General features: G+C 35.9%; 32 protein-coding genes, 1 long non-coding RNA gene, 11 other non-coding genes and 1 pseudogene across 68 annotated transcripts in view; 17 read left to right on the top strand and 28 right to left on the bottom strand.

Moving 5' to 3' along the window:
* The window catches only part of LOC111801774 (NAD(P)-binding Rossmann-fold superfamily protein), a 7,265-nt gene extending 2,276 nt beyond the window's left edge, over positions 1-4,989 (bottom strand). The window contains exons 1-11 of the mRNA XM_023685924.2: positions 4,836-4,989; positions 4,513-4,743; positions 4,278-4,439; positions 4,148-4,198; positions 2,227-2,361; positions 2,064-2,087; positions 1,815-1,926; positions 1,071-1,196; positions 913-962; positions 385-543; positions 201-296 (exon numbers count right to left, since the gene is read on the bottom strand). Coding sequence (XP_023541692.2) covers positions 201-296; positions 385-543; positions 913-962; positions 1,071-1,196; positions 1,815-1,926; positions 2,064-2,087; positions 2,227-2,361; positions 4,148-4,198; positions 4,278-4,439; positions 4,513-4,743; positions 4,836-4,898 — 1,209 coding nt within the window. The 5' untranslated portion in view covers positions 4,899-4,989. The remainder of the gene's footprint in view (positions 1-200; positions 297-384; positions 544-912; positions 963-1,070; positions 1,197-1,814; positions 1,927-2,063; positions 2,088-2,226; positions 2,362-4,147; positions 4,199-4,277; positions 4,440-4,512; positions 4,744-4,835) is intronic.
* A 144-nt stretch (positions 4,990-5,133) lies between these two features.
* TRNAG-UCC (transfer RNA glycine (anticodon UCC)) lies at positions 5,134-5,205 on the bottom strand. Its single transcript has one exon. It is a non-coding gene; the product is annotated as a tRNA-Gly (tRNA).
* Positions 5,206-5,290: 85 nt separating this feature from the next.
* On the bottom strand, positions 5,291-5,362 carry TRNAG-UCC (transfer RNA glycine (anticodon UCC)). Its single transcript has one exon. It is a non-coding gene; the product is annotated as a tRNA-Gly (tRNA).
* A 12,278-nt stretch (positions 5,363-17,640) lies between these two features.
* On the top strand, positions 17,641-20,356 carry LOC111802676 (U-box domain-containing protein 17-like). Its single transcript, XM_023687125.2, has one exon. The coding sequence runs from the start codon at positions 18,071-18,073 to the stop codon at positions 20,195-20,197; it is 2,127 nt and encodes a 708-aa protein (XP_023542893.2). The 5' UTR covers positions 17,641-18,070; the 3' UTR covers positions 20,198-20,356.
* Positions 20,357-22,980: 2,624 nt separating this feature from the next.
* On the top strand, positions 22,981-23,060 carry TRNAL-UAG (transfer RNA leucine (anticodon UAG)). Its single transcript has one exon. It is a non-coding gene; the product is annotated as a tRNA-Leu (tRNA).
* A 3,404-nt stretch (positions 23,061-26,464) lies between these two features.
* Positions 26,465-29,189, top strand: LOC111801883 (BES1/BZR1 homolog protein 4). Its single transcript, XM_023686096.2, has 2 exons — positions 26,465-26,802; positions 28,311-29,189. Exons 1-2 carry the CDS (start codon positions 26,587-26,589, stop codon positions 29,094-29,096), a joined length of 1,002 nt encoding a protein of 333 aa, XP_023541864.1. The 5' UTR covers positions 26,465-26,586; the 3' UTR covers positions 29,097-29,189.
* A 38-nt stretch (positions 29,190-29,227) lies between these two features.
* On the bottom strand, positions 29,228-35,023 carry LOC111801882 (uncharacterized). The gene is made up of 6 exons (XM_023686095.2): positions 34,843-35,023; positions 34,535-34,714; positions 32,865-33,761; positions 31,076-31,276; positions 29,873-30,068; positions 29,228-29,692 (listed from the first exon to the last, which is right to left on the bottom strand). Exons 2-6 carry the CDS (start codon positions 34,646-34,648, stop codon positions 29,508-29,510), a joined length of 1,593 nt encoding a protein of 530 aa, XP_023541863.2. The 5' UTR covers positions 34,649-34,714; positions 34,843-35,023; the 3' UTR covers positions 29,228-29,507.
* A 3,178-nt stretch (positions 35,024-38,201) lies between these two features.
* Positions 38,202-42,229, bottom strand: LOC111801429 (endoglucanase 9-like). Its single transcript, XM_087126622.1, has 6 exons — positions 41,634-42,229; positions 41,250-41,560; positions 39,984-40,463; positions 39,779-39,911; positions 39,492-39,670; positions 38,202-38,603 (listed from the first exon to the last, which is right to left on the bottom strand). Exons 1-6 carry the CDS (start codon positions 41,977-41,979, stop codon positions 38,202-38,204), a joined length of 1,851 nt encoding a protein of 616 aa, XP_086982748.1. The 5' UTR covers positions 41,980-42,229.
* Positions 42,230-43,874: 1,645 nt separating this feature from the next.
* LOC111801427 (putative LRR receptor-like serine/threonine-protein kinase RFK1) lies at positions 43,875-58,410 on the top strand. 2 transcript variants are annotated; one of them, XM_087126825.1, is made up of 26 exons: positions 43,875-44,246; positions 44,322-44,438; positions 48,163-48,337; positions 48,988-49,059; positions 49,145-49,213; positions 49,288-49,359; positions 49,623-49,694; positions 49,823-49,894; positions 49,969-50,040; positions 50,148-50,219; positions 50,301-50,372; positions 50,479-50,550; positions 51,187-51,255; positions 51,417-51,482; positions 53,166-53,228; positions 53,307-53,354; positions 53,483-53,529; positions 54,416-54,804; positions 54,881-55,079; positions 55,294-55,449; positions 55,582-55,700; positions 55,767-55,977; positions 56,149-56,386; positions 56,491-56,641; positions 56,728-57,143; positions 57,377-57,894. In XM_087126825.1, the coding sequence occupies exons 2-25, from the start codon at positions 44,357-44,359 to the stop codon at positions 57,109-57,111; spliced, it is 3,042 nt and encodes a 1,013-aa protein (XP_086982951.1). In that variant the 5' UTR covers positions 43,875-44,246; positions 44,322-44,356; the 3' UTR covers positions 57,112-57,143; positions 57,377-57,894. The 2 variants fall into 2 exon arrangements, with proteins under 2 accessions (XP_086982951.1, XP_023541191.2); XM_023685423.2 differs by lacking the exon at positions 57,377-57,894 and adding an exon at positions 58,192-58,410 and having other exon boundaries at positions 43,876-44,246.
* Positions 58,411-61,858: 3,448 nt separating this feature from the next.
* LOC111801428 (serine/threonine-protein kinase 12) lies at positions 61,859-66,731 on the top strand. Its single transcript, XM_023685424.2, has 11 exons — positions 61,859-62,418; positions 63,549-63,623; positions 63,726-63,821; positions 63,898-63,983; positions 64,318-64,438; positions 64,548-64,627; positions 64,720-64,782; positions 64,876-64,982; positions 65,046-65,131; positions 65,221-65,342; positions 66,246-66,731. The coding sequence occupies exons 1-11, from the start codon at positions 62,083-62,085 to the stop codon at positions 66,457-66,459; spliced, it is 1,386 nt and encodes a 461-aa protein (XP_023541192.1). The 5' UTR covers positions 61,859-62,082; the 3' UTR covers positions 66,460-66,731.
* Positions 66,732-70,064: 3,333 nt separating this feature from the next.
* On the bottom strand, positions 70,065-71,054 carry LOC111801426 (uncharacterized). Its single transcript, XM_023685422.2, has 2 exons — positions 70,451-71,054; positions 70,065-70,348 (listed from the first exon to the last, which is right to left on the bottom strand). Exons 1-2 carry the CDS (start codon positions 70,913-70,915, stop codon positions 70,205-70,207), a joined length of 609 nt encoding a protein of 202 aa, XP_023541190.2. The 5' UTR covers positions 70,916-71,054; the 3' UTR covers positions 70,065-70,204.
* A 3,051-nt stretch (positions 71,055-74,105) lies between these two features.
* Positions 74,106-82,634, top strand: LOC111801424 (alpha,alpha-trehalose-phosphate synthase [UDP-forming] 1). The gene is made up of 18 exons (XM_023685421.2): positions 74,106-74,354; positions 74,963-75,356; positions 75,530-75,627; positions 75,721-76,109; positions 76,755-76,869; positions 77,042-77,143; positions 77,934-78,084; positions 78,353-78,441; positions 78,856-78,904; positions 79,426-79,526; positions 79,934-80,121; positions 80,921-81,038; positions 81,118-81,294; positions 81,375-81,497; positions 81,578-81,665; positions 81,745-81,875; positions 81,958-82,056; positions 82,146-82,634. The coding sequence occupies exons 2-18, from the start codon at positions 74,984-74,986 to the stop codon at positions 82,524-82,526; spliced, it is 2,772 nt and encodes a 923-aa protein (XP_023541189.1). The 5' UTR covers positions 74,106-74,354; positions 74,963-74,983; the 3' UTR covers positions 82,527-82,634.
* A 1,408-nt stretch (positions 82,635-84,042) lies between these two features.
* On the top strand, positions 84,043-84,919 carry LOC111801423 (protein S40-3 pseudogene; annotated as a pseudogene).
* A 768-nt stretch (positions 84,920-85,687) lies between these two features.
* On the bottom strand, positions 85,688-92,398 carry LOC111801668 (5'-3' exonuclease family protein). 5 transcript variants are annotated; one of them, XM_087126663.1, is made up of 15 exons: positions 92,100-92,398; positions 91,438-91,557; positions 91,052-91,175; positions 90,820-90,957; positions 89,876-90,085; positions 89,612-89,786; positions 89,442-89,515; positions 88,089-88,212; positions 87,430-87,551; positions 87,286-87,316; positions 86,930-87,207; positions 86,808-86,859; positions 86,358-86,553; positions 86,105-86,275; positions 85,688-85,999 (listed from the first exon to the last, which is right to left on the bottom strand). In XM_087126663.1, the coding sequence occupies exons 1-14, from the start codon at positions 92,258-92,260 to the stop codon at positions 86,188-86,190; spliced, it is 1,893 nt and encodes a 630-aa protein (XP_086982789.1). In that variant the 5' UTR covers positions 92,261-92,398; the 3' UTR covers positions 85,688-85,999; positions 86,105-86,187. The 5 variants fall into 5 exon arrangements, with proteins under 5 accessions (XP_086982789.1, XP_086982792.1, XP_086982788.1 ...); XM_087126666.1 differs by having other exon boundaries at positions 85,688-86,035; positions 89,876-89,941; XM_087126662.1 differs by having other exon boundaries at positions 85,688-86,035; positions 92,100-92,397.
* Positions 92,399-93,421: 1,023 nt separating this feature from the next.
* LOC111801670 (eukaryotic translation initiation factor 4E-1) lies at positions 93,422-96,300 on the bottom strand. Its single transcript, XM_023685756.2, has 5 exons — positions 95,888-96,300; positions 94,378-94,543; positions 94,164-94,289; positions 93,898-93,963; positions 93,422-93,800 (listed from the first exon to the last, which is right to left on the bottom strand). Exons 1-5 carry the CDS (start codon positions 96,184-96,186, stop codon positions 93,750-93,752), a joined length of 708 nt encoding a protein of 235 aa, XP_023541524.1. The 5' UTR covers positions 96,187-96,300; the 3' UTR covers positions 93,422-93,749.
* Positions 96,301-97,030: 730 nt separating this feature from the next.
* On the bottom strand, positions 97,031-99,408 carry LOC111801671 (uncharacterized). The gene is made up of 2 exons (XR_002816166.2): positions 98,980-99,408; positions 97,031-97,257 (listed from the first exon to the last, which is right to left on the bottom strand). It is a non-coding gene; the product is annotated as an uncharacterized LOC111801671 (long non-coding RNA).
* Positions 99,409-99,654: 246 nt separating this feature from the next.
* Positions 99,655-110,877, bottom strand: LOC111801669 (SH3 domain-containing protein). 3 transcript variants are annotated; one of them, XM_087127108.1, is made up of 11 exons: positions 110,616-110,877; positions 109,697-109,819; positions 108,315-108,384; positions 107,989-108,134; positions 104,754-104,855; positions 104,366-104,563; positions 104,172-104,234; positions 103,992-104,081; positions 102,567-102,641; positions 100,987-101,150; positions 99,655-100,028 (listed from the first exon to the last, which is right to left on the bottom strand). In XM_087127108.1, the coding sequence occupies exons 1-10, from the start codon at positions 110,673-110,675 to the stop codon at positions 101,031-101,033; spliced, it is 1,047 nt and encodes a 348-aa protein (XP_086983234.1). In that variant the 5' UTR covers positions 110,676-110,877; the 3' UTR covers positions 99,655-100,028; positions 100,987-101,030. The 3 variants fall into 3 exon arrangements, with proteins under 3 accessions (XP_086983234.1, XP_086983233.1, XP_086983232.1); XM_087127107.1 differs by having other exon boundaries at positions 99,656-100,019; XM_087127106.1 differs by lacking the exon at positions 99,655-100,028 and having other exon boundaries at positions 100,789-101,150; positions 110,616-110,876.
* A 2,925-nt stretch (positions 110,878-113,802) lies between these two features.
* LOC111802315 (uncharacterized) lies at positions 113,803-117,587 on the top strand. 4 transcript variants are annotated; one of them, XM_023686631.2, is made up of 4 exons: positions 113,803-114,150; positions 114,683-115,587; positions 115,670-115,765; positions 117,213-117,587. In XM_023686631.2, exons 1-3 carry the CDS (start codon positions 114,078-114,080, stop codon positions 115,754-115,756), a joined length of 1,065 nt encoding a protein of 354 aa, XP_023542399.2. In that variant the 5' UTR covers positions 113,803-114,077; the 3' UTR covers positions 115,757-115,765; positions 117,213-117,587. The 4 variants fall into 4 exon arrangements, with proteins under 4 accessions (XP_023542399.2, XP_023542398.2, XP_023542397.2 ...); XM_023686630.2 differs by having other exon boundaries at positions 114,680-115,587; positions 117,219-117,587; XM_023686629.2 differs by having other exon boundaries at positions 114,680-115,587; positions 117,216-117,587.
* Positions 117,588-118,664: 1,077 nt separating this feature from the next.
* Positions 118,665-121,323, bottom strand: LOC111802161 (AWPM-19-like family protein). Its single transcript, XM_023686426.2, has 4 exons — positions 120,725-121,323; positions 119,695-119,914; positions 119,081-119,126; positions 118,665-118,958 (listed from the first exon to the last, which is right to left on the bottom strand). The coding sequence occupies exons 1-4, from the start codon at positions 120,849-120,851 to the stop codon at positions 118,872-118,874; spliced, it is 480 nt and encodes a 159-aa protein (XP_023542194.2). The 5' UTR covers positions 120,852-121,323; the 3' UTR covers positions 118,665-118,871.
* A 1,369-nt stretch (positions 121,324-122,692) lies between these two features.
* LOC111802659 (large ribosomal subunit protein eL32z) lies at positions 122,693-124,987 on the bottom strand. 2 transcript variants are annotated; one of them, XM_023687101.2, is made up of 4 exons: positions 124,873-124,987; positions 124,520-124,621; positions 123,023-123,204; positions 122,693-122,938 (listed from the first exon to the last, which is right to left on the bottom strand). In XM_023687101.2, exons 2-4 carry the CDS (start codon positions 124,607-124,609, stop codon positions 122,809-122,811), a joined length of 402 nt encoding a protein of 133 aa, XP_023542869.2. In that variant the 5' UTR covers positions 124,610-124,621; positions 124,873-124,987; the 3' UTR covers positions 122,693-122,808. The 2 variants fall into 2 exon arrangements, with proteins under 2 accessions (XP_023542869.2, XP_086982774.1); XM_087126648.1 differs by having other exon boundaries at positions 124,520-124,614; positions 124,873-124,910.
* On the bottom strand, positions 123,495-123,577 carry LOC111802782 (small nucleolar RNA Z196/R39/R59 family). Its single transcript, XR_002816316.2, has one exon. It is a non-coding gene; the product is annotated as a small nucleolar RNA Z196/R39/R59 family (small nucleolar RNA).
* LOC111802781 (small nucleolar RNA Z196/R39/R59 family) lies at positions 123,720-123,801 on the bottom strand. The gene has a single exon (XR_002816315.1). It is a non-coding gene; the product is annotated as a small nucleolar RNA Z196/R39/R59 family (small nucleolar RNA).
* Positions 124,377-124,456, bottom strand: LOC111802795 (small nucleolar RNA U31b). Its single transcript, XR_002816329.1, has one exon. It is a non-coding gene; the product is annotated as a small nucleolar RNA U31b (small nucleolar RNA).
* Positions 124,988-126,115: 1,128 nt separating the features above from the next.
* On the bottom strand, positions 126,116-133,104 carry LOC111801793 (phytochrome E). 2 transcript variants are annotated; one of them, XM_087126809.1, is made up of 5 exons: positions 132,622-132,761; positions 130,747-132,406; positions 129,184-129,991; positions 127,778-128,071; positions 126,116-126,740 (listed from the first exon to the last, which is right to left on the bottom strand). In XM_087126809.1, exons 1-5 carry the CDS (start codon positions 132,628-132,630, stop codon positions 126,500-126,502), a joined length of 3,012 nt encoding a protein of 1,003 aa, XP_086982935.1. In that variant the 5' UTR covers positions 132,631-132,761; the 3' UTR covers positions 126,116-126,499. The 2 variants fall into 2 exon arrangements, with proteins under 2 accessions (XP_086982935.1, XP_023541717.2); XM_023685949.2 differs by having other exon boundaries at positions 130,747-133,104.
* Positions 133,105-139,457: 6,353 nt separating this feature from the next.
* Positions 139,458-144,763, top strand: LOC111802130 (cold-regulated 413 inner membrane protein 1, chloroplastic). 6 transcript variants are annotated; one of them, XM_087126834.1, is made up of 9 exons: positions 139,458-139,819; positions 139,918-140,049; positions 140,429-140,524; positions 140,699-140,763; positions 140,981-141,050; positions 141,131-141,315; positions 141,662-142,282; positions 143,113-143,604; positions 144,202-144,763. In XM_087126834.1, exons 1-6 carry the CDS (start codon positions 139,662-139,664, stop codon positions 141,294-141,296), a joined length of 687 nt encoding a protein of 228 aa, XP_086982960.1. In that variant the 5' UTR covers positions 139,458-139,661; the 3' UTR covers positions 141,297-141,315; positions 141,662-142,282; positions 143,113-143,604; positions 144,202-144,763. The 6 variants fall into 6 exon arrangements, with proteins under 6 accessions (XP_086982960.1, XP_086982957.1, XP_086982956.1 ...); XM_087126831.1 differs by having other exon boundaries at positions 139,906-140,049; positions 141,968-142,282; XM_087126830.1 differs by having other exon boundaries at positions 139,906-140,049; positions 141,668-142,282.
* On the bottom strand, positions 141,710-144,571 carry LOC111802129 (uncharacterized). The gene is made up of 4 exons (XM_023686396.2): positions 144,439-144,571; positions 143,161-143,658; positions 142,426-142,468; positions 141,710-142,273 (listed from the first exon to the last, which is right to left on the bottom strand). Exons 1-4 carry the CDS (start codon positions 144,488-144,490, stop codon positions 142,021-142,023), a joined length of 846 nt encoding a protein of 281 aa, XP_023542164.2. The 5' UTR covers positions 144,491-144,571; the 3' UTR covers positions 141,710-142,020.
* A 2,490-nt stretch (positions 144,764-147,253) lies between the features above and the next one.
* Positions 147,254-153,986, bottom strand: LOC111802693 (Peptidase S41 family protein). 2 transcript variants are annotated; one of them, XM_023687152.2, is made up of 12 exons: positions 153,512-153,986; positions 153,109-153,228; positions 152,460-152,597; positions 151,806-151,910; positions 151,540-151,705; positions 150,698-150,774; positions 150,383-150,427; positions 149,342-149,425; positions 148,358-148,396; positions 148,213-148,275; positions 147,858-147,987; positions 147,254-147,783 (listed from the first exon to the last, which is right to left on the bottom strand). In XM_023687152.2, exons 1-12 carry the CDS (start codon positions 153,941-153,943, stop codon positions 147,728-147,730), a joined length of 1,455 nt encoding a protein of 484 aa, XP_023542920.1. In that variant the 5' UTR covers positions 153,944-153,986; the 3' UTR covers positions 147,254-147,727. The 2 variants fall into 2 exon arrangements, with proteins under 2 accessions (XP_023542920.1, XP_086982954.1); XM_087126828.1 differs by lacking the exon at positions 152,460-152,597.
* A 1,923-nt stretch (positions 153,987-155,909) lies between these two features.
* Positions 155,910-161,857, top strand: LOC111802258 (uncharacterized). Its single transcript, XM_023686558.2, has 8 exons — positions 155,910-156,241; positions 157,152-157,819; positions 158,231-158,419; positions 158,523-158,614; positions 159,272-159,331; positions 159,658-159,727; positions 160,294-160,497; positions 161,113-161,857. Exons 2-8 carry the CDS (start codon positions 157,169-157,171, stop codon positions 161,497-161,499), a joined length of 1,653 nt encoding a protein of 550 aa, XP_023542326.2. The 5' UTR covers positions 155,910-156,241; positions 157,152-157,168; the 3' UTR covers positions 161,500-161,857.
* An 812-nt stretch (positions 161,858-162,669) lies between these two features.
* LOC111802709 (coatomer subunit zeta-1) lies at positions 162,670-166,976 on the bottom strand. 2 transcript variants are annotated; one of them, XM_023687175.2, is made up of 6 exons: positions 166,778-166,976; positions 165,824-165,983; positions 165,245-165,392; positions 165,075-165,152; positions 163,141-163,225; positions 162,670-163,031 (listed from the first exon to the last, which is right to left on the bottom strand). In XM_023687175.2, the coding sequence occupies exons 1-6, from the start codon at positions 166,778-166,780 to the stop codon at positions 162,972-162,974; spliced, it is 534 nt and encodes a 177-aa protein (XP_023542943.1). In that variant the 5' UTR covers positions 166,781-166,976; the 3' UTR covers positions 162,670-162,971. The 2 variants fall into 2 exon arrangements, with proteins under 2 accessions (XP_023542943.1, XP_023542942.1); XM_023687174.2 differs by lacking the exon at positions 166,778-166,976 and having other exon boundaries at positions 165,824-165,989.
* Positions 166,977-167,772: 796 nt separating this feature from the next.
* Positions 167,773-171,200, bottom strand: LOC111802680 (putative methyltransferase At1g29790). Of its 3 annotated transcripts, none has more exons than XR_015422412.1 (3): positions 169,956-171,200; positions 168,204-168,521; positions 167,773-168,051 (listed from the first exon to the last, which is right to left on the bottom strand). It is a non-coding gene; the product is annotated as a putative methyltransferase At1g29790 (transcript). The 3 variants fall into 3 exon arrangements; XR_015422411.1 differs by having other exon boundaries at positions 168,204-168,500; positions 169,956-171,198; XR_015422410.1 differs by lacking the exon at positions 168,204-168,521 and having other exon boundaries at positions 169,956-171,196.
* A 1,954-nt stretch (positions 171,201-173,154) lies between these two features.
* On the bottom strand, positions 173,155-175,577 carry LOC111802728 (small ribosomal subunit protein uS11y). The gene is made up of 6 exons (XM_023687196.2): positions 175,431-175,577; positions 174,699-174,824; positions 174,580-174,625; positions 173,904-173,989; positions 173,603-173,732; positions 173,155-173,478 (listed from the first exon to the last, which is right to left on the bottom strand). Exons 1-6 carry the CDS (start codon positions 175,431-175,433, stop codon positions 173,411-173,413), a joined length of 459 nt encoding a protein of 152 aa, XP_023542964.1. The 5' UTR covers positions 175,434-175,577; the 3' UTR covers positions 173,155-173,410.
* Positions 175,578-178,095: 2,518 nt separating this feature from the next.
* Positions 178,096-185,370, top strand: LOC111801553 (prefoldin subunit 6). The gene is made up of 5 exons (XM_023685582.2): positions 178,096-178,256; positions 178,417-178,487; positions 178,805-178,929; positions 184,455-184,515; positions 185,145-185,370. Exons 1-5 carry the CDS (start codon positions 178,178-178,180, stop codon positions 185,199-185,201), a joined length of 393 nt encoding a protein of 130 aa, XP_023541350.1. The 5' UTR covers positions 178,096-178,177; the 3' UTR covers positions 185,202-185,370.
* An 11,024-nt stretch (positions 185,371-196,394) lies between these two features.
* On the top strand, positions 196,395-201,803 carry LOC111802128 (potassium channel KAT1-like). Of its 2 annotated transcripts, XM_087127039.1 has the most exons (11): positions 196,395-196,641; positions 197,620-197,835; positions 197,909-198,064; positions 199,017-199,074; positions 199,150-199,467; positions 199,544-199,783; positions 200,480-200,578; positions 200,663-200,695; positions 200,800-200,985; positions 201,068-201,407; positions 201,495-201,803. In XM_087127039.1, the coding sequence occupies exons 1-11, from the start codon at positions 196,472-196,474 to the stop codon at positions 201,608-201,610; spliced, it is 1,932 nt and encodes a 643-aa protein (XP_086983165.1). In that variant the 5' UTR covers positions 196,395-196,471; the 3' UTR covers positions 201,611-201,803. The 2 variants fall into 2 exon arrangements, with proteins under 2 accessions (XP_086983165.1, XP_086983166.1); XM_087127040.1 differs by lacking the exon at positions 200,800-200,985.
* A 2,366-nt stretch (positions 201,804-204,169) lies between these two features.
* Positions 204,170-207,095, top strand: LOC111801334 (large ribosomal subunit protein eL20). Its single transcript, XM_023685291.2, has 4 exons — positions 204,170-204,323; positions 204,653-204,768; positions 204,868-204,931; positions 206,513-207,095. The coding sequence occupies exons 1-4, from the start codon at positions 204,309-204,311 to the stop codon at positions 206,852-206,854; spliced, it is 537 nt and encodes a 178-aa protein (XP_023541059.2). The 5' UTR covers positions 204,170-204,308; the 3' UTR covers positions 206,855-207,095.
* Positions 207,096-208,246: 1,151 nt separating this feature from the next.
* TRNAR-ACG (transfer RNA arginine (anticodon ACG)) lies at positions 208,247-208,319 on the bottom strand. The gene has a single exon. It is a non-coding gene; the product is annotated as a tRNA-Arg (tRNA).
* Positions 208,320-208,401: 82 nt separating this feature from the next.
* Positions 208,402-208,474, bottom strand: TRNAR-ACG (transfer RNA arginine (anticodon ACG)). Its single transcript has one exon. It is a non-coding gene; the product is annotated as a tRNA-Arg (tRNA).
* A 142-nt stretch (positions 208,475-208,616) lies between these two features.
* Positions 208,617-208,689, bottom strand: TRNAR-ACG (transfer RNA arginine (anticodon ACG)). Its single transcript has one exon. It is a non-coding gene; the product is annotated as a tRNA-Arg (tRNA).
* Positions 208,690-209,308: 619 nt separating this feature from the next.
* On the bottom strand, positions 209,309-213,503 carry LOC111801832 (3-oxoacyl-[acyl-carrier-protein] synthase I, chloroplastic). The gene is made up of 7 exons (XM_023686012.2): positions 212,799-213,503; positions 211,545-211,976; positions 211,175-211,348; positions 210,438-210,551; positions 210,207-210,308; positions 209,782-209,848; positions 209,309-209,696 (listed from the first exon to the last, which is right to left on the bottom strand). Exons 1-7 carry the CDS (start codon positions 213,252-213,254, stop codon positions 209,629-209,631), a joined length of 1,413 nt encoding a protein of 470 aa, XP_023541780.1. The 5' UTR covers positions 213,255-213,503; the 3' UTR covers positions 209,309-209,628.
* A 4,689-nt stretch (positions 213,504-218,192) lies between these two features.
* On the bottom strand, positions 218,193-218,486 carry LOC147791318 (uncharacterized). Its single transcript, XM_087127157.1, has one exon. The coding sequence runs from the start codon at positions 218,479-218,481 to the stop codon at positions 218,224-218,226; it is 258 nt and encodes an 85-aa protein (XP_086983283.1). The 5' UTR covers positions 218,482-218,486; the 3' UTR covers positions 218,193-218,223.
* Positions 218,487-225,777: 7,291 nt separating this feature from the next.
* Positions 225,778-233,561, top strand: LOC111801807 (tobamovirus multiplication protein 1). 2 transcript variants are annotated; one of them, XR_002816189.2, is made up of 13 exons: positions 225,778-226,281; positions 226,732-226,779; positions 228,168-228,201; positions 228,298-228,384; positions 228,470-228,521; positions 230,237-230,408; positions 230,510-230,605; positions 230,703-230,766; positions 232,244-232,308; positions 232,392-232,466; positions 232,570-232,648; positions 232,977-233,150; positions 233,240-233,561. XR_002816189.2 is itself a non-coding variant. In XM_023685970.2 (13 exons), exons 1-13 carry the CDS (start codon positions 226,174-226,176, stop codon positions 233,264-233,266), a joined length of 1,068 nt encoding a protein of 355 aa, XP_023541738.2. In that variant the 5' UTR covers positions 225,780-226,173; the 3' UTR covers positions 233,267-233,561. The 2 variants fall into 2 exon arrangements, 1 of the variants encoding a protein (XP_023541738.2); XM_023685970.2 differs by having other exon boundaries at positions 225,780-226,281; positions 232,990-233,150.
* A 1,248-nt stretch (positions 233,562-234,809) lies between these two features.
* Positions 234,810-238,155, bottom strand: LOC111801805 (purine permease 21). Of its 2 annotated transcripts, none has more exons than XM_087126668.1 (3): positions 238,019-238,155; positions 236,687-237,301; positions 234,810-235,428 (listed from the first exon to the last, which is right to left on the bottom strand). In XM_087126668.1, the coding sequence occupies exons 1-3, from the start codon at positions 238,053-238,055 to the stop codon at positions 234,893-234,895; spliced, it is 1,188 nt and encodes a 395-aa protein (XP_086982794.1). In that variant the 5' UTR covers positions 238,056-238,155; the 3' UTR covers positions 234,810-234,892. The 2 variants fall into 2 exon arrangements, with proteins under 2 accessions (XP_086982794.1, XP_023541737.1); XM_023685969.2 differs by having other exon boundaries at positions 236,687-237,304; positions 238,019-238,136.
* Positions 238,156-240,425: 2,270 nt separating this feature from the next.
* TRNAT-AGU (transfer RNA threonine (anticodon AGU)) lies at positions 240,426-240,499 on the top strand. Its single transcript has one exon. It is a non-coding gene; the product is annotated as a tRNA-Thr (tRNA).
* A 1,633-nt stretch (positions 240,500-242,132) lies between these two features.
* LOC111801804 (protein REDUCED WALL ACETYLATION 3) lies at positions 242,133-248,844 on the bottom strand. Its single transcript, XM_023685968.2, has 17 exons — positions 248,553-248,844; positions 248,381-248,428; positions 247,111-247,202; positions 246,559-246,696; positions 246,406-246,462; positions 246,248-246,320; positions 245,724-245,882; positions 245,183-245,332; positions 244,803-245,058; positions 244,286-244,401; positions 244,096-244,182; positions 243,909-243,997; positions 243,762-243,824; positions 243,590-243,646; positions 243,013-243,109; positions 242,758-242,915; positions 242,133-242,538 (listed from the first exon to the last, which is right to left on the bottom strand). The coding sequence occupies exons 2-16, from the start codon at positions 248,411-248,413 to the stop codon at positions 242,760-242,762; spliced, it is 1,623 nt and encodes a 540-aa protein (XP_023541736.1). The 5' UTR covers positions 248,414-248,428; positions 248,553-248,844; the 3' UTR covers positions 242,133-242,538; positions 242,758-242,759.
* A 5,125-nt stretch (positions 248,845-253,969) lies between these two features.
* LOC111802127 (uncharacterized) lies at positions 253,970-256,378 on the top strand. The gene is made up of 4 exons (XM_087126621.1): positions 253,970-254,354; positions 254,471-254,605; positions 255,326-255,409; positions 256,133-256,378. The coding sequence occupies exons 1-4, from the start codon at positions 254,028-254,030 to the stop codon at positions 256,376-256,378; spliced, it is 792 nt and encodes a 263-aa protein (XP_086982747.1). The 5' UTR covers positions 253,970-254,027.
* A 7,434-nt stretch (positions 256,379-263,812) lies between these two features.
* Positions 263,813-269,173, top strand: LOC111802357 (uncharacterized). The gene is made up of 4 exons (XM_023686687.2): positions 263,813-264,169; positions 265,119-265,262; positions 266,924-267,019; positions 269,042-269,173. The coding sequence occupies exons 1-4, from the start codon at positions 263,864-263,866 to the stop codon at positions 269,138-269,140; spliced, it is 645 nt and encodes a 214-aa protein (XP_023542455.2). The 5' UTR covers positions 263,813-263,863; the 3' UTR covers positions 269,141-269,173.
* The last annotated feature ends 6,826 nt before the right edge of the window (positions 269,174-275,999 follow it).

Raw genomic sequence — 275,999 nt, 5'->3', positions numbered from 1 at the left:
TCACATCGACTAATTCAGCGGTTAATCATGAGATTATAGACTAATTCAGCGGTTAATCATGAGATTATAGGTAAGGAATACATCTTCATTGGTATGAGGCCTTTTGGGAAAACCAAAAACAAATCCAAGAGAGCTTATGCTCAAAGTGGACGATATCATACCATTGTAGAGAGTCGTGATTCCTAACAAAGTAATCTTACCTGCAGTGACACAATATTTGTAGGGTCAAAAGGTGGGGCATCTACAACAGTTCGAGCTCGAAATATTGGCCTCAAAGAAGAAAATGGCACACGAACCTGAGAAAACGTGAAATATAACCAGTCATTGGTAGTTCGATTGTTAGTAAAAGAAAAGCCCCGATCAAGGTCAAATGGTGTTACTCACTGACTGCCATTGGCCTTTGACAGTGTCGAAGCCGGCTGTATAACCAATAGTATCCCAATCAGTGCTGGTGCGCACGATCAGCTTATACCGACGGCCATCGCCTTTGAGACGCAATTCCAAGCCATCATAAGCAGAAAGATCTTCTGGTACAGAAAAGTTCTGTATAAATACAAAAAATGGAATAGCTATGACATTAGATAGGGGAATGAAAGGGAGCAACCACCTTAATTCAAAAGACTCGGAGAAGATCAAGGAACAGAAATGGCTCATTTGAAGGACAAGCTTATGAGGAAGAATAGTACATTCCATTCATAATAAGCATAAAAATAAAATGAATGGTAAAAAAGTTCTGTAAGACAAGATTTTGTCACCAATCCCTGACTTTTATAGAGTTATTTCAATTGTTTTCATAATCCTAACTTAGGAATGACCCTCGAGCATTTGGTACCGAAGAGGCGACTGCATTAGTTTTAGATATCTGAGAATGTAAAGCACGGACGAAGAAAATATTCAAAATATGTAAATTACCCGCGTCCGAACACTAGTAAAGCCACCATTGTTTGCAGTTGAAACAACACCTAAAGCATATGCATCCAAAGTTAGATTCATGATCATAATGTGTTCATTCTATTAACAGTGAGGTAATCTTGGACTTGTACACTGTCTAAAGGCTTAATGGAAGAAACCTTTAAAAACTCCAGTTGGTCCACCATTTTCGCCACCTTTGAAGTCAATTTGAAATGAACTTTCACTCACTCCACCCATTACAACGTCATCTAAAGCACCCCAAGGAATTTCTTTGAGATTATTGCCTGCGAATTACAAAGAGAAAGCTCAATTACTCCTCGAACATGTTTCTTGCATTCGATACATGATACTCATGCGTTCGTCATTGTTGCTAAAATCATCGTATTGGGTAACTCACTTTTTTCTTTCCCTCCGTACTAGTAATCTTCGAATTTTTAATCCCATATGTATCGTAATAAAGAATTGTAACAGCCTAAGCCCACTGCTAACAAATATTGTCCTCTTTGGCTTTCCCTTCTGGGCTTCCTCTCAAGGTTTTAAAACGCATCCACTAGGGAGAAGTTTCTACACCCTTATAAGGAATGCTCCGTTCCCCTGTTCAACCGATGTGGGATCTCATAATCCACCCCCTGAGAGCCCAACGTCCTCGCTGCCACACCAACCGGTGTCTGGCTCTAATACCATTTGTAATAGTCTAACCCCACCACTAGCAGATATTGTCCTCTTTGGGCTTTCCCTTCCGGCTTCCCCTCAAGGTTTTAAAACGTGTCTACAAGGGAGAGGTGTCCACCCCCTTATAAGGAATTCTCCGTTCCCCTCTTCAACCAATGTGGGATCTCATAAGAATCAAGTGTCATATAGAAGCAAAAGGAAAAATCACCAATAACTCGATAAAATAGTACCTTCAAATCCAAAAAGTAACTTTCCATCTCGGAGTCCAACACTAGCTTTCACAGCATTGATCAAATTTTGCATTCCAATAAACTCCACCAATTCTGGTGAATCACCTTTGATCTGCATTAGTCAACCATTAAATAATCTTGCCAGTAAGTAACATTTCTTACATTGGCTAGAACACATGATCAAGTAAACTAAAATTTGTTCGACTTCCGAAACAAATTCAAATCTGACTCGGGCATTTAGTTCATCACCTCGGGTTCAAAGAATTTGACTCCCTGCACCATATCAAACATTGAATCAGAAAGCCGTCGGAAGGCTAGTATACAGATTAAACCAGAAGTTTGTGAAGTTGACAAAATGGTGAGCTACTTCAAAATATTAATACAACTACCGCATAGTCAGCCATATACATACTTGGCTATACTTTGCTCTGTCTGGAGTGTCTCCTTCCTTTGGCCCAACAATGACGGAGACAGCATTAATAACTTTCCTCACTCCCTTAAAGTTATGAGGTGCCAAAGTGCTCCCCTTTGTAACATCCCCAACAATCTAACATTTCAAGGGAAGGAAAATGATTTAAAGAATGAACCAACCAGAAGCAGAATGTGATTTCTTAATATTACAAACTACCTATTGTGAAGTACCAAAGTCTAGTATACTTATTTTCTATCATTTCGCATATCCGCTCCTCCCAGCTCTACGTTAGTGAACATACCGTATATGGCTATTGGGTTTTTAGACAAGTTCAGTTTTATGGCTAAAATTTATATCTAGCTAAATGAGATATTAGGATACATCTAACAGCATGGGTTGATGTGAAGTGAGAAATGAAGAAAAATAATACATCTAAGATCCCACGTTAGTTGGGGAGGAGAATGAAGCATTGTTTATAAGGGTGTAGAAACCTCTTCCCAGTAGATGCGTTTTAAAAACCTTGAGGGGAAGTCTGAAAGAAAAAGCCTAAAGAGAACAATATCTACTAGCGGTGGGCTTGGGCCGTTACAAATGGTACCGAGCCAGACACCGGGCAATGTGCCAGCGAGGAGGTTAACCCTGAAGGGGGTGGACACGAGGCGGTGTGCCAACAAGAACGGGAGATCCCACATCGATTGGAGAAGGGAATGAGTGCCAGCGAGGATGCTGGGACCCCGAAAGAGGGTGGATTGTGAGATCTCATATCAGTTGGAGAGGAGAACGAAGCATTCTTTATAAGGATGTGGAAACCTCTCCATAGGCGATGTGCCGGCAAGGAAGCTAAGCCCCGAAGGGGGGTGGACACGAGGCAATATGCCAACAAGGACGTTGGGCCCCGAAGGAGGGTGGATTGAGGGATTCCACATCGATTGGAGAATGAAACGAGTGCCAGCAAGGACGCTGGGCCCCAAAAGAGGGTGGACTGTGAGATCCCACATCGGTTGGGGAGGAGAACGAAGCATTCTTTATAAAGGTGTGGAAACCTCTCCCTGGGCGATGTGCCAGTAGGAGGCTAAGCCCCAAAGGCCAGGTGGACACGAGGCGGTGTGCCAGCAAGGACGCTGGGCCCCGAAGAAGGGGTGGATTGGGGGAGTCCCACAGCGATTGGAGAAGAGAACGAGTGCCAGAGAGGACGTTGGGCCTTGAAGGAGGGTGGATTGTGAGATCCCACATCGGTTGGGGAGGAGGACGAAGCATTCTTCATAAAGTTGTGGAAACCTCTCCCTAGCAAATGTGTTTTAAAAACCTCAAGGGGAAGCCTGAAAAAGACCCCAAAGAGGACAATATTTGCTAGCGGTGGGCTTGGGCCGTTACAACAAATGGTATCATAACCAGACACCGGACAATGTGCCAGCGAAGAGGCTAAGCTCCGAAGGGGGGTGGACACGAGGCGGTGTGCCAGCAAAGACGCTAGACCCCGAAGAAGGGATGGATTAGGGGGTCCCACATCGATTGGAGAAGGGAACGAGTGCCAACAAAGACGCTAGGCCTTGAAGAAGGCGAATTCTAATATCCCACATCGGTTGGAGAGGAGAACGAAGCATTCTTTATAAAGGTGTGAAAACCTCTCCCTAGCATACGCGTTTTAAAAGCCTTGAGAGAAACCGCGATGGGCAATTACAACACATCTATATGAGTCATATCAATTGGAAACGGTTGAAGAAGTCCCAAATGATTAAGAGTTAATGATCCAACTTCCTAAGACATGTTTTTCCCTTCTCTTCGCAGCAGAGTCGATTAAGTTACTTGGCACAGACTTTCATTTTGCTCACCAATTACCATCCAAAACACAATGAATTTACTATAAAGCAAAGAGCAAAAGCATAACCAATAAATCAAAAAAGTATTTACAACAACTGACCAAGTCAATATCAGGGCCTAGCATCTTTCTTGCTTTCTCTTCATTTCTCACCTGAAACAGGTTTCATGAACAACAAAGAACGTGAAAATCTGTTTAAAATAACAAAAAATGGAAAAGGCTAATAACATACCAAAGCTCGAACAGGCAACCCTTTTTTCCTCAAGATATCAACAACCCTCCTACCAACACCACCCGTTGCTCCAGCTACAAGAATGAACCCAGAAGTTTCCATTTCTTCAACAGGTTTGTTCGTAGATGGACCCGACAATTTAGCAATCAGAGACTCAAAAAACTTCACCAACGAACAAACATTCAGTCAATCGATCAATTCAACAAAACCCATAACATTAAGAAACTAATCCAACCTTAGCAGGAGATGGAGGTCCGTTGAAATAGTACAACGTTCTCAAAAACCTACCAAAATCCCAAGCCTCCGAGGAAATGGGTTTTGGTGACAGTCTAACAGAGCAGGATTTTGAGATGTTTAAATGGATCAAAGAGTGATTTCCGCCGAAAACTTGGAGGAACGGATTAGAAAGTATAGATGGTACCAAGAACTTCCTTCGACCAATGGGCGATGGTGATGTTGTAGAACTCTGTAAAAGGGCAAATCAAGATGGATTTAGGGAATAATCGACATGGGTATATCAGATTAAAGATTGATATCAATTTCTTCAAATGTGATCACCTTCAGAACGATGGAAGACGAAGATTGAGATGAGAATTGGAGGCCAACACAGCCCATTTCCATTCTTCAAGTGAGATAGAAACAAGGGAAAGTTTGAGAAATATCGATTCATATTCTGTTCTCTTTTTGCTGATAATTTCTGAATTAGAAACAAATACAGACCACACAGTCGTTAGAAGCCTTGCCTCGCTTTCTGGAAGAGCAGAAAAAATTATGGATTAAGCGGCTTCTAATTAAAAATTAAGTTTAATTAAGTTTAATTAGATTAGTTTATGTGCCAAAAAAGAAAGAAAAAACATGCGTTTGCCGGGAGTCGAACCCGGGTCTATTGCTTGGAAGGCAATTATCCTAACCGTTGGACTACAAACGCTGGTATATGCACACTAATTAATAACTATGTAATTTAATTAAGTTTAATTAGATTAGTTTATGTGCCAAAAAAGAAAGAAAAAACATGCGTTTGCCGGGAGTCGAACCCGGGTCTATTGCTTGGAAGGCAATTATCCTAACCGTTGGACTACAAACGCTAGTATATGCACACTTATCAATAAATTAATAACCTAACGTCGCTATTGTATACATATCGTAGACATTTTGTGCGAAAATACTTCATTTAAAATACTTCATTTAAAAAACATAGTCATGGACTTACATATTTTCTAGAATGTCTTTAAATAAAACAATAAAAATTGAAATGACATAAAGTAAAAATGCCATATACTAACCAAGTTGTTGGCACGTGTGCAACTCTTTTAGTACAAAGCCTTCTAGAAGGAGTTGCTGGTTGTAGGCGTGACACGTGGCGCAATGAGGCACTGACGCATGTGTGGGTCATACCTAGGTCAAGGCGTGGGTCGCAGCCCCTGAAGTTGGGCTAAGTTTACGAGCCTTGGGTTTGGACCACGGCAGGTTTTGGGCGCGACGATTGGTTGCCAGCAGGTCTCGGGTTGCAGATATGTGACGAGGGTATTGGTCTAGGCCGCTGCGGTGTTGGGCCGAGTCTTGATTTTGAGTCATGGATTAAGAGGTTATCTATTGGATAAGCGGTTGGGTACCCAATCTGGGATCTAACTCAGGAGGTCAACTTCTTCACCCGAATTCCTCACGATTTTTCGATTGACTTTTTCTCTCTTCCCCTTTTCTGGCGACCAAGTTATTTTATTTTATTTTTTTAGCCGTTACACTGAAGCTCTCGAACAATATCTCATTAATTGAGGCTCGAATATATGTTAAAAACAACGACCCAATACACACGTAACCTTATAATTCAAAATTTTTAAATTTTTGTTTCAAATAAAATTTGAATTAATCTTTTCATTAATTTAAAATAATGACTTGGCAATTTATGATTGGCCATTAAAAAAAAGTTTTATTATAAATTTTTAGCTACATGTTAGTTTATTTCTTGAAAGTTAGCTACATAGTAAAACTAAATGTTAGTTTATTTCTTGAAAGTATTAAAAAAATGTTTTTAATTAAAATTTCAAATTATAAAATAAAATAAATATTAGAAATTGAAATTTGAAAATAAGATTTATAATTTGAACAAATATATATATATATATATATATATATATATATAATTTAAAAATCTCCCCTTTTTTGGAATTTTGTTTCTTTTTCCTCCAAACATTACTCTTTTTCCCCTACACTCTACTTGCCTTAATTAAATCAAATGCCCCACGTATCAATGGTTACGTGTTATTCAAGCAAAAAAGAAGTTTAAACTAACGTACGGTTAAATGTGAAGATGAGCTGGTCGAGTTGTGGACATGTACTGAGAGCTCGTATTGGTATGTTATTATGCCTAACAAATTTCGATACTTAAGTCAATAAATTCGGGTTAATTTGTATCGAGTCTTAGAAAAATTTGTGAAGTTATTGTATTCATAGTATGTAACAGCCCAACCCACCTTAGCAGATATTGCCCTTTCTGGGCTTTCCCTTCTGAGCTTCCTCTCAACGTTTTAGCAGATATTGTCCTCTTTGGGTTTTTCCGAGCTTCCCCTTAAAGTTTTTAAAACGCATCTACTCGGGAAAGGTTTCCACACTTTTATAAATGTTTTGTTCTCTTCCACAACTGACGTGGGATCTCACATAAAACGCCCAAGCCCACCTCTAGCAGATATTGTCCTTTTTAGGTTTTCCCTCTCAAGTTTTCCCCTCAAGGTTTTTAAAACCTAATCTGCTAAGGAGAGGTTTCCACACCCTTATAATACTTTGTTCTCTCCCCAACCGATGTAGGATCTCCAAAACGCCCAAGTCTGCCACTAGCAGATATTATCTTCTTTGGGTTTTCCCCTGTGGGCTTCCCCTCAAGATTTTAAAACGCATCTAGTAGGGAGAGGTTTCCGCACCCTTATAAAGAATGTTTCATTCCCCTCTTCAACCGATGTGGGATCCACAATACACCTCCTTTCGGGACTCAGCGTCCTCGCTAACACTTGTTCCTCTCTCCAATCGGTGTGGAATCTCACATAGAGAGTTCCCGAAAACCATTCTATATACCGTACACAACATAACCAATATAAAATTTCACCAATGGTTGACACATAGGTCAGCTCGACACTCAACTCGGTGCTAAATAGCATGTCATATTGAAGATGGGTTATCGAAGATGGGGAGCTCGACTCTTCCACCCTTCTTCGACTCGTTTGATTGGTGCAAATATCGTTAAAATTTTGACTAACTATATAGAAAAATTATACCGATCAATTAATTTTTATAAATTTTGAATTTGTCGAGACCTAGAGCTCGAGATCATTAAAAAAAAAAAAACAAAAAACAAAAAACAAAACATCCCCACTTAAAAGTCAAGAACTTTGACACATTTTGTTCATCTCCAAGCTCTCTCTTCATGGCTGCTTCAACCAACAAATCCCTATTGCTCATCTTCTTCCTTCTTCTTCTTCTTCTTCTTCTTCTTCACAACAACGACGACAACCTCTTCTTCGCCGCCCTCCCCAAAGGCCACACGCCGCGGTCGTCTCCCAGCCAGAAAGCCCATGCCATCCTCTCCGACCAGACGCTCCTCCGTGCCCGCCGCCTCATCGCCGCCGCACATCCCCGACATTATTATTATTATTACGACAGCGATCGTATTCTCCGCTCCGTCCCCAGCCCCGGTGTCGGCCATTAACAGCTTCCACAGTACACAAACCCAATCATTATTTCATATTTTGTAATTTTTTTTCTTTTTCTTTCATCAAATTTTGGGAATTGGATTTTGTGTTATGATTAGGGTTATCAGTGTATAGAAAAAAAGACACCCTTTTAGTTTTGATCATTCAATTTAATTATAATTTTTGTTTCATCTGAATTAATTCTAATATTTAGAACGATAAAAATCAAGATCTGCTCATGTTACGAGCAGGTTCGATGTAATAATTACGATCCGTATCCTTAGTCTATTTAACTCTTAATACGTGATTAAGATAGGTGAATTATTTTGAATCCATCCCCTCGAGGAACGAGACGTAATAATTTTTCATCATCTGATTTGAGCACCATGACAACCCAAATCCACTATTAGCAGATATTGTTCGTTTTGGTTCGTTACATATTGTCATCAGCCTCACGACTTTAAAACATGTCTACTAGGTAAAGGTTTCCAAACCCTTATAAGGAATATTTCTTTCTCCTCTTCAACCGACGTGAGATCTCACAATCCATCCCACTTTGGGGATTGTTGCTACACTGTCCAATGTCTGGCTCTAATTCTATTTGTAACAGTTTAGGCCGCCGCTAGCAGATATTGTCTGTTTTAGTCTGTTACGTATTGTTGTTAGTCTCACGACTTTAAAACATGTCTACTAAGAAGAGGTTTTCAAACCCTTATAAGGAATGTTTCGTTCTCCCCTCCAACCCATGTGGGATCTCACAATCCATCTCACTTGGGAGACTGTTGTCACACCACCCAATGTCTGGCTCTATACTATTTGTAACAGCTCGGGCTGCCGCTAGCAGATATTGTCTGTTTTGGTCTATTACATATCGTCGTTAGCCTCACAACTTTAAAACGTGTCTACTAGGAAGAGGTTTTCAAACCCTTATAAGGAATGTTTCGTTCTCCTCTCCAACCAACGTGGGATCTCACAATCCATCCCACCTAGAGGACGGTTGCTACACCACCCAATGTCTGGCTCTGATACTATTTGTAGCAGTTCGTACCACTGCTAGCAGATATTGTCTGTTTTGACTCGTTACGTATCGTCGTAGTTAAATAATTTAATTTTAATTTTAAGTTTTATAAAATTTGAAGCTTAATACTTAATAAATAAAAAATACACCTAAAAAAATATCTTATTTTCTTTGTTTCATTCTCATTCCATTAGATCCCTACTAGACTCCTCCTATAAAGTAATTAAAATTGCGTCAATTACACACCATGTTGACTTATTTAACAAGCAATTAATATTTATCCCTTATTTATTTATTTATTTTATTTACAATATTACAAAAAAAATTCCAATATCTCTACATTAATTAGATGAATTTCTCGAGTTTTAATTATTTAATTGATAATTTTATAGCTCGAGTACATATAGCTCAGTAGTAATCAGAAATGTCCACAAGAGTGGGACAGAGACGTCTTACTCGTCTCCATCCCTCCTCCTTCATTTATTTTTTTTGGGGTCGAAAAGATTTATGAAAGATCAGGTTCTTCGTTTTTATACCGGGATAATTTCTATTTTCAATATAATTTATATATAAACAAAAAATTAAAAAAATTATAATAAATCCAATAATAGTTTTTTATGCATAGTATGACGGGGTTAGGGACGGAGAATGTAATCCCGTCCTCGATCAAATTTAGCTAATGAGGAAAAAAGAATGCTCTTCACTCTCTTTTTCGTTTTTCGTTTAAATGGAGATTCTCAACTCTAGTTGAGACAGATCATGTCACGGGTTAAATGAACACGTGGAAAATGTTAACATTTGAATTTTATAAAAATAAAATTGATAAATAGTTATTAAAAAATATTAAATATATATATATATATATATCATTTTCAAATAAGTTAGATTTCTTATTATTAAGATTATGTTCATATTAAAGCTATTTTATATTATTTATATGAATGTCAAATCATAAATATATGGAAATTTAATGCCTTTTTGTGTAAGGGAATCATAAAGTAAAGGCTCCAAAATTGTCCCATTATCCCTACAACCATTTAGAGCAATAAATTTATTATTAATAAGAGAGGGAGAGGTAGCTTAAAATTTTTATATATATCCTCGAATTTAAATTTTAAAAAAAAATCTCAGAAATACTCTTATCGATAGTAGGGTGTCACGGTCATGCTTGTCCAAGACATGTTGTCTATAGCTGCATGTCTGATATCCCGATCATGCTTGTTTAAGATGTGTTGTTCATAGTCGTATACTCATTCCAAACCCCTTTTACATGCTATCATCTTAGATAGATTTTTACGGTGGTCCAAATGGACCTATTACACGATCCAACGCCAAGAGATTCAAAAATGCCAAGAACAAGGTTCAAACCTACACAGGCAAAGCATAATTGATTTCAAATTTGTCTCCTTAGCCACTAAACACATCAACCTTGGTTAGAAAGTTTTGTTTTTAATGGTATAAAGTTTGTAAGGGTCAAATGGTCAATTTGATATTGTGTGGAGATTAAAGGAAATCGGGATTAAATTTCGGCTCTTTTGTCCGGAGACTATAAATACCCACACTATGTTAGATAAAAATCAGATTGGTGGATCAATGTAATTCAGATATCAAAGTGAGACGTTTTCCTTAGAAATCCGAGCATCAATTTTGTCATTTCTAAGTTTCAAGCAATTCTTATGTAGAATTGCATCCAAGCCATTCAATCAAGTTTGGATCAAATTCGATTGTGAAGTGACTCAATTTAGAACAACGTTTTCAAATCTTGCTTCTAGATCTTCGATCGTAAGAGTTAATCTAATTCTAGGCATATCTCCTAGTTGATCTAAATTTTGTATAAGGAAGTGTTAATTGCTTTGGTTCAAGGGTTATTGCTTCAACAAAAGCTTGGATGGTTGAGCTGAAGATTAGAGTTGCCCTATCGGTATGAATATTTATTGAAATCATGTCTACACTCGCAAGGGCTAAAATGCTCCAAAATGTAGAAGAGGATATGACTAGTTGTCGTTTCTTCCTACCCAAGTTATATGCTATCAAGGTCGTTGTTGTTGCTTACTCAATTTTAGCTTATAACAATACTTTCTTTCAGATTTTTTCAACATATTTCCTTTCTCACTTTTTCTAAAATATTTCTCTCAAACGTGACTCGAGGCTTGAACATACACTGACGTTGTCCGCAAAGTCCGAATTACTCACACTGATTTGTTTGCTGGGTTAGAACAAGTGCCACATAATCACTGTCTCGCTGCAGCAAGAGTGCGATTGTGACACAAAACCCGAAGAACTATTAGTTGCCACGAAAGGTTGTCGGCATGTATTATTTGTACTTTCGTATCTTCTTCATTATTTATTTTGAATTTTTCTAGACTTTTCTTTCGTTTTGTTTGGTAAATTTGAACGAGCCCGAACCAGTTTAGAGTTTTAGAAAATCGAGTCGGTATACTAATCGTCCAAGTCCCAAATGTAGTTGAACTATAAATTAAAAAACACACAATCATAAACTGCCCATTTGAAAATGGATTAAGATATTTCTTCCATAAAAAAATTAGATGTTCAAAACACAATCGATTGATCTTCATTTTGCTGGCTTTAAGTTGGGAGAAATATGTTAGGGTCGCATTGGTCGATCTAGATGAATACAAAGAACAGAATAGAGAAAATGCAAGGAGAATATTGGCTAAAGGTTTTGTATCGATGACTACAGATAGGTAGAAATTACAATTTCAAGATGACTACATATATGTGAGAAAATACAGAGAATACAGGAACTACAATTTCAAAGCTGTGCATCAGGGTATATATTATGGTTCAGCTTACAACATGTAGTTTTACCAGATCTACTGTATATAACTATCTACTAAATATATCTGTATGGGATATAACTTTTTACTCCATCTACTTTATATGTCATTTACCATATATATATAGCTTTATTATGTATAACCGTTCGACTAAGCTCTAAATAAACATAGGCTTCATAACCTAACAAAATACAACCTGATGCACATGGGCTTAGGCAACTTTGAATTGAATTGTGATCTTTACAAGCCCACACTAGAAAGATTGTCACGTGATTGTCTAGAGAATGGTTCAAAAAAAGAAGGGTTGCTTTTGAACCTCGGTTGGAGGAGAGAACAAAACATTTCTTACAAGGGTGTGGAAATCTCTCAGTAGCTTACGCGTTTTAAAAACCTTGAGGGAAAACCTGAAAGGGAAAGCCCAAAGAGAACAGTATCTGCTTGCGGTGGGTTTGAGCTGTTACAAATGTTATCAGAGCCAGACACTAGCCAGTGTGTCAGCGAGGACGTTGGGTTCCGAAGGGGGTGGATTTTGAGATCCCACATCGATTAGAGAGGAGAACGAGTGTCAGCGAGGACACTGAGCCTTGAAGGGGGTGGATTGTGAGATCCCACGTCGATTGGATAGGGGAACAGTGCCAATAAGAATGTTGAGCGCGGAAAGGAGGTAGATTGTGAGATCCCACATCGGTTGGAGAGGAGAATGAAGCATTCCTTATAAGCGTGTAGAAACCTCCCCCTAGCAAACGCACTTTAAAATCTTGAGATCGCCCGAAAGGGAAAACTATAAAAAGTACAATATCTGCTAGCGGTGGACTTAGGCTGTTATAAATGGTATCAGAACCAGACACCATATGGTGTGCCAGCGAGGACGCTGGCCCCTAAGGGGGTTGGAATTCGAGTGTGTAAACCTCTCTTTCGTACACGCGTTTTAAAAGTACAAAGACGTCTTTCATGTCTTGTCGAGATTTAGTATTTTGAGTGCATGTTACTTTCACTCATCCAATTCATCACGCAATCCAAACTGTGTAGTCAAAAACACAATGAAGGGTCACAAATTCATTAAAATTTCTTGATTCCTACATGTTTTGGCATAATTTCATGAATGTTTTTGTCTGTTTTTGCAGAGTTTGATTAGGCTTTTTCTGAAAATATATTCTGCTTGTTCAAATACGTGTTTCGTCTCTTATGAATTCACACTTTAATAGTTTCGTTCAAGTAACGAATTCTTATCATTTGAAGTGATGAATTAACCAACTTGAATGTCGTTTTTCGATATGTTTGTGTTTATGTCTCTATGTTTTTTTTTTATCTGTTCGTGAATAGTTTTTTTGTTATAGCTTTTTGAACTAAGTTCTTGAAAACCTTCTTCGAGAAGAAATGAATTGATGAAGCTAGTATTTTGAGATCTCACATCGATTGGAGAGGGGAATGAGTGTCGGCGAGGATGTTGGCCCCGAAGGGAGGTGGATTGTGAGATCCCACATTGATTGGAGAGGGGAACGAGTGCCAACGAGGATGCTGGCCCCGAAGGGGAGTGGATTATGAGATTTCACATCGGTTGGAGAGGGGAATGAAGTATTCTTTATAAGGGTGTGGAAACCTCTCCTAGTAGACGCGTTTTAAAAATCTTGAGGGGAAACCTAAAAGGGAAAGACCAACGAGGACAATATCTGCTAGTGGTGGGTTTGGACTGTTACAAATGGTATTAGAGTCAGACACTAGGCAGTGTGCCAGCGAGGATGTTGGGCCCTGAAGGGGGTGGATTGTGAGATTCTACATCGATTGGAGAGAGGAACGAGTGCCAGCGTAGACGCTGGGTCCCAAATGGAAGTGGATTGTGGGATCCCACATCGATTGGATAGGGGAACAAGTGCCAGTAAGAACGCTCGGATTCCACATCGATTGGATAGTAAGAACGAAGCATTTTTTTATAAAAATATGAAAACCTCTCCTTAGAAGACGTGTTTTAAAACCTTGAGAGAAAGCTCCAAAGAAAAAGCCAAAGAGGACAATATGTGGTGGCAGTAGGCTTGTTCTATTACAAGTACAGTTTTATACCATTAGAAGTAGAAGAGAGAAAACGACCACAAGTTGATATCTAGTGGTCGATAAATACCACGTAAATATTACATGGTTTAACCACCACGAGTTGATTTAGGTCATCGTGACCATCTATCTAGAATTCAGTATCTTTTAAGTTGTCCAAGAAGAATAGTTGAGCTACGTACAAGTTGGCTCGAACGAAAAACAAGATATCATGGTTCTATCGTGCTTCCAAAGGTATCTTGAAGAATTAAACTGAGTCGACCGAATATTAACTTTTCCTAATGTGTCTGCTTCTTTAGGGATTAAATTCTAATTTTCTCAAAACCATAGAGACTGGATTTATAATTTAACGTAAACTAACGTTTTGTTTGTAGAAGAAATACATTAAAATAAGAATATGAACACAGGAAATAATATATCTACCCATAGTTTTGAAGGTCCCATGGTCGGGCTCGTGCTTCAGCTCGACTTTATTTTTATTTTTTATATTTTCTCATTCAAATTTAAGATTAAAATATACTTAACAAGAATTGATTCTAAATGTTGAAGGTCATGAAGTATGAACACAAGCAAAGCAATTCTTGTTTATGTTTGTTCTTGTGTTGGTGTCAATGTTCAATGAATAGACATCTTTTCTACTTTATTTTTATTTCGCATTTATTCCGTCACTAATGTCCATTTGATTTAATTTTTGGGGTTGAATCATCAGTTAAAATGACCAAAATACCCTCACACTATTAACGACCATAAGCGATGACCTTTGTTGAAATCTCAAGATCAAGACTTTTACTCATATACTTTGTCTCAATCTTGAGTTAAATGACTAAAATACCCTCATACTATTAACACCTAGAAGCGATAACCTTTGTTGAAGTCTCGAGATCAACACTTTTATTCATCTATGTTTCCTCAATCTTGAGTTAAAATGACCAAAATACCCTTACATTATTAAGGGCCACAAGAGATAACCTTTGTTGAAGTCTAAACATCAACACTTTTACTTATCTACTTTCTTTCAATATTGAGTCAAAATGACTAAAATACCCTCATACAATTAACTGCCATAAACGACAAACGTTATTGAAGTATCAAGATCAACACGTTTACTCATCTACTTTCCTCAACCGTGATTAAATAACCAAAATACTCTCACACTATTAACGGAGATAAGCGGCAACTTTTGTTAAAGTCTCAAGTTCAATACTTTACCTCATCTACTTTCTCCCAATCTTCGTTAAAATGACCAAAATACCCTCGCGCTATTAACGGCCAAGAGCTACAACATTAGTTGAAGTCCAAGCTTATCTACCAATCCAATAATAGACTCAACGAGTTAGCCTAGCCAGCTAGATAACAAACAACCAAATAGAATCACGCCACGTCATCAATCTGAAAACAAGAATAAAGTCAACGGCGACAGGTCATTTGATTGAGTCCAGTCATAAGCACGGGTTCCCATGCGTTTATTTTCTTTTTTAAAAAATTAATATCTGACGTCAGCCGGCAAGATTTTGACTTTGGGGTTTCCCGCTGACATTATACTACGTGGCGCTTTTCTAATGGTAGAAAATTATCGGATCGAGACGCAACTACGTGGACGGGTAAGAATTTGAAACGTGGAAGCTTCTAATTGGCTGTTAGTCTAGTCAAACTTATCGTGGAATGGGAAAAATAAAAATTTATTATTGTACCCTTTTAAATTTGAATATTTCGCCCTTGCCCCCTCCCATACTTCACTCTTCATTAACTCCTTGACTATTTTTTTTATTTATTTTTCATTTTTTCTTAAGAAAATAGTCCAATTTCAAATAAAAAATTTTCATTTTATTATTATTATTTTTTTTTATTTTTATAATCAAATTAGTGTTTTATTTAAGGGTATTCATACGACCCAAAACCCAGACCCGACTACTTAACCTAAACCATAAAAGTTAGGTTGGATTAAAAAAAATTCAATTTAGGTGGGTTGAATTTTTTGAAAACACAAAACGGTTCGTGGGTTAACATTTTTTGGTCTGGTCGATCCAAACAACTTGAAAATAAGGTTACAACCCAACTCAACTCTACCGTACTTTAAAGATTATTTCACTTTTGTAATCGATGTTAATGATGTGCTATGACTTGTGCATTGTTGATATTTCAGTTTTATAAGATTTTAGTTATTAATGTAACATGTACAGTAGAAAAGTAATATTTTTAAGAGATAATCAAATAAACAACCCAAAAAGAAGGGTATGGTTGGATTGAGTTGTGAATTCTATTCAGATTACTTGGTCACCAATACCATCAATAAAAAATTTCAGGTTGGTTCAAATAATTTTCCTAAACTCAGGCCAACTCTACCCGTGTACACTTCGAATTTTGATTCTTGTCGACCATCGTACAAATATGAGTTTTCAATTAAATAGTTAAACGAAACATATATAATTCTTGTTGTTGGTCACGAGTCATAGTTGACATTACGTATAGGTCTTGTCAGTAGTCGCACCGTAGATTTTCATTGCTATAAGGAGGAGCTTATATCGTGGGTGATTGCAACGTCATAAGAGACGAGGACCACTCGAAGTCGCATTGTTGTTGAAGACAAGGGAATGTCATGTGAGTAAGCTCGTGTTTGAATGCCACTAATGAAAGAGAGTAGTGTCAGAATTACCTAAGAGAGTGACCTAAGATTTTTTATTTCAAAACAGTATGTTGCGGTAACTACTATACAATTCTTTTTAACTGAATGATTGTATATATTTCGTAACGGTAAGAATATATTTAATAATAAGAGATTATATTTTGTATATAATTTTTAAAAAAATATATATATATATAAATATATCTCGAACAAGTCTTCGAACCCGTATACATCCGTGGTAACGTGAAAATATACCAAATATTTATATTAAAAAAACATAACCTATAAAATATTAAAATGATTTGAGAAAAAAAAAAAGTAATATGGAAAGGAGTTTTCGTAAGGAAAATAAATTAAATAAAAAAAAAGAAAAGCTGAAAAGGCTATAAATGTAAATTATAAAATAAAATTAAAATAATTAATATTTAGAAGTCAACCAAGAGCGTCGTGGTCCCCACCGGCCCATCCTGTCGACAAATTTTATGCCATTAGCCAGCTCAACCACACTAACTCCTAGGCCCCATTTCTCTTAGTCAACGCTTTTTATTTATTTTTTTTTTATTTCTTTATATATAAATATAATTCCCTTTTCTTTTTTTTTCTCTATTTTTTTCCCCACATTACAAAATATAAAATAAAGAAATAAATTTTATTCATTAAAAAAAAAAAAAATATATATATATATATATATAATAAAAATATTATTTAATTGAGAGAAAGAAAAAAATTTCTATTGGTCAATAATTATATTACCCACATTTAATATTTATTTATTATTATAATTTAAATTTTTAATTTTTTTTTTATTGGTTATGGGTTATAATTATATTTTTTTAAATTATTTTAATTATAATATTTTATAATCTTTTCAAACCCTAAACCCTAAATCGCTACGAGCACTCTCCCTATCGGATAAAGCACCTCTGTTCCTTGTCCTCTATTTTCGGGTTGCTAAACTTTGGTGGGTCTCAACACGAAAAATGAATCATGCAAGGGACCGTTAAATGAGACTTATCAGTACATGATTCTAATATGAGAACGAGCTTGCTAATGGTCCATTATTGAAATAGGCGAAGATGGGGACGGAAAGACTCACCCCGTCCCATGTTGAATAGAAAGAAACTAAGTATAATTGATAGAGCGTCGGTGTAATCTCGACCCGAAAATTAGATATTCAAATTTTGGGTATTTGTGTTAGTTTGAAAATAGTTTTTTTTTCAATGGTGTTATTAAGAAAAAGAAGGAACGAATGGACGAGAATCTCTCATAAATTTATCGTCAAACCTTTGGAACATCAATCTCCAATGGTGACCGCCATTGTTAACTCATCCAAGCTCTTACAATTTCTCACTTCCATTGCTCGTACGCGGAATCCTCCTTTACTCTAATTTTTTAAAATCCCTTCCCATTCCGATTCAATCTTGTGGCGTTTTTCAACTCTCAGACGATCAACAACTCGCAGATTTTGGAGTATCCTTTGTACAAATCACAGTTCTTCGTCTCCTTCAACTCTGATTGCGATTCAGCCTTTTCTTTCTTCTCGAAGATTTTGGAGTTTTCAGTTCTGATTTGTGGTTGTCTGTTCTTAATTTTGGAAACCCTAGAATTTGGGGGTTGGTGGATTATTTATGGCTGCTGCTGCGATTTTCTCGTCTTTACGAAGAAGGAGATCGCCGTCGTTGGAGGCGTTTTTGGCTCCCGTTGATCTCTCCAATGTCGCCTTAGTTCAAACTCTAGGGATCGTTGCGACGGAGCTCGTTTCGCGATTTTCAGAGAAGTCTTTCTTCTTTCAGCGAAGAAATTCCCGATCTCTGATTAGGAAACTTGAGGTTTGTCTCGTATTTTTGGATTGCTTGAAGGATATTGATGCGACTTTGCCTCACACTGCGTTGCTCTGTTTGAAAGAGCTTTATTTATTGTTGTATCGATCTAAAATACTTCTTGATTATTGCTCTGAATCAAGTAAGTTATGGCTGTTGCTTCAGAACCAGACGATTTCAGGACATTTCAATGATTTGAATTTGGAATTGTTGACATTTTTAGATGTTTTTCCTCTTGAGGAAGTGGAATTAGGAGTGGATGTTAGAGAACAGGTTGAGCTTTTGCAGAAGCAATTGAGAAGGACGAGGATGTTCGTCGATGAACACGTCGAGACGTTGAGGACTCGTTTCCTTTCGTTTCTTGACGAGTTTGAGAACGGTCTGCTTCCGAATCAGAGGGAATTGAGGGAGTTTTTCGTGGATAAGTTGGGGATTCGGAATGCGAAGAGTTGTAGAACTGAAATTGAGTTTCTGGAGGAGCAGATCGTCAATCATGATGGCGATGTCGAGCCCACCGTAGCGGTGTTGAACGGTTTCGTTGCTTTTACGAGATATAGCAGGTTTTTCCTCTTTGGATTTGAGGAAGATGATATTGATTCAGGAGCAGCAAACCAGAAGAAGCTGAAGAAGAATTTGATTATGCAGGAGATTGCTGATACGTTCTTAACAATTCCAAGGGATTTTTGCTGCCCAATATCTCTGGATTTGATGAAAGATCCGGTGATCATTTCTACAGGTCAAACATATGATCGTAGTTCGATCACGAGATGGTTGGAAGAAGGGCACAACACTTGCCCGAAATCAGGGCAAATGCTCGTCCATACCCGTCTCGCTCCGAACCGTGCGTTAGGGAATTTGATCATGCAATGGTGTATAGCACATGGAGTTCCTTATGATCCACCAGAGGGGATGGATGCATCTGTAGAAAGTTATGCAATGGCTTCTCCGACACGAGCTGCTCTCGAAGCCAACCGAGCAACAGCTATGATTCTTATTCAACAGTTATCAATTGGGTCACAGGATGCGAAGACGATTGCTGCTCGTGAGATTCGTTTGTTGGCGAAAACGGGGAAAGAAAACCGTGCTTTCATCGCCGAAGCTGGTGCCATCCCTCATCTCCAAAAGTTGCTGACTTCCCCAAACCCAGTAGCACAGGAGAATTCTGTAACAGCTATGCTTAACCTTTCAATATATGACAAGAACAAAAGTTTGATTATGAGCGAGGTAGGGTGCTTAGGATCGATAACCGAAGTGTTGAGATCTGGACATAGTACCGAAGCACGGGAAAACGCTGCGGCTACGTTATTCAGCCTCTCTGCAGTTCATGACTACAAGAAGAGAATAGCAGAGGAGGGTGGTGCAGTTGAAGCCTTAGCAGGGTTGTTGAGAGATGGTACCCCAAGAGGAAAGAAGGATGCTGTAACAGCTTTATTCAACCTCTCGACTCACACGGAGAACTGCGTTCGGATGATCGACGCTGGGGCAGTAACAGCTCTCGTAGAAGCACTGGGGAATGAAGGTGTTGCTGAAGAAGCAGCAGGTGCATTGGCCTTGGTTGTTCGACAGCCGATAGGGGCTGAAGCAGTCGGTAAAGACGAGAGAGCTGTAGCAGGATTAATGGCAATGATGCGATGTGGAACACCAAGAGGAAAAGAGAACGCAGTAGCAGCTTTGCTCGAGTTATGCCGGAGTGGCGGAGCTGCCACGACCGAGCAGGTGTTCAAGGCTCCTGCATTGGCTGGGTTACTCCAAATGCTCCTATTTACCGGTACCAAGCGAGCAAGAAGAAAGGCTGCTTCGCTAGCTAGAGTGTTCCAAAGATGCGAGCAAGTCACAATGCATTATGCCTATGCAAGTAACTCGACCCCTAACAGGGATTCGAGCTTCCCTAGCGAGGTGTCTGTACCGATATCCATATCGGTACCCGTCGTATAGTCACACCGGTCACCATTGTCTATAGTCTTCGAGCTTGTCATATGGTTTCCACAATTTTGATCAAATGTTTTACAGATTCTTTAATTGAAATTTAGAATGGAAGGATTATTATAGCACAACCAATTCCATATTTTATGAAACAATGGTTAGTATTAATCATGTAATATTGGCAAAAATGGAGACCCTGTTACTAAATACTTAAAACTATTGCATTCCCTGTAAAAAATTCATCACTTTGTAAGTGGTTAAAGCAATGATAAAAAAATGGTGGGGCTTGGCCTCACCACCCGTGTACTGCAGTACAATGCAATGAGTAGAAGGAAAAAGCACACAAAGTGGGAGAGAGTTGGTCGTTTTGTCCAGCAACCGTTGTAGATGTAACGGCCCAAGTCTATCGCTAGCAGATATTGTCTTCTTAGGGCTTTCCCTCTAGCAGATATTGGCAACCGTTGTAGATGTAACGGCCCAAGTCTATCGCTAGTAGATATTGTCTTCTTAGGGCTTTCCCTCTAGCAGATATTGTCTTCTTAGGGCTTTCCCTCTCGAGCTTCCCCTCAAAGTTTTTAAAAGGAGTATGTTAGAGAGAGGTTTCTACACCCTTATAAATAGTGGTATCAGAGACAGACATCGGGTGATGTGCCAGCGAGGAGGTTGAGCTCCGAAGGGGGTGGACATGAGACGGTGTGCCAGTAAGGACTCTGGGTTTCGAAGGGGGGTGGTTGGAAAGGAGAACGAAATGGGGGTGGATTGGGGGGTCCAATATCGATTGGAGAAAAGGGAACGTGTGCCAGCGAAGACACTGAGCCCTGAAGGGGGGTGGATTGTGAGATCCCACATCGGTTGGAAAGGAGAACGAAATGGGATGGATTGGGGGGTCCAACATCGATTGGAGAAAAGGAAACGTGTGCCAGCGAAGACACTGAGCCCTGGAGGGGAGTGGATTGTGAGATCCCACATCGGTTGGGAAAGAGAACAAAACATTCTTTATAAGGGCGTGGAAACCTCTCCCTATCAGACGCGTTTTAAAAACCTTGAGAGAAAGCCCGAAAGGGAAAGTCCAAAAAGAACAATATCTCTTAGTAGTGAGTTTGGGCTATTACAAATGGTATCAGAGTCGGACATCGAGCGGTGTGCCATCGAGGACCCTAGACTCCAAAGAGGGGGTGGATTGTGAGATCCCACATCGATTGGAGAGAGGAATGAGTGCCAGCGAGGACGCTGAGCCCCGAAGGAGTGGATTGGGGGGTCCCACTTCAATTTGAGAAAAGGGAACGAGTGTCAGCGAGAACGCTAGGCCCTAAAGAGACGTGAATTATGAGATCCCACATCAGTTGAGAAGAGGAACAAAACATTCTTTATACGAAACTTGAAGGATCGAGTTGAATTTGGGGTGGTTGAGGTAGTTGATTAGAACATTCTATCATGTCCCACAAAGTGATGAATGAATTTAAAAGAAAACTAGGAAGTAAGAGAAGAATAAATGAGAGTGATATTCTTTTTATGTGTTTTCTAAAGTAATTTAGTTAAATAAGGAATGAGAAACTTGAAACTAAGATATGAAGTGTTTCAAACAGAATATGATTCCTTTGAAAACTATAAAAGTGATCATAGAATTTCATAATGATGTCACAATAAAGAACCAAATTTTGGGTGATGGGTAACCATTCATAATGAAAATGGAGAATAATTATGTTTTCTCCATTTTCATTCCTTGTACGGATACAATTGACGTTTTTTTTGTTTCCTCCTGGTTCGGTAAGTTGAGTGTAACCGTCTAAGTCCACCCCTAGAAGATATTGTTCCTCTCTTCAATCGATGTGAGATCTCACAATCCTCCCCCCTCACCCCCTCTCGGTACCCAACGTCCTCGCTGACATTCGTTTCCTTTTTTAATTGACGTGGGACCCCAATCCACCTTCCTTCGGGACCTAACGTCCTTACTGGTACACCGCCTCGTTTCCACCCCCCTTCGAGGCTCAACATCTTCGTTGGTATATTGCCCGGTGTATAGCTTTGATACCATTTGTAACGGGCCAAGCCCACCGCTAACAGATATTATTTGCTTTGGGCTTTTTTTTTATTCTTTCTTTTTTCTTATATATGATCCACCAATGACCCAATCGATTTGTGACCCACACAATGACCTATCCATAACTCAATCCAAGTGCCAACACACGAGACAAAACCATGTTTCTCTCCCAACTGTGGCTCATGCTACAGTTCGCTCCCTGCACACGAGACAAAACCATGTTTCTCTCCCAACTGTGGCTCATGCTACAGTTCGCTCCCTGCAGTTGGCTTCAGTTGGTGCAAGATTTAAGCTCTGGTTCAAAAAGGCGTGGGTTCAAATCTCATAGTTATGATCTTTAATAATTATTTTTCATGAAATTGTTTAATATTAAATTTATATTAAAGAAAATAGGTCAAAAGTTAGCTTCCGAACGTGAATCTGAACCTGCTGCTAATCTCCTGAACTACAGACTCGAGAATAAACCATGCTAGGCTCAGACACCCAGCAGCTTGCCTCAAACGCGACCTTGGCCCAACATGCAAGTCTCGAACCTCGCTCTAAACGTTGCCTCGGCCCAATAGCGACCTCAACCAAACAACACTCCTCGATCCAAAATACAATCCACCAATGACTCGATTTGTAACCCACACGTTGACCTATCCATAACTCGATCCAAGTGCCTACACATGAGACTTAACCATGTTTCCCTCCTAGTTGTGTACGGCTCACTCCCTGCAGTTGGGTTTCACTTAGCTAATTTATTTTGCATCAAGGCAATTTGGCCGAGTGGTCTAAGGCGCCAGATTTAGGCTTTGGTCCGAAAGGGCGTGGGTTCAAATCCCACAGTTGTCATCTCTAATAATTGTATTCCACAAGTCTCCAACCCCGCTCTAAACGTTGCCTCGGCTCAATAGCACCCTCAGCCAAACGACACTCCTTGACCCAAAATACGATCCACCAATGACCCGCTCGATTTGTGACCCACACATTGACCTATCCATAATTTGATCCAAGTGAGATTCTAATTAAAATTACCTTGTTTTTTTATTTTTAATTCATTAAAATGTATAGAAGTTAAAAAGAAGAAGTTGACTTGGTCAGAATAAAAGATAAAATTCGGAAAAAAAAAAAAAAAATTTGAAGTTTATTGGCGCGTGAGAAAGTGTCGCGTCCAATAATTGTTAGGTTTGACTTGAAAGTTTACAAAATCGAAATGGAACCGAAACGACACCGCTTCGTTGTCAGTAGATAATCAACCCCGTCATCAATTTTAACGGACAGGATGTAACTACACGTGGGCCCCTTATAATCCAACCTGGAAAATTATTAAATTAAAAAATTAGAGAAGAGAAAAAAAAAGAAAAGTGCACGATAATTAATAATACTCCCAGCACTCGCCGGACCCTTCCTCAACTTTCATTACAGTTTTATTATTGAATTCAGGTCCGCGGCGCACGTGTGAACGCTTCACCACCCCCACTAATTTTAAAGATTAAAAAAATATAAATATATAATCTATATATTTAAGTTTTCTCATTTATTTAAAAAATATATCGATTATTTTAAAATTTTAATATATCTTTCTAATTTTTATAAAAATTTAAAAAACTATTTTGAATTAATAAATTTATTAAAATATTAGATATTTTTTTTTTGACGTTATTTATTTAAAAATCATCCTGTCATTATGTCATTGTCATATTTAAATTTTGTCTTATATTAAAACTTTTAAATTTTAGCTAAATTAATAATATATATATATATATAATAGTTAAATTATAATGGTTTCTAAGGGCTTAATTTTTAAGACTTATAATTCCATTTATTTTAATTATACAATTATTCATTAATATTTTTTAAAAACAAAAATGATAAAAAAAAATCATATTAGTTGAATTACTCGTATATTTATATATAAAAATAAATTATTTCTGAACACTCTTATACCACGTAAACTCATCTCTGACCTACGTGTTTAGATCATCGTCACTTACCGTTTTCGTGATCGTGCTTTACCATTTAACAATGTATGGATCTCAACATTTAGGTATCAAATCAAAAATATTTCGTGTCCCCAAATTTCGATTCAAATATTTTTTTGTAAAGAAAAATTCCAAAAATTGAAAAATATTCAACGGGAAAGATGAAAAGACTCGCCTTGGATTTTTATTCGGCGGTGATGTAAACCCCGGGTTTTCTTATCACTTCTCCAAAGGTTAAAGTGATCAATGACTGGATTCATGCCACGTGTGCTTAGGGGGGTAAAATCTGAGAAGCGAAAATTAAGGGTGGCGCCTACAGCCGGGACCACCGTAAGCTCTGGGAGACCGGTACACGTGGCTGAAATGTGATCATCCATGATCGGTTGTGATTCGTCGGGAAAAAGACATCGATTACGGCGTGATTCTCACGTGACCGAGCCGTGGGATAGGGCTTGAGCCTAATTAAAGGCAGTCTCTGTAGGGTAGGGTGTCCCCCGGAGAAAATTATAAATTATAAATTATATAAATTAGCGATTTAGTTTTAATCTCCACCGTTGATAATTATAATTTTTACTTCATAATTTTATTTTAATGGTGTTTAATAAATTTAATATTTAATAGATTTATAATTTCACCTTAAAAAAAAAAAAGGAAAAAATCCATAAAATATTTTAATTTTGAAGGTGGGATCCATAAATATTTTATTTTTTATTTTTTTAAAATTAAATTTAAAAATACTAATTTCATCTATAATTTTCTTTTTGTTATATAAAATTCGGCCTTGAAATATTCATTTGATTTTTACTTTTTTATTTCTGGTAAATAAAATAAAATGATTATTAAAGGGATTTTTATTTTCTTTTTACATTTTAATTCTTATGGAAAAAAAATATAAATCGTGGTTTTTAGATTTAAAATATAATTTTTATAGCTGTAAATATGTTAATTTTAATTTAAGAACAATCATTTAATTTAAAAATTTATGTTATTTACCGTTTACAAATAAATTAAATTATTTTTTATTTTGAAATTTAAATAAAATTTCAAATATGGTGGTTTAAAAATATTAAGAGTTAAAATAAAAATTAAAGGATAAATAATTATTAATTATCATTTCTATAATATTGGCTTAATAGTAACCATTACAATTATTTTATACATTTTAATTAGGCATTTGAATGAATAAGTGATGTTTTGAATAAAGTTTTAGATTAAAAAATAAAGCATGCTTTTATTTTTTATTTTTAAATATTTCTCTTAATTAAGTTTCTAAATTTTAATTTTATATTTATTAAAATTTAGATTCTTAATTTTTAAATTAAATTCCATGTTTAATAAACTTTTTTCTATATTTATTATAAAATAAAAAATTTAATGTCTAATTTGACAAATTTTTATTTTCTATTTAATATATTTATTAATTAAAAAAACGTTCATTTTAATATAATTGAAATATTGATAGTTTATTAGACATTTTTAAATTTATGAGATCTAATTTACAGAGTTGGACTGTGAGCTCTATTCGGGTTACACTTCTAGGTCACCATTCAAACAAACTCGAAATTTCGGGTTGTCCAAATGATTTTCTCAACCCAACTCATGTACACTCCTAACACAAATCCCTTCTAGGTTGACTCGCAGATCTCGATTCTTGTTTACTAATGACCAACGAACACAAATTTTCTATTTACGATCATCACGAGTAACAGTCTTCATCAGCTACTAAGAGTCTTTCTCTGACATTCTACCCAATGAGTCAATCCTCGTGTAACAGCTCAAGTCCACCTGTATATTCCCCTCACAATCTACTCCTTTAGGGGCTAGCATCCTCACTGCCACACCGACCGAGCGATGTCTAGCCCTGATACCATTTGTAACAGTTCAAACCCACCGCTATCCAATATTATCCGCTTTGACCTATTACAGATCGTCGTTGTCATAACAGGTGCTAGTCAGAGGACGGGAGAAAACAAATAAATGGCTCTCTTGTAATTTCTGAGAACTAAAAGTACACACACAATGTCTCCTTCTTCTCTCTCTCTCTTCTAATTAATTAATTAATTAATATTAATTAATATTAATTAATTAATTAATATTTATTAATTTATATATATATATATATATATATATATATATATATATATATATATATATATATATATATATATATATATATATATATATATATATATATAGAGGCTCATTGGATCTTATAATAATAACACATTTTCTATATATATATATATATATAGAGGCTCATTGGATCTTATAATAATAACACATTTTCTCACTAATTTTCTCGACGAACGAACCTTCTTCGACTTCCCACCATTTTTTCACATCCCGTCGTCTTCTTCCTCTTCTCCGATCTTCATACGCTCTGCTCTGAATCTACGATGACATCAGGGAACAGAATGCCGACTTGGAAGGAGAGGGAGAATAACAAGCGGCGGGAGAGGCGCCGCCGTGCCATCGCCGCTAAGATCTTTCTCGGTTTGCGAATGTATGGCAACTACAAGCTTCCCAAGCACTGCGACAATAATGAGGTCCTCAAAGCCCTCTGCAATGAAGCTGGATGGACTGTTGAGGAAGACGGTACTACCTATCGGAAGGTACTTCACTCTTCTTCCCCCGTTTTTCGCGATCGCTTTGATTTATTTCAAATGTGATTTGTTTGATTCTTTCTTCGTTCTTCCCTTTTCAAGTTCTAGCTGAAATTGAGTCTGTTGGATTAGGGATAATTGGTGGATTAATTGATTGATTTATTGATTTATTGATTTATTGATTTGAAGTTATTGTTTCTGTAATTGCTTCGAGTATGGATCGGAATTTGTGAGAATGGTGCTAATGTGATCGGCCGGTGTTAGGACGTTGGATCTCACTCTGTAATTTTGTGATATTGTCCACACATAGTACCAAAAAATTTGGTACTGGTAGAATTGTTGTCTGCATTATGGAAGTGAGGTTGGGCGTGAATTGGTATGATTAGGGGAATTTTGGAATCATGGCCCTGTTTGAGAGTCCAACGGTCAGCTCTCAATCTCAATTCTGTTGACTGCTTTACTTTTTGATTGGAGCCCACTATGAGATTCTCTTTGGTTCAGTCCTTAGTGGAAGACGACGAGGAATCCTCTGAGTTTTTCAGACGCCAACACAGAGATGTTTCCAACACAAGGAAATGCTTCTTCGAAACCGTCAAAATTGACCTCCACTTGTCTCTGAAAGTTTAGCTACTTTCTAGGGATGAGTTTGTTCTTTCTACAGCCAAATTTTCTCCTAGATTAGAACTCTATTGTCTACTTTTGTTGGCTTCATTAATTATCCAAATCCCCTGCAAAACCTCTGTAGAAACACAAACTTTTTAGGCGCCCTTCTCAGCAAATGATGCCAATAAGAGCAAGAAAGCTTCACTGTCCAGTTCTTCTCTGCACCCACCAACCCATCCACTGATCTTTTCCTTTTAATCTCCCTTTAGTTCAGCATGCTGGTGTACAGTGGAAGGATTTCAGTGTCTGCAATTTGCTAGCAGTATCATGGAGCAATGACGGTCCCTTTTCCTTTTCGCTTGCTTTCTTTTATCTTTTACAAAATCAACTAATGGCCACTCTTACCGAGATTCTCGGGCTTCATTGAGAGACTTTTTTTCTTCCAGATAATTGAGAGCACAGCTTGATAATGGTGCTGGGCCAGAAAGCTTTGTGAAAATCTTCATTCCATTCAGCCCAATGAATATTTTCAGACCAAGAATTCACGATTCTTCTCGACTACCTGCGTTTTTTTTAATATAAAAAGCAAACCTTTTCGGTTCTTCTCGACATACTCCGTTTTCTTTTTAGCATTATAACACAAGGGACAACATGTAGTGGGGTCTTTTGTGTGTCTTTTGGCGTTACTTGTATTTGCTCATCATATTCGTCGATCTTTTATGATTTGAAACAACTTTCTTAGTTATTCATCAATCTTCTAATTGTTGAAACTGTTTTGTCCGGATTATATATTGATTCTTCCTTGTACTGTTTTACTCAAAACTTTGATGACAAGAAAAACTTAGGATGCCTTCTTTTTCAGCAATTGCTGTCGATTGTCATTCAGAACTGATAATCAGTTGGCATTTCAACAGGGATGCAAGCCTGTGGAACGTGATATCATGGGTGGATCAGCTTCTGCAAGTCCATGTTCATCGTACCAGCCGAGCCCATTTACGTCTTATAACCCAAGTCCTGCATCTTCTTCCTTCCCAAGCCCCACCTCTTCCCGTTACGCCATTATAGGCAATGGCAATACTGCCGATCCCAATTCCCTCATCCCATGGCTGAAGAACCTCTCCTCAGGTTCATCATCAGCTTCTTCCCGGCTGCCTCATTACAATCATTACATAACTGGTGGCTCTATAAGTGCGCCTGTCAGCCCTCCATCGAGCTCCCCAACTGCTCGAACACCCAGAAAACCAAATGATTGGGACAATCATCCTGCAGCTGCTCCAGCTTGGGCAGCACAGCACTTCTCATGCATGGCGACCCCACCAAGCCCTGGACGTCAGGCATTGCCTGATTCGGCATGGCCCGATAATATGCGGATTCCTCAAAGTGGACCATCGTCTCCAACCTTCAGCCTTGTGGCAAGGAATCCATTTGGATTCAAGGAGGCAATGTCTGCTGGAGGATCTCGTAACTGGACTCCTGCACAGAGTGGGACATGCTCGCCCACGGTCACTGCAGGCGCCGATCATACTTCAGATGTTCTAATGACAGATGAAAGTGTGGCGGAGTTTGCCTTCGGAAGTTGTTCGGTTGGGTTAGTGAAGCCTTGGGAAGGAGAGAGAATTCATGAGGAATGCATCTCTGATGATCTTGAACTTACACTTGGGAATTCAAGAACAAGGGTTAATCCAGTTACATCCTCTTAAATTCAAGTTTGGCAACTTTCATTGTGACTATAAGTTGTTCAAACGGTTGATCGTTTAATTCTTTCCTTGATAATCTATTTGTTGTTCTTGTTCCTTCCAAAAGGAGAACCAAATTCAAATTCCACTAATGATTGTTGAAAGGGATATTTCATTGCCATATAATATATTCAACTGGATGTCAAAGTTATACATATAAAATACTTGGGCCACTTGTTTTACACCTTTGCCCCATTTTTTCTGTACATTATGGCAGAATACAATAGATTACGGTATTATATTTACAGAAACAAAGAATGATAGTAAAGAACCGTACAGGTTTGTGTGCCTAACCAAGCAAATGGTTCAGCTGAATGACACTCCTCAAATTTTCTCATAAAGTGGATAAAGCTGATTAATTTACGCCGAGCTTCATCATTTATCAATCTTCAGATATAGATCGGCGAGAGCGTTATACAGAATGGCAGCTGCAGGTGGTCTTGGGAGTGAGCCGAGGAGAATGTCGTTGGCAATTATTGACTGATTGCCGTAGAATCGAGCATTTTCTCGTGTTCGAGTGGTAACAATACTTCCTTTTAGTGAACATCCAACAAATGCACCTGCAAGTGATACAGAAATGTTATTTACAATCAGCTCGTGTAAACTCAAAGTGACATGAGCTCGTATAAACTCCAACGTTTTTCAAACCAAAATATTGTTTCCGAATCATGGAATACCAGAAACGGCTTAAAAAACAATGTACGTTTGGAAACAATTGATGATTGATATGAAGAGCAGACCTTTACTACAACTATATGTATAACAGGAGCCAAAACCACCGTCACCAGCTCGTACATCGGCTTCAGCTGTCCTTCCGATGACTCCAACTGCAGCGCTCACGCCAGCCCCGATTGCCAGATGCATATGACCACTGAATGCATTGACAGCATCAATTGTCCGCAAGACGATTATAAAGTCGGTCAGTTCTCCTCCAATCTGTGTTAAGAGAGGCAATGGCCAAATTATAGGTTAGACGTTCACTGAAGAAGAGATCAGGATGTCACAAATTGATTTGAGGAGCAACCTTAATTCAGTATTTACTCCTTTATTGGATAAACGCCAATAAAAAAAATTAAGCATTATCTGATCCAAATTTGTTTTAAACACAGTTTAGGAGTGTCAAATTAAATGTCATTTCGCTTCTAGTTCTACTTAAAACTAAATCTAGAAAAGGTAGTTTTCATAGCCCGCGACTAACCAAACCCTCGCCTTCTGCATCCTGGTCATGTAACATGTGAGATCCCACATCAATTGGAGAGAGGAACGAGTGCCAGCGAGGACACTGGGCTCCAAAAGGGGTGAATTGTGAGATCCCATATTGGTTGAAGAAGGGAACAAAGCATTCTTTATAAGGGTGTGAAAACCTCTCCCTAACAGACAAGTTTTAAAATCTTGAGGAGAAGCCCGGAAGGGAAAGCCCAAAGAGGTCAATATCTACTAGCGGTAGACTTGGACTATTACAAATGATATTAGAGCCAGACATCAGACGGTGTGCCAGCGAGGACGCTGGACCCCGAAGGGGATGGACTGTGAGATCCCACATCGATCGGAAAGAGGAACGAGTGCCAGCGAAGATGCTGGACCCCGAAGGGGAGTGGATTGTGAGATCCCACATCGATCGGAGAGAGGAACGAGTGCCAACGAAGATGCTGGGCCCCGAAGGGGAGTGGATTGTGAGATCCCACATCGGTTGGAGGGGAAACAAAACATTCTTTGTAAGAGTGTGCAAACCTCTCCCAAGCAAACGCGTTTTAAAAACCTTGAAGGGAAGTCCGAAAGGAAAAGCTCAAAGAGAACAATATCTGTTAGCGGTAAGCTTGACTATTACATAACATTTTCACATGGTAGGATAAGCAATAGCAGAGGGATCTCTCTCTCTTTTTAATGCTTTAAAAAGAGAAAAACTTGAACTACTCGCGAGTTGTTAGAGAAGAGTTGCAAACCTGAGCTCCCCAGCCCATACCAATAGTTGAAATTGCAGATGGAGGAGACCACGAGCCATCTTCTCTACGTGCAACTACGAGACCCGTTCCTACATTGTAAGTCACCACTGCTCCCACTTTGACCGCAGTAATAATTGCTAGACCTTTTGCTTGTCCTAGAATTGCATCTGGAATTAGCTTCTCAGGCTTTAAAGAACCCACCTGAGCAACAAGAAAACACAGAAAACGTTTAGGAAAACTTGATATATAGGATCGTGGAAAAATGTACTTCTGGTCCTCGAGGTTTTGATTTGATGTCTATTTGGTCCCTAAAATTTCATAAGAAACGCTTTAATCCAAGTTTGTAAAATGATTCAATGACTTAACCTTTAACTTCAAGGAATTGTGACTAGACCGTTATCTAGTGACGTGCATTAGCTAACATCTAAAAAATTGTTGTTCTTCCTCTACAACTGTCCTAGCGCTCCAATACCCATCACAGTTCAGTCCTGTGGCAGCCCAGTCGCTCATGACTGTGGCAAGCCACCACTTCGATCTAAAATTTGCAACGACCCGAAAGAATTTTTTAAAGAAACCCCATATACATCGTTCTTAAAATCTGAACTGGCATCCATCAATGTCGTTATATCTTTTCAATTTACCAAATTACATCATCCTAGAATTCGAGCCCTCCCATTTCAATTTCGTCGTCTATTTAACCTCTCAAGTGGTAATCCATTAGGTTTTTCTCTTTGTTTTGGGTTGTTCACCACCTCTTTGACAAATGGCCACAATGGCCGATCTCTTTGAGTGTTACGTTTTTCTTCTACTTGGTTCATGAGCATTGCTCGCTTTACTCAAAACGGTTAGGAATCACGACTCTCTACAATGCTATGATATTATCCACTTTGAGCATAAGCTCTCATGATTTTGCTTTGGGCTTCCCCAAAAGGCCTCATACCAATGGAGATGTATTCCTTTACTTATAAACCCATGATCATTCCCTAAATTAGCCAACGTGGGACTCCCTCCCAACAATCCTCAATAATCCTCCCCTCGAACAAAGTACACCATAGAGCCTCCCTTGAGGCCTATGGAGACCTCGAATAGTCTCCCCTTAATTGAGGCTCGACTCCTTTCTCTGGAGCCCCCGAACAAATTACACCCTTTATTCGACACCTAGTCACTCTTGACAACGCTTTTGAGGCTCACAACTTCTTTGTTCAACATTTGAGGATTCTATTGACATGACAAATTTAAGGGCATGACTCTGATACCATGTTAGGAACCACAACTCTTCACAATTGTATGATATTGTTTCCTTGAGAATAAGCCCTCATGGTTTTGCTTTGGGCTTTCCCAAAAGGCCTCATACCAATGGAGATGTATTCTTTTACTTATAAACCCATGATCATTCCATAAATTAGCCAATGTGGGACTCCCTCCAAGGGATCCTCAAAAAAATGTGTTGGGTGTTGGGAAAGTATGGTTTTTAGGTTACATGATTTGAAGTGGAGTTATCTCTTTTTCTCAGGTTTCAGCTAAATTAGTTGCTTTTATTGTTCTTTGGCTGGTCTAGTCGATGATGGTGGTGGTCAACAACGGACTGGTGTTTGGACTTCGATAGAGAGAAGTATTAGGACTATCAAAAATGAATTATTCAAACTCCTTTTTACTTTTGAGGAATGTTCAATTCGAAGCATATGTATCAACTAAAAGAAGATTGAACCCGAAAAAGAAACAAATAAATCCTTCCAAACATAAACATAAAAGTAGTGACAGAGAACATACTTGAGACTTCAACACTTACCTTGTTATAAGCTCGAATGGTGTTTGTTGCTTTATAGATCTCATATTCCATTGACTGTCCCCAAGGAAAGTTTAACCATGACCTTAATGTACTAAGGTCCGTCAGGTCTTGGGTTGGTAGCTGTGCAGCGTTACTCACTTTGTCCATTAAATATGGTTGCACAGATTCAAGCCGTACATTACATACATCGCATACTCGTTGTGGATCTGCAACACGAAATTTTACAGGCAGCAAGCTCCTTCCTCTGGAGCAACCCCCACAAAATATTCCACCACAAAATCGGCAATGGTGCCTGGAGCACATGATTGGATGAAACTTCACACCACATAGCATGCAAGAAGCAGCAGCACTATCAGACAACCATCTAGGAGGCTCAGCTTCAAGAATTTCCTTTATATTTCCAAAATTTGCTTCAGTAAGAGAATGAGCCAATTCATTCAAAGCTTGCTCCACAAGATGGCTAGATATCCATGAAAACCTACACCCATTGTTACTCGTGGAAGCCAGCGAACCAACTTTTCCTCGAGCTGCAAGCAACATTTCTACCATCACATCCCACATTGTCAACTCTTTTTCTCCCTCAAAGCACTGGCTCCACCCCGATTCGCCATCAGGAAAGCAACCACCATTTAAGTGAAAACCTTTGGCCCACTCTTCATGATCAGTTTCAGACATGGGTGGAACAGAAATGGGTATCCAGACTCCAGTATCTTCCAACAGAGGCGAATCGTAATAGAAGCAATTCCCCCGGTTCTGATCACAAGATTTTTGCACTTCCCCAATGCTTTGGAGTGACTCAGAATCACTGTCCCTAGGTTCAACAATTTTTTCTCTTGAAGAACACGGGGGCCCTAACGAAATGTACTGCTCTTGAAAAGAATCAAGTTTTGGATAGCCCTGCAAAATATCATCATCATATGAATTGGAAACAAACATATAAATAAATTCAGTTCTGAAGCTTTATATTGGTTATCTGCACCATAATAGAGTGGTTCTGTAAAACTATTTCGAAATACACTGTCCCAAATCCCATTCTACGACTCTACAGTTTTCGAAACACTTAAAGAACACTGGGGGCCTAACGAAGTGTACTGCTCTCGAAAAGAATCAAGTTTTGGATAACCCTGCCAAATATCATCATCGTATGAATTGGAAACAAACATACAAATTCAGTTCTGAAGCTTTATATTGGTTATTTGCACCATAATAGAGTGGTTCTGTAAAATTATTTCGAAATACACTGTCCCAAATCCCATTCTACGACTCTACGGTTTTCGAAATACTTGAAGAACACTGGGGGCCTAACGAAATGTACTGCTCTCGAAAAGAATCAAGTTGTGGATAACCCTAACAAATATCATCATCATATGAATTGGAAACAAACATACAAATTCAGTTCTGAAGCTTTATATTGGTAAGCTGCACCATAATAGAGTGGTTCTGTAAAACTATTTCAAAATACACTGTCCTAAATCCCATTCTACGACTCTACGGTTTTCGTCTCGATCGAAAACTTCCTAAATCAAAGAGAATAATAACATTTTCCTACAGCTCGAACAAGAAAACATGCTTTAATATCAAATATCAATAAGGAATCAAACCAGCACCAAAATATTTGGGAAAAACCAGAACTACCACCTAATTGAACCGAAAGTTAAGCATAGACTTACCAGAGGAGAAGGGGAATTGTCAGAAATAGAATCCGGATGGAGCTCGGGAAAATCGGAAGCCAAAGTGTCGATTGCTCGGGAATTAGTCGGAGAAGACGGATGTTTCTCCTCCATCGAAGAAAATTATGAACCAAGCTCCGACTATCAAGAACGATCAATCACACGCAGACAAATAAATCCCTGAAAAATCAAAAATCACAATAAAATTGAAGAAATTGAAGAAATTGAAGAAATTCCAATGGATTCAAAAGGAAGAGGAAGAGATAAACAAATGGGTCTCCGTTGTTTTACGTCTCTCTCACTCTTACGTTTCTATGATTACAGTATGAAACCTTTGGCGTCGATGGGAATCTATCTTGGATCACAATTTAATGGAAGAATTGTTGTGAGCAACCTTGAAGTTGTGAATTTGTAGTTCGTATGCTCTGTACAAAAATACCTAATTTGATGAGAGGGAGAGACAACCAATGCTGCAAATTTGCTTCATCATTCTGTTTTGTGGATTGTATTAATAAAAATATTTATAAATTTCATATTTCATTAAAAAAATCCCCAAGTTTTAATAATATTTAATTATTTTTTAATTAAAACTAAAAAAAAATATTCTTAAATTTCCAATAATAAACTTTAAAAAAATTAATTATACTTATCAACTTAAAAAATATATATATTTATAATTTGAATTAACCTTTATAAAAAGTAAAAAAAAAATGATATTTTTAAAATTTATGAGTATTTTCTAAATATATTAGTCATCGTAAAAAAAATTTAATTTTTTTTAAAAAAAATTAAAGAATATTAATGAAACTTTTTAAAGTTTAAAAATATTTTTAAATTATTATAAAAGTTCGAGAGTATTTTTAAAATAAAGTAGAAATGATATTAAAAAATATTTTTGAAATATTTTTAAAAGAAATTTATTCTTATTTTTATTAATTTAGTTTATTCTTAATTAATAAATTTTTAAAAAAAATAAAAAATATATTTATAATTTGTACAAGTAACATTAAAAGAATAATGATGTTAATAATATTTTAAAAATTTTATGAGTATTTTCTAAATATATTATTAACTATAAGAGTATTTTTAAACTAAAAAAAATTAAAGTATATCAAAACTTTAAATAATAGTATTTTTAAAATTGCTATAAAAATTCGGGAGTATTTTTAAAATAAAGTATTAATGGTATAAAAAATATTTTTAAAAGGAAATTTATTCTTATTTTTATTAATTTAGTTTTTTATTTTTTTAATTAAAACTAAAAAAATATTCTTAAATTTTCAATATTTAAAAAAAAAAATTATTAAACTTATCGACTTTAAAAAATAAAAAAAATATAATTATAATTTGTACTAATTTTTAAATAATAGTATTAACAAAAGTAAAAATAAAAATGATGTTAATAGTATTTTTTAATTACATTAACGGTAAGAGTATTTAAATTTTTTTAAAAAAAATTAAAGAATATTAACAAAAAAAATTTAAACTTTAAAATCTTTAAAATTAAAATAAAGTATTAATGATATTAAATATATTTTTGAAATATTTTTAAAAGGAAATTTATTCTTATTTTTATCAATTTAGTTTTTATTTTATTTTATTGTTTTTTAATTAAAATTAAAAATTATTCTTAAATTTTCAATAATAAACTTTAAAAAAAAATTATTAAACTTATCAACTTTACAAAAATAAAATATATATTTATAATTTATACTAATTTTGAAAAGTAATCTTAAAATAATAATAAAAAAAATGATGTTAATAGTATTTTTAAAATTTTATGAGTATTTTTACCGTATTTTTAAATTTTTTTAAAAAAATTAAAGAATGTTTTTAAAAACTTTAAAAGTATTTTTAAAACCGAAATATTAAAATAAAGTATTAATGATATTAAAGATATTTTTGAAATATTTTTAAATTTATTCTTTTTTTTTTTAATTTGGTTTTTTTTTTTTTTTTTTTTTTTTAATTTTTATTTTTATTTTTGTTTTTTATACTGCACTAATTCTTAAACTTGCTCTAGAACATGCTGAAGGACACTCTGTAATTGTTGTAGCTGTGGGATCTGGATTCCCACAGCTTTTCCACCATTTCCATGGGGAGGAGCTTCCATCTTCACACGCCACTCTCCATTTTCCTCTTCTCCTTCCTCTTCTTTTCATTCATCTGCGTCTCAAGCAATGCCTTATCCGAGACTCGCAAATTCAACTTACCCAGCTCCGATCGGGGTTTACTGAGCTTACAGAGAAGGAGAGATCGACGGATTCCTAATTGCGGCGAAAAGGTTTCGGCTCTACAGTGCTCGGAGACCCCCAATTGCCGGTGGTGCCGGAGTGATGCCATCGATGATACCTGCTTCTCCAGAGCTGAGGCGTTGAGATTGCCGCAACAGGTCTTTTCATGTGATTGAAATTCTTCCCTGTCTCTCTAATTTTTCTCGAGATCTGTTGCTTTCCGGCTGTCGGTCATTGGATTTCTTGATCTAGATGTTCATGGTTGCGTTGGGTTTCTATGAAAGATCAATACAATGCCGATTGTCGTTAAGTTTATTTGAGTTTATTTTAATCTAAGTTAAGCTGCGGATTGGCTGGATTTGTAATATGTATTACAGACTGTATTGGAAAATTTGAATTAAAAGGCTATAAATCTCTGTTCATGGTGGTTTCATCTTAGCATTCAGATGAGTTTTCTTTATCAACTGAGTTTTTTCTGTTCTTTTGTTGTTCTTAAGCCTCACTTCCAAATGCTACTTAGTTACTGAATTACAACGACTAGCTAGATCCTTTCGAAGTGAAACAATGCATGTACTACTGAGTTGTAGAAGTAAAACAAATCTTCTCAAGTCTCAAGTCTTTAACTTTCACATGTGAAATCAGTTTCCTGTTTGAAGAGGTAGATATTTGCTATGGATGCTTCCTTTGGGATGAAATTTTGTTTTCTACTGATTTATTAGTTAGTAGAGGTGTCAAAAACTGAAAATACTATGTGAGATCTCACGTTGGTTGGAGAGGGGAACAAAGCATTCCTTATAAGGGTGTGGAAACCTCTCCCTAATAGACGTGTTTTGAAACCGTGAGGCTGACAGCGATACGTAATGGGTCAAAGTGAACAATATCTGCAAGTGGTGGGCTTGGGCTATTACAAATAGTATCAGAGCTAGACACCGGGCGGTATGCCAGCGAGGACGCTGGGCCCCCAAGGTGGTGGATGTGAGATCCCACATCGGTTGGAGAGGGGAACGAAGCATTCCTTACAAGGGTGTCTAATAGATGCGTTTTAAAACCGTAAGACTGACGTGTGTGCCAGTGAGGACGCTGGGCCCCTAAGGGGGGTTGATTGTGAGATCCTACATCGGTTGGAGAAAGGAATGAAGCATTTCTTATAATAGTGTGGAAACCTCTCCCTAACATATGTGTTTTAAACCGTGAGGCTGACGGCTATACGTAACTGGCCAAAGTGAACAATATTAGCTTGTATGGAAATAAAGCAAGCCGTCATAAAAAGTTGTGAGATTGCGTAGGTATTTACTCAAGAAAGTCGTGGAATTGGGAAGAAACAAAAATTTCAGACTCTTGCATGTAAGAAAGAGTGTGGGATATTACATAGTGAAGATTTCTGAAGTCAAATTTCTGTTATTCTAAGAAGTTAAACATATATCTTAGGACTTTCAAGGAGCTAGAGAAGCCATAGGTATTCTATCAAAGATAGACATCTGATCTATGCCTATATTTTTACCATTATAAACTGAAACATCACCTGGATAGTCATGTAGAGCAACAAGCGCTGCAACTAAACCTGCATTGCTTGCTATTGTCGGTTCAGTAAACCAAGGTTTTCCCCTATCGTCTGAGAAGTGGTCGAACTTGTCTGGTCCTGCCACCATGGCTCCGATAAGAAGATTTGGGTTTGAAGCCTTAGATAACAGCCATCTATCTCCTTCAGCACATGAATAGAATTGACCATCCCAAGGAATTGAGGCACCCCTGTGGTGGACATGGGTGGGGTAGTTGTTTCCGTAGCCAACTACGTAGCTCATTTTCATTGGATTGTCTCCAAGTATGTAGTTGAGCTGAAAATGTTGGACACTATTAAATTCTGATATCTAAACTGAAGGATTTTTATGTCAATGTTTCTAAAATATGTTAGGTCTTGTTTCTAATTAGACAAGTGTGAAAACTTCTTTGGAAACCGGAAAATAATGGTTCTCAAAATATAGTATAAAACTAGTTTTACTTTCCTCCCTTCTCAGAATGTAGAACCTTCTGTATCTTGTCAAGATGGTGAGATCCACCCTCAGTTGGAGAAAGGAACGAAGCATTTCTTATAATGGTATGGAAACCTCTCCCTAGTGGACATGTTTTAAAATCTTGAGGAGAAGTTCGGAAGGAAAAACCCAAAGAGGACAATATTTGCTTGTGGTGGGTTTGGGCTGTTATAAATGGTATCATATCTAGACATTGGGCAGGGTGTGCCAGCGAGCATGCTGGCCCCCAAAGGGGATGTGGATTGTGAGACCCCATATCGGTTGGAGAGAGGAACGAAGCATTTCTTATAAAGGTGTGGAAGTCTCTCCCTAGTAGATGTGTTTTAAAACCTTGAGGGGAAGCCTGGAAGGGAAAACCTAAAAAGGACAATATTTGCTAGTGGTGGGCTTGAGCTGTTAGGAATGGTATCAGAGCCAGACATCGGGCGGTGTGCCAACGAGGACACTGGGACCCTAAGGGGGGATGGATTGTGAGATCCCACGTCGGTTGGAGAGGGGAACGAAACATTCCTTATAATGGTGTGGAAACATCTCCCTAATGGACACATTTTAAAACCTTAAGGGAAAGCCCAAAGAGGACAATATCTACAAGCGGTGGGCTTGGGCTTGGGCTGTTACAGATGATTTCGGGGAATGTTGGTACAATCTACATTTTTTGGATATAGAAGACGAAGAAAATAGTTCTGCACTTGCCTGAGACCTGGAGAAGGCCTTCAACTTTTCCAGAGAAAAGCCAGGATTGGCAAAAATGCAACTCATATAAGATGCTCCCAAGAGATCAAGGTAATCACTGTACAATTTACTGAGGAATGATGCTGTTGCAGCAAACTGTAGTGGTGCTCCATCAGCAGGCCTTAGGAGGATCAGTCCACCTATATTCATGATTGAAAGAATAGCTTATTACTGGAAACAAACCTACACATATTATTTCTATGGATGGTAAGTTTATACGATCTATGAGATCCGAACAGATGTTTTACCTGGTGTCCTGTTGAAGTGTTGCTGAATGAGATAAGAACACATGAGGATCTCTGTCATGTTTGATGATGCTCGTAGGGCATATTCGTACGGGTAGCCAATGTCATGAAAATAGAGAAGGCGTGTCAATAGTACCTATTGAAAGAGTAGCAGTGTAAACCTTCCATCTTTTATTAGAAATTCAAATAAGACTTCGATTCAAGTTACCGCTGTTGCACTGAACTTATTGTTCCAATCGAAAATCCCTTGGTCAATACTTGCTACCTCGGTCCGTGCTAACTGAAACCGGACAGCATCAGTAGAATATGCAAGATATGAAGCGTTTCCGGTTGCAAAGAACAACCAAGTTCCTGCCCATGTCAATTCATCCATGAAACCTGATGAGTTGTAGAAGTTTCTTGCTTCTCCTCCACATGAATCAACTAAGGTATAAGTTCCTTGCTCACTTGGGTCTAATTTAGTCACTTGCTCAAACAATTTCTCTGCAGCTTTTGCTAATTCTCCTGAATAGTTGTTATCTTCTTTGAATACTAACGATGCAGCCGATAACGCTGCGACAACCTCTCCAGCGAGATCTGAAGCCCGGGCATCACACTCCGAAACAGGTCTCGTATATCTCATATCTTCTGGTCTTTGCCAGCAGTTGTCATTATTTTGAGCCTTACTATCGTTACTGACAGATCCTACCTAGCAACCATGAATTAGAGATACTGTTGAGTAATAAACTACTGTGAATATCTTAATTGTTCTTATTTAGAGGTCATATCACTTACTTGAGAATATATTATGATTTGATCAAAAATTGCATTTGGGGCTACAAAAACTTCGAGCAAAGACCATTTATTATTTTATTATATTATTTTGAGCCTTACTGTCGATGTGGGGTCTCACAATCCACCCCTCTTGGGGGCCAGCGTTCTCGCTGGCACACTGTTTGGTGTCTGATACCATTTGTAACAACTCAAGCCCATCGTTAGCAGATATTGTTCGCATTAACCCGTTACGTAACGTTGTCAGCTTCACAATTTTAAAATGTGTTTGCTAGGGAGAGGGTTCCACATCCTTATAAGGGATGTTTCGTTCCCCTTTCCAATCGACGTGGGATCTTACAATCCCCCCCTTGGGGGCCAGCGTCCTCGCTGGCACACCGTTTAGTGTCTGGGTCTAATACCATTTGTAACAGCCCAAGTCCATCGTTAGCAGATACTGTCCGTTTTAACCCATTACATATCGTCATTAGCCTCACGATTTTAAAACACGTCTGCCAAGGAAAGGTTTCTACACCCTTATAAGGGATGCTTCATTTCCCTCTCCAATCGACGTGGGATCTTACATTTACCGACAGTTCCAACCTAGCAACCATGCATTAGAGATAATGTTGGGTAATAAACTTGTCATTGGAAGGTTCAATATTGTGGAATAACTGCACTGTGAATATCTTAATTGTTCTTATTGAGATGTCATATGGCTTACCTGAGAATATATTATGGTTTGATCAGAAGTTGAATTTGGGGCTACAAAAACTTTGAGCAAATAATCAGTTCCCCATTTGATGATGTCCTTTACATGATCAAGCTCATTCATGTCTGCATACTTAGAATGATACTCAATCACACTCCAGCTTAGAAGAGTAATGGTATAAGCTGTAGGGAAAGTGAACTTGATATTGTTTCCAGAATCATAGAAACCTCCGACTAGGTCATCTGGTTTATTGCTTGAAACTCCGTCGTCCAAGCCCGAATCTCCTCGAAAGTCTACTGGACTATTTTCGGGATACCTACCAGCTGAGAAAAAGCTTTTTATCAGTTAGGAGCATGGAAAGATCACACGAACACTTCGAGTTAAGGGGGTTCTTACATTTTTGAGCATCGAAAAACTCTAGAGCTTGATGAACTGCACCTGTGTGATTGTTTGAGGCTTCATGGCTGTCATGTTTGTGAGGTAAAAAGTTGAGGAGAAGTGCAAGTGCTATGATTACAAGTAGTATAAAAGCTGAAATGTAAGAACACCATTTGAATTGTGTTCTATTTGATATAACGATCTTGAAGTCGATGGACTTGTAGTATGGAGAACGAATTGGAGAACGAATCGAATCATAATCAACGGTCGATGTCGAAGAGACATTGAAGCTAACTCGTGCCGGGCTAACGAGATACTCTGCTTCATCATGCTCTGCATGAACAAATCTCTCTGGTTGCATCATTTAAGACAACTGCTGCTTGTTTGCTCATAATTTTCTTACAAGGATGATGATTTGTCCTTAAGCCACGGTTATTCCAATGTCTAGCTGGTGTCTTGTAGTTGTACATTTCTACTTGTCTGATGCAGCCTGCTGGAGATGAGAGGTCTTGTAGCTATCAATTGCATAGAAGAAATTGATATTAGACATTTAAACACCGAGGATTTGTGTGGTATTAACAGATAAAATTCTTACCGTCAATATATGAACATAAACCGTTTATCGATACTTCATAAATTATGTTACTTGTGAAGGTTCATGAGTATTTTTGAAACGCGACACTATCAAAAATTATATTATTTTGTACAATTACTTTAACCTCCCCTTAATCAAGACTCGACTCCAATCTATTGGCACGACTAAGTTTTGGATACCATGTTAGACGAACACGACTCTCCACAGTGGCATGATATTGTCCACTTTGAGTATAAGCTCTCATTTCTTTGCTTTGGGCTTCCCGAATGCCTCACACCAATGGAGAGAGTATTCTTTTATTATAAATTCATGATCATTCCTTAAATTAGTCGGACTTCCATTGTCCAATAGATTTTACCTAAATAATCAATCTCTTAAAATCCTCTTTCATTATTAGATGTGATACAACATAAAAAGATTCGATTTTTATTTATATATTACCAAACATGGTTCATCGTAAACGTCGAATTTATCGAATTTTGATAGGTGAAATGTTCGATATAGATACTTTTTAAACTAAATTATTAAATCAATCAAATAAAAAGTTTATAATGCAATAATATTAGAGATGTCTATTTAACTCGGGGGACCTCCACATAAATTAGTCCTAAATGGAGCAGAGAATCCCTGCTTAAAGGGACATTGATGAAGAATTTTTCTTTATTAGCTAAACGAGATTAGAGATCGAGATTAGAATCCCTGCTTAAAGGGACATTGATGAAGAATTTTTCTTTATTAGCTAAACGAGATTAGAGATCGAGATTATATTCTCTGTCTCCCCACCTTACCTCACTTTATATATATAAATATATAAATATATCTATATATTATCAAAACTAAGACACACAACTATTATATATATTGAAGTATATTTTTTTGTTATAATTATAATTTTTTTTTTTTTTTTGTTGATGAAATATTATTAGATTTATTATGACATTTTACGTTTTTTTAATAGAAATTATATTGAAAAAAGAAAAATATATAAATCTATTAATTTTTTTAAAAAATATATTAAAAAATAAGAAAAATTATATGGGGGAACTTGATCCTGCACGTCCTCACAATGAACTCGAGGAAAGAGAAGAAGATGAAGCCCAAAGAAAAGCCATGAGAGCTTATGCTCAAAGTGGACAATATCATACCATTGTGGAGAGTCGTGTTCATTTAATCTTGTATCAGAGTCATGCCCCAAACTTAGTCATGTCAATAGAATCCTCAAATGTCGAACAAAGAACTCCAAAAGAAAAGGAGTCAAGCCTCCTCGAAGGCATAGTAAAAAATGACTAAGACTCCAAAAGAAAAAGGAGTCGAGCCTCGATTTAGACTTTGTTCGAGGGGAGGTGTTGGATGACAGTCCCACATCGACTAATTTAGGGAGTGATCGTGGGTTTATAATCAAATAATACTATCTTCATAGGTACGAGACCTTTTGGAGAAGCCCAAAGCAAAGTTATCAGAGCTTATACTCAAAGTGGACAATATCATACCATTGTGGAGAGTCGATGGAAGACTCCCGACCCTACCTGACCGAGTGGATATTTCTAATGAACTTAGTATAATTACAATGTGACAATGAAAATTAAGATTTTTCTTAAATAGTAAGCAAAAAAAAAAGCTATTTTGAGGTTTATAATTCCAAAATATTCCAACTTTATGAGTGTTACTAAAAAAAATTGCACACAGACGCCGTGCAGGTTTCTAATTCCGAAATTTCTACATGCTTTTGATTTCGTAAATGCCAGCAAACCAACCGCTTGGAATCTCCCCTGAACCCTGAAATTTGTTGTCAGCTCCAGTCAAAATCTTTTAAATTTGGGTTTCTGGGTTTGGTTGTTTTGATTGTACCCCATTTCAGCTCTCGAATGCGGGTAACAATCCAGAATGAACAAGCCCAGAAACCGATATCTTTTAAAATTTTGCTGCATTTCTTGGTGAATTTGGCTCAATCTCATTATCACGGAGGAGGAGAAAACGAGTTTTGCTGCAGCGAACAGGCAATCCAACCCATTCCAGACCTAGGCGAATTTGAACCGGTAATGTACACTGATTGAACAATTAATGCCTGTAGCGGTATTGATTGTTACTCATACTGTTCTTTGTGTTTTCAGTTTTCAGTTCAGATTGTTGAAGAACTAGTTCGGTGATGATGGTGGCGAAGAGCTTCTTCGTTTTCATTGTTCTTAATCTCTTGAGATTTGCAGATTCCAGGCTTCCCAAAGAAGAGGGTACATTTTTTTTTCCCCCTTTTCCTTCATGGAAATGAAGGTTGTGAGCTTGAATTGGATAATGTTCTTGCTGGTTTTTCTTTGTTGCCTAATGCAAATTAGTTATCCTATGAAATTCTATGGTTTAAGCATCTATGGAGTTTTTAGATTCTGCTGTGATATGAATTTGGAGTTGTTGTTATGTTATGTTTAATCCAAGGATTGTTTGAAGATTGCTGATAGCAATTCTGCACACGATTCTTTTAATCTTTTGGTTCAATCAGTCATTTGTTGTTTGAACGTTTCAGATTACAGAAAACTGTTTTAATGGAATGTTTAGGCAATTCGATTCGTCGTTCTTGTAAGAAACCACCTCTAAAGAGTTAGACTCCCCTAAGTTTTCTTTCGAAATAGATAAACGAAAAGATTCCCATAAGTTTGTTTTATCACCATGATTTTGCATTGATGTCAGCTGCTAAGAATTGTTTAGTTGGAAGTGTTAGCCATTGCTGTGAATTCTGAATCGTTGGAATTTAACGACAAGCTTAGCTCGTTTCTTAATAAGTGAACAACAAGCACTTGCTTAGCAGTGGTGCCATTTCGGAGTGAGTGCTGGTAGAATAGAAAAGGTTCAAGTAAATGCTTAAGGTGACCTTTTTATCCTTCAGTGCTGGAATGATTAAAGCTCACTCCAATATTGAGTGAAGTGGCATTGTCGAAAGTTGTTGATGCCGATTTCCTGTCCTCGACTTCTCTCTGCCAAAAAGCAAAGTTTAGGGAAAAGTTAGGGTCTTGGCTTAAGGTCTTCCTACTTTTTCACGTGCAACAAGATCCATTCACATCAGGGTCTGCAAATTGCTCCTTTCTTCCCATGAAAAAAAAAAAAAAACCATGAGGGATGCGATCATGGTAACATGTGATAATCATTCCGAGTCAAAGAAAAAGTGTAACAGCCCTAACCCACCACTAGCAGACATTGTCCGTTTTAGCTTGTTACGTATTGCCATCAGCCTCACAATCTTGAAACGCGTATGCTAGGGAGAAGTTTCCACACTCTTATAAGGAATGCTTCATTTCCCTCTCTAACCAATGTGGGATCTCACAATCCACCCCTCTTGGGAGCCTCGCGTACTTGCTGGCACACCGCTCGATGTCTGACTCTGATACCATTTGTAACAGTCCAAGCCCATCGCCAACCGATATTGTCCTATTTAGACTTTCCCTTCTGGACTTCCCCTCAAGGTTTTTAAATGCGTCTATTAGGGACTGGTTTCCACACCTTATAAGGAGTGTTTCATTCCTCTCTCCAACCGATGTGGGATCTCACAAAAAGAATGAAATGATTAAAGTTATCACCAACCTTAGCATAGATAGTAGTTTCGCTCATACTTCTTCTGAAACTTTAAAGAAGCAAGTAGGAATCAATCTTACTATAAAAAGCACGACGTGCCTGCTTAACCCATAGAGAGCTTTCTTCAGACTGTATTGTTTGTTTTCTCTATCCACGTCTTCTTCAAGAACACAATTCCAAAAAGCTTATTTGACATCTAGATAAAATATTTTCCACCCCAAGTGTGCAGCTAAAGCAATAATCAATTGTATTGTGTCGTGTCATGCAATTGGAGCAAATGTGTCTCCATAATCAGCCCCAAGTTGTTGTTCATTACCTTTACCACTAACCTTATTTTATATTTGTAACCGCCTAAGCCCACCGCTAGCATATATTTTTCTCTTTGTGCTTTTCCTTTGAGCTTCCCCTCAAGGTTTTTAAAACGCGTCTGCTAAGGAGAGGTTTCTACACCCTTATAAAGAATACTTTGTTCTCCTCCCCAACCAACGTGGATTCTCGCAATATTTGTTGATTGAACAATCAGAATTATATTTCACTCTGAACACCCATTTCAGACCCAAGACGTTCTTTCCTCGTGGTTTCTCTAGAAGGTCCCATGTATTATTTTTATTGATCATCAACAATTCTTCTTTAATAGCAGGAATCCATTCAGAAGGCTGCGAAGCTTCATAATAGCTATCTGTTCAACAATAACATGATTACGACCTTCACATGCATAAGCAAGTGATCTCACCTTGTAATTTGGATTATCACTAGTTGCATGAACAAGGTCATCATCATTTGAAAGAGGAGGCTAACCTTGATCATTAGAATCAATTGAATCAAAAGAAGATTCATTTTGTTCTAAGATTTCAAAACTGGTGGATGAGTCTCTTCACAATTGTTTACCCTTCAAAATCCCAAGAAGAAACTTTTCAAGTGGTCAATAATGGTGGATGATATCACGACTCGAGATAACTTTTTGAGTGTTCAAATAAAAAATTCTATACCCTTTTGAATCAACAAAATAGCCAATAAATACTTCCTTAATTGTCTTCTCATCAAGTTTGGAGCTCTTAATAGAAGGAACAAAAGAGTAACGTATAGATCCAAAAATCTTCAAGTTCTTAATGGAACGTTTTCTACTCAACCAAGCTTCATAAGGAGTCTTGCCCTTAAATGCTCTTATAGGTAGTCTATTGAGCACGAAAATAGTTGTACATCAGCTTCTGCCAGAACTTTCTTTAGTAACTTTTTTCAGAGAGTACCCAATGTGCAGCATCCCTTCGTTTTTGGGCTTGTAATTTGCTCATTTAACTCTGCGTTAGAGACGGTAGTCAAGTCAAAAGACACTTCTATGGCTGAGATCTTCGACTCAAATTTGCTAGGAACACTAACCATTACTTTTTCCCAACTCTTTTATCTGAAAATATTTCACCAACTAGTCTTATTGTTCATCACTTCTGTCGTGTATTCCCTCATATAATCTGAATCCTTCATTTTTGGTAACTCAAACCCTCTCTTGAGAGTCCATAATTTGACACATTTCACCCTCGCACTTCTTTCAAATTCCTCTTGCAATTTATCCCAAGCGTCTTTTGGAATTTTACAATCAATAATCCTAGCAAATATAGGATCAGATAAAGTGACATGTATCACGAATAAAGCCTTGGGTTTCTTGAATTTCTCCTCTTCATGTAGTTTGATTTGATTCAGCTTTGGATTTTCTCCTAATGATTCCCAGAAACCAAGTGCCTTGAGATATGATTGCATTAACCAAAAATTAGCAGCTTTCACCATTAAAATGTGGAGGGAAGTTACACTAAAATTAGAAGACATTTTCAAAAACACAAAAATGGAATTTCGCGCTGTCATTTGAAAACACAACCCTTTAAATCTAAGGCTTTGACACCACTATTGAAAAAAAATGAGGGATGAAAAAATATTGCGGAAGCAATAATCCAATCAAAGTCTCATTGTTTGTTGAACAAAGAGAGAAAATGGAGAATAAGAGTATGAAATCAAATAGATGAATAAGCTTCTACTGAAGTAGAAAAAAAATGGTGATACAAACTTCACATGGAAGTTCATAAGTTGAAATGTTAGATCTAACTTGTAAAGAAGAAACTTACAACATTAAATTAAAAAACTGAATGTAATTAAAAAGGAAAAACTCATAACTCAACAGATTCAAATATGGTTGTTGAATACTCTAGATGAGATGTCCAAGGTTATTTACACTAACATCAAAGGAACCACAATTTATTTATCATTTTTTTTTCCTTATTTAGATGAAATATGACGAAACCGTTATATGTTTCGAATGTTGGCTGATAAGTTTTCATTTATGATTGTTTATCACAGTCATATCATAACTAACTATTTTCTAACCTTCTGGCTTTTCATTTTGTATAGTCGATGCTCTACAGCAAATTACGAGAACATTAGGTGCAGTTTATTGGAAATTCAATGATGAGTCCTGTGCCGTTGAAATGTTTGGGTTAACAGAAAACCCCCAGAGGGGATCTTCGAGTAAAATTGTTTGTGATTGCCTCCTCGAGGACAACACACTTTGTCATGTCATAAAGATGTATAATCCTCTATCTTATTTCTTAACATTGATTCCAAGCTTGATATGGTATTTGGTGCAATTTTCTGTCCCACTTAAACTTCTAGGATCAATGGCTATATGATAACTTTCTTTTCCAACGTCAAGTTTCTTGTATTTATGCATGTCTCGTTGAAATAAATTGCAACATAATTGAAGTTTAGTTCGACGCCAAGAATCTCCACTTTGTTGATAAGTTAGATCTTTTCTATTTGAATGTAAAAGCTTTTCAGAATTAAGGAGTTCGATCAAAGGTAGGTGCCACGATTCTATTGAAGATTATGATTGCTGTTAATCATTACATTATCTGATTCTTTTCAAGATTTTCATCATAAAAACAAGGGCTTAGGTGAATGAATAAATGTTGGAAGGATGATAATTCACCATGTAAGGGGACGCCAATTGCATTTGAACTTCTGCTGACTTCTTTTGCACATTTTGTGAATGAAACACCCTAAACATTATTAAGATTATCTTTGAAATAAATAGTGTCTCGCTCATGAAGCGCGGAGTAAATCATTAGTGCTTATAGCATTCTGTCGTCTTTCGAATTCTTTTCCTACCAACACTTGTCTTTTCTTGTCTTGATTTTTAAATTGTAATTTCTTTTGCTTGTTTTCTTTTCATATCAGAGAATTCAGAAGACACAATCTGCCCGGTGTTCTTCCACCTGAAATCGTCAAGCTTCGGTACCTGAAAGAAATGTAAATGCAGTTTGTCTATCTTAAAGTTGTATGTGGAGATTCTTTCTTTAGGAAAAACTCTAAGCCACTTGTTGACTTGGTGTAGTGATTTTTCTTACAATTACCTTCATGGTAATATACCTCGGGAGTGGGCGCTATTGCGGGTGACGTCAATGTAAGATCTTGTGTCTTTTGTTGTTGATGTACTGATTTATTCCTCTAATAAACTATCTAGTGAATATCCTGCAGCTCTCTTCTTGTAAATCGGTTCTCAGGGGAAATACCAGTGGAATTGGGGAATATTACTACACTAGCACACCTGTAAGTTTTGACACAGTTTGTTCATTTTCTTTTTTCTCTCTTCAGGGTATGATGCATTGGTTATTAATAACACAAAGATTGCCGTTTTCTTTAAAACATAATCTGTCATGTTATCGTCACTTTGACCTTAAAAAAATGAAAGCGTGTTGTTCAACTCTCTTTCCACTCATTTAATAGCTCAAAGAACATCGAGTTATGATCCTTCTTCCCCCCTTCCCGTCTTTTATGTGCCCATATCTCATTTGTATATTTGGTAAAATCAGGTCCCTTGAAGCAAACCAATTTTCTGGAGCAATTCCATCAGAACTTGGGAGGTTAAGCAACCTAGAAACCTTGTAAGATGTTATCAGCTTTCTTTCACATACTTTCCTTTTCTTTTTTTTTTTTTTTTTTTTTTTTTTTTTTTTTCTTTTTTTTTGTGGTACAAAATTAATAGTTTATTGATTTAACACTGTATATGCAGGGTGCTATCATCTAATCAACTAACTGGCACATTGCCCACTACGTTTGCTGGTCTGGGAAACCTAATAGATTTGTAAGTTTTTATTACATTCACCTTTCTCGAAGTATGTTGAGTCATTTGTCCAAATTACTTTCTTTGCATGGCAGCCGAATTAGTGATAACAACCTGACGGGAACCATACCCGACTTCATACAGAATTGGAAACTACTCTATAGATTGTAAGCGTTTTAGAAAATGTTCAAGTTTCATTCGTTTTTTGAGAAACAAAAATATGTTAAATTTACTTTATCAGTTATTAATACCATTTAAAATTGAATTATTGAAGAGTACTACATGGAAGTGGACTTCAGGGACCAATTCCTGCAAACATATCCCTTTTGATTAACTTAGAGGATTTGTAAGTAGTACTCAATTTGATACTTTTTCATCCAACAGATCAATGATAAAACTCAATATTTTATGGATTTTGTTAATATAGGAGGATCAGCGATATTCGTGGGCCAACGCAGGATTTTCCTGAGTTGGTGAACATGACAGGCTTGGTTCAATTGTAAGTCGAATGTCTATGCTGTCTGAATTCTTTTGAGCAACATCTCTACATAATCCATTAGAGCATGTTATTCTTTTTTTCAGTCTTATTCGTTGATCTCTTTTAGGGTTCTGAGAAATTGCAACATTGCTGGAAAGATACCTCCATATTTGTGGACGATACAGACTATGGAAATGATGTAAGTAAGACGTGTATGCTCCTGGCATGTTTATGATCACTGATACTCTATGAATGTGTATGGTATGACATGCTAAAACTTTTGTTTGTTCAGTGAACGTTACCTTATCGTCCAACCTTTCCTTTTACTTTCTAGTCCTTGAGATTTTGTGTTTCTAATCAAAGATAAGAATTGTTAACACATGTCTTCTTACGTTAGGGGTATTATAGCAAAAGAGATCATAGAATTTTGTCAGCTTAATAAAATTCAGCCCTTAACTGGAAGTATACTTATTTATAAATTAGCGTCATGTACCTTTATTTTTGTTCTATGATAGTTGAAATATTGTTTTTCTTTGCTTCTCTTGGAGTGTATATTGGATCAAATGATAAAGACATCGTTGAGAGAAAGATGACTATATATGAGATATTTTATACTTAGTTTCTTGATTTTATGATTTTCTACTAATAGAAAGGTTTATTTATTTATTTTTTTCTGTAGTTTTTATGTATCTTTTTCAATTTCACAAATTCTTTCAAGCCCTCTGAATTTTTTGTTTGCCCATGCTAGGGTCACATGCCCACGCTATCGGGCTCAGCTGTAGTTTTTATGTATCTTATAGATTCAATTTGGTTATTTTTTCGTCGTGACTGACAGGGACCTCAGCTTTAATCAGTTGACTGGGGAAGTTCCAGAGGATATAGACTTGGAGCGCATTAGATTTCTGTAAGTTGACAACTCTCTGTTTTGATAAATTTTCCAGTTTTGTTGGAGTATAGACAAGCATGTCACAAAACAAATAATTTTGAAATGCTTATAATTGCTTCTTCTAATGCGTACCAGTCTCCTGATCAATTGTTTTATTTTGTTTATTTTGCTTTTATTAGCTTCTTAACTGGCAATATGCTGAGTGGCAACATACCAGATTCAATATTGAAGGATGGAACTAATGTGTAAGCTTCTTACTTATCTTTATTTTTTCCTTTCTCCTAACACATTTATAATCTATCAAGTTTATTTTCTTTGACTCTTTGTTTTGTTTGTCTATTATTGTGGAGTGCTGTCTCTTGTCAGATATTTGGAGTACCCTCAATTTGGCAAACCCTTCTTTTGATTAGTAACTTTGCAGTTGATGATACTCTTTTATTTATTACATCACCAATGGAGGAACGTTTTGACTGGTGTTGGTTCTTTTATTTTTGTGCATTATAGTCGATACGTTTTCCTAAGTAATTATTTCAGAACCTTCCGTGTTTCTTGTGAGATCCTACATCGGTTGGGGAGGAGAACGAAGTATTCTTTATAAGGGTGTGGAAACCTCTCCCTAGTTGAAGCGTTTTAAAAACCTTGAGAGGAAGCCCGAGAGAGAAAGCCCAAAGAGAACAATATTTGCTAACAGTGGGTCGGGTCGTTACAAATGGTATCAGAGTTAGACACCGGGCGATGTGCCAACGAAGAGGCTGAGCCGCAAAGGGGGGTGGATATGAGGCAGTGTGCCAGCAAGGACGTTGCGTCCCGAAGGGGGATGGATTGGGGGGTCCCATATCGCTTGGAGAAGGAATAAGTGCCAGCGTGTACGCTGGGCCCCGAAGGGAGGTGGATTGTCAGATCCCACATCGGTTGGGGAAGAGAACGAAACATTCTTTACAAGGGTGTGGAAACCTCTCCCTAGCAGATGTGTTTTAAAAACCTTGAGGGGAAGTCCGAAAGGAAAAACCCAAAGAGGACAATATCTACTAGCGGTGGGCTTGGGCCGTTACATTTTTAGTTAAGATAGTTTGTTAATATATTTTCAATAAAGTGGAGAATTAATGCAAAAGCATTTCTTGACAGGCGACAGTCCACTTCAGACTTGGATTTAGTTAGGCCATAGGCACTTCCATGAGATTTTAACCTTCAAATACCTCATCTTGCATCTCACATCAGTATGAAATTTACTATTTTTCTTAATTTCAAACTGATCTACAAGGTAAAGTGAATATTCAAAATGTTGTTAATGACAACTACCATCTGCATATGGTGGAGGACTTGGTAAAAAAATTGATATTTGTTATTACGTAGGACATAAAGGGGTTCATGAACTAACAAAAAGAAACACAAGTTTTGACTGTGGTGAAAATTAGGTGGGTCAAGCTGTAAATTATAACATATTGATCACTTATAAAGCCTTGTAGAAGCTTTATACTTTTTTTTTTTTTTTTTTTTTTTTGGAGCGATTATATCTAGTGATAAACATTAGGCTGCAAAAATTGAGAAAACTAATGGATGTCTTTTTACCATGCAAACTCGGAACGAGAATGTTACCTTGCAATTAGGTAGTTATCGACATTGACGTAAAAATATAATCATTTGAGATCTTGTTCTACCCAAGACCACCTATAGCCTATTATCCTTTTTTTTTCTTTTTCGTTTTCAATCTTTGGTTGACATGTTTTCGTTCTTTATTTACTTTTACTTTTCTGCTATGTGGATGCTTCTATAATTGGTAGTTTAACTAATCACGTGAAATTATATATGAACTAGGAGATGAGCATTCTAGCATAACGACATCTTTTAATACTCTACAAAATAACATCAGCCAAAAGATAACATTGCTTATCTCATTCTAACAAGTATGACAATATGCTCTCATGCAGAGATCTTTCATTCAATAACTTTACATGGCAAGGTCCTGAGCAGTATGTTTGTAGAAAGAATATGTAAGATATACTTCTGGAAAATATTCTTTGAGATATTTTCGAGTGAAAAAAGTTGATTTTTTCCCAATATCGCGACAGGAATATGAATCTGAACTTGTATCGAAGTTCTTCCTCCAGCGACTCCTTGTAAGTTGCTCTAGTTTTATCCTTTTAAATGAAGTTCTCTTGCAGAGTAACAGAAGAATTCTTGCCACATATACATGTTTTGTGCTGATATCCCGTGTCTATTCTCTGTTGACTCGGTCATGTTATAGGAGGCGGGAAAGTCTCCCCTGCTTGAAGGATTCCATCTGTTCAAAATGTAAGTGATAATCCTTCTGAAATAGAGAAAAAGGAATGTTATACATGCTGTTTCCTAGTTTTAGTATTAAGAAGCTGACCGGTAATTTATTCATATTTATATTTATAGAGAGAATATAGTGAACCTTAGCAGTGGCTTTTATCCTAAGACATAAATAGTAAATAGTTTCTACTGTAGTTACGTTAACAGTTAGTAAGTAGTAATAAATGTGTTTGTAACAACCCAAGCCCACCGCTATCAGATATTGTCCGCTTTGGCCCGTTACGTACCGCTATCAGCCTCACGGTTTTGAAACACGTCTTTTAGGGAGGTTTCCACATGCTTATAGGAGTACTTTGTTCCCCTCTCCAACCGAGGTGGGATCTCACAATCCATCCCCCTTGAGAGCCCAGCTTCTTCGCTGGCACACAGGCCAGTATCTGGCTCTGATATTATTTGTAACAACCCAAGTCCACCTCTAACAGATATTGTTCGCTTTGGCCCGTTAGGTATCGCCATCAGCTTCATGGTTTTAAAATGCGTCTATTAAGGAGAGGTTTCCACAACTTATAAGGAGTACTTTGTTCCCCTCTCCAACCGATATGGGATCTCACAATCTACCTCCCTTGGGGCCCAGCGTCCTTGCTGGCACACTAGCCAATATCTGGCTCTGATACCATTTGTAATAGCCCAAGCCCACCCCTAACAGATATTATCCGCTTTGGCCCATTACGTATCGCCATCAGTCTCACGGTTTTAAAACGCGTCTATTAGGGAGAGGTTTCCACACCCTTATAAGGAGTACTTTGTTCCCTTCTCCAACCGATGTAGGATCTCATAGTGTTAATGTATAAAAATCTTGGAGATGATCTGGTGTTTTTCTCACCTTCTCTTTTCTTAATGACAGATTCAAGATGTTGGTTCATCAATTGCGGTGGGTATGACTTGACTAATGTGATAGACAACAACGACATTTTATACAATGGGGATGCAGATGTTGAAGGAGGGACGGCAAAATTATATGTTGATTATAATAGCTACTGGGGATTGAGTAGTACTGGAGATTTCATGGATGATCACGATTACCAAAATACACGTTACTCTTTTTCGCTGCCTTCATCAAACGTTTCCCATATATATTCAACAGCACGTCGTTGTCCAATTTCGCTCACTTATTTCCATCAATGCTTGGAAAATGGAAACTACACAGTGAAGATTCATTTCGTGGAGTTACGATTTACAAATGACAAGACATATACTAGTCTTGGAAGACGGATATTTAATATCTACATTCAGGTATTTGTCATAATAATTAAAAAGGAGTAAGCAATATTGGAGTTTGCAGATTGCCTCATAAGTATACTTTATACAGGAAAAGTTAGTATTGGAGAATTTTGAAATTAAAAAAAGGGCAGGAGGAGCTCAAAAACTGATAGAATTGCAGTTTGATAACGTTAACGTAATTAACCACGTCCTCGAGATCCGATTCTATTGGGCTGGAAAAGGAACAACACGAATTCCTGATAGAGGAGTTTATGGTCCACTGGTATCAGCTATTTCTGTTTATTCTGGTCAGTCGTTTATAAATCTCTCTTGTTCTTCATGCCTTATGTCTATGATCTTGTCTTGTGTAGTACCTGTGCTTAGGAATTGAATATTTCATTTCAAAACCTATACTTATCCGCTCCCGCTTCAGTTTAGCTCATTTTTAACTAGATATCGTAGTTTTCGGTTCGACTCAAATGGTTTCCTTGAGAATGAATGGTGTTTTTATCCTTTGAGCAGATCTTAAATATTGTTCAATCTTTGAAAGTGGTCAAATGAAAACTGTAGCTATCTTCGTAAGGGTTGGATTATTATGCCTTTCTATAATCATCATAGTAGGATTTCTTCATTGGAAAGGCACCCTTCAAGTATTCGGGCAGGGTAAAGACGATACAGGTGCGTTCGGATTGCATGCTGTCACAATTTAGAACTTTTATCTGCAATTGTTTCTATCTGTAACATTTTAGAACATCTCTCATGATGACATCCAACATTATTACCTTATTTCATCTATACCACCATGAACAGATGTTGCAGGAATAGACGTACAAACTGGAATTTTTACATTGAAACAAATAAAAGCTGCCACCAATGATTTCGATTCTTCTAATAAAATCGGAGAAGGCGGTTTTGGCCCTGTTTATAAGGTATTATTACTTAACTGGTCGTCTAATTTTGATGAAGGGAAGTGCTTATATAAGGTCGATTTGCAGGGTCAGTTGGCTGATGGTACCGTCGTAGCAATTAAGCAGCTCTCGTCCAAATCAAAGCAAGGGAATCGCGAATTTCTGAACGAGATAGGAGTGATCTCTTATTTGCAACACCCGAATCTAGTCAAGCTCCTTGGATGTTGTATTGAAGGGGATCAACTGTTGTTGGTGTATGAACATTTGGAAAACAATTGCCTTGCCCGAGCGCTATTTGGTCAGTTCGACTTCAAATACTTGTTCGGGTCTCGTTGGTCGTTTTACTAGATAATAATTCCTTTTCTCTGTCGATCATTTGCATGATATAGCTCCGGCTCGTTGGCTCGTTGGCTCGTTTTTCCTATCGTTATTTTTTTGTTTAGTTTCTCTTTGTTGTTTTGTTTTATAGGTCCAGAGTGCAGTCGTCTTAATTTAGATTGGCCAAGCAGGCTTAGAATCTGTATTGGTATAGCAAAAGGCTTAGCATATCTCCATGAGGAATCTAGCCTCAAAATTGTTCACAGAGACATCAAAGCTACTAATGTGCTATTGGATGGCAAACTGAATCCTAAGATATCTGATTTTGGTTTGGCTAAGCATGACGATGAGGAGAAGACTCACATCACGACCCGAGTGGCTGGGACCATGTATGTTCCAATCATATCATTTAACGAGACCCCGACATATATATGCTCCAGAATAAAACCGTTGTTCATGATAACCTCGTTTATGTTAAATCTCTCTGTTTCAGTGGATATATGGCTCCGGAATATGCTCTCTGGGGTTATCTGACCCACAAAGCAGACGTTTATAGTTTTGGAGTCGTGGCGTTGGAAGTTATCAGTGGAAGAAGCAACAATGACTACGTACCAAGTGACACTTGTGTTTGTCTTCTCGACTGGGTAATCCGCTGCTCGTCGTGTCCCTTTCTTTTATTTTCTGATCTGACCTTAAAATTGCTGATACTTTCAGTGAACTTAAATCTCAGGCCTGTCACTTGCAACAATCTGGGAACCTCGTCGAGCTGGTTGATGAGAAGTTGAAGTCGGAAATCAACTGGTATGAAGCGAGAAACATGGTGAAAATTGCCCTTCTCTGTACGCATGCTTCACCATCGATAAGGCCTTCGATGTCGGAAGTGGTGAACATGCTCGAAGGACGATTGGAAATTCCAGACCTGGTTCTAGAACCAAGTTCTTATAATGAAGATTTGAGGTTCAAGGCAATGAGAGATATGCGTAAGGAGCAACAGAGCCAAACCCCGAAGGCAGGCCAGACACAAACTTCCACAACGTTAACATTTGAGTCTTCCCCTACATCTGGAAATGAGTTTTTTGACATCAACCCATCTTCAAGTTCATCATTAATCTGATTGGCATTGCTCATAATTTTCCGGATCAATCGGTAAGCACGTATCTTTCTTTTTATGCCTTGTGTCACAATCGTGTTCTTACGGGACGTTTGTCGAAACGTCGTATGCTTAGAAAATACAATAAGGAAACTATATATCATGAAAGTGGTAAAAGAAAACAATAAAGTGATATAACTTAAGGGTTTTGGGATGCAACGGGCATGCAACTATGGGTAACATGCCTTGGACAAGCATGATTGGTAACACCTTGCAACCTTCTGTGTAGGAACGTTTTGTTCATAGCAGGGTCTATGTGAGATCCCACATCGGTTGGAGAGGGGATCGAAGCATTCTTTATAAGGGTGTGAAAACCTCTCCCTAGCAGACGCGTTTTAAAAACCTTGAGGGGAAGCTTGAAAAGGGAAGTCCAAAGAGGATAATATCTGTTAGCGGTGAGCTTGAGCTGTTACAAATGATATCAAAACCAGACATTGGGCGGTGTGCCAACGAGGGCGTTGAGCCTTGAAGGGGGGTGGACACCGGGAGATGTGCTAGCGAAGATGCTAGCCCCCAAAGGGGGTGGATTGTGAGATCCCACATTAATTGTAGAGGAAAACGAGTGCCAACAAGGACGCTGGGCCACGAAGGGGGGTGGATTGTGAGATCCTACATCGTTTGGAGAGGAGAACAAGTACCAGCGAGGACGTTGGGCCCCCCGAAGGAGGGTGGATTGTGAGATCCCATATCGGTTGGAGAGGGCATTGTAGAAATCTCTCCCTAGCAGGTTTCATAAACATTGAGGGGAAACTCGAAAGGGAAAGTCCAAAGAAACCAATATCTGCCAATAGTTAGCCCGCTAAGGCTAGATTCTTGATTCTCTCTCATCCTTCGTTTTGTACTATTATATTATGTTCGATCTATGAAGATGATTCTTTGGAAATTTTGAACTTCTAAGTGCCCCATTTCATGCAGCTGTTCTCTTCTTTTCTAGTTTTCTTTACTTTTGTTATCAAACTTGAGTGTAGGATCTATGAAGCTTGATTTTGATGCTTAAATGGATTTATATGATAACTTGTTTTTTTTTTTTTTTTGGCGAACTAGGGTTTTGGATGTGAAGACCGAGCCAGAGACGTGAACGGGAGGTTGAGAGGTCTTCTTTGGCGGGCACGGGTTGCAATGGGCGTGTGTTCTTCGGGGTTGAATGATTCTTTTCTGGAAGGACTCAAAGTGTACACGTTGTTAATGTGAGCATAACTTCCCAGAGATACAGTTTTCTCGTAACGCCCAACATTCTTTTAATAAAATTATTTTATTCTTTTATTCTTTTAAAACTTGAAGTTTATCACGTTTTGATTAATTTCAATTTAATTAGGTTAATTAGTTCGAACAGGCTCAACACAAATTAATAAAGCTCATGATAGTTTTACGATCAATTAATTAACTACCAAAGTTACCAAAAGGAATAATCGAGGACACCGTACGGGGTCGACCTATGTTTTATTTTCTAGCCCTAGAGGGGAGATCAAGATCCTAATCCAAGGTAAGTCACGAGCAGAGTGACCCATTTTAAAAAGAAATATGATCCATCTTATTCTGCCGTGTATCTACCACCAAGGTAAGGTTCCTTTTCAATATTCACCGGTTTTTAAAATTTTTAGGTAAAGGCAATAGCGTGTTAGTATTTTGTTTATGGCGGTAACAACTAAATTTTTTGTACTACTGATCAAAATCATTACTTAAAAATTGAAAATAGTTAATACCTTTAATTTTTTCACAAGATCATTTTCACTAAGGCTCACCCCGTAAGGTGACCTGGATTAGACTTGGATCACTCATTTTGGTGACCATAGTGGTTAATTACCTGAATACACAACGTGTAACTTTTCCATAAACTCGGTTTTATTAATATTAAAGCTACCTCGTAATGTGACCTCGATTACCCATTTTAACAACCTTAATGGTTAGGTACTCGAGCACACGTATAATTTTTTCTACAAAATCATTTTCATTACATCAATCGTGTTAAGCACAAAATATGCCCCAACACATTTAAAACATGTTTTACGATACATCACAATCATTAGCAATCTAAAACTTCGTTAACTAATACGATCAAGAATTTCATTCCATTTGATCTTAATACTTAACCCAAACTTTAATAATTGACTCACGAGACTATTAGCCTAAGCTTGTTCTTACGAACGGTCCAAAAAGGCTCGGGTCCTTGTTAATTCGTGTTCAAGCTACAAATTTAATTCTCATCGACTCCGAGTAATAAAAAATTAATAATAATAATTTTTTTTTTTAATAAGAAGAGCATGATCATTTAAAATAATAAAAAACCAAAAACATATATTTAAATATTTCCTAAAAATCGGTGAGACAATTTACAGCTGTCAACAGTGTGAAGACTAGGTGTTTGTACATTTTGTTGCTTTGAAAAAGTAAAGCGTTGACTAATTCTTATTTTTAGATTTATTATTATTATTATTATTATTATTATTATTATTATTATTATCTAAAAGTGTTGATAATTGGTTTCTTACACGTGAGAACATGCAAGAAAATGTTGTGTTTTTCATAATTTCTTTATTTTTATTTTTTTGGAATATTATTTTTCTATTTAATAAATAAAATAATGCGATCAAATATAATATAATCTCCTGACTCGAGAAAATCAAGCTCTTTTTAAAAGGATTAAGTCTGTTAGTACAAAATTCGAATCAAACCATTTGTACTTACTTCAATGAAGGAAGCATGGACTTTTTCAAAAAAAATTTCTCGATCCACCAAACTGATGAGAAGGCTCTATGGAGTAAAGGAAAATGTGTACGTTGTCACACTCCCTGCTTTCCAAACGTGCTTAGAGGTTGGGCTAGACGCAGCAAAGTGACGACTCGGAAGCGGGCCGGGAGGCTGGAGATGGTCATCTCAAGGCACAACAAGACCTACAGACAACACCAACGAGACTTGAGAAGGCAACCCGATTGGGAGTCGGAAGATCCATAGTAACTCTAATAGTTTCGAGAAAATCAAGCTTTTTAAAAAGGATTAAGTATGTTCGTAGAAAAATTTGAACCATACCATTTGTACTTACTTCAATCGAGGAAGCACAGACTCCTTCAATTTTTTTTTTTTTTTTTTTACTCGATCCACTAAACTCTATAACTGATGAAAAGGCCTTACGGAATAAAGGGAAGCATGTACGTTGTCACACTCTCTACTTTCCAAACGTGTCTAGAGGTCAGACTAAACGCAGCAGAGCGACGACTCAGGAGCGGATTCCTCACCAGCAGGGAGACTAGAGATGGTCATCTCAATGTACAACAAGACCTATAAACAACACCAACGAGACTTGGGAAGGCAACCCGATTAAGAGTCAGAAGATCCACCGAATCAATAGTCACGAAGATTGCATATTCATCATTTTCGTAAATTTAAAATTTTATTTTAAAAAAATGGTTGGAGAAAAAAATAAAATTCAAATAAATAAATATATACATACGAAAATGTTTTAATTATTATATTATTAAGATTAAAAAAAAAAAAAGGTGATTTGTGTTGGGTAGGTGGGTAAATATAATATTATAAATAAAATAAAGGGCACAAATGTAAATTCAAGTTGGTTTGAAGTTGAATGAATGGAGTCGTATGGATAAAAGGCGGCCAAAAATCATGTGAATTCCCATCTACCCCTCACAACTTGCCAATTATTACAAACAAATTCATTCCCCATATTCAAATCCTTATCCCTTAATAAAAACTCACATTCTTCCTCCCTATCCCAATCCAATAATAATAATAATAACAATAATAATCGTATTCAATTTGGATAAGGACCATTTCCCATTTCTCGGTCTCCTATGACATGGTCAGGTTACTTACTCTTTGCTTCTAACATGAGTCATTCCAGCACGTTTTTGTCTTCACTCAACATAGAATTTTTTCGAGCAAAATGCGATTAATTATAAAGTTTTTATAACTAAGCCGCTGAAAAGGAAGATGCACCTTGTTGGTATAGGTAATTACTTTAAATTCTTTTAAGTTTTTCATAGTCATCCTATTCTTAGGATTGCTCTCATTCCGATATGGTCTTTGTTTATTTATGTACCGCTCTTTTACTCGGGTCTGGAATTTATTTAAATTTAAATATCATATTTTAAAAACATTTGTCAATCCTTAAATTTTGACTTAGAAATGGGATTGAGGAAGACTTTTTATTCCAACATATTACATCAACATTAAACCATATGCTAAAATGAGTAATTTATTACGTTATCATATTTTATTCTTTTTTTTATTTTTTATTTTTTATCATAATGTTGGAATGTTTCGGTCATGTAATATTATATTTATTTTCTTAAGAAGCCACGTCAGCCGGGGGCCCACGTCATGACAAGCTTGTTTGTATCGGGTACCGACTATCATACGACGTCGTATTCACATAGCATTGGTAATCTCGTTTTCATCAAGATACAAAGCAATATCAAATTCAAGCCGTCAATAATATTCAACGGAAGAAAAGTCCACCAAACCAACGGTTAGGATTTCATTTGTATTCTGAGTATGTCACAGGCGATAAGTACCCATCTGCGAATAAGCACGAGTTCGTCGTCATCCACGCGCTATAGAGGAGAAACAGATTCCGTCAAGTAGAGACGGGGAAGTTAACGGGAAGTGCATTTTAGAAAATTCAGAAGGGTAATTGCTAACGTGCACTTTACCGACGGAAAACAGGGTCTTCCACGCGCTATAAATTGAAAACTTCACAGTCTGAAATGTTTCTGAAATTTGAAAGTTGAAACGAAACGAGTTCTCCATTTTTGCTTGCGCGGCGATTTGGATCGTGAAATTTCGAGTTCATTCGAGTCGGAAACCTAGCGGCGAAATCGTAATTGTTCAATTCATTTACTAATTTTGTGGAATCTTCGCCGGAGATTCATCGGAGGCTGGTTGTGTTAGGGTTTTAGAAACGAAGTTCTGTGTGTTGTAATGGAGACGAATACGAGTAACAACGGAGTGAGGTTTCTGCTAGGGAAGCAGTCGTCGATGGCGCCGGAGCGGCAGACGGAGGAGACAGCGGAGGCGGCGGAGGCGACGGAGGACGGGGAGGAGATCCATCCGGGAGTGAGATTGATGTATTCGGCAAATGAAGGCGATTTGGAAGCGATTAAGGAGCTTATAGATTCTGGAGTTGATGTTAATTTTCACGATGCTGATAATCGGACGGCGCTTCATATTGCTGCTTGTCAAGGTTGCACGGAGATCGTCGATTTGTTGCTCCGGCGAGGAGCGGAGATTGACCCCAAAGACTGCTGGGGTAGTACGGTAATTTGCTTGCTCCTATCTGCATTTTTTTTTTTTTTTTTTTTTTTTGCTTGCGTTTACTTTCTTTTTTAATTTAGTTTATTTAAAAAATTATTTTAATTTTTGGTCGGTGTAGGAATATGTTTTATTAAATTAAAATATTAGCTTCTGGAGGAAAAAAAATGGATGGTTTGGATTGGATTGAAAGCAGTTGCTTCTGATATGAATGATACCTAGCCGTAGAAGGTCAACCGTCAACCAAATTTATTTTTTTAAAAAAATATTATAATAGTTTTTTTTTTTTTTTTTCTAAATTAATAAAAATACCCTTAACCTTTATATCTTATCTAAAAAAAAATATCCATAAATTTTTAAAAATTTTAAATATTCATGAACTAAAAAAAATCTAAAATACCTTTTCACTTTAAATATAAAAATAGCTAATAATTTATTTAAAAAATACTTTCAAAATATCTCAAAAATACCCTTTTTAAATTTTAAAAACTTCAAAAATATCTTTAATTTTTTTAAAAAAATTTCAAAAATACAATTTTGAAAAGTAAATTTAAAAGTTTTGAGATAATGCATGAGGTGTCGATTTTTGTTCATATATTGACAATTAGAATTTTTTAATTTTTTTTATTTTAAAATTTCATCAACTTTTTTTAAACAAAATATTTAAATTCTTAGCTGAATTATGAAAACAAAAATAAGTTTTTATTTATTTAATTTGTTATTCAGAATTTGGCTTGCTTTAAAATAGATGTAAAATGTAAATTTCAAATTAAGGAAATAGGTAAATAGAAGTAATATTTAATCTTTTTTAAAAGACAAAAAAATTAATAATAATTATCAAACAAGACTTTAGTTTTTTATTTTTTATTTTCTAAAATAAACAAATAAATATATTACTTTTACCTCTTAGTTTTCTTTGTTTTATTATCTATTTGATTTTAAAAAACACGCTAATTTTTTAAAGAAAAAAAATTAATTTTCTTTTTTTAAATTTATCTAAGAATTCATATGATTTCTTAAAAAAGATAGAGAATAGTTGAGTAAATTAGCGTAATTTTGAGTGATTTAAGAATCATTTGAATGGTAAAATTACAATTTTTTCACCATTTTGTGATAATCTAAGTTTGGAATAACAGCCTCTCGCAGATGCTATATTCTACAAAAACCACGAAGTTATCAAATTGTTGGAAAAAAGCGGCGCAAAACATCTGGTACTTCCAATGTTCTTGGACTCTTCATTTTTTTTTCCCCCAAATTCCAGATTATGTTCATTCATCATGCCTTTCTTTTGTTGATAATGCTGCAAATTTCAGAAAGCTCCCATGCTCGTCAAGCATGCTCGTGAAGTCCCTGAATATGAAATTGATCCTAAAGAATTTGACTTCACAAACAGTGTCAACTTAACCAAGGTTGGTTCAACACTTTTTCTTCTTTCTGCTCTTCTTATTTTCTTATTACACTTCTTAATCTACAAACCCCTTCCAGGGAACCTTCCATTTAGCATCGTGGCGCGGAATCCGAGTTGCGGTCAAAGAGCTTCCCGAGGATGTGATTTCTGATGAGGACAAAGTGTAAGTGTCTTAAATTCTGAACGAACTAGAGCTTAGTTCTTAGTTCTGTTAAAATATCATCACTAGCACAATACGGTCAAGTTTAATAATTGTACGAGCTCATTATATATTCATTTTAGAAAAATGATTTAGGTATTTAAGCAAAAGAACTAAATATTTTAGGAATAGATTGTCTAGTCTCTGCTAAGTAGGTTTTCAACCCAAAAGAAATTCGAAGCAGTTTAGTAGTTTCTACGCTCTGTTTTTTATTGGTTTTAATAAAGAGTGCGAGTGTTTCCCACAAAGAGTTGTGTTCAACAAGTTCAACCATAACTTTTCTCCCATGGCAACTCAGGAACGCTTTCAGAGACGAGCTTGCATTGCTTCAGAAGATTCGGCATCCGAACGTCGTTCAATTTCTCGGTGCTGTCACTCAAAGTAGTCCCATGATGATTGTTACCGAATATTTGCCTAAGGTTCTTCGCTTCTCGTTTTGAATATCTATCCAATTCATTTTTGAAAACGAGAAACTTCATATGAATTCAATTCCCATTTCCTTACATTTTATTGTAATTTGAGCTGCAGGGAGATCTTTGCCAATTTTTACAGAAAAAAGGAGCTTTAAAACCAATTGTAGCTGTGAAATTTGCTCTTGATATTGCAAGGTTTTCACCCCATATAATTGTTCATCTGTTCTTGTTATGTTTCATTTCTGTGGGAAATGATCTGTTTGTTTCTTTACTGAAAATCTGTTCAGGGGAATGAACTATTTGCATGAAAACAAACCCGCACCAATCATCCACCGTGATCTCGAGCCATCGTAAGAGCTGATTCCGCTCTAATCAACTCCTCTAATTCCTTGAAACTTCCTAAATTTGGCTTGGCTTCTCTGTTTTTTGTTGTGTGATTGTAGAAATATATTGCGAGATGACACTGGAAGCCTAAAAGTTGCAGACTTTGGAGTTAGCAAGCTGCTCACAGTCAAGGAGGATAAGCCACTGACTTGTCAAGACACTTCATGTGAGATTTCCCAGCTCTCTTTCTTTTACCATAGCAAATGCTGAAATGGTTCTTGTTTGACAGGCCGATATGTTGCTCCAGAGGTTTTCAAGAACAATGGATATGATACTAAAGTGGATGTCTTCTCCTTTGCTTTAATACTACAAGAGGTTTGGACTCTTTAAATTGATATCAACTTGTGGATGTCTTGACTTGAGTTTGATATTAATGAATGAGATGCTGCGCTATTATGATGTAGATGATCGAAGGCCAACCGCCATTTTCAAACAAGAAAGAAAATGCTATTCTTAAAGAGTATGCAGGCGGTGTACGACCAGCTTTCAAAGCTCCAGCTAAATGCTACGCGCATGGAATCAAAGAGTAAGCCACAGTGTTCTTAAGCGTTGTGACACGTAGTATGGATAATGTCTAACAACCCAAGCTCACCGCTAATAGATATTGTCCTCTCTAGGCTTTCCCTTTTAGGCTTTCCCTCAAGATTTTTACAACGCGTCTACTAGGGAGAGGTTTCCACACCTTTATAAAGAATGTTTCGTTCTCCTTCCCAACCGATGTGAGATTTTACTATCCATCCCCCTTCAAGGCCTAGCGTCCTCGTTAGCACTCGTTCCCTTCTCCAATCAATGTGGGACCCCCCAATCCACCCCTCTTTGGGGCTCAGCGTCCTTGATGGCACACCGTCTCATGTCCACCCCCTTCGGGGCCAGTGTCCTTGTTGGCACACTGTCTCATGTCCACCCCCTTTAGGGCCAGTGTCTTTGTTGGCACACCGCCTCGTGTCCACCCCTTTTTAGGGCGCAGTGTCCTTGCTGGCACACTGCTTCGTGTCCACCCCCTTCAGGGCCAGTGTCCTTGGCACACCACCTCGTGTCCACCCTCCTTCAGGGCCCGGTGTCCTTGCTGGCACATTGCTTCGTGTCCACCCCCTTTGGGGCTCAACCTTCTCGCTGGCACATCGCCCGGTGTCTGACTCTAGTACCATTTGTAACTACCCTAGATTTCTACAGACTTAAAGTCACTACTGTCATCATAGCATACTCTCTTATGCAGAAATAAACATTTAAAACTCCATCATAAGACACTATCTCGGACTTGCATATTTGAAAACAGCTTTAAAGCAATATAACGAAAACTATGCATGTGTTATTGTCTTTACTTGCAATGTTGTCGTCAATTGTACAAAAGTATCTATTGAAGAAAACTTTCCCTTCTCATCTCGTCTCGTCTCGCTTCGATCTTATGTTAAATGACATTTGCATTCAGGTTGATTGAAGATTGCTGGCATGAGAAGCCATCAAAGAGACCAAATTTTAGGCTTATAATCTCAAGGCTTGAAACCATTCATCACAGTCTTAGCCACAGAAGGCGTTGGAAGCTTCCAACGCTGAGATGCTTTCAGAACGCAGAGGAGAAGATAAGAAGAGGCCATCTCTCAAGCAGCCGGAGCCTCTCATCGAGATCTGCAAGCAGCATATGAACCACCTCCAATGTTCTTCCCCCGTCTTGGATTTGTAGGTAAATTTCCCTTGTTTTGTTCAGTTTAGTGCCAGATTTGTTTGCAACCCAAAATAACCTATTGCTTGTTGTGCAATAATCCCTTTTAGTCATTCAATTCTCTCAACCTCCTAAGTTTCTGGGTCGAGAATTCATATTGTACATTGGTTGATACGTACTTTTCAATACAATTTGTGTTTATAACGGTTAAGAATGAGAAACAGAAGTGGAATCGAAAGTACAATTTTCATTAAAGCTGAGAACATTTAAATAGGTTACAGGCTACCAACTAGCTCCTAAAAATAATCGAAAGTACGATCTTCTTTCATAACGTTTAAATAGGATACAAGATCTTGGTCCACACCGTTTAACTAGGACACAAGATCTTGGTCCACAACGATTAACTAGGACACAAGATCTTGGTCCACAACGATTAACTAGGACACAAGATCTTGGTCCACAACGACTAACTAGGACACAAGATCTGGGTCCACAACGATTAACTAGGACACAAGATCTTGGTCCACAACGATTAACTAGGACACAAGATCTTGGTCCACAACGATTAACTAGGACACAAGATCTCAACTAACTCCTAAAAACAAGCAGAAATTTTACTACTAACTCTTGAAAATAAGATAAAATATTAAGGAATTCCAGTTATTTAAAATATATTTCACAGACTATTTAAAATATATTTCAAACTAATTACATTTATACAACAAAATATATTCTACAAATATCTTAAATCAAATTTCATAATATTCTCTTGAGTGTATATCAATCACACCTAACTTGTATTTCAAAAAATTAAATTACTGTAGCTTTAGTGAAAATGATGTAATTTTGATTTATGTTGTATAAGAAAAACTCGAGTATATAGAGTAAAATCATCAACAATATAGAGAAAAAAATGCAAATCAAAATGGGTTGAAATTTTATTTTATGAGGCCCCTAAACATTAACAGATAAAAGGCACAATGTGTTGTTTATTTTTGCTAACAAGCAAATACTACCGTTATGAGAAAAAGTTGCATTATTAAGATGCAATTGATCAGCTATAAATTTAAAACGAGAAAATAAAGGATGACCTAGGCATAAATGCCACAAATCAGATGACTGAGATACTTGATGAGCTGAAGATTTGATTGGAGATGAAGAAATATAATAGACCTCCGAATTGTTTACCTGAATCAATCATCTCTTTCTGTAGCCAAGACCTGCATAACATAAGAATCGGGATAGAATATGACACAACATTTTAAGTCATTGGTAAGTTTGCGACATCATGTTTAAATTGAATGAACACACATAAAACATTGTTTAATTTAAGGGTTAAAGGAAACATTGTCAGAATAATGCAAATACTGGAAAGAAACATGCAGTATTAATGTAACGGTCATAATTACCAGAAGAACGATGATTGAATGCATATAAGGCTTGTGCTATTTGTTGTAATTGCTCAGCAGAAAAAATTGGAATGGAATTAGGTGATCGTTCTTCTGTATTCAGAAGAGAAGCATTAGCCATATTTGCAGATAATCGATATCCACGATTGTTGTATTGGTTGACTTGTACTGTCTTTCCAAAATTATTTTTCTGTCGACATCGATCCTCTGTATGTCCCCTTTTATCACAAAATTTACAGTAAAACTTAAGGATTCGACACTCATCAATTGTATGGCCAGTTCTATTGCAGTGTTCACATGATTTGTCCTTGGTGAATTTTGAATAGGTTGTCTTCTCAGTAGGTTCAAAAGTTACCTGACGTTGCATATCTTCTTGTACAAGTAATGAGTAGGCTTGTCTCACGTTAGGTAATGGAGTCATCATCAATATATTAGATCTCACCGTTTTATAAGACTCATTGAGCCCCATGAGTAGTTGCATCAACTTGTCTTCTTCCCGTTGATCAACATGTATTTCGCGTTGATTACAGGTAAACGGTGTGCGGTGCGCTTCCAATTCATCCCAGAGTGTTGTGAGCTTGGTGAAATATGCTAACAGTGTCATGTTTCCCTGTGACATCATTGCTATCGACTTTTGTATTTGAAAAATTGCTAGAGCATTCATCTCAGAGTGCTCTGATATCGTGTTACAAATGAGAAATATGGGTGGGATCGAAAGTACGATCTTCACTAATGTTAACAACGTTTAAATAGGATAAAAGCTACCCACTAACTCAGAAAATATATTACTAACCAATCAACTAAAAATGAGATAAAATATACTATCAGAGAAAAAAATCTTAACAAACTGTATAAAATATATTTCACAATTAACTTATACAACAAAATATATTCCACAAATATTTTTATATCTTAAATCAAATTTTATAATAATAATTTAACCAAAGAAACCTTAGAAACTTGATCGGAAAGTTTTCTATTTATGTGGCTATTTGTTCCGAGGCAAACTTACGATGTAGTTAAGGGGAAGATTGTGGATATATAAATAAAGAGCATTATCTCCGTTAGTATGAGATTTTGGAAAGCTTGTGGACATTTTAGTTCTTAAAATTTAAACCTAGTTGTCGTTCAGTCCTTTATGAGTTTTAGAAGACCATTTAGAATGTGATGTCCTACATTAGTTGGGAGGAGAACAAAACACCAAGGGTGTGGAAACCTTCCCCTAGCATGCGCGTTTTAAAGCCTCGAGGGAAAGCCCTAAAGAGAAAACCCAAAGAGGACAATATCTACCACCTCGAGGGAAAGCCCTAAAGAGAAAACGCAAAGAGGACAATATCTACCACCTCGAGGGAAAGCCCTAAAGAGAAAACCCAAAGAGGACAATATCTACCAGCAGTGGATATGGGCCGTTACAAATGGTATTAGAGCCAGACACCGGATGATGTGGGGTAGACATGAGGCGGTGTGCCAGTAAGGACGTTGGGCCCCAAAGGGGGTGGATTTAGTGGTGGTCCCACATCGATTGGAGAAAGGAAATGACGCTGGCCCCGAAGGGGGGTGGAATGTGATGTCCCACATTGGTTTGGGATACCATTTATAAGGGTGTGGAAACCTTCCCCATAGCAGATACGTTTTTAGCCTTAAGGAAAAACTTTTAAAAATTTAGGAGTAATACTCAAATTAAAATTATATCATGTGTTGCGATGATGTGTACTTAAATAACGTTGGAGAATAGTGTTAAACATCGTTGTGGAGATTGAAAAGTTTTAATTTATGCTCGGTATATCAAATATATCTATCCTTAGTCCACATCTCCAAAGTTTTAATTTAAGGTCTCTATATCGATTGTCCTTGAGCAGGACAAATTATCAATATTTTTCCTCTCAATAAATCGATCTTCCGGACAAATCATCAATATTTTTCCTCTCAACAAATCGATTTTGTGTTCTTAAATATCAAATTTTCATTTTTTTTTTTTTTTTTTTTTTTTTTTTTTTTTTTTTTTTTTTTTTTTTGGCGAAAGCCAAATCCAGCTTCAAAATTTCAAAGGTTGATTTAACACATTCACGATCAAGATATTCAGCCAAATCCAACTTTAAAATTTCAAATGTTGATTTAACACATTCACTATATGATGATATTCACTTAGGGACAAATTATCAATCATGGAAATCATCTATGCATGAACCAAAAAGCAGCTCTTCAAGTTCTCAAATACATTAAAGGCTACTATTTCTAGATATCAAAGGCGTTCTATATCCATCTTCTCCGAAAGTTCAATAATTTTGTAAGTCTAAAAGCCAAATCAATGTGTCTAGATCATCTTTGAAAATTCAAAGCCAAATCCTTCAAAATCTGAATCATTCCTCTCAAATCGCCACTTCCCAGCTCCAAACAATCCTTCAGCAATCCACCATCCATCACCTCCGCTCGAATTGTCTCCACCACATCCCTCCAAGCCCCCTGCCCATCCCCAAAACAAACACAGATTGCACCATTTTTCATTCAGGCATTTTAACAAACACCTTACGAGCAAACAAAAAACGACCCATTCAATTCACGTACCGATTTCCAAAACACTTTGAGAAGCCTCTGCAAGATCGAATTGCATAATCTGAAGAGAGATTGGTAATTCCGCGACACCCACCTTGCCCTCGCCGTGTCCGATTCCAACCCGGTTAACTCAGCCAACGCCCTAAGCAATTCGTTCATGTCGGGAATGGCGTCGTAGAGTTCCGAAAAGGCGAGATCTCTCCATGCGTAGTTCTTGGCGTAGTCCCAAGCTAGCGACCACATTGACGCTAAGAAACCGAATCCTCCGAAGCCTCGTTCGAGCTTCTTAGCGATGACCCTGGCCCGTTGCGAGCCGGAGAAGTCGCCGCGAGAGGCACGGAGATCGGCGACGCGAGACATAAGGGAATGCGCGCGCGAAAATAGGGATTTGAATTGGGAGAAAGAGAGGGAGAGGACGGGCAGTGATGAGGCGGTGAGAAGGAGGAGGAAGAACAGAGTCACCAGACGAGACGCCATTTTCACCGCCGGCTGAGTGATCGGTCGACAAATGCGACGGTGACGAGAAGACCTTTAGTAAAAGGCTGGGTTTTATCCGGCGGGCCGTTGGGTTAATGAATAATGGGCTTTTGTGGGCCGGAGGAATAACTTTTCTTTTTCTTTTTTTTTTCTTTTTTTAAATATTTCTACTTTTTCTTTCATATTTTATCACATTTATTTTTAAAATAATTATTCTTTATTCACTTTTTTTAATTTTCAAACTTCTAAATTATTCCAAGATTTTATTCACTTTCTTTTTCTTTTTTTTTTCATTTTAAACTCGTACAATTCTATAGAATATATTCGGAAATTCTAAAAAAGATTTTATATATATATATATATATATATATATATAATTAGATTTTCTTTTTTTTTTTGTGATTTTTCATATTCCAAAAAATTTTAATATAACACTTATTTTTATATAATTTATATGTTTTATTCCTTTTATTTTTTTTCTATTTTTTTTAATTTTTCCTTTTATAAAATGTTTGATTGAAATATTGGAAAATTAAAAATTTTGTTCAGTTGACATTTTCTTAGTCAGGTCAATCAGACCAACTCAAGAATAGGGTTACAACTCAACTCTACTTTAAAAAAAAAAGAATATTTATTTTTTTTAATTGAGATTAGTGATGGGTTGTTATTGTAGACGAACACGACTATCTGGTATGATATTGTCCCATTTGAGCATGAGCTATCATGCCTTTGTTTTGGGCTTCCCCAAGAGGCCTCAAACCAATGAAGTTAGTATTCTTCACTTATAAACGCATGATCATTCCCCTAAATTAGTCGAGGACTTTCATCATCCAACCGTTATAAATATTTTATATTCGACTCTAAGAGATATTTTAATTTTTTTTTTCTGACCAATTTTAAATTTTGAAAGTATTTTTTCAAGCATTTTCAAAATAAAAATACTAGGCGAAAGTATATAATTGTTATTTTAATGAAAAACGGTAGATAAATTAAATTAAATAAGAAAATAGATAAATAAATTATATACTAAAATGAGGGTTGTATGATGTGAGGGAGGATCATATGATTTTACCTATAAAATAAATAATGTTGTCGTTCTTGTCTTTTCTATATTTTAATTTTCATCTTTAACAGATTCTTTCTTTAAATTTTAGATCGGAATTTTTTATATAGAATTATTCTTCATTTAACTTTTTTAAATATTTTTTTTTTAATAATTAACTTCTAATGTCAGTTAATTTTTAATTAAATTATTATTCCCAAAAAATCTCTATTTAAAAATATATATATTTTTTAAATTACATACCTATAATTCAAACCTATTAAATTATATATATAATATATATATATATATATAAAGTTTTATTAAAAATAAAATAAAAAATGGGACAAAATGAAGAATATTAAATAATAAATAGATATTCTTTTGTTTGGTAAGGTTTCAGATTCAAATTTTCATTTCTTAAAAATTAATTTATATAATCTATTTTTATATTTAATATTCGTTGATTTTATTGAGTTTAATTATAAAAGCATAAAATCCAACCATCATTTAAATAATAATTAGTGTTTTATCAGTTTCTTGACCCAATTTTGTAATAGATATTTTAGTTAATTTAATATATATATATATATATATATATATATATATATATATATATTTATGGTAAAAAAGTGATAATAAAATTTAATTTTATAAAAAAAAAAAAAAAAAAAAAAAATTGTGGCTATCATATCCCATCTCCTTATCCTATTCATCACATGAATCTAAAAAAAGAAACCAAACAAAAATGGAATATTAAATTCTTATTGTCTTTGGTTTAATTTAATAATGACATTATCCACACACATATTTGAATAATAATAATAATAATAATAATAATATTTTGTTTTATTCATTAATCACAAAATTTTAGGTAAAAAATATACACACCAAGATTTTTTTAATACGAAAAAATATATTTTTCAAGAAAAATTTAAATTATTTAATTTATTGAATTGATAATGAACTGCATAATTTTAATTTTGTTATTTATTTGTATTTAAATTTTACAAAGATTATGTTCTTAATTTTAAATCATTTTCATATTTCCACTTGTGTTCTTCATATATTATATCTATAAATTAAATATTATTAATGAGATTTTTGACGTAAAAATTAGTCATATAAATTTATTTCCTAATATATTTGTGAGTTTTTTTCTTCCTAAAAGTAAATAAAATAATGAATTTTAAAGCAAACTATTATTGAACAATTAATTTTTACCAAAATATAATTAGCTAATCTAAATAAAAGGTATTAACCCAACTAAGATAATTTATAATTTATTAGTAAAGTATAATTTAATTATTTTTTTCTTTTTTCAAAAACATAATTTATAAATGTGATCACACACATATTTCTAATTTATGCAAAATAAAAAAAATTTGTTAACCAAAATAAATAACCCTAAATAATAAATATAAAGCTTAGACTTGTTACCGTTCGATAACCTAATTTATAATTTAAATATTTTGATTTTTTTTTTATTTTTTGTAAATTAAGCAAATGTAACTGGTTGTTAAATTTTTGTTAGTCAACTAATGATTAACGGGTACGGGGACTATTTAAAACAAATGTAATCGAGGCAAAAATAGCTCGCTTTTAAATTTCGAGCTTCTCGAACAAATAAATATTTTATTCTTTAAATACAAAACTTTAAAATAAAAAAGCTAAGTTAATAAAAATTAAAAAAAAAAAACCCATAACTTTGTAAAAAATACTCTTATTAAAAAAATAATAAAAAGAGGTTAATACTATAATTAAAAAGAGTAATATTAACCTCTGCTACTCCTGTAAAAACCATCAATATATGAATAAAATCGACATCTCATATATTATATCTAAATTTTTTAATGTTATTTTTTAAATAGTAACTACACTGGCAACTTTAAATTTATTTTAAAAATTGTATTAATGAAACTTTTAAAATTTTAAAATATTTTTAAACACGATAATTTTAAAAATTCAATATATATATATATATATATATATATATATATATATTTTTTTTTAATTAAAAGATTTGAAAGTAATATAAAATAATAATAATAATAATAATAATGTTATATGGTGGCGCATAAGCATTGGGTAAGAGAGGGAGTGGGAAACAATGGTGAATGGTATAAATAGGTGTGGCGTGCATGGGCGAAAGGTTTGTAAGAACACCCTCTTGGCGACTGTCGAGTCCCTCCAATTCTTCATATCCCCTTTCGCCTTTTTCTTCCATTCAATTTCGCATTACAATGGCGAAACGCTCCATTTCTAATTCCCTCATAATCCCTTCTTTCATCATTTGATCATCCCTTCCCTCCCTCATCTTCAATCTCAATCTCCATTTCCCCGATTCTCTCCTCCTCGCTCTTTTGCTTCACTACACGATCTGCATTTCTAAACTCGGTTACAACTCCTCTCCCCTTTCTTGCATTTCTTTGTTTTTGTTTTCTGTTGATCACTCTGCTTCTGCCGCGCCTACTCTGTTTTTGTTTGTTTGTTTGTTTGTTTGTTTGTTTCTTGGGGTTTGGAGAGATGGGTTTTTTTTTTTTTTTTTTTTTTTTTTTTATTTATTTATTTTCGAGACTGCATTTTTGAATTTTGTTCTTTGCATGTTCTAATTACTGATTGGAATCAATTTTTTTATGACTGTCTTGATTCATGAGGTTGTTTCTGAAGATTCTTGCTGCATTTCTTTTGTTCTGTTTGGCTTATCATATGGGATTGTGTTCTATATGAATCGAATCTCCTATGACTTGGAGTTTTGGAATTTGAAGTAGAACAGTATATGCAGCTCGGCTATTACTATGGTTTTCTATCAATTTTCTACTGTCATGTTGTATGCATATGCATTTGATGTTCTTGCATGGGGTGTAAGGATTCTTGATTGTTGGAAAAAAAAAGTTGAGAATCATGCGAAAATTGCCACGATAGTTGTTTCTTTCAGTGCTGGTTAGATCATTAGTGTTGAAATTAAAAAACCGAAGTTACCTGTTCTTTCATTATGTTTACAGAACTTGTGTATTGATTGATCAATGCTGTCAAACAACCATAACAACAGTCCTCCTACTCCTAGAACCAGATTGGAAAGGCTTCTTAGGGAGAGAGAGCTCAGGAGATCAAACCGGTCTTCTCTCAATGAAGAAGCTCACAGTCTGGGAGAATTCAACAGTTATGATCTGTTCTCTTTTTCTGGTGATAGTTGTGGGTCATTTAACGAGGAAGATATCTTAGAAGGGGTGTCAGTGGTAAAAGACATCATTGATGGGTTTCAAAGGCTAGAAGGGAGGACTTCTAAACAGCGCCTTCTAGTTGTAGCAAACAGATTGCCTGTGTCTGCTGTCAGGAAAGGGAAGGAGACATGGCATCTTGAAATTAGCGTTGGTGGTTTAGTCAGTGCACTTTTAGGTATGTTATGTCCTGTATTAGCAAGTGTTTTGGCTTAAGTTTCATATTAATGTTAAAAAGTAGTGATTCCAGAGATCTATTTTTCTTTATTCATTTGTCTAATTTTACTTCATTATGTTAAGAACTTGATATCTTAACTGAAGGTAAAGTTTTTTTTTTTTTTCCTTTTCAAGGACTAAAGGAGTTTGAGGCAAGATGGATTGGTTGGGCTGGTGTGAACGTACCTGACGAAGTCGGACAGAGAGCCCTAGAGAAAGCATTAGCTGAAAAGGTATATTCTACGGTGACTCTCGCATCTCTCAAACTTGATCATTAATGCTACATTGATAAGTAATGGCTATGCTTATTAAGTTTCGGATTGTAGAAATGCATACCGGTCTTTCTTGATGAAGAGATCGTTCATCAGTATTACAATGGCTACTGTAACAACATATTGTGGCCTCTATTTCATTATCTTGGTCTTCCACAAGAAGACCGCCTTGCAACAACACGGAGTTTTCAGTCACAGTTTGATGCATATAAGAAGGCTAACAAAATGTTTGCTGATGTTGTAAACAAACATTATGAAGAGGGAGATGTTGTTTGGTGTCATGATTATCACTTGATGTTTCTCCCAAAATGTCTCAAAGAGCATAATCGTAAGATGAAAGTTGGTTGGTTCCTTCACACCCCATTTCCATCGTCAGAAATACATAGAACTCTACCATCTCGGTCAGAGCTTTTGAGAGCGGTTCTTGCTGCTGATTTAGTTGGGTAAGCCGTTTATTTGTGTTGTGCTATCTTTTGATGTTCATGCTATCGTTTTAATGTTTCCTTATCATATTTCCTGAAGTAAGATTGGGACCTCTTTTCTTACTTTTACAAATAAAAACTCTAGGAAATTTTCATTTTCTCTAAATGTTGTGAAAGTGGAAAAAAGTGATGGAGCTTGTTTATCTGATTTTTGTTTTGATCTTCTGAGCATGGATGGAACAAATTCGTTGTCTGTTCATATATTGGGCAGTAAATTTTTTCCCTTCAACATGCATTATTCTATGGGTTTATATATGTATATGTTTTGCTAGTAATATATTATACTAATATCTCAACATGATTGATTTATGAGCTCTCCTTATTGTGTGGATTTCCAGCTTCTAGTTCTCCCATTTGCTACCATCTTCATATTGTGCCTTTTTTTAAAGGTCTGCTAGGAAGCATTTTGCTTTCCTATACGTGTAATAGTTTAGGTTACTCTATTATCTTGTAATGATTTAGCACGAATTACCCATACTATGTGGATTTCCAACTTATTATCATTCTCTTCCATCTAAAGGTCAGCTTAGTCACAACTTGCTTTTCTATTGTGAGTTTCGTTTATTTCAAAATCTGGGCCTAAATGACATGTCATTTCTCCTCCAGTTTCCACACATATGATTATGCCAGGCATTTTGTTAGTGCCTGCACCCGTATTCTTGGGTTGGAGGGTACACCTGAAGGAGTAGAGGATCAAGGAAAACTGACTCGCATAGCTGCTGTAAGACCAATTGATTATCTTGTTTTTTCCTTCAATCTATGCGTTGTGCAGAAAATTGTATTCTTGTAACGGAAGTTTCTATTGTCTCAATATTTTTCTTCTTTGAGAATTCACTACAGTCATTTGCAATATAATATCTTGTCTTTTCATCTTTTGGGTCTTCAAACTACAGTTTCCTATTGGAATAGATTCTGATCGATTCATTCGAGCTCTTAAACTTCCTCAAGTCCAGGATCACATTAAAGAACTTCAAGAAAGATTTGCTGGACGAAAGGTAATTGTTTCCTTTCCTTCCACTCTCAAATATTCCCTTTTGCCTATCATTTTCATTGTTGAAGGTATGCAGAACTTCAGTCTTTTTGCAGTGTTTGTAAGTGTTCTCAATTAAGCTTGTTTATTAGCTTCTTAACACCTGAAATATAGCATGAATGTTGGCAACTGTTCTGTTTAAATCCTTGTTGAGATACCATGTAATTAGTATCACTGGTTGGTAGTTTCCAACTTCTTACTTTTGCTTCCTGCATCGTACAGTACTAGATCTCACTCTCACACATTTGCAAGAAAAATTATTGGAAGTGATCACAGCATTGTTTGTGGCTGAACTCTTATGACTATTGGTCCCAAAAGCATTTTAATGGTTTCAGTTATTTTCTGCTTGAAAAGAGCGGCAAACGTCACTTATTGCAGTGCAACTGAATAATTTCATCCAACACACTCGAGCATGACTCACATAACACATAAACTCAACAAAATGGTGGTTGGTTCTGATTTGTCCATGTTTGCGTTGCCTATGACATTATGTAAGGCATGCTATTACTGTCTCTGAAAGTGGTGGTGCTAACTGTTTGTCACTGTGCAAAGTTTGACTCCATGTTCAAGTTTTTCCAATACTTCTACCAGAAAGTGGTGATGCTGAGTGTTTGTCATTTTGCATAAAACTACATAATAACTAAATCTTTTATTTTAGTCCATCTTCTAAGCTTCAATTTCTTTGTCCTATTTGGTAAGATTACTTGAGTAACTCTGCGTTCTCTCAGTTCTTCTGATGCAACTGACATCACCAGGTAATGTTGGGTGTTGATCGTCTTGATATGATTAAGGGAATACCCCAAAAGATTCTGGCTTTTGAAAAATTTCTTGAAGAAAATCCAAAGTGGCGCGATAAAGTAGTTTTGCTGCAAATTGCTGTGCCAACAAGGACAGACGTTCCTGAGTGTATGCTCATTATTTCTTTAACATGATACACACACATTATGTACTTCATGTCATGAGTTGTCAGGCTATTTTGAATTTAGTCAGTATTAAATGTTAGTATTTGAATTGATATTTCAAAGAAGAAATATCTCCACAGGTTGGAAGCTCAAATCCACATACTTCATACTTGTTGTACTCATCGTTTTAGTTTCCCAAATACATTGTTTTTATGCGTTCTTGAGAAAGTGGAATGGAACATTTAAAGACCTTGTCTTATGCTGCTTAACAGATCAAAAGCTAACAAGTCAAGTTCATGAGATTGTTGGGCGTATTAATGGGAGGTTTGGCACTCTTACTGCAGTTCCAATACATCATCTGGTTGGTCTTCTCAATTGATTTCTATTTTCATGCGTACATCTTTATAAGGACTATGTATTAATTCCATGGCTGTAAGTTGAAATGTTCAAGGTAGTTGCATCATACAAGTACTCATAATTTATGGTATCAGCGATGGTGACAGGGAAGATAGTCGTTTTCTTTTTTTATCAGAAATTCATGTTCATGGTGGACAACCTTAACTAATGGCAGTTGATGTGATATGATGATAACATAAATCAGGTGCAACATAAGATATTTTTGCTTCAAATATCATTTGCATCAACATAAAATCTTCATCACATCTATCCTTAAAACTTAATGATTAGAATTTAGGCTTCTTGCGAAGCAATTTGGTTACTAGTTCGTTGATGGATCAAACAAAGACTTAATGAAGTTTTTTTTTCTTATTTACAGGATCGTTCACTTGACTTCCCTGCATTATGTGCTTTATATGCTGTCACTGGTACTTATCTTTATGGCATAATTTTCATGTTTCTCTATCTAATATGTTCCTATTTACCCAATACTACGTGTAACATTGATAGGAACCACCCGGCACCAAGAAAGAAATTCTAAATTGCATAGAAAGAAAATATGGCCAGTTGGATAATCCTTGGTAATTGAGGAACCTGAAGCTCAATAAAAAAAGTATCTCTTATCTATCTCAGCCTACTCTTCCCCTGTCTCCAAGTCATAATTACCAACCAAGTCATAATTACCAACCAATTCCATATGGTTAACCTCAGTAGTAACTATTTCATGTACCAACCTAGGGGCCTAATAAACATGCAACTGACCAGCGATTTTGCTGTTTTATCTAGCATTTTTGTGTCATGCAGTACGTGATCCCTCAGAAATTGATGTTGTGGCAAGAATTATAAATGCCAATAAAGTTAGATGTTAGCACTGGTTTTATGTAAACTGTGTTAGGTTTTATCTATACATCTTTGATTTCACCTTGTCCTGTTGTTTTCTCTTATGCAGATGTGGCACTAGTTACATCTTTAAGAGATGGAATGAATCTTGTGAGCTATGAGTTTGTTGCCTGTCAAGCTTCCAAGAAAGGTGTTCTTATTCTGAGTGAGGTAATCCAAGTTTTAGTTCTATTTTTGCAACAAACTGAACTGGTAGTTCAGTGTTAGTTCTTGAATCTCTTTCCCCTTCAGAATTTTAAGGGCTTTCTAAGCCTTTGTCAAACTTTTTTCTTACTGTTATGACTGAGGTTATCACTAGTGGGGCAAATTCTTCCGTTTTTTAATTGAAAAGAATTCGTCAACAATGATTTTAGAAGGAACTGTGAGCAATAAATTAAATTGTTCACTGTTGATTGAAAATATAAACCATGGAAATAACATTTCTTTCCAAATATCAGTTAATCACATTACGACCCTTGGTCGTGTTCTACCAAATGTTTTGGCTTTAGGATATAAACTAGATCTGAGCAGCTTATGGTAACATTTCCCATGGTGTAATATGATCATATTTTTTCTAGTTTGCTGGTGCAGCACAGTCATTAGGTGCTGGTGCTGTTTTAGTTAATCCATGGAATATCACTGAAGTTGCTGCTTCAATTGGTTATGCTTTGAATATGGAAGCTGATGAAAGAGAAAGGCGACACCTTCATAACTTCATGCACGTTACAACTCACACATCCCAAGAATGGGCTGCAACATTTGTGAGGTATTGATACGCACGGGTGACTGTCCTTAATTTGCATTTAGCTTAATTCTTAATCTTGTTTCATGAATTTTCTTGGTTTGATTTTCAAAACCTTTAATTAATTTCATGACTTCCATTGAGGATTTTTGCACATGGAACTGGCCCGTCTATTTCCACCCTCAAGATGCCACAGCCCATGAAAGCAAATACAGATTTTGCTACCTAATAAATGAATTTCCTACTAAAAGCCATAAGCTTCTTGCTGGTTGAACTTCTGTCCATAATAACATGTTTTCACTTCTATGCCCCAAGAAAATTGAACAAGTATTGTTTGAAATTCATGCACGGTTCTTGCTTCTACTCATTCTTGTCTCAGTAGGTCGAGTTGCACTAGCATTTCTACTTGCCAAATGAGGAATTTGCATAATGCAATCTGTCATTTTGCATGTTCATTTGAAGAGATCATGTTACCGTGTTTCTATACCGATTCCTGTGTCCTGTTTGCAACGTACGCAACATGATTAGGATCTTCTGTATCGGGAAGTGTGAAACAGAACACGAGCATGTAACATCATATGAAGATGAATCAGTTGACTATCTGTCCATTTCAAATACTAGCAGATTTGTCATATCTCAGCATTATGCCGGAACAACAGCCTTTATTTCTTCTGCAATTTATCCCTAGAAATAATTTTGTTAGGAGTAAACTGCCTGTTTGTCACGTTTTCTGGATATGGTTTATGACACTTTCTTGCAATGTTTGACTTTCAAGTTTTTTGTCTGTAGTTTTAGATAAATTATGAAGTTCTCTTGGCTGTAGCGAACTCAACGACACCGTAGTTGAAGCTCAGATCAGGACCAGACAGATACCACCTTTACTTCCAATTAATGAGGCAGCGAACAGTTATTCGCGATCACATAATCGATTGGTTATCCTGGTATATTCCCTGTAAAACCGAAACTATATTAGTGGCCGATATGCAATAACTGTTTGCTGCATAATTGCTTATTTCACAGGGTTTCAATGCTACCTTAACTGAAGCAGTTGATGCCCTCGGAAGAAGATGTGGCCAAATTAGAGACATGGACCTTAAAGTACATCCAGATGTGAGAGAGCCCTTGAAGAAGCTTTGTGATGACCGGAATACGACAGTGGTTGTCCTTAGTGGGAGCGACCGAAGTGTTCTAGACGAGGTACACTTGTTCTTCTGCATTAATAATGCCTTCTACCCCTTCTGTATCCTTGTTTTTGCCTTGACTATGTTTTATTACAGAATTTTGGTCAGTACAACATGTGGCTGGCAGCAGAAAACGGTATGTTCTTACGTCCTACGAAGGGAGAATGGATGACGACTATGCCCGAGAATTTACATATGGACTGGGTTGAGAGTGTTAAGGTCTGAAGAATAATACTATATTATATATAGTTACTTTTCTTACTTCCTTCTGGTTTCTTATATCTGTTAATGAATGGTAGCATGTTTTCGAGTATTTTACCGAAAGAACTCCTAGATCCCATTTTGAGCTTCGTGAAACTTCGCTGGTGTGGAATTACAAATATGCAGGTATCTAGCATTTACCACGGACAATCTAATGAGTTTCTTCCTCTAAAATCATTTTAGTAATTGACTTGTACTGAACTAGATGTTGAGTTTGGAAGACTTCAAGCCAGGGACTTGTTGCAGCATCTATGGACTGGTCCAATCTCAAATGCATCAGTTGATGTTGTCCAAGGCAGTCGATCAGTCGAGGTTCGAGCAGTCGGTGTTACAAAGGTGTGTGACATTGATCTTGAAATATGAATCGCAAAAATGAATATCATATGATATGGAATGATATGATATGATTATTTAACAGGGTTCGGCCATTGATCGAATATTGGGAGAAATAGTTCGCGACAAGGGCATCAACAAGCCTATTGACTATGTTCTCTGTGTTGGGCACTTCCTAGCCAAGGTCATTCAATTCAAATATTTGATGATTCATGACTCAAGTAAAACGATGAAAATGTCTATAAATCCTTGTGTGTTGTGTGTATGTTTCAGGATGAAGATGTGTATACATTTTTCGAGCCCGACCTTCCTTCTGAAGTGCCACAAACAGTCCCGAATCCTTTACCACCGCCGAAGATGCCAAACAATGGAGCCCCACCGCCGAAGTCGGCACGCCTGAAGAAACAACGTTCCCTTTCCATTATAGAAAGAAGAGCAAACAGCCATGGGAGTGCAGTGTTTTGGAGGCCTGTAGTGCAGGATCGATTGTCACTGCATGAGGGTTCATCTGTTCTTGATCTCAAGGGTGACAATTACTTCTCGTGTGCCGTGGGGCGAAAGCGATCGAACGCAAGATATCTTCTTGTTTCGTCGAATGATGTTGTCAAACTTGTGAAGGAGTTGTCGGAATGTTTGGAGTCAAGTGTGAGTTGAATGGTCATTCACAGTGTATTTTAGTGAATAGCAGCCAGTTAATAAGTTGTTGACATCTTTGTTTCCTTTCCTTTGGTTTTTTACAGATTTCAGAACCTTCAACTACAAGTTCTCTCTCTCTCTCACACACACACACACTATATATATATATATATATATATATATATAGTATATATGTGTATATGTATATATATATAATATTTCATGGAAAAAAAATGTAATAGGTGGTGAAACCTTATTGCAAAATTAACACTTAAAAGAACAACTCATCTTCTCATCACACATGAAGAGTGAACTTCGTCTCGTGAACTTGTATTTCCAACTCCTTATGTGGTCAGGTTCTTGAATGGTAAATTTATTAAATTGATCACAAAAGTCACTCTTATCCCGTCCACAAACAGGATTCATAACTTCTTGCCTGGGTTCGAATTGTCTTGTACTTATTGGGTTCGAACTGTCTTGTACCTAAAATTGTTTGGTCGGCCTCCACCCACAAGTGTTGGGTGGCTTTGACTTGGTTTTGAAAACTTATTCTTTTGTTTGCATACTTGTTGTTTAGGTTTCCGTTCTTTTTTTCAATGTTTTCTTCTCGAACATAATGTGTAAGTTTCACAAGCAAACTTTTGCTTTATATAGATAGCATCAATTGTTGTTTTTAAAATTTGGATAGAATAATACATTTGATCTTCACATGACAATAACGATAAAGGTCTAGGGCGAGACACATGCTTCTTGAGAAGTCAACCTCAACATCTTCTTGAGAAGTCAACCTCAACATCGAGGTCGATCATAGGGTCATCCTCTACAAGCTTGCAGTTCCGTGACCCACAAGTAATGGAAACGCTTCACAAAGCTAATGAAAATTATACCAAAAAATATATATATATATTTATATATATATTATAAAGAAACCATAATAATAAACACTTAAAATACCATTTTCGTCCAAATATTATTTTTTTTATTAAATATTATAATTTTTGTAAAAAAAATAAGTCCATATTTACATTCTTTTTATAAAATTTTAAATTGTTTTTACACTCTTCTCCTAATGATTTATTTTCAATAAATAATATAAACGAATTTTAAAATTTATTCATATTACAATTTTAAATGGTTAAAATAGAATGATATTCAAGCTACGAGCATTAATAATAATAATAATTATTATTATAAATAAATAAAAAGATAAATACACCATTTTTTAAAATGGACAATTTTGACCTTAAGATTTAAGTGTATTTCCAAAATTTAAATTTAATTTTTAATTGGCCTTTAAAGAATGGAATTAATTTCTAAATAGTCTAATTTCAGAGTCATTTAAACCTTTTGAACTAAAAAGAAAAATCAATTTATGAAAATAATAATAATAATAAAATGACGTCATTTATCCCTTTTATTAAAAAAAAAAAAAATTAAAAGTGTATTAAGTACGACTCGGAGCCGAGCTGAGTCGCTTCCGATTCCCTCTATAAATACGGAGTTCCTCCATTTGCGGCTTCTTCTGTTTATACTGTTCCATTTCTCTTCACATAAATCCCAAATTATGGCCGAAGAATTTCAGGAATCCGAAGTAATTTTCTCCGATCGCGACCACTGCCGTTACCTCCACCGCGAAGACGGCGGCGGATTCGGCGGTGAGGATCACTTAAACTTCAACTGCCGCCGCGGAATGGCTGCGGCGCCGCGAAGTTGTAAGTATCATAACCGGACGGTGCGCGAGGGCGGATGGCAATCGAACAAGGAAATGGCGAGCTCACTTCCGGTAGGAATTCCGGATATAATCGGCCGGAGGATGGCGGAGGAAGACGATGAGATGGATGAAGAGGAAATGGTTCCGCCGCACGTGGTGGCGGAGAGGCGAGTGGCTAGAAAAATGGCGTTCTCTGTTTGTACTGGTAATGGAAGAACATTGAAGGGACGAGACTTGAGCCGAGTACGGAATTCAATACTTCGGATGACCGGATTCTTAGAAACGTGATCGGAATCGGAACTACGGCGATCGAATTTCCGATATCTTTCTCGATACGCAAGTTTGGCTTTGTGTGGAAAAAGAAAATTGAAACCAGAAAATCAAATCGTGATGAACACGAAAAGGCTTCTCCGCTCTCTGCTTCCGTTCAATTTTTTTGTTATAATTTTGAGGATTTATTTTTGGTGAAACAATCGATTTCATCAAATAATCAATTTTGAATTTGAATTTTCAAATTAGAAAAACAGTAAAAAAATAAAAAAATAAAAAAAAAAAAAGTTCTTCAAATTTTGTGGGAAAATCTTGGTTTCATAAAATGAAGCATTACTTCTATCAATTTCTTTTATTGTTCTCTAAGTTTCATAAAATGAAAATGTATTTAATTATTTTATTTTTTGTTTTTCTTTTATTAAAAAAATATTATATTAAATAAATCAATTTGAATATAGCTTAACCAATAAAATATATTCACGGCTTTATTAAATTGAATATATACATATTAATATTAAAGTTTCAACTAAAACTTTTTTTCTTTTTTTGTGGTTGACAAATTTGCGTTTATTATTTAGTGATTAAGACTTTTTTATTTTATTTTTTTTTTTTACTTTGAATCCTATTCTCTTATTATGGTATAACATTGCTTTAATTCCGTATTTATTAAATTTTTTAGCTTTAAAAATATCAAATATATTTTAAATAAAATTGAATTTGGTGTTAAATATAAATTTTTATTTTTAGCTTAAAATATCTAATATATCGTGAAACTTTTAATTTTATTTAATAGTTTCAAAATATTTTAGTTATTAATAGGGTGAATAAATATATATTTTTTAAATAATTTGAAAAAAAAAAAAAGAAGAAGAATAGAAAATTACAAATTTTTTTTTTATTACTCTCCTAATAAAAGAAAACATAATAAATTAACTTTTTAAATTTATATTTATATTTATTATAACCAATATTTATCACTTTAAGTCGAACAGTATATCTCCTCATTGTTAAAATAAACGTAGGCTTTTTATAAAGTTTTAAGCGAAGAAAATTAAGTTTAATATAACACTGGCAAATTTATGGATATAAAAAATCGAGTATAGCTCGGCTATCTAAAGTACATATCTACGATTAAGAAGCCCAAGCTTTCAACCCGCCCTATTCTCACATAATTCTAACCCACTCGACCAGTACGACGTCAAAACGATCGTTCCATTGATTTTGTAATATAACATATGTGAATGTAACAAGGTTTCAAACTATTTGTTTTTCTGTTTTTAGCAGCATTATCAAACAAACATACAGAACAATTCTACACTTTCCTTGTATCACCTCAGTTATGTACATGTGATCAATGGAACCATCTAAATCCAGAAAAGAAAGGATGTGAAGCATATATTCCTATGACTCATATTTGAAGAATGTGATTGATTAGGAAGCATTTAGACTCACAGATGAGGCTTGAAGCCGGGAAGAGCAGCACGTTTGAACGTAGCTGAAACGCCTCGAGCTGTCGAAGATGAACCAAATTATGAACTTGTTGCCTCTAAAAATCAGATCAAACATATCAGTCTTGGAATGAGTAGCAAGAACAAATGATAATGTTTATACTCACAGTTCAAATAAAAATAGAGTGGATATCTACAACAAAACTCCCATGTCTTCTCGGGCAATCGAAACGATCTGCTTAAATACCGATCAACGTCGTCCTGTTCGGAATTTCGAGGGAGCTTTGTTCTTATTTGGTACATATGCAAATTGACTCAAGTCCATTGCAGTAGCAGACCTTCAGTGGAATTGGGAAACAAGTTCAAGATTATGAAGCTGGTGACAGATAAAAAGTTCATGATAGGATATAGATGTTTTACCTATTCATATTGCTGTTCAGAACATCTCTCAAAGGAGCTCGGAGACCACTAGCTCGAGACCCCGAAGAGAATCGAAATGACGATATTACCGAAACAAATCGTTCCATTGATTTTTCTGCTATGTCAGAGTAATGACTCAAGTGAGAAATGTTGGATCCAAACTTCCCTTCAGATTCTGTCTCCAATACAGTTTCATCTGGTTCATGAGCAAAGTCACTTAAACTTCCGCAAAACAACAAAACAACAAAGAACAAAGAACTAAATGTGATATCCCACGTTGGTTGGGGAGGAGAACGAAACACCCTTTATAAGGGTGTGAAAACCTTTCCCTAGCAGACGCGTTTTAAAGCTTTGAGGGGAAGCCCGAAAGAGAAAGTCCAAAGAGGATAGTATCTGCTAGTGGTGGGTTTAGGCCGTTACTAGTCCAAGAAGCTTTTATTAGAAACTTACCATGATCAAGTTGCAATGTATCCTTACACAAATGCTTAGTTTTCACATTGTCCTGAATAAAATGATATCAAAATTAGAAAGTAGGCCAATTTTTAATAGAAGAGTTGCATGAAAGTACATACCATTTGAATGTTTTCATTCGGGGAGGCTTTTCTTTTCGTGATTGAACTGTCACAAGAATTACTAGTAAAAGAAGCAACCACGGGAGTGACTATCTGTTCTTCATTGCATTCAGGCTTATGCTTAAAGTAAGAACTCCTTACAATGACCCTTTTGTTCTCTTTTCTCACTTTTTCTCCCGTTGTTTCAGGAAGATTCTCACTATCAGGTCCCTTATGAAGCGTTATACAAGGCTTATGAATTGGTTGAGTGTGTTGCTGCAGTAAAATATGCTCTGTTTCTTCCATTCATGAACAGAAATTAGTGTATAATCAAGTCAAAAGTGTTCTTCAGAACTGAGAGATATACATACACTTACCAGGAAACCCATCTGCATTATCATTTCTTATCTGATAAATTCAAAAAAAAAAAAAATGAAGAACAAGAAGAAAAATATCAAGATAGTTTCAACAGACAAGCATGGTTCATCTGATATTTGAAAGAATCAAAGTCAGTTTCTTACAGGATGAGTAGAAGCTGGCGGCGGCTCCTCAGCACTAATTGAGGAGCCATCCCTGAAGGTTGAGTGATTAGCTGATTGTTTTGGGGCCCTGAACTTTCTCTTGGCATCAAGAGAGGCAAAACCTTTTGATGTTAAGAAGCACTTGACAATCTCACTCAGTCATATAACTTTCTTTCAAAACTTTAAAACTAAAACTTTATGGCATTCATTTGGTCAATGATACCGTTTCTTCCAGAAAATTTTAAAAATGCAAACATATTATGATGTCCCACATTTATTGGGAGGAGAACGAAACACCCTTTATAAGGGTATGGAAACTTTTCCCTAGCAGACGCGTTTTAAAAACCTTGAAGGGAAGCCCAAAAGGGAAAGCCCAAAGAGTACAATATTTGCTAGAGGTGGGCCTGGGCCGTTACACGTATGAACCCGTACATCAGCTAAAATAAAGTGTTCAAAACAAAAAATCCCCATAATTCATGAAAAAGATACAATAAAATAGGAACAGATCATCCACCCAATTCTATCCTGCAAGGATCATATCATATATGATTATTATTTGTTATCTCTGCCTATGGCATGATGAAGCATAATATTTGAAGCTAGAGTTAAGCAAATGCAACAAAGAATAAGAATAATGGATATCAAAATTCCGAGGATACAAAAGTATTTCGTCAGGACATTCTTTTGCACAGGTAAATCCAACTTTTTCTTCACACTCTCAGCGTTAAATTCTTTTAGTTTGTAAGGTTTTTCATGAACGACTCCGGGATTGATATTCTGCTCCTGTTCATGTAAAGAAAGCAAAGAAATAAGTATTACAACATAATAAACTTAAGTACTGAATCTTATTTGTCAGTGTCCCCCAACTCTGACAATCTCATGGGGATAAGAGGAAGATGGGACTTTCAAGTTACATAATATAGGATTCAGAAGATATAAGTGTAACTCTCACTTAAAGCACTAACATTATTTTCATTCCTATTTTATTACCGTTGTTCAATGATTTATATCATAGAGCACATTAAGTTCATTGGGCAAGTGAATTCATTTATGCAGATGATTACCATTTGCTTTAGATTTGTGGCACCCGCATGTCATATGACTAAAAATGTGAGATCTCACATAAGTTGGGGAGGAGAATGAAGCATTCTTTATAAGGGTGTGGAAACCTCTCCCTAGCAAACGTGTTTTAAAAACCTTGAAGGGAAGCCCAAAAGGGAAAGTTCAAAGAGGACAATATCTGCAAGCGATGAGCTTCAACCGTTACAAATGATATCAGAGTCAGACACCGAACGATGCGCTAGTGAGGACGTTGGGCCCCGAAGGGGAGCGGATTGTGAGATCCCACATCGATTGGAGAGAGGAACGAGTGCCAACGAGGACGTTGGTCCTTGAAAGGGGTGGATTGTGAGATCCCACATCAGTTGGGAATGAGAACAAAACATTCTTTATAAGGGTGTGGAAACCTCTCCCTAACAGACGCATTTTAAAAACCTTGAGGGAAGTCCGAAAGGGAAAGCCCAAAGAGGACAATATCTGCTAGCAGTGGTTTGGCTATTACAAATGGTATTAGAACCAGACACTGAGCGGTGTGCCAATGAGGACACTGAGCCCCAAAGGGGGGTGGATTGTGAGATCCCATATCAATTGGAGAGAGGAACGAGTGCCAGCGAGGACGCTGGCCCCGAAGGGGGATGGATTTTGAGAACCCACATCAGTTGGGGAGGAGAATGAAGCATTCTTTATAAAGGTATGGAAACCTCTCCCTAGTAGACGCGTTTTAAAAACCTTGAAGGGAAGTCCAGAAGGAAAAGCCCAAAGAGGACAATATTTGCTAGCAGTGAGCTTGGACAATTACAAAAAAATGCCTAAAATTGGGCATCCTATTGCTGATTAACTATCTAATTTCATCAAATCCATCGCCCTTATTAGTTGAACAATATTAAAATTACAGACTTGTTTAGGAATTATTGCACGCAATGTTCAAGTGTTAAGAAAAATAGATGATGTACCTGGAATGGTAAGTTCGTACACGGATCGATATCACCCTCGGCTATACCTTTCGCTATATGTTGCGGTATCGACGTATTATATGTTAAGTTACTGCTCCTGGTCATTTAAAGAAGAGTATAGTACTAAAAATATACAACAAACTGGAATGAACTCCAAAGAAAAGGATATGGGCCCAAGAAGTCAAAGTCATCTCCTATATTGTGGGATATTGGAGAGAGATGTACAATATCTTCAGTGATAGGGTCGTAAACCCTCTGATGCTGAAAAGTCATTATGGCTTTCTTGAATGATTCTTCATAAAGAGGAGGAACTGAAACTGTGCTGTATTTCAAGTGTCTAATCACCTAAACAAAGTCACAAAGTCACTATTTTCTACACAAAACATATCTTATTCTAAAAAAGATAAAAACATTCATTTGAAACACAAACTCACCTTGTCATAACTCATAAATTTCTTGATAAGTGCATGAGCCCTTTTGAGTCCCATTCCTGGCAATGACTGCAAATAATCACAACCACTCAAAATGCACATCTCAAGAATCATCTGTTTTGTAAATCCAGCAAAGTTCAAGTCCTTGTTCTTTGATAACATGTCGTATCGAAACTCGACTCCTTGTCCAAATTTGTCCATTTTAAAGATAATCTGATTGTACAGGAGCAGAGCAACAAAAAAAAAATCATTTAAGAATTCTCCGTGACGTATGAAGTTGAAGCCAGATTACACTATCAAAATGTTATGAACCACGACCCTCCACAATGGTATGATATTGTCCACTTTGAGCATAAGCTCTCATGGCTTTGCTTTTGGTTTCCCAAAAGGTCTCATACCAATGGAGATGTATTCCTTACTTATAAACTCATGATGATTCCCTAAATTAGCCAATGTGGGACTCCTTCCCAACAATTCTCAACAATCCTCCCCTCGAACAAAGTACACTATAGAGCCTCCCCTGAGGCCTATAGTGCCCTCGAACAGTCTCCCCTTAATCGAGGCTTGATTCTTTCTCTGGAGTCCTTGAACAAAGTACGCCTTTTGTTCAGCACTTGAGCCACTTTTTACTACACGTTCGAGGCTCACAACTTCTTGTTCGACATTTGAGGATGTTATTGACATGGCTAAGTTAAGAGCAGGGCTCTGATACCATGTTATGAACCACAATCCACAATGGTATGATATTGTTCACTTTGAGCATAAGCTCTTATGGCTTTGCTTTGGGCTTCCTCAAAAGGCCTCATACCAATGAAAATATATTCCTTACTTATAAACCCATGATCATTCCCTAAGTTAGCTAACGTGGGACTCCCTCCCAACAATCCTAAACACAAAATGGATTGGGAAATGAAAAGAATTCAAGAATGACTTTCTGTATAGCTTACCCTTGGACAGCCAAAGGGTATTAGATCAGAGTCCTCAGTAAGAACAGCATCAACCTGATTGCTGATGGCCAAGAAGGTCATCTGAGCATCTGCCTCATAAGGTGCCACAACATACGATATATTCTCTCGCTTCAACACCTTTAGAATAAATTCATGGTCAAATCCAGCGTAACATTCTTGAGCACTCAAAAAATTTAACAATTTAACGTAACAGTAATGAAAAAACTATTACTTGAATCAGTTCATAGGCTATCATAGGTGTTATATCAACGGCCTTCTGGTAACACTCATAGGCAGCAGCAGAATTTCCATTCGTCTCATGTTCCATTGCTCGTGCAAGATTTTCTTTTCTCGCCCTGTGGTGAAAAGTGAGTCTCTTCAGATGAAGAATGCCTTTAAAAGCATGGAAACGATGTATTATAAACATATGGGGAAACTAAACATAAGAAGAATTGTAACCATTTAATATCCTCTTCATATATTGATGTTTAATTGTTTAAAGAAGCTCAACTTCGGAGATATCAATATAGGGAAACACCCAACAAAATTGATATCCAAAGAATACATTTAAGAACTTAAATGAAAGTGAAACAGCAGGTGAGTTGATGCTTGGCATACCTTGCACGCTTGATTTCTTGTTCATTTTTCATTGGAAGAAGGCCTCCATCAAAGACAAGAACGGGTTTTACTCCATAGTGCCGTAGTAGATTTATTCTATGCATACAGTAATCAATATGCCTATAAAACCAAATGGCATATAGTTATGAGTTTCGACAATGCTGATAAGAGAACTACTTTCTTCGTCTCTTTCTTTTCAATTGTTTTTCAATTTACGTATTTCACCCAAAAACAAAAGCCTATTATCATATCCCCTGCCATTGGATCAAAGAAACTGCAGAAATCGAAAAACAAAATTGCACCCAGCAAGCTCTTGGATGCTCTGCGTCAAGTATCACGTTTTAAAGCCAAGCCATGGCGCAGGATTGTGTTTTCTGCCATATCGTTCATTTGATTCTTGGAAATCGAGTTTTAATCATTCAAACATTGCCTTTCAATATTTAACTCAGAGCATCACAAGTGCCATTTGATGACTAAATTCAAAGTAAACAGCAGATTACAAACCTATTAATATCAAACTATCATGGGCCGAAGGGAAATTTCACGAACTGGGTAATCGAGATATTGGGTATAGATGCAAGTAAAGTAACTAATACATGAACAGAAGTCGAAAGCAATATGCGATTTTTAAATCCAGAAGAGAGTATAGAGAATGGAGATACTTGGAGGTGGGAAGGGAATTGCAGAGCTCTTTGCTGCAGGAGAAAGCGCCTTTGTGGAGCCAAGAATAGGTATCGATCGCGACAGAAGAACCCTCCAAATCCTTGATGTGGATCGGCACCATTATCGACTTGAGTAGCGGCAACAGCCCCTGAATCCCCATTGCTCTTTTGGGTGCTTAGCTCTAATGGTGGAGATGAGATTGATGAGGTTATCTCAAGGAGGGAGAGAGGCAAATGGCGGGAAATTTTCATACCTCCAAGTCTAAAACGCTCACTCGTTTTTTCCACACCATGTTTTCGTCCGTTCCAAAATTTGGGGAAAAAGATAAAAAGCCTAAATAATTATAAATAAATAAATTGTAGTAACTAAACTATAGTTTTCTTTAAACAATAGATAATGTCTAAATAATCTCAAAAAAAAAAAAAAAAAAAAAAAATCAAATACATGAATACAGTAAGTTTGATTAAGATTTTGTTTGAATCAATCTGAATATTTTGTCCCATGAATCTAAAATCGAACCGAATTTCAAAAAAATTGAACCCAATGCAACTCAAACGGCTAATCCAACCCTATCCAATGCAACCCAAATTCCTAATCCAACCGTAAATTCACCTCCTATAATTCGGGTTGGGTTGATCCCGGTTACAATCCCCTAAACTCACTTACTCACTGCAGCCCAAACTGCTAATTCACCTCCTATAATTTAGGTTGGGCTGATCCAGGTTGTCTCCAACCCTAAACTCACATACCGAATGCAACCCAAACTAAACTGCTAATCCATCCTAAACTCACCTCCTCTAATTCGAGTTGGGTCAATTCCAGTTGTGGCATTGAATATACACCTCTAACAAATGTCCTTATCATTGGAGATGGGATGAAACATTGAATGTTACACCCATAATAAATGTCTTTATCATTGGAGATTGGATGAAAAACGTCTAAATTTTGTTTCAATAATCATCTTTATCGATCTTTTAAAAGTAAATTTTGTTTATAAAAGTAAATTTGTTTCTACCAACTACCATAAATATGATCATATTATCAATCTTAAGAGTAACTCATAACTCCATTTATGCTTTCAAATATTTCAAGCAAAAATACTCTCTGAACATTTTTGTTCTTGACGGAGTTCAAAGATATTAACAATTAACAAATAAATGACAATCCTTCAAAAAGATTCAATCTTATCCACAAAAAGATCATATTACTGACTCAACATCAGATAAAAGAGATTTTAGTTTAAAGATCGACTTCAATGTCATGTTATTTCATATAATTTATCACCTGAGTTCAAATTTTAATAAAAAGAAACGAATATCGATTCGGACCAAGCTAAAACACATCATTTGATTGTAGAGGAGCATCATCCTGTTCCATATCTCATGCTAGAACTGTCAAGTACAGAACAAAAATCTGAGATTCAGGTGCTTGTTATGTGCAGCAATGGCGATTTCCACACAAAATTCCAAATCAAATCGCACAAAACATTGTTCAACACTAGGTGGTGTGTGGTGTGTGGTGTGTTTGCTTGAGGGGGAGGGGTTGAAACTAAAGAAAGAAGAAGCCACAACTCAAACTAACATTAACATGCTGATGCAGAGCATGCTTTGCACGTTTAGGACGGACGAGTATCCTCCTGCCGTACCCGATCATACTGTATACCGGCTCTTCGCATGTCTGTCGAGTTTCTTCGCATCGTCCTGAACAAGAAACAACATGATATCAGAAACACGAAACAAAAGATTCGAGTTCTAACCATAAGAAATGCAAATGAAACCTATGTGGCAGCATACATACATGGAATATAAAGCCAATGCTGTCATTGTAATCAAGGAACTCCTTCCACTGCTTTCCAATGCTCGCCTAACCAGAAAAAGGAAAACGGGATGCAGAGACATTAACTGATGAACGAACAGAATCCGAACAGTAAACAATTTCCATCATTGAACATGAGTAAAATTATTGTTCATAAATGAAGTTCATTGCGTGTGCAAGAACAGAGTATTGTATTGATGAAAATCTAGTGGGCCGTATATATAAACTATTGGTCTAGTGGCTATTACCTGCGCAGCTTCATTAGAAGCATTCTTTGTCCAAATCGATATTTTATCCTGCCCAGATCTGACATTAACAACTGCTCCACAAATTTCGTCGCCGCAATCAAACTGTTCTCCGATCATAGCAAGCAGCTGGATGGAAGTAACTGATTGTTAGAGATAAAAGACTAGTGTCTCAAATATTGTGCTCGTGTCAAATTGTACGTGCAGTTCATAGTACCGTGTACAGCCAGCCATTATCGGATTTGCCCCTTGAAAAGTTCACAGTCCATTTCCCTCCGTTCGCACAAACAGGATCCTCCCATTTAGGCTCAATGTGATGTTTAAAGCAGTACAAATCTGCCCTCAATGCCAATTTACTTGGATGATGAATATTGTTGTAAACACTAAAAAAATGAGGGAAACAAACATGAACAAAATAAATCAACCAATCTGAGGGAAAGTGAAAACAAAAAGACAATAGAGACATAAGTTAACAACCAATTAAATACAAAAGATGTAGTACTTGCAAGTAGAAACTTTTGTCAATGTCTTCGTGAAGCAACCATTTATAATTATAAGTAACGAACGGACCCGGAAACTAAACATTACATTCACAAACAAAATAAGGATTGTCAACAATAGAAAAGCAAACGGAATAAGCATCTACACAGAAACGTTTCAGAAGCAAACCGCGTACGCAAATGCTTCACCAACTTTCTATTATGTTAAAAAGATTCTCCTTCTTTTGGAAATCAGTAAGTTTACGGGTCAGCTTATATACATCTTCGACTATTCTCATGAGACAATAGTAGGACATCGAATCCAAGTGAGTGATCACTCATAACATGGGTCCTAATTTAACCCATGGTACTTTATTCAAAAAGTATAATTTACGATGTCAAAAACTCTGGTAATCAGTGAACACCACAAAACAGAACGAACAAGAAGGAAGGAGGCAAAGATGGTAAGCTAAACAAGTAGCCATAGCTGCAAAACAAGAAGGGAAAACAATTTGAAAATTGTTACATCAAATGAACATCCAAACTCGTCCAAATTTAAGTTGCTGAAATAAATCGCCAAGGGATAATAAAGTCCAGATGAATTGGCAGAAGCGGCTGTTTATATAAATTCAAAGCAATTTTCTAACACCATAGCTGGTAAAATTGCAAGTATATCTTACTCCTGTCTGATTCTTAGGTCTACCCACCAGGATATAGTCGAAGTATTTCAGACTAAATGTGAGAAAATTCACAAAGACTATGTATATGAACGTAAAAAGTGGAGTGTTCAACAGAACTCCAAAATAAAACCCTAAGAGGGTTTGGAAATACACACAAGAACAGGACAACGCAGAAAGCAGAAACATCGCAGCATAGATTTTAGACCTTTAATTGCAAGCACATATCAAGAACAATAGCCCATAAACTCGATCCCTTCATTACACACGCGACAAGAATATTTTTGTTTCACATTTTCTCCATCAATAAGCCCCTTCTCTGCAGCCCTCGCAATCACAATCCCTTCTTTGTCTCAGTGTTCTTCGAATTAAATAGAACAAGACCAAGATAACTAAACCACTACAAAACACGGAAGAAATTTCAATTTCTTAAAGCTACATCGAACGGTTTTCACCTGAAGTCTCCTAAAATATCCCACCAAAAAAAAAAAAAAAAAAAAAAACGAACCAAGAAACACCAAAAACATAAGAATCGAAAGCAAGAGATAAAACACTTAAAAAGAAACTCTACCTCCAAAACTCCTCAACAGTAGAGAAGGTATAAATCGGTCGGATAGACGCACCCCATGTGGCCTGTTTAGATTTGGCAGAAGGGTTATCGAACCAGAAGGTCCAAGAGTGCTCCAGAGGGTGAGGCTGGTGCACTATCGCCGCCGATAAATTGGACGCGTCGAGGTCGTCGGCGCCGACGATCTCTCCTTCCTCAAGTTCCTCATCTTCCTCAGCGCCTCGTCCCCTAGGGTTTTGATTCCCAATGGAATTGGAGAGATCTTCCGCCGATGGAGCCTTGATCGTCTCTTCGACTACCATTTTTCTTTCACTAATTCGTTGTGGGATTGAGCGAATCAGAGAAATGGAATCAATGGAAGGGAACCGAAGGGAAGAAGAATGGCACCGCCCTCGTATTTTCTGTTGGGCGTTTCAATCTGCTATTCAATTAATGGCTTAGGCTTGGGCTTGGTCTTGGGCTTGGGCTTGGTTTTGGTCTTGGGCTTGAGCTTGGGCCTTCATGCACAACAATATTAAAAAACATTAATATATATAATTATTATTTTAAAAATTATAATTTTTAAAGTCATTCTTTTTTCTTTTTTCTTTTTTTAATTTTTTAAGTTGAGTCCATTTCAATCCTTGTATTTTTATTCCTTATATTTTATAAAAAAGGACCCTTTTAACCCTTAAATAGAAATTAATAATTAATTAAGTTAAAACTAGAATTTCAAAACTATGTGTGTGTTAATATTGCAATATTTCTTAAATTTCAAGGTTACAATGGTAATAATAATATAAATTTAAAGTAATGAAACTCGAAGTTCAGTCATAAAAATTTAGAGATCAAAATTGATTAATAAATACTTCCATTCCGTACGAGTCATAGACTCACAAACATAAGTTTTATGCTAAGTTAATAAAGTAGACGAGTGATCCCATTTAAATCGAAGCTCAAAATGTCAATGAATATGCTCGATTTCATAGATGATGCACCTCATCGAATGCTTAATAAACTCAAAACTCTTTAAGATCGTGTTGTGGACAGAGAAGCTTTCTAACTACTATCGAGATGATGATGATACTCAATTTTTAATATTTACCAAATCCGTGCAATTTGAAAGGCAATGGACAAAGAAAAAGCTGAAAGATGAAGATATGGAAATTGAAAATTGAATCTACTAACCAAATTGATTTGAAGCGATCAGATCAATTTACAAAATATCAATGTATTACATACACAACTATGCTCAGCGGACCAGTTGCTTCATTCCCTCTTCCCAACCTCAATGCACAAAATCCTACGGTGCCTTTCGAGTCGGGCAAATCCTTCACGAACAGCGATTTGAAGCTTCGTGAACCTTACGGCAGCTATGGCTTCCGTATCTCAACCTAGCACGGAACGGAACATAATGAATTTGAGGTTTATAAAAGAGGGAGGTTACAGAAACAGTTGATTGAGCATGGAGAGTAGTAATGGGGAAGAAGGCACTCCAGCTACTATCACACTTCACACCAACACACAAGTCCACCGCTAGCAGATATTGTCTTCTTTGAGATTTTTCTTTCGAGCTTTCCCTCAAGGTTTTAAAACGCGTCTACTAGGGAGAGGATTCGACACCCTTATAAGAAATGTTTCGTTCTTCTCTCCAATCCACCCTCCTTGGGTGCCCAGCGTCCTTGCTGGCACACCGTCCGGTGTCTGGTTCTAATACCATTTATAAAAGCCCAAGCCCACCGCTAGTATATATTGTCCTTTTTGGACTATCCCTTTCGGGCTTTCCCTCAAGACTTTAAAACGCGTTTGCTAGGAAGAGATATCCACACTCTTATAAAGAATGTTTTATTCCCCTCTCCAATCAACGGGAGATCCTCTCACCTAAAGAATTCACAGTTCATTTTTTCAGTTTTGCTTGAAACATAAATACCTTGAAACCTATGTAAAACCTTAATAACGACTTTATCAGCAAACCATTTCAAAGAAGAACCAAAATAGTCCTTCTCAAGCTAAAAGTATTAAAGGCACATATCAACCATTAGATAATTGCTCAAAACTTTTGAAATCAGTAGTGAGCTAATTCAGCCTCAAGTTCTAAAAGGCAAGTTCTAAAAGGCGTCTACTAGGGAGGTTTCCACACCCTTATAAGAAATGCTTCGTTCTCCTTTCCAACCAATCTAGGATCTTACAATCCACCCCCCCCTTGGAGACTCAACGTCCTCGCTGGCACACTGCCCGGTGTTTGGCTCTGATACCATTTATAACAGTCCAAGCCCACCACTAGTAGATACTGTCCTCTTCGGGCTTCCCCTCAAAGTTTTAAACGTGTCTACTAGGGAGAAGTTTCCACACTCTTATAAGAAATGCTTCATTCGTCTCTCCAACCAACATGGGATCTCACGAAAAAAAAACTTATAGAAGATTCAACATCATAGTTTCAACTAATAAAGAGCTTAGAATGAACGAGTTTAATCCATGGTAGCCACCTATCTAGAATCTAATATCCCATAAGTTTTCTCAGCAATCAAAGGTCAAACACTCACAAATATCAACGACGAAAAAAAAATTACAGGTTCACCCAATGTAGAAAACAACACAACCTTATCCAAGAAACACATGGCTTAACAAGAAACAAGAAAAATTCACAGTGCTCTCAAACACCATTAGAAAGGAAGCCTCCAAGATTCACGACACTAAATGCAGACAACCAGACAAGACAATCCAGTAAAAGTTTCTTGTAACATTCCATTCAATAGACTATGTTAGCAATCCATAGTCTATTCCCAAACAATCTAAGGTGGATAAACTTATCCCAATTCCCAAACAATCACATAGCCATCTGTTAGCAATCCATATTCCTCTCAATGACAAACATAAAAGAAATCATCATATAACCAGAAACCAGTAGATAGGCATAAATCATAAGACATACAACAGTTCGTACCCCACTGACATTTAATCAAACAGTTAAACCGCAAACAAAACAACTCAAAAATTACAAACAAATCCTCCAAAATCATCAAATCCCAGCTCTCAAACAGAGGACATTAGCCGAAAAGCATGATAAATCCACACAATCTAAAGAAAAAAAAAAATGATTGAATCAACTAAACTACCTTCGAGGCATAAACCGCCGCTTAGTAAACTCAAAAAAAGAGCAGAAAACTCCATGGCTGGACTGGATCTGAGCTTGGAAAAGACAGGACATGTTTTTGAACCCTAAATTTCACAAAGGGAGTGGGGAGATTTTGGGGGGTTTAAGGAAAAATGGCGTTTGAAGAATCAGCGGGGAGGGGACGAGAGTGGGGTTTGTTCCACAGCACGACTTCCCAGATAGAGCAACAGAGAGAGAGAGAGAGAGAGAGAGAGAGAGAGAGAGAGAGAGAGAGAGAGAGGGAAATGGCGTTGTTTTTTTGTTTAAAATGTTTTTCAACTTATCCGAGGTGGCTCTATTTCGTCTGCTTTTGAAAACGAGTCCCCCGCCCTTTCCAAAACGCAGCGTTTTGATGTATCTTTTCCCCACTCGCTCCAATTGCCAACGGCGTGTGAGTTGTTTGCTGCAAGTGGCGCGTGGGCTGCACTTTCCAATTGACGTGGACGTAACCGTTATTGTTATTATTATTATTATTATTATTATTATATTTTTTGTTATTTAAGTTAATAACAAAATTAACCTGCTGGCGGCTGTTAATTGAATTAGGCCATAGAGAGAACTTTATTTAAAGGTAAGTGTTTTCTCAAATATGGAGATAAAGACTACATTCTTTGTTTAATTCTTGTCGGGTCTCGATTATTTATTTATTTATTCATTATTGTTGTCATAAATAAGTTGTTGAAAACTATGTTACAACATTTAACTCGTGTTCAAGATTTGAAATCCAGGTTTGGGAGCCATCGATTCGACATTTGATAGCCTTGAAATTCCTGCATCCCTTACCACATGGTCAATGGTCCTGACATTCCTGCATCCCTTACCACATGGTCGCTGGCCCTGACGTTCTTGCATGCCTTGCGACATGGTCGATGGCCTTGACGTTCCTACATCTCCTACGACATGGTCGATGGCCCCGACATTCCCTTACATCCTCTATGACATGATTGATGGCCCTGACATTCCCTTGCATCCCCTACGACATGATCGATGGTCCTGACATTCCTGCATCCCCTATGACATTCTTTAGAGAAATGCATGTGGCACATATTCTAGTAGATTCCAAATGTTACCCAATGAAATTTCTATTGGAAGTTGTATTTTGTATTCTCAAAAGGAAAGAAGAAATTTACATAATATTAACGAAGAACGCTACATGAACATTCAACTTTATAAGAGATTAAATTACGATAGCCATGGTAGATTGAGTTCGCCAAGAATTGATTGTATTGTTTTTTTTTTTTTTTTTTTCCTAATATATAAAATATGATTGATTTCATTTGTTAGTGCAAAGAAAAAGAAAGAAAAACGCTTCCAACCTATAGATGTCTCCACATGGAAAGTTCGTCACTCTAAGTATGTTAGCCGTGGGACTTCTACATTTCTCGACAATAACCAAAAACTTTCGACATAAGCGGTCTTTTCCAAGTATATTATTGTTAAAGTATAGTTATGATTTCCTTCGTCTATCTATGTATCTATTGACTTCCTTGTATTATGGTGATACCAATGACGAGTTTCGAAATATAGCTTCCATGACGTGGTTTCTGAGTCACCACTTCGACAAGTGTCCTAATCAATAAGAAGACATACAAATCTTCCCTCTCATGGTGTTGAATATGACTATATCACCACTAATTTCAGGATAAGAATATGATATACGTGCTCGGGTTCGAACCTCCGAGCCTCTCAGTTCATTTCAAGACAGACCCAACAAAACAATATAAATTCTAAATGTGCCTAAGTTATTGGTCTCCACATAACAATAGACATATTACACAGCAAGTTACCATAGATCACATTAATCGATGTCGCTAATTTAATCAGTTCATGCAATGGTATCATCTCTCTTCCAAAAAAAGAATAACTATACACAAGTACACATCTAAACCATGATGTTGAGAAAAGAATACATAAATTTAATTGATATTAAAACCCAATATATGTGAACAATTGGGTCAATACTGCTTACCATCCTGAATGAAGCCGACTATGGAATATGCACTCAGATGTGGATTAAACCGCTTCAGGAACGGTGTTCATAGTGGGAATCCTCTGCCGTTTCTCCACATATGATGATGGAAACCAACCAGCTCTACCTTTACATTCTCCTTCTGACCATCCTGAAGGACTCACCTGCATGAATATGCTGATTTTCAAGCGACAGAACATTTAATAGATTCCACGAGTTTTACTTTCCTTTATAGCATAAAAAACTGGAGACATGGAATAAGTTGAGTGCTCAAGACTTCTTTTCATCTTCAAAATTACAAGAATGTTAAGAGATCTCACGTCGATTGAAGAAGGGAACAAGTGCCAGAGTCGGGCCTCGAATGGGGATGGATTATGAGATCCCATGTCAGTTGGAGAAAGGGACGAAATATTTTTTATAGGTGTGTGGAAACCTCTTCCTAGTAGACGCGTTTTAAAACCTTGAGGGAAGCCCAAAAGGGAAAGCTCGAAGAGGGCAATATCTGCTAGCGGTGGGCTTGGGCTGTTACAAATGGTATTCGAGCCAGACACCAGACGATGTGCCAGCAAGGACGCTGAGCCCCGAAGGGGGGTCAATCCGAGATTGATTGGAGAAAGGAATGAGTGCCAACGAGGACACTGGGCCCGGAAGGGGGATGAATTGTGAAATCCCACATCGATTGGAGAGGAGAACGAGTGTCAGAGAGGACGATGGGCCCTGAAGGGGGATGGATTGTGAGATCCCACATCGATTGGAGAGGAGAACGAGTGTCAGAGAGGACGTTGGGCCCTGAAGGGGAGTGGATTATGAGATTTCACGTCGGTTGGAGAGGGTAACGAAGCATTCTTTATAAGAATGTGGAAATCTCTCCCTAGTAGACACGTTTTAAAACGGCCCAAACCCTCCGCTAGCAGATATTGTCCTCTTGGGCTTTCATTTTCGGGCTTCCTCTCAAAGTTTTTTTAAAACGCGTTTGCTAGGGAGAGGTTTCCACACCCTGGGTATTTCGTTCTCCTCATCAACCGATGTGAGATGTCACAATCCACCCCCTTTCAAGATCCAGCGTCCTCGTTGTCACTCGTTCTCGTTCCTTTCTCCAATCGATGTGGGACCCCCACCAAATCTACCCCCTTCGGGGCCCAGCGTCCTTGCTGGTACACCACCTTGTGTCTAACCCCTTCGGTGAACGGCCTCCTCGTTGGCACATGGCCCGGTGTTTGACTCTGATAACATTTGTAACGGTTCAGGCCCAACGCTAGCAGATATTGTCCTATTTGGGATTTCCATTTTGGGTTTCCCCTCAAGATTTTTTAAAAGGCGTCCGCTAGGAAGAGGTTTCCACACCCTTATAAAGGGTGTTTCGTTCTCCTCCCCCGTGGAATGTCACATGAAATATTCAAGAGCCTATCTATTCAGTTTACCCATCAATCCATGAAAAACAACTTGAAAACAAACAATTATGTCTCTCTTTTATTAATCTTTCTAGTCACAGTTTATGATATTCCCTAGGCGTCCAAATTTGCAACATGCGTACTTGAAACAAATAATTGAAAAAATTGTCACAAGGAGATAAAAAGTACCTTCCGCACAACAACGTAGTCACCAACTGACAAGCTCAGTTCCTTCTCTGATGCAGCGCTAAAAGAATGCACCGCCTACACAAATTAAAAGAGATTTATAAATTATGAACAATTAATAGAACTGCATATCTAAGTAGCCGTTCAGAGAAAAAGAATGAGGTTATATCAAGGAAAATGAGAGCAAAAGGTTTAGCGATGTCGACTGCAAGCGAACCAATTATTACATAAATTTGATTAACCAGCACAAAAGGACAGATCATGGATATTGCAAAATATTTAGTTATATATCCACCAGACTTGTCACCAAATAGACCACTGCAGACTACATGTGGGACCAATCTCACTCGTTCGGAGCTACAAGCGTATCCAGAATTATTCTTGTTCCTTAAACATCGACTCGGCTTGCTTATTTCTATTTTTCTCTATAAAAGTTGAAGAAGTAATCGGGACTTAGCAGGCAGCTGAAAGAGCTAACGAATGAAAGAAAGTACACCACAATAACTTGAGACAATCCAGTTTTTACAGATCTGATGATCCCAAAGATAATTTATTCGCTAGTCAGCATGGGTTAACATTCAAATTTCCCTCCCAAGAATAACTTAAATCATCCTCTTAGTGGCTGTAAACTAGTAACCTGGAAAGGCTTATGGACAATTCAAGAACCAACAAACAAATTGTGTTCGGCGCCAAAATGGGGTAAAGTATTGACACTGCACAGTATTAGGAATCACGACTCTCTACAATGGTATGATATTGTCCACTTTGAGCATAAGCTCTCACGCCTTTGTTTTGGGCTTCCCAAAAGACTTCGTACCAATGGAGATGTATTGCTTACTTATAAACCCATGATCATTCCCTAAATTATAATCCTCAACAATTCTCCCCTCAAACAAAGTACACTATAGAGCCTTCCCTGAGGCCTATGGAGCCCTCGAACAGCCTCCCCTTAATCAAAACTCAACTCCTTCTCTGGAGTCCTCGAACAAAGTACACCCTTTGGTCGACACTTGAGTCACTTTTGACTACACCTTCGAGGCTCACAACTTCTTTGTTCGACATTTGAGGATTCTATTGGCATGGCCACGTTAAGGGCATGGCTCTGATACCACGTTAGGAATCACGACTCTCCATAATTGTATGATATTGTCCACTTTGAGCATAAGCTCTCATGGCTTTGCTTTGGGCTTTCCGAAAAGGTCTCATACCAATATTCCTTACTTATAAACCCATGATCATTCCCTAAATTAGCCAATGTGGGACTCCCTCCCAACAATCCTCAACACACAGGACCCAAAAACAAATCGTGTTTCTTGTGCATGGTAGAAGATGGTAGAAGATAGAAAGAGTAGTTCAAAATAAAATAAACAGTGGAACTGTTAGTATATATTTGTTCTTATGAATACTAATGACCAGTGAAAAGCGTACTTCAGCCAAAAAGAATGATGATTTCTCTGGGTGATTTTCTGATGAGATCAAAGGAGGAGCGGACTCTTTTCTTTGTTTCTCCGTGACCATCTGAACAAAATAACAAAAAAAAAAAAAAAAAAAAAAAGCATAAAATTAGTTAGGGTGGTCGATGTTGCAAAAATATCACGAGAGACTAACCTCTGTTTCGACCTCCCCGAGGATAGCAGCTACTCTAAGATGGTATGTCTTTTCACCTTCAACCTTAATAAGAACAGCATCATAATGGATATCAAACTCATCGCAGCATTCCAACCATTAAACTAGCAAGTATTAACTAACTACTACATGCTTTACATTGTATTTTAGCCAATTAAAACCAAGTTCATACCCACCATAGCAACTAGCCTCTGCAAAGTAAGTCTCTGCTGCTGTGCTTCAACAGCGGCTAATGCAGCTGAAGCTTCCTTCCCAAGAACTGCCATGTTTGCTTTTAGTTCCTGCATCTTTGCTTCTGAAGCATGTAACTTTGCAACATTTTCGGGGTTAGAGAATTCCCTAACACGTGCTCGTCTTCTGGAAATCTCTGCTGCCTGAATAGAAATTGAGAAGGCAATACAATTTACAAACTTACAAATTTACAAACACAAGAAACAGCCAAACATGACGGTCTATTGGGAAAAGAAACAATTATAAAAAAAATAATAATAATAAAATAAAGTAAAATAAAAAACAAGATTTGCTACTGCATACAGTTGATGAATAAGATGAAATTTTTAGTACCAGTGATTCTGCTTCCTGTCTCATTCGGCTATAACGTTGAGCAAGATTTCGAGCATCTTCTAGAGGAGGACCAGTAATCATTGCCCTCAAGGGATCTAAAATCTGAAAAATCAACAAGTTTCATGTTAAATTAATTGTTAATTATTACAAAAACATACACCAGAGAGGGAAAAAAGTCAGTGCAAACCATGACAATTTCATTTACATCAATAAAAGAAAATTGATGAGAAACATCAGGCAAATATACTAACAAAAACGAAGAACAATCTAAATGTCAAAGGGATGAGGAGTTGCTAAGCCAAAAGAGGAGGAATCACACAAAAGGCTTCCAATCTATGTTGATCAACAAAAGAAGAATGTTACAAAAGGAGTCGTCAAATCAAAATAAAAAATAAGAGAGAGGAAAAAAAATTAACTACAATTAACTCAAGTTAAAGGTAGAACTAAAAGATGTACGTGAAGAGAGAGAGAGAGAGCATACGCGCACAAAATGACAAGAAAAACTAAGATACTCCTTTCCAATTTAATGAAACTCGTGAGAAAGAAGAACTAAACTTTCAATGAGAAAAAATGAAAGAGTACAAAGACAAAAAAAAAAAAAAAAAAAAAAAAGGCAAAATTAATAAATATATTTCTGAAGTTTATATTTTCTCTCAAAAATACCCTTTAACTTTCAAATTTTCCAATAATAATCTTAAACTTCAAAAAAGATTTAAAAACACAATTTCTTCCAATCTAATACTTTGTTTCAAAAATTCCTTTCAAATGTCAAAAGTTTCATTAAATAATTTAAAAAATTAAAAAAATACTCTCCTTAAAATAATTTAAAAAATTAAAAAATACTCTTGAATTTTCAAAAGTTTCATTAATAACCTTGAACCTTTTTAAAAGGTTAAAAAAATACCCTTACCGTTAATATATTAAGAAAACTATTAGTACCAATACCCATGAAATTTTAAAAGTAACACTAATACCCTTAATCTTTTAAAATAAGTTTAAAAAAGTTTATAGTGTTAGTATATAGACGGAAACCATTTATCTACGCCTCACATATCATCTCCCTTTTCAATTTCCTTTCTCTTCTCTGCTTTAACCTATGACCTAACAATTCCTCATTTCTCATCTTTTTCCATCGCTTCTTAAATAACTTTCTTTCTTTCCTCAATCTCTAAAGATTTTCACATATCTCCTCTCTTCTTTTTTTTTTTTCTCTCTCTGTCTCCTTTAATACTAGAATTTTGAATAAAAATGAGGAACTCTTGAGCATTAGCCAATTTGTTTTCAAGTTGGTTCTTTCAACTCCATTTGGTTGTTTAAGTTCTTATATTTATGTTTTGAAATGCTCATACATGAGAGAACTTCTCCTTTTTGTTTAAAGTTCTGATATTTAAAAAAAAAAAAAAAAACAAGAATGAAGGATTTTAGAGATTGAGAAACGAAAGAAAATTAGAGGGTATTCGAGAAGCAAGGGAAAAGAGATGACAAATATGAGGAATTGTTGAGCCATAGTTGAATAGGGCATAGAGATAGAAATAAAAGAGGGAGATGATCTGTGGGGGTGTAATTAAATGGTTTTCATCTATACACCAACAGCAAGAACTTTTTTAAATTTTTGTTCAAAAAGTTAAAAGTATTAACGCTACTTTTGAATGTTCATGCATTTTTTAAGCATGAAACTAACATTTTCATCCATATACTAATAGTAACCATATCTTTTTAACTTTTTAAAAAAAGATCAAGAATATTGACGAAAATTTGAAAGTTTAAGAGTATTTTTAACCTTTTTTTTTATTTTTAAGGGTATAAATGAAACTTTTGAAAGTTCGAGAGTATTTTTGAAATAAAATATGGGTGATTTCCATCCAAAACTAACTGTAATAGTATTTTTTAACTTTTTTAAAAGTTCAAGGGTATTATTGAAGCTTTTGAGAGCTCAAGGGTATTTTTGAAACTTTAGAGAGCTCAAGAGTATTTTTGAGGCAAGGTACAAAAATTCAAGGGTATTTTTATTAATTTACCCTAAAAAACCAAGACTCATTTTCAGTAAAATGAGACATGACAGATAATTATGAAAAAACATCTTCATTGAAACTGATAAAGAGACATAAAACCTAGGGACCAAACAACAGCAAAATCCCTATCAAACCTTCTAAAGGTTCTATTATTGCTCTCCCCACAAACTCCATAAAACTGCACAAATACCCGTTTGTCAGAATAACCTCCCTAGAAAAGGCAACCTTTCCAGAAATTTTATGGACATTTTTGGTTTGAGAGATAATTGGATAATTTTTGTTTCTTTGTTCAGGCATCAAGTGTGGTGGGCTGATTCTTTTTTTGTTTGCTCATGTGCTGATGTGCATTCTTTCAATATTCTTAATAAATACCGTTTTGGGGCATGGTTTTCCAACTTAGATAGATAGATAGATAGATTTCTAGCGGAAGGTATCCTTAATGCCATTGATAAGGAGTGGGCCAAAATAATTCACCAAGTAGGTTTCCTTAATAAACTGAGAAGGAACAGTCCACTAAGTAGTATCCTTAATGCCTTCGATAATTCACCAAGAGAGCAACTTTGTTATTGCAAAAGACAAGAAAATTTACACCAAAAAAAAAAAAAAAAAAAAAACAAAAAAAACAAAAACAATCCCCAAGAAATAATTCACCAAGTAGTATCCCTAATGGCTTCGATATTCTAAGTTTTTTTTTTTTTAATATAAAAATATTTAAATAAATAAAAACTAGGAAGGAACAAATTTGTTATTGCAAAAGACAAGAAAATTTACAAAAAAAAAAAAATGGTGGAAAAGAGATCCATCTGAGGAGTCATAGGAGCTTAATAAACTGCTCCAGTTGCCTAAAACAAATAAAAGAAAAAAGAAGCATGGAAATGGTACACCAACAGAAAGCCACAAATTTCACCGAGTTATAACTTTTCATTCAGCTAATAAACTAAAATCACGTATATGGTGAAATGGTTTAAAAGATTTGCTAAAGTCGACATAAGGTCATGATGGATGTTTCTAACCATTTTCAAATGGTTCCATTTCTATTAGCTCGAGAGCGCAACTTAAGTGGAATAGACAAAAAGAAGACAATATGATCACTAAAATTCTATTATCATCCTCAACTCGCCAGCTCAGGCAAAGAAAAAAAAAACATCGAACTCATTCAAGATGTTAAGTTTCTATATAAATGCAATGATGAAAACAAAATATTAATCGGCAGTCACACCAACCTGTGAAGATAAAAGCTTGATCAAGTCCTCCTGTTCCTTTTCCACATGCTTGCGAGCATCGCCATATATAGATGAAGCTTTTGCTAATATGTTTTCATTGTTATTATTAGCTCCATAGTTGCAACAATCCTCAGATAACTTGTTACCTGACAGACACGGGGATTATAAACATGAAGGAAACCATGAAAGCCAATTTTGATAAAGTTGAGTTAATACAGTTTTCAAACATAAGTATGGCCATTAGGTCAAGCCTTGTATTTTACACGGTAAATTATCTCTACCGCATGATGTAAAGTCCAATCATAACGTCATTGCAGAATTTTCACCTGTCTCAATATGCCTATAGCCTATGGCTGTGAATACTTCTCCTGCTTTAACAATATCCTTTTGGAATTCCTACAGAAAGAAATGAATAGGACGTGGAACAAAATCAATTAAGACGGAAGCAGACAATTCATGATAATGTTGCAAATTGTATAGAAAATAAATCCTCACGATATGTCGAGATCCACTCATTCTAGATAATTGAAATTATAACTGTCACATCCAAATATTTAAACCAAAGCTTCCGAACAACAAAAAAAAAAAAAAAACCCTAAACACGTTTAACATTTGTAACTTATCCTAACACTTCTCTCATGAAAAATGATTTCAATTAAACACATTTGAAATATTAAAAATCGACAAAGTTTCATGTGTCACAATTGAGATCATCTAACAATGATTAACTTGAAGTAGACTGATTTAAACAAATACTAAAGTTTTCAGGATAAAATTTCTTCATGGGAGAAAATTGGATTGGTGAAACACTGATACAATGTACAAATCCTCCATTGAATTCCTCTATTTTCCCTAATCAAATCATCTTACTAAGGACACAAACTACGAAAATAAAGAGGAAGGGAGAAAGTGGATCGCACATGTGTAATCACTCAAGTAGGAAAAAGTTTAACTCTAGGCTTACCACATTTGGTTGCATTGAAATCTAAATCGCAAAGTAACTCGAAACAAAGTTTCTAATTAAAAAAATACAATTTAATATAGTATAAAACTGTATCTCATAAAAGAAAAGCGAACAAAGAAGCAGTAAACCCACCTTTCTCACCACATTGGCACGGTTCAGTTTGTAAGTAAACATGAACCAAACTAATTAATCAAGTTATCTCGATCTAAAAACATACTACACCAAACCATCATACACTCCCTTTTTCTTATAAGAAAACCACCATATTTTTTCCTTTTTCTTTTTTGGGAAACAATTATACCCTAATATCATACAAAGATGCTCCCATGGGTATCAAACACGTGACCTCATGTTCAACGGTCATTCACTAATATACCAATCCTCGTAAGTTCCTCTAGATACACAACTTAAGAAGCCATTCAAGCCCAAATAAGGCCATAACAAAGATACTCGGATGCCAATCAACTGTACAACAAAACCTCTAGTTGTCTAAGGATCACATGAATCCATTGTACACCACAGAACCCACATCTCTAAATCTATTTATCTTCGCTTTAAATTCTGGTCAAGCATCATCTTATTATTAACATCATTTTAAAAGGGGAATTTGGATGGGCTTAATGCCATATATTCACAATAGCACGACCAATAATTAACCAATATCAATGTTTTTGTAACAGAGAGGCATCAATTGAATTTGAACACTAATAAATCATGGTTCAGAAAGTGCGCATAACATGTTACCCTTCCTGCACGAGTTGATCTATAGAGTTTCTCTAGTTGCTGATGTCTCTGCATTTCAGCCTCATCTATCACCATCACATCTGAACTCTCATAGCCGGTCCCACCAAATTGCTTTATTACAGCCTGAAGTACAGAAAAAAAAAAAAAAATCCCTTTAGACTTCATATTCTTTGTTATTCTTTCCATATAACAATTATGAAACTTAAGTTGATGATTGAGTTCCAAAAAGTAGACGTCCTTTTCCCAGCTAAATTAAAGGTATAAGAACGTTATAATGAAGAAGTCGTCATTGTTTCAAAATCTTTGAGTTTTCACGAGAATAACCAAATAAATAGACTGCAAAACATTTGTGAATTTGGTTCATTTGTCACACAATGGTTGCAACTTCCCCACATGAAAATTATTTGAGCTATCATCCAATATGCTTACTTTCAGAACCAAAAACAGGGTTCAAAATCATACTGCATTGACATGTGGACATCAGGAAACATATCAATAGTCTGCATCTAACTCCGCCAACCAAAGAATCATTTCAGATTTGGAATCAGCAATTTTCCTTCTAAGTTCTAAACTGGAAAATTATGCTAAAAAAACTGCCAAATGATACTGCCATTACCATTCGGGAAATATGGAAGATCGAAAAGGGAAAATAAAAAATCAGCATCTCACAACAGTTACAAAGAACAACGGACAACTAAATCAATCAAGTTAAAGTTTAGAACAGGATGATAACAATCCTGAAAAGGAAACAGTCCCGCTAAGATAACTCATTGACTTCTACTTTCCAACCCTTTACAGAGAAAAATGACAACAACAATCACATTGATCTTTCTTACCGACGAAACATTGAACCATAAACCAGATTTAGAACTAAACCAATAAGATCAGAAACTGAAACACGAGATAATTCTCAAATCACCTGCTGTTGCTTTGCAACTTGAACCTTGAACTTGCTAGCTTGCTTTCTGAGCGCATCCATGGCGAAATTCCCCGGTGTCTGACCTTTAGGAATCAAGAACGATTAAATTCAACAGGAAAAACGTCAATTGCGGTGGCAACGATGAGTTCAAAACTCAGTAATTCGTCGCTCGTCAAAGATCTGCGAGCCCTCCACCAGCTAGCTTTGGACCTGGCTCCCTTAAGCTTGATCCTACTGAGCTTTGATCTGCTGGAACCAGTACGTACAATAATAGCGTGTCCCCTCCTCCCTAGCCGTCTGATAGATATAAAAGATTCAAAAAGGCAACTATGATTCAATAATTTTCCTTGTTTTTTTTTTCTTCATAGCAATAACATGATGTCCCATTCCCTTTTAGGTTACTTTCTCGACCGAGCCAACTTGCATGCAACTCGATCGAATCCTATCCATAAGAACGGTTAGAATTTTTTAACCTATATTTTTAACACGTCCCAATGTTATTAAGTAATTTTAAGAATGAAAAGTTAGGTAAATTCTAGTGTCGTAATCATGTTGAGATTTGTACCCTAAAACTCGTTGTAACGACCTAAACCCACCATAGCAGATATTGTCGTTTCGGTCTGTTACGTATCACCGTCAACCTCACCCTTATTAGGAAAGCTTTATTTTCATCTTCAGCCGATGTGGGATCCACAATCCACCCCTTCGAGGCCCAACGTCCTCGCTGGCACGCCCTTTGTAACCGCCCAAGTCCATCTCTAGATATTGTCCGTTTCAGCCTATTACGTATTGTCGTCAATCTCACAATTTAAAAACACATCTCCTAGGGAGAGGTTTCCACACTCAATGCTTTGTTTCTCTCTCCAACCGATATGAGATCTGACACTCGTAATTTTCATAATTTTATATTTTTTATTAGTAAAAAATAAATTATTTTTATATCGTGTATAACGTTATTCAATATTGTCTAAATCTAAGGTTATTATGGTAATCTTAAATAGTATGTAGTTGACATACAAAATGATAACATTCTAACGTTATTTATACGAGTCACTTTGCAATTGTTACAAATGTTTTTATCTAAATCGTTCATGAGTAAACACGTGAGTGAGGGTGTGAAATCTCACATTAGTTGGAGAGGAAAACGAATCCTTCCTTATAAAGGTCTGAAAACCTCTCCCTAATAGATGCGTTTTAAAAATCGTGAGGCTGATAACGATATGTAACCTGCCAAAACGAACAATATCTGCTAGCGGTGGGCTTGGGCTATTACAAATGGTAATAGAGCCAGACACCGGGGAGTGTGTGCCAGCAAGGACATTGAGATCCCACATCGGTTAAAGATGGAAATAAAGCATTCCTTATAAGGGTGTGGAAACCTCTCACCAGTTGATGACGACACGTAACAGGGCAAAGCGGACAATGTCTACTAAGAAAGTATCCTATACAATACGAAATACTTAGTCTCCCATTATAAATTCATTAATTAAGTAAATTAATATTTCACATAATAATTTTAGGCAACACCGGGGAGTGTGTGCCAGCAAGGACATTGAGATCCCACATCGGTTAAAGATGGAAATAAAGCATTCCTTATAAGGGTGTGGAAACCTCTCACCAGTTGATGACGACACGTAACAGGGCAAAGCGGACAATGTCTACTAAGAAAGTATCCTATACAATACGAAATACTTAGTCTCCCATTATAAATTCATTAATTAAGTAAATTAATATTTCACATAATAATTTTAGGCAATTTGAAATAAGTTTTACTGTCAAGGGCTTATCCTTTGATTTGCATGGGTGAAAATGACTCTTAAACTAAAATCATTGGTACTTGTGAAAAATATAATTACAAGGATAAAATGAACTTTTGACTCCACGGTAACTTTAAACTTTTGTTTTATTCTCCTTTCTAACTAATGTGGGCCCAGCATTCTGGTTGGCTCACCGTGGGCTAGGGACAAAAGGATTATGCAATAATTTTTCATACGGTAGGTTTGTCATAAAATAAAATTATGCATTATAAATTGTGCATTATTGTAACTCTATGTAACAATGCTCGTTAGGATATTAATTAAGAAATTGATCTCATAGTTTTGACATTTTCAAGTGGTTCATACTGAGTTGGTTGTACTTGAAAATGATTTATATGAGATCTCACATCGATTGGAAAGAAGAACGAAACGTTTCTTATAAGGGTGTGAAAACCTCTCCCAAGCAAACGCGTTTTAAAATCGTGAGGTTAACGGCGATATGTAATGAACTAAAGCGAACGATATCTGTTAGTGGTACGCTTGGGCTGTTACAAATGATATCCAAAATAGAAATCGGACGGTGGACCCACATCGGTTGGACGAAACATTTCTTATAAGTGAGGGGCTCACCCTAACAGACGTTTTAAGCCCACATCGGTTGAAGAAGAGAACGAAACATTTCTTATAAAGATGTGAATAAAATATTTTGAATTATAGTGACTAAATTAGGAGTTTTCATGTGACTCGATAATCCCGACCAACCCAAATTAAACTCACATTATAAAGGTTGAGTTGAGTTAGATTTTTTTCTCTGAAAAATAGGTTTAGTGTGCAGATCAATATTTTTTTGGTTGGCCCGACTAACCCAAAAATAAGGTTATAAACTAACGGAACGTACTCTATTTTTAAAAAGATTTAGAATACTTAACATTTATAACCAAGAGTTAGTAATGCGTTGTAACTTATAGATAATATTTGAATTTTATAAAATTTTAATTATTAATATAACATGTATTATATATAAATTTAATTTTTTTAAAAATAATTAAAAAATAAAAGGTTAGATATGATTTTTCCAAACTATATACCAAAATTAAAAATAAATAAACTTTATAGGAAATAAATTAAATTTTTACCATTATAAACTTTTCAATTATTTATTATTGGAAATTCACCAATTAAAATATGAAATTTACAAAATTTAAAGACTAAAAATGATATAAATTAGCAATTTAATATAAATCATAATAAAATCAATTTTTTAAAAAATATAAAAAATTGAATTTTTAAAATTACACATTTTCAACATTTTAAAATTAACGAATCTTTTAAATAATAAAAGAGCGATAAGGGTAAAATGGTAATTTAACTTGAGGAATTTGCGTGGAAGCGCGTGAGTATAAATAGCGATTTTGTCTTATTTATTTAATTTGAAACGCAAAGCCGCGAAGAGGAAGAAGGAATGGAACCAACCAGACCAAACCAACCTCATTTTTTCGCTTTATAAACACACTTTCTTTCCGCTAATGGAGTTTTGACGAATCCCCCATTGAAATTCCTCTTCCTTCTTCCTCCCATTTCCCTTCTCTTGCCCTACTTCCACAGGATTCTCTCCACAACTGCAGTGACACGGAGCGAGAATTTTTGTTGCATAGAGCCCACAGGCGGGTTGCGTAAAGGATTCAGTCTTGAGTAGAGGCCAATTATGCCGTCGGGTGTGAAGAAGCGAAAAGCAGCCAGGAAAAAGAAGGAACAGGAAGCGAAAATCAATTCATCGAGTAATTGTTCGACAACTATCTATAATTGTTGTTGTTTAGGACTGTTACCTCCTTTTTTTTTTTTTTTTTTTTTTTAATGATCCTTTGGAATCTATCTACAGTTGTATACCTTACTTCGATCAAGTGTTTATAATTGTCTTTCATCTGCATTTTTTTTTTTTGTTCTTGTTCGTTGATTTATCTAGTTTGGATTCATGTATGTTTCTTGATTTGTTCATCTTGTATTTCTTTGGTTGATCCATTGCGATCGAGTTGCTCTTCATCCGTGAAAAACGGCTGATGTGAATTGCGTTTTTTCTTTGATGCTTGTGATTTGGTCAAGTGAAGTTTTTGCTATCCCTTAAAACTCATCTGTACTTACTTTCTACTTGAACTAAAATCTTTAACCTTATTGATGATTCATCTGGTTGTTGTCAAATTGGCCCGTTAGATATCTATTTTAGACGTTGGCTTTTTGTGCTTGGGGGGATGGATTTACTTCCCTCTCTGTATTATTAAGATTGTAGCTTCTGATTGAAAAAAACTTTAGCAGGAGACGAGGATTGTAAAGGTCAGAATGGGAGAAGCTCCGAGAGTTTGGAGGTCAATGCTACTTATGATCATTACAAGTGTTACGATCAGGTTGATGGGAACAATGAGAAATTGGTGAAGAATGATTCGAATGCATCACCTGTTTTGTCTGCTGTGGATGAAGACAAATCTTTGGACGTAGAAGGAATTAAAGGAAACAAAGGAACTATCCATGAGTTGGGATTTGATGGCAATGGTGCTGTTGAAGTTGAGAAGGAATTAACTTCAGCGGAGAATAATGCTCGTCAAAGCATCAGCAGCGAGTACATCGAACCTGGGAAGAAATTTGATGAATGGGATGATAAGAACTCAAGTAGCAGTTCAGCTGAGGAGTGTAATATTGATGATAAGAAAACTGAAGCCTATGCGTCATCTTATACAGAAAATGTTCGTGATGATATACCACGTAAATCTTCGCTCAAAACCATTGGGATAAATGAATCTGCATCAGTTGGGGAGTGCATCAACTCATTGGTTGAAACTCGGGTTGCTGATTCGGTTAAATCTAAGGTTCCTGTATCTACAGAGAAAATTTGCTGCGCGAAAGTTGAAGCTGGTGAGAATCTAGTGGTTTCTGATACTGTGACATCTGGGTTGAAGGAAGATGCAAATACTTTGTTGTCCAACCAATGCGCTGGAACTCGAGTTTCATCATTTACTAATCTTAATTCAGTACCAAAAGAAAATAAGGACAAAGTTTTAGCTGTAACAATGGAGAATGATCAGATGTCTTCAAGTATGATGAAACAAGGGTCCAGATATCTGGAAGGCAAGACACGTTTTCCATCAGATTCTCCTTCATTTGGAGCTAGTAAAGACGATGCTGTTACTAAGGATTCTGAGATTCCATTGTGCTCTAAAAACAAGGTATGGCTAAGTTATTTTATCAGTTGTGCTTTGTTTCGAGTCCCAATAAAATGTATGTAACTATGCTTCGTCATTTGTGTAGACCTTAGCTTCAGCTCCAATAATGGCCCAAAAGACTTCTATATTCAGTTGTTGTGGATTGTTTGATTTGCTGAAAGGCATCAATTGATGAATTCAGGTTTGTTCTTTTGAAGAATTACTTATCTATAATGTAACAACTGCATGTGATGTGTCGAAACTGCCAGCATTTAGTTATCAATGCTTTGCATTAATGTTACTGTTTCATTACAGATGTTTCTGAGTTCATGTGGCTGAGTTTCATTCCTTCCCTTTGGAGTTATTTTGATAGGAATTTTTGTAATTTTAATAGCTTCTCATGAGTACTAACTGGATACTTTTTTTTTTTTTTATTATTATTATTATTTTTTAATTATTATTATTATTATATATATATTTTTTTTTATAAGAGACAATTTGGATGAGTGAAATTTACAAGAGGGAGGTCTAATCCATGATGTTTACAAAAGACCTTCCCAATTTGCAATGAGGGAGGTATAACGGTAGGAAGTAAAAATATTAGACAGTTTACACCAAGATATAGCTTGGTAAACAACATTGTCGAAAAGTTTTGTGTAGGTCTATGTCGTTTCTGCAAATGTTCTCTGATTTCTTTCTTTCCACAGATTCCATAAGAAAGCCAAGATGAGGTTTTTCCATAATAGGGCTTTTGCGTTCTTGAAAGGGTGGTACGTTAAGGCCATATCCAAAAAATCCTTTACCTCCCTAGGAAATGTGAGATGCCATCTGAATATATTAAGAATCGTTGTCCAAAAATTTTGAGTGTATGTGCATTGCGAATGTGGATAGATAGCTTTTTGGCAAATTGCTCTGTTTTAGAGGCCAAGAGATTCTTTATTCCCCTTTATATGAAACGAAGTTTTGTTCCTATGCAAATTTCATCGATAATTTATCTCTCGACATATTTGTTTGATTTTGAGTCTTTCTGCATCTTACGGTTGAATGGCCTTAATATGTCAATATCATTTTGAGGCCGACAGAAAGCTTGAATGGCCGACCATTTTCTTTTCATCATTTTCTATTCGTAGTTGCCCGTTATTATCTTGTCTAGTCTTTTAAACCAACTACCTGATAGATTTCTTTAAGGCATATCATCTGTATCATAACATTTGCCCAAGTGGCACTGGGGTTGGGTTGGTTACTAAAGAGCTTCAGATATGAAGAGAAATTTCATAGAGTAATTTTCAATAGTGTTAACAGATAACTGTCCAAACAATAATACACTTATATATACAAAGGATCGTGTTTAAATTAAGAAAATAAGTCAATTTCAATTAGCAACAGGATCCAAATGGTCGTTGAAAGATTCATGGAGAAATCGCTGTAGCCGATTTCACAGTCAAATGGTCTTGATTGACAGCATTGATTGTCAATGTTTGGTGCTCTATCAGTTACATTCCCCATCTGGGCTTCTCTCTTTCTGTAATATAGAATCGTTTTGTTTACTCATTTAATGTCACTTTATAAGCTTTTTATATTGTTGTGCCAATATTTATTTTTTTGATATTGTAAGCTGAAACTGACATCATTTAAAACCTTTAATATAGAAGCAGACAGCCAGGGAGAGTTCCAGTGCACTGATGAAATTCATCTAAGAAGCAAGCCTTTTGATAAGTTTGAAACTTCTGGTATATCTCTAAACATTTATAGTTGTGATGTGATTCTCGACTTCCTAAGCTAAGATCTATGTCAATGGCAATTTCATCATTACCAGGCAGCTTAGCTTACTATATTTTCTCTATATTACTTGTATGATCATGTAAACTAGTTCAGTTTACTTTACTTTCAGTATGAAGGAAGCGTATATAGACGAGTTACAAAAACTCGCATTTGTTTTGTCTGTCAGGTGGCATCCACCACTACACTGATGCTTTATCTCAGCATTATAGTTGTTTATTTTCAAGCTCCATGAGCTATCATGATCTGCTGGCTTTGTGATGAATGTGTTTGGTCTTCAATGGATATTCTCATTGAAAATAAGGAAAACTATAATACTTTAGCTTCTCGACAACTGGTAGTCCAAAAGACTCCCTCAACTCTCCTCACTTCAATCCCTTCCATCTTGGCCCCTCCTACTTATCCTTCCTAACTATCCTCACTATACCGAATCCGTACCAACTAAATTTTAGGCCCCGTAAATCATGTAACGGTCATTTCCATCTCCATCCTACCTGCTGCAACTATGCCATCATCCTTCCTTTCCATTTCAAGTACAATTTGCACTTAAGGCCTATCAAACCCGTTGCCTTTTAGATCGTATCCTATCCTCAAACTGAAAAGAAAGGAATAGATTAGCTATAGCTATTGTAATGGCCCAAACCCACTGCTAGCAGATATTGTCCTTTTGGGTTTTCACTTTCGGACTTTCCCTCAAGGTTTTTAAAACGCGTCTGCTAGGAAGAGGTTTTCATCCGATGTGGGATCTCACAACTATGGTTCTTGTTTGTCCTATTTCCTAGTCAACACAATTGGTACTCAGACGTGTGTTTCAATAAGCAGGATGAAGATATGGCTACATATATATTGGTCCGAAGATTCTAATAAAGATTACTTGTGAGATCCCACATCGGTGGGGGAGGAGAACAAAACATTCTTATAAGGGTGTGGAAACCTTTCCCTAGCAGACGCGTTTTAAAAATCTTGAAGGGAAGCCCAAAAGGAAAAGTCCAAAGAGGACAATGTTTGCTAGTGGTGGACTTGGGCTGTTACATTACCAAACTTAAGCTTCTTCCTCGTAAAGATAATAATTGATTCTGCTTTGTATTCTCCTTAAGAATATCCACATTACACCTTTCATTTTAGGTGGTCGCAATCTGAATCCTTAACCTTTAGTTTTAGGCTATGTCTTAACCAGTAGAGCGATATTCAAGTTGGCATTTGATGGTAGAATCTATTTTCACCGAAAATGTTGTTAGATTATCATAACCTTTGATCGGTTTCTTGTGTTCTTTGAATTATCCATCCTACAAACAAAAAGTGTGAGAGAGGAAGACTGAAGCTTTTAAATCAAACATCAAACCAAGTTTATTGTCAACATTTATACAAATAAAATCACCACAACAAACCACAAAAAGAATAATCTTCTAAACTAAGCTCCTTGCATGTTTGCAAGGTTTACAGAGATGGTTAATTACAACAAAAGAAAACAACACCAAAGACAATTGAAAATGGGCAATGAATCAAACAAATGTTAAAGCATTCAGCTCTCATCTTTTGGTCACAGCACCATGGATGGCCATAATGTAAACAAGCTGTGTAGCTGAGAGAATAATGAAGAAGGCTTCCATTGTTACCTGCAACAAATGAAAACACAAACAAAATCTTGTCGTATCAATATAGTTTGAATTGGAACTGTTTTAGATTAGATTTGTGATGATAAATTGCAGCTGGGAAAAGAAATCTTTATTTTCCTCACCAGTCTTGAGTTTCTGAGATCCAGTTGAATCTCTTTCCAAGCAAAGCTGCATAAATAACAAAGCCTCAAAGTCCAGTCAAAACTTTCAAAGCAAGTTATGCTCCTCTTTTCTTATTTTCCTTTTCATGTAATAACAAAACGAAAACACGTACGAAAAACTTTGTCGAGATTCTAAAATGGGTCATCGTTAACTTAACTCAACATACTAAGACACATTCTCGAACATGAAGTCAATAGTTTGAATCCTATCCTCTCACATGTTGAACTAAAAAAGATAAGTTTTAATGCATGAACCGTTACAAGAACGATGCGAACTTTTTAGTAAAACTTTAAACCTGAAAAAGATGGATTATTTTGTGAAAGAATTTTCGGGCCTATAAAAAGCAGGACGTGTGCTTGTGAAAATTATCGGGTAATCGGAGATAAAAAAGAAGATTCAAAATTTTGTGAACAATGCAGAGTCGGGTTTGTTGATTCTTGGATACGGAGATATCAAATGGGCTAATATTAAACTAACATATCCGGTAATCCATGTGTAGTATTTGAAACGTCTTCCTAGGTATATTGCGGATCTTTTAGATAAACCTCTTAAAGAATTAGATGGGAATGCATACCCCATGGCAAGGAGAGTGAGAGTCCAAGCAAAAACAGCAGCAGAGGATGCAGCACCGAAGCTTTCAGCACTCCATGACCGAATATGGTTAAGTCCTGAGATTGCTGAGGCAGCTCCAAACACAGCAGCTAACAAAGCAAATATCACAAAGAAACCAGTGGCTGCATTCCCTATGGGGAAGTAAATTGGTGAAAAATGTGCTGGAAGTTTAAGCCCAGGACCTGCAAAATTCTCACCCATCAGCAAGCTGCAACATAGAAACATGTTCAAAATGAACCAAAAACAAAAAAATGACAACATGACATGGACATAGTGTAACACATAGTGTAACAGCCTAAGCCCAGCGCTAGTAGATATTGTCCTCTTTAGGCTTTCTCTCAAGGTTTTTAAAACGTATCTGCTAGGTAGAGGTTTTCACACCCTTATAAGGAATGCTCCGTTCCTCTCTCCAACTGATATGGGATCTCACAATCCACCCCCCTTGGGAGCCAGCATTCTCGCTGGCACATCGCTCGGTACCAGGTTTTGATAACATTTGTAACAGCCCAAGCCCACCGCTAGCAGATACTTGTTGAGGATTGTTGGGAGTGAGTCCCACATTGGCTAATTTAGAGAATGATCATGGGTTTATAAGTAAATGAATACACCTCCATTGGTACGAGACCTTTTGTGGAAGCCCAAAGCAAAGCCATGCGAGCTTATGCTCAAGTGGACAATATCATACAATTATGGAGAGTTGTGATTCCTAACAATATTGTCTTCTTTAGGCTTTTCCTTCGGACTTTCCCTCAAGGTTTCTAAAACACGTTTGCTAGGGAGAGGTTTCCACACCCTTATAAAGAATGTTTCGTTCTCCTCCCCAACCAATGTAGGATCTCACACATAGTGTCGAAGTTCATATCACTTTTCCATTTCCATCCGTGATATGATCGTAGTATCGAAGTTTTCATCTCGATAATCCGTTCGAGACATTCAAAATATGGAACTAGATGAAACAAACAAAGGAGACTAATCAAGAACTTGGATAATACCAATGATGAAGCCATGATCAATTGCTCTGTTCATGGCCCACCCTCCAATGCCCAAAATAATAACATACATGCAGAAGTTAAGCAACAGAAGCACAGTGGCAATGGATTTCATCTGTGAATTAGCCATTTGAGCAGTGAAATCAGAAAGAAAAAGCTGAGTGAAAGAGGAAGAACAGAACAAAAAGACCCAAAACTTGTAATGTAATGTGGAAGTAAGGAGGCAGAGATGGGCTTATAAATGGGGATGAAAAGGAAGGTTCAGGTTCTTTACTTGCAAAGGCTGCTGTGTTCAAAGGGTTCTTTGGAGTTGTAAAGTGTTAGGATAATGCTTCATGTTCAAGGCAAAAGAAGGATATGGGAATACTTTCTTTGCCAACATTTGTAAGTCTTCTCTTTTGAAATGGTACATTCTGCTGCTGCACAAGCTAAGAAAGTGATATTCTTTGCCTTAGGGGATAAAATGGATGTGCTAACCTTTATTACTGAAAGGCAATATTCACATCCAGACTAAAAATTTAGTTTTGAATCTGGAATTTGATGGAAGAATGTTCGTGAAATGTTCTGAAACCAAGAAACGTAAATGTGTGGGATGAAGTTTGTTTTTTGAAGTGATATACTACATTCATTTATTCGAGTTCATCGTTGTCAAATTTTTGAAGTATTTTACTCTAAGAAAAGTAAGAAATGTGTATGTGTGGGATGAAGTTTGTCTTTTGAAGAGACAGACTACGTCTATTTGTTCGAGTTCATCGTTGTCAAATTTTTTGAAGAAGTATTTTACTCTAAGAAAAGTAAGAAATGTGTATGTGTGGGATGAAGTTCGTCTTTTGAAGAGACAGACTACGTTTATTTGTTCGAGTTCATCGTTGTCAATTTTTTTTAAGAAGTATTTTACTCTAAGAAAAGTAAGAAATGTATATGTGTGGGATGAAGTTCGTCTTTTGAAGAGATAGACTACGTTCATTTATTCGAGTTCATCGTTGTCAATTTTTTTTAGGAAGTATTTTACTCTAAGAAAAGTAAGAAATGTATGTGTGGGATGAAGTTCGTCTTTTGAAGAGATAGACTACGTTCATAAACCCCTTTTGGGTTCTTGTGTATGCAAGTTTCTTTTTCTTCAAACAAGTTATGTTTGCATTCCATTTTGGTTAGTTTTTAGGGAACACAAATTCCATTTTGGTTAGTTTTTAGGGAACACAAATTAGTACATGTACATGTATTAACGATGGAAACTAAGCTTCATTTCGGGCCTTAACAATGCATGTACATGTATTTTCACTCAATTATAACTTTAGTTAATTTGTCTCTACACTAGGTTAAGGATCTTCAAAGTCTCCTTACGGCCTACAAACTTTAACATTGATTCGGAATTTTTATGTTTGGACCCTTTGTTGGATCAAAAGAACTTTAAAACATTCGAAAGGAGCTTATTGAAGGCATTGCAATAGCTATCGAGACATGGGTACTAACCAAAAACTCAAGTCTAATTGATGCTTGGTGATGCCATACCATGACTCGATGTATTAGCCTTCGCTACCTATTTGGGCACATTTATCAAAAATCAACTCAAAAGTCATCATATATGATGAAATCATCTTAAATATGCATCAAAATTTGAATACTATTGAAGAATGAACCCTCCAATGTACATGGGAGTTAAAGATGGCACAATGGGGGCACCATTGAATCTTGTTAATATCAATTACGACTAAAGGGCTAAGGTGCACAATGTCGACCCACCCACTTTTATGTTTTTATACATTAGCATAATCGGACTCGTACATGGCGCAATGGGCGCCATTGACATGTCACCCTCTGACTACAGATGAGTCACCATTGACAAGAACACTATAATGTTCTATAGATTTGGACACAGAATAGAAGAAATTGATGCCAAAGGAAACGGAGAGAACCAAAAAGCTCATGAAGATTAACGTCATGATTTGAAGTATCAAAAATATATTATCAAAGAGATGGTTGTGAATTCATAACTCATTAATGTCAAAATCTCTTAAATCCAACAAAAATTGTATACATAAACGAAATCTCACTACAAAACACGATGAAAAGTGGATCTAAATGGTTCATTCATCCTCTTGGCTGCGCAACCTAGCAAGCTTGTTGGTAACTACAACATCAAGTTGAGCTGCCCTCTCAACGATCTCTTTCCTCTTCCTTGTGGAAACATCGTGGGCGATTTCGGCACAGTAAGTCCTGCAGTAACGACACAAACGGATCAGACAATCCATTAATCATTCCTTTATAATTGCTAATGATGTATGAGAGGTCGTCACAAACCTGTTGTGCATCATCAGAACTTCAAGCTCCTTGACATTGTGAACAACGAACTTCTTGAACCCATTAGGGAGGTAGTGGCGGGTCTTTTTGTCAGACCCGTAGCCAATGTTTGGCATCAGAGTACATCCCTTGAACTTTCTCCTTACTCTGGAATCGATACCCTTTGGCCTTCTCCAGCTTTCCTGTCAGATAAATTTAAAAATAAGTGAACAAAGCCAGACAATATTGACTAACGAAGATCACAGGAGATTGAAAAAATAATTATATATCTGTATGCAGGGTTTTAGTAACAGAGAGCTTATAAGTTTTTAAGCTAACCATGTCGCAAGACCTGTATATAGTTACTCTATGCCCTAAAAAACGAAATGTCCAGCTATTAAATAAAGTCCGGACATTAGATACCACGGGCAAGTTCAGTTTATAGCAAAAGAAAACTGTAAATGACTCGATCTATGGAAGTTATAATTTTTACTGCAACCTCAGCCGAAAGATGGTGATAACTGTTATTAATCACAGAAAATCAGTAATTTGGGTTTGTTTGCATCACAGATTGCAGCAAGACACTATTGGGTAGAGAGTAAACATGCTAATGAAGATGTAAAATTAATATCAAGTGCAATAAACATAGTATATCAGTTGGCAAAGCTTTCAAACAGAAATGATGATATTTATTTTAACTTCAAAAATACTTTTTAACTGCAACCTCAGCCGAAAGATGGTGATATGTGTAAATAATCACAGAAAATCAGTAATTTGGGTAATTTGCATCATGGATTGCAGCAGAAAATCAATGTGTCTAGTTGACAAACGAATATTAGAAAAAATGGCGTAAAACTAACATGGAATTTAATATACAACATAGATCAGATGGTAGTGCATGAAAATATTCATCATTCAATTACAGAAATGATGGGTTATCATCATCACGCCGTGTTGTATATATTCGAGAAAAATGTGCTTAGAAACTAAAAAGATAAAACGAGACGCACATAGTCAGAGAAATCATGGTTTCATACTGTATTACGATCAGAAAACAGTTCCATTAACATCACCATCTTATGACAATAGACGGTGAGCCAGGACATCAGCAAATTACTAATGGTTTCAAAAAAACGAAACGAAATAAATTCCTTATTCGACTTCAAAACTGATTTAAAAGCTATGTCAGAGTGAGTATCAGATAGTCGATCTGTGAATCACCATAATGTATCCGAGGACACTAGTCGGGTCTGGGGTGAATTAAATCATCAAACGTTGTTAAGCTTAATCAAATATGTGAAAAATGCAAAAACACAACCTAGCCATCATATCTTCAAAATTCAAATCAAAGCAAATGAGCAACTAACAATAACAAGAATCAGATACTGTGTCAATCACCATCTGGTACCCATTGGTACAAGTAAGACTGGGGCGACAATACATCTCATCATCTTCCATACAGCGCACAATAACATATAAACAGAAATTTGGTGAGAATACGATAACAAATTAAAATACCTTAACGGAGATCTTTCGATCACTCTGAGGCCTCTTAAACTTCGTGGTCCTCTTCTTCACGACCTTCTTCGTCAGCAAAGGAACCGCCATTTTCACTTATATCTACAGATTTCATAACAAGTACGATTATTAATCATCTCAAAGGTATCACATCCTAGAAAACTTTAAATCAACCCTAAATGATTTAAAAACAACACAGTGGGCGCGCTAGGGGAGAAACAGAATTAACCAAAACGATTGAGAAAGATAGTAGCAACACAACGAAATCTCCTCAACCTAAAGACAATGAAACAGATTTGAAATACGAGAATAAGCCAATAAACCCTAGCGGCGGATCAAAGAGAAGAACTTACAGAACTAGGGTTTCCCTAGGCCGTCCAGCTTATACGATAAGCTCCAAGGGTCTGAAAGCTATATATAGAGAATGCGCGTTCGATTAGGGTTTGTTTCTTCTGGTTTGAAGAGCTTGGGCCATGTTTGGCAACTAGATTTTGTATCTCAAGCCCATGGGCTCTGATATAGGCCCATTACATTATTAAATAGATTTTTTATTTTCCTCAATTAATAAAAATATTCCAAATTTCAATAATACTTGAAAAGGTTAAAATATATATATATATATATATATTATAAACTTAAAAAAAAAAGTTCAATAATTTTAAAAGTAATCCATTAATACTCAATACACCCTTTCAAGATCCAGCGTCCTCGTTGGCACACTGTCTGATGTCCATCTCCTTCGTTTGCAAGGGGATATTTCTAGCCCCTTATAAAGAATGTTTCGTTCCTCCCTCTAATTGTGGGGATCTCACAATACACAATACACCATTTCGGGACCCAGCATCCTCGTTGACACACCGTCTGGTGTCCATCCCCTTCATTTGCTCGGAGATATTTCTAGCCCCCTTATAAATAATGTTTCGTTCCTCTCTCCAATCAATGTGGGGATCTCACAATACACCATTTTGGGACCGAACGTCCTCGCTGGCACACCGCCGAGTGTCCATCCCCTTCAAGGCTCAATGTCCTTGCTAATACACTATCCAATGTCTGGCTCGATACCCTTATAAAAAATGTGGGGATCTCACAATACACCCTTTTGGGACCTAGCGTCCTCGCTGACACACCGTTTGATATCCATCCCCTTCGAGGCTCAACATCCTCGCTAGTACACCGCCTAATGTTTAGCTCAATACCGTTTATAATAGTCCAAGCCTACTGTTAGCACATATAGTCTTCTTTGGGCTTCTCCCCTCAAGGTTTTCAAAACGCGTCCACTAAGGAGAAATTTTCACACCCTAATCGTTGAAAAACAGCTAACAATAAACCAAGACTTCAAAAGAAAATCTTCAACGCCGAAGAATACCAACATCAACTTTTCGAGCATTCTTCAAAAAAAAAAAAAAAAAAAACAAACTTATTTTCTCGAGCATTCGAACTCTGAACTTCCAAACTTATTTTCTCGAACTTTCAAACTCTAAACTTACAAACTTTTTTTATTTTGGTCTCGAAATTATGGACGAATTTTTAGAAACGTAACTATTTCGGTTACTCAGACCGACATTGGTTCGGTCCTTTTTGTGTCACAATAATCACAGAGCTAAAATATTACAATGTATGGTATTCATGTCCAAAACAGACCAAAACAAAACCCTATGTTTGATATACATTGATGAAACATGCACCAGCAGAGCCAACCTCAAATACAGACTGAGCTACACAACCTATAACATCCAGATTTGTCATTTACAAACCTTACATACAATTTCACGTCGAATTCGACCATCGAACATTACCAAGAGACTCTCGGCATCGTAACGGGCGAGCAACCGAAAAATGGACTCATTATACGCTTTCACGTATCCGGGGACATGTTATGTGTTGGGGCTCGGCGTTGTCCAGACTTGGAATCTGTGCATCTTCCATAACAACGTTCCTGATATGAGTTGTAGAAGTGTGCATCCACCTGAAAATAGAAGCTCATGTCCCTTGGCTTGTAGTAGCTTCCATCGACCCTCTCGAGCGCCTTAATTTGAGCTCGAGGTCGATGATGAAGTAGCATTTAGTTTGCTCTCTAACGTAGCGTATGTTACCGCTCAACTTATTGAGAAGTCTACGTGACAGGTTTAGAGCAAGGCCTTGCTTTGAAGTCCATTGCTGACCTCCTCCAACCATATCTTGGATTAGTTCAGGAGGCAGACCTTGACCTGGATGAGACATTCTACATACAAAGAAATCAAAACAAATCACTGTCCCAATAGTTCATTGTAACAAGATGGATTAAAGTAGTGAGCAGTACAAACAATTCAATCATCATATGATCAAGCAGAGAACATACATGGAAAAACCGTGTAGAAAAGGGGATTAGACTATGATTTGTCTCTAACCTTTGTACGGTAGAATTTAATCCTACGGTTTAGTGACTACTAGAAATCAAACCAGAAATCAAAATTCGTGTAGAAAACAAATAACGAGTTGGTATGTAACAGCCAAGCCCATTGCTAACAGAAATTGTCCGTTTTTGCCCATTATGTATCACAGTCAGCCTTACGGTCTTAAAACGCGTCTGTTAGGGAGAGAGGTTTCCATACCCTAATAATGAATACTTCGTTCCCCTCTCCAATTAATGTGGGATCTCACAATCTATCCTCCTTGGGGCCCAACGTCCTCGTTGACACACTGTCCGATGTCTGGCTCTAATACCATTTGTAATAGTCCAAGCCCACCGCTAACAGATATTATTCGTTTTGGCCCGTTATGTATCGCCGTCAGCCTCATGGGTTTAAAATGCATCTGCTAGGGAGAGGTTTCCACACCCTTAATAGGAATGCTTCGTTCCTCTCTTCAACCGATGTGGGATTTTACAATCCATCCCCCTTGGAGACCCAGCGTCCTCGCTGGCACACCGCCCAATGTTTGGCTCTGATACCATTTGTTATAGTCCAAGCCCACTGCTAACAAATATCGTCCGCTTTGGCCCGTTACATATTGTCGTCAACCTCACGGTTTTAAAAAAACGTCTGCTAAGGAGAGGGAGATGTTTCCTCACTCTTATAAGGAATGCTTCGTTCCTCTCTTCAACCTATGTGGGATCTCACAGGATAGATTCAAGTGGCTACCGTGCAAAACCCACTTTGACCTTAGCAGTAACAAGTTTTTTCGGTGTACGGACTAAATCATTGAATACTAAAGTTTAGAGACTAAATTGTCATATGAAAGTAAATGCACCAAATGATGTTTTTTAGTCAAAGTGAGTACCTGATCTGCAAGTGAATATGTTCATTTCCATCTTGTATGAGCTTCAAACCAGATGAAATTTTGATTTCAACCCAACCATCCGGAACAGGCGCGTACTGCACGACATTAAGCAAGAAATCTGACAAAACCAACTGAAGCTTAATATGATCGCCACAAAGATTTAACACTTTGATTTCTTCTGGAATCTCATGAAAAAGTTGTATGTTCTTCTCTCTGACAACAGTCATGATTTGACAGATAATGGCGTCCAGCACACTCCCGAGGATAAATTCTTCTCTGTTTATCTCTACTTGGCTGTTAAACAAGGTGAAAAATCAGAGGTAGAACAAAATTTAGTAGACAATAGAGACATAAAGGCATGACTATATATATTCGGGTTCAATAAAAGCTAAGGTATTGGTTACTTTTTATGTTTTCTAGAGGAGAAGAAACTGTGGGATATCGGGGAAGAATTATATTTGTAATGGCCCAAGCCCACCGCTAGCAGATATTGTCCTCTTTGGGTTTTCCCTTTCAGGCTTTCCCTCAAGGTTTTTAAAACGTGTCTACTAGGAAGAGGTTTTCACGCCCTTATAAAGAATGCTTCGTTCCCCTCTCCAACCGATGTGGGATCTCACAATCCAATCCAATCCACTCCCTTTGGGGCCCAGCGTCCTCGCTGGCACTCGTTCCTCTCTCCAATTGATATGGGATCTCACAATCTACCCCCCTTCAAGGCTCAGCGTCCTCGCTGGCATAACGCTCAGTGTCTAGCTCTGATACCATCTGTAACAGCCCAAGCCGACTGCTAGCAGATATTGTCCTCTTTGGCTTTCCCTTCTGGGCTTCCCCTCAAGGTTTCTAAACGCGTCTACTAGGAAGAGGTTTCCACACACTTATAAGGAATGTTTCGTTCCCCTCTCCAACGGATGAAAACAGTATGAGAGAAAAATATACTCTAATCCTCAGCTGCAATGAAGAAATTTGCTTGTTGCTCTGGCCAGGAACGGCTTAGCGACATAAACAGATGTGTTCATTTACCTCGTCTTGAAGTCAATTAAAACAACCGTTGTACAATATTAAATGCTACCTTTTTCGATGCATAAGATCATATTAACAAGGCTAACAATGCATTATTTTCCCTAAACAATGTGTTCCAGTGGCTTATACTTATTCATACACACCCTAAATGTTCACTTAGCCCTCAAGTTTTAACTTTTCTCTTCTCCAATCGTCCCTCGACACTTACTTCGGTGGATGCTTCATTTCTTTAAGCAGGCACATTGGGTTTAATAAAGTGATAGTTAAACAACTTGCAAATTCAGAACTTCATGGCATAGTTAATGAACCAAAAAAAAGCGTAAAATCACCAGTAGAGAAAAAGATATGAATATAAAGATATAGTGGACGTTTTCGATGTTACTTACCCTCCTTCTAAACTTCTGAAGTCCATATCCTCTATGATCGTCATGATTTGTCTCTCGCATGCGCCACTGGTATCGAGAAAGAGCTTCTGGTTTTCTGTAATGCCTGAATTTACAAGAAGTTCATGAGTAAATCTAATGCCATTTAAAGGATTTTTCATCTCCTGCTTTATGTAAGTCAACTCCTTAAGCTGCAAATTTCCCTCTCTGTCGCCCACACCAAGTCCTTCAGAGACCCCATGCAGGTTGGGCTGAACAATTTGCAGGAAGCAGATACAACCAATGATGTTACCTTCTGCATCAGTTCTTTTGTTTGATGTTAAAAGAACCTCCTCATAGTTCCCATCCTTATTGAAAAATCCTAACGGAAACTTCTCGGTTTCTTGACCGTCGATACCTTGATATAAAAGGATCATAAAACTAGTGAGCGTATCTAGACCTTTCAACCTACAAAAATTTCCAAAGATCTCCCCAGCTAGCATTTTTCCTATAACTTCATCTTTTCTCCAACCAGAAAGCTTTTCCATGGCTGCAGTCCATTCACAGCAGTAACCGTTCACGTCCGAAGCAAATATCGGTGGGATCAATGGACTCAAACTTTCAATAATAGCCTTATAATCTCCCTGCAGACGTATAAATTTATCCATCACACCTTTCTCGGGCGTAACATCTTTCCCGACAAAGCAAACCCCGACAATTTTGTTTGTGTAATCCCTACTTGTGCAAGCATTAACGACAATATAAATGGTAGAATTTTCTTTATCAGATCGAAAACTTCTCAGTTTTAACTCCACATTGTTGTCTTCCTTACCTGAAAAACATAAGGACAATCACATAACAAGGGAAAGGGGGAAAAGGAAAAGGTAGAGGGCTATTGCTATGCTATTATAGCTGGTGCTCGAATCAATAGTTAGCTTCATAAACTAGACGGCTGACTCGCCCCTATGAAGATTATTGGTAGAAATCATGATTGAGAACTTTTTCTATCGAGCTTTATGTGAGATCCCATATCAGTTAGGGAGAACGAAACATTCTTTATAAGGGTGTGGAAACCTCTCCCTCGTAGACGCATTTTAAAAACCTTGAGAAGAAGCCCAAAAGGAAAAGCCCAAAGAAGACAATATTTGCTAGCGGTGGGCTTGAGCCATTACAAATGGTATCAGAGCTAGACACCAGGCAATGTGCCAGCGAGGAGGCTGAACCCCAAAGGGAGTGGACACGAGGCGATGTACCAGCAAGGACGCTGGGTCCAAAGGGAGGTGGATTGGGGGGTCCCACTCAATTGGAAAAGGGAACAGAGTGCTAGCGAGGACATTAGTCCCGGAAGGGTGGTGGATTGTGAGATCCCACATCGGTTGGAGAAGAGAACGAAACATTCTTTATAAGGGTGTGGAAACCTCTCCCTAGCAGACACGTTTTAAAAACCTTGAGGGGAAGCCTAAAGAAGACAATATCTGCTAGCGGTAGGCTTGGGCCATTACACTTTAAGTCTATATTCAATTTTCTATTGCCATGCCTCTTGACTTAAGCAGCTAAAATATTAAATGCCTCGATATCTACACGTACCTTGAAGAGCATGGGAAAGTAAATCTCCAACAGTTCCACGTGAATCTTCATGAACAATTTCATTAACCAGAGATTTGCCCAAAGCTTCACTAGTTTGTAATCCTACGAGTTCAGAAATTTTAGCATTCCATCCATTGATCACACCAGTTGAATCAACCCCAAAAATTGGAACAGTTGCTGTTTCAATCAACCTCACCATTTCGCAAGCTGCTGAACTGAGTTCGTCGATATCCTGGATTACAGTGTCACTCGGCTGGGCAGAAGCTTCTACCTTTGAATCACTGTCCCTAGTGTTAGAAAAAGACTCCCTCATAATAAGCTGCAACGAGTGAATGGCATTTATTTCTTGAACTTCCCAAGGCAAACTTCTACTCTTCGCAACTTCAAGAAACGCTTTAAATGATGATCTTGGGTGCAGTTTTCCACCATCGTCCTTAATATCCGGATGATGCTTGGCTCCTCCCCATTGGATTTCCTTTGCTGCCTGAGACCTGAACCAGAATAAGAAATCCTTGGAACTAATTCTTGCAGCTGCCATACCACACACTGCATCACCTAGAGAAGCAGCTTCGGGGTAGCCAGCATCAGCCAAACTATCCGTGCTCAGTCCCGTAGAATCCCCATGGTTAGTAAGTACCCATTCTACAAGATCTTTGACTTGTGCTTCAGTCGGAGTTATACCAAGTAAACAACATGCCCCATTATAATACAATGCTGCACCCTCACACTTCACAAGATCCATTATACTAGGAGACTGCATCAGCAATGCACATGGGGAGCCTCGAAGAAGCATGTCGCAGAGGAATGTTTGCGTCTTGAGAACCTTTTTCTCTGTTAATTGTAATGACAATTGAAGCTCCATGTAAAGCTGCAGCCCAAATGCCTGGATGAGAAGCTCACAAGCATAACGAAGTGGGAAAGGGACATATCGCGGAGAAGTATGGTGGCACACTACCAAGCCCCATAACCGTGTTGGCGAGTCATCACTATTCATGACTACAGCCATCGCTAACGAGGCTAAGGAACCCATATTCGACATGTACTGCAAATGACAGCTATGGGGCGATCGAAGTGTTGAATTAACCAAACAAAGAGGCTGCTTTAGCTCATCACTTTGAATGACCTGCACAGGCTTCGCGTGGCAATCACAAATCATCCTGATGCGGTTTTGCTTGAACAAAAACCGAGCAGCTTGAGGTATATCAATGGCAGGATAATGCAAACCAAGATATGGCTCTAAGTCAGACCTTCTGATTTCTGACACTACTTCACCATGTTCATCATCATGGAACTTATACACCATCACTCTATCATACCCTGTAAGCTTCTGCACATCTTCCACAACCGTGTCACATAGAACACCTATATCACCACCAGGTAGAGCCTGCAGCCTAGAAATCGCCCGAACCGCTAGTTTCTGCGACTGAACCGTGCCAGCAAGCGACAATGCAGGATCAAAAGATCGTGTAGGCTCTAAATCAATCACAATCCCCACATCAATCCTATGCAATATAGCATAAAATGGCTTCTGAGTAGTCCTAGAATAGACCCAAACCGGATTCAACAACGAAATCTCCCTGGAAGAAGCTGCTTTAGCCAAAGAAGCACCGGAGGAAGGCGTAAACAGAGCTCTCATATCAACCCCAATCAATCCCTTCCCCTGTGCCGACTCAAATTCATCATGTAACCCCAAAATTTCAAAACAGTTCTCACTATAGCTAATAATCTTAAAACTAGACTCATCAATCGCAAGCAAACAACCAAACGATTGAACCAGCCCACCCCTCTGAATCCTAGACAGATAAGCAGCAATTTGTTCTTCGGCAACAGATTCATTAGCTTCAAGAACTGACCTCGAATAATTAAAAGACTCACCAGAGGCATCCGATTGCTCAAACTTGCTCATAATTCCAGCATCGGCATTGTATTGCACAAGTGCCGCAGCTCTGTTGCCGGTGCTAGTGGTGTTACTCAGACGAGCCCTCATATTGCTATCCGCCGAGGACGAAAACGCCATCGCTCCTCTTTCTCCGCTCCGATTCTTCTCCATGACTTAAACTGTAAGGATTCAAGTGAAAATTGTTGGATTGATTGTTCAAAGAAACTGAGCGAGCAGGAACTTAATCTTCATCAGTGAAGTTGGTGATTGTCTTGCTCGATTCGTCGCTGCAAACAAGTTCCGTACGTCTCTTTCGAAAGAGCAGCTGCTTCGCTTTTGGGTTTTGGCTTTTATCTTCCCAAGAAGTGGCTCGTCGTCATCCATTGTCGTCGATTCATAATCCATCACTGTATTTAGCTTAGAATTTACTCGCCTTGATTTTGGATTAGCATGAACTACCGGTCCTTGTCTCCCTGGCGCCTTCCCCTCTCATGTGTACATATATATACACATATATATGTATATACATATATACATGTATATATACATATATGTATATACATATATATGTATATGTATATATATATTTGTATGTATATATGTATATATATATTTGTATGTATATATGTATATATATATGTATATATATCTATGTATGTATATATATGTATGTATATATATATGTATGTATATATATGTATGTATATATATATATGTATGTATACGTATATGAGACGCCTTCCCCTTTCATGTGTGTGTATATATATATCCACATATGTGTGTTATATATGCATTATGTATATGTATATATATATATATAATATATATATATATCCACATTTGAAAAAAAGAAACCTTCTAAGATTTTAAGTTTTACCGGTGAGACATGACCATGGCCTCGACCTTGAGCATTTCTAGCATCAAAAAAATCGTCATCCGAGTATGAAATTACCTCGTAAAGATAACAAATGACTACGATCTCAGCCATTTCTAGCTCGAGTTTCTACAATTTTTGTTTTTTTCTTGATCGGGCTTCTCAAATCTGATATGATCATGTCGTTACTCTTAGGGTTTTTAGATGAATAGCGACGATGGATCGACTTTTCTTTTAGTTTTTTTTTTTTTATCTGAGCTTTAGTTTCTCTCGTATTCTCCACTGTTAAAAAAAAAAATTCTTCGGATCTCGACTAGGTTTTGATCCATTTTGCTCGTGCTTTTCTTGAGCAATACAATCTCTTCCTCTAACTGTTGGGAACGAGGCTTACAATGTGTGTATTCTCGTGTCCTTTGCAAATGATAGTCTCGAATTTTATTTTAATGAAGGAAGAACATGAGCTACAACTACACATCAGTGTGGTGCTTGTCACTCTAACCTCAATGTTGGAATTAGCTAGGAGAACTTTGGTTATAGTTAGGGTTTAAAGTATCGAGAAGAGAGAGCTACCTAAGAAAGATATAGCAAATTAGGTTAGTGAACCAAATCGGATCGAATTGAGACACTACAAGTTGCAGTTCCTCTTAGGAGTCCAACCCTAATCTCGGTCTTGGCTAATTGTCAAGGCCGAGAAGGACGATTTAGGGTTTGACCCAATCCCCTCTTCTTCTCTCCGAGACTCGAGCCTTGTGTATTTTTATAAATTTATTTTACATAAAAAATTAGGTTAATAAAAAAAACATAATTTTTTTTATCACAATTTAAAAATTTGCGAGGTTCGAGTTTTTGCACAAAAAAAAAAAAAAAAAAGAAAACTCCAATTTTAGAAAAATCTATTAATTAATTTTAATTCGATCCACGATCCCCTTTCGGTTGTGACCCGCCCCGAAGGTTAGCTTGAGTTAGATTTTGGAGGCTGAAAGACACGTAAAAACTCTAGACTACGACGATTTTCAACCGAATGTATTACCTGCGTGTAGGACCGTCCCCCAGTCCCGTCTTACTCTTTCCACATTATCTTTTTACTAGCTCATAAAAATATTGTTTTTAACGAAATCTTGATCGTGCGTCGTGTCCAAAATAAATATTAAATTCAAAGAATCTAAAAAATATTATATATATATATATATTGAACTGAAATAAGATTGGACCCACAGGGTGAGGTGAGGGTAGATATGGACAGCTCGCATTGAAGAAATGGGACCACTCGTTCTATTAAAAGAAAACAATATTAATTTATCCACTTTCCAAAAAAAATTTAAAAAAAAAACCATATTTTTCATGTAATTTATGTGGTTGAAAAATTGGGATATTTTATTATTTAAATAAATAAAATACCAAACATAATCACGTGCTATTGGCCCACTGCCTCGTGCAACCACTCGTTTTAGTACCCATCAAAACCTTTCCTTGTACTAATTTTCTTTTTTAAAACAATTTTTTTTTTCTTAAAAATATTTTTAAATTTTATTTAAAATATATTTTTAATTTTTTAAAAGTTTAGAGTAATAATCTTAATTTTTTCAAAAAAAAATTAAAAAATATTCCAATTTCATATTTATTATGTCCAATTTACTAAAATTTATAAATTTATTTGATATATAATTAAAAATTTAACATTACCTCAGATATAAATTTGTTTTGTTTAACAAAACAAAATTGAGAGTTTATTGACTTATTTGTCTGTCACCTGATTTTTGAAGATCCATTTAAGAGATCCGACCATAACAAAAAGACGAAAATAAAATAAAAGTAGAATAAAACAAATAATTAAAAAAATATAATGTAAAGTTTCGTACAAATTATAAGACATACCATACGAGTGTAAAATATTCAAGTTTAAAATAGAAAACAATACAAACAGGTATTGTCAACCGAGAATGGACACGAGATACTCAAAAAAAAAAAAAAAAAAAAAAAATACAATGACAACCATAAAAAAAAATACAACTAACTAATGTCCCGGGTTGACACCCCTTTATTGTTGGCTTTTTGGCATTGATCTCACTTTAATTAATTTCAATCAATTAATTGATGTTTTGATGATAACAAACCTACTTTCTAATTATTAATTATTTTCAGTATTTTGAACCGTCCACAACAATTTCAACGACTTTTCAATTACTCAAATCAGAGCTAAAACGAAGAAATTACAGTCGAGACAACATACCCGACGTGATGATGTGGCAGCAAAATCAAAATGATGGACAAATCAAAATATATCAAAGTATGACATTTATGATTTTGGGAGAGTAACAAATGGTGGAGTTTTTCTTATTACTATATTTTTAAATAAAGTTATTTTTACAAAATATAAATTTGAATCTAACCGTTACTCACATCGATTTTTATTATTACTATATTATTATTATATTATTATATTTTAAAATTTTGGTGGTTACTCACATAGTTTTTATTATTATTATATTATTATATTTATAATAAATTTTGAATTTCATTTGACCGTTACTCACATCACTTTTTATTATTATTATATTATATTACTATTATATTAAAATTTTGAAATAAATGAATTTAGAAAATTTTCTTATTTATTTATTTTTAATCTACCCCTTCCATTATTCCTAACACAATCCAATGGTCAATATTCAATCCTACATTTTGCCACTTTTCTTCTCTATATAAACTCATCTTCCCCACATTTTAAAATACACAACTTACATACATTCTCCAATCCTCATTTGTTCAAAGTCTCCATTGTTTGTTGCTCTCTCCAACCTTACAAGTTTATTTCTTTTCATCTTATTCTTGAGAGGGATTATTATTGTATTGTGAGGAAATAGTTGTGAGTATCCCAAATTGTAAATCTACTCTTTGAGAGAGTTGTGGTGTGTTATTATCAAACTCAAATACTTGTATCGGTTTGATCCTGCGCCGTGGAAAGGATTGAGTTTGCTCTTGAACTCGTAAAAAGAGCGGTGTAGCGGTTTGACTCAGATCCGTAGAAAGAGTCGAGAAAGTTCTTTATTCAAATTCCCAAGAGGCGCTTGGGGAGTGGAGTAGGTCGAGTTTGACCGAACCACTATAAAACTACGGTGTCATTTTCTCTAACTCTTTCCTATTTAATTTCAAAATTATTATTGTGAGTTATTGTATGTTCTACTTGATTATTGTTTTGACTTTAATTATTTTGTTCTAGTAATTATCATCTTCTACTTATTTGTAAAAAGTTTTATCATTAGAAAAATTAAACACTTTTATCGTTAAAACCCTATTCACCCCCCCTCTAGGGTTGCCATACCGATCCAACATTTATGACAGTGTAGCTCCCGAGCACCTCCCTACCTTGACTGTACCTGAAAAGAAAGGTTAAAATGAGTGAGTATAAAAAAAAATTCTCAACAACCAACCTACTTGTAGGCTCTCATATCACAGTATCACTCCCTCCAATCTACAACAGCGGAAGACATTAAATTAGACATGTTTCTCAATTTTCTTATTCTAAGGAAAATTCCGTACTTTTATAACATATATGTCATTTTCATTCAAATTGCTCATTCTAAGTCCCGATCACACATATTCTAACTATTTAAGGTAAATTATGCTTGCACCTTAACACGTCTCAACGATCCCTACAAGTATTATTTGCCTATAGTCTAAGTGGTTACTTATCGGGATGAAGCGTGCCCTCCCTACCTTGTGTTTATGCTCGTTGTAAGTCCCAAATTTCTTAAAATCTTATTGGTAGGTCCTGAATCAAGCTAAATTAGCACCGGTATTGAAATCGGGATGAAAAACAATCAAACGGGCTAAAAAAGAGTCTCACGCACCAAGTCACGTGCCATAAAGGTAACGCATGTGCAAGGACCAATGCACGTTTGATGGTGTACTCACGTTCTAGTTGTGCACCAGTTCACAGATTCAAGTCCAAGGGCGTTGGTTCGATTCTAGAGCCGCGCGTTATTTTTCTTAGAATATCTCTCAAGCAAACACTTGTTTTTTTAAATATTTTTGAAACATTATATTAATGGTATTATCCATATATAAATAATTTAGATCATACACTATTGATATATTTTATATACTTGCTTATATTATTAATTTAGCTCCTTGAAATTTATATTTAGTTGGTACATGGACTTTCAAAATTTTTATTTAATTTATATACTTTTATTTCTAATATTTTTAAATCAAATATAAAATTTAATTTTGATATTGTAAAAATTAAATTTAAATTTAGTAAATTATTTAATTTTTTAAAAATTTAAATTTATGAAAAAATAAATTATTTAAAAAAATTTAATGGCTAATTTCCTTATAATATTTATTAACCTAAAATCACTACGGTATAAGTAAATGTTTTATTCGAAAATAATTATTTAAAAGATTTTTAAAATAAAACAACAGAAAATTAAAATAAATTTAAGCAAAAATAAAAGAGAAATACCATGTATTAACTTATACTCTACGAAAATTAAATACAACTACCGTATGTATGTGTTATCTTTAAAGTTGCAATGCCGCCGTTAGCCAGGGGAGCCTTGCCTTTGCTTGGATGATAAAAGTAGCAATGGCTCGAGTATTTAAGAAATAAGTCTTACTATTGAGATTAGATGCAAACACATACAATCATAAATGAGACCTATTATTTAAAGTCGTATTCTCTTAGGTGACTATCCTAAGCGAGGTCACTGGATGTGTATTTACTATTCTACACCCGACCCACACGTGCGAATATAGACCCACCAGTCGGTTCGTATACCTCTTGGATCCCTTTTTTTGGTCGGGCTAGCAATCTCTGGTGCTATTGTCGGACACTTGGTAGGAATAGTGACCGTTGGTAGCATTATGATAAACACAATAATCATTTTTCTTTTCGTGATGTACACGTCCGTACCTATCGTAAACGGGAAAAATTCTTCGATGCATGTAACATACAATAATGCATGAGATCCCAATATTTTTCGTTTATCAAACCATGTAAAAATAACCTCTTCATTTTCCTTCATATCATATTATTTTATAACATAGCCTTTAAAACATATATCGGGGTTGTATACCGTGTCGAACCATATTTACTATGTATCATTCATGTCAGACATTGTATTATGTCATATCATGCACATAACATGTCCTTCAACATACCATACCATATCATGTATGTATCATATCATAACATGTATTATATCGTTAACACACATCATATCATAAACATATTATTTCATAATACTTCACACATATCAAACATATGACGTGTAGGACCACGGAGCACATGTCGTCATACAAGATACAAACTTCTAACCATACCGATAATAAAGTCACTAATCTATTATTAAAGAAAGTTTGATTTTGTCATTTGAAATCAAAGTCAACCTATACGAGCTCATAACATTAATTTCAAGTTCAAACTTATGCAAAATTATCCATGGTTCATGTGTTAGATTTCATGTGGACACGGAACACTTTGCATAATTAGAGTCTTGAAATATTTATATAATATTTATACCTACATTTATTTATATATATTTCTTTTTTTTTTTTAATTTTAATCCATTATTATTTTCCTCTGAAAATAACTACTAGATTTCTTGTCATTTAATCCCTAACTCAAAACTAATTAATTGCAATTAAATTAATATTATTTGATAGAATAAAGAAAAGACGTAAAATATGGTTACAGACCTTTTCAAATCATATCTCTCCGGCAATATAAAATTTACATAAATTTTTTTGTTTTCAGTTGGTTTTTACAGTAAAAAAAGAATTACGGGATTGACGGAGTTATTTTAGGAAAGGAGTGGTGAGAGTTTAAGGGAGATGTAAGACTATTTATTTTTATTTTTTTTTTCTAATTTTGTTATTATTATAATTTTTTAAATTGTTACAAAATAAAAAACTTTGGTAATATTTTTGCTATCCATTATAAATAGAATAAACTGAAATTAAGATTGACGTGTTCGAGTTGAACGACAATTGGCCCAATCACTCCACTTCGGTTAGGCGGCTCTGGATTCTTCGTGTTCATCAGTCAGGCAAGCGACGATTTGCTTGTTGAATCAAAACTAGAGAATCGAAAGCATCGTTTACGGTCCAAATCTGAGAGAAGATAGAAGCTGAACCAGGCAACGGAAGAAAGGGGAAATGGTTTGTGTATTATCTTCTGCTATTTCACTTCACAGTCCTTTTCTATGCAAATCCAAGCTATCGGCTCCTCTCTCTCTAAGATCCTCTCTGCCGAATGCAAAGCTCACGTTTAATCCTGCCGCTAAACAGAGTTCGATATGTTCTAATCCGATCAGGTAATTTCAGGCTCCAGAATCATGTCAGTCCGTTTGAGTAGTGATTTTGGATTAAAAATTTGTTAGTATTGTTTAAAAATGAAAAGATGTTTGACCAGGTTTGGTTTCGGTAGCGACGTGAGTTCGACGTTGGCGATTAACAAGAAAAGGAGGCGTGGTTTGAGTGCTGTATGTTACGCGATGCCTCTTTCTGCTCGCAATCTTCAGTGGATCTCTACTATTTCTTCTGTGTAATTATCCTCTCGCTCTCTCTTGATCATGTGTGAAATAAGCATAGCATCATCATGTCTAATATAGATGATCTTATTATATTATTCAAGTTGTGCTGTGAATCATCGATGTTTGCTCTCTCAACGATGGATTTTACGACTTCCAATCTTTGAGACACGATTCTGTAGAATGAGGACTGAGTACTCAAGAGTTCTTAAATGTTTTGCTAAAATTCGTTTGCGTCCACTACGTAATCAATTGCGTTTAAGTTGATAACATTTAGTGGCTACTTTTATATCTCCAACCGTCAAGATTTTACGACGTTCACCTTGATCTGCTGTTTCAGAGTCCATTGCACGTATCAAAGTAAAATTTAAAAACCCTAGATTTCTTCTACAGGATTTTAATGCTCGCAAGGGGGACTGGGATCCAGAAGTCATTTATCGTTCCGCTATTTGCTCTTCAGGCGCCTGCAAGTGTTATCTCGTGGATTAAGTAAGCCTCTTGAAAGCTCTCTATATCCCTTTTCCCCTTACGATCACATGGATGCATCATGCATTGATTGTCTTTAAGAAGTTTAATCTAGTCCTAAGATCAGTATCTATCAGCAAGATTTATGAGCTATTAGTTTTAATTGGGCTAATGTTTTGGTTCTAACTTCAATTTCAGAGGAGAATATGGCATTTGGAGCGCATTTTTGGCACTTCTTGTTCGTCTGTTTTTCTTCATCCCTGGTATACTCTCTCCTGATCTACCTCACACGATCATCTATGAATTTAATTGCTGGTTATCATTCACTTTATCCCGAAAGGAACTTAGTGTAGCTTGGCTCGAAACTTATTTATTTGAACCTCATTTTATTCAATTCATTGAAAGCATTCCATTTTGTACAATCCATTAAATGAGTAGAAAATTCATAGGAAGTCGGATGCTGGATTCTTTTGGATGTAGGTGAACTGGAGATACCATTCATATCATTACTTTTGGTGATTGTGGCCCCATATCAAGTCCAAAACTTAAGGTACACATTTGAACTCTTGATCAAATTGAACTTCATAATTTTTCCAATCTCAGCATTTAATTATTATCTCCCATTGGCAGGGGAACTCAAGAAGGGACCATCATCTCACTACTGATTGCAGCATATTTGGCTTTCCAGCATTTCTCTCGAGCTGGCAGCTTTCGGAGAGCTTTTGATCAGAATTCAATTGTTGCAACAGTGGCAATCATTTGTGTAACGGCTGTCTCATTCCTGCTCGTGATCTGAGTTCTTCAGTCACTCCCAAGTAAACCTTATATTGGTTAAATCTTCCTTAAATAATACTGGTCTACTTGTAACAGTTACACTACAGTCGCAATGTACAGACCTTTCCTTTTTATGTTGATGGGTGACTATGAATAAGTTTTCCTTTCTTCTTTTTTGGGTCAATCATTAAAATTATTTCAAACTTTATTCCCGAGCTCCAATCGATCGAATATCAATGTTCCAGTTTAGAGAGATCATTCAGAGGTTTAATAGCATCGGTCCTAGTTATATATGCAAATTTGTGAACTTGCCTTCTATCACCAAATTTCTGTTGTATAATTTGTAAATTACACAGTGAATAATCATAAATCTGACTCTTGTGCAAGGTGAAGCCTGAGTACAATGCCTCCTCCCTGGAAAACCAACCTAAAAGCTTCCAAATGGAATTGACTTATCGATATCCTTTTATTGGTTAAAAGCTTCCAAAACGGAATTGACATATCTATATCCCCTTATTGACTAACAATGTAAATTATCGTATAGCTAGCATGTGACCTATTTATTTCTTTAGTCTACTAATTTATGTTCCTGTGGACTTAGTTTTTCTAATACATATCTTGTGTAACAACAATAACTTGCTATATAATCTTTCTTTTTATCATATTGATGTCTAACAATGCAAAAATGTGCAGCAAATAAGCGATTGCCATCTCTCTGTGGAGAGAAGAAATGAGATTCCTTCTGCTTACAGATGATTTGCCACAAGCGAACCCAAAAGGTAAGTCATGGCCAAGAGCAGCAGTGATCGTTTTGATATTGAAGTGGCTGAGCTGGGCATGCCTGATGGTTCTGCACCATACATCGATGGATCTGTGGGCGTAAAAGTTGGGTTCGTGGGAGCCGGTGGTGTCATGGTTGGTATTGTGGTGATGGGCGGTGTTGGTGGTGGGATTACAGGCGGCGGTGGTGTTGGGTTTGGAACTGCAGGTGGAGGGGGGCTGTGAAAGGTACGTAAAACCAATTAGTTTTTTTCTTTATTTTGGTCTAAATAGTTTTGATTTTGCTTACTAAACTGAGTTCTTTTTTCTTCTTTTGTTGGGTGAAGTATAGTCTCATAGTAAAATGAATGAAGGAGCCCTTAAGGGATTACCTTGGTGCAGCTCTGGATGTTGCATAGTGACAGTTACCATTACCTGCAGTAATGTTGAAAAGATGGTTAAAAAAAATTATAACAGACCAATTTCTTAGATTTTATTTTACCTTTGAGGTTTGACTTTGTCAAACCTCAGAATGTATCTCTACTAGGAAAGGAGGACGAGAGAGAGAGAGAAGGGAAGTATGCTCACTCATAAAGGGTTGAACGAAAAATAGTAATACAACACAAATGGATTAACTACAAAGGAAATCATAATTTGTGATTTAAAATATACCTTAGTACTTTGTAGTGTGGTCAGTTTCTATTGTATAAAAGCTGTTAGTAGTAGGATTAACAGATGAAGGACGAACTCTGAAATAACCCACGCCCACTACTAGCAGATATTGTCCTCTTTGGGCTTCCTCCCAATGGTTTAAAATGCGTCTACTAGAGAGAGATTTCTACACCCTTATAAGGAATGTTTCATTTTTCTCTCCAACCAATGTGGGATCTCACAATCCACCCCCCTGGGGGCACACCGCTCGGTGTTTGGCTTTGATACCATTTGTAACAGCCTAAGCCCACCGCTAAGAGGACAATATCTACTAGCGGTAGGATTGAGACGTTACGAACTCTGTATTCAATAATCCTGGTTTAAGCAGTTTTGTAGTTAAAAAATCTCTCAGAATTGTTTTATCACAGGTGATAACAGGGGTTGATTATGATTCAAAAAGGTAAAAGTTGTCATACTTGGGTCTGTGCTAACAAGTTGAGCTGTTCCTCCAAAAACACAGCTAGTAGCAGCTGGATTCCTCTGGTAATAGTCATTGAAGGCATAAGAAGCATGGTCCTTCACGGTGTTGGGGTCATAGCAGCTCCCACCTGGTTGAATCGCCGAACAGTCTGCACCGCCATAGCCACAAGCATAGTCAAGAGCCACCTGTAGAGCAGTCGGGGAAGCAGCAGAGCTTGCAATACACCATGAACCTCCACCAGAGTTCCCAGGCCCTGTGGTGGGAGTCATCATATTAGGGTCTACTGAGTTCGGTCCAGTCTGTGGCGACGTAGTTGGGTTTACTGTTGGAGTTTGAACTTCTCCTGGCGTTGTCGCTGGGTTTACAATGGGGGCGTCATCCAACTCAGTGAAATGTACTGAAGGAGAGAAGATCTTTCTCTCTTCTTCACTCTGCAGAGGTATGTCTTGTTGATTTTCTTCTTGTATAGGAGGTTTCTCTGCAAAACTTGAACCTGAAGAGGTAAAAATACATCAGTTTTTTTACCTTTTTTGGTAAAATTTACTGCAATTACTGAAATGTTAGCAAGTTACATTCCTGGATAGCATGTTTATACATCAATTTTTCACCTTTTTTGGTAAAATTTACTACAATTACTGAAATGTTAGCAAGTTACATTCCTGGATAGCATGTTTATACATCAATTTTTCACCTTTTTTGGTAAAATTTACTGCAATTACTGAAATGTTAGCAAGTTACATTCCTGGATAGCATGTTTATACCCTTCATTTGGTTTGTGTGTGTGATTTTCGTTTCAATGCATTGATTTAGCACAATTTTGGACTCTATTTAGATGCTATAAAGTTGTCTAAACCAAATTAAAGGCATCCAACACAGTTACAAGGATTTGAGTTGCATGAGGAATTGACAACATCTATATTTAATACCATGAAAAAGGGGGAGAACTTTGTCAATCTTCAATTTACTGTGTATAAGATATAAAGAACACTTCGGAATCACTTCCATATCTAACAATTTTATGTCATTTTGTTTGCAGAGATCGACCTATCAACCTGATATGCTTCGACATTTCAAGCGTAACTCAACTAGACAAGACACGTACCCTCAGCTGGAAATTCAAAGGTTCGAATTCTTCTACTCTCATATATAGTAGAAGTGTACTTAAAAACAAACTTATCTTTCACTTGCTTGCTCTTCGATTCTCGAACTATAACAGTCTAAAAATGAGCATGAAAATGGCTACAAAAGAAACGAAGCGTAAATCGACCTTTACCTGAGAAGAGTAAGAAGAATAGTGCCAAATTCCTGAGAATGTTGGAACCCATCACTCTAAGTTGTCTGTGATTTGCTCTTCTAGGATTTAGGAGTAATAATGAGAGAGAAGCCAAGCTTTAATAAAACACATCAAATGAGAGAGCAGACCAAAACTGTTGCTGAATAGTACTGAATATCTTTTCACTGTAAATTATTTTTATTCATAAAACTTAAGAATCAAAGCTTTCTTGGATCACCAAGAAGAAAAAGAATATAAGAAAACTTGAGAAAGCAGGCAATGAAGTAGTTGGATACCACAAGCAATAGAAAGAGCCCCCCCCCCCCCCCCCCCCCCCCCCCCCCCCCCAAAAAAAAAAAAAGAGAAAAGAAAGTAAGGCAAAATAGCAATCTATGGGGTTGGTTTATGTTTTCAGAACATCTTTTTTGGAAATCCTAAGTTTGTGAATATTGATTCCCGTCGAAACGAAACGGTTTGAGTTTTGTGAAAAAAGCTGAAGTCCCTTATTGGATTTGAACCGATGATCTACGCCTTACCATGGCGTTACTCTACTATTGAGTTAAAGGCCTATTTGATTCAATTTCGAAATGAAGTTGTTCCTTCGTAATTTTTTGAAAACGGTTTTTGAAGATGAAAATAGGAACACGAAGTAGTCAAGTGAAAGTTGGCAGTCAGTTTGAATATTTGATTCAATTTCTGAGAGAACGGTTTTTGAAGATGAAAATAGGAACACGAAGTAGTCAAGTGAAAGCTGAGAGTCGTGTATATTTTTTTTAGATTCAATTTCTGAACGAAGTCGTTCCTTCGTAATTTTTTTAGAACGGTTTTTGAAGACGAAAATAGGAATATGAAATAGTCGAGTGAAACTTGGGAGTCAGTATAGACATTTGATTCAATTTTTGAACGAAGTTGTTCCTTCGTAATTTTTTGAGAACAGTTTTTGAAGATGAAAATAGAACACAAAATAGTCGGAGCGAGTGTGGAGCAAGGGAATTTTATGTTTTTGGTCTGTAATGAAGAATATTGTCTCCTAACTTTGCCGAATGATGGATTCAAGAATATAATCTTCAAACATTCAAATGGGAATAAATTTTGATACCTTGTTATAAAGAATATGCAGAGCCACATGCTTTTGATTTCCCTAATTTAATATTTGGATTAAATATTTATATACATATTGAAAATAATAATTATATATTTTGGATCTTCAAAATTTTTCATTGTTGTTTGGATATATTGTAACCAAAACAATGAAATTTCCCAAATCTATTTTTCTTTATTTTTTAATAAATGATAATAATTTTTTTTCTCACAATTTTTAAATAAAATTTTCTTATGTCCACTTAAAGATTCCTTTTAATATATATATATATTTTGGATAATTTTACATATTCTATTTTAAAAAATAGAATATTTCTTTCCTATATATATAAATAAAAAAAACTAAAATATTTTTCCATAACACTCCCTTACAAAACTAAATTGTTGATGTGATCTTGGAAACCCTAAATTGGTAGATTTAGATTGGGATCTGTTCATTTTTTCGAAGTTGAAAAATAATTTGTTGATCGATTCCTAATTTAAATTTGTTTAAAATTTAGTTACACAAATGCTTTGAATTAGATGTGAAGTTTATTTATCACTCTTTATTTCCTTTAATCTTTTGTGTTTCTCTTTAGCCATGTTGATAGTAATTTTAAACTTAGAAAATGAAAGCACGCTACAATTAATGTAATAACCAGCAAATATGTAATAAATTTATTGCAAATTTATCGTAAATATCTAGTATGTAATGATTTTCTCTCGTATTTTCAACTTCTTTTTTTAAATAAAAGTAGGGAGTAGGTTTCTTTTTAAGTTTAAGAGTATTATTGAAACAAAATTTTAACGTTTTTTTTTTAATCTTAATTTAATGGAAATGGTATTTTAAAATGTTTTAAAAATATCCTATTGAAAGAAAAACTAATAATTTAAGTGTATTTTCTATTTAGCCTTAAAAAAAAAAAAAATCCCAAATCACTTTCTGTAAAAGTAGAGCAGTTAGAAAAAAAAAAAAAAAAAGACCCACAAACTCGCATCTTAATCAGATTAGTTAACCAATTTTCAAGTTATGCTATGTCTAGTTCGAATAGTTGTTTATATATATATAATATTATATTGATCCAGCATTTTCTTGATTAATCAAACAATAATCTCTCAAATTTTGTTGATTTTTTTTTTTTGCCAATGTCCGTAGACATGGTTCAATTTCATAAGTTCAAAATAAAAAAATTAGCCCATTGATAATCAATTTAGTTAATCTTAGTCACTAAATCCAAATTACACGTTTCATTAATTCTTTAAAGGTATAAATTCGTTTGAAGAACATAGTTCATATATATATATTAATTCTTTAAAGGTATAAATTCGTTTGGAGAACATAGTTCATATATATATATATGTATACATCTTCAATCGATGTTCATATTGGTTTTTTTCGTGTTCTTAAATTTTCAAATTTTGGTTCCAAAATTTTTGAAAATAACTATTTCAATAACTCCTTATATTTTTTTTTTTTTTTTTTTTTTGAGTTCTATTAGATAAGAATATTAGTTAAAAATAATACCAAAAATTTAGTGTTTAAACATACCAAAATATACCTTTTGAAGTAACTCTAGTGTTTTTTTGTCCACACATCCATTGAAGTAATAACTTAGTACTTATTACATGCTAAAGTTTACCGAATAAATAACTAAATAGTTATTTATTGGTTGAAAGTACATAAACTAAAGCTATTAAATCATTTATTCCCTGAAAATATCAAGAGACCAGAAAATGAATAAGAGTTTCTTTATCACATCCAAAGAGTATAAACCAAGCAAAATGGTTTATTGCCAGAATGAATGAGCCGTTTCTGACCGATAGAAAGTGTAATGGCACATTTCTTCAAGCTGACGAATTCTCAAACAATCTGATGTTCAAGAACGTTTGACCATTGTCACTACTAACCATTTACAACAAGCAAACAAGAAGATTCATGTTTTCTTAAAAACAGTCACAAAAAAAGTATTCTTATGGCCTCTAATTGCTTAAGAGAAGGGCTTATTAGATGCAAAACTTCTCCATGGTTCTTGTCTGCACCTCTCAGTGAATCTACACTGAGATAAACTGATTTTGATCCACTTTCATGCCCTGAGCTTTCGGAAAATTGAGCTGCAAATCCAGAGATCTCACAACAAGAAACTCTAAAGAGGGAGGAGCAGTAAAAAGGCGAGTGAATGAAGACCGAGAGCGCCCGGGGTAACCTGGGTTATCCTTGATGAAGGATGGAGCACTGTGAAAGACGTTTAGTGACATCAGTCCATGCTGCAATAAAGAGGCACTCTTGTTAGGTGAGGTTGACCAGATTCCTCTCGTTTTTTTAGGGTAGTTTACTCTACCTGGGAAGTTTTGGAAGTCGGGTTCGATTCCGTTTCCATTTATATCTTTGTGATTTGGGGTAACATACTTCCCAACGGTGACTGCGACACCAGATCGGTCGTGAAGTTCGAAAACAGACTGAATCAAACCCTGTAAATGAAGATGAAGCGAGTATAATTTATGGCAATTCAGACTTTGCTAGTTCAACTAGACAAGTAGAAAAGAAACTCAAAAAACATTCATGCAAGGGAGAATTTGGAAGGAGGTACAAAGAAGTCACATGTAAACATTGCAGCATAGCGAAAAGAAATTTGAAGTTAATATAATAAGAACATACGAAAAAGACTAGCTAAAGCTGAGGTAAATATCTTAAACCTTGCCATAAGTCCTTTCTCCCACAAGAACAGCTCTGCAATTATCATGCAGCGAGGAAGCAACCTGAAATAAGAACAACTCGAGTGAGTAAAATACAAGATCATAAAATGGATTCACATGTTATTCAGTTGATTGAGGCACTCACAATTTCACTTGCACTTGCAGTTTTTTTGTTCACAAGAACCTGCATGAATTGTGGTCGAGAGCATTATAATTAAGTCCATACATCGAAAGTATATGCCAATTAATCAGTGTATATTTTAGTGTAAAACAAGATGTAACTAAGCGTCATCAAACAAATTAGATTTACAATGCTGGAAATGAATGTTCTAAATATCAAATAAGGAGGTTCTGATTCAGCTGTTGTCGAAAACATGAAATTTGAATAAAGCTGACTTTCAAATTTTAATTCAAAGGAATGTCTGCAGCAACTTAACTAACATTTTAAACAAAGAACATGCGTGCTATTTAATTTTTCTTAATGTAGAAAATTAATTAAAACTGTCCATTCAAATAGCTACTTCATCATCCTATTTAGATGCCTGCTTCAGCGAGTTGCATTCTTATTCATCTGTACACATTGAAGAACTAACACTAAACTGCTGGTGTCAGGACAATTATTATGCTTTTCCCCATTTTGTAAAGAATTATTCGTTGTAAACATAGGTAAAATACAATTTTTCTTTCCTCATAATCAAAACAAGCAAGAGGTTCATCGATGAGACCAGCATGGCAGGCAGGATCTATCACATCCATTTTTTACACGTCACCTATTGACATAAATGAACAAAGTGCGATTCCCTCTCTTTATAATCAAAACAGGAATAAGGTTAAGTAACAGATCAGCATGGTGATAAAGATTTATTACACCCATTTTTTTCCAGTTACCCTTCCATATTACTGAGCCATATATAACTTCTAAAATGGGTTCGAACAGAAACAAATTAACCGACATAATAAGATTTAGTTTCATTATATAAGTTAAACACATTAAAAAGAATGATGAATTACCTCTTTTAGAAGCCAACAGTTCTTAACGAACTAAAACTTAATGCAGCTTAAATGAGAAGCCATTCAGTTCTTCATGTACGATTAAAATAAAGAGAGTTCATAAGAAAACATTACATACCACGACTGGAGCTGTAACTAATGGTCCAGTGTCTGCAACAACAGTTTTTTGGTATTGGGGATCTCTTCCAACTGTATAGATCACCTGGACATGTATCAACAAGAAGAAAACACCAAATAAACAATCATATCATCATTTTCAATCGATAGTTAAGGCATCTTCAAAGGTAGTTGAGCAAGTTATCATATCATCATTTTTTTTTTGTAAATCAGAAAAAAGGAGCTTTTAGCGAAGAGTGTCACACCAGGTTTCATATCTTAATCCATTACCTTGAAGATTTTCAAAAAAAGAAATTATTGGACACAAATAGTGTAACAACCCAAGCCCACTGCTAGCAAATATTGTCCGTTTTGTTCCGTTACGTATCGCCGTCAGTCTCACGGTTTTTAAAACGCGTCTACTAGGGAGAGTTTTCTACACCCTTATAAGGAATGTTCGTTCCCCTCTCTAACCGATGTGGGATCACAATCCACCCCTTTTGGAGGCCAGCGTTCTCACTGGCACACCGCCAGGTGTCCAGCTTTAATGCCATTTGTAATTGCCCAAACCCACCGCTAGCAAATATTGTTCAGTTTGGTCCATTATGTATCGCCGTCAGCCTCACGGTTTTTAAGGGCGAGGTTTCCACACCCTTATAAGGAATGTTTCGTTCCCCTCTCCAACCGATGTGGGATCTCACAAATGGTGATTTTTCATTACATAAAAAAATGCTTGAAAGTAAGCTCATTAAGTTATTTTTGTTTTAATACTACTACCAACATCTAAGGCAGAAAGTGATGGATGCAATCAAGCATTAACAAAATGGGTTGGCATAAAATGATCTAGGTTCACTACCCATGTTTCATCAACAGACAAAAAAAAAAAAAAAAAAAAAAAAAAAAAAAAACTTTTCGGGAAAAAAAAACAAACAACAATCTAATTACTTCCAGAGTTTCAAGAATGGGAATGGTCAGAACTAAACCCTAAGAAGCAACAGACTTATATTCTAAACATAGGGAATATTACAAATAAGTTGGGAGAAAGTGAAATAAATTCATATACCGTGCTTCCTTCATTTAGAAATAGCTTTGCAATTTCAATTCCAGCCTGAAATAAGCATCAGTTACAATCGGTAAATTTAATCAACATATATACACACATACAAACACATATGTTACATATATGTTTGTTAAGAAGTTTAAGAGATATACTAGAAGAAAGTCATAATTTTACTTCTACTTGAGAATCCCCAATGAGGAAAATTTTGGCCGGCAGTAGCAGGACATTGTAAAGAAAGGCATGCAAAAGAAGACATTCCTCATTCAAGAGGGAGTGCAGTATTAAACAATAAAATACGTACAAGACCATTTTGAATACCTGTACCAGTCCACCAAGATTATCTCTGAGATCCAAAATGAAATATGAAGCACCCATGGCCTCAAGACGCTTCATTGCTGAAACAATTATGCCTCTATTATTAGCAGAAATCATTCACTTAACAGGTAGTATTGAAACAATTCCAATCTACATAACAACAGAACATAGGTTTACCTTCTGTATATAACACTCATAAAAGAGTGCAATAACTAACTTTCAGAGTGGTCCCCACCTCCACACATTATTGAACTCAAAAAATGAAAGGAAAAAACGAAAATGGACTTTATCTTAGTGATTATTGATTTGTTTTATTCTGTTTTAATAGCTTCAATACAATAACTGATAAATAAAATGGTGGTCCTTAGACTTTCCTTCAGTTTGATTTTCCAAAGTAATGATATATGAGGTACTTTCGTGCTTTGTGTGTTAGGAACTAAAGAGCTTCCATTGAACAGGCTTGATGATGAATCAAATTGATTCTTAAAACAATGCTAAATTAGGGATGAAACTAAAAAAATAAATAAAGAAATGGATTGAAAGAGATGAACTATCATTTAAGCATATCCAATTGCCATGAAAATACATCCGTACCATTTTAACTGTGTAAAATAAAATGAACAAAATCAAAATTCAATGACATAGAACTCAATTCAAATCCGTACAAGTTTCTGCCCTATTTTAAAGGAGCTGAATCCTTATATTAAATCCTAAATTCAATGAGACAGAACTCAATTCCTAAAATGTTACTTGTACAATGAACCTTTTATGCCATTAATTTGTGGGATTATATAAGTTAGAAAGAAACTTTACATATCAAGTGGTTTCATTAATCAGACAATTACCTGTAACCAAGTCCTTTTTAGCCAATGCATTGAATTCCTTTAGGCGAACGTACCCAACAGAAGAGGCAGCATCAATTTGCTCGAGGCGATAAAAGACTGGGGATCGAACAAGAACCTGCCTTTGGACTTGAATACTTTCTTCTGGTCCACAGTTACCGTGTTTGACCTATAAAAAATGCATCCTGGATGATTGAAAGAAAAATAACAAAAAGAAAAAAAAGTTAACAAGGCATTTTATCAAATTGAAACAAATCTACGATAACAACCTTAACAGTCACTTGTGTTTCATTAGGGCCTTGTAGTAATGAAGATACTTCAAATGCTGATTTCCCTCTCGCATCCACTCCATTAACAGCTAAAACTTCATCACCCTGACAGAAGGAGAAAAAAGAACGAATAAAAATTGTTGAAACTGCACAACACTATTTCACAGTAAAAGATCCTGAATTAGAAAGTGATAACAAGGAAAAATAACCACATGAAAAAATCAGAAAGGCTTCTGTTGCAAGATACTAGTTAATTTGATTGTGCCTTTTCTGATGAATCATACATGATGGACCCAGTATCTGAAAGATTGTTTTCAGAACAGTTTTTTAACAGATAATATGGTGGGTTGTAGAGTTTAGTTTATTACGAAGCTAAAATTATTATTTCGAAATTTGTGAATGTAAAATGAAGCATTTCGAGCATTCTAAAGAACAGGTAATCCACAAGCACAAATAAAATTAAAACAAGGGAAAACAAAATTAAAAAAATAGACATCCCAACATGTTCAAGTAAACTTTTTGTTCTAAAACTCTAAAGACAATCTTTAAAAGCAGCTCAGTTTTGAGATAATCAACAGAGATCAGAATCATAGCAATCAAATGTTTTTCTGAAAAGCATAGATTTTAAAAATTGGATCAGCTCTGAACAGTTACCTGTCTAATGCCAGCCAAATGTGCAGGACCATCTAATAAGAGTCCTAGTACCTTTATTTTCATGCCTCCACTATCATCTGGAACTTCCCTAAGGTTTATTCCAATACCAGTCATGTCATACCTCGCCATTTTGGAGAACTTCCAAAAAAGAAACAAAAAAGGAAAAACAGAACATGAATAAGAACTTAAATTTTGACAAATAAGGAACTCGCTTTAACGGCATACAGAACCATCTTTAAGATAGATCTCTCGAATTTGATCACTAATGAGAAGTCCTTGCCATTTTGAGCCTTGATAACCCGATAAATCCCTATTTTAAGGTAAAGTCATCCCTATTTTTTTAGTTAAAGCCACACAATTAAAGTTAGTGGAATGGCCAAATGAAATGGCTTTAGTTGAGTTGCCACTCCTTTCCATTTTTAACATATAATTGTTATTTAAATATGTCAATCGAGCGAGAAACAAATAATCGGTCTTGAGCACAATCTGAAATACGTCTGTCTCTCTTGTGTTTTTCCTATTTTTTCTTCTTCCAACAATCTGCTGTTTTTCCTCCGACAATTTCCTCAGTCAAAAGACATCAGTATTCAACATCGTACAAGGAAGAAAACTCGGCAACTGAAAGGATAAAAGTGAGAAAAATCGTTACCTCAGCAGGGGGAAGAAAACGTGTATAAGGATCGCCCAAGCTTGCCAGCATTCTTCGGATGATATTATGAGCCTTTGACCGAGTTTGAATTGACATATTCATAATGTCTTCTTGCCTTTGCTGAAAGCATCAATATCCGTGCTCATTACTTCAGACTTGCAATGACATTCATTTTTAAGCAGAATTTCAAATAGCATGCACGCATATTTGTAGGAAAATAAGTTCAAATTTATAAATTCCATTACCTTCCATGGATTCCGATCTCTAGCTTACACAAGAACATCAAAAATGATATAGGTAAACATTGTAAATAGCGGAGTATAGTATATACATATAAACTGACACACGATACGCAAATTGAAAAAACTTGCCTAATCAGGAGAGGCGACAGGGGAGTCTATACCTTCCAAGCTTCAGGCGACCAGCGATGGTGACCAGCATCTAGAAAACTATCATTTACAATTTCCCAAGCCTCTTGCACAATATCCTCGTTAGTTACCGGCGGAGACACCGTCTCAGAGTTTCCAAAGTCAGGTAGCTCGTCTTCAACACAAGACGCAGATGAATCGGACGGCGAAGAATCAGCCGATAATGAGAAGATTTCCACAGACGAATAATCCAACGCAACAGATAAGGGGGAATGGAAAAGAAGGCCGAACGAAAGGACTCCGGATAGAGCTCCGATTAGTGTTTTGTCAACCGAGTTGAGGGAATTGCTGGAGCTTTTCTTCTGCAAGCTGAGGAAGCTCAGAAATGGCGGAGGCTTGGGAACCAGAGAGGGGAACTGGAAATGTAAGGAAGAGAAGGATTTGAAGAAGAAGATGACATTCGTCATCTCCTGCAACGCTCTGTTCGTTTCTGAAGAGCTCCGCTTGGATATCAGCGTTCAGTTATTTATTTATTTATTTATTTATTTATTTATACTAAAAATAATAATAATAATAATGTAATACTAATAATAATTATAAATATAAAAAAAACAACATATATAATAATTTAATACTAATAATAATTATAAAAAAAACAATATATATATATATATATATATATATATATATATATATATATATATATAATTTAATACTAATAATAATTATAAAAAATATACTGTTTTTTTATAATTATTATTAGTATTAAATATATATATATATAGATAGATAGATGTATATATATTGCAAATTATCCAACCTAAAATTAACGAATATAACTAATTAATTTATGAAAATTAGTTTTAAAATATTGTTTAAAAAGCTATTAAGTTCGAGATAAACTAATAAAATATTTTAATTTAATTAATATTATGTCTTTAATTGACTATAATAACATGATTTTTTATTTTTTATTTTATGTGAAAATAAATTTGGAAAATTTGTGGATTAAGAGAAATTGACGTTATTTATTTATTTATTATTATTATTTTTTATAATGTGTGGTTTAGAATTTGTACTAAAATCATTTTTATTGTAATATACCTATTAAAGAAAATTAGAAATAAAATGACAATTTTTTTTAATAAATTAATAGCTATTAATTTATAAATGAATAAGTTATTTTGAACACTTTTTCAATAATTATTTTTTAAGAAAATTATTTAGTTAGTTTTATAATTATATTTTTTTTTAATAATGGTAAAAATAAATAAATAATAAATAAACTCAATTTAAAAATTTATAAACCGAGATCACATCTGAATGAATGATCTAGCTGTTAGATTAGGGAATGTAAACATGAATCATGTCGTTTATTTTTAGTTGGACCTAAAACTATGGCCTTGAATTTAAGTTCTTTTTATATGTTCGGGATGTGAATTGATTTCATACACAGTTTTATGTGCATCACTTTCGTATATATAGAATCCAACATGCACATACCTATCTCGTAATCTTTGAGTCTTGTTAAGTACAAATCAATTTTATACACGCCGATCCGACACTAAACACTTTAATGCTAATGAGGTGTCCCCCGAAAGAATCATAGAAAGAAGGGAACGCAAATATATCATTTTTTTTTCTTCTAAGTGTTACTTTTGTATAACTTAGCTTAGCCAAACTAAAATAAGGAAAGTCAATCTATATTGACGGAAAATCATTGAACTGATTTGGAACGGGATCGAATCGAGCCTAAATCAAGTTGAATTAACATATAAACACATGGAATCAATGGTCAACCGATGATAACCGAACCTAACCAGTTTGAAATGCACCGAGCTGGTCAAACCAATAAGAAAAATTGTTGAACCAAAGTGAACCAGAGAGAACCTTAAACAGTAGAAAACTCGAAGAAACTAGGATGTGAGGGCAAACGAACCGTAAATGGCCCTCACCTAGTTGAGCAACTTGCATATGTATATGTGGATGCATATTTAAACTCGGTTGGATTGAAAATTGAAAATTGGGTTGGTTTGTCGGACTATTTTTTTAATTATTTAAAAAAACTATATTTATCATAACTAAAATTCAAATATTAAATATTTACGCTCATAAGTAATATTTTTTTAATTTTTTTAAAAAGTAAAGTAGTTTGTGTTAGACGAACACGACTCTACAATGGTATAATATTGTCGAGTTTTAAGCTTTGCTCTGGGCTTCCCAAAAGGTCTCGTACTTATTTGATTATAAACTCATGACCATTTTCTAAATTAACAAGGTGGGACACTCCGATTGAACCAAATTTTTAATCTTTTGAAACAACAGATTCATTCGAATTGATTCGAATTATCTAACCTAACCCAACCTGAAAGTTTTGATTGATTCGAATTATCGGGTCATAAGAACATAAGAACGAACATAAGAACATTCCTAGATGCTCATCCATTTCGTTTATTTTTTTTTGTTTATCTGCAAAATTGGAGGAGTTTGTTGTTTGTTCAAGCCCGAGCTGCTAGATTTGTCCCCATGGATCATGATTTCTGATCTACGCTCTTAGTGAAGTAGAAGAAACAGGTAATTGGTGGGATTCCTGAAGCTGGCGGTCCGGTTATCAGTTCCGGAGATTCGACGCGTAGCTACAGAAGCATATTATCACTCACTGGGGAAGTCGTTCATCGCTGTTTTCCAGTGCAAATCTCATTCTCGCCTTCATCATTACCTCCTATATACACTGCTTTAGCTTGACGCATCCACTTTCTTCGCCGGTGAGTTCAATTTTTCTTTAATTTTCTTCGACTTCCTTGCATCTAGATCCGCATAACACGCACTTTAGTCGGAGTATAGCTTGCTGGTTGGTTATTGAATGATACGAGTTCTTGACTGTGTAAATATTCTGGACGGAGTAATGAGGGGATTGTGCTTCAAAAATTTACGTAGTTTGATTATCTTGATGGTTGATTCTGCTGGCTGTATGTTCTATTCAGTGTAAGATTAGTGATTTGTGCTGAACCGATTACTGGCAATGATAATTCATGAGAATCTTGATGAATTTAAATTTCAAACGAAAGATTCCATTTGTCTTGTTGGCTTAGATGGGGAACGTTTCTATCTGAATTGCAATTTCACTTGAAATTTCTTTTACTTCCATAATTGCGATCTTAGCTCATTGAGAATATATATATCCAATGTAGCACCAATTCATTCGATCATATTGGTTTTGGGACTAGAAATATGATTTCAACAGGGGAGAATGGGCGGATTTTCTTTTGAGAATTTCATAGGATGCCTCTTGCTATGAAGTTATTGCTTATGTTTTTTTCCATCCCATAACTGTTTGAAAATCTTTTCACTAGTAGAAGTAGTTGTAAGCAAAGCAGATGTTTCGGTTTCGTTCAATGCTCATGGTTCCTCTTATCTATTACCATCAGCATCATCCGAAGTATTGTACTCGTTTTTATGACATTTAGAAAGGGGAAGACAAAAGGATGAGTATTGGAAAGGAGTGCTCCTTTCAAATTTGGTTTATACTATATTACTTTCTCATATTTAAGTTTACAATGCTCTATTCTTACGTTCGTCCTATGTATATTACGACCATGACTTACTCAGCAGTCTGTGTGTCGAGCATGTTCTTGTTTTGCTGCTGATATGTTGTTTCCCTGATCTGCATATCAGGATAGAAATTGAAGTAAATGGATGTCAACCATAGCTCTCGTGGAAATAATGTGGAGAAACCAGAAGCTCATAAACCCTTTAACAAGGATGCAGCACTAGGATATGATCTTTGGACAGATGGGCTTATTTGTGCTTTTGAATTCATTGGAAGACCAAAGAAATCAATCGATTCAAAATCCAGAACCAAGATGCCTGATAAGCAACAACTGAATAGTGAATTTCCGACCACGCGGACACCTACAACTGAACTGAATAACGACAATGTCATTGCACGGGAGAGGAGAAGATTACTAGAACCCACATCCACGGATGATCCAAAGAGCCAATGTGGCCAGTTTTATGAAAGAGAAAGATTTGAGGGCAATAATTGGTTGCCTATAGGATGGGACAGAATATCAGAGCTGGTTCAAACAATACAAGTAGATGCTGAATGGGCCTTAATGTCATGTGATTTCATGGATGAAGAAGATGACCTTACAGTTGCAGATCTTGTAGCACCTTATTGGAAGCGTCCAGCTGGACCTATATGGTGGTGCCATGTCTCTGCAAGCCACCCTTCTGTTGAGGCGTGGCTCAGAACTGCTCACTGGTTGCATCCTGCCATTAGTTTAGCTTTAAGAGATGAAAGTCGACTCATAAGCGACCGCATGAAGCACCTTTTCTATGAGGTGTAAATCTCCCTAGCTTTCATGCTATTTGACTGCTAGTGTATATTGGTAATAAGAAGCATTTTTTACTAACCTCTGTTAATATTAGAACTACAAGAAGAAATTTCATTGTTAATATTAAGTAGCATGAGATACATGACTAGTGTCTAGCTGATTGCATATTAATATATACGTCGTGAAATTGTAATATTTTACACTTGTCTTAGCCATGTCAGTTTGGTACAAATTTCTCTTGCTTTATATAAGCTATTATAAAGCAAGAGAAAATTATCTTTAACAAGAACCCCCATATCATTTCGAACACAAAGCCCTTAGTCTCTTGCAATTTCAAGGTGCAAAACAAAGATCTCTAGGTATGCCATATAAGTTCTCAGGAAAATCTAATCACTTGCTTTTTTGATTTCTAGACAGGTTCCAGTAAGGGTGGCTGGTGGACTGCTATTTGAACTACTTGGACAATCTGCTGGTGATCCATTAAGTGAAGAGGATGACATTCCCATTGTACTTCGATCTTGGCAAGCTCAGAACTTCTTGATAACGTCATTGCATGTTAAAGGACCGGTATCAAACATAAATGTTTTAGGTGTCACAGAAGTTCAGGTTGTTTTTCATGAAAGAAATAATTTATTTTGCCTCTTTGTGAAGGAAAAGTTGGACAATTTTGTTATTTGTTTTTCTGATTTCTTCTTCAACCTCTGGATAGGAGCTTCTGATAACAGGAGGTTATAATGCACCAAGAACGGTGCATGAAGTTATTGCACAACTAACTTGCCGTCTTTCAAGATGGGATGATAGGTAATAACTTTATTTAAAAAGTTAAAACTGCAGTAGCATAGCTCACCCTAAAATAATTATTGTAGATTCAGGGTTAAAATTAATAGGTTAAATTACAAGTTTAGTTCTTAAATTTTGAAGTTTGTGTGTAATGGGTCCCTAAACATTCATAAGTATGTTAAGGTTTCTAAATTTTTTAATCGTTTAATCGTATACCTAGTAAGTTCTTAAACTTTCAATTTTGTGACTTATAGAACTCTTATAAATTTGAATTTTTTTAAAAAGATAATTGATCTAATAGGTATAATTTGAATTTTACATCTAACAGACCCCTAAAATTTTAATTTTGTGTCCAATTGATCTGTGAATTTTAAAAATTCGAAAGTACAACGACTAAGCTTACAAATTAACCAAATTAATACTACTTTGTCATATTGTTTACTATATGACTGGTATATTCCCCTTTCTTATTGAGCCGACATGCACAAGTAATGCTACTATTCTTTCTGTGTATAGTAATAGTTACTATTTGTCTGAAAATAAAATTTCATGTTAGTTTTATGTCAAGAAGTCCAAGGGCTATAGGCTTCTTTCTTCAGTTGATCTAAAATTCTGTAGTCAAATGTTCCAACGTACTATGACTGATGTATGAAATTCCATTATCTTTTTTTCTTACAGGCTATTTAGAAAATACATATTTGGAGCTGCGGATGAGATTGAATTGAAATTTATGGACAGGTTCTTATCTTGCACGCCATCTATTGATTTTTTTTTTATAAGACAATTTCATTGATGAGTGAAATTTACAAGAGGGATGTATAATCCATGATGTTTACAAAAGACCTTCCCAATTTGCAACGAGGGAGGTATAACTGTAGGAAGTAAAAATATTAGACAGTTTACACCAAGATATAGATTGGTAAACAACATTGTTGAAAAGTTTTGTGTAGGTCTGTGTCGTTTCTGCACGCCATCTATTGAAGTGATATCATGTCAGTTTATCTTTTGTATATGCATATTTTTCACGAATACTCTCCTTGATTTTTTCTCCCTAATAAATATAGGAGAAACCATGAAGATATGCATCTTTTTAGTATCATCTTGAATCAAGAAATCAGAAAATTATCAAGACAGGTATGCTGTCTCGTCACTATACTCCATGCTTGTGGAAAAATTTCCCTTGATGTCTGTTGTTCTTCATAGTGTTGTAAATAGTGTTCTAAATAGTATTTTCATTGATTTTCAACCTTCTTTTGTAATTTCATACATCAATAAAATTGTTTATGTTCCGTAAAAAAAAAAAAAGTAATAATAAAAATGGATTCAATCCTTGGTTGGGATTTAATCGGTGGTTTGCCTGCAATGAAAAAACACAATGATGTTTGTGGAACTGTTTCATTTCAGTCTTTTCTTCCTTTCCTTTGTGTGCTTGGGTTTGGAGAGGAACAAGATAATGATAATGATGAAGTTAGTTTAAAATAGAGTTTTGAGGCATTTACTTTCGGGCGAAAATTATTGAATCTGTGATACGAAATAAGGTGTCATTCCCGGAAGTTCCATATCATCTAAAATTCATCTTCCTCTAGTTTTTAGTGACAGTGAATTGTATTATTTTCTTTTCGTTTGAATAAAAGGACGATGGCATTGTTTTGTGCTTGTACGCCTCGGAAGTCGTTCGTAACAAATGTTGGCAATTTCAGGTTATCAGAGTTAAGTGGTCGCTGCATGCAAGAGAGGAGATTATATATGAACTTCTTCAACATCTACGGGGATATGTGGCAAAAAGCTTATTAGAGAGCGTAAGAAAGAGCACGAGGCAAATGATTGAAGAGCAGGAAGCAGTTCGTGATCGTTTATTCACCATTCAAGATGTCATGCAGAGTAACGTTCGTGCATGGTTACAGGTACTTGATTCAATGATATAATTTAACGAGAATCCAAACAAAAAGGATAAGTTAATAAGGATATTTTAGTGGCCATTTGCTATCTAATCTCTTTTCCTTTTAAAAAAAAATTAGATTATACCCAAATGCCTTATTTTCAACGTTTTCAAAATTCATTGCCAAACAGAGGTTTTCAAATTATAAATCCAAGATTCATCTTTCAAATTCTTCAATTATAAGAAATGCAATCTTATGTTCTTCTGTATGCTTGGTTTCAATTCTTCTTATACTTTCCTTTTGGTGGATCATGAAACTGTTGTTTTTGACTGAGCAAATCGGAGTAAATAACGAAGCAAAAGGATGGAAGAAGAAAATAACAGAAAAACACAAGAGAGACAGCATTTCAGATTCGGATATTTAAAGAACAATTATATCCTAAAAATAGAAAGGAGCGGGGAATCCATTAAATCCAATTCATGTACACTCCACAATTAAAGTTAAGTGGCTTTAACCAGAAATCTGAATCACTCCTAACCTAAAAATAGGATTTATCTAACAGAAACCAATGGAGCATTGATCTTAATCTTGGAATTAAGCATGATTGGTTTCACTTTCTTTCTTACAACATTTTTTCAGGACAAAAGCCTCCGAGTGACTCATAACTTGGCGGTTTTTGGTGGCTGTGGGCTTGTTCTTTCCATAATAACCGGGCTGTTCGGAATCAACGTGGACGGGATCCCGGGAGCGGAAGATACACCTTATGCATTTGCATTATTTTCAGGACTCCTATTCTTGTTAGGAATTGGACTGATGGGAGGGGGGCTGGTTTACCTCGGCTTGAAGAAGCCCATGACAGACGAGATGGTTGAAGTCAGGAAGATGGAACTGCAAGAGTTGGTTAAAATGTTTCAGCATGAGGCTGAAACTCATGCTCAGGTACGAAAATCGATAACTCGCAACAATATGCCTCCTACTGCAAGAGATCTTTTCACAGCTGATGCGGATTATGTGCTCATCGAATGAAGATGTCGACTCCGAAAATGCTAGAGATGGAACCTCGGCTTGTTGACAGTGGAATAGATTGTCTAACAACTGCAACTTTCTAACAGTAGAGATGTTCAAGGGCGGGCGGAATTGTTTGCTTGTTTATTGGCTATGAAGAAGAGAATAACAGCCTATGAAAGGTATTGTCTAGTAAAGCATAAATAATTAGCGTATTTGTAAAAGCAGAACAGTACTTGTAAACATTAATAATCAAATATCATCTTGGGGGTCATGTGCCGCACGGAGTTGAGTAGAGATGTCTATTTTAGATGTGAGAATTTTTACTTGGAGAAATCTACCATGAACTGAGATGAGTAGAGATGTTCATTTTTGTCTATTTTACCTGTGGGAATCTCAGATAAATGGGACCGAGAACACCCCGTTTAATATAAATATATTTTCCAACATATATTAAATATATATATTTGTATATTTTTAAAAATTATGTTGTATAATATAATGAAATATATTAATTTATTAAAAAAAAAATTTACCATTTTTTTAATAAAGATTATATTGAAGAATGAAAACTTAAAAATACCTATTTTTTAAAGGAATAATAAACCGAGAAAATTTACCTACGAGAATCAAATCTCTACCAAGATTATAAATAATAGTATTTAGAAACTCCAATTTGCAAAACTTAAAAAGATACAAATACTCTATTATGTTTTAGTTGCCAATCATTGTTAATGAAGTATAGATATAACATGTTTACTAGACAATCTGCTTTACCGAGCGAAAGAATAGTGAAACCCTAATGAAAGAAGTCAGAATGTAAATTAAAATCTATCTTGTTATCATAATTGCTTTAGAGTTCAAGAAGGTTCAGGAGAGAAGCTGTGAGACGGTAAAGGAGAGGCATGTCTTCTTTCTTTCAAGCACGAAAGAGTTAGCTCATTTCTCTTAAAAATGAGGAGAACAACGTCCAAAGAGTTGGACCAATAAAACATTTATTATTTTGCACGAGTTCATATGGGTCAAAAGTTTCATATCATCTCATCTTAGAATCGTTGAAACACATCTATTAGATTATACTCTTCCATTTTTCTTCCATGCTAGCAAAATTCCAAAACCTGCAACGCCACGTTTAGAAACATGCTCGATCTTCGTTTAGCCAATAACCACAAAAAAAATTGAAAAAAAAACCCAAAAAAGAAAACATTGTTTCAGAAAATCTGGTAACTCCACATATAATAAACATTTGACACCAGTCCCGCAGTGCACAAACATCCCCTCAAATCCAAAACCAGGTTTACCCAAAGGCATGCAGCAGAGAGTATGAACTGAATATATAATATAAACATGAGGCTACTAATAACTCAACATTAATCATCTTTTACCAAAACACACACCGCACGTAAACTAAACCTGATTTTTTCTTTTCCCCCTTGTTTTTGGTGGAAGAGTGTGTCATTGTCCTTCCCACTCTCTTTTTTCAGGCAAACTTGTTACTTAAGAAGAGATCTTGCTAAATGTTCTCGAGCTGTGGCTAATGCTTGACTTATTGTCTGCAATAGAGAGAGAGAGAGAGAGAGAGAGAGAGAAGAAAACACCTTTCAAGATTATGGAAAGTAAAGGAGGGGTTAAGGAAAGGAAGAAGAATCTGAAATATTGTACCTGCTCGGACAAAGGAGCACCACTGTCAATGCTGTGACTTGCGACCTTCCCTGCAATGACGTTTGCATCCGTCTCGAGAATAATCCTGTAAAGTACACATATGAAGGGTTAAAACACTCTAATAATCACATTCTTCTGCAATGAACGGTTCTCCATAATGCCAGGATAGTTTGTAAAAAGAGTGAAGTATCCTAGTGCATTGCAAGTTGACGTAAGAATGGTGGTAATACCCTTCTTCATGAGAGGCAATGAAAACACCAAACCATTTGGATATACAGAGAAAAAAAAAATCAATTCTTGAAAACAGCTTTTTCAAAAAGTGAATCAATGAAATTCTAATGATTTGTAATCTTGCATCAAAACATAGTACACATATCATTAGATGGAGTTTAAAAAATTAGAAAAAGGCAATTAGTAAGTTTATATCATGAACGAAACAATCATTGGTGAACTTTATGCTATAAGTTTGACCTATGCAGGGCATTAGATATCCAGTTATTCGTTGTAACGGCCCACCGCTAGTAGATATTGTCCTCTTTGGACTTTCCCTTTCAGGCTTCCCCTCAAGGCTTTAAAACGTGTCTGCTAAGGAAAGGTTTCCACACCAGGGTGTTTCGTTCTCCTCCCCAACCAATGTGGGATATCACAATCTACCCCCCTTTAGGGCCCAGTGTCCTCGCTGGCACTCATTCCTTTCTCCAATTGATGTGGGACCTCCACCAAAGTCACCCCCCTTCGGGGCCCAGCGTCCTTGCTTGCAAACCGCCTCATGTCTATCCCCTTCGGGAAACAGCCTCCTTGCTGGCACATCGCCCGATGTCCGACTCTAATACCATTTGTAAGGGCCTAGACCCACAGCTAGCAGATATTGTTCTCTTTGGGCTTTCCCTTCCGGACTTCCCCTCAAGGTTTTAAAACGCGTCTGCTACGGAAAGGTTTCAACACCCTTATAAAGGGTGTTTCGTTCTCCTCCCTAACCAATGTGGGATATCACATTTGTCCACGTAGAAAAGAAATAAAAGAAACAAGGATGGTTACTATGTAAATATTACAAGTACAAAGGGACATGGGTGGTACTGAAATAAAAAGTTGTGCGTAATTATCTATCTGCTACATTTATAAATGATGGTAAACTAAAAGGTAATAACCTACAAACGAACAGCCGTTGGTCAGCTGAGTTAGTAGCTCCAATTAGCAACGCTTAAGAGATTGTAATAATACTCCCAATCAACTTATACAGTAACTTGTGGTTCGCCAATAAATAGGATCAATTAGAGTCGAACATAGACTACTTAAATCTACTCAAATAACAATCACATGTTCAATCACAAACTGTAACTTCTAACCAATTAACATACACAATTATACCACTTCAAATTCTAGAATTCTGGTTTCTTGGGATTTATGCTTCACGTTGTATAATCTCGTCACCACTATCATCATAATCACAAAAAGTATCTCCATCAACTCATGTAAACAATTCACTAGTGACATAATCGAAGTGAAGGTGTGAGACAGCCAAATTCCTTGTCCAGTAAGAATCCGCCAAATCAAAACTAACCAGTACTCCAACAGTTACTAATCGTTTAGACTATTAGAATTTAGCAACTACAATGAAAGCATATTTCGCACCCATCAACAAACTGTTTCCACATATACTCATGACACTATTACTTCTTTCCTGACGGGATAAGTAATGACATATGAATACTACTACCTTAGATTCTATTGATATAAATATCTAACAGTTAATACTTCAATTTTCCATCGATAATCGGTCTGACAAGAATAGGCATGACATCAACTTAGGGAGGGTATTAAATAAAAAATGACAATCAAAATACAAAATATTGATTAAAAGAAGGAAATAGAATAACAAGCAACACAATTAAAATGCGAATAAAGGTATGAGAAAAGAAGCAAATGAAAGATACCCTCCGTCGATAATTTCATCAAGACATAGTAAAATGAGGTCCAAGTTCTCAAGTGCCTCCTTCTTTTCTACATTACCCCTGTAGTACAATAAACAAAAATGAATAATTAAGAACAGTAGCATTTGACCAGTGCAGAAGGATTCAAAAACAAAAAAAAAAAGTGTCAAAACCTAAGAAGAAGGCCCACAGCATCAAAAAATCCCTGAAGAACGGATGCTAAAATGAGCTCATTTTCATCTTCTCCACCCGTGACAAAAAAGTGAAGGTCTTGAACAAACTTGTAAACCACTATATTGTTCTCAAACATTGCAATCTCCGCTGTATATTAGAAGTAAATATCAAGTCGAAATGTTGAGAAGGAATTCACCAACCATATAAGGCATATAAAACAAAATGTCGTATTCGACAAAATGGTGCATACTGGTATTTGGTCAAACAAAAATTATAGAATGCAGAGAACATTTTTTTTAATATAAAAATGCAGAGAACAAAATATACTTTCAAAGTAGACAACGACAAACCCATGCTAATAGTAGTCGCACAAATGCAATTAAAAATAATAACTATTCTCTCGTTAAAAAACAATGATATTGGATACACCAAATCAGATAATTTGACTACCAAAAGATTCTGAAGCTTCCTTGTTGCGATTAAAACGGCATCGAAGTTGAATTAAATAGGAAGGGTGACATGATTAGGGATAATTAATCAGAAAAAACAGTTAAAACTTAGCATGAAAAAGTTGCTACCCTCTGTTCGAGCATTTGTCTTCTGAGTTTTGGTAAAAACAGCTTTCTCAAATGCTTCCTTTGCGCTATTTGTAGGCCAGTCATCTGAATAATACTTAACAGCTACACGCTTCCCTTCGGAATCCAAAAGAAGAATGTTTTTAATGGAAGGGCAAGATTCCTGCATAAAAGAAAGCAACCAGGTTAGGATTGAGGGAGAAAATAGCCTTTGTCTGTGCACCAGATGGTTTTTCCCTAAATCCTTTGTCTGTGCACCAGATGGTTTTTCCCTAAATAATTATTGTCACAGATTTCTTGTCTGAAAAATAAGAACCTAATCCACTAAGCAAAATTCAGAAGCTAGAAAATAGGCTACATCAGAATTTGAGGATCGTGAAGCCTTCAAAGAAGATTCACAGCGATTCCTATAGAGCATATGCTATTCTAATCAAAATCCTCCGAGCAGCTTCAAGCATTTTCACTAATTTGTATTGAGTCTCATAATGTGTGATTGATTTTAAATCAAGTTTCGCCCAGGCGAAACGTAAAAATCTTGAAGTCGTCGGTTAGATTCATAGACAAAGCACAAACTCAATACGAAGAAAGTAATGCACAGACAATTCAAATGTTCCGACGAAACTAACAAGATCTACCCAAGCAAAGTCTAAAATCCGAATCGACTAAGTAAGTTCAGAGATCGATCTAAAAAACTACGCGAACACAGTGTTCAAGTGAGTTCAGAAGTCAGATCTACTTAGACATCAACCAATCAAACGTCCAAAACTGTCGAACAGAACTGCCAAACTAGAACAAGACTCCATGATCCTAACATCAATATTCATCCCCGAAAATTCACAGATAGTTACTTCAAGACATATCTAAAAGCTAAATCGGTGGAATGCCGAAATCAGACGAATGTGCAACAGAAGAATTAAACAAAAACATGATTAGTTCAAAATGAAGAAAGAAATTTACCATGTGGCTTGTGAAATTTTTTCCCGGGAAATTATTCTTCGGGAATTCGAACGCAATCGGATCTCAATCGCGTTATCGACAGAGGCTACAGAACAAAAATCGAAAAATAGGAGACTCTGTTCAAATACTCCGTCGACTCCGGCCGTCCCAAAAGTTGCCTGAAATACAAATCGAGCCCCTTAGTTTTTCATAATTAAACTTTCACCTCGTTTCTTTAGATATTTATGTTTCGGACATCTTTGTAATTTCGAAGCCTTCTTTTATATATATATATATATATATATATATATATATATATATATTATTTCATGTTATATTATCTTTTTTTTTTTTTTTTTTTTAATTTAAATTTGCAAAAACTGATATTTAAAAAAAATTATTTATTGTCATTATTTCATTAATTACCTTCTAAGCTTATAAAATTTTACAATTAGACCTCTAAATATGGTAAAATACATAAACGAACTATAAATATTGCTAAAAAAAACCCTTAAAAATAGAATTATTACAATTTAATTAATGAATAATTATAAAAATATTAATGTCACGTTACAATTTAATTTAATTTTTTTTATTATAATGTTAAATCAATTGAGCGGTGAGAAGATAATTCTTGCAAATAATGCATTTACCAAGACAATTTTGGTATTGTTGGTGTATCGAAACCTGTAATAATCTTAACGTGACTGTTGATGTCAAATATCAAATAGGGAAAGATTTCTCCTAACCTTCACGTGCCTTCAACGAAAATTTTGTCAATCACAAGACAAAGGTGTTGAGTGTCACAATCGCACTGTTGTGGCAACGAGACAACAATTATGCAGCACTTGTTCTAACCCGACGAACAAGTTAGCCGTATGAAAATCGTAAGTCGAAGACAATTCAGACGTATGATCGAGTATCAGTCACTTTTGAGAGAAAGTGTTAGAAAATGTGAGCAGGAAAATGCGTTGAAAACAATTTATAAGAAAGCAATGTTATAGACTAAAAGGAAATAAGCAACAATCACAACTTTAATACCATATAACCTGGTTATGAAGAATTGACAACTAGTCATATCCCTGTATAATACATTTTAGGGTCACTTCAACCTTGGCAGGTGTAGGCACGATTTTGGTCAACGGTGATACACTCCCATATTGACATGACGGAAAGAATTGACAACTAGTCACATCCCTATATAATACAAGGCCACTTCAGCCTTAGCGGATGTAGACATCATTTTAGTCAACGGTGATACACCCCCATATTGACATGACGGAAATGGTGAAGACCTATTATACAAGAAAGCACGTAAATGAGATTTGAAACGAGCATACGACCATAGATAACACATCCTAGACAAGTATCTATTCAACGAAAACATAGTATCCAATATCATATAAGAACAATTAATGAAAGAAATATTGATACATTTTGTTCATACCCCCATTCAGAACAAAACCATGTATAAATCCGACAGAACCTACAAGAAAAAGCGACCATTTGTGTCTGTAACAGCTTCCATTTGGAACATAAATTCCCAGAAATCTGTTTGTGGATGCTTTTTTTCCACACCATCTTGTCTGTTTCAGTTCAAACACACTCAGTAGCTTTGGCAGATGAGCAGTCCATGGTGGTGGTGGATAAGATATTTGAGTTTTTGTGCACAAGAATTTGACTATTTTGTTAACTAAATTGCTTCCTTCCTCGTATGATCCAAGCCTAGCCGCAGGTTATGTGTCTGTCAATGATTTGAAATTTTCTGGTTTTATGTCAGTTTATGAGATCAAAGGGGCAGAGATCCATGGCTTCTACATTCATTTATCTATTCAAAACTCCAATGGCACAGCCAAAAAAACTAACATACAGACAGGAACAGCCTTAACCCTGATCCTAAAATCGCGCCTTTAGTACTACTGTACTGACAATGGTGATAGTGTAACCTCATTTATTAGAGAGATCCCACGTTCATTAGAGAGGGGCACAAATGTCAGCGAGGACGCTGAGCTCTAAAGCAAGGTGGCTTGTGAGATCCCATATCTGTTGGAGAGGGGAACGAAACATTCTTTATAAGGGTGTGAAAACCTCACAATACCAGACGCGTTTTAAAAACCTTGAGGGGAAGCTTGAAAGGGAAAGCTCGTAAAGGACAACATTGGCTGGTAGTGGGCTTGGGTTGTTACAATGGTATCAGAGCCAGACACCAAGCAGTGTGCCAACGAGGATGTTGAGCCCCAAAGGAGGTGGACACTAGGCGGTGTGTCAGTGAGGACGTTGGCCCTGAAACAAGGTGGATTGTGAGATCCCACGTCGGTTGGAGAAGGGAACGAAACATTTTTTTATAAGGGTGTGGAAACCTCTCCCTAGGAGACACGTTTTAAAAACCTTGAAGGGAAGCCTGAAAGGGGATAGCCCAAAAGGACAATATTTGTTAGCGGTGGGCTTAGGTTGTTACAACTGGTATCAGAGTCGGACACTGTACAGTGTGCCAGGAGGTGTGTCAGCAAGGACGTGGAGCCCTGAATGGGGTAGATACTGGGTGGTGTGCCAACGAGGACGTTGGGCCCCGAATGGAGGTGGATTGTGAGATCCCACATCAATTAGAGAGGGGAACGAGTGTCAACGTCGACATTGAGCTCCGAAGAGGGTGGACATCGAACGGTGTGCCACAGGGCATTGAACCCCAAAGGGGGTGGACACCAAGTGGTGTGTCAACGTCGATGTTGACCTCCGAAGGGGACATCGAAGGCTGTGCCAGCGAGAACATTGAGCCCCGAAGGGAATGGACATCGGGCAGTGTACCAACGAGGACGCTGAGCCCTAAAAGGAAGTGGATTGTGAGATCCCACATCGATCAGAGAGGAGAACGAATACCGGTGAGGACACTAGCCCCGAAGTGAGGTGGATTGTGAGACCCCACATCAATTGGAAAAGGGAACTAAACATTTTTTATAACTGTGTAGAAACCTTTCCCTAAACAGGGGCGTTTTATATCATGTCATGACACAAATAATCATAGCTAGAATCGAATGGATTAGACTAAATCATGAACCTTTGGAGTTTTCCTAAGACTATAATTCAAGATCTTTCTCATTCCTTAACATAGCTCATAACACAATCAGAACCACTTCATATCTCATCTCATTCAATTCAACACCAAAATGCATAACAACAAACAAAAACAACAAACCATTACCTCATATTGGCACAGGCTTCTGCAGCAACGCCGTCAAGTAAACCTCCCTGTTCTTCACCCCGCCGGAATCCGTCTTATCCGCCGTCGCCCACTTAACCTTCCGGTACCCCAACTTGTTAATCAAAGGAGAATAAACCTTATCAAGATCCACCCCTTTGCTAAAGAAATGATCAAACCAAAGATAACCCCCAACTCTCAACACTCTATCAACATCATACAACAAAAACTCCATAGATTTCACAGGAATCCACCGATTCACAGCATGCCCACAACGAACCAAATCCATCACTCCATCAAAAACAGGCAACCGCTGCTGCAGCGGCGCATGCAAAGGAACCAACCCTCTAAGCGCCGCAACCTCATTGTACGGCGCGCCAAGGTTCATAGTCGTAGTGACTATAGTGACATTGTAAAGCTTCATTCTAGCACCAAAAGTGGCGGTTCCACCGCCAATATCAAGTCCAAGACGAAGAACAGAGTTAGACGCCTTCGCAATCTGCAACAATTGAGAGATTGGGAGGTCCAATTCCGTCTTGTACGTCATGAATTTAGTGATTTCACGAGAAGGGTCGAACCCCAAATTCGGATTCAATCGATTCAAACACCCAAAACCCTTACACGAATATTTCCCCCAAATTACATTGGCCTCCGGAATCGAAGAATCAAAGGGATTTTGCGGCAAAGAAGAAGAGGGTTTTTGTGGGGTTTTGGCAAAACACCGCCGACGAGGAAGTGGATGACATCCACGAAGAATCAAAGCCTCGGCGAGCTCAGAATCAGAAGGGCAAGTCGAAAATGGAGTGTAGTTCATGAACCTATAAAGAAGCTCTGGATTGCTATGGCAAGAGGAAGCAATTGGGGAGAATTGGGAGTACAGGACGAGATCTGAAGGGATAGAGTGTTTGGTTTTGGATGCAGTGGCTGCCGCCGTGGGGTGGAGGCGCGTGAGGTGGTTGATGGTGGCGCGTATGGTCTGAAGCTGCCGGATTAGGTGATCGGGAACCGGCTGAGAAACAGGGGATTTCGTGGATTGAATCGTGGAAGAAAGATGGTAAAGAGAAAGGATATTGGTGGCGACCATTGCAACGAGAAGAAGCAAATTCAAACCCATTGTGAAACCCATTACGCGAAATTTTTCCTTTTCTCTCTGTTTTTTCACATACTAATCTCCCACTCTATGGAGCTTCTCGCTGCCATGGCTTCACAGACGTGAGAATCTTGGAGAGAGGTAGGATCCACTACAACGCGTTTCTTAGAAGTGATTTGATGAAATGTCGCTAGGCCGTTGGATTTTTGAATTGTAGATCGAGATGAGCACGGACGGTGATGATTTTATGTTGTTGTGGAATTTAATATGATTTTGTTTTTCTTTCTGTTGTAGGCTTTGATTAAAGAAAGAGCAGAGTGGAACGTGAATTTAGGGCAACTTGTGGTGTGAAAAGCAAATCTCATGCAAATTTCTATTTATTTATTTATTTATTTATCATTATATTTAATAAAGATTAATATTATTTATTAAAAGTAAAAAAAGTGGAAATGTGACAATAATTTGGGATTGTGAAAGGTTTTCTAAATTTTATAGATTAATTTATCTTTTATACAAGAATGTTAATAAATAAACTTTTTTTTATAAAAATTACTCTTTTTTAAGAACTCAAGACACGTCCATAGAATTATTACGGTTATCCGAGTAGCAAATACCATCAAATGAACTATAACTAATTTAATGAATCATTCGCAATTTTACCGTCTGAATTAGTTCATACTTACACATGCATGACTTAGTCTTTAAGACCTGCTCGGCGCGCGCGGGAGCACACGGGCGAGGCAGGGGGTACGCTCATGCATGACTTAATTTTTAAGACTCGTGGGGCGCGCGCAGTGTCACGATCATGCTCGTCCAAGGCCTGTTGCCCATGGCCGCATGCCCATGACAAACTCAATCCTTTATGTCTTTTCATATTCTAGTGTTTTACTTTTGTGTTTCTAGAAGGTATGACGTTTCAGAAATATCATGTCTAGGCCTATCATACATGAAATGCCTCAGAATGTACTATAGTGAGTTATCAACTTTTATCTACCCAAGGTTATATATTGTGAGCCGTTATCAACTTCTCCCTACCCAAGGTTATATACTGTGAGTCGTTTGATACGACTAGTTGTCAACTTCTCCCTACCCAAGGTTATATACTATGAGTCGTTTGGTTATATACTGTGAGCTGTTTCTCCCTACCCAAGGTTAAGCCATTTGATACGACTAGTTGTCAACTTCTCCCTGGTTATATACTGTGAGCCGTTTCTCCCTACCCAAAGTTATATACAGTGAGCTGTTGTTATTTCTCTCTTGCTTGCTTATATAACGTCTATTTCAAAAATCACTGCCCTCGTTTTCTAAAACCTTCTCTTAAAACCGAGGCCAAAGGCTCGAGCATATGTCGCTTGGCCGTAGGCGATGCAAGAACGAATTGGCTTAGCTCACTTGTCGTTGGAAAGTGAGTGCCACACAATCGCAAGTTCGTTGCCATCAAAAGTGCGATTGTGACACGTGGGAGCACACGGGCGAGGCAAGGGGCACGCAGGCGGCGCAGGGGGTACACACGCGAGAACACGCAGGCAGGACAAGGGTACACACGCGAGAACACGCAGGTGGGGCGGGGCGAGCGAGCGCGCAGGAACGTTCCAACACAGCGCTGCCGCCGTCAACCGCCCTCGACCTCCAACCACCACCCCGACACCTCAAGTACTATGTGCCGTCCAAAAAATTTTCTCGACCCAACTCAAGTACTCAAATCATTTTCATAGCATATATTTTGAAAATAATGGTCTATCAAATAAAAAAAAAAAAACCTATGAAAGTAACATTTAGAAGTTTAATTTCCAAAATCTAGATAATTATCAAACAAGCCTCAACAAACAAACAAAAAAAAACTTCAATCTCATTCATTACAAACAAGAATGGTAACACAATATACATTGATGCAAAAGACCAATAATAAAAGATACCCATTTAGCCATATATCAACAGGCTAGAAATTATATAATCTGTATCCACAAACAAGAACAATAAAAGGAAAGCATGAGAATAAAATTCCCATAAGCAACATGGCAGAGTTTAAGATTCTAAGAATAAAGTCACATCAAAATAATGATTTGAATTCAACTTTATAACCAATAATCAACTTAACAATACGTTTTATATAAGTATTTCAATGACCACAATTTTCATTCAATAATAAGGAGAATTGTATTGATTTGTTAAACTAAACCCAAAAATTCCTCTTTCACAAGTCTCAGTTCTACATAAAACAAATACGAAGACAAAACATCCCTGATAAAGGAATAATCAAAAACAAGCTGGAGTTCTGAAAAACTAAGGTAGCAAGATTAAGGAGAGGATCAGAACCATAGAGAAACGACCAACATAGCGCCATAAAAGGAGGAATTCGGGAGCGAGCTTACAGCCTTCTTCCTCTTCTTCCACCCTTTCTGCGAGTGCTGTCTGTTGGAATTGGAGTCACATCCTCTGGAATATATATCGAAAAGTAAATGGGAATTAGGTTTACACCGAATGCAGCATACGGTAAAAGAGTTAAGTCGAATGTACAGTATTCATGAATGTTGGTAGATTATAGAGATAACGGCTTTACCAATACGACCAATCCTCATTCCAGAACGAGCAAGAGCACGAAGTGCAGACTGGGCACCTGGGCCAGGTGTTTTAGTCTTGTTTCCTCCGGTGGCACGGAGTTTAATATGAAGAGCGGTAATGCCAAGTTCCTTGTAGTGCAACAGACAAGTAAAAGTGTTCAGTAACAATGTAAAAAGTTCGTGAAAGCTAAAAATGAAATTAAGAAAATGGAAACATTGAGAACCAGTCGATACAACGGTTACAATCTATAAAGAAATGGAGAAAAACGAGTAAGAAATAATCGAAACAGAGGATGAAACCTTGCATCTCTGAGAAACATCTTGTGCTGCAAGCATAGCTGCATATGGAGAGGACTCATCCCTGTCGGCTTTCACCTTCATCCCACCTAAGTTCATCACAACACAGAATCTCACTTCTTATTTGTCCACACAACCATAAAGAAGAAGAAAAAATAGCATGACTGATACTTTTATCAACTATCACTTCCACACCCTCATATATGACAATATAAATTTCAACGTTCACTTTCCCCCCTCGGAGAAATTAGAGGATCACTCTCCCGCTTTGAGAGAAGAGAAAAATAAAAGTACTGCATACACATTCCCACGTGCAAGCTAATTACCACGTTAAAGGATAAGAAGATCCTATCTCACAACCTCTATTATAGGACTCTGATATGAGTATAGTGAGTCTAACAGACAATTAAGAACAAACTATTACCATGCATCGTATTCATAAATGCAGAAACTTTTCGTACTTCAATGCAAATCAAGGTTTAAGTAATATGCCGTTCGAGACCTCGGATTAATGATTTTCAACATTTTAAACACATTTTATATTTACATGACCATCGATGCAAATACATTTTGGTAGGAACAAAAACTAGGCAATAGAGAAGGAAATATCCCAGATTCATAGTTTCAAACACTTCAATTTAAAAGTAAAAATAAGTACGAAAACATTCGATCGTTTCACCTGTGATGCGGACAAGGGTTTCCCTCCCAGAAAGATCAGTCACATGCTGCGGTTCAAACAACAAAGTCATCATTTTGTTAATGAATAAGCAACCAAATTATATGCATCTTTCCACTTACAATGAATGTATCATTGAATGAGGCAAAAATGTGAGCAACACCAAAAACATGCTCGCCTTCCCTAACGGCAGGGCCAAGTGTCACAGTTTCTTCCTTGGGTTCCCTGGTCTTCCTCCTTGAGCCAGACTATGGAATCCAGAACAAAAACGAAAGCAAAGTAAAGATTGCTATATTTCAATAAACTCTAATTAAGGTACTATCTAATCTAATGCATACAGAAACAAAGATTAAAGGCAACTCCATGCCAATCACCAAGTAAACAGAAGCATTATTATTAAACAAAAACCCAAAACAGGTATAGGTCTTCGCTCGCTCTTCCAAACAGACAAAGTAGAGGCACACAGTATAAGCCCTTAAAGTGATATAAGCCCTAAATTTCAAAACATAACAGAACAGGCTTCAAGAAATCCAAAGAACAGAGTTAGTAAACCATAACTTACATGGTGGTTTCCCAATTAAAACACACAGCATGAACCTTGATAATGAGGAATATACTCATACAGTAATCTGCCCTATCAAACTCGGGATTTAATACTTCCATTTGCACAAATTTTGGAACCAATACGAAACAATTTCATGACTTTCACGGTGTAAACAAAAAAGACTCAAAGAAGTTCTTCACAAAATCCCGGCATGACCAACCATGCGTGATGATCGAAAAACTCAACGGTAATCGCAAACGACAGAGACGACCAGTAAGCAGTGATTTAGAACAAGATTAGATCTACTCACCATGTTTTCCAACAGATGAAGGAAGTATCTTCCGGTTTGTGGAGCTCTAGCGAGATTTTGCCGCCTGCAGAAATCCTTCGTGCGAGAAGAAGGGTAAACGACTGTCAGCCAAAATTTATATGACGGGAGAATTAGGGCTTTTCCTGTTGGGCCTTTTAGCTGAGAGTTGATTTACCGAAATACCCCCACCATTTATGCCTAATATATACGGCCCATAAATGGTCGAGTAGGAATTTCACAAATAATAACATTTTTCTTGGATGCAACAAAAAATAATAATAATAATAAATAAATCAGTGTTTTCTCAGAAAATTCAATTTTTTGCCCCTAGAAATTTCAATTCACTCATTGATTTTAATATAAAAAATCAAAATTTATATGAAATTAAATTTAAAAATGTTTACGAAACCGCTGAAAAAGCCTTTCTTATAGCCCTGCCCTTACCTCTTATTTCAATCTCGGTTAAATTCTCTATTATTTTTTTCTTAGATCAAGACGAAAGTTCTCCATGAATAATTTGTTAGGTTCGATTTTTTTTTAGAACAGCTGAAAAGCCTTTCTTATTCCCGTCCTTTATAATTGTTCATAATATATTCATTGATAAACTAAAATGTTGTAATATAAGGAAGTGGCGGGAGGTTTGCCAAAGTCAAAGGCATCGTTAAAATATACACGGATTGTACGGTGGGAAAGAAGCATTGTGATATGATTACAGTGACGAGTTTACGTAGAGCATCATTGTGATGTTCCACATTGGTTAGGGAGGAGAACAAACCACCATTTATAAGGTGTGGAAACCTTCCCCTACGCGTTTTAAACCTTTGAGGGCAAGCCCGAAAGGTAAAGCCTAAATAAGACAATATCAGGTAACGGTGGGCCTCGGTCGTTACAATCATAAACAATGTTGGAATATGCTCACATTTGTGGACTATCAAGAAGAGATATTTTATAAGAGATATTTTTTTACCGTTTTCAATAATTATAAATTTTTTGTTGAGAAATAGACGAAATAATTTAAATAATTATAAAATTTTTAATATAAGAGATATTTTTTTACCGTTTTCAATAATTATAAAATTTGTGTTGAGAAATAGACGAAATAATTTAAATAATTATAAAATTTTTAATATAAGAGATATTTTTTTACCGTTTTCAATAATTATAAAATTTTTGTTGAGAAATAGACGAAATAATTTATTTGTTGATGCACACAAACAGGAGTGAAGAGCTCTCCGCTTATAAGTTCAATGTTTTTTTTGCAAAATTAATGGTATTAACAGGCAGCTCACTACATGTTACACTCCCTCGATAAAATGGAACAATTGAGCATAGTAATAGAACAATCGCGAACATGTTAGAAGTAAATTATTAGATAAACGAGTTGAAAAGAATTTATGGCTAGAAGCAGTAAATTAAGCATTACATGCGCTAAATGTTAGTGTTACTCTGACAAAACATGTTTTTAGTGTGTGTTACGACGGACGAGTAAAGAATCTAAAACATATAGACTCGATGAACCATTGTCTAAGTGTAAGCATATATATATTTTTTTTAAGAAAGTAAGTGATGGGATTGGTTGGAAAAAAAAATGAAGAAGCTAGTCTTGATATCCTCGAATACAGAGTAATAAAGAAGGAAGTGAACACTGTAACAACAGTATAAGATCACTACCGACAATTATGTATATTTATCAGCCTCACGATTTTAAAATACGTCTAGAGAGAGGTTTTTACACTGAATATTTAGTTATTTTCTCCAACCAATGTGAGATCTCACGATTACGATCAAAGTGAAGAATAATCTAGATGGGAGACAGTGATAGAAGAAGAAGAATGATCTCAACTAAAAAAAGTATAAAATTAAAAAGTAACATTTGTTGTTTTTCGATAATGGGCCAGGAAAATCCTTTTTCTGTTCAGTGAGAGGAAATCGTTGACGGAAATGTTGGAAGAAAATATTCGGTGAGAGGAAATCGTTGACGGGAATGTTGGAAGAAAATAAACGGGTAAAATAAGAAAGAGAGAGAATTGCTGAAATTTTGACTGTGGTTAAAATCATGTTGTGAAATCTTCTGAACAGATTTCCTATTTAAATATAACTTACCCTTAACAATACAATGGCATGAGAGTGGCCAACTAAATCTGTGTCACTTCCTAAAAAAATTGCCTGTCTAAAGCTGTCTAAAACTTGGGACGTGTTTGTCAAATGGTCAAACGGAGGAAATAAGGAAAAACTCAGGTTTTATCTAACAACATTAACACTTTTAACCTTTATAAAATAAGTTAAAAAAAAAATGTTTTTAATGTCAAAATATGAACAGAAACTGTATTGGTATCTCATAGATTATCTTATATTTTAATGTTACTTTTTTACGAATATTTTTGAAACAGGTATTAATCATGAATGTATTTTTTTTTATAAAAAAATTACTATTATTTATTTATTTATTTTTAAAAGTTTAAAGATTTTTGAAACAAAATTTCAACTAAAACCAAGTATTTTTTATTTTTATTTTTAAATTAAATATATTTTAAAATTAAATATATTTTTAAAAATTTAAATAATTTCACGTTAATTTTTTTCGAGCGTAAATTTAGGATGAAATTAGGATTTTCTTTGAATAACAAATAAATAAACGCAGGGATCAAAATTCAAAGCTATATATATATGTTAATTTAACCTCGTCTTCGAATCTCCCAACAGATTTCCGCGCGTAGGTAGCGAAGGAAGTCGACGATTCGGTCAGTATGAGTTCCACAAGCGTTCTTCGAGAGCTACAGCGCGAGTTGGAGACGAAAGCCAACGATCTCAGCAAGCTACAAAAAGGTGAGCCTCTAATCGATTCTCGTTCACTTCCTGTTCATACGATTAGCAAGATTTATGGAAACATCAATGTTTTAATCAAATACTGCGTCGATTGTTCTATCTGGATTCAATATTAACTATTTACTTGCCAAAAAGCCTTACATGGTGATCGATTCTTCAGATATTGCGAAGAATCACCAAGTGAGGAAGAAATACACTATTCAACTTGGTGAGAACGAGCTCGTCCTCAAGGTTTTGCCATTCCTTTCACTTGTCTTTATCGTGTTTTCAAGTATATATTCGTGCATAGTTTTGGTGACTTGAGTATTTCTATCTGTGAAGAAGTGTTGCAAAATAACAGAATTGATTTTATAGAATTTTCCCTTCCTGGTTTCAACTCAAACATTCATGTGTTATAATGGACTATGTTTCAAATCAAGTGAAAAAATCTGGTGTACAATAAGAATTTGAAGCATTCATATCGGTGGACATTTTTTTTTATCAGCATAATTCTTTGCTACAAGGTGTGAACCTTTTTTTTCTTTCTTTTCTTGTCTGCTTACATACAGGAATTGGATCTACTCAGAGATGACGCAAATGTATTTAAACTGATTGGTCCAGTGCTCGTGAAGCAGGATCTGGCAGAAGCAAATGCAAACGTGCGCAAGAGAATTGATTACATCTCTGCAGAATTGTATGTTTTTTTTTTCATTATTTTTTCCTTTTTGGTTTTTTAGGTCATGGATAGTAGTGACTCTAATACAGTAATACCAATCATTTGAAAACCATCATTAAACTAATTACTCGATGTGATTTTTTTCAAAGGTCATGGATAGTAGTGACTGTAATACAGTAATACCAATCATTTGAAAACCATCATTAAACTAATTACTCGATGTGATTTTTTTCGAAGTGTCTTCTTCATTTTACATTTCTCTTATGTCTCTCGGTTATCAAGTTGTTACTTTGTTTTAAATGAGGTGGTTTTTTTAGCTTTTGGATGATTCTAACTTAGCCGTAGTTGATTGTATTATGACTCTGTATGTGTTGAAACTCGTAAGCCCTTGTCAGGCATACTATTTGAAACATTTAGCTATGATTGTGAAAAGTAATGGGGCAAGAGAAACACCTTGTTTACAGCCTTTATGATGTAGCAGGATTAGTGGTTAATTCCTTGGTTAATTATGATTATGATTATGATTAGTTTGTTTGGTTAATTCCTTGGTTAATTAAGATTAAGATTAAGATTAGTTTGTTTGGTTAATTCCTTGGTTAATTAAGATCAAGATTAGTCGTCTGATTTCTTGGTTAATTAGGATTATGATAAGTTTGTTTGGTGAATTCGTTGTTTAATTAGGATTATGATTAGTTTGTTTTCCAATTCTCCATAAGCCCCTCTTGTATTCCTAACTTTTTATTCTTAATAAATATTTGATTGATTTTTGGAGAGAATTTATCTTCTTAGTTTACACCAAATTAGAATCAGAACAATCGTTTGAGCCAATAATGGCTGTTGTCCGGGGAGGATTGAAAAACCCTTGTTGATGCTGATCACAAGATGGAGTTTTGTGAGTTGTGCTTGTTGTTCAACAACTCACATTTATATACAAGAGGTTTCTTTCAGAGTATTCCCTTTTCAAGAAACAGGGAAGAATATTCAAGAATGAAATTTTGCTACACAAGAAGACAGTTCAAAGCCACTAAATCCACTTTAGGATTTGGATCATGGCCAATGGAGGTAGAAAATTATTCAAGGACACACCTAAATCTCTACATAGATTGTGAAGCCTTGGGGGGAATCAAGAACGGGGTGGTCGAAATCTATCAAATTTTGGATAAAATGTTTAGCGATTTTGATCCATGTAATCAAAAAGTTCAATACGTGTGAGAACTTGCTCGACCGAAGTTATCATGCAATTATTTCAAAATTCCATGTGTAACAAAGGAAGGTGAAAAACATTCAATCGTGTGAAGCGAAGGTGATGAAACAAACAAAATAGAAATTGCTCGAAACTATGTAATTGTGCAATAGGAATCTAAAGAACCTCGACTGAAATTCTATTGTGAAGAAGGAAGGAAAATTGATGCAGGAGGTGCGTAATTTTTGGGAGAGATAGAATATGATGAAGGAGAATTAGTGGTTAATTAAATATTTTTGTTAATTTCATGGTTAAGTAGGATTATGATTAGATTGTTTAGTTAATTCCGTAGTTAATTAAAATGAGGATTAATTTGTTTGGTTAATTAGGATGAGGATTAGTTTGTTTAATTAATTCCTTGTATAATTATGATTCAGATTTGTTTGCTTTTCCAATTCTCTATAAATAGAGAATTGCCTCTCTTGTATTCTTGACTTTTCATTTATAATAACAGTTTGATTGATTCTTGGAGAGATAGCTCTTCGTACCCTCTTAGGCTACACCGCTTTACAGGCTTGATAAGCCCTACAAGCTTATTTTATTGTCAAGGAAAATGGAAAACAAGATTTCCATGTGGGAGATGCAGACATGCCTCCAAGATTTCCATTTGGGGCCAAAGTCTTTCCTTGCAAGAACCTTGAGAAAATAATGTATTGAGCTTTTAAAAAGTTAATCTTCATAACTCACCTCCCCATTTGCCTTATGAACATAGCTTAGCATAGCAGTTATAACATCTAACTTTTCAATCACGATAAAGATGTATTGATTCTTGGAGAGAGTTCTCTTTTTATCCTCTTAGACTACACTACTTCACAGGCTTGATAAGACCTAGAGGCTTATTTTATTGTTTAGGAAGATGGAAAGTAAAATGTGGGAGATGCAAGCATGTCTTCAAGAAAGTCTTTCTTTATAAGAACGAACCTCGTGAAAATCTTGATCTATCATGTATCGAGTTTTTTCAAAGTCGGAATCCTCATAATTCACCTACCCACTTACCAGCATGAGCATAGTTTAGCAGTTAAAATATCTACTTCTCTCCTTGAGATCAAAGCTTCAAGTTCCATGTCTACTTACTTTTCCAGTAAAAAGGGCTGTTTCACTCTTGAACAAGGGAAAGAAAGACTCAAGATTAACGATCCTGAACTCCGGCTCCTTTGACTGAGTAAATGAATTAGCAGCTTTTGCTCGGTGAATAAGAAGAGTTTACAGTCTTTGTTGAATAAAGGGAAAGACTCAACTCAAGAAGAATTAGACTGAAGTAAGACAATAAAGAGTAAATGAATTAGTTACTTCACCCGGAATCAGGCCGGAAGGAAAGAGAGAGAAGCTCATGAACCTCTACAACTATTGGTCGAGCGGCTTCTCTCCTGCACCTGAACCTATCGTATTCCATCTTTGTTTTACTAAAAAAAGCTTCATACTCCACCCTTTTTCTTCCTCTCTTTATAGTTATCCACTATCTTGCTGTCAAGTAAATGGAATCAACTATTTGACGATTAGGAACATTTTGTTGTCAAGTAAATGGAATCAACTATTCCATTCCATCTTTCAGCTTGTTCAGAAGCACATTGGAACATTTTGTAAAGTCTACTTTTACCAAATTGATGGGATGATGTTAGATACTTTGAGAAACCCTCTCTTTCTTTGGAATCAGACTAAAAGAAGTCTGATTAATGTAAAAGGTAAGAACATCCGGCTCAAGGAACTTCTGAAGCACCTCAAGCAGATTATTTTTTGGTAAATATTCCAACACTTATTTAAAAATTCAGAAGAGTGACTATCTGGGCCTCGAGTTTTGTAAGTTTCAAGTTTATTGGCTGTTTTAATCTCTTACACGGATACAAGTCTTTCCAAATGTTGACCGTCTTCCTAGATATAGGTCTCTGTCCCAACTTGGTGAGAAAACAAGATAAGGAATCTTTTTTTCTTTTGGTTTGATAGGAATAAGAACTTATTGAGGCAAATTATACTTATTAGAAGGCTAGAATGAAAATTTATTTGCAATCAGTTGATTATCATTTATGGTTAAATGTTTGCAAAGATCTTACATTCTAATGAAAATTGTTAATAATATTGAAGTGTCTAAATTAGAAGAATTTGATGAGCATGATATGAAAAAATGTTCCTTTAATGCTAGTGCTATAAATTGTTTTTATTGTGCTTTAAGTAGTGATGAATTTAATAAAGTGTTTGTGTTCTTCTGCAAATGAAATTTGGAGAACTTTCAAAGTAACTCAGGAGGGAACAAATCAAGTTAATTAGCATGTTAGTCCATGCTTATGAACTATTTTAAATGGATGTAAATGAGTCTATGGTTGATATGTTTACTAGATTTACTAATATTATAAATACTTTAAAAAATCTTGGCAAAGTATATTCTACCTTCGAAAATGTAAAGGATTCCACAAAATTTCGAAAATGAGTTTCTTCAAAGAAAGTATTTATGAGATCCTTTACCTTTTGAATTGCTTATAATATTAGTAAGTAAATCTAGTGAACATATCAACAATATATTTATTTACATCCATTTTGAATAGTTCATAATTATGGACTAACATGTTAATTTTTGTATCTTTAACTTGTAGAAGAACACAGACATTCGGTTAAATTCATCGTTACTCAAGGCACAATAAAAACAATTTATAGCACTAACATTAAAGGATATCATGCTCATCAAATACCTCTCCTAATTTAGGTACTTCAATGTTATTAACAATTTTCATTGGAATGTAAGGACCTTTACTAACATTTAACCATAAATGATAATCAACTAATTGCAAATAAATTTTCATTCTAGCCTTCCATTCAGTAGAATTTGGCCCATCAAAATAAGGAGGTCGAGAGATAGATTATCCTTTAATAATGCCGTTATTAACTCGTAGGTTTGCCATATACCCGAACAATAAAGTTTATGAAAAGAAATTGAGCAACTTGCTTTAATACCAATTGTTGGATTGGTATGACAACCCTAGAGGGATGAATAGGGTTTGGACAATAAGTTATTTAAATTATTTTATTTTATTTTTTATTTTCAAACTTTTATCAATTGAATGTCACAAATAATTCAATTTAAGATAATAAACAATTAAAAACAAAACTAACAAATCACAATAATAATTTCAAAATTAAGGGAGATAAAGTTGGGGGAAGTAACATTGTAATTTTACAGTAGTTCAGTCAAATTCGACCTACTCCACTGTCTAAGTGCCTTTTGGGAATTTGAATAAAAACTTTCTCGACTCTTTCCTCGAATCAGACAAAACCGTAATACTGCTCATTTTACGAGTTGAAGAGCAAACTCAATCATTTCCACAACTTAGAACCAAACCAGTTTGAAGAATGGACCACAACTCTCTCAATAGTAGATTAACAATTTAAGTACTCACAACAATATCCTGAAATTGGAAGCTTGGGAAGAGCAACCATACGGATTTTAGAAAGAGAGAGGATTAAGAGTGTAGAAGAATTGTGTATCAGAAATTGGAAGCTAGGGAAGAGCAACAATAGGGATTTTAGTAAGAGAGAGGATTAAGAATCGTAGAAGAATTGTTTGTGAGTAAAGAGAAGAAAGTGTGTTTAAATAGGAACAGGAGTTGCTCAAATCATGACTTAATTTGAAATAGCCACCTTCCAAAACTTCATGTGTCATAGTTTGATTGGTCCATGATGACAATTCAGCTGCCATGTCATTTTGTTAGGTATTTTTTACTCCATTTTGTTTCGACTATAACGACTTGAGTTCTAAACAACAAAAAGGTTACAAGGTAGAGGTGGGTAGCGAAAACTTGTGTCGAAGGACGTTTTTGAAAGATAATGCTCCGAATATAAAAAGAAAAATACTATGGCTACAAAAATATTTCACATCTTTTCTCTACTGCCTGTATCTTTTTCTTTCTGAACAAAGAGACGTAAATTGGTTGGAGATAGCCTTTCTGCAAAGGAAAGGTTATTAGGAGGAAGGGTCCTCAAGGTTTTGATAATGCAGGTTTATGGAGGGAAAGGCTGTTCAACCATTTTTTCTCAATAGCTGGTGGAACAACCTATTTTTTCTTCCTACTGTTGCCTCCCAGATGGAGATGTTGAGAGAGAGTTGAACACAGGGAAGGGGATAAGTGAAAAGAGGGAAATATAGATCAAACAAGAAAGCAGAGTCGATCTTTCAAATCTATTTCCTTGCATTTTGTTCTTTATCATTTATGGCATTCTTCTTCCATATACGTTAACGATAGTGATAATATAGCTTTCTCATGCCAGTCGCCATTTTCATGCGTTTTAATTCAATAATATTTACACAATTCAGGAAACGTCTGGATTCAGCCCTTCAAGATTTGGAAGAGAAGCAAAATAGCAAGAGAGACGCTGTATGTTCTTCTCATACCTCTACAGATCTTAACCCTTTGGCTGATGTTTGCAGGACCTCAACTAAAAGCAATAAAACATTTTTATTTTGTGTATGATTCTTGCATGTTTTGTTGGAGGATCCAGAAATGATTGTTTGAAAACAAAGAAAATGAAATCTGAACTTGATTCAAAACTGTAGGTAAATTGAGAAATTCTTTGTGAGAACAGAAATGATTCTTGCATGTTTCTTCCTCTTTCAGATTCGTTTTAATCTTTTATATTTCTTTCCCAATACAAAAGAGTTACAATAAACTTATCCAATTGAACAAAAAGTAGCAAAGCTATAAGAATGAAAGTGTGGGGACGATTTACCCAAGTATGTGAGGCTCTTTAGCATTAGTATCAACACGAGAGGTGAATTTCAATAAAGAGCTTGAGTCATGAACTCACTTCAAGTTCTTAAGATTATGGATAGAATGATTGAGTAGAGTTGAGATAGATCGAGCCATAGATATGCGAGTTACCAGTCATGACTTTAAACACCTTAACGTTTTTTATTGAACACATTAGGTTTGATCGTTAAGAGGAAATGATTGGCCCAAGCGGCGATTTATTGAAGATTACTTATTGTTGGTTTTCTGTTTTCCAGATATTGAAGTTACAGCAGAGGAGTCAATCTCTGCAGGCTGGAAAAGCTAAAGCGTAACATGTTCTGTTGTTTTTCTAGATGTACGTCCTAAACTTCTGTTTTTTTTTTTTTTTTTTTTGCAATATCTCTTGCACCAGTTAAAGATGCACTGCTCACCCAAATGCTTGACAATATTTAGTTAATTCAATTTTTATAATAGATTTGTGCCTTGCATCTGTTGAACTTTTATACTTCTTGCAAAGTATTTACTGAGAACTTGGCATCCTCTAAAAATTATTTAGCATATGTTTATTGACAAAACTTGGCATCTTCAAGGAAAAAGTATTGATGTTAAATTGCTTCTGAATTTCAAGGGTATAAGGGGTGTTTTATCCATCCTAGGGTGGTGTCTGCCACATTGGTCTAAATGGACTTTTGCTATGATTATTGTATGTTCTCTTGTATTCTTCTCGGTCTGGTTTATTTCCTTTTCCTTCACAGCGTAACTGTGGTTTTTTGAGGATATTTAGTAGGTACAGTATGTATCTTATTTAACCCTTTATTATAGACAAATATCTTGTATGATATTTAGCTTTCCATTACGGTTTATCATAAGTATCGTGTTTCACCCTTTATTATAGACAAATATCTTGTATGATATTTCGCCTTCCATTACGGTTTACCATAGGTATCATGTTTGACCCTTTATTATAGACAAATATCTTTGTATGGTATTTAGCCTTCCATTACGGTTTACCATAGGTACATGTTTGACCCTTTATTATAGACAAATATCTTTGTATGGTATTTAGCCTTCCATTACGGTTTACCATAGGTACCATATTTGACCTTTTATTATAGACAAATATCTTGTATGATATTTAGCCTTCCATTACGGTTTACCATAGGTATCATGTTCGACTCTTTATTATAGACAAATATCTTTGTATGGTATTTAGCCTTCCATTACGGTTTACCATAGGTACCATATTTGACCTTTTATTATAGACAAATATCTTGTATGATATTTAGCCTTCCATTACAGTTTACCATAGGTATCATGTTCGACTCTTTATTATAGACAAATATCTTGTATGGTATTTGGTCTTTCATTACCGGTTTACCATAGGTACCATATTTGACCTTTTATTATAGACAAATATCTGGTATGTCCATTACGGTTTACCATAGGTATCATGTTCGACTCTTTATTATAGACAAATATCTTGTATGGTATTTGGTCTTCCATTACCGGTTTACCATAGGTACCATATTTGACCTTTTATTATAGACAAATATCTGGTATGTCCATTACGGTTTACCATAGGTATCATGTTCGACTCTTTATTATAGACAAATATCTTGTATGGTATTTGGTCTTCCATTACCGGTTTACCATAGGTACCATATTTGACCTTTTATTATAGACAAATATCTGGTATGTCCATTACGGTTTACCATAGGTATCATGTTCGACTCTTTATTATAGACAAATATCTTGTATGGTATTTGGTCTTCCATTACCGGTTTACCATAGGTACCATATTTGACCTTTTATTATAGACAAATATCTGGTATGTCCATTACGGTTTACCATAGGTATCATGTTTGACCCTTTATTATAGACAAATATCTTGTATGATATTTAGCTTTCTATTACGGTTTACCATAAGTATCATGTTTGACCCTTTATTATAGACAAATATCTTGTATGATATTTAGCCTTCCATTACGGTTTACCATAGGTATCATGTTTGACTCTTTATTATAGACAAGTATCTTTTATGATATTTTACACTTTACCATAGGTATCATATTTGACCTTTTATTATAGGCAAATATCTTGTATCCATTTATTGCTCTTTTCATTTCTTTTGTAATTTATTTGATTCCGTAAATGATTATAAATAGAGAGCTTTCACCACCATATAGGTGTGTTGGTTTTAGCAAATATTCTCATCATACACCTCTTTGTTGCCCATCTTCTAAGTCTACAATTATTGGGCCACATTGCCATCCCCACGTTGCTCATCTTTTAAGTCTACAAAGGGGTTGGACACGAAGCGGTGTGCCAACAAGGACGTTGGGCCCCGAAGAGGGGTGGATTGGGGGTTCCACATCGATTGGAGAAGAAATGAGTGTCAGCGAGGACGCTGGGCCTCGAAGGGGTGGATTGTGAGATCCCACATCAGTAGGAGAGGGGAACAAAACATTCTTTATAAGGGTGTGGAAACCTTTTTCTAAAAGACGCATTTTAAAAATCTTGAGAGGAAGCCCGAAAGGAAAAACCCAAAAAGAATAATATCTGCTAGCGGTGGATTTGGGCTGTTACACATACAAAGATTGGTGGCACATAAAGTGTTTCGGACGAGGTTCTGTCCTCATTTGGTAGTTTTATCAATATGCAGAAATCTATTGTTTTAGGCCGTGGGTATAGTTTTCTGAGAATGACTTTATTTGTCACAGTTCCTAGACTGACGTCTTTGCTTACTGAATTTTAAAATGTATCATTTCTATCTGTTATTTTGCAAAATATTAAATTAGCTATCAACAACAACCACAAGCACCTTCACTCTCAGGAAGGTAGACATGAAAGCAAGCAGAGGTATGTCTAGTGACCCATCACTAGCTCAATAGGGTCAAGCCCAATAATTGTACAAGCCTATTGAATATTTACTTTTAGGAAAATGATTTATGTATTTTAAAATAAAAATATCTATATATTTTAGGAATAAATTGTTTAGCCTCTACTATAGATACCCCTCCATCCTACTTAGGTTTTCATCCCAAGAAATACAAAGCACAGGGTGCAGCAGTAGTTTCTACAGAGTGTCCTGTAATCTCTTCTCGATTGGTGTTAACAAGGAGTGCGAGTGTAACAGCTCAAGTCCACCGCTAGCAGATATTGTTCACTTTGGGCTTTCTCTTCAAGGTTTTTAAAATGCGTTTGCTAGGGAGAGGTCTCCACACCCTTATAAAGAGTATTTCGTTCTCCTCCCCAACCGATGTGGGATCTCACAATGAGTGTTTTCTACAAAAAATTGTGTTCAACATGTAGGGAAAAAAAAACGAAGAGAGAGAGACACAAAAGGGACTATGCGGAGGGCATTCTCGTGGTGATGATTATATCAGAGATAGAAATGCAGTTGAGATGACCATGGTGGAAGGGGATGAGAGGTATCAATAATTTTTTTATGGCATACTTCCCACGTTTCTTTTTGAAACTAATGATTCCCCTTTTGAATGGCCTTGATTTTATTTCTTCATATTGATTTTAAGCTGAGACAAAAATAAAGTATGATATGGTAAATGACATAGAACCCATTTGGAAACCAAGCAAGGAGGTCCATTTATTATGAATCATCATCGTGCTACTGATCATAATCATTCTTTTCTTTTTACATTTGCCCAAACTCCAAATTGCAACTAATAAGAATCACGGTGTTCCAAATGGACAAGATTCAAAATAGACCTATTGCCAAGAAGATTCAAAAAATGTCATGAAGATTCAAAAAATATGTCAACAACAGAATTCGAAGCGCGGAGAGCTCAAATGATTTCAAACATGTCGCATTAGCCACTCAAGCACATCAACATTTATTAGAAAGAACTATTTTTAATATTATAAATTATGTAAAAGTCGGAGATTAAAGGGGATCGGGAATAAATCCCGTCCACACACGTCTTTTGTCGAGAGACTATAAATACCCACAATATGTTGTGTAAAATTCAGATTCGTGGATGAATGTAATTCAGAGAGACGTTTCCTTCGAAATTCGAGCCTCATATTTGCCATTTCTAAGTTTCAAGCAATTCTTATGGTAGAATTGCACTCGAGCCATTCAATCAAGCCTTGATCAAATTAGATTGTGGAGTGACTCAATTTAGAACAAGGTTCCAAATCTTGTTTCTAGATTTTCGATCGTAAGAGATAATTTAATTCTAGTCTTATCTTTTGGTTGATCCAAATTTTGTATAAGGAAGTGTTAATTACTTTGATTTAAGGGTTTTTGCTAAAACAAAAGCTTGAGTTGGAGTGAGATTAGGGTTACCTCATCAGAAACTCTAAGAAACTCCCTGCCGCAGACCATTGTTTTTGTATGGTTTTAGTGGCTTGTTAGCTTGAGCTTCAACACAGGCCACATTCGCAAGTTACCCACAGACTAGGATTTTTCTGATTCATTTCATTTAGGAAATAGAGGATGTGATGCTTGTCCTATGTCCCGGACGAGTCAATGTGCCTAAAATTGGTTTCCATGGAATCGAAAAATAAGTTCAATTATCATCCCAAACCCCGAGTTTTGGGTTGCCAAAAAATACTCTAGGCCATACTCTGTTTTCACCGAGTTTGTGCCTGCAGGTATCTTTAAGGACGACTGATGCTCGCCAAGGGTAGGAATTGGAGCTAAGAGTGGAAAGCGGGTGAAAGAAATTGAGATTTTGAATAAGAATCCCCCGTTTTAACCAAGCTCCCTATCGTCGTTTCTGAGATGAACGGACGTTCATCTATTTAATGCATAGTGATGCACATCTATACATGAAATAGAGGCAGAAAGACTTAGGGTTCTTGAGAGTGATATATGTTTGGTTTTGTATACATGATGCACATGGGACGATGTATTATTAAGTCCCACTATAGTTATTTCTCATTTGATTGCATATTCAGACTCTTATCGTGGGATCACTTACGGAGCATTTTTAATGTTTAATCTTTTTTCTTGAAGAATAGGTAAGGTGGGTGACGTATTGTTTGTTGAATGTGTAATGGGTCGAAGTCAGTCTAGCTTTTGCATTTATGTTATTTCATTCTTTTTTTTTTAATGAGATTGTATTACGAGATTCTTTAAATTATTTTATATTTCGGTGTATTTATATGTTTTATGATGTTTTTCATTAGGATCCCAAATAAAGTATTTCTTTTGGTTCTATTAGCATACATGTAGTAATGACTTTGATCAGACTAAGTATAAAGGTGTCGGGTCGTTGATTCTGGCTTCTATATACTCATAGTCCCGAAGAATAATCACGTAAAGATATCGATATCAAAGGGTAGCTCCAAAGCTCACTTTCTCACAGCAAATGGGGTGCCAACTTTTTGCTACACAGTGCAAATTAGATGTCTAAACGCCGAGAAGCACGCGTAAGGTACTTGGTATTCGATTTTGTGGTCTGCATATCTGATCATTATATCATCCACAATATTAGCACTAAGGGCAGGCTTCCCCACAGAGGCCTACCAACCCCACAAGCAAGAGGATAAGACCCCTTTTAGGTTTTGGTTGTTCTTTCTCAATAGTGAAAGCAAAACTTCTCTTAGCTTTTTGTTGTCCTTGTTTTGTGCATTGTAATTTGAATGTTTCTATCCCTTTTCTTCTTCCTCTTGAGATGAATGAAACTAGATATGAAATGTTAGGGCCGTTACTTTCGTATGCTTTTTTTGTTTAATTATGTGAGATTTCACGTTCTTAATTTTGAACAGAAGTGGTGTCCGTGCCAGCAAGGGATGCTGAGCCTCGAAGGGGTGGATTGTGAGATCCCACATCAAGAGGACGTTGAACCCTAAAGGGGGTGTATTGTGAGATCCCACATCGAGAGGACGCTGAGCCCCAGAGGGGGTGTATTGTGAGATCCCACATCGAAAGGACGTTGAACCCTGAAGGGCGTGATTGTAAGATCCCACATCGAGAGGACGCTGAGCCTCGAAGGGGTGGATTGTGAGATCTCACATTGATTGGAGAGGAAACGAGTGCCAGCGAGGACGCTAGGCCCTGAAAGGGGGTGGATTGTGAGATCACACATCGATTGGAGAGGGGAACAAGCGCCAGCGTCCTCGCTAGTCCTGAATGGGGATGAATTATGAGATCCCACATCAGTTGGAGAGAGGAACGAAGCATTCTTTATAAGGATATGAAAACCTCTCTCTAAGTGTTTTAAAAGGGGAAGTCCGAAAGGGAAAGCCTAAAAAGAACAATATCTGCTAGCGGCGAGCTTGAGCTGATACAAATTCACTATTCTCAGCATTGCTCATAAGGGTTTGGACTTCGGTTGAAAATCCTAAATGAATTTTTAATAGCTTTTTAAACCAATTGAGTTACACTCAGGTCGATAAAAATCTTAAATGGATTGGATGTTAGCATAGAGTCCGAACTATTAGTGGTATGTTTACGAGTATACGCTCTATCGGTAGGATTATGTTCAATTAAAGAAAAAAAGGGTTTGAATCATAACCCAATAATTTCTCTATGCTATAAAGTGGTGGATGATATTTGCATAAAAATGGAAAAAAAACAAAGTTGTCCTAAATAGCATGATGATATTCATTGAAATTCTGATGCAATAATCCATGCTCGTTGTACGTCAAAATCCCCCACTCTTTCTTGGAGACAGTACGATTATGCAATAATGCTGTCTCTTGTCATTGCTATAAAAAATTAATATTAATACACATTTATAAAAATACAACAAAAAGATCGATCCATAGAAACCCAATGTTAGTTACCGATCTTTTGTTGTGATGTCCGAATAAAGTAAAGAAACATGAATGAATTAGGACTCCGTTCGATAGTTACTGTTTATACTCACAAATTTCATTTTCTTTTTCGGTGACTTGATTTTATAAACTCGAAAGTGAAGCGTGTCTAGTTTCAAACAATCTTATGTTAGCGACCTCCTAAAAATTTCCTTAGTTCGAAAAAGTTTGAGTGAGGATAGAGCATGTTGAAAAGACTCGTGTTTGTTTATGCAGATAGTTTTTGCTCTTATTAGCGATTCTCCAAGATAAGTAGGTAACGTGACGTGATCATGTTTGAGTATGTAAGGGTATATAGTGGTCGTCAAATGTGCATAAGACTTTACGGCTTTAAACTTAGAGAATTTTTTTTTTTTTTTAAGCAATACTCAAAAACGTCGTTTAAAATCGAACCTTATAACCTCAATGAAGAGGCTAGGGTTTCGAAACTCCACATGTACGTATCGTTTAACATTTTAGAAATCGATAAAATTATAATTATAGGCTAGAGGTAAAGCACGTTTTAATTAAACCTAATAGATTTCATTTCATTTCTTATTACCATTTTAATTTTTTTATTAATTAAAAAATTGAATCCAGATTCTAGACATGGATTGTTATAATTATGAAATATTTAATTTTTACGTTGGTTTAATTTTCTTTCTAATGTAAAAAAATAATTAAATATTTGAATTCTTTGACCAAATTATAAAAATAAAAATAAAAACAAAATTTTGAAAACTATAATTTATTTTTTGTTTTATATTTTCAAAACTATATTTATCAAGATTTTATCTAATCATAATTATAAAATAACTTGCATTAAAAATTTAAGAAATAATTATATTTAATTATTTTTTATTCAATAAAACATATTAATTTTTCTCGGTACTAAATATTTTTTTTTAGCTAAAGTGAAAATAACAATTTTATTTTTATTTTCTACTGAATTCTTTATCTTTTTTCAGAAATAAATTTTAAAATCAAGAATTAATGGTCATTTTTCTTTTAATTTTCTTAAAAATATTTTTAAAAAGAAGATATTAAATGAAAAAAAAAAGTATTTATAAAATTAATTTTAAAAAATCAAATACTTATCCAATTGGTCAAAGAATATATATTCCACAAAAAAAAAAAAAAAAAAAAAATAAAAAAATAAATAAATAAATAAAATAAAACTATAATCACTATATTTATAATTATGGATTAAAAATAATAAATATTTATTTTTATTCTTCACCTTAGCCTAAAGGAATCAAATTTCAGTTTAATATTGGCTTCTATTCTACATCATATATCTCAACCACAAATAAAATTATAGGTTTATTTTTATTTTTATTTTTGAAAAAAAATAATAATAACAAAATTCAAATAGAATATGATAACATTTTTTATTTTCCATTTAAAAAAAAAATATATTTATTTTTATTTAAAGGAATTGATGTTAAATTTCATATTGGCTTAGATATCAAGTCTCCATCATAAATAAATATAATAAGCATATGCTTAAACAGATTAGGCTCCAACCTCATCCACAAATTAATTAAAATAAATATGACATTATTAATTTTTTTAAAAACTATATAAATATTAGTATTATTTAATCGTTCAAAAACACCCGTAATCTAAAAAGAATTCTTATTTAAAACGGTTTAACTAAAAACTGAGGATTAAGATAATAACGGTATGTTAGTGATGTGTTTGATATTAGGTCTAACAGTTACATATAGTATTATATCAGTCAAACGATGGTTATTAGTTTAAGGACATAGGTACCCCTTGTCTTTTAGGGTAGGAAGGGGAAGAGAAAATACTTCGAGTTAATGTTGATGTATCAAGCGCCATAGCACTGGAATAACCCATATCGTACTCTCGGGAAAACTGGAATAACCTTCAACAAAAAAGGTGCCACTCAAAACTTCTATTTTTGCGTCGGTGAATGTTATTGGAGGCTCTGAATGGTGTATTTTATGAAGTATATATGAATGATATATTGTGTCAATAATAAGCGGATATATGGAAAAAGTGCCATATTCGGTAACAGTTCAAGTCCACCGTAGCATATATTGTCCTCTTTGGACTTTCGTTTTTGCACTTCCTCTCAAGGTTTTAAAATACGTCTACTGGGAGAGAGTTCCACACCCTACTTTGCTCCCCTCTCTAACTAATATGATATCTCAGAATCCACTCCCTTGGGGCTAATGTCTGCCTTTGATACCATTTGTAACAGTCCAAGCCCACCACGGGTAGATATTGTCTTCTTTGGCCAGTTACGTATCGATTTTTTAAACAACATCTATTAAGGAAATGTTTCTATCTACACCCTTGTAAAAAACGTTTTGTTCTCCTGGAATCTCAGATGTTTATAAATTATTTTATTTTATCTTTTTCGTGAAAAGCTCGTAAATTTGACAACGAATTCTGCCACCCGTTACTCGTGGAGAAAAAGGAAAAGAGAATTAATGATATGATTCTATGCCCTTAGGCCTTGGGCAAGGGAATCAAGGTTTATCTCCATATTTGCTAGTAGTCAAATCATGAAATATGGAGAAAAAATAAATAAATAAATAAAATAAAATAAATAAATAAATAAAATAAATAAAATAAATAAAATAAATAAATAAATAAAAGGTTAGGGAGTGTGAACCACAAATAAATAAAAATGATGGGCCATAATTATAAATAAAAAAAAATATGATTTAAAAAAAAAAAATTATAAAAAAGTATTTTGCATTTTTGGGTGGAGAGAATATTTTGGTCCCTTCCTTCCCTTTCCCCCTAACCCAAACCCCCAACTTTAGGGTTTCGTCTATATATATATATATATATATATATATATATATATATATATATATTTATTTATTTAGATGCAAAAATTAAAAAATATTTTTATTTTATTAATTGTGCGTTAAAAATATCTTTTTTAGATGGATTTTTTTTTCAATAATTAATTGTTTTTTTTATATATATTTTACTATTTTTTTTTAAATAAATACATATTAATTATAAGATTAAATTAATTAAAAAAACCCGGTAATTTAATTAGATATATAATCTAGGTTTAGTTAAATTTTAAACTTATATAAACAAAATAAAAAGAAAAAGTGTAATAATTAAATAAACAACTAATTAAAAACTTATCAAACTATATAAAAAAATAAAAATCATAATAATTAAATAAATAACTAATTAAAAGATTATTAAATTAAAAAATCAAGTAACCTATGACCGACTGTTAAAAATACGAATAATTTAATGAGTGATTTTTAATTTATAAATTAGTTTATTGAGAGTAAAAATTCGAATAACTAATTTATTTATCGAAAATATATATTTTTATTAAAAGATAGTTTTTTTTTATTTATTATTATTTAATTTACAATTACGTGTTTTTATAAATAGTATATAATAAAAGTTTTAATATTTATTTTTTTTAAAAGAAAATGGTGGAAAATAATGAAAATGATGACACGAGATGGTTAGAATAAAAATTAATTGAGAGGATGTGAACAGAATTTTGGAAAAAGAAAGTCTAATCGGTCAACCCTACGGCCTACCCTATGCATTTGTCGCCCTCAAATAAACCCTTAAACTTTCAAAAATTTCGATTATACCTTTCAATTTTAAAAAAATATCTCTACTGTACCCATAAATTTGTCCGTTTTTACCGGTTATGTATTGTTGTCAGTCCCTAAATCGCGTCTACTAGAGAGATGTTTTGTTCCTCTCTCCAACCGATATGAGATCTCACGAAAAATACATTTGAAATTTTTAGAATGACAATAATACCCCTGACTTTTTATTAAAATAATAATTTTTTTTTTTTTTTTTTACTGATAGTATATAGACGTAAAATCGTTTAGCTACATCTCATAAACTCCGAACTCTTTCAAAAAAAATGGTTAAAAGTTTAAGGGTATTAATATATATATATTTTTTAAAGTTTTTGAAGTATTTTTGAAATTTTTAAAGTGAAAGCTAAGTTCAAAACGTTACATATAAGTTTAAATTGATTCACTCAATAAAATTTAAAACTTTAATGGATAAAATAGGTAACTTGAGTTATTAACTGATACACGTAAGGTAAGTTCAAAACATCGTGAAAGAATTTAGTTTCTATTTATTATTAGTATTAAAGGGAGAACTACGAGAGTCAACCTATGGTATACCCGTTGTTATGCCAATAACAAAGAACCGAGCCCTACAGAAAATCCTTATATATACAGATTTTTGAATAGTTATTCGATAAGCGAGAGATGGAAACGTGTACTAATCGAAGTGCCGTGTTTTTACCCAATTTTTTATATATAAAAAAGGAAAAAAAGTAATAGTTCTCAAAATCATTATTAATGGTCAATGAGAATTTTTTTTTCTTTTTTTCCAAAAAAAAAAAAAAAAAAAAAAGGGGAATCTAAAAAGCCCATATATATATATATATATATATATTTGTAATTTAAATTTATATAATTAAAAAAAAAAGGATTAATGATAGCCAACTAAAATGATACTCTGGCATAAAAAAAAAGGTACAGAAAGTTAGGGAAAAAAAGAATCATGAGCTGATATCTTGTATCCTACCCACAATTTTTACACGTGTCCACCAATGCCTCACAAAATCAATCTCAACCGTCCAATATCTTTTCTTTTTTCTTTTAAATAATTTGATAGTGCATCTAATAATTAATTAATTAATTAATTAAATAAAAAAAGAGTTTTTATAATTTGTCTGCCACTTCCTCAAAATTCTTTATTTCCAGCTCGGATATTTAACTGCTTCTTCTTCTTCTTCTTCCTCCTGTGAACAGCTTCCATTTCTCCGGTGGCTTTTCCGACCAAAAAAATGGGATGTTCTTGTCGGAAGCGGTTCTTGAAGCGGTTTTGCGCCGACGAGGTCCAAATCAATGGCGGCCTTCAAAGCAGTTTTGACCTCTTGCCTTCCCTTGGCGCCTCCATCAGCCACTCTACCAGCCTTCCTAAACGCATCATTTCCCCTTTCAACCCTTGTTATCGGTAAATTATATTGATTTTAGCTTCCTTTCTTAACTAAATCACTCGTTTTGTCGAGAATTTAGACGCCCACGTTAGCTAATTAAGAGGAAGATCATGTGATCATGCGTTAATAGAGAACCGTTATAGTTTAAACTCACAGCTAATAGATATTGTCCTCTTTACGTTTTTTCTTCTGGGTTTCTTTTCAAAGTTTTTAAAATGCGTCGGGAGAGATTTCACACCCTTATAAAGAATGTTTTGTTGGATCTCACAGGAACACTATCTCTATTGGTATGAGAGTTTTTGAGAAACCAAAAGCTCAAAAAGCAAAATCACGAGAGCTTATGCTCAAAGTGGATAATATCGTACAATTGTGGAGGTTTGTTGTTTCTAACATGGTATTAGGGTATGCCTTTAACTTAGTGTCGAATAGGGACTCTATTAGATGTGAGATCCCACATCGGTTCGGGATGAGAACGAAACATTCTTTATAAGGGTGTGGAAATCTCTCACTAGCAGACATGTTTTAAAACCATATCGGTTGCGGAGGAAAACAAAACATTATTTATAAGTGTGTAGAAACCTCTCACTAGCCGATGTGTTTTAAAACCCACGTTAGTTAAAGAGGAAAACAAAACATTCTTTACAAGAACATGAAAATCTCTTCCTAGCAGACGCGTTTTAAAATCTCTGACAATATCTGCTACCTGAGGCGAGCTTGAGGTGTTGTAGCACAAGAGCTTCTAGAAAACCAAAAGCAAAATCACGAGAGCTTATACTCAAAGTAGATAATATCATAACATTAGGGAGATTCGTTGTTTCGTTTAACTTAGTATCAAACAAGGACTCTATAGAACGAGTCGATGGTATCAGGGTCATACCTTTAACTTAGTATCGAACAGGGACTCTATAGAAGGAGCCGAGTCTCGATTAAAGGGTAATTACGGTATATTATTATAATCTTAGTTACTAATATTTTGCATTTGTTATGTGTTTCAGAGCATGGGAGATATGGGTAGTGATTCTAGTGATCTACTCAGCTTGGATATGTCCATTTGAATTTGCCTTTCTTCCCTACAAACAAAATGCTCTTTTCATCTTTGACAACGTTGTCAACGTGTTTTTCGCCGCCGACATCGTTTTAACATTCTTTGTCGCATATCTCGATGGTCAATCCTATGTTCTCGTCCACGCCCACAAAAAAATAGCACTCAGGTTCGATCCACAAAAACAGCATTATTATTATTATTTTTTATTTTATTTTATTATTATTATTATTTTTTTTTAGGTATTTGTCTACTTGGTTTGTTTTGGATGTTTGTTCGACTGCACCATTACAGTGGATCAGTTTCTTGCTCACGAACCGAACTGGGGAGGCTGGGTTCAAGCTTTTGAACATGCTCCGGCTATGGCGGCTCCGTCGGGTCAGCTCTTTCTTTGCGAGGTTTCTCTTTTCTTTCTAAACTTCTACAATGATACGATATTGTCTATTTTAAACATAAGTTCTTGACTTTGTTGTCGGTTTAATATAACTCTATCACAAATCGTTACTAAGACTGTGAGATCCTACCTCGGATGGAGAGGAGAATGAAACATTCTTTATAAGGACGTGGAAACCTTTTACTGGCTGACGAGTTTTAAAAACTTTTAGGGGAAACTGGAAAATGAAAGCTCAAATAGGATAATATCTGATAGGAGTGAGTATTAGAGATGTTAATGGGCGAAGTAGGGACGGGAAGTCTTTGTCATTCCCATCGTGCAAAAATTTTCATTTATTATTTTAAAGGATCGGGGCATGTTAACGGGTGAAGACGAGTTTTTCCCATTTTTTAAATATCCCTTTCAAAAAAAGTTTAATGAATTATTTTTATTAACAAATGTAAAATATTCTAATAAATATATATTTATGTAGAAGTGGATCGGGATAGGATCGGGGAATGTAGTCCCCGTCTCCACCCACTCCCTGTCCCAACAATCAAATGGATATCTCTAGTCTAGACCTTCGAGTTGAACAAACCTCACAACTTCTTTGTTCAATACTACAATATAGACAAATAAGAGCATGGATTTGATACAACTAGTTAAGAATGTAACTGTTTAAGTCCACCGTTAGCAGATATTGTCCTCTTTAGATTTTCTCTTTCGTGGGAGGTTTTTAAAACGCGTCTACTAGGGAGAGATTTCCACACCTTTATAAACAATGTTTCGTTCCCCTCTCGAACGACGTGACATCTCACAAAGAATGATAAGCTCTCACAGGTTAAGAACATCGAATCTATAGAGATACTATCTTTACTTATATACCTATAATCTTCTCCTCCTTACGTAGCCAACGTAAGACTCTAACCTAGCTCCGACCAAGCTCGAGCTAACCCGTTTGTTGGGTTATTTTCCAGGCTAGAAAAGGACATTAGGTTCAATTATTTCTGGGTCCGTTGCACAAAGCTCATTTCTGTAAGTACTAATCATAGTTTTTCTCCATAATTAACCCAAAGTTTATGCTAATCATTGGTTTAATGCATATTACAGGTTACATTATTTGCAGTACACTGTGCTGGGTGCTTTAATTTTGTTATAGCCGACAAATATCCTGTCCCAAAACGAACATGGATTGGTGCAGCTAACCCTAATTTCAAGGAAGATAGCCTTTGGAATCTCTACGTTACTTCAATTTATTGGTCCATTACCACCTTAACAACCACTGGCTATGGCGATCTCCATGCTGAAAACCCTCAAGAAATGTTGTTTGATATCTTTTACATGCTCTTCAATTTGGGCTTGACTTCTTATCTCATCGGTAACATGACGAATCTCGTCGTTCATCGGACTAGTCGGACCCAAAATTTCGTATGTATCGTGTTGTTTAAATGAAGAATGAGAAACGAGAAATGAGAAATGACCTGTAACACTGATTTCTTTGTAGAGGGATTCGGTACGAGCTGCGACGGAGTTTGCGTCGAGAAACCAATTACCGGATGGGATACGAGACCAGATGTTATCGCATATATGTCTCAAGTTCAAGACGGAGGGATTGAAGCAACAAGATACGTTGAATGAGCTTCCGAAAGCGATTAGAGCTTCCATTGCTCATTATCTCTTCTACCCAATTCTTCACAAAGCTTACCTTTTTGAAGGCGTTTCTGATGACTTTCTTTTCCAATTGGTAATCATTCTCAAACCCTTCATGTCGTTTCTGCACGTGTCATTTATGCTTTATAGTTATGATGTTTTGATGATGATGTGTGACGTATGATGACGTGAATGAGTTATATGATGATGTCTTAGGATGTTTTACGATGATTATGATGTGTTATTTGATGACGTTGTATGATGATGATGATGCATGATAACATGACGATGTAAGATGATAGAGTTTCTTTAATATAACTCCTCTTGGGTCTAGGCCCTTGCACGTGTCATTTATGTTTTATACTTATGATGCTTTGATGATAACGTATGATGGCGTTGATGAATTATATGATGATGTCTTATGATGTTTTACGATGATCATGATGTGTTATTTGATGACGTTTGATGACGTTGTATGATGATGACAATGCATGATAATATGACGATGTAAGATGATGGGGTTTCCTTAATATAACTCCTCTTGGGTCTAGACCCCTCATGTCTTATGATGTTATACGCTGACTATGATATATTATTTGATGACATTGTATGATGATGACGAAGCATGATAACATGACGATGTAAGATGAAATACATGTTTTAAATGTCATGTTGCATTATGATGACGATTTTCCTAGGACACAATCCCGATTAATGTTAATGATGATGAATGTATGAAAACCAATACACGTATATTACAGACAGTAAGTATCAATTCTTGCATATTAAGGTATCAGATGTGGAGGCCGAGTATTTCCCACCTAAGGAAGATATCATACTCCAAAACGAAGCTCAAACCGATCTCTATATATTGGTCTCGGGCAGCGTGGTAAGCAATAAAAAAAACCCTTTAATTCTCGTTTGAAAATTACGATATTTGCCATTTTGCTAACGTTACGAGACATAAATGCAGGATCTAATATCGAACATTGAAGGCCATGATAAAGTATGTAATAAAATTTATATTATTTATAACCTATGGTCTTGTTCATGTTTATTTAATGCATATATTAAAGTTTTTTTTTTATTTTTTATCATATGATTCTATAGGTTATTGGAAGAGCAATAGGTGGAGAAATGTTTGGAGAATTTGGAGTGTTATGTGAAAAGCCTCAACCTTTCAAAGTTCAAACCTCAAAGCTTTCTCAAATATTAAGGCTCAAGAGAGATTCTTTGTTGTATATTATCCAATCAAATTTAGAAGATGGGAATATTATAATGAATAATTTTTTCATGGTATAATTTTTTTTTTTTTTTTATGTATAATTTTTTATTTTTCTTTTTAATTTTCTAATTTTTTTTTTTTGATTATTGGTAGAAAAGGAAGGAATATGAACGAACGGGCGGTATTTGGAACGACGGTGAGCTAAAGAGAAATGAAAACCGTTGTGAAGATGATGATGACGTTATTGAACGACTTGGGGAAATCAGAAAGCGAAGAAACGGGAACGTGGGAAGTTTAGACGAACATCGAATTGAGTTTGATGAGCTCGACTCCTTGGAAACTTTGGCGATTAGCTCTTATTTGAATGATTCGAGAGAAATCAAGAAAAGGGTTACTGTACATGTGCAGTCTCGAGATGGAAGTAAGGTTGAGAGTCCATATGGGAAGTTAATGCTTCTCCCGGGTTCAGTAGAAGAGCTATGCACAATTGCAGGTATGTTATGATTCTAATATCACGTTGAAATTACGTAGCTAAAACAGATATTGATTGATTGGAACTACTACTGCTTGTTCGGTGCAGGGGAAAAGTTTGGAGGGAAAATGGCCACAAAAGTTATGAGTGCGGATAATGCAGAAATTGATGATATAAGTGTGATTCGGGACGGTGACCATTTGTTTCTTCTTTATAATGATTGAAAAATGTGGTCTCGAGTAGCGTTGACAAAAAAAAAAAAAAAAAAAAATCAATATTTTTTTTAGTGTCGGCTAATGCAAAGTCTTGTAAATTTTGAGGCAACTTGTTAAGATTATCCACCAAAATCTTTCTTGAGGGAGAAACGTCGATATCAAATCATTGAAGTTCGTAAGAATAAAAATATTCCACGATAGATAAGCGCCTATCATTGCTATGCATGTTTTGACTTTAGCTTTTCTTCTTTGATTAGTATTAACAACAGTTCGATCTCTTTCATTGGTATTTGGAGTGTCAAAAATTAGTCAAGTAATTACGTGTAACGATTCATGTCTAGAATTCAGAATCCCGATTGCCCTGATAGTCCCCTACGTTATGGTGGTCACGTTATTTATTTCTCGCTTCTAAAAATAAAGACTATCTCCATTGTAACTGCCCAAGCCCAACGTTAGCAGATATTGTCCACTTTGACTCGCTACGTATCGTCGTCAGCCTCACGATTTTAAAACGTCTCTGCTAGGAAGCGGTTTCCACACCCTTATATGGAATATTTCGTTCTCCTCTTTAACCAAGGTGAGATCTCACAATCCACCCCTTGGGGGGAGGGGCTAGCTCTGATACCATTTTGTAACAGCTCAATCCCAGCGCTAACAGATATTGTCCATTTTGACCCATTACGTATCGCTGTCAACCTCACAATTTTAAAACACGTATGCTAGGAGACGTTTCCACACCCATATAAGGAATGTTTCGTTCTCATCTCCAACCGATATGGGATCTCACAATAGACTAACATGAACCCTTTCAATAGACTAACACGATCACTCTCAGATACGTTCAAGGTTCATTGATGTACTTATTTACTCGAGTATCACATTACGAATTTAGCATAAATCGAACTACTTTGAGTCAATCTCTTAGCCACATTTTTGTTCTATTCTGTTTCGGATGTGGAGGAACCCATGTTTAGGTTTAAGTGTGTAACATCCCAAAATCACTGTTAGCATATATTGTCTACTTTGGCCCATTATGTATGACTATTAGCATTACGGTTTTAAAATGCGTCTGTTAGGGAGAAGTTTCTACACTCTTATAAGGAATGTTCGGTTCCCCTCTCCAACTGATTCCAGATCTCACAATCCACCCTCCTTGAGGGCTCAATGTTTTCGGGGCACACCGCCCGATGTCTGACTTTGATACCATTTGTAAAAGCCTAAATCCACTGCTAGTAGATATTGTCCGTTTTGGCCCGTTACGTATTGCCGTCAGCCTCACGGTTCTAAAACATGGCTGCTAGGGAGAGATTTTCACACCCTTAAAAGAAATGTTTCGCCTAAACCCACTGCTAGTAGATATTGTCCGCTTTGGCTCGTTACGTATTGCCGTCAGCCTCACTGTTCTAAAACGTGGCTGCTAGGGAGAGATTTTCACACCCTTAAAAGAAATGTTTTGCCTAAACCCACTGCTAGTAGATAATGTCCGCTTTGGCCCGTTACGTATTGCCGTCAGCATCACGGTTCTAAAACGTGGCTGCTAGGGAGAGATTTTCACCCCCTTTGGTATTGACCATAATTTACAAGAACATTCTGTAGTCTTAGTAAGAGGGGAAAGGGTTAAGGATTTACCCGGTGTGAGATATCACATTGTTCGAGGAACCCTATACACACACATATATATATACACACACACACATATATATATATATATATATTATATATATAAATTGTCTATCAACACTTCAGAGATGATCTCCAAATTTTTTAATGTTTCTTTTGAAAAAATCGGGAGTATTTTAAAACTAAAATGGACAGTAAGGATACCTAAAATATTTAACTAATATATATATATATTAAATAATTAGCATTTATTATAAAATACTGTTCTACACAGCTTATATGAACCCACCAGTCGGTCGGCACACCTCTTGGGCCCATTTTCTAGTCAGGCTAACATTCTTTGGCGGTGACCGTAGTGGCATCATGTTAAACATGACAATTCTTTTCCTTTTTCATAACGTATGGGCCCGTACTCATCATAAGGAATTTTTCACATTAATTAAATCATATAATTAAAACATATTTCGGAGTTACGTCTCATTCATGTCATACATCGTGTCATATCATATCATGCACATAACATACCTCTCGACATACCGTATCATATCATCAAACATTTCCGATCATAACATGTACCATATCATATTGTAGACATATCATTTCATAAACATCTCACACATATCAAACATATGACACGTACAGAGTCACTGGGCACGTGTCATCATACATAACACAAACTTCTAACCATGTCGATAGTAAGACCAATTACTTGAATGACTTTAGCCGACGTTCTCCCTAAACTCGAATATGCTTGATTTCGTTCCTCGAAGTTGTTCCAAGTATCGTCGAGATGTATATGTTTAATTGAACTCGAATGAAACGTGTGTTCAACCTAACTTTTTCAATATCGAGTCTCGCACCTAATATGCTAACCTAAACGATCGAGCTTTTAAAGTTAACAATAAAAATTAAAACTATAATAATAAAATACAAAATTAAGAAAAAAAAAGTGGTGTGGATTTAAGATATTTGCCCCCGAAAGCTCAGGTATAAATGGGGAGCAAAGCCCTAGCCCCGCGCCTTCGTAACCAGTCGGGAAGAGGGAGATCGGTGACAGAGGCATCAGCAGCTTCTCTTCTCCTCCGAGATGGTGTCTTTTAGGGTAAGACATGATTTCCGTTCTTTTAGATCTCTTATTTTTGTATAATGGATGATATAGGAAGCATCAACAGAGGCATTCTCTATATATTATGATGAATTTTTCGTATGTTTATTAGATTAGTGCAGGGATACGGAGGCATTGAGTATTTGATTTTCTTCTTCATTGATTTGTTTTTTTTTTTTTTTTTTTTCGTGATTCCAGAACAATTTTGAAATGCGATTTAATCATATTTTTGTTTGATTAGTTTTTTTTTTCTGAATCGAAATTAACGCGGTGGATTCGAGGAGTGTTTAATTAGTATTTGTTTTTCTTTTTTTTTTTTTTTTCAGTTCCACCAATACCAGGTTGTAGGAAGGGCTATTCCATCTGAATCAGATGAACACCCTAAGATTTACCGAATGAAGTTATGGGCCACGAATGAGGTTCGGGCTAAGTCCAAGTTCTGGTGAGTTTCACGTTAGAAATGCCAATGCATTTCACTTTCGGAAAGCTATTGTATGGAGTTGTTTAATTGTGACGAGTTGTCGAATTTTTTTGGAATCAGGTACTTTTTGAGGAAGTTGAAGAAGGTCAAGAAGAGTAACGGACAAGTGCTTGCTATCAATGAGGTAATACATGCGTGGAATAATGGATATCTTTTGAGTTTATTTACATTAAGTTCTTAGCTTTGTGAAAATGTAATCCTCTGGCTGTTTCTTAGCTTAGGCTGATGCTGAACTGATAATTTTACTGATTAAGAAGGAAATGCATTACAAATATTGTGTTTGTCCGGTTAGCTAATAAGTGGTTGTCATTTGTATTTTATGTCTTAAATGTGTAGAGAATGGTGACGATTCTCGTGTTTGTTCTTGATGTGTCGAAATGAATGTGCTTTATCCAAGTACCCTTTTTGTTTTCGGATAATAATTGAGACATAACACTTTGGAAGCTTGCCCATTTCCCCGGTGTTGACGTTGTCGATGAAGGACTCTCTTTTCTCTTCTTTATAAGCATATAGATTGGGTGAAACTGGGAATGGAACATCTTAGCTGGTGGTGACATTGTGGAAAAGTTATTTGATTCTTTAGTTAGAGAATAAGAAATTATTTGGATTCAGAGGTCTTGATGAAGTTAAGAAAAGAAAGTGTGGGAAAAGGTGGAGAGAGAAAACTTATAGTAGTGTCGTTTTTCATATCTATTAAAAAAAAAAAATATATAGTGAGTTCTTGATAGATTTGTGTCTAAATGCAACTCAAGCTAACGAAGTCATTTGATAGCTACTTTCATTGAGTGGGTACCTCCACTTCCTCACCCACTTTTTTAGACAGAAGATTGATGCAAAGCTTGCAATAGACTTTTTAAAAGGGAAGGGGTCAATTTTCAAGGGGAGAGTAAAGATTCAAAGGTTGCTATAGACAATGACAAAAGGGTATTAGTGTTTACAATTCAAAAGCATATAGAACAATTTATCAGGTAATTGCGGAAAGATGGCTATTTGTTCGAAAGTTAAAACCTTGATGTTTACGTGTGATGCTCGTTATAGTTTTATACTCGATTTGATTCGTTGGGCTCTGGAAATGTATTCAACATTATTGATATTCTGAACTTGTTAAATTTTGAAGTACATGAAATGTAAGTTAGACTTCACAGAATTTGATTCAATTTGTTCGTTGGGCTGATACCTTCCTAGCAGATACGTTTTAAAAACTTTGAGGGGAAGCCCGAAAGGAAAAGCCCAAAGAGGACAATATCTGCTAGCAGCGGGCTTGAGATGTTACAAATGGTATAGAGCTAGACACTGGGCGGTGTGCCAGCGAGAAGGCTAAGCCCTGAAGGAGGTTGGATTGGGGGATCCCACATCAATTAGAAAAGGGAACGAATGCCAGCGAAGACGCTGGACCCCAAAGGGGGTGATTGGGAGGTCCCACATCGGTTGGGGAGGAGAACAAAGCATTCTTTATAAGGGTGTGGAAACCTCTTCCTAGCAAACGCGTTTTAAAAACCTTGAGTGGGAACCCGAAAGGAAAGCCCAAAGAAAATAATATCTACTAGTAACACCTTTCATGTGCATTTGTGGTGATGTGATACTGAGTGTAGGATCATACTTGCTCCACTTGGATTTTTGAATTTCTTCGAGTTCTTTCAGTTACAAATAATCTTCAATCGAGTTCTTTCTGTTACAAATAATCTTCAATATGATTTCCTTGCAGATCTTTGAGAAGAATCCCACCAAAATCAAGAACTATGGTATCTGGCTCCGCTACCAAAGTAGAACTGGCTATCACAACATGTACAAGGAATATCGCGACACAACTCTCAACAGCGCTGTGGAACAAATGTACACCGAGATGGCTTCTCGACACCGGGTTAGATCTCCATGCATCCAAATCATCAAGACTGCCACTGTTCCTGCTAAGCTATGCAAGAGGGAAAGCACCAAACAATTCCATGATTCGAAGATCAAGTTTCCGTTGGTGTTCAAGAAGGTTAGACCTCCAACCAGGAAGCTCAAGACCACATACAAGGCCTCCAAACCCAATCTATTCATGTAAACTCATCCTTTTCTCCCATGAGCAAGCAGCAGCACAGATGCAATAGAGTTTGGTTTAAATCTTCAAAATTTTGGTACATTTTTTCTTTCATTTCTTTTCGTTAGCAATGAATTTTCTCAATCTGATTGGAGGACGTCAAATTTTGCTTCTGATTTTTCGTTTTCCTGCTGATTTATGGAAATGCTTTGACTTCATTTGAAGAACAATTCTTTGTTTATAAAGTTTCGTTATTCATAGGTAATACGAGGGATGTACATTGAATTGACAACTCGAATTATAACGATTGGGTTGGATTGGATAGCATTTTAGCTTGAGTTGGGTAAATTGTCTTGAACTTGAATATGTATGGTTTGGATTTTAGGTCAACATCGGGTGGACCCAAACCGAACAAAATCTTATAAAATATTTTGAGATTTCTTGTGTATTCATAAGTTTACTAGAGCGGTAATTTGTTGTTACTAAGAATGTCGACTTTAGCCATATATATACGCTATTTTATTTAGTTTCTTTTATATTTTGTTCGATTTGTTTTATATTATTTTATTATTTTGTTCGATTTCTTCTATATTATTTTATTACTTTATTTAGTTTATCTCGAAGAAAACAAAATATTAATTTTTAGTTTTATAATATATAAAATTGTGAATATTTGATATTTTAGTTATTAATATGATTTGTTTGATGACTCAATCTAACTCAACCCATGTACAACCCTACTTGGGTTACTCGGTTGGGATGGATTGGGTTATGAACCATATTCATCAATCAGGTCACCAACCCAACCAACCCAAAATTTTTTGTTTGTCTAAAAATCTTCTCCAACCCAATCCAACTTATGTACACTCAGTCCATTATTCAATACATCTAGAAGGAGACGTAAAGAACCTTACCAAGGTTTGACATGCCGTGACTTCTCTTGAAAGAGAGGGTTCCCCTCAAGACTACTAGTTTCGATTGAAGACTTTGACGTCAAAAAGGTAGTAATAACGAAAGAGGGAAAAGAAGAAGATATAATGAATTTACTCTCCAAGAAATGTGCTAAGCAGCTTGATTCGAAGTAAAATTCTTGAGTCCAATAAGACCCTATGCTTATCCGTCCACAAGGGTGTAAAAAGAGAGGGAAAATATGTAATTGATGTGATATCTCACACTTGATTAACACCTACTCCGGACAAAAACAAAGTGAGCGGCATAGCACACACGTCTAATTTCAGTTTTCAACTACCGGTTGAAATATATTTATTTAAATTATCTTTTTTTAGAAAGAGGATAAAGTTTATTGCCCACTAATTTTATTTTACTTGAATCCTCTAAATTAATTTTGTAAAAAAGAAAAATAATAAAATAGGAAAAAGGAAAAAAGAAAAAAGAAAAGCAGAAAAAAGAAGAAATCGACTCCGCTGGGGATCGAACCCAGAATCTCTGGTTTCGTAGACCAGCGCCTTATCCATTGGGCCACGGAGTCATTGTTGGTGTTTTTCTAGAAATTTGTTAAATTTTATTGCTTACTTACTGAAATAATTTTGTCAAAAATAAAAATATTAAATCGACTCCGCTGGGGATCGAACCCAGAATCTCTGGTTTCGTAGACCAGCGCCTTATCCATTGGGCCACGGAGTCTTCGTTGGTATTCTTTTACAAAATTATTAAAGTTTATCGTGGTATTTTAAAGTTACTATTTAATTTTGTCAAAAAGAAAAATAATAAAAGACGAAAAAGGAAAAAAGAAAAGCGCGGAATTGCATAAAGAATAAGAAATCGTCGACTCCGCTGGGGATCGAACCCAGAATCTCTGGTTTCGTAGACCAGCGCCTTATCCATTGGGCCACGGAGTCCTTGTTGTTACAAAATGAATACTTTTTATATAATTTAATTTAATGAAATCAAGGCCAATTACTTAAAATTTATTAATTCATGATTAGCGTGACAACAAATCTACACAAAAAGAATCTGAAAATTAAAGAAAATAATAATAATAACCAACTATGGTTCTTAAAAACTTTGATCTATTTTTAAACTTTAAAAAAATAATAATAATAAATAAATAATAATCAATTTTTTAATTTTAAAAATGGTCTGATTCTCGATTTTTTTTTAGTTTTAAAAATGAATTACCAACTTCGCCCTTTATTTTAAAAAAAAAAAATTGAACTTTAAAATAAAAATTCAAAAAATACCCTTAAAAAAAATTAATATCAAACTTTCAAAAAAAAAATTCATTAATGCTTTTAAGTTTTTTTAAAAACCTAAAAAATATCCTTAAATGTTAAAAGTTCAAAAATACCTTTTATCTAGTACATGATCGGAACTATATAAAAAAAAAAAAATTAAGACGTGGATAGGATATAAACTGTTTATCTAGATCTCATAAATTTCGCGCTTCTTGATTATCTCTAGACCCCTTATTTCATTTCTCTATCTCTAAAACATTCAGAAAATGCAAGAACAAGAGAATTGCAGAACGAAAAAAACTACTTCATTACAACATTTTGATGAAATTCTTCAGAGAATGTGAACAGAAATCTAATATTATCTAACCCAAAAAACTCGCTTTTAAGTTCAAGTAACTCATTTATTGGATCAGAAACACAGCAACAAATGGAATGATGATGATGATCACAAATTGCATATAGACCTCTAAACACTGGAAGACAGACAGAGACGCCCGCAGCAAGCAAAGCAACCTCGTTCGTAAATAAATTAGCGACTATTCTCAGATAAGGCTAAGGCTGGACTCTCCTACAAAACCTCGAAGTAGAAGCTAACGCACACGCTCAAGGTTTGAATGCCGAGAATGCCACGACCGAGTTGTGTCCACCAAATCCAAATGAATTTGAGATAGCTGAAAACAGAGAATTGCAGGATTTTGTTACTAAACTGGGAGGTTCTGGGATTTGAAGCAGTTGGAAAATATGTAAGTAACTTACCAACATTCACTTCGTGCTGCTGCTTTACGTTCGCAACCGTGTCAAAATCAACTGAAGGCTCGGGGTTCTACAGTCAAATAGGGATAAAGTAATGACAAATATTCATCTAAACCAACTTATACAAGCATTGTACTGTATAAGAGAAGTTAATGTAGTTTCAGAGCTCTGTATTTGTGAAACAAAATTCTCAAATTTTCATTAGCATGATATTTCCCTATGATCAATATGGGGTAGAAATAGATTGGACTCTCTGAAATCAATGAACCATTAGGATTTGCAGAGAGAATCGAACGTGTAATAAAGAACAGAAAGTAGAGACTGACAAACAGTTCTAAATGCGATTGTCGAAAGGGTCTTGCTCTACGTTCAAAAGTTAACCGGACATTATCAGAAACCAGATTGTTAAAATGGAAAAGAAAACGTACAAATTGATTTATGGAAGGATGCAACCATCCAGTTTCGATTGCTTTCACAGAGGCAATGGCTTCCAAACCTCCAGCAGCACCGAGGCAGTGTCCTATCATAGACTGAAAAGAAATGACAACGAGAAAAAGCATCAGCAAACCATTGGATCACCTCGAAAGGAATACATTGAAGCCATGTAAATGCTGGTGAATATGGTGGGGAGGGAGGAAAGGAAGGAGAAGAGAGGTTGCCTTAGTTGCATTGATTTTGATCTCTGATGTATTCTTAAACACTTTCTTGATGGCATTGATCTCAGCTAAGTCACCGGCAAGGGTGGATGTTGCATGTGCATTAATATAGTTGACCTGAAATTTTATTGAGAAAAAAACAAAAAAAAAAAAAAAGAAGCAAACTTAGTTTTTTTTTTCCTCATAAACAGTGACAATTTATCATTTCAAAAATGGTAGCCTTCCAAATCCCTGTATAACAAAAATGATTCAAAAGGAAATGTGCAATGTGTTCTATAATTGGAAGGGTATAGGAATTACTTGGAGTTCCCAAACCAGTATTAGGCCCATGAACACCCCACATATAAATAACTTCGCTGTTTAATGTCACATGCAACAATTGTTACAAATAAATGCTACTCATATTCATCCAGGTAAAATGAAAATCTTAGGTTGGAGTCGGTCACATTTCAACTTTACCAAGACATTTGACATGAGAAACAAGATGAAAATTATTTTTCTTCAAAGTAAACTTGAATAACATATTTACAAAGTGTAATTAGATGCACATGAGGTACACAAAACGTGGCAGAAGCCTTATAAACAGGCCAACCAACTTGCAATATTGTGCAAATGCACTTGCAAACCGTGTAACATCATTCTCTAGACATTATCGACACGAACTTTGGAACTATTAAAACAGCATTAGCGTCAGCAATTGGGGATTCCAGAAACAGAATAGATAGAACAAATTCAGTTACCTCCTCAGGTGATACACCTGCATCTTCAAGACTGCTCAAGATGCAAGAAGAGACACCAAGACCATCCGCTCTAGGATCCGTCATGTGATAAGCATCGCAGTTAACAGCCCCTCCCAAGTATTCAGCAAGAATTGGTGCACCACGTTTCATTGCATGCTCCAAACTCTCCATAACCTGTCGGGTAAAAACTACCACTGGAGTTATCTTCAAATAGGTTTGGAATGCGGTCAAACACAGAGTGAAATTCAACACGAAGAAAATGAATACTCATCTTCCTTGTTGAATACATAACAGTCCAGGTAAAAGCAAGATAAAGTAGCTTATCCTTGCAGAATTTACAGAGCACATCAAGATATACGTCAAAGCTTACCAATATGCCAGCACCTTCTCCCATAACAAAGCCATCACGATCTCTGTCCCATGGCCTTGAAGCAGTTTTAGGGTCATCATTTCTTTGAGATAGAGCCCTACAAGCAACAAAACCCCCTAATCCAATAGGTATGATAGCTGCTTCAGTTCCACCAGCAAGCATCATATCAGCCTCTCCTCGACGGATGTGATTAGCAGCAGCATAGAAGCAATAATTAGAGGTGGCACAAGCAGTGGATATAGAATAATTGGGACCCATGAAACCAATATCAATGGCAAGTAAGGCAGATCCCATATTTGTAATGGCATAAGGAATAAAAAAAGGGGTTATCTTCCGGTGACCTTTCTCTATCAAAGCCTGAACACCATCGGAAAAGACGGTTAGACCACCCATCCCTGTTCCAACAAGCACTCCAGCACGCTCCTTGTCAATCTGTAGCAAAATAAAACCATAACTCCATAAGATAAGAGAAAAAATGAACAATAGAACTGAGGATCTTTAATAAAAGCTTCAAAGCAGTGACTGCCTGAAGAACAAACTAATTATTTTCTCTTAAATGGAATTCTCCCCTAGATCAAGGAAAGTACAGTCAAACAACCAATAATTTCTTCAAATCTCCATGTATCTCTATCTGATTATGCAACTAAATTCCTTTTGGAGGATCTCGATCATATCCTCCAAAGATATAATTTTTCTAGTGTTGTTTGGAGTTGTTTATTTCAAGTGTTCTTCGTCAATGCTCAAGGTTGTAGAGAAACAATCAAGCAACTTCTCATTCAACTTTGCATGATAAAGGGTTGTTCTTGTGGCAAGCTGCTATTTTGTGTGTGGGTTTTTGAAGTGAGAGAAATAATAGAATCTTGAGCTTTTAGAGGTCAATATATTTAGCCAAATGTCGCTTTGCTTACAGTTACAGGTTAACGTTGATATCCTAATTCATGCATGTCACTTAGGCGTAGTGATAGATTGCATTATCTCACAAAAAAAATGAGTAAACTAAATCATTTGGACGCAGCTCCACAGCTAATTCAACTCCATACTTGACTTGAGCAAAATTAAATATTCAACCAACCCAACCAGAAACAATGGAATCCTCCAGATCTAAGATTCATGAAGAATTCAGCAAACCAACCAGAAACAATGGAATCCAAAAGAAAATAACAAGAAATGTAATCATGCAGAAGAACACCAGGACGAACACATACTTAACCAAAACAGTTCACATCCAAAAGAAAATCAAAAGGAGGAAATGACCTTAGAGCGCTTATCTCCACCGAGGTCAGCATCCTCAAGAGCCTTCTTACCAGCCACAATGCAATACCGAAGGCAATCATCAAGCCGCCGGTCATTCTTACCATCAATGTAACCCTCAGAAGCAAATCCCCGGATCTGACCACCAAAACGAGTAGGAAACTTGGAAGCATCAAAACGATCAATAAGAGAGATCCCACTCTCACCAGCAAGCAGCTTATCATAGTAAGCATCAACATCATTCCCAAAAACAGAAACAAGCCCCATTCCAGTAATCACCACACGCTTCTTAGGATCCTTCTCCCGCTTAGGCGCAGAGACAGTGGAAGCCGCAGATGCAGAAATGAAGGAAACACGCTTGGATTTCGGAGCAGCAGCGACGAGGAAAGGGGAGCATTTCCGGCGGCGGAATGGGTCCAATGGAGAGGGCTTGAGAGTGGGAGATTGAACAGCCTGCATGGTGGAAAATGGCGATTTGAGGAAGGAAGGAGAGGGGATTTGTATAGAACAAGGAAGGCGATGATTGCAAGGTGAAGATGAGATGAAAATGGGGATGGTGGAGATTGAAATCTGGCAATTGGTTTGGATTTTAGAGCAGGAATAAGAACTTGGGAAGAATCGAAGAGGGTAAGGGGCGGGGGAGCGATTTGTCTGGCTAAATGGTGAAGCCACTCAAAGAGGGTTCTCGTAATCTACGCCCAACTGGAGGATGTGATTTAGGCGACCTACATTACATTAATTTCTTTATTCATTTATTTTGATGTTTAATTTTTTTAGTTAATTATTAACCATGATTTGATGTCATATATTAGCTCAACCATTAAAACCCTAACGTCAAACTAAACATAGAACAATGTTTAAATTATGTTCTGAGGTCTTGTATATATATATATATTTTTTTTTTTTGTTGGTCGGGTATCCAAATGACCTAGGGACCCGACCAGCACAGACTATCCAATTCAAATCAAAGATGTTGAGTTGGGTTAGATTTTTTTTTTTTTTTTTTTTCCGGTTGGGTTGGATTTTTGGAAGATCGAAAACTGGGTTGATTGTTGGGAACTTTCGTTTCTCTATATTTGAAATATGCCTTTCTAGGAGTATTACGATCTGCAGCTCAAAGGCTACTTTATGAAGTTTTTATGATTATTTATGCGTCATGTGAGCGTGTTTGGATATGTGAAGGCAATGGCGATGTTCTCCTAACCCAACTTGGGATTGGACTGGAGGAATTGCAGCATGGGGAATGTCCGCGTTGTAAGGCTCATTTTGAGTTGTGGGTCATTGGGGGTTTATTTGATCAAGGGTTGGGACACAAGGGTCCTGAAAATTGTGTAAGATCTCACGTCGATTAATTCTTTATAAGAGTGTGAAAATCTCTCCTAGCAAACGGGTTTTAAAAACCTTGAGGGGAAGCCCGAAAAGAAAGACCCAAAAAGGACAATATCTGCTAGTTATGATTGGAAACCTCCTCTAGAAGACGCGTTTTAAAAATCTTGAGGGGAAGCTTGAAATTGCCAGTATTCCACGGATTGACATCTTTTGGTCGAGTCAATTTGACCAACCAAAAATAGGGTTATAGCCATATCCTATTTTTTATTATGAATATTAAGAATATTTGACGTTTGTAACTGATATTGTGACTTGTGAATGTTTGATATTTGAGTTTTTATTGTAGTTATTAATATAACATGTATAATTTTTTTAAGATAATTAAAAAAATAACTCAACCCAATCCGAAAATAAAGGATTAGTTGAATTCGGTTATGAACTTTGTCCGAGTTGCTTGTGTCACCAACTCAACAGTTTGAAATTTCATATTAGTTTAAAATATTTTTCCAACGCAACCGAAAGGTACGTACCTATAACTAAAATTTTAAATTAGTTGTTAAATTCAATAAATAAATAAGATAAATCAACGCACATTTTTATTTTTCATAAAGATATTAAGTTTATTAGAGAATAAATAGATAAATAATAATGATTAAACTTAATATCGAGATCATGATCTTTATGAGAATGTACTTTATGAGAATTTATAGTTAAGGTCGTGCCTCGAAGGTCTACGATATAGGTCTGGAACTATGACGATAATGAAAGAGATCAGTAGAACGAGTGACCTTGAGAGCCTAAGAGAAATTCCGAGGGCTAGAGGTCCAAATAGAACCAAGAACTAATAACTAGTTGAGTTAAATTGTCCTAATTTGAGCTTAGGTGGAACAAACGAACCTAGGGTTAGCCTATGAACGAAATTTATTTTCGAGTTAAGATTTTTTTTTTCGTGCTTGTCTTTTAATTTTTGTATTTCACGTATTTTAAAATAGTCTAAATTTGTAAAATTGTATTTTAATGGTCTCTGCCTCTCGGTTTTTTGTAAAATTAAAAATTTTATTACTATTTTAAAATTGAATTTTTTATATACGTGTTTAAATATTTTAAATTTTATGCATTTTTTATTATTCCATATCAGTAAGTAACGGTTCGTGGCTCGAGTCTTTCAAAAAGTGAGTCGTTATAATAGTTAACAAAAAATAATCCCGAACTTTATATTTTGCGTAAAGAAAAAAATTCTATAAACAAGAAGTTCAACAAAAAATAAAAAAAATACTGATAGGGTATTCGATGAAAATTGTGAGTATCTTATTTAAAAATACTGTTACGGTTAGTATATAGACGAAATTGTTAGTACCCGTTTCAAAAATACCTATAAACTTTCAAATAGTACGAAATGGGACCCAAAACTTCATGTTAAAAGTATAAAATCAAATAAAATCTAACGTCCAATCATGTCAAAACATTTAATGTCGAACAGATATCTCGGTGGTTCAATTATCCTCCGTTCTTCTTGTTACAACTTATATACCTTAATTAATAATTGAATCACGAAAAGATCCATCGAGACTTAATTATTTTAATTAGATTGTACATTAGTAGTTGAGTCGGAATCAAATGTTGTTAGGATTTATTACACAAAAAAAGAGACCGAGAGAATTCAAATCGTAATTTTGAGCATAGCTAGCGGGAGGGAAAAGAAAGAAAACGTGCATTATCTTAAAGACTTTCAAAAAGGTCTAAAAAATTACACGTTAGTTTTGGATAGAAACCGTTAATACTTTGGTTCAAAAGTACTCTCGAACTTTCAAAAGGGTTTCAAAAATACTTTTTTATTTTCGTAAGTGTTTCGACAATATCCTTTAGTTTTCGAGAGTTCTATTAATATATTAAAAAAAAAAAAAAAAAAAAAACTTCAAAAACAGCTTTGGACTTTTTTTTTTTTTTAATTAAAAAATAACCTGGATATCACAGTCATGCATGTCGAAGGCGTGTTGTCAATGGCCACATGACAAATATCTCAGTCTTGCTTGTCTAGGACGTGTTGTCTATGGTTGCATACCCGTTCTAAACCCCTTTTACATGCTTTCATCCTAGATAGGTTTTTACCATTTCATATTGGGTCAGTACAATGGTGTATGACCGTTCACCAAAATTGTATCTACACCTGCAAGTGCTAAAATACCCCAAAATGTACTATAGGGGATATGACTAGTTGTCAACTTTTTCCTACCCGATAATTATATGTTGTAAGCCGTTGTTGTTGTCTTTTTGCTTACATCACATATAACATCAATTTCAATCTCTCAAATCTTGCTTTCAAAACTCTCTTTCGAAATCTTTCTATCCCCGTTCTCTAAAACTCTCTTCTTGAACCGGGAACAGAAGCTCGAACAAACGTCGCTTGGCCGTATGCGACGCATAGATGAATTGACGTTAGTACCATATTTTAAAAATACTCATAAACTTTTCAAAGTAACATTAAGACGTTTGTAAATAATTTTTTTTACGTTAAGAATTAAAAAAATAATAATAAAAGTAAATTTTGTTAGTATTTTTCTTAATTTTGGAAATAAACTAAAAAATGTAAAAAATAATAATAATAATAATAATAAATAAATATAATAATAATTTAAAAAAAAAAACTTATTTATTTAATCTACTTTAGGTTGGTTTATTCAAATATCGAAATAAACATAAATGTGGAAACAAATTAATCTTATATTTAATAGATTAATTATATTTTTAAAATTTCGAGTATATACAAACTAGCTCAGTAGTATATGTAACAACGTCAGTGTAAAACAGTCAGTTGTAGAAGTCGAGCGAACTCGACTCCTCTCACAAGTTGATGGCTCTTTTTTGGTATTTAGGGTTAGTGTTTAACTACGCTTCGGTTTTATCATTGTGTCTAGCTTATGTGGTTGCCTGTATCGATGGATCATCTTCCAACTCGATACACACGAGACTCAGCTCCATCATGAATGACAGTTCCCGTCGTCTTCATGTTCATTCTCTTCATCTTATGCCACTGATATCCACCGTCGTTGACTGCCACACATAATTCAGACTCTAGCACCAAGATCCAACTCATTCTCAGTAACTCCAAGATCATTCCATGGTAACCATGGAGGAGAGCCACTGTCGTGCACGACCAAGATGAAAAGTGGCACCATTGGAGGAAACCACGTTGAGCACTTGAAAGAAACACATTGTTTACACACACGTCGAACATGGGAGGTTTGTGTGTGGGCTACTACTGTAAAGGTCGATTCACTTGGATCGCATGATTAATCGTTCGTATTCCCTCCTCTCCGCTAAAATTATTATTTTTTATTAAACATATGGTAGAAAAATAAAAATTAGAAAATTAATTAAAATTTACTAAGTAATCATAAAATGCCAAGAACAGACAGAAATCAAAAGAAACTGAATCAGATTCCAACTTTCATTGCCATAAATTACCAAAGAAATCGGTTTCAACTTTTTCAAGAAACCCAACTCAGCAGAGATCTGTAACCTGATTCGTTCGAATATTAAACCGCTTTTAATCATCGGAGAACAACACACCGCCGGCGACGACGCCGGGAAACCATTCCCCTGCTACTATGTTTTCTTCACTAAGATGAACAAACAACGAATCAGGCGCTCATTTCTAACAACGATTGAACTCAGATATCCATTGTTCTAGAATCTTACAGGGCTACACAAGCTGCTATTCCCATTAATCTAGAATACTAAAACGTTTTTCCTCATCGGAGAAGAAAACACCGCTGGCGAAGACGCCGGGAAACCCAAATCTCAGAGTATTTTCCTGTAATCCATTCCCCTGCTTCTAAGTTTTCTTCACTAAAATGAACAAACAACGAATATTGGCGGCCCGTTCTAACAACGATTGAACTCAGATGTCCATTGATGTAGAGTTTTACAGCGCTACACAAACTACTAATCTCTTCCTCCCGAAAATCCCATAAATCAAAATCGAAACAACCCAAACGAATCCTATGAATGCAAATCATACAGAACATTGAAAGAAACAAAGAAACAACGAGAAATATCAACAAATAATTTCAGAAACGAAACAGAGCGGAATCCAAATTCAAAAGTGACATCCAAAACAGAGGAAGAAGAAACAGAGTCTAAGAACAAGAACTACACCCTCCAACACAGAAACAAATTTGAAAAGAATATTATCCATGAAAGAAATCTGCAGATTCGTCAATCTCTTCCACTTGAAAGCCGATCCTAATAGCTTCATTTTGCGCGATTCTCTCCTCAGAGATCGCTTGAAAATCGCCCATCTGGTACCTTGATTTCCATGGCTCTTGCTGTTCTTCGCACCCACTTTTTCGTCCATTGATAATCTTCAGAAGAGAGTAAAATTGAAGATGAAAATGGCGGCCGTAGCAGGAAATGTATGTGTTCGTAGGGATTTATTGGGTTCTGGAGAATCGGGAGGGACGGATGTAACTGCGCAGTACTGAAGTTTTTGGTGTGTGTCGAATTCTGTAACGGCCTCCGTTTATAAATCAGTGAGTGGCATCGGAATCGTGTTAAAGGGAGGGCTTTTTGGTAATTTCACAACCTAGAGTGTTCTTAGTGGCATAGTGGAGGAGAAATTTACTGCTTTACCGAAGGTAAGACGTGCGGTGAATTACGCGACTAAGGTTATTGAGATAAAAACAAAGGTTAAATTGATAAAAGTAACCTTAAAACTTTTTAATTTATCTTAAAATTATTCTTAAATTTTTATTAATATCAATAATATTATTACCATTATTTTAAAATAGTTAGTACTTTATTTTAACTATTGTTTTAATATTCTTTAATTTTTTTTAAAAAAAATCAAATATACATTTATTGTTAATAGCATATTTAAAAAATACACATAATTGGTGTTAGTATCTTTAATTTTTATATAAAAAATAAATAATAAAAAGGGTTCTTATTGTCCACGTACATACACATATATATAAATATAATGTTATATACTGTGAGCCGTTGTTGTTACTCTCTTGCTTGTTTATATAACGTCTCTTTCAAAAATCTCTCTTTGCCTTCGTTTTCTAAAACCTTCTCTTAAACCGAGGCCAAAGGCTCGAGCATACGTCGTTTGGCCGTAGGCAACGTAAGAACAAATTAACTTAGCTCACTTGTCGTTGGAAAGTGAGTATCGCACAATCGCAAGTCCGCTGCTATCAAGAATGCGATTGTGTATATATATATAGATATATATAGATATGGTCGAAAATTAAATAAAAGTAAAATGGGTTAATAAAACACATTTATTTATTTTATCATACTCCAAATATGAAAAATTACTTTCCAAAAAGTCAAAATGTAGTCAACGAAATAATTATAAAATTAAATAAAAATAAAATAAATAAATGTATATATAATTGCCTTGAAAGCAAAAATTTATATTTTAAAATTAACAATAAATTTGAGTTAGTTCGGTTCAACCCAATCTAATTTTAGGAGATCAATGAACCAACTCCATCGATAAAAACGTTCATTTATTTGAATCATATCCAACACAAATAATTTCATAACCCAATTCAAACGGTACGAGTTGGGTTGAGTTGATCAGATTTTTTAAGTCATCGATTTTTTTGAACATCCCTAAAATGACCAAACTATATAAGTTGTTCGAGTATAGTTTGGTAGTAACTAACCACGTGCTCCGTTTCTTGAGGTCAAACGTTAAAATCTTCATATTTTTCAATTTCTCCCTCGTTCTTTCCTTACTCAAAGATTCTTCGTCCTTTTCAAAGTAGGTTGTTTAAAAAGATGAATATTTCTAAGGTCGGTGTGCAAATTCTTTTTTTTTTTTTACGTTAATATATATTTTCTTTTTAATTAGTTAAACTACGATTTAAATTATTTTAAATTAAGTCCAAGATGCCTTTATGGTCTAAATTTGTGTATTATTCCTAAAAAAAAATAATACTATGAGCTTAAAAAAAACGTTTTTAAATATATAATCATAAAATTTATTTGTTCTTAGTTGAAAATGCTTCCAAGTCAAAAACTAAATTATTATATTATTATTATTATATAATATATAGATATATATATAATCCAAAAAAAGCTAAATTAAAATTAATTTTTTTAGAAATTTAATAATTATGGTAAATATACTTTTGAGCATAAGCTCTACTATTTGGTTATAAACCTACAATCATTCCCTAAATTAGTCGATGTGGGACTTTCAACATCCAACACCTCCCCTCGAACAAAGTACGTCTCCTTCCTTAATCGAGACTCGACTCCTTTTTCTTTTGGAGTCTTAGTCATTTTTTACTATGCCTTCCTCTCGAACAAAGTATGCCTCCCCCCTTAATCGAGACTCGACTCCTTTTCTTTTGGAGTCCTTTGTTCGACATTTGAGGATTTACCAATCTACTGGCACGACTAAGTTTAGGGCATGACTCTGATACCATGTTAGACGAACACGACTCTCCACAATGGTATGATATTGTCCACTTTGAGCATAAGCTCTCATAACTTTGCTTTAAGCTTCCACAAGAGGGCTTATTATCGACGGGGACTTACCTTAATAGAGCAGACGTTTTTTTTTTTTTTCCTTATTATTATTATTATTATTATTATTAAACTAGAGTGAGAGCAAAGAAAGTGTATGTAAGAAAAATAAATAAATAAATAAATAAAATTCTCCACTTGAAATTTTAGAACCAATTCCTTTTTGCTTTATGTGATCGCCAAGTGTAAATTATTGATTCTACCTTTTTCAAATTATTCTTTTTGTAAATTATTATTTATTATCTTTAATTAATATGATGTTTTTTTTTTTTTTTCCAAAAATTTTCAAAAAAGTTATGTTTTGAATCGAAAATCTTTTTACTTTATAGTTAAGACCTAACTCGACTGACCAACGAAACAAATCATAAAGGGGTAGAAAGCTGATACGGGTATAACTCAACTAATCAACACATTACTGGTCGGGTTTTGGAATCTCCATTGGTAAATAAGTAAAAGTTCAAATCTACGACTTTGAAAGAAAATAATGCTTATATAAAAAAAGTTAAATGCTTGTCGTGAAATACGTGAGGTGGGTATTATTGTTTTTTGAATCTCTATTATTTAAAAAGAAACTAATCTCACCCTTTCGTAAGAAAATATATGTGATACCCGAGTAAATGAAAGGTATATGAATGAACTGAGATCGTATGATATTATGTTCCCAACTCCCTATTAGGTCAATTCTCCAAAATGGTAGACATATTGAATTAGCTAAATGAGTCATTCTCATAGTTGTAAATCAAAGTACAAGCCCTCAGAGGCAGAAGTTCATAACTCACTCAGGATTAAGACTGAGTCGCATATTATCATCATGTGAAATATTAATCTCCCCAATTAGCGGATTTATAAAGAGAGATTAAATATTTGTTGGTCTAGTCTTATACAAACTCATTGTATAGGATACCCCACTTACATGTCACCACATGAACGATTTGGATCAAATCATTTGTAAAAATTACAAAGTGGGTCGTATCAATAGTGTTACTAGCATATACTATAGACCCTTTAGGTTATTACTTGAACACGATCCTCTTGTATGTTAACCACATATTGTTCAAGATTATATTAATGACCTTGAATTTTTATACCATGGATAATAATTAAATTACAAATAATGGTTAAAAACTAAATAATCAATTACGAGGCTTTAGGGCATAAATCTCAACAATTTGAGCAACTAGGTACCCCCAACGTTTCGAGGTCTCTAAATTGAAGCGTATCCTTGGGGATATGTGTCAGTTTTCTAATCTTTCTTTTCTATAACTTAGGTGACTTGCCTTGCTTATGTTGTGAATGACTAGTGTCTTAGGTTAAGGCGCGACCTCATAAGTTGTAAGACAGTATGACTAGATTTGAACCCGAGCAACAATTTGAGCATCCTCCATGGAGGTTAGCTGAGAGACCCTCCCACATGACCATAAAGTTGCCAAAATTTGGGGTAAATGATCCCCCGTGTGTTGGTCAGCTACTAAGTCAATATACGTGGTCTCACGCTCCCCCTCTCAGGGACGGGTTTACAGTAAAGGAGTTCTATTCGAGAGACCCTTAACCATTTCCACTAGGTTAGGGCATGTGTTGCACTACCCTAACTAGTGACACATAGTTCCACGGTACGAGAATCAGAGTAGATTCTCAACGGTGCAATACTGAAGTGGAAAGGGTAGTGGATAGACTGATGACACTATTCACACTATTAAAGACTGATGAGTTACCTTGATCGTTCTTGGTTGTCGTGGCCTACGAGGTTCTTAGGGGCTTCTAGGCAATTTAAATTTCATATCTCATTTCCAAGATGCTGGGGGTTAGCTCCTCGAGGCTAATCCAAGTCTCTAGGTGCATTGAGGACTAGATCTCTAATCGCTGCGAACGATCCTGGGTGCAGGATCTACTGGAAACGTCTTGACCTGGGTCAATATGTAAACTGCACTAACTGTAGTGCTCTAATCTCAACTTATTTCTCTCATGCATGCTTTACTAGAGATATATTATTATTGATCATCTAAGCTTGTAATCCATGATTTAAACTTCATCTTAGTCACATATGGTGGGTGTATGAAGAGGTCTATTAGGTTCCTAAAGAGGCTAGGTGGCTTAACGCAGACTTCTGACTTTAGGTTGTTCTGTTTTGACTACTCAAGTCTTTCTTAGTTTGGGAGCACTAGGGTATAGACCCTCCGACCTTCGTTCATGATCCTAAGGTACTTAGTCTACTAGAGGCGTCCTAACCTAGGTCATCGTCTAGCCAACCTAACTCTAACACATTAGCTCTATGCAGATAAACACCCTCCATAGGGAGAACACACAGTCAAACACCTAGAGTTAACAATACTATATCATACACACATACAAGCAAGCAAGCTCAATGTGGAGATAACATCGATCAATCACCCAGAGCACAGATCATAATAGTCCATCATTTTTCTAACACAACAGAAAGCATATAAAACAACATTCATCACAAATCTCATTATAGGGGCATTTTGGTAATTTCTTACATCATGCCAAAATAACTCATCTAGATTGCCCAACTTGTATTTAGTCATGCACATTCTCTTTCTAGCTTAGCATAATACATAACACAATATGTTTCTCTCAAAGCTTAACCTAGGGGCATAATTGTAATTTTACCATAACATGCATATAGTACATACTCATCCAAAAAACGCCCTTCCGAAAGTTCTTAACATGCACTTTTAACCACCTAAGGTAAAGAATGCTCACATGCTAGCACGTCCTAGCGATCCCTACAAGTATTACTTGCCTAAAATCCATATAGTTACTTACATGGATGATGCGTGCCTTCTCGATCTAGCTTTTTCGCGTGTTAGGAGCTTGAAAAATTACGAAACTTTTCTAGGAGGCCTAATTCAACAAAATTCGGGTTAGTACTAAAATCGAAGCGAAAAACTTACCATTAGGAGTTGAAACGGGCGAAAAAAGGAACTTACACGTGCGTGCATCTGCCACGCACGGTCATCATACATAATGACCAGCTAGGTCATGATTCGATCTGCGTTGAACGTAGGCTTTCCACTACAAAAACACAAGCCGCACTTCAATTCCCACTCAGTTCAATGATTTTCTTCGATTTACGTCAGGTTGCCACGTGTCCTCCCCTATCCGTGCGTTCTCACCTTCTTCAATTCCGACCGTATACACCTCTTTCATTTTTTCTTTTTGTCGATTATTCCTACACCGACACATTTACATTTCTACCCCTTCTCGCGTGCCTGACTTCAAACCCCAGGGAACGCATCCTCGCGAATTTTCTATTGAATTTCTAGTTCTGACACGTGTCCCCTTTCTAGTTGTAGACCTTCCATTCATCTTCGTAGGTATTTTTATCAAATGGCCCGTTTGTTTAAAGCCAATCTCGACTCTCTCTCAAGAACCCTAATCTCGACTTTTCTTTCTTCTCTTATCTTTTTTCATCATCAACCATTCGATTAGGCTTCACCGAGGCCCCAAATTAGGCTACGAGGCTCAAAATGACCGATTTACCCCCTCGAGGTTGACTTTGACCAAAATTTCAAAACATTTTACTATTTTCTTTTACTTAACAATTATTCTTATACTCACCTCTGTCACTCTCTTCTTTTCAAATGATACATGAATTTACCTGACATTTATTTTGAGCCGACTTTATTTTAATATTTTAATGAAGGTAAACAATTTTCTTTGCTTTAACCAAATTTTCGTTATTTTGGCAAAATCTTTATTCCTCGTGTTTTAGCAGCAACTCACAACAATCGTGTATAAAAAGACAGATCATTACAATAAAATAATAATAAATAAAGTAATGGAGAACTTATTTTATTTTCAAATATTTTCATAAATGCCTATTCGTCCACGTGGACACTAATAAGAGTTAAATAAAATAAAATAAAATGGCAATATAGATATTAGGACCATAGCACTAAATAATCAGCCCCTCTCTCTATTTTTTTAAATATTACCATTTAAAATGTATTTTTTCAAGATTTTTTTTTACAAATATATATTTCTTTCACAAAAGATTTTATTAAAAAAAAATAATAAATAAATTTTCCATTATATTTCACAAAAATCCACCCTATATTAATTTTTATAAAACTATTTGAAAAAAATAATTATTTCTTTTACATAACTATATAATTTTATTAAATACAAAAAAAATTCAATTATATTTATATATATATATATATATATATATATATAAAAGAAACAAGCACGCGGAGACAAAGAACGAACTTAATTATTATATAGTTTGTCAATTCATAAAAATGCAAGTGGATCAAGTGGAGGAGAACAACGGTTATAATATTTCAACAAAAAATAATAAAAAAATGCGAAGAAAAATAGGATTTAAAAAATTTGATCAATTTAACCTAATTTGTACGGTTTGGATTGGATTATATATTTACTTAGAACGCACTTAAATAAATTAAAATTTTATGAATTAAATTGAGCCGACAATATGAATTTATTATTAATTTTTAAAAAAATATTTTTGATTACTATATATATATTAATTCTCCAATAACTTTTAATAATAATTTTTTATATTTTTTTTCAAAATATATATTTAAATTAAATTAGGTCGTGGGTGACATATGTTGTCCTTCTTTTGGCTTCTTCGCTTCATCTGTAGCGAGTGAATGTTAGAAGAACACGACTCTCCACAATGATATGATATTGTCCACTTTAAGCATAAGCTCACACGACTCTCCATAATGGTATGATATTGTCCACTTTAAGCATAAACTCTCGTAACTCTAAATTAGCAAAGCTAGTATTCTTTGATTATAAACACATGATCATTCTCTAAATTAGCAGAAGTAGGACTCTATATTTTCATCTAACAGTGATAAGTTTTCACACCCTTATAAACAAAGTTTCGTTCTTCTCTCCAACCGATATACGAGCTCACAATCTACACTTTCGAAGCGAACGTTGTCTGATCAACATGGGATCTCATAATTATTTAATAAAAATTATTTAAATTTAAAAAATTAACAAGTTGGTCCAACCCGAAGAACATGGACCAACGAAAGATTACGGGAAATTATTAGAAAAAAGGCGCTGAAAAGCAGCTAATCACCTCTACAACTGTTCGTTAAACTTAAAAAAATATGCAAAAAAAGGGTTCACTCTCTTCTCTGGAGGTCTAAAATTAGTCGCATTGGGTCAAAATTCAAATGGGATCTGAGCAATTTCTTCGCTTCGATTCTTAAACCCTTTGAATCATTAATACCCATTCTCGTGTTGAATATCCCAACAGGACCCAGAATCTTGTCTGCCCACAAAAATCGTTCCCAAATTTACACTAATACCTCGTTTTTTTCCCTTTTCCTAATCACTTTTCAACGATGTGGGAAGAACATTTGTTAGTAAGAGTAACAGATCTCCCCTGATACCCTTTTCAAACCCGTTGCTATCACGCGCTCTCTCTCGTACTCATTTATAGATTAGAACAGATAGCAGAAGAAGAAGAAGAAGAAGAAGAACAGAGAGATAGCGAGAGGAAATGAGTGTTGAACTAATTGGAGACTCTTGTTTTCCACCACTTTTGTTTGGTGTTCATATGGGTCTTGCTTTTGTTGATGCCATTATTGCTGTTCTTGCATTTTATCAGGTTTGCTCTGTTTATATCTCAGATTGTTCTTATTTTCAACCCCTTTTATCTATTACACACTTTGGAATCTGGTAAATCAATGTGGGTCTGCATTGGATTTGTTGTTTCTTTGTGTTTGATTGTTCTTCAGCTTGAGCTTGCATTTTCTGAATTGTTGGGTTTTGATCGTATTTCAGTGAAGGATTGGGTGATTATTGTGTTTGTGGATAACTAAAAGGGTGTTTTCAAATTGGTCAATGGACTTTCATTCACTGAGATTTTTGGCTTTATCCTCTTGATTACTGTTGCTTCTAGCAGCCTTCTGGTGTGTGCCAGTTTTTTGATATCAATATTGCTTTGAGCATTCATAATGAGTATCAATTCTTGGAGGCATCACTGTTTCTGTGTGCAATATGATCTGTTCTTATATAACAAACATAATGACTATTTGTTCACCTTTTTCTGTTCCAGTTAGCAAGGATTCAATTAAGAAACTCACGTGGTTGGACTCGTCAAAAAGTAAGCCTTTCGTGACGTTTTTCTATAGATGAAGTATATGAAATTGTTTCTGTTTATCGACTTTACGGACAGTTTATGGATTATGGCCCTTTCTTATCCATACAAGAAGCCATGGTTGATGCTTCTATTGCTCGGGAGAGATTTCGTGATGGCGTAATATAATACCTAGGAGTTCTGTGTTTGAGAATTGCTTGTTGGGACGTTGCTTGGGATGTTTGTAAATACGTTCTAAGGTCTTGGGTCTAAACTCGGTTAAAAGCTTGATTACTTAAAACCCGAGTTGGACTTTGAGGGTGAAACCTCATTGGATCTGCTTATTTGACCTCGAGTGACTCTCATCTTCTTTATCTAGACAAAGAACGTTTAACCTATTTAGCGAGAAAAAGAATAGTGAAGCCTGAGTGAAGAAGAATCCTCCCGTTTACGAGTTTACTGTTTAAGAATAACGAACAAGAACGAAAGGGAATAGAGGTTCAAGTTCAGGAGCTTCTCATCCAGCCTATTTACCGAGTTCAAGGTTTAGTAGTTGAGTATCAGTAATCTTTCGTTGAGTCATTCCTTCCTTAATGAAAGAACTACACACTGTTAAGTATAACTATCTTCTCATAAAAAATCTTTCCTTCCTTACTCAAAGAACGGAAGAAAAAGATCAGAGAAAGAGAAGTAGCAAAGCCAGTTTACTGTGAAAGAAGGAAAAAGTTTTCGGTTTCATCTTTCGTTCCTTAAATCACAAAACACTTTCTATGTATTTGCAGTCTCAATCAAAGATAGTTCCATTCTATCTTAGACGATCTAAGGTTACTCAACTCTCCGACCCCATTTTGGTGCACTTTCACTGGACCCGTAGCTAGTGGACTAAAGCAAGTTCAGTGTACTTAAAAAGGATATTCCTATCTTTGCTTGCATGGACTCGATCATTTGGTTCGGTTGGTGGACCATCTTATGTATTGTATCAAGTAGACTAGTGAAATAGGGACGATAAATTTAGGATTCTTGAACTTCGTGCTCTACTTCTTTTGAACCAGATTTCTTCAGGTTCCTACTACCGAACATACTAAAATGCTTACTCAGATTACCAAATCGAGTCTAAGGATATCATCGATTGTGCTTCTCCTAGTTAGTTACACGATGGGCGAGCTACGATCAAAGGGTAAAATGACGTGTTTTCTAAGGATTAGAAGATCAGAGCCAGCCATAGGTTTGAATCCTGCCACGTTTCTCGTGGATCATCCTACGTTTACCAGATGACGAGAATTATAAAGCAGAATGTCTAGTCATAATTGTTTCTTTTTTTTTTGACATCATATAAAAGACATACCTATTTAATGTTGAATGATAAGTAAACGTTTGTTTTTTGAATTTTGTCTCATGGTACTTGCAAATTGCAGGTGTTTCATCTATTGATTGGTTCTTCTAATTTGGGTAAGACATTGCAACGTTCATGATCATATTCAGTTTCTGTATTTGTTTATGTTTATGTTCTTGCTTCAAACATATTGGTTTTTTTGTTCTTCGCAGGTTATTTAGCTTATTTTGTGTTGGCCCTATTTGCTGCTTGCAATGGATGGTCATGTTGGTCGGGTTCTTGTGGTTTCATTTTTATGGGTAATCTCTCAGTGTCTAACATTGTGTCTCTTGATGTTAGGACTTCAACAATGTCATTTATTTAAATATGATTTGTTTTGTGCAGCTTTTCCCAAAATTCTGCTATTGGCTTTGTTTCTTCTTCTTCTGTCATTCTGGTAAGTGGTAATTTCCTTCTTATCCTGATATTGTCTGCTTCGGCTCGTTAAACGCATTTGCTAGGGAGAGGTTTCTACACCCTTATAAAAAATGCTTCGTTCCCCTCTCCAACCGATGTGGAATTTCGCAATCCACCCATGTTTAGGGCTCAGGATCCTCGTTGACACTTGTTCCCCTCTCGAATCGATGTGGGATCTCATAATTCACCCCCTTTCGGAGTTCGGCGTCCTCGCTGGCACTTGTTCCCCTCTCCAATCGATGTAGGGTCTCACAACCCACCTCTGTTTGGGACTCAGCATCCTTGTTGGCACATCGCTCGGTGCCTAGCTTTGATACCATTTGTAATAGCCTAAGCTCGCTATTAGTAGATATTGTCTGCTTCGGCCCGTTAGCCTCACGGTTTTAAAATGCGTCTGCTAGGGAGAGGTTTCCACACCCTTATAAAGAATGCTTTGCTCCCCTCTTCAACCAGTGTGGGATCTCACAATCCACCCCCTTTCAGGGTCCAGCGTGCTCGCTGACACTCATTCCCTTCTCCAATAGATGTGAGATCTCACAATCCACCCCCTTCGGAGCTCAGTGTCCTTGCTGACACTCGTTTCCCATTCCAATCGATGTGGGATCTCACAATCCTTCCCCTTCGGGGCTCAGGGTTCTCGTTAGCACACCGCTGAGTGTCTAGCTCTGATACCATTTGTAATGGACCAAGTCCACCATTAGCGCATAGTGTCCGCTTCGGCTTGTTAGCCTCACGATTTTAAAACGCGTCTTCTAGGGAGAGGTTTTCACACCCTTATAAAGAATGCTTCATTCCCCTCTCCAACCGATGTAACAATTATGTGTAGAGTTTTATTAATCTTAGTTGTAACAATTCAGATATAGCTCTTTTGCAAAGAAATTCACAAGTATAGATCCCATAATCAGATGATATTCTTACACGTTTCGTAAACAAATCTTCCATTTCTTTCAACCTACATGGCTCAAAGAATAGCTTTTGCCACATTTATCCAAGGACGTTTCGTCCTCTATTTGAATAGATGCTCATGCAAGACTGGAGTTGAGAGATCTCACATCAGTTGGAGAGAAGAACGAAGCATTCTTTCAAGGGTGTGGAAACATCTTCCTAGCAGACGCATTTTAAAAACCTTGAGAGGAAGCTCGAAAGTGAAAACCCAAAGAGGACAATATCTGCTTGCGGTGGACTTGGGTTGTTACAAATGGTATTAGAGCTAGACATCGTGCGGTGTGCTAACAAGGACGTTGGGCTCCGAAGGAGGTGAATTGTGAGATCTCACATCGATTGGAGATGGGAACAAGTGCCAGCAAGGACGTTGGGCTCCAAAGAGGGTGAATTGTGAGATCTCACATCGATTGGAGATGGGAACAAGGGCCAGCGAGGACGTTGGGCCCGAAAGGGAGGTGGATTGTGAGATCCCATATCGGTTGGAGAGGAGAACGAAACATTCTTTATAAGAGTGTGGAAACCTCTTCCTACCAGACGCGTTTTAAAAACCTTGAGAGGAATCTCGAAAGGGAAAGCCCAAAGAGGATAACATATTGATATCGATGAATGTTCTTGAAAAGACGAGGACTAACTTCTTTTATTCTCTTGGCCTTCTAGGATATATCTCTCTTTATTTTTCTCTTACTATAATATTTCATTACTGTCTTATTTGAAAGGTCTTGCTTATGTTTCTATGGAAAACATTAACAGGGTTGACCTGTGCCATCAACCAGACGATGAAGACGACGAAGATGAAGAGAGAAGTTTCGAGGAAGGCTTGTTGGAGAAGATCTCAAGTACATCGAATACAGATTGGAGTAGAAGGTGGTGGCTTCCGGTACGACTGCCTCATGTTGGAAGCCGTCAAAATTTAGTCATCCTGGTACACGTCGTGATGTTCTTATTAGTACTCCGATGTTGTTTATATCGTCTCGTGTCTGCTTAAACGGATGCGACATCTGATCACTGGCTATCTATTCACAGGTCGTCACGATTTTCTTCGTCCTAACGTTGGCATTTGCTGTGATACTTTGGATTGGGATGAGAAACAAATCCATTGATTCTTTGTTAGTTCTTCAGGTTTGGAGAATCTTAAACACCTTTTTGAAATATTCATTTATGGCTTGTATACGCTGGAAATGAAGTTAATATGGCAATCACTCTTACTATTGTGCAGGTAGTATATGTAGATCTTTTTGCTGTAGTGATTCTCTTATTAGGAGGCGCCTTAGCTTGCTACGGTTCGAAACTATCCTTTGTACTAGCAATCGGTTACTTTTAGTGTTTACCCTCGTAATTCTCGATTTCAATTTGATTGAAGTACTCTGTTACGACGACCTTACTTGAACAAGATTTGTTAAGTTGTACTTCCGTGTCCTTGAGTTCTACGTAAATTGTAACCGCTCAAGTTCATTGCTAGTAGATATTGTTCTCTTTGGGTTTTCCCTTTCGAGCTTCCCCTCAAGGTTTTTAAAACGTGTCTGTTAGGGAGAGGTTTCCACACCCTTATAAAAAATGTTTTGTTCTCTTCTCCAACCGATATGAGATCTCACAATCCACCTCCTTTGGGGTCTAGTGTCCTTGCTAGCACTCGTTCCTCTCTCCAATCGATATGGGATCTCACAATCCATCCCCTTTCGGGGCCCAACGTCCTTGTTGGTACATTGCCAATTGTCCACCCCCCTTCGGAGCTTAGCGTCCTCGCTGGTACCCCGCCCGGTGTCTGACTCTGATACCATTTGTAATAGCTCAAGCCCACCGCTAGCAAATATTGTCCTCTTTGGGCTTTCCCTTTCGAGCTTTCCCTCAAGGTTTTTAAAACGCGTTTGCTTGGGAGAGGTTTCCACACCCTTATAAATAATGTTTCGTTCTCCTCTCCAATTGATGTGGGGTCTTACAATCAAGGGCCTAGTGTCCTCGCTAGCACTTGTTCCCCTCTCCAATCGTTGTCGTTCCCCTCTCTAATCGATGTGGGATCTCAAAATCCACCTCTTTTGCCCAGTGTCTGGCTCTGATACCATTTGTAACAGCTCAAGCCCACCACGAGTAGATATTATCCTCTTTGAGTTTTCTCTTTCGAGCTTCCCCTCAAGGTTTTTAAAACGCGTCTGTTAGGGAAAGGTTTCCACACCCTTATAAAGAATGTTTCGTTCTCCCCTCCAACCGATGTGGGATCTCACAATCCATCTCCTTCGGGGCCTTGTGTCCTCGCTAGCACTTGTTCCTCTCTCCAATTGTTGTCATTCTTCTCTCTAATCGATGTGGGATCTCACAATCCACCCCTTTTCGTGGCCCAATATCCTCGCTGGCACACTGCCCAGTGTCCACCACCCTTCGGGGCTCAGCGTTATCGCTCGCACGCAGTCCGATGTCTGACTCTGATACCATAACTAACAGCCTAAGCCCACTACTAGCAGTTATTGTCTTCTCTGAGTTTTCCTTTTCGGGATTCCCCTCAAGGTTTTTAAAACGTGTCTGCTAGAGAGAGGTTTCCACCCCCTTATAAAGAATGCTTCATTCTCCTCCCCAACCGATGTGGGATCTCACAGAAATACTCTATCCAACAGCTATCTACTTTCGGATAGCTTTCTCTAAAAGAATCGTTTTCATAACGAAAGTACAAATACGCCATACAAAAGATAATCCTTCAAAAACTCACAGAGTTCCCAGTAGCAACACTTTTTCTTTTCCCTTCTGAGCGTTTTTTTCGACGTTCAGGACTGCTGTTGTTCTTGAAAATGAGAAGAGTTAGATCTGAGAGAGCATCCTCTGAAATATTAAAGGTAGCAGACTTTCTATTTTTCATGATTCATTGCACTTCTGCTGGATTCATCTTATTGCTTGAAACGATTCTGTTGCGTTCCAGGTTGCGGGTTTGGCTGCCGTGTCGGTCGTATGTTTCACTTCAAGTGCACTGGTAGCTTTTCTAACGAACATACCGGTATACACTTGATCGAACCAATAAACTCGTGTTTTCTTAAGAAAAAGAATCGGGCGTTCTTGATCAGTTCATAAGGCAATGAATATACTCGTTATCGTTGCAGGTACCGAATCAATGGCGACAACAATATCGCATTTATGGTGCATATACTTCGACTTTGCTGATTACATATTACTTTATAGGTATCAGTTCTTGAACTTGTTCCATTTTGCTTGTTACATGAATTTGGATCTGTCTTTAAGTTCTAGTTAGCTTCTTAAATTTCCCTTTTCATCTTGAACCGTTTGGTTCGGGGAATCGCTCGAGTCACCTACCTACTTCAGTACCTGCTCGGTTCATTCCTTCGCTCTCTTCGAACATCTTTTATCTGGAAAAGAAGGCCTTATATCCTTGCAAGTAGACTCCCATCGACCGGGAGCTCGTTATGGTCATCGGATCATAGACCCTCTGCCTCCTGAGGAACCCGCTTTTCGGGTTTACACATATTCTTTGAATTTTGATATGAAGCAGATTATTATGTCAGGATCATCAATTCCTTCAGCATTTGTTCTATGGATCATGAGAGAATTACCACCATGGATAGCAGCTAGTACCGAAGAACGAGTAGGGACAATAACCTTCGTTCATGACGATTCTGCAGCCGTTCGTCGTCCTCAGCATTGGACTTTGACAACGAATTCTCCGGTTTGTATTCTGTTCATCGGAACGTCGTAGAACTATTTATTATACTCAAAAAGGGTCTCATGAAAATTGTTGATATCTCTGAATTGTAGGAACCATCGAGGGGTAGCCCCATATAGATGCTTTTGGGATGCAAGTTTACATCAAGTGTGCCAGAACTGGTGATTGACATTGTGAAAGAATTTTTTTGATTGTTATGTAGATATGATTGAAACGGTTGTGAAACGTGCTCGATGAGCGGTATCGAAAAATCCGTAAGGTTTTGTTGCTTCCATGATTTTCTATGATGTTGTAAACATGTGTATATACTTCCTTGTACGTTGCTTTAATCAAATGTCAATAGAATAAGTGGATATCCCGAGCTAACCGATGATTTCGCCGTTTCGTTGAAATGTAACATTTTGTACTTGTAGATCCATGGAAGCATCGTTTCTTTGCCTTGCTACTCGAGCATTTTCGTGTTTTGTTATTCTGGGTTTAAACCGAGGACGTTTTTTAAGTTTTTCGAGTCGATTTAGGTCAAGAACTTTCTCAGTACAGAGTTTTCTTGAAATGTTTCAACACCATCGTATCATCTCCACCAACTTAAAGCTAGAGATTAGTTTAGTAATAGTACTAGAGAACGATGAGATCAAACCTAATATGTTGCTGTGTTGGAGAATTTTTGAACCGTAGTTCTTCCATCTGTGCATCTAACTCTTTAAAACTGTCAAGTCTTATTATAACGACTTTTTCGTATAATTTCTCTATAATAAGAACCGATATTAGAATTGTTAGGTTATGCAGTCTGTTGTTTTTTATAGCGTATGGTTATCCATCAATACGCTCTTAGACTGTGCTTTGAAAATGTACTTTCTGTATTATATGTATTTTCTATTAATGTACATACTTGAAGTCATCAGTATAAACTTCCCGTTAATTTTCACTCTCATGTTCTGTGTGTTCATCTAAATCGAGGACGTGTGTTGTTGTGTGGTCCTAACAGCTTATCGGGTATTTTTTATACTCATCTTTACTATTTTTTATTTTCAAAAGACTCATGAAGTAACAGTCGTTAGTAGGACGATCAAGAGCCGTGCAGCTGCAGTGGGACCTTTAGACCAGTGTCTTGAAGTTTCTATGTATTTTATTCACTATACTTCGAACTTTAATAATTTTCGTAAACTTTTTGTATAACTCCCACGGATGCAATAAGTCAAGCTCCAAGAGTAGTTTGATCGAATAGCAGTCCAACTTTGTAAACATTACTTATAGTTAAGGCAACACGAGAATTACGACAAAATTATTGTTGTCCATTATGACGATGGTTCTTAAACGTCTCTATAAGTATGACACATCAGTAGATATCCAAAACAGTCACTAAGACCTATTATCGTCTCGATTATTGACTTGCACGGTTTAGCACTCTGGTTCACCTCTCTCTATCTTACAAGCACAACGTAGTTTCTAATAACATAAAAAAGAGAAATTTTGTTTAAAACTAAACCAAACCGATGAGAACAAAATACAATTGGTTCAGTTTCATTGTCGGTTTCAACTAAAATCGGACCGAACAGAACTGTACAAACCCTTACTTCATGACCTCGACAATCCAATTTTAATTTTAAATTCAATAAAGAGCACAATAGTAATATGGATGGTAAAAAAAAAAAAAAAGAGATATACACCAAAATGATTACTATTAAGTATGAACAGATATACACCAATCTCGACGTGACACCATATCATGTTCATCCATAGCTCTCTTAGGGCAAAGAAGAAGATCTCGAAACCTCGTTCGAGTCTCGATTTTCGACCTTCGAGGAGCTCTTCAAATCATCGAGATAATTTTGATAGCCATAAGAAACAAAACCCCAAACAGCCAAAATCATGGCCACAATTTTGATGCCATCCATATTGTCATGGAAGAAAATGACAGCAAAAACAGGAACAATGGGCAGACCCAAAGCACCAATGGCATTGGAAAAGAGAGAAGAGACGTCAAAAATGAGACCCACAGAGCCAACGGAGAACACTTGCCAGCTGATGGCTGTCCAAAAAAGTGTCATTTTGTATGAAACTTTGCCCAAATGGAACCCATCCATTTCCATTTTCAATGTTTTCCACTCCCCACTTGCAAAGAAGCCTATCAAAATGGCTGAACTTGAAACAATTGATTGGTAGATGATCATGTCCAATACTGCCTTGAAAGTCTCCTTTTTTATGACTTTCTTGAAGGCTAGTTGGGTTAGGGATAGCACTAGGCCATACCCGGCTGAGGCCGCTACCGTGCACACGAAACCTGTAACTCGAACATTAAATTTTTATCGAGATGTTAATGTTTCTATTGATATTTTCATGTTTCTATGAGTTTAACGTTGATATAAAAGGAAAAGTTATCGACCCATCATGAATGTGTATATATATTTGTAATAAGAAATTTTAATTTGTTCTAATTGTAATGATCCAAGCTCACTAGCTAGTAGATATTGTTCTCTTTGGACTTTCCGTTTCGGGCTTCTCTTCAAGGTTTTTAAAACGCATCTGCTAGGAGGAGGTTTCCACTATCATTATAAAGGATGTTTCGTTCTCCTCCCCAACTGATGTGGGATCTAACAATAAAACTCAAAGAGAACAATATCTGTTAGCGGTGAGTTTGGGTCGTTACAAATGGTATTAGAGCCAGACACCGGGCGATGTGCCAGGGAGGATGCTGTTCCCTGGAGAGGTAGACATGAGGCGGTGTGCTAGTAAGGAAGCTGGGTCCCGAAGGGTGTAGACTTGATGGGGTCCCACATCGATTGGAAAAAGAAACGAGTGCCAGCGAGAACGCTGAGCCCTAAAAGAGGTGGATTGTTAGATCCCACGTTGGTTGGGGAGAAGAACGAAACACCATTTATAAGGGGGTGGAAACCTCTGCCTAGTAGACACATTTTAAAAACTTTGAAACACCTATAAGCCTACTACTAGTAGATATTGTCCTCTTTGGGATTTCACTTTCGAGCTTCTCCTCAAGGTTTTTAAAACGCGTCTACTAGGGAGAGGTTTCCAGACCCATATAAAGGGTGTTTCGTTCTCCTCTCCAACCGATGTGGGATCTAAAAATAAAGCCCAAAGAGAACAATATCTGTTAGCGGTGGGCTTGGGCCGTTATAAATGGTATCAGAGCTAGACATCGGGCGATGTGCCAGCGAGGAGGCTGTTCCTTGAAGGGGGGTAGATACGAGGCGCTAGTAAGGACGCTAAGTCCCGAAGGGAGGTGGATTTGGTGGGGTTCCCACATCGATTGGAGAAAGAAACGAGTGCCAGTGAGGACGCTGGGCCCTGAAAGGGGTGGATTGTTAGATTGCACATCGGTTGGGGAGGAGAACGAAACATCCTTTATAAGAGTGTGGAAACCTCCCCATAGCAAACGCGTATTAAAAACCTTGAGAGGAAGTTCGAAAGGAAAAATCCAAAGAGGACAATATCTGCTAGTAGTGGGCTTGGACCATTACACTAATATTACACCGCCTAACTAGTAGGAACATCATAAAGTTCAAGACGTTTTCAGACCTTACCTGTAATAAACTTAGCTCGGGAAGTTGGGTGTTCGGGGCCGTCGGAGCTAGTGTCGGAGACCGGATCGGATTGAAAGATGAGGAGAGAGGAGGATATAGTAAGAAGAACAAGAGAATTGACAATGAAAGGAGTGAAGACAAGGGAGTTAATGAAATAAGAAAACAAGGCATTGAAGGCCAATTGTGAGGCACAAATGAGAGAAAAGGTTGAGACATGAAGGTACATGAGGCCCACAGAGTAAAGAAAGCAATTAATGGCAACAAGAAGGCCAAGAGAGACATAGACAAAGATAAGTTTTGTAGTTGTGGGTGGATTTGATTGGAGGGTGATATTTGAGGATGAAATTTTAGGTGATTTTATCATGTAGAGTGGGAGGAGAATGGGAAAGCCTATCAATGAAACAAGAGTTGCCAACCATTTGCTTTTGCCACCCTTATCAAAGTAAAGCCTCCCAAGCATAGTTCCAACTGATTGACCTGAGAGTAGCAAGAAAGTGTAAACAACAATTCTTAGCCATCTTTGGTAATTTGGTTTGGTTTGTAGGCTTCTTCTAGGTTGGTCAAGGTTCATCGAGCTTGTGTCGTTTGTCGGGTTCACGTTTATTGTTTTCTCGTCTTCTGTTCCAAGAACATAGGAGTAAAATATCAGACAAGAGTACCGTCAATTTGAGCACACAAGAGCAAAACATCAGATAAGAACACCGTCAATACGAGCACGTAGGAGCAAAACATCAGACAAGAACACGGTCAATACGAGCACATAGGAGCAAAACGTCAGACAAGAACACGGTCAATACGAGCACATAGGAGCACAATATCAAACAAGAACACCGTCAATTTGAGCACACAGGAGCAAAACATCAAATAAGAACACCGTCAATTTGAGCACACAGGAGCAAAACATCAGACAAGAATACCGTCAGTACAAGCACACAGGAATAAAACATTAGACAAGAACACCGTCAATTTGAGCACACAGGAGCAAAACATCAGACAAGAACACCGTCAATACGAGCATACAGGAATAAAACATTAGACAAGAACACCGTCAATTTGAGCACACAGGAGCAAAACATCAGACAAGAACACCGTCAATACGAGCATACAGGAATAAAACATTAGACAAGAACACCGTCAATTTGAGCACACAGGAGCAAAACATCAAACAAGAACACCGTTAATTCAAACATAACTCATTACCATATCAAATTGTCAATAATTTGATCCCTATAGTACGAAAACTAGGAATATTCAGCTGGAACTTACAACAGTTTGCTGTTTTTTAAGGTTTTGGGAAGCATTTATGTAGGGTTATAAGCAAAAAAGACTTACCCTCAAATGGCAGCTGCAATTCTCCATTGTTTCCCATGGTATGAATTTGAAGAAATTATTGAGAGTGAGAGAGAAAGAGGAGAGATGGAAGGACTTAAATAGGGGAAGGGATTGGAAGAAAAGTTAAAGTACTTTGAGTGGTGATGATATTTCAGTAACAGTCCAATCAGAAAAAGTAGAATTAGAAAAGAAATTGGATGTTTGGTCGATATTGTGTATAAATCAAGAGTAACAGACAGTAGACAATTGTAATGGTGAAGGTGACAAGCCCTAAAAAACCAGCCACAGGACGGAGGCAAGCTAGTTAGGGACGAGACAACTATGCCAGACGTTATTTTCGATATTGAAAATCGAGACAATTTGAGCAACGGGTGAATCGAATCTCATAAAATTCTTTAAGAGAAATCACAAGCAAGGGAGAATTCAGAGTAATGATTTAAGCAAGAGTTGTCGTCGTTGGGTGTGCTCTTCAGACTCGAGAAAAGAAAGAAGAGAAAGAACTTGGAGTCGGGACCTGCATAACAGGTTACTTGTTTACGTAGCCATCCGCTCCTTCCCCTTGTCAAATCGATAAAACAATTTCATTGCCTTCATCTATTCTATCGGTCTCACTGCTTTGTTCCTCTCCTCTTCTCGTCGAGTAGTAAAGGCATTGTTTGGTTACTAATTGTCCTCTCGATTATTTACTCATCTATTTCTTCAATATGTTTGACCAACTTATGGGATGTCGTAGCACGTTTTAATATTGAGTATATTAGAATGTATGCAGATCTTAAGAGAAACAAGAATATCAATTACTAGGGTATTTTGGATATAAAAGACTCGTCGTAGGAAAAATTAGGTCGGGATTAATGATAAGTAGAAATCTTGTGCATTACTTGTATGTTTGTATGTTTCACCGACGAAGCAAGAGTTTATAGTAGTATATGATTAACCTAGAATTTCCTCGTTCGTTTTTTCTATTTAGATTCCAGAAAGGTTTAACGACTGTCCACTGTCTCCAACATAGACTTGGTGAAATTGAATTCTCCTTAAAGATACAGAGTATCAACCACTAGACGGAGAATCAACATCGAGCTGAATATGATAATCTGATCTAGCTGAATATCGAGCTGATGCCGAAGCACCTAATTCCAAATAAAACCGACGTTCTGTGAGCATGAAAAACAAGATTGGACACTAATGTCATTGCATTGATGTTGTCACACACCATGTGGCAAGTGTGGACGATAATGGCACACGAAGCTTGTAGAGGAAAAATTTAACTCAAATTCATTCATAAGCAACATCAGACAAACCATGATGTTTAGATTTGATGTTGGATTGGACAACCTCGATTGTTTCATAGAACAACCTTAAAATATGCCAGAGGTATTGGACGATTGGGTTAAAAAATCTTTAGATATTCTATAGCAAAAATAAAAAAATCACTCTTGTTTTAGGTTATAGGGTAAACCTCTATCGATCTTTTTACAGGTGAAGAATCTAACCCATATAGATATTTTTAAATGGGTTCAATATAACGACCTATACTTAGGATTTAGATCAAAATTTGACATATGATGACCCCGACATTCCCCTGCATCCTCTGTGACATGACTGTGTTGTTTCCGTAGTGGTATAGGTAGAAACTTTCAATTTTTTAAAATCTTTTTTAGTCATTCTATTCTCAAGATCGCTCTCATTCGAATGTGATCTCGGTTCACTCATGTACCCCTTGTTCCCGAACCACATCTTACTGAGAGAGGTAACGTTCTGATACCATTTTAACGACCCATGTCTAAGATTTGGAATCCAGATTCGACACCTAATGGTCCCAACATTCTCCTGCATCCTCTCCGACATGGTCACGTTACTTGCTCCTTACTTCTAAGATTTGCAAGTAAAGCTACTTAGTGAGTATATTTTTGCTGCCTTTTCTTTTTAGGTAATATAAAAATTGCTATGGCACGAGGCGATTTCATACCAAAGTTTCGAGACCACGGGACAATAATGAATTTATGTCATGTGAAAGATTTTAGAAACGTTCGATCATGTTTGGATGTCCAAATTTATAATTAATTAACAATTTAAATATTCAATATTTTTATTATGAAATCTCGAACTTGATTTAAGTATTTTAGAATTTTTTATTTTATTAAAATCTTATAACCTTGGATTAGGTTAGGCTTTATTTGATTTGGGTTTATCTTGTAAAGATAAATTAGTATTTTACATATTTTTCTTGTTCGTATAAATATGTCTCTTTGGTTTGGATTTTATGATACAATTCTAGTATACATCGTAGCAGTCTTTTGTATTCTCTTCCCCTTTTTCTTACTAAAGGTTTCATGGTATCTGAGATATGTTTGCTTGGGTGTTTATTTGTTTGACGATTCTAAAATTGGTATGTTTTTCATTTCAAGTAGCTCTCATAGCTCAGTTGGTTAGAGCACCCGTTTAGTAAGCGGGAGGTCTTGAGTTCAACTCTCAATGAGAGCATGATAAATTGTATAAAAACACTTGAAAATTTGACATAAAGCTCAGAGAGCTGTTATCTTTTCAATTGGAAGCTCAAGGACGTTGCTTTCTTTTTTACTCACATTTTCTAAAATATTTTTCACAAACGTGACTCGAGGTTCGAGCATACGCAAACGTTGTCTATCCTTATGACTAACTTGTTCGATAGGTTAGAACAAGTATCACAACTTTTCAATTGGAGGATTGGAAGCTCAAGGACGTTGCTTTCTTTTTTACTCACATTTTCTAAAATATTTTTCACAAACGTGACTCGAGGTTCGAACATACGCAAACGTTGTCTATCCTTATGACTAACTTGTTCGATAGGTTAGAACAAGTATCACAAGTATCGTACCATCGCTATTCCATGGCAGTGCTAACAAGAACAAACAAGACTTGATAAAAGAATATATTCTAAGGGTATTACAACCGAATAATTGTTGCGTCCACATTTTGCTCTAAACCCAGTCAAATGAGAATTTTGTGGTTTGTTTGAACCTTATCTTCAACCTCCATCTTACTTTGACTCTAGAGCTTCGAAGTCAAGATATGAAGATTTTGACAACTTCCCACCTCTCAAATGTAAGCCACATATTTTGTGGATAAAATCACAGATTTGTATACAATAACTCTAGAGTGTGACCTAGACCACGAACAAAAAAGTGCTCTAGAGGATTTCTTTCGTAAAAACTTCCGTTTACTTAAATATGTAGATTCATTAGTGACTGTAGCTTTAGTTCAAAAAGTCAAAAAATCAGGTGTAGATTTGATTGATAGTGACAAAGGCACTAGCTGCAAGAATGACCGGAGAACAAAGCTCGAGAGACCTACTATTCCAACCCAATGAGGGCGACGTCTCACTACTGGTACGAATTGCGTTGATTCTACCCTCCACTACCAAACAAGGCAAGGTCTCATGGAGGCAAAGAAAAAGAGGAAATCTTACAAATTAGATCTCGAGATTGAACGAACATGTCCAAGTTGTAGAGAGCAAAGGAGAAAAAGAGGAAACAAAGTTAAATAAGTTAGGAAGCTGGCTTTCCACAGAAAATCGGTGTCAACATCCAATTGAAACTTATTGCTAAATGCCACGAATAATAAGGACCTTATATTTTCCTCCATAAATGGAAGTCCAAAGCTAGCAGATATTGTTCTCTTTCAGTTTTCCCTTTCGGGCTTCTTCTCAAGGTTTTTAAAACGCGTTGCTAGGAAAAGGTTTTCACATCCTTATAAAGAATGTTTCGTTCTCTTTCCCAATTGATGTGGGATCTCACAATCCACCCCCTCTAGGACCCAGTGTTCTCGCTAACACTCCTTCCCTTTTCTAATCAATGTGGGACCCCTCAATCCACCCCTTCAAGGCCTAGCCTCCACAATGGCACATCACCCAATATCTGGCTCTGATACCATTTCTAATAGCCAAAGCTTCCACCACTAGCAGATATTGTCGACTTTGAGCTTTACCTTTCGGTCTTCCCCACAAGATTTTTAAAACGTGTCTGCTGGGGAGAAGTTTCCACACTCTTATAGAGAATGCTTCATTCTCCTCCCCAACCGATTTGGGATCTCACACTTTTATTCTCCTTAGGAAAGACACGGGCAAGCCAAGCAAAAGTAGGGAAATAGTTATATTCCATCAAGAAAAATGAAGCGTACTACGAATTTATTATATGTATGACAAACATATCAATAATTTCTAGCATATGGAAATGAAAATCCAATTTGTAAATTGACATAACTTCAATTTTGAATACTATATTACATCAAAGAACAACACTTTGTCACCAAAATCAGCTACTTACTACTCTTTTATGGGGATCTGGAAACATACCAAAAGTTTCCTTTCAGCTTGCAAATCGCTACAGCCACGTCTTCGTAGCTTGAAAGCGTAAAAGGTTGATTGAAGGAAGCCTATAGAACGAGTTGGATATGCAACCTAAAAATTTCATCTCCTTTCACTTTTGCATATTTCCAACTGGAAATAAACAATGTAGAAATGGCTCTTGCATGCACAATAACATCTGCATCACCATTTCGAAATGGCAGATTCGTCAACTAATAAGTTTTAACAAGTCAAAAAAACATAAGAATCAATTTATAATTCCAAGAAACAGAACGAAATGCCATAACTCCACTACAATCATCAGAGGATAACTAGATTAACACAAATAATTTGAGGTTAGTGATAGCAATTCGTTTATGTATTTACGATGACAAAACAAGTTGGGAAAAGGGCTAACCGTCAAATGTAGAAACCATAGAAAATCAATGAGATGCTGTATAAACATAAAGCAATTGCACCACCGGCAAGTAAATTATGCAATAGACGACGATCATCTTTTGTGGGAATGAAGACTGCCTTGAGTGTATTTGTCAATTCAAATAACCGGAGAGAGAGCTGCAAAAGAGAATCAATTTACAAATAATCATGCAAGAAAATGAAATCTAAAAAATACTGAATCCTCCTTCCGAAAGGGTCATGTAAAATCTCTTACAAAGATATAGATTGCTGTGGTGAGCATGAAATTTAGCATAGGATATTCTGGAATGATTGAAAGAAGCCACTTAGGCTGTCCATTGGGTACATTTGATCTGCACAAACAGACAGAAAATAACAACTGCATGTCTTAATGGCAAAAAATGTAATTTAAATTCCATATAAATTTTTACACTACAGTGGCCGTATTTCGATCATAACTTGTGAACTGAAAAAGAAAAAAAAAAAAAGAAGATGATATTGGCAGAAGTATTTGAAAACACTGAGTTCAAGTGTCTGGACGATGAAGAAAGACACTTCATATCTCCTAGAAATCCTAAAAAAACATTGAATATATTTGAATTGTAATTACACATCTACGTTAAATATAAACAACGAAAGTCTTCTAAGAGTAGAGCATAATTAAGCAATTTTGAAGTTCATCAACAAATAAAATGACGGATACAAACCATATAAAACATTTTGTGGCCTAAAAGGTAAGGAACTACGGTTATTTAGTAAAGATACACTCTGAGTTCACAATCAAATGACATTAGAATGAACTAAATAGCGAGTTGCACCAAAAAGTTCCTCACCTCAGCCATATATGGAACTGTGAAATGTAAGTTTCAAGGGTAATCTTGCCAAGCCACCTGATGAGATATAAAATAGTCAGAAAACACAACAGAATATACTGCAAGAAGTTCAAAACTATATTGCAAGAAGTTCAAAACTTTAATATCTCATACGTTGAAAAGAAATACATACGCAAATAGTGTTAGAGAGTAGTTTCGAATCTCTTGGGTAAAATTCCGTAGGCAAATGTAAACACTAGAGTCAAAAGAAAACAAGGTCAGTGATAAAATACTAAAGAACAAATAAAAATAAAGCAACGAAAACCTCTACAATACATACGTTATGGGAATCCACGATGTGTAAGGATGATACTTGTTATATGTAATTTTGTCCAGCTTATAAATCCACTCATACCACATATAACCAACCTAGAAACAACAGAAGGCATTGAGAAACGCAATGACTAAAATAAGATTATTGTTCCCGCGCTAAAAGAAATCGATAGTCACAAGTTCATCCAACTTACGAACAAGGCAACTGTAACTATGCATGTTTTAATTGAGATTCTCTTCTTGGTTTCAGCTTCCTCTAACTTCTCCATCCATTTTTCAACCTGGGATGAAAATGATTGTTTCTAAGGATAGCGAACAAATATAAAATGGAAATAAATTAAAACAACAATAAAAATCATAACTAATTCAGTCACATCAGTTTACATTGGGATGAAAGTAGGCATAGATCATTCCGATAATCCAAATATATCTGTCGAGTCCAGATCTGAAATGCCATTCATGCAATTTAGGGAGTTGAGGTTTTGCAGGATCAGTATAACCTGTTAGATATCCAAAAAATAAGGGAAAAAGACAAGGAAAAATTGTCATTATGTAATATATGGATTAGTACAAATCAAAATGCAGAAAACCAATTAGTTTAAAAGGTTGCAATTGTCTTCAAAGAAACCCAATTATCTAAAAGTTTACCATATTATGAAAAATATGGTATCATTAAAGTCTTAGTCATCAAGTATAGTCCACATATAACCGAGCTAAACGGTTAGGTTGGAAAACAACTTCCAAAAACAAAGAATAGCTTGATTTATGAAATCAAAATAATTGAGCCACGTTCCCAGTCCAAAACATAAGAACGAAATACTAAAGAGACAAAAAAACAACTATTTGTCCTGTTTTCTTCTCTGCTTTCTTTCTTCGAGCAGGGGCCTAAATCTGTTCTTACCTAAAAGGAATGTCAAAGGACTCCAAAATGCGTCAAAAACACCAGGAACTTCCCAAATGAGAATTACAACAAGAAAGCAAGCAAGAATCTTCACTGCAATCACTGAGCTTTTCTCATTATGCTTGTGAAAAATACCAAGAGCCCCATAAACCATTAGAGTGAAAAGCGTATGCATTGGGCAGATGTAGTACAGCATATAATCATTGCTGAGAACGATACAGCAAAAGATAACGAAGAAATTTAGCCGCCACATCATCTGCATATAATAATAGATATTAACAAAAGTTACTTGCTCCCAATCTTTTTTGGGCCGACACAGGGGGTAGGGTATTGATAAAGCTTTGAAGGTAGAAAGAGTTTTAAGCTTAAATCAAGGTAACCTGAGCAAAACGAGCCACACTAAAATCCTTTCTGATGTAATAATAGGAAAAATTCCCAAATCCAGTCATCCAAACGTATGCAGCAATAAACATGCGTATTGCATTGTATATCTCTGCAGCAGCAAAATAATGGTACATTAAGAAAAGAACCTGTTGAAACACAAAAAAGAAATATGTTAATGGAAGTACAATAAAACATTTTAAAATGAAGTGTGGCGTACACAAATTCACTCAAATGAACTAACAATTGAATGACATCTAAGGATGGACATGGAAACAATTTACAACACAAAATTGACAGTCAAAAGCCAAAACATAATTGGAAAAACACAAGTGGTGGACGAATGAAAATGTACAACTAGTTAATATCGATAAAGAGCAGTCTAGTACACAGATTTTATTACGAATCAAAGTAGGCTAAGAATAAAACACAATGTACACTCCATGCACCATAAAATCAGAAATTAAGATAGCAATCTAAGACTTTATTTCCAAAGGGTATATTATTCCATCTATAAATTTACTTTAGAAAACAACTTGCCTGCATCCATCCTTTCCACTCCTCTGTCTGATGCCTATTAAGGTAAAGAATAGATCTCCCAGAGAATGCTGACTTGTCGCTGTGTTTTTTTAAAGATGTTGCTGCTGAAACAATGATGAGAAGAATGTAGAGAAAGAGAAAGAGGTCACGGCTGTAATTCTGTCAAAGAAAAGAACAATTTTAAACAGTATAAAAAACATTTCTTTTAACACAGGTAAAAAAAAAAGGAAGCAAATTGTTTAGTATCTACAAGTACGAAAATTTTAAGGGAATCAGTTAGAAACATAAAAGATGACACAAAATTGAGAATGAGATTCTATGGAATTCCGGCCTCAATTACTTGCTCACCTAACTATCAACAATAATATACGGCAATAGGCATGTATCTTAGGTAATAGAGAAGAAGTAAAGTATAAAAAACAAAAGCATTGCGGCAGGAAGAGTTCTATAACAGATTGAGATTTTTTTTTTAAGAGGAAACAGGCTGAGATGAAATTATTGTTTCAAGAATTGCTCCAAATTACCTTTTTCGAATCTGCCAGGATAGATGTACGGTCACATACAAAGAAATACAACAGAATTGCTCCAAATTCAGACCTAAACAAGTTTGTAACGATGAGTTGAAGAGTTTACTTCAATACAATTGCTTAATCTAGTTAGGACTAATCAAGTCAAGACTCACATTGCTCTCAAGGTAGCTCGATTTTCTAGCAAGAAGGTATCATCCAGTGTAAAAAACCTAGAGACCAGAAAGGTTCAGACAGTAGAAAGGACATTAAAGAAACGAAGTATTTCAAAATAAAAGATATAACATACTATAGATCATGGAAATTACCTTATCAAATTTGTTGTGATGGATGGATTATGAATCTTTGCAGATGCTGTTCTAGCCAAACCTCCTTCCAATAGAACAGCTTGATCATCTTCTTTTATTGTCTCACCTCCCAAGTCAACCAGACTGATGTCTGAATGACTGCAATCCAGGAAATTTCAATCAGGAACAGGAATCTTAAGCAAAAAAAGCTGAATATATACCTTTAAAAATGAAGATAGAAAGTAAGAGAAACAAAAGTACTTGTGTGTGTTTGACTGCAACAACTAAAAAGACAGACGAAAACAGACAAGTCAAACACAAACTGAATAAATAAAATCAACCTATTCCTTAATCCTACTTGTAAAATGCCTATTCTCTTACAAGTCTTTAACATTTTAAACATAGAGATCAGGGGAAATTTGCATAAATTGCCAACCAAAGATACATGATGAAAGCTATCACATTCCCACAGTCACTCCATTTTCAAGTAGAATCATTCTAACTACGTATAAGGACAATAGATGGCACTAAAGTTTAAATCTAAAACAATAAAAATTGCAGAGAGTTTCTCACGCTTTAGAAGGAGCTGAAGATTTCCTATATTCAAGGAATTCTGCGTATATCCATGAAACAAAGATGGGAGATATTCCAAGAAGGAACGATATCTGAGACATGAAAATATCCTTGTCAGTTATTTCAGGCTTAAAATGCGATAAAAGTAAGATCCTTGAGGCAACAAATATGAACAGATAGGAGAGAGGAAAGTAAACACAACACCAGACAGACATTTTTTCATGTAAAATTAGAAACAGGCAAATCAATATTAAATAATATCAAAACTTAAGAAAACTTTGAAAGTAATTCCAGTCTGTCCCAGTATCATTCTCAAACTCAAGCCACAGAATACAGTGGATAATCTACCTGTGAAAATTATAACCCACGAACATCAACACACAATCTAACAATCCGACAAATCCAAGACACTTTCAAAAAATGTAGAATGAATTGAATGCAAAAACAAGAACCTCCGGGAGGAAAAATGCTCAGAAAGATTCAAGGATAACTTGCATAAAGGAAAAAACAAATGTATCCTAGGCAGTCATGTCCTAATTCTGTATGCAAGTTCCCATTCACATCAAGACAAGTTTCCATGAACAAGAAGTGTTAATTCCCAGTTGACAGTACACTAATTCTGTATTCATGGCATTCACATCAAGACAAGTTTCCATGAACAAGAAGTGTTAATTCCCAGTTTACAGTACACTAATTCTGTATTCATGGGATGCTCCGAGAACTAAATCTTGAAAATCAGGTGAATAAGGAGCAAAAAGGAGAAAATAATTTAAAAATCCAAAGGAAAAGGCAACTGTCGGTGAGAATTATTAATCGCCAACTAAACCAAAACACGTAGCCGACAGTGCAGGTAAATGCGAAATTCAAATCCAAACAATCAAATAAACTTCAAGTTATCAGTGAACTTCACTATGAAAGAATGTCATACACAACACAACACAACACAACAACCAAAAACCGACCTCAACCAAGGAATTACGCAACTATCAAATACATCCACATCGACAAAAGAATCAAAAGGCAAAGGCAACTGTCGGTGAGAATTATTCATCGCTAACTAAACCAAAACACGTAGCCGACAGTGCAGGTAAATGCGAAATGCAAAATTCAAATCCAAACAATTAAATAAACTTCAAGTATCAGTGAACTTCACTATGCAAGAATGTCATACACAACACAACAATCAAAAACCATCCGGAACCAAGGAATTACACAACTCTCAAATACATCCACATCGAAGCAAGAAAAACGAATCAAACCAACGCAATACCTGTCCAGGAGTAATAACAGAGGCCTCCATCATAAGTCCAGACTAAAACTGCAAAATGCAAACAAAACACAACAAAAAAACATAAGCAAATCACTTCAACATTCCACCAACACCGAAAAACACATATAAAAAACAGAATCTAAACAACAAAAGCGCAGATCCAGAGAGATACAAGTTCCCGGAGACGAAATGAAGAATCGCGGTGTGAAACGTCAGTCTGTAAACATCAGATAGAATGCCAGAGAGAGAGATCACGTGGATCTAACGCAGATTAGATATAGAGAAGATGAGATCAAAGCAGAAGGATTTAGCTGAAAATTGAAGACGAAGAAGAAGAAGATCTCTTAATTGTTGTGTATCATCCACTTGCTCTTCTGAACGGTTCTTGCTGTTGGAACGATGGTTTTCGTTGTGGTTGCCGCTCTCTTTTCACTTCCAATGCCGTCGATTAGATTTCATTTCATTTTGCGGATAATTATTTTTAAATCAATTTTATATTTCAAAAATATTAAATTCTCTTTAATCGAATTAAATAACTAAATAACATTTTAAATTTAATGTAATTTATTTTACTTTTCGAATATATATGTATTATTTTAATTTTAGCATTTTTTTTTCTTTTTTTTAACCTTAATTAAAAATATATATATACTTTTTATTTTGAAACTAATTATAAATTTTAGACTAAAATAATAATAAATAAATAAACTCTTAAACTTTCAAATTTTCCAAATAAAACGCGAAATAAAATAAAATAAAAAAATAAATTTTGGAGATGATCTATCAAGTATAGATAGACAGTTTTGGTCAGTATATTGATAATTAGAACTTTTAAAAAAAAATTATAAACTTTGAGGGTATTAATGGTATTTTTAAAATTTCAACGCTAATTTCTAAGAATAATATGAATCATAAGGGTATTTTTGAATTTTTTTTTTATAAAAAAAAGTATTATTTAATTTTTTTTTTAATTTAAGGATATTTTTAAAACGATTCCCTTTCAAAATTAAAAATATGAATATTTTTTAAAATTTAAAGATATAAATTTTTTTAAGTGCAGAGGTATTTTTACTAATTTACCCTCTTTCTTAATTTAATTGTTTATTTTACCATTTATTAAAATTATTTTTGTGAACAAAATATTTTTACGGTCCACGACAAATTTTATTTTCAATTATGAAAATGAAATATAAACCTTTCTAAATAATAAAAAAAATTAAATAAATATATAAAGCCCATTTAAATTTCAATCTATATTGAAATTATTTTATAGAGTTATATTTAAATAAAAATATTTTTATTTTTAAAAAATATAATTTCTAATTTAAGCTAAATTTATGTTGCCACTTTTTGTCTTTTATTATATTTAAAATTTGAGGGTTTTTAGCCTAAATTTGGAATTTGCACATTCTATTTATATTTTTATTTTTTAATATGATAATTTTTTGTTTTTACAAGAGTCAACGGATAATTTACCACATTTATTATTCTTTCTCTTAATCATAGTTTTGGGGTTGGTGAAAAGAATAATTAGAATTTAAGTAATCTTAATGGATAATTACGTACTTAATTATGATGCATTTTTAATATCCAATAATTTAATTTGAAAATTATTTAATTTTAATGTTAAAAGTACTTTAAAATAGAAATTGAAACAAATAGATTTCAGTTTTTTTTTTTTTTTTTTTTTTTTTTTTTTTTTTTTTTTTTTAATTACAAACATTACAAATGTAGTAAAATATTATTCATTGAAAAATTAAAAGATGAACGTTATGTGCATCTCGACCCAAGATCTGTACACGACCAACTACGCAGACGACTAACGACTCTAAAAAAACATGTGACCCAAGATCCGCACCTTGACCTGTAACGTTACACACAATGCATCACCTTCCCACAGCGACATGTGCATGTAGATGTCGACTCCTTTGGCTCACACGGCTTCATCGGCTCCTCGGCTCAAAAACACGTTATTCGGCTCAAGTTGCACAATTTCATGTTGTTGAGGTTAGTATAACGTCCTATTTCCATGTTCAAGTTGACTTAGGGTAGAAATGTGAATTTTTAATGAAATAAGATGGACGTTCTAATAGGAAACAACTCCCAACGATACTTGGAACAACTTTGAGGGATGAAATTCAAATGTACTAGAGTTTAGGGAGAACAATGGCTTAGGCCAACCAAGTAAGTGGTCTTACTATCGGCATAGTTAGAAATTGATATTGTCTGATGACACGTGCTTCGTGGTTAAGCACGTGTCATATGCTTGATATGTGGAAAATATTTATAAAATGATATGATTATAATATATTATGTTAATGTTATTACACGTGTTATGATGTGATGTGTTTATGTTATGGTGTAACGCTTTTGACAATATAATACATGTTGTGACATGTTTTATGATATGATATGATATGCTTCTAAGCCTCAAACAGAAGCAGGGCTTCATTCATGACAATCATCAAACACCTTCACTGCAATCGCCCAAGCTTCACAGAATCCATCTTTCGCCATTGGCGACCTACTTTCTCTTTCGCAAAATTGTTGAAATCAAAGGGCAATCAACATTACATATGGTCTCCAGTTTTTTGTTCAGATGACAAGTGAAAACAACGCTAGACGGTGGCAGAAATCGAATGGTTGCAATGGTGATTGATCGCGTGAAGAGACGTTTTGTAGAGTCGGATGCGAGCGATGAAGCCAAAGTGCCCTCGGATATCAACCGTAAGCTAGAGATGGAGTCGATGATGCTAGTGATCATAAAATTCGGCTCTTCTCTTTAGGCTTGGTGCGGTTGTGGTTTGAAAGAGGAGCCGAGTGTCACAACCATGCTATGAAAACGGTAGGTTGTGACTCCCACAGTTAGACTAACTGGATGACAACCCTTAAGTGGTGCCCATCTGACCACATGAGAGGACAAGTGTTATGATGCAACCAGAAAGGATGGTGTATCATCCAACACACCCGGAAGAGTATTCATTAAAGTCAAACTAAGGCATAAGCAAGGTTGGAGAGAACAAGTCAACACGAGTGTCGAAGACAAGCTCAGAGAGGATTGGGTAGGGCCTTGGGACATAATCTTAGAAGTCAGAGTTTCAAGATGAGCTTCGACATGCAGTTCTGGAGTTAAGTTCGTCTATATGAAAGGTGAAAGCTCACCGAATTTAGTGTCAATCAGACACCCGATGGACGCTCATGGGGTCGTAAGACCACTTGCCAAAATCATGTCACTTCAGAAAGATTAAAAATGTCTCAAAATGTACTATAGGGGAGGTATGGCGTCAGCTCTCCACCACCTCTGGGCCCTATGACCTAAGCGAGCTACTCTGTGGTACATACGTGTGTTACAGCGTAGGTGAACGTTGTGAGATGAGCGTCTTCCTTTGAAATGGATTTTTCAAGGACAGTGTTGGACGACACGGGTGTATATCGACATTGTGCTCCAACCCATGTGTTGGAGATTGGTATATGCACCCGCTATCTAGTACGGAGTCCGTAAATGACTTAGCATGGACATGGAAGAGTTGATGCCCCGATGAGAACCTGGATGGATGGGTGTTCAGGATGTCCGAACGATATACATGTCCAAGGAAGCCAAGATGACCAAGCTATCTTGAGTCATGGGATAACATCACGATGCATGAGTCGTGTTGTTGGGAACCAAGATGATGATTGAGATGCGACGTTAAATATGAGAGACCTTGGCCAAGTGTAGAGGTAAGGTCAAGCCAAATGTCTTGGCCTAGTGTAGAGCAAGTGACTATAATCGCACACAATTGAACATGCACGCATGGGTGACATGTGTAGCAGAACAAGCTTAGATCCTGTACGAGTTATGTTCGGTTGGCAAAGGGGAACCTCGCCTAAGATCTGACGAAGCCACAGGGGAATTGGGTTCTTTTTAAGGCTTATCATGAGAGTGTCAAAATCATGACGTCGTACATTGACACCGAGCTCGCATGCTGACGACTCTAGGGTTTTCTTAAATTCAAGTTGTTACACATAAGCCTCGAGGTGAAAAGTTAGACCCTCATGGCACGCCAGCCTCGAGGTGTAATCGTGATAGTTCTATAGCCGTGCATAATCGAGATTGTCCCTCTAAGTCCTATTGCCTTTGCCATTGTCACAAAAGAAAAAGAAGGGGCATGCAGGGTGACTCTGTTGGTACTTACCATGGCTGTAAAGCTAAAAAAAGGAACGTACAACTCTGTTCCATTGTTCAGTTTACTCTTGCTACTTGCTTCATATTTGGGAGCACCATTGAAATGCTTTGGGAAAAAGCAAAAAAGCACTTGAAGTATAGAACTAATCTTTTAGTCGTGAAGGGGCCTAGAAGTGTTTACTACACTCGGCTCTATACATTTACTAACTAGCCTCCGTCTTGTCTCTGGCAAAGCTACCAATTTGTACACAAACCCTAGCTTTATTGTGAGAAGGTGGTGTAGGAACAAGTCAGAAAGATTGAGACATATAGAATAGAACTGCGTGCGTCAGACCCTTTATGGGTCATATTTTGACAGAGTTTAACTCTACCAACCCAAGTCCACTGCTACTAGATATTGTTTTGTTTGAGCTTTTCTTTTTGGGCTTCGGTTTTTAAAATACTTCTACTAGGGAGAAGTTTCGACACTCTTGTGAAGAATGTTTCGTTCCCCTCTCCAACCGACATGGGATCTCACAATCCACCCCCTTCGAGTCCCAATGTCCTCGCTAGCACTCGTTCCTCTCTCTAATCGATGTGAGATCTCACAATTCACCCCCTTTAGGGCCCAACGTCTTCGCTGACATTCATTCCCCTCTCCAATCGATGTGAGATCTCCCAATCCACTCCCCTTCGGGTCCCAACGTCCTCGCTGGCACTCGTTCCCCTCTCCGATCAGTGTGAGATCTCACAATCCAGCCCCTCCCCCTTCAGGGTCTAACGTCTTCGCTGACACTCGTTTCCCTCTCCAATCGATGTGAGATCTCACGATCCACCACTTTCAGGGGCTCATTCGTTGGCACACCACTCGGTGTCCAACCCCTTCTGGTTCAGCATCCTTGCTGACACACTGCCCAGTGTCTCGCTCTGATACCATTTGTAACAGCCCAAGCTCACCACTAGCAAATATTTTCCTGGCTTTCCTTTTTATAACACGTCGGTTAGGTAGAGGTTTCCACATCCTTATAAAGAATACTTAGTACCCCTCTCCGACATACGATCTTCACGTTAGATTTGTTATTAGATGCTTAAGAACTTTTATTATACGTGTTTAGCGTGTTTAGCGACATAAAAGAGACAATTAAATTACAACGATGAGCAAACATGAGAAGATGAGATCAATTTTTTTTCACTTTAAAAGATGCTTCATTATTACATCCATAATAGCCTTTGATTTTCTTCATTTTGTTAAAAGAAACATGAAACACAACAACCCTTTCCTCTTTAACCTTTGCCTTCTATTTGAACCATGGAATTTTATACGTCCATGTGAATGAAATGAGAATAATTAAATACTTCCCCTCCAAGAATGCTTTTTAATTTTTGTATACTCACTTTTACACATTAATATATAGTTTCGAAATCTCTATACTCTTGCCACCGCCAAGAACATCCTTCGTTCAACACGAAGCTCGTATCGATATCGCCTAAACCGTCATACCCATGGAATCCTTTGCTTTGCTTCGTGGTGGCTTACCATCTAAACTTCCCTTGTTTGAACCTTCCCCTACCATCCCGATGTCAATGATGCCTTCATGGCTCCGTTTCAACGTTAGGAAGTCATTCATTCCTCGATTATCGAATGGTTCAGTATCGACCCGTGTCTCTATTGGGTCGACTCGGAATCCCAATATACGTGACAAGTTATTAGCTCGTTGTGGGGATGGGGAGACGTACTCAAATGCCGAAGGAGACTCATTGAAGTCATTGCTAAGCTTAGTACAACTAAAAGAAAGTAATTCACCAACATTAGTGATTGCTTCCACTAAGGTTCGTTTGTTTTTTAACCTCAAAGTTACAAGAACACATTTGAAAAGTCCTTTCAATGAACTAAAAGGATTTTTTTTTTTTTTTTTTTTAAATTTTTAAATTTTTTTATTTTGTAGAACGAGGCATTGAAGTTGGTCGTGGAAGAGAAGTACGGTGAAGCATTGTGTCATACGAAAAACTTATGCTCTTCCGCTATGGCCGAAGTTGTCTACGAGGCTCGGCTAACACATCTCCAAATTCTCATACATTTGGTATGCTTTTTTCACTACCACGAAATCGAGATGAGGAAGACTTCTCTTATTTGATCAGATTTGATAAAAATTCAAAAAATTAAATTTATTGAAGGTTGAAAAACTAAATTTAAATATAAAGTATATAAATTAAAATAGATTAAGATCTAAATGTGAGATCCCACTTCGATTGAGGAGGAGAACGAAATACTTTTTATAAGAGTGTGGAAATCTCTCCCGGGTGGATTGGGGGTCCCACATCGATTAGAGAAGGAAACCTCTCTCGGGTGGATTGGGGGATCCTACATCAATTGGAGAAGGGAACGAGTGTCAGCGAGAATGCTGAACCTCGAAGGGGGTGGATTGTGAGATCTCACGTCGGTTGGAGAGGAGAACGAAACATTCTTGATGTGAAAACCTCTATCGGGTGGATTGGGGGGGTCCCACATCGATTGGAGAAGGGAATGAGTGTCAACGAGAACACTGTACTCCGAAGGAGGGTGGATTATGAGAACCCACATCAGTTAGGGAGGAGAACGAAACACTCTTTACAAGGGTGTGAAAACCTCTTTCTAGCATACGCGTTGGAAAGCTAAAAAATGACAATATCTACTAGCAGTGGACTAGGATCATTACACTAAAATACAGACATGAAAATGACCGTTACAACACAACAATTTATTTATTATTATTGTATACTTAATTTCTTTCAATGTCTATAAATTCACATGTAATTTCTAGGATGAATACGACAAGGCTCTAGAATTTCTAGAGGAGAAGGACAACTTTCCTCAATCATTTGAAGCAAGACTTTCCCTTTATAAGGTACATTCTCATTATTGTCATACCTAAGTATGTGAATTTTCAATACTTAATCGTATTCAAAAAATTCGATGACCCAAATAACCCGATCAACCCAATCCACCCAGACAGTTTTGACCGAGTTATGAACTTATTTGGATTAGACTGAGTTCAAATAAATGAAAATTTTATGCACTGAATCCTACTCTAAAACTAGATTATGTTCCCGATCGAGTTGCAAATCTTAACTAAATGTTTTATTAAAAATAAAAATTTGAATAAATAATCTGAACACAGTACAAAATATTTATGGTTGGACAGGTTAAGTTTACTATGTAGTAAAGGTTGTTTGAGTTGAAAATTTTATTGAACAATTGAGTTTGGTCTGAAAAAAATGTCTCAACCCGACCCAACCAGATCGGGTTGGGTTTATTGTTTAGTAAATGTTGTTTGTGTTGAAAATTTTACAACCTGATCAACAATTGAGCCCGGTCTAAAAAAAAATAATTCAACCAGACCTGACCCGACCCAACTCAACCCACAAACACTCCTACAATTTGACACGTTTAGAGATCAATATAAACCGATCTAAAAAAATACTTCAACCAGACCTGACCGGACCCAACTCAACCTACAAACACTCCTACAATTTGACACGTTTAAAGATGAAAGAACAATAAATATTGACCTAAATTTAGTTAGTGGGTTTCATGTAATGTTGATTGAAAAGGATGCAATTTTATGTAGGCTGTGGTTCACACCATGTTGGGCAACGGTGATAAAGCTGAAGAAGGGTGGAATACGTACCTTGAAACGCTTGGCAATGGCAATGTAAATGAGGAGCTCAAAGCTCATTGTAGAAATACAAATTCAGATGGGTTCTTGATGAATGCTAAGAGCCTATTGAAGCCATTGTTGAGCTTAAAATCACTCAATGTGGAACATGACTCATTGTTATTCAACATTATTACCACTAAGGTTATTCTCTTCTAGTCTTATATTTTCTCTCATGTTTCGATTTATTTTTCAATTATTGTGAGATCCCACGTCAGTTAGGAAGGAGAACGAAACGTTCTTTATAAAAGCGTAAAAATCTTTCCTAGCAGACACGTTTTAAAATTTTTGAAGGAAAACTCGAAAGGGAAAGTCTAAAGAGGAGAATATCTGCTAGCGGTGGCTTGACCGTTACAAATGGTATCAGGGTCAGACAGTGAGTAGACTGAGTTTTCAAGAGAAGTGGACACAATGTGGTGTGCCAGCAAAAATGCTGGTCCCATATCGATTGGAAAAGGAACTAGTGCCATCGAGAACACTGGGCGATGTGCCAGTGAGGAGGCTGAGACCCCAAGAGAGGTGTCCCGCATCGATTGGAAAAGGGAACTAGTGTCAACGAGGACACTGGGCTCCAAAGGGGGTGAAGTGTGAGATCCCACCTCGGTGGGGGAGGAGAACGAATGATGTTGGTTCTCGAAGGAGGTAGATTGGGGGTATTCTTTATTAGGGTTTGGAAACTTCTCCTCAGTAGACACGTTTTAAAAGCTTGAAAGAGAAAGTCTAAAGATGACAATATCTGCTAACAATGAATTTGAGTCGTTACAACTCGTGAATGTTAAAATTAGCTGATGATAAATTTATATGACTTAATATTTATACTTATTTCTCTTTCGTATAATTTTCAGTTTTCAAATTAAATTTCTCATGGTAAATTAAATTGTTATAAATTTTAAACTATAGAGACAAAATTGTTAAACTATAGAGACGAAGTGAGAGACAACCGAGAGGAGGCATTAGAGGCGCAAGTCGCATATACCCAGATTCTTATATATCTAAAATATATATATATATATATATATATTTTTTTTTAAATAAGAAAGTTTTTTTTTTTTTTTTAATTGCATTAAGTGATTATATTAATTATAAATATACTTTTTTCTTACCACATAATTAAAAGATTTTTAGCTGCTCACTTAATAAATTTTGTAATTTTATGAAAAAAAGAAAAAATAAAATAAGAACAAATGGTTAAAAAAATTAGGTTAACTTAAAATATATTTTTGTGTTTAATTTATTTTTAAAAATATAATTGTGAAATAAATTCACGAGTACTTCTTAATTAGGGAAAATATGAAGAAGCTTTAAAGCGTCTCGTTGCGATCGAGGAGGATTTTCCCGATTCCAATTTAGCAAAATCTTGCCTTTACAAGGTACTTACCCTTAACTCGATTTAGAAATTGTGTCAGGTTGAATTTTTGGAAAACTGAAAAATTCGAGCGGATTCTCGAGTTGACATTTTTTCATTGAGTCAACCCAACCAACCTGAAAATAGAGTTACAACCCATGTTATGAAGATCGAAAATATTTGTTATTTGTAACCGATGTTATATTTTATGACCTGTAAATGTTTGATATTTGAATTTTATGAAATTTTAGTTATTAATGTAATATGTATTATAAATAAATAAGATTTTCTTAAATAATTAAAAAAAAATAGTCCGAGAACCTAACCCAACTCAACCTGTATTTCGATTGTTCGGGTCACTAATTCAATCAACATGCGCACGTTTCAAATTTTGTAATTTTTTTTTTTTCACTAAAAATATGAAATTTCATGAAGGCTATTGGGCTGACAGCATTGGGGAACCATAAAGATGCCAAAATTTGCTGGAAATGTTTCATGAAAACCATTGGCCTCTTCAACCCCTTTGAACATCAAAGCCAATGAGGTAAATCCACAACTTTTTTATTTATATTTACTTGCTTTTTTCCACGTGTAATGCCTCTATTTTTCAATAAATTTTTTTTTTTACTTGTGTCAATTTACCATTTTACCCTTAACGTACCACAAATTTCATTAATTTGCGTTTAATTAATGGTTGTTAATTAGTCTGTTAATACATATATAACGAAGTGATCGTAAGTTATGACAGATAAAAATATTTAAAATATATTTCGTATAGTTTATTAAGTGATTTTGGAAGATGAGTAATGTTCGATAAATATTATATATATATATATATATATATATATAATTTATTTTAATTTCATGCAATAAATAATAAATATTAATTTGAAGATTACAAATTTTCTTTCGGGTCTAATGACATAAAATTAATTAGCTAGACTCGTTAATCAGTCATTTCCATTAATTAATTCTAAGTCAATCCACTATTATGCACCTCAGTAAATGAAATGTACATGAATGAATCGAAATCACATTCAAATGAGAGCAATTCCGAGAATAGGGTGATTAAGAAAGAATTAAAAGAATTGAAAGTTAGTACTTATATCAACAAAGTACACATTTTTCACGATCATAAGAACTTCATAGTTAAGTGAGCTTTGCTTTGAACAATTCATGTGGTTAGTGAAGTCAAACCATGCTGGAAGGAGTCGTATTGGTCTGTGGGGATAGTCTTTACTCTTGGAAGCAAAGGTTTTTTTTGTAATTTCTAATTAACTACACGTAAATATATTCAAGTCCAAAATTGGCTAAAAGTTGATCACTTACGGTTCTTGATGAACGCCTGAACTTCTACCTCCAAATCGACTTGACTCTGACTTCCTTCATGAAAAATGTGTGAAAACCTTACAAGATCTGTTGAACACAACTCTTTGAGAGAAATACTCAGTATTCAGCTCTTTTGTAGACAAGTCTGCCACGTGGTCATCCGTATTCTTCCTTCAAGACTTTGTCTCTAATAAAATGGCAATGCACCTCCACATGCTTTGTTCTGGCATAAAATATCGAATTTTCTACTAGACGAATCACAGATTAGTTGTCGCATTGAAGTGGTATCGAATAGTCAACTTTCTAGTGCTAATCTTTCATCAGAAGTTTCAGCCATGTACATTCCTAAGCTGCTCCCGCCGCTGCTCTGTACTCTGTTCTCTAATTGACAATGATACAATTGATTGTCTTTTGTTACACCAAGAAATTGTTCTCGAACTGTGCTTGAACACATACCTAGTTATTGATCTTCGAGTATCGTAGTCTCCTGCATAGTCGACATCACTATATCCAACTAGCTTCCAGTCTTCGCTTCTTTTGTAACAAACGATCATAATTGATTGTACCTTTGACATATCTCAAGGTCCGTCGAGTCGCATCCAAATGAGGCTTCTTCAGACTTTGCATATATTGACTAATGACTCCAACTTCATTTTCAAATTTCTTCGGTTGGTCCATGTAGAATTCTATGTTTAACTCATCGTTTAGTTTCTTCATATCCATCTGCCATAATTTTCAATATTTATTTACCACAAGTACTGGAGGAACTTGTATGATAGTTATCTTCGCCACTGGACTAAACGTTTCATCATAGTCTAGTCCATATTCTTGAGAGAACCCTCGAGCTACATATTGAGTCTTGTATCTTTCGATTGATCCATCCGAGAGACACATTATTTCGTAAGCCCACTTGCAAGAGATGAATTTGACATCTGATCTTGGTACTAGTTCCCAAGTTTGATTTTGCTCCAGGGCTATAATTTCTTCCTCCATCGCTTTTTGCCAAGCCGTATTTTGTGATGCTTCTACATACGTCTCTGGCTCTTTAATTTCGTCATCTATAATAGTTATATCGACATACTTTGGATTTGGCTTCTGGATTCTTTCAGATCGTTTAAGTCGTTGATGTGCCATTTTATTTTCACCAGGTTTGTGCGGTTGAGTCACTTCTTGCCTACCAAGATTAGTGTCGCTTGGATTTTTAGGCACATCAGCACTTAAGCAAATGTGTACTGTTTGCTCCCCGTTTTCTATTGTAGAATTTCTTCAATTTTCTCCCCCATCTTCTGTGGGAGAATTTCTTCAGTTTGCTCTCCCGTCAAAAGAATTTTTTCAATTTGCTCAAGGCCTGGTAATGCTTCCTTCTCTAAGAGCCACCCCGCTTCCATTGCACCACTCTAATTGTCAATCATGTGGTTTGAGCATCCTGGATCAATGATCCAATCATTCTCATAATCGATATGGTCTCCCATCATCGTCATGAGTGCTATCTTACCTTCTTCTGTGGCATACAGTACCTCTGTATCCCATTCCTCCTCCATCTCCATGTTCGAGGATGCCACATTGCTTTCGACAGATTTTTTTTTCTTGGACCAACAATCTCTGGACATGTGGCTCTTCTTCCCGCAATTGTAGCAAATTCCTACCAATCCCTTCCCTTGAGAGTTATTGTTATCGTTCTTCCAAGCTCTCCCTGGTTGTGCAGTTCCTTGGTGACTTCTTCTTTTGTCACCATTGTATCCACGTTTGGTAGACGGCCTATTATTGCTCCGACTTTTATTTGTGTAGAGTGCTTCTTCTTCACCCTTCAAGATGCCTCCCATTTGTTTAGCCATGGCTTCTTGGCTGGCTAACAAGTTTTCGAACTCCACAAGTGATGGTTGAGTGGGTCATCCTTGTACAACAATAATGAAGCTTCGATATTCTGGCCGCAATCCGTGGATTATGATCCTCTTCATTCGATCTTCTTCAATTGTGGATTTTGTGTCTAGTTCAGTAATCTCCCGACAGATCGACTTGACCTTGTGGAAGTACTGAGCAATCGTTATGTCACGTTGTGAAATTGACAACAACTCGTTCTCCAGAAGTTGTAGTCTCGCATTGTTCTTCTTTGAGAACAACATCATGAACGTGTCCCATGCTTCTTTCGGTGTCTTGTCATCCCAATATGCTCTAACATCTCTTCTCCGATTGTGGTCTTCAAGACAAACATTGCTTTTCCTGCTTTGATTCTCCATTTGCGCAAGGCGCCGTTAGAATCCTCTTCTAGCGGCGTGGTTTTGCACCCGCCAACGATCTCCCAAAGATCATGTCCTTGTAAATAGGACATCATGCATAATGCCCACGTGTTGTAGTTGTTGTTGTTGAGTTTCTTGATTCTTCCAACGATTTGGAAATCACTCATTGTGTTGGCTATACCTCAGTAATACCAAACAAACTCTTTCAACACAAAACTTGCAGAGTCACAGACTACTCACAACACAAAAGAAACTCACTCACTACTAATATCAAGAAATCGTTTCTGATATGGAAGATCAGACAGAGTTGCAGTCACAAAGCATACTAAGAATTCCAAGAGATCAGATAACCTACACTAACCTCGCTCTGATACCAAATTGCAGAATACCAAATTGTTGAACAAAACACTCAACGTTTTTTCTAAAATCCCTAAATCATTTTCCTAAATTTATTCTAAAATCCTAAATCATTTTCTTAACATAAATATAGTCACTCATACGATTGTTATGCTTAACCCTATTGGATTAGTGATGATATTTCAACAAGATCATCATACAGAAATCTCATAACCTAATTCCCCACAAATGTCACAAATTTAGAGAAATACCGAAACCTAAATCTTGAAAACATATAGTCTAAATTACTTCTCATAGGGCTTCTAAGCAAATTCTATGAATGACCTTAGTCGGAATCGGACTCCTCGTGGTTGAAATTAGAGTTGGAACGGGGATATATTCCTTTTCTCTCTCTAGGGTTTTTTTTTTTTTTTTTTTAACCAAAATACCTATGGGTTGACTTTAACCATTTTTTTTAATTGTTTGCTATTTTCATTTATATTTTTGAAAATTTGGAAGTTTGAACTTTAAAAGAAAAGTCGAGTGTTTAATCTCTTGTCGAGGCTCGGGTATTATAAATGCATATATAGCTACATTGATTAAGACGTAAATTTTTAATTAAAAAGTCAAAGGTTTGAATCTTCCCTACAGTGAACTCAAAAAGTTAAATTTTCACGTGAGACTTTCATTGATTTCAGTGATAAACATCTGATAAAGTGTACTACAGTATCGACCTTGATAATTTTAAAAAATAAAACTGTTACTACATGCATGTCAAGGCTACTACTAAATTATTCTAATAATGAGACTATAATACAAATACCGTATCTAACTATCAATGACTCCATTACATGACCTATCCGTCTAAGGTCATTATCTATACATCGAGACATTTGCTTTTACGTAAACAAATGTTAAACAGGATGAGTATTTAAAAATATTCTGTAACTGATCCCACTATTAGGGTCGAGGAATATAACCACATACAACACGTATCGTAACTGATATGACCTAACTCTCATGATTGTTCCTTGGACTTTACTTTTCTGGGTTGGATTAGATGCATAGCACATATCTACCAATGGTTCACAGAGATGCGCATGAACCCACTAGACGGGCTCATTAACATACCCCCTAGACCTAACTATGGGCTACCGGAAGCTTGTTGTACCAAAAATCAACAAAGAAGAAAAAACAACGTAAATAGTACGTTTGTACCCGATATATTGGAGATTTATATGTTAAAAAATTAAGTTTAAATGACAAAATATGAAAATAGAATAAAGTTGAAAGTATATAAACAGTTAATGTCACGAGGCATATTTGTTTTTGTTGTTTAAAGTATTATCATGACTTTACGTTTCTAAGACATGGACCAATTGACAAAGATCTCTCATGCCATGCAAAACGAAAAGCACAAAACTTATACCCTTCCATTTTTACGTAACATTGCCAATTATATTGAATTTCTTTATTAAAAAAATACACGGTAAATTCGAGTATAAAAGACGTTGATTTTTTTTTTTTTTGAAAAAAATTAGGAGTGTTCATATAATTCGAGAACTCGACCCATCCAACAACTCAGCCAAAACTATAAAGATTGAGTTGAGTTAGATTTTTCTCGATGGGATTGTGTTGAACTCAACCTAACCCGATCCAACAACTCAACCAAAACTATAAAAATTGAGTTGGGTTAGATTTTTTTCGATGGGATTGTGTTGAATTTTTGGAAAATCGAAGAGGGTTGGGTCCTGAAAATAGGGTATTACAACACAACTCAACCGAACCCGAGGGTTGAATCCAACCTAACCCGAGGGTTGGGTCCTGAAAATATGGTATTTTACAACTCAATCCAACCCTATACCCTATTTTACTTTTAAATTATTATGAAGATTAAGAATATTTGACGTAGCTCAACAACCCAACTCAACCTAACACAAGCGGGTCGGGATGGTTACTCAACCTAACCCGAGAGTTGGGTTGGATTGTAAACTTCATTCAGGTTGTTGATTGGATCATCAACTCAACCAACTCGAGATTTCAGGTTGATTCAAAAGATTTTTCCAACCCAACCCAACCCGTGTACACCTGTTCGGGAAAATATTTGAATACGGTTGTGCTGATCTAAACCCGAGAAATTCAAAATAAAAATAGAAAAGAAAAGTATTCACTTTTTTCATGTGCTTCATACAATATAGGAAATGAAAAACGAATCGTGATGCCTTGCAAATCATAGCACAGCAACCTTTACTCATGTTTAAAGTAAAATACTCTCTTACTTTCTTTTATAATAATACACAAATATTCTCTTCCTTTTCCCTCTATTTAAATTAAAGCCTCTTCCCTTTTCCTCATGCCTTCAAATTTCAATCCAACCAACCACCACCACCCACCGTCATGAACTCCACCGCCCTCCTCCACCGTGGAATCGCCCCAACACCGCCACTCCCGTTGTCGTTCCGACGCAACGTGTCTTCTTCCGTTCACCTCGTCCCTAACGAGACCGTTAACAAGCACGACGCTCGGAGGTGTACTAATAATGGCATCAAAATAGTGTGTCACGTATTTAACCCAAAGGAGCCGTCCAGTTCTCATAACGATGGCTTTCCTTTGTTAAACACCAAAGTGGCTATGCAGTCGCTGCTGTGCCTCCCTTTGGATGCGGCGGCGGAGGGTGAAACCAAAGACATAAGTGCAAACAAGGTGAGTTTTAGTTTATACTTTCTGTTGGATGATGAAAGTCCCCACATCGGCTAATTTACCGAATGATCAAGGATTTATAAACAAAGAATACCCTCTTTATTGGTATAAGGCCTTTTGGGGAAGTCCAAAGCAAAGCGATGAAAGCTTATGCTCAAAGTGGACAATATCATACCAGTATAGAGAGTCGTGTTCGTCTAACATGGTATCAGAGCCATGACTCCAAAGGAGTCGAGCCTCGATTAAGGGGAGGCGTGCTTTGTTCGATGGGAGGTGTTGGATGATGAAAGTCCCACATCAGCTAATTGCTTTGTTCGAGGGGAGGTGTTGGATGATGAAAGTCCCATATCAGCTAATTTAGGGAATGACCATGGGTTTATAAACAAAGAATACACTTTTCATTGGTACGAGGCCTTTTAGAGAAGTTCAAAGCAAACCCATGAGAGCTTATGCTTAAAGTGGGGAAGTCCAAAGCAAACCCATGAGAGCTTATGCTTAAAGTGGACAATATCATACCATTATAGAGAGTCGTGTTTGTCTAACATGGTATCAGAGTCATGCCTTAAATTTAGTCATGCATATTGGTAAATCTTCGAATGTCGAACAAAGGACTCCAAAATAAAAAGGAGTCAAGCCTCCTCGAAGGCAGTAAAAAATGATTAAGACTCCAAAGGAGTCGAGCCTCGGTTAAGGGGAGGCGTGCTTTGTTCGAGGGGAGGTGTTGGATGATGAAAGTCCCACATCAGCTAATTTAGGGAAATGATCATGGGTTTATAAACAAAGAAGACACTCTTCATTGGTACGAGACCTTTTAGAGAAGTCCAAAGCAAAGCCATGAGAGCTTATGCTTAAAGTGGACAATATCATACCATTGTGGAGAGTCAGGTTCGTCTAACACTTTCAACTATGTTTAGGTTTGATTATAAGTCTGAGGGTTTATTGTTTGTGGCAGAGAAAAGCTTTACAGGAATTGTTGGCTAATAATCCTTCAGGGGCTGAGAAGATAATGAAGAAGGTGCTTCAAAGATACGAAAATGACAATATGCAGACTAAATATGAAGCTACCTTGGCAATGGTCGCAATTCTCATCCACACGGTATTTTCTCTGGGGTATACACGAGTTGGATTGAGTTGGGTCGGGTTGAAATTATTTTAAAATTTAACTTATCGATACATATTAGATTGATAATTAGTTCAATTATTGAGCGTTTATCAATTATTTAAAGTAAGTCAGAATTGGGTTCGGTTGAGTTTTGTTGATATTCTGTTTTTGGGTTGGCAGAAGATTTGAATTTTTGGTTTTTCAAAATTTTAATTGTGAGAGCGGAGTTAGATTGGAGAGGAGAATAAATGCATTCTTTGTAAGGGTGTGGAAACTTGTATCTAGGAGACGGTTTTAAAAAACTTGAGGGGAAACTCAAAAGGAAAAGTCTAAAGAGGACAAATATTTGTTGGCGGGAGGCTTGGACTGTTACAAATGGTATGAGAGCTAGACATTTAGCGGTGTGCCAGTGAGGATGTTGAGCCCTAGGAGGGTGGACATTGGGTAGTGTGTCAGCGAGAACGCTAGGCACCTTAGGAAGGTGGACACTGGGCAGTGTGCCAGCAAGGATGCTGAGCTTTATTGGGGGTGGACACTAGGCGGTATGCCAGCAATATTGAGCCTCGAAGGGGGTTGAACACCAAGCGGTGTGCCATCGAGGATGCTAAGGCTCGTAGGGGGGTGGACATCAGGCGGTGTGTCAGCTAGGATTCTAAGGCTCGTAGGGGGTAGACAACGGGTGGTATACCAGCGATGACGTTGAGCCTTGAAAGGGGTGGACACCGTCGCTGAGCCCCAAAAGGAGTGGACACCGAGCAGTGTACTAGCGAGGACGCTGAGCTCCGTAGGGGGGTGAACACGAGGTAGTACGCCAACATGGATGTTGAACCACGTAAGAGGTGGACACCAGGCGGTGTGCCAGCAAGGATTCTAAGGCTCGTAGGGGGTGGACAACGGGCAGTATACCAGCAATGACGTTGAGCCTCGGAAGGGGTGGACACCGCCGCTGAGCCCCAAAGGGAGTAGACACCGAGCGGTGTACCAGCGAAGACGCTGAGCTCCGTAGGGGGGTGAACACCGGGTAGTGTGCCAGCGTGGATGTTGAGCCACGTAAAGGGTGAACATCAGGCGGTGTGCCAACGAGGACGTTGAGCCACGTAAGTGATGGACACTAAACAGTGTGCCAGCAAAGGTGTTGAGCCACAGAGGAGAGTGGACACCGAATGATGTACTAGTGAGGATGTTGAGGCTCGAAATCGGAGCACATTGTGAAATCTCACAGGCCCCAACTTAACCCGAACATTATTTCACTAAGGATTAATATATAATTTATTCCATAATGTGTTTGTTATATAATTGGGAAAGAAATGCTTTATTTTTCAAAATTGATTTTGTATAAACACCTTTTGAAAAAAAAAAAAATCAATAATTTAATGTTAGTTTATAATAGTTTAACTTATTTATTTGTTAATTTAGATCATAAAAGTGGGTTTTTGAGAAAATATTCATAAAAAGTAAAAAATAATAAATAATAAATTTATCATTAATATAACAATAAAAAATATTTTAAATACTTTTTAAAAAAATGTAAATTATAATAATATTTTTATTGAAAATATATTTTTTCCAAAAAAAAAAAATATATATATATATAATTTAAATATGTGTTGGAGGCCACTTATTTTAAATTTTAAAATATTATTATTTTAATATAGGGAGGAATAGAAAGCTTGAGGAATGCTATTCGGTATCTGAACGAGCTAGAAGCATGGAACAATAAGCCAAGTGATGCAAAGCGTATCCTTTATCGGGTAAGCGCTATTTGATCTTAATACTTTTTATAAAACTTTAATTATTTATTTAATTATTTTGATCTTAATATATTTTTTATTTTCAATCCACATTTAATCTTTATTTATAAAACTTTAATCATAATAAAAATGGGTTAAAATAAACTTTTGCCAAGAAATTTATTTAATCTCATGTTTTTAAATTCAAATTAAAAAAAAAATATAAAGAGGCCAAAATAAACATTTAAAAAAAAAGCATCAACTAATATTGATATATATATAAATCATTTCAACTAATGTTGTTTTTTTTTTTCAATAAATTAAATTACAAGTTTAACCTTTAGATTTAACCACTTTTAAATTTGTTATATTTTAATAAATATATAATAATTTTTATTAAGAATAAAATTGAAAATTTAAAAAAGACTTTCAAAATGACATAATAAATTTATAAAAAACTTTAAATTATAAGTTCAAACCTTTTTAAAATTATACATTCAAATGAGTTTGAAATTTTTTAATAAATGTGTAATAGATTCTAGTATAATACCGAGAATATAAAAAGTATATTTCATAAGTAAAATGACAATTTAATTTTTTTTTTATTATTATAGCAACTAATTAAAATATAGTAAATTACAAGTTTAACCTTTTGAATTTTTTTAATAAATATTTAATATTTTCTATTAAGAATAAAATTTAAAATTTAAAAAGTAGATTTCATAAGTGAAATGACAATTATAGCCTTCTCATTTTCTTCTTTCTATAATAAATTTATAAACCTTAAATTTTTTAAGCTTATTTGAAATTTTTTAATAAATGTCTAATAGAATCTAGAACAAATAATACGAAGGGTTTAAAAGGTATAATTCATCGGTAAAATGACAATTTTAACCTTTTGATTTTCAGTTATTATAACAATTATACCAGTTTAACCTTTAAATTTTTTAATAAATGTCTAGTAAATTTAAAAAGTATATTTCATAAGTAAATTATTTTAGCCTTATATTTTTATTGTTATTATAACAACTAATTAAAATATAGTAAATTACAAATTATTAAAAAATTTAAAAAGTATATTTCATAAGTAAAATTACAATTTTAACCTTTTATTTTTTTTCGTTATTATAACAACTAATTAAAATATTAAATTTTTTAATAAATGTCTAATAAATTTATAAAAAAAATATATTTCATAAGTAAAATGAGAATTTTAGCTTTATATTTTTCGTTATTATAACAACTAACTAAAATATAGTAAATTACAAGTTTAACCTTTAATTTTTTTAATAAATGTCTAATAAATATAAAAAGAAGTAAAATGTCAATTTTAACCTTTTATTTTTCGTTATTATAACAACTAATTAAAACATTAAAAATTTTAATAAATGTCTAATAAATTAAAATATATATATATTTTTCTTCTAAAATGACAATTTTAGCCTTGTATTTTTCTTCTTAAATTTAAAAAGTATATTTTAGAAGTAAAATGACAATTTTAACCTTTTATTTTTCGTTATTATAACAACTAATTAAAACATTAAAATTTTTAATAAATGTCTAATAAATTAAAATATATATATATATATCTGATGAGTGAAATGACAATTTTAGCCTTATATTTTTCTTCTTAAATTTAAAAAGTATATTTTAGAAGTAAAATGACAATTTTAACCTTTTATTTTTCATTATTATAACAACTAATTAAAACATTATTAATTTTAATAAATGTCTAATAAATTAAAAATATATATATCTGATGAGTGAAATGACAATTTTAGCGTTATATTTTTCTTCTGAAATGACAATTTTAGCCTTGTATTTTTCTTCTTAAATTTAAAAAGTATATTTTAGAAGTAAAATGACAATTTTAACCTTTTATTTTTCGTTATTATAACAACTAATTAAAACATTAATTTTTTTAATAAATGTCTAATAATTTTTTAAAAAAAAAGTATATTTGATAAGTGAAATGACAATTTTAGCCTCATATTTTTCATTACTTCTATAATAATTTTATAATTAAGTAATAATTTGATGCAGGCTGTTATATATACCTTATTGGAGAGCCAAATTGATGCTAAAACTAATTGGAAAACTTTCTCAGACCAAATAGGCAAGGGCCCAAAACAGAGTTTATAACATTATATCCGGGCAATATACATATATATATATATATATGTATATATATATATATATATATATATATATTATTTATTGTATTCCTTTATGTACTCCAAGTATTTGTGTAACAAACCTTAATAAAATGTTTATTTTCTCTAAAATCCCGGTTAGATGAACAGGACTCTTCACAATGATATGATATTGTCTACTTTGAGTATAAGTTCTCGTGGCTTTGCTTTAGGCTTCTCCAAAACGCCTCACACATGATCATTCCCTAAATTAGCCGACGTGGAACTTTCATCCAACCAACCCAAATTCAATAATTATAAAGGGAGAGATGTTTATACGTATCATTGTCAGTTTCAAGACCATTACAAGAAATGTTCCGTTCCTCTCTCCAACCAAGATTACACCTAACGTGAATCAAACATGCAACCAAAGTTTGATGCACTACCATTACGTCACATATCGTTTATTTAAGCTTGGACTGTTACATTAATTATAAATTTGCACGTTGGGAAATTACAAATAATATCACGTGTGGGCTCAAGAAAAATTTAACCCAAAAGCCCAAACCAAAAGAGTTAGTATCAAGAACCCATCTAGCCCCAACCTATAAAGGATTGTGCAAATTTCTTAAAAGAAACTTCTACATGTACGGAGCTACCGTTCATAGAGGTTAGACATTCAAAAAAGATAACAACACGAACGTTGAAAGAGCACTCCTAGGGCTCGAAAGATTCTAAGTTCATCTGATAGATGAACAAGAACCAGCTAAAAAAAGCATGAACTTGGAATACTTGAAGTTAATTTAATTGTTGCTAAAAATTTGGATACTAAAAAAATGAAGACTTTAAGACTGAAAATCAAATCGGGTCGAGACTAACCCAACTCACCAGCTCTCGAATCCAATAGAGGCAACGACCTAGTGATGCCCCACAACTCATGTGAAGTGTGACCAAACGTCCAAGCCAACCCACACATGTAGGTAACCACCAACCTAAAGCCAACAATGCGACCTAGCCCAGGTCACAAGCACGACTGAAATCGGTTAACACCTTCGCCCAACACCTCCACCATTTGCTACACGTAGTCAGCTCAAGGTAGCAGACAAATCACGCCCATTGTGTAGTTTGACTTGCTCAAGGTAGCAGACGAATCACGTCCATTGTGTAGTTTGACTTCTTTATTGGGAATGAACGTTTCATCCACGCACTCAAAATGTCAAGATTGACTTTAATTTTATTTAGAATTAAATAAAACTAAAAGTAAAAAAAAAAAAAAAAAAAAAAAAAAAGAAGATATTTTTAGCCCCGACCTTAGAACAAAAACTGGTCAACCCAAACAGAATTCAGCAGAATCCTTAAAATAATAATATATTTAAATATATAATATATTAAAATATAATATTTTATTTAAATTATATTCCGATATATTTAATATTAATTTAAACCCTTCAAATCAAATATATTTTTCTCTCGTTATTAACTTAGCAACTATAATTACCTCTAATAAATAATTCAGAACTACCATCAAAATTGCTCGAAGAGTTTTAATTACTTCGAGCTTCCTTTTTTTCCCCTTTTTTTAATTTTTGAGTATACATCTACGTCTTTTCGAGATGAAAATCAATTTTAAGTTTTTTATACGCAATATAAATACAATAAATAGATATGGTCCTCTTTTTGTAGGCCCATTTTTATTGACCCGTGGTGTCAGCCTATACTTCCGCCATGCCCTATTATATTCTTTCATTTTTTCTTAATGAAAGCTCAGTTTTCTTTATCAAAGATTTCGAGCAAAAACAAAGAGACATTTTTTTTTATGCACACGAGATGATCATACTATACATATATTTACTTGTCTAGATATCGATCTCGATCTCGAAAATCTTCCTTAAAATAAACAAATTTACGTAAATGTAAGCGAGTACGAATAATGACATTAAAAGTGGGAAAAATTGAGTGTTTATATGTTGGTTGGTTTGAAGTGAAGTAAATGTAAGTTAGGTGTTAGGACAAACAACAAGTAGCTCCCCTTATTGATTGCAATCCCTATGATTTGTGTACTATTTCTATAAAGTAGGCCTCTAAATGTGGATCCATGTCCCCTTCTACCTTCTTTTTTGACACCTTTTTTTGTTACAAGTTGTTATCAATCACAATTCCAAAGAACAAAAAGAAAAAAACGAGCTACAAACTCATGATACTCCTCGATACAGCATAAAACGGCCAAGTCTAATGCTATCTTTTCGGGCTTCCCCTCAAAGTTTTTAAAACGTGTATGCTAGGGAGAGGTTTCCACATCCCTACAAAGAATGTTTCGTTCTCCTACCTAACCGATGTGGGATCTCACAATCCAGCGGCCTCCTCGCTGACATATCGCTTAGTGTCTGGCTTTGATATCATTTGTAACAGCCCAAACCCACCACTAGCAGATATTGTTCTGTTTGGGCTTTCCTTTTCGAGTTTTCCTACAAGATTTTTAAAATAGGTCTGTTAGTGAGAGGTTTCCACACCTTAATAAAGAATATTTCGTTCTCCTTTCCAACCTACGTGGAATCTACACCCATACAAATAGTGCATCAGGGCCTAGCGTCCTTGCTGACACACGTTCCCTTTTCCAATCGATGTGGGACCTCGAATCCACCCCCTTTCGGGACTCAGGACTCGGCCTCCTCATTGGCACATTACCTTGTGTCTCGCTTTCACTCTGATGTAATTTGTAACAGGCCAAGCTCATCACTAGCAGATATTGTTCTCTTTGGGCTTTCCCTTTCGAGTTTCCCCTCAAGGTTTTTAAAAACGCATGGGCTAGAGAGAGGTTTCCACACTCTTACCAAAAATGCTTCGTTTTCCTCCCCAACCGACGTGGAATCTCACAATCCACCCCCTGTTCTCTTTGGGCTTTCCCTTTCGAGTTTCCCCTCAAGGTTTTAAAAAATGCATAGGCTAGAGAGAGGTTTCCACACTCTTACAAAAAATGATTCGTTTTCCTCTCCCAACCGATGTGGAATCTCACAATCCACCCCCTTTCAGGGCCCAGCATCCTCGTTGACACTTCTTTCTCCAATTGACGTGAGACCCCAATACACCCCTTTCACGACTCAGCATCCTCACTAGCACATCACCCAATTTCTGATATCATTTGTAACAGTCAGGCCCACTCCTAATAAAAATTGTATTCTTTGGGTTGGTTGGTTCGATGGAATAGTTATTGAACGGAAGAAACAGTGGTAGTAGAGCCCACCGACGGGGTATAGTCCATTGCATGTTGCATGCAAGGGATCTCACCTGCCAAAATTTAATGTAAAAGCGAGGGCCGTAAGGGGAGCACAGGGCGCATCAATGGCATAAGCAATGAGCGCAAGCCAAGGCCACGAGCTGCAGTAACCATCCAGCCAATTGAGGCCTCACAAGTGGCCTATTCCATGTGATCCCCCTCACCCTCTTACCTCCTTCCCTTGTGCCTCTCGTGCCTTTGACCATCCCCCTCTCTCCATAAATTTTGGTGCATCATGGCTCCACTTTTAACTACTCATCCTTATATTGTCCCGCTCTCCAACAACCATTTGAATAATATCGTACCGTTATAGAGATTTATCTCAACCATCTTGAATGTGATTGCATTGATTTTGGATCTCGATCCAAACTCAACGGAACGAATAATACAAAATTCACTTTTTGTACTCAAGACTTGTTTGAATAGAACTGCAACTTATGACTATTTAAAGAAGCAAAATCACTAATAACTCTCCTAGATATGTATGCTCCAAAGTTAATAGCTTCTCCTAAAAATACTCCACGTTTAATGACAAAAATACTAACAAAAACTCTCCCATCATGTATAAAACAAAAAAAGAAAAAAAGGGTTTAGATAGAATAATATCATTCATGATAGAGATATGATATGCCAGACCCCACATCGATTGAAGAGAGAAACGAGTATCAGCGAGGACGCTAGGCATCGTAGGAAGGTAAATTGTGAGATCCCACATTGATTTGAGAGAGGAACGAGTGTGAGCACCGAAAGAAAGTGGATTGTGAGATCCTACATCGAATCACCCTTTATCGAGGGTGTGGAAACCTCTCTGTAACAGATGCGTTTTAAAAACTTTGAGGGGAAGCTCGAAAGAGAAAGCTGAAATATCTGCTAGTGGTGAACTTAAAGTGTTACATGGTCGTCTACTCTCGAGCGTGAGTGAAGATGGGCACGTGGAATGGTATAGGTTGGAGAGAAGAAAGAGGAGGTTGTGGCATGGGGGAAGGAAGAGCACGTTGCATGGAGGGAGAAGGACGTGTGGAAGGGAAATCATCCAAATTTGTACAACTTCCAAGATTACAAGTTTGTTTGTCTTTTAAGGACAGTGGGTTTTGGTAATTGGGATATCTTTCGCTGCAGACTGTATCTCTCTCACAAACGACGACTTTCCTTTTAAACTCCACCTTCCCCATATCTCAATTCTTCCATATCAAAATGTGTGATCTAAAAAAAATATATATATATATATGGTCCGGTCGGGTTGAGGGATTTTTTTTATCCAACCCAAAGTTCGGGTTGGTTAGATTGGTAGTCCAACCTAACCCTCAAAAGTTCGGGTTGGTTAGATTGGTAGTCCAACCCAACCCTCAAAAGTTCGGGTTGGTTAGATTGGTAGTCCAACCCAACCCTCAAAAGTTCGGGTTGGTTAGATTGGTAGTCCAACCCAACACTCAAGAGTTCGGGTTGGTTAAATTGGTAACCCAACGTACAAATTTTCACAACCCAACCCAACCTAACCCAACCCTCTATTTTCAGGTTAGGTTGGGTTCGAGTTAAAAAAAATTAGTTTTTAAAAAAAAAAATTATTTATCCACCATTCATAATTATTGAGATACAAACTTGTATAAAAGATAATTAAAAGTTTAAGTGAATCTATAATTATTAAAAAAAAAAATTCAATCCAGAACAACGGGTGAAAATAGTAACATATTAACATATTTCAACATTGTCATAATCAAGAACAACGGGTGAAAATTGTAACATTATACATAGTTCCACCGTAATTATTACAAAAAAAAAAATCAATCCAGAACAAGGAGTGAAAATGGTAACATATTAACATAGTTCAACATTGTCATAATCAAGAACAACGGGTGAAAATTGTAACATATTAACATAGTTCCACTGTAATTATTAAAAAAAAAAAAAATTCAATCCAGAACAACGAGTGAAAATAGTAACATATGAACATATTTCAACATTGTCATATTTCAACATTGTCATAATCAAGAACAACCTGTGAAAATTGTAACATACTAACATAGTTCCACTGTAATTATTAAAAAAAAAAATTCAATCCAGAACAACGAGTGAAAATGATAACATATTAACATAGTTCAACATTGTCATAATCAAGAACAACGAGTGAAAATTGTAACATATTAACATAGTTCAACATTGTCATAAAACTCTGAGTATATTTTATATATTTTTATTTGGCTCGAGTCAACCCAAGAGTTTTATCTCATGAACCTGAAATTAAACTGAGTCAATTCGAGTTTAGAAAAATGAACCCAAACCAACCCGAAAAACTAATCCAACCCAACCCGAACCTCAGGTTGGGTTGGTCCAGGTTGTCAGGATATCGAGTTGAATGTGTACCCTTAATAAAAACTACTTTTAATTAAAACACTTATGATTCTGTAACAATTCGCATGACTCGAAATCGTTAGTATATACAATTTTACGTCATTTAAAGCGGGATAATGAAAACATGCACGCCAATAGTTTTTTACAAAAACGACGATCTTTAGGACACAAATCTCAATAGTTTCCATGCAATTCTTCGACGATTCATAGCAACTCTTACTCCCTCAACCATGACATCAACCACCTCTCCACACTAGCCTACACATACCCATGAGGAACCACAATGATGGTATTGAACGTCAAGAAGTCTAAGAACTCTAACCCTTGACTAAACAAAACGAATTACAAAATCAAATCTAACGAGAAATCAAATTTACTTTCAAATGATTCTCGGTGGGATTGAAGGAGGGTTGGAAAGGGGAACAAAACATTGCTTATAAAGGTGTGGAAACCTCTCCCTAGTTGATACATTTTAAAACTATGAGGCTGACGACGATACGTAACGAGTCAAAGTGGATCAGGTAGTGTGCCAGCACAGATGCTGGCCCCCATGGATCATGAGATCTCACATCAGTTGGAGAAGAAAACGAAACATTCTTTATAAGGGTGTGAAAATCTCTCCCTAATGTATGTGGTTAAAACCATGAGAATAACGACGATACGTAACAAGCCAAAGCGGAAAATATATGCTAATGGTGGGCTTGGGGCATTACAAATGATATCAGAGCCAGACACTGGGTCGCGTGCCATCTAGAACGCTAGGTTCCCAAGGAGGTGGATAGTGAGATCTCGCATCAATTTTTTATGTTAAAAAATCTTTTAAACGCTCGAAAGATCTTAGTACGCGAATTATTATTTTTGGTTATGTTTGTTGTTGATATATGTCGTTTGTTGAAAGAATTATTGAAAAATGTTATGTATTTATATATGAAGGGGCCATGGCCCCTAATGGTTATATGCAACTTCGAGTATAGCTTTACAAAATTATTACATACATTGAATCAAATATGTTTGTGTCATTCAACTAAAAATAATTGAAGATTTTAATAATAAGCACATGGAAGAAATTTGTTAGAAAAAAAAAAAAAAAACAAGAAAGAAATCGAAAAATCGTTTAAATGAACGGAGGTTAACCTAATTTGAAGTTTCGTTAATGTTTTTATGAATTTGTAGCGTATCAGCTAAATTATTGAAACACAATGTTGGGTGTTCATTTGAATGTCTCATTTTTTCTATAGATACTCAA

Source organism: Cucurbita pepo, chromosome 9 (genome assembly GCF_057944985.1).
Source record: "Cucurbita pepo subsp. pepo isolate OVF chromosome 9, ASM5794498v1, whole genome shotgun sequence".
NCBI lineage: Eukaryota > Viridiplantae > Streptophyta > Magnoliopsida > Cucurbitales > Cucurbitaceae > Cucurbita > Cucurbita pepo.
Note: the sequence above shows the minus strand (reverse complement) of the source record. Positions and strands in the feature narration are given on the sequence as shown.

Excerpts from the sequence above, each read along its gene's own strand:
- LOC111802676 (XM_023687125.2), top strand. The coding sequence starts at position 18,071 with ATGGCTGCTGCTGCGATTTTCTCGTCTTTACGAAGAAGGAGATCGCCG.
- LOC111801883 (XM_023686096.2), top strand. The coding sequence starts at position 26,587 with ATGACATCAGGGAACAGAATGCCGACTTGGAAGGAGAGGGAGAATAAC. Across the intron at positions 26,803-28,310 it reads ACGGTACTACCTATCGGAAG|GGATGCAAGCCTGTGGAACG; the intron begins GTACTTCACTCT and ends GCATTTCAACAG.
- LOC111801882 (XM_023686095.2), bottom strand. The coding sequence starts at position 34,648 with ATGGAGGAGAAACATCCGTCTTCTCCGACTAATTCCCGAGCAATCGAC. Across the intron at positions 33,762-34,534 it reads ACAATTCCCCTTCTCCTCTG|GGCTATCCAAAACTTGATTC; the intron begins GTAAGTCTATGC and ends GATATTTTGCAG. Across the intron at positions 29,693-29,872 it reads TACATATAGTTGTAGTAAAG|GTGCATTTGTTGGATGTTCA; the intron begins GTCTGCTCTTCA and ends TATCACTTGCAG.
- LOC111801429 (XM_087126622.1), bottom strand. The coding sequence starts at position 41,979 with ATGATGCAACCAGAGAGATTTGTTCATGCAGAGCATGATGAAGCAGAG. Across the intron at positions 39,671-39,778 it reads ACACTTCAACAGGACACCAG|GTGGACTGATCCTCCTAAGG; the intron begins GTAAAACATCTG and ends TCATGAATATAG. Across the intron at positions 38,604-39,491 it reads AGGCCTTCTCCAGGTCTCAG|CTCAACTACATACTTGGAGA; the intron begins GCAAGTGCAGAA and ends CAACATTTTCAG.
- LOC111801427 (XM_023685423.2), top strand. The coding sequence starts at position 44,357 with ATGATGGTGGCGAAGAGCTTCTTCGTTTTCATTGTTCTTAATCTCTTG. Across the intron at positions 53,355-53,482 it reads TCTTCCTCCAGCGACTCCTT|GAGGCGGGAAAGTCTCCCCT; the intron begins GTAAGTTGCTCT and ends GTCATGTTATAG. Across the intron at positions 56,642-56,727 it reads GTGTTTGTCTTCTCGACTGG|GCCTGTCACTTGCAACAATC; the intron begins GTAATCCGCTGC and ends CTTAAATCTCAG.
- LOC111801428 (XM_023685424.2), top strand. The coding sequence starts at position 62,083 with ATGGAGACGAATACGAGTAACAACGGAGTGAGGTTTCTGCTAGGGAAG. Across the intron at positions 64,983-65,045 it reads GACTTGTCAAGACACTTCAT|GCCGATATGTTGCTCCAGAG; the intron begins GTGAGATTTCCC and ends CTTGTTTGACAG. Across the intron at positions 65,132-65,220 it reads TTGCTTTAATACTACAAGAG|ATGATCGAAGGCCAACCGCC; the intron begins GTTTGGACTCTT and ends ATTATGATGTAG.
- LOC111801426 (XM_023685422.2), bottom strand. The coding sequence starts at position 70,915 with ATGGCGTCTCGTCTGGTGACTCTGTTCTTCCTCCTCCTTCTCACCGCC. Across the intron at positions 70,349-70,450 it reads TCAAAGTGTTTTGGAAATCG|GGGGCTTGGAGGGATGTGGT; the intron begins GTACGTGAATTG and ends GGGGATGGGCAG.
- LOC111801424 (XM_023685421.2), top strand. The coding sequence starts at position 74,984 with ATGCTGTCAAACAACCATAACAACAGTCCTCCTACTCCTAGAACCAGA. Across the intron at positions 80,122-80,920 it reads TGGGCTGCAACATTTGTGAG|CGAACTCAACGACACCGTAG; the intron begins GTATTGATACGC and ends TCTTGGCTGTAG. Across the intron at positions 81,039-81,117 it reads ATAATCGATTGGTTATCCTG|GGTTTCAATGCTACCTTAAC; the intron begins GTATATTCCCTG and ends CTTATTTCACAG.
- LOC111801668 (XM_087126663.1), bottom strand. The coding sequence starts at position 92,260 with ATGGGGATTCAGGGGCTGTTGCCGCTACTCAAGTCGATAATGGTGCCG. Across the intron at positions 91,558-92,099 it reads AATTCCCTTCCCACCTCCAA|GCATATTGATTACTGTATGC; the intron begins GTATCTCCATTC and ends TTGGTTTTATAG. Across the intron at positions 91,176-91,437 it reads CAAGAAATCAAGCGTGCAAG|GGCGAGAAAAGAAAATCTTG; the intron begins GTATGCCAAGCA and ends TTTTCACCACAG.
- LOC111801670 (XM_023685756.2), bottom strand. The coding sequence starts at position 96,186 with ATGGTAGTCGAAGAGACGATCAAGGCTCCATCGGCGGAAGATCTCTCC. Across the intron at positions 94,544-95,887 it reads ACTGTTGAGGAGTTTTGGAG|TGTTTACAACAATATTCATC; the intron begins GTAGAGTTTCTT and ends TCATTTTTTTAG. Across the intron at positions 93,801-93,897 it reads GCATTGGCTTTATATTCCAT|GACGATGCGAAGAAACTCGA; the intron begins GTATGTATGCTG and ends TTTCTTGTTCAG.
- LOC111801669 (XM_087127108.1), bottom strand. The coding sequence starts at position 110,675 with ATGGATGCGCTCAGAAAGCAAGCTAGCAAGTTCAAGGTTCAAGTTGCA. Across the intron at positions 104,856-107,988 it reads TCAAGCTTTTATCTTCACAG|ATTTTAGATCCCTTGAGGGC; the intron begins GTTGGTGTGACT and ends TTGATTTTTCAG. Across the intron at positions 104,564-104,753 it reads GACAGGAAGCAGAATCACTG|GCAGCAGAGATTTCCAGAAG; the intron begins GTACTAAAAATT and ends ATTTCTATTCAG.
- LOC111802315 (XM_023686630.2), top strand. The coding sequence starts at position 114,078 with ATGCCGTCGGGTGTGAAGAAGCGAAAAGCAGCCAGGAAAAAGAAGGAA. Across the intron at positions 114,151-114,679 it reads AGCGAAAATCAATTCATCGA|CAGGAGACGAGGATTGTAAA; the intron begins GTAATTGTTCGA and ends AAAAAACTTTAG. Across the intron at positions 115,588-115,669 it reads CATTGTGCTCTAAAAACAAG|ACCTTAGCTTCAGCTCCAAT; the intron begins GTATGGCTAAGT and ends TCATTTGTGTAG.
- LOC111802161 (XM_023686426.2), bottom strand. The coding sequence starts at position 120,851 with ATGGCTAATTCACAGATGAAATCCATTGCCACTGTGCTTCTGTTGCTT. Across the intron at positions 119,915-120,724 it reads TGATCATGGCTTCATCATTG|GTCCTGGGCTTAAACTTCCA; the intron begins GTATTATCCAAG and ends AGAATTTTGCAG. Across the intron at positions 118,959-119,080 it reads ATCTCAGAAACTCAAGACTG|GTAACAATGGAAGCCTTCTT; the intron begins GTGAGGAAAATA and ends CATTTGTTGCAG.
- LOC111802659 (XM_023687101.2), bottom strand. The coding sequence starts at position 124,609 with ATGGCGGTTCCTTTGCTGACGAAGAAGGTCGTGAAGAAGAGGACCACG. Across the intron at positions 123,205-124,519 it reads ATCGAAAGATCTCCGTTAAG|GAAAGCTGGAGAAGGCCAAA; the intron begins GTATTTTAATTT and ends TTTATCTGACAG. Across the intron at positions 122,939-123,022 it reads GTTCTGATGATGCACAACAG|GACTTACTGTGCCGAAATCG; the intron begins GTTTGTGACGAC and ends TCGTTACTGCAG.
- LOC111801793 (XM_023685949.2), bottom strand. The coding sequence starts at position 132,796 with ATGGAGAAGAATCGGAGCGGAGAAAGAGGAGCGATGGCGTTTTCGTCC. Across the intron at positions 129,992-130,746 it reads ACTTTCCCATGCTCTTCAAG|GTAAGGAAGACAACAATGTG; the intron begins GTACGTGTAGAT and ends TATGTTTTTCAG. Across the intron at positions 128,072-129,183 it reads TTCAGAAGTTTAGAAGGAGG|CCAAGTAGAGATAAACAGAG; the intron begins GTAAGTAACATC and ends CTTGTTTAACAG.
- LOC111802130 (XM_087126831.1), top strand. The coding sequence starts at position 139,662 with ATGGTTTGTGTATTATCTTCTGCTATTTCACTTCACAGTCCTTTTCTA. Across the intron at positions 139,820-139,905 it reads ATATGTTCTAATCCGATCAG|ATGTTTGACCAGGTTTGGTT; the intron begins GTAATTTCAGGC and ends AAAAATGAAAAG. Across the intron at positions 140,050-140,428 it reads ATCTCTACTATTTCTTCTGT|GATTTTAATGCTCGCAAGGG; the intron begins GTAATTATCCTC and ends TTTCTTCTACAG.
- LOC111802129 (XM_023686396.2), bottom strand. The coding sequence starts at position 144,490 with ATGGGTTCCAACATTCTCAGGAATTTGGCACTATTCTTCTTACTCTTC. Across the intron at positions 142,469-143,160 it reads ACTTGTTAGCACAGACCCAA|GTAATGGTAACTGTCACTAT; the intron begins GTATGACAACTT and ends ACATTACTGCAG. Across the intron at positions 142,274-142,425 it reads ACATCCAGAGCTGCACCAAG|CCCCCCTCCACCTGCAGTTC; the intron begins GTAATCCCTTAA and ends TACCTTTCACAG.
- LOC111802693 (XM_023687152.2), bottom strand. The coding sequence starts at position 153,943 with ATGACGAATGTCATCTTCTTCTTCAAATCCTTCTCTTCCTTACATTTC. Across the intron at positions 149,426-150,382 it reads TTCTAAATGAAGGAAGCACG|GTGATCTATACAGTTGGAAG; the intron begins GTATATGAATTT and ends ATACATGTCCAG. Across the intron at positions 148,276-148,357 it reads CTGCAAGTGCAAGTGAAATT|GTTGCTTCCTCGCTGCATGA; the intron begins GTGAGTGCCTCA and ends TTCTTATTTCAG.
- LOC111802258 (XM_023686558.2), top strand. The coding sequence starts at position 157,169 with ATGGATGTCAACCATAGCTCTCGTGGAAATAATGTGGAGAAACCAGAA. Across the intron at positions 158,420-158,522 it reads TAGGTGTCACAGAAGTTCAG|GAGCTTCTGATAACAGGAGG; the intron begins GTTGTTTTTCAT and ends ACCTCTGGATAG. Across the intron at positions 159,728-160,293 it reads TCAGAAAATTATCAAGACAG|GTTATCAGAGTTAAGTGGTC; the intron begins GTATGCTGTCTC and ends TGGCAATTTCAG.
- LOC111802709 (XM_023687174.2), bottom strand. The coding sequence starts at position 165,989 with ATGCAGGAATCTTGCCCTTCCATTAAAAACATTCTTCTTTTGGATTCC. Across the intron at positions 163,226-165,074 it reads GATGAAATTATCGACGGAGG|GATTATTCTCGAGACGGATG; the intron begins GTATCTTTCATT and ends TGTACTTTACAG. Across the intron at positions 163,032-163,140 it reads GTGCTCCTTTGTCCGAGCAG|ACAATAAGTCAAGCATTAGC; the intron begins GTACAATATTTC and ends TCTCTATTGCAG.
- LOC111802728 (XM_023687196.2), bottom strand. Across the intron at positions 174,626-174,698 it reads CATTCAATGATACATTCATT|CATGTGACTGATCTTTCTGG; the intron begins GTAAGTGGAAAG and ends TTTGAACCGCAG. Across the intron at positions 173,479-173,602 it reads AATGAGGATTGGTCGTATTG|AGGATGTGACTCCAATTCCA; the intron begins GTAAAGCCGTTA and ends TATATATTCCAG.
- LOC111801553 (XM_023685582.2), top strand. The coding sequence starts at position 178,178 with ATGAGTTCCACAAGCGTTCTTCGAGAGCTACAGCGCGAGTTGGAGACG. Across the intron at positions 178,257-178,416 it reads TCTCAGCAAGCTACAAAAAG|ATATTGCGAAGAATCACCAA; the intron begins GTGAGCCTCTAA and ends TCGATTCTTCAG. Across the intron at positions 178,930-184,454 it reads GATTACATCTCTGCAGAATT|GAAACGTCTGGATTCAGCCC; the intron begins GTATGTTTTTTT and ends TACACAATTCAG.
- LOC111802128 (XM_087127039.1), top strand. The coding sequence starts at position 196,472 with ATGGGATGTTCTTGTCGGAAGCGGTTCTTGAAGCGGTTTTGCGCCGAC. Across the intron at positions 199,784-200,479 it reads ATGACTTTCTTTTCCAATTG|GTATCAGATGTGGAGGCCGA; the intron begins GTAATCATTCTC and ends TTGCATATTAAG. Across the intron at positions 200,696-200,799 it reads ACATTGAAGGCCATGATAAA|GTTATTGGAAGAGCAATAGG; the intron begins GTATGTAATAAA and ends ATGATTCTATAG.
- LOC111801334 (XM_023685291.2), top strand. Across the intron at positions 204,769-204,867 it reads CGGGCTAAGTCCAAGTTCTG|GTACTTTTTGAGGAAGTTGA; the intron begins GTGAGTTTCACG and ends TTTTGGAATCAG. Across the intron at positions 204,932-206,512 it reads AAGTGCTTGCTATCAATGAG|ATCTTTGAGAAGAATCCCAC; the intron begins GTAATACATGCG and ends ATTTCCTTGCAG.
- LOC111801832 (XM_023686012.2), bottom strand. The coding sequence starts at position 213,254 with ATGCAGGCTGTTCAATCTCCCACTCTCAAGCCCTCTCCATTGGACCCA. Across the intron at positions 211,977-212,798 it reads GTGGAGATAAGCGCTCTAAG|ATTGACAAGGAGCGTGCTGG; the intron begins GTCATTTCCTCC and ends ATTTTGCTACAG. Across the intron at positions 210,309-210,437 it reads TCAAAATCAATGCAACTAAG|TCTATGATAGGACACTGCCT; the intron begins GCAACCTCTCTT and ends ATTTCTTTTCAG.
- LOC147791318 (XM_087127157.1), bottom strand. The coding sequence starts at position 218,481 with ATGGACGAAAAAGTGGGTGCGAAGAACAGCAAGAGCCATGGAAATCAA.
- LOC111801807 (XM_023685970.2), top strand. The coding sequence starts at position 226,174 with ATGAGTGTTGAACTAATTGGAGACTCTTGTTTTCCACCACTTTTGTTT. Across the intron at positions 228,522-230,236 it reads CTTCTTCTTCTGTCATTCTG|GGTTGACCTGTGCCATCAAC; the intron begins GTAAGTGGTAAT and ends AAACATTAACAG. Across the intron at positions 230,409-230,509 it reads GTCAAAATTTAGTCATCCTG|GTCGTCACGATTTTCTTCGT; the intron begins GTACACGTCGTG and ends ATCTATTCACAG.
- LOC111801805 (XM_023685969.2), bottom strand. The coding sequence starts at position 238,055 with ATGGGAAACAATGGAGAATTGCAGCTGCCATTTGAGG. Across the intron at positions 237,305-238,018 it reads ATTGCAGCTGCCATTTGAGG|AAGACGAGAAAACAATAAAC; the intron begins GTAAGTCTTTTT and ends TTCTTGGAACAG. Across the intron at positions 235,429-236,686 it reads CCGAGCTAAGTTTATTACAG|GTTTCGTGTGCACGGTAGCG; the intron begins GTAAGGTCTGAA and ends TTCGAGTTACAG.
- LOC111801804 (XM_023685968.2), bottom strand. The coding sequence starts at position 248,413 with ATGATGGAGGCCTCTGTTATTACTCCTGGACAG. Across the intron at positions 247,203-248,380 it reads CTGTTATTACTCCTGGACAG|ATATCGTTCCTTCTTGGAAT; the intron begins GTATTGCGTTGG and ends TTCATGTCTCAG. Across the intron at positions 245,333-245,723 it reads AGTGGAAAGGATGGATGCAG|GTTCTTTTCTTAATGTACCA; the intron begins GCAAGTTGTTTT and ends GTGTTTCAACAG.
- LOC111802127 (XM_087126621.1), top strand. The coding sequence starts at position 254,028 with ATGGAATCCTTTGCTTTGCTTCGTGGTGGCTTACCATCTAAACTTCCC. Across the intron at positions 254,355-254,470 it reads TAGTGATTGCTTCCACTAAG|AACGAGGCATTGAAGTTGGT; the intron begins GTTCGTTTGTTT and ends TTTATTTTGTAG. Across the intron at positions 255,410-256,132 it reads CAAGACTTTCCCTTTATAAG|GCTGTGGTTCACACCATGTT; the intron begins GTACATTCTCAT and ends AATTTTATGTAG.
- LOC111802357 (XM_023686687.2), top strand. The coding sequence starts at position 263,864 with ATGAACTCCACCGCCCTCCTCCACCGTGGAATCGCCCCAACACCGCCA. Across the intron at positions 265,263-266,923 it reads TCGCAATTCTCATCCACACG|GGAGGAATAGAAAGCTTGAG; the intron begins GTATTTTCTCTG and ends ATTTTAATATAG. Across the intron at positions 267,020-269,041 it reads CAAAGCGTATCCTTTATCGG|GCTGTTATATATACCTTATT; the intron begins GTAAGCGCTATT and ends AATTTGATGCAG.